This window comes from Prinia subflava, chromosome 8, assembly GCF_021018805.1.
Source record: "Prinia subflava isolate CZ2003 ecotype Zambia chromosome 8, Cam_Psub_1.2, whole genome shotgun sequence".
Classification (NCBI taxonomy): domain Eukaryota; kingdom Metazoa; phylum Chordata; class Aves; order Passeriformes; family Cisticolidae; genus Prinia; species Prinia subflava.
Window position 1 is genome coordinate 4997503 of NC_086254.1, and position 218134 is coordinate 5215636.

At 51.8% G+C, this 218134-nt stretch overlaps 12 protein-coding genes across 28 annotated transcripts in view; 6 read left to right on the forward strand and 6 right to left on the reverse strand.

The window, feature by feature from the left end:
* Positions 1-54167, forward strand: part of CUX1 (cut like homeobox 1) — a 270018-nt gene extending 215851 nt beyond the window's left edge. For 7 of the 9 annotated variants that reach the window (XM_063402457.1, XM_063402465.1, XM_063402456.1 and 4 more), the window contains 4 exons: positions 8477-8779; positions 13052-13240; positions 17902-18166; positions 23093-25275. In XM_063402457.1, the coding sequence (XP_063258527.1) occupies positions 8477-8779; positions 13052-13240; positions 17902-18166; positions 23093-23795 (1460 nt within the window). In that variant the 3' untranslated portion in view covers positions 23796-25275. Of the gene's footprint in view, positions 1-8476; positions 8780-13051; positions 13241-17901; positions 18167-23092; positions 25276-43044; positions 43182-43596; positions 43664-44693; positions 44807-45340; positions 45458-47929; positions 48014-48271; positions 48329-50253; positions 50335-52274; positions 52340-52762 lie in introns of those variants that run through there. The other 2 variants (XM_063402464.1, XM_063402462.1) reach the window with 1 other exon arrangement.
* A 10943-nt stretch (positions 54168-65110) lies between these two features.
* On the forward strand, positions 65111-88667 carry SH2B2 (SH2B adaptor protein 2). 2 transcript variants are annotated; one of them, XM_063402467.1, is made up of 10 exons: positions 65111-65212; positions 65989-66118; positions 74962-75849; positions 78096-78197; positions 81809-81900; positions 84072-84166; positions 84349-84516; positions 84650-84843; positions 85559-85730; positions 86149-88667. In XM_063402467.1, the coding sequence occupies exons 3-10, from the start codon at positions 74989-74991 to the stop codon at positions 86460-86462; spliced, it is 1998 nt and encodes a 665-aa protein (XP_063258537.1). In that variant the 5' UTR covers positions 65111-65212; positions 65989-66118; positions 74962-74988; the 3' UTR covers positions 86463-88667. The 2 variants fall into 2 exon arrangements, with proteins under 2 accessions (XP_063258537.1, XP_063258536.1); XM_063402466.1 differs by having other exon boundaries at positions 84349-84531; positions 86149-88653.
* Positions 88668-93144: 4477 nt separating this feature from the next.
* Positions 93145-101644, forward strand: PRKRIP1 (PRKR interacting protein 1). The gene is made up of 6 exons (XM_063402481.1): positions 93145-93307; positions 94479-94557; positions 95951-96051; positions 96809-96894; positions 98551-98618; positions 100905-101644. The coding sequence occupies exons 1-6, from the start codon at positions 93188-93190 to the stop codon at positions 101018-101020; spliced, it is 570 nt and encodes a 189-aa protein (XP_063258551.1). The 5' UTR covers positions 93145-93187; the 3' UTR covers positions 101021-101644.
* Positions 101645-101793: 149 nt separating this feature from the next.
* ORAI2 (ORAI calcium release-activated calcium modulator 2) lies at positions 101794-117142 on the forward strand. Of its 3 annotated transcripts, none has more exons than XM_063402480.1 (4): positions 101794-103815; positions 106235-106280; positions 109062-109302; positions 114653-117142. In XM_063402480.1, the coding sequence occupies exons 3-4, from the start codon at positions 109075-109077 to the stop codon at positions 115196-115198; spliced, it is 774 nt and encodes a 257-aa protein (XP_063258550.1). In that variant the 5' UTR covers positions 101794-103815; positions 106235-106280; positions 109062-109074; the 3' UTR covers positions 115199-117142. The 3 variants fall into 3 exon arrangements, with proteins under 3 accessions (XP_063258550.1, XP_063258547.1, XP_063258548.1); XM_063402477.1 differs by lacking the exon at positions 101794-103815 and adding an exon at positions 104301-104459; XM_063402478.1 differs by lacking the exon at positions 101794-103815 and adding an exon at positions 104460-104599.
* A 5253-nt stretch (positions 117143-122395) lies between these two features.
* ALKBH4 (alkB homolog 4, lysine demethylase) lies at positions 122396-124566 on the reverse strand. The gene is made up of 3 exons (XM_063402476.1): positions 124434-124566; positions 123600-123797; positions 122396-123162 (listed from the first exon to the last, which is right to left on the reverse strand). The coding sequence occupies exons 1-3, from the start codon at positions 124533-124535 to the stop codon at positions 122539-122541; spliced, it is 924 nt and encodes a 307-aa protein (XP_063258546.1). The 5' UTR covers positions 124536-124566; the 3' UTR covers positions 122396-122538.
* Positions 124494-139891, forward strand: LRWD1 (leucine rich repeats and WD repeat domain containing 1). Of its 3 annotated transcripts, XM_063402472.1 has the most exons (17): positions 124665-125107; positions 126105-126338; positions 126444-126590; positions 128493-128727; positions 129672-129791; positions 131039-131191; positions 131869-132009; positions 132636-132977; positions 133598-133724; positions 133971-134080; positions 134498-134705; positions 136152-136224; positions 136318-136458; positions 137129-137223; positions 137800-137961; positions 138580-138704; positions 139508-139891. In XM_063402472.1, the coding sequence occupies exons 3-17, from the start codon at positions 126511-126513 to the stop codon at positions 139646-139648; spliced, it is 2253 nt and encodes a 750-aa protein (XP_063258542.1). In that variant the 5' UTR covers positions 124665-125107; positions 126105-126338; positions 126444-126510; the 3' UTR covers positions 139649-139891. The 3 variants fall into 3 exon arrangements, with proteins under 3 accessions (XP_063258541.1, XP_063258542.1, XP_063258539.1); XM_063402471.1 differs by lacking the exons at positions 124665-125107; positions 126105-126338 and adding an exon at positions 124494-124633; XM_063402469.1 differs by lacking the exon at positions 126105-126338.
* A 126-nt stretch (positions 139892-140017) lies between these two features.
* Positions 140018-141866, reverse strand: POLR2J (RNA polymerase II subunit J). 2 transcript variants are annotated; one of them, XM_063402483.1, is made up of 4 exons: positions 141428-141866; positions 141190-141279; positions 140925-141099; positions 140018-140308 (listed from the first exon to the last, which is right to left on the reverse strand). In XM_063402483.1, exons 1-4 carry the CDS (start codon positions 141478-141480, stop codon positions 140273-140275), a joined length of 354 nt encoding a protein of 117 aa, XP_063258553.1. In that variant the 5' UTR covers positions 141481-141866; the 3' UTR covers positions 140018-140272. The 2 variants fall into 2 exon arrangements, with proteins under 2 accessions (XP_063258553.1, XP_063258552.1); XM_063402482.1 differs by having other exon boundaries at positions 140267-141099.
* Positions 141867-142017: 151 nt separating this feature from the next.
* On the reverse strand, positions 142018-151663 carry LOC134553120 (ras GTPase-activating protein 4-like). The gene is made up of 20 exons (XM_063402468.1): positions 151511-151663; positions 147331-147387; positions 146819-146932; positions 146477-146538; positions 146230-146359; positions 145875-145956; positions 145594-145725; positions 145425-145516; positions 145064-145187; positions 144820-144973; positions 144429-144493; positions 144140-144252; positions 143885-144071; positions 143510-143647; positions 143082-143405; positions 142868-143005; positions 142658-142793; positions 142464-142584; positions 142313-142371; positions 142018-142202 (listed from the first exon to the last, which is right to left on the reverse strand). Exons 1-20 carry the CDS (start codon positions 151573-151575, stop codon positions 142081-142083), a joined length of 2415 nt encoding a protein of 804 aa, XP_063258538.1. The 5' UTR covers positions 151576-151663; the 3' UTR covers positions 142018-142080.
* A 950-nt stretch (positions 151664-152613) lies between these two features.
* LOC134553122 (uroplakin-3b-like protein 1) lies at positions 152614-156005 on the reverse strand. Of its 2 annotated transcripts, none has more exons than XM_063402474.1 (6): positions 155684-156005; positions 154979-155125; positions 154658-154889; positions 154493-154569; positions 154054-154183; positions 152614-152801 (listed from the first exon to the last, which is right to left on the reverse strand). In XM_063402474.1, the coding sequence occupies exons 1-6, from the start codon at positions 155988-155990 to the stop codon at positions 152711-152713; spliced, it is 984 nt and encodes a 327-aa protein (XP_063258544.1). In that variant the 5' UTR covers positions 155991-156005; the 3' UTR covers positions 152614-152710. The 2 variants fall into 2 exon arrangements, with proteins under 2 accessions (XP_063258544.1, XP_063258543.1); XM_063402473.1 differs by lacking the exon at positions 152614-152801 and adding an exon at positions 153650-153937.
* A 142-nt stretch (positions 156006-156147) lies between these two features.
* Positions 156148-157730, reverse strand: LOC134553123 (uroplakin-3b-like). The gene is made up of 5 exons (XM_063402475.1): positions 157450-157730; positions 157139-157358; positions 156976-157052; positions 156660-156780; positions 156148-156436 (listed from the first exon to the last, which is right to left on the reverse strand). The coding sequence occupies exons 1-5, from the start codon at positions 157715-157717 to the stop codon at positions 156151-156153; spliced, it is 972 nt and encodes a 323-aa protein (XP_063258545.1). The 5' UTR covers positions 157718-157730; the 3' UTR covers positions 156148-156150.
* A 2986-nt stretch (positions 157731-160716) lies between these two features.
* On the reverse strand, positions 160717-195989 carry DTX2 (deltex E3 ubiquitin ligase 2). Of its 2 annotated transcripts, XM_063402484.1 has the most exons (10): positions 195893-195989; positions 190781-191163; positions 185895-186480; positions 177208-177266; positions 170346-170477; positions 163176-163246; positions 162486-162644; positions 162239-162400; positions 161503-161592; positions 160717-161382 (listed from the first exon to the last, which is right to left on the reverse strand). In XM_063402484.1, the coding sequence occupies exons 2-10, from the start codon at positions 191085-191087 to the stop codon at positions 161158-161160; spliced, it is 1791 nt and encodes a 596-aa protein (XP_063258554.1). In that variant the 5' UTR covers positions 191088-191163; positions 195893-195989; the 3' UTR covers positions 160717-161157. The 2 variants fall into 2 exon arrangements, with proteins under 2 accessions (XP_063258554.1, XP_063258555.1); XM_063402485.1 differs by lacking the exons at positions 170346-170477; positions 195893-195989.
* An 8746-nt stretch (positions 195990-204735) lies between these two features.
* SSC4D (scavenger receptor cysteine rich family member with 4 domains) lies at positions 204736-217304 on the forward strand. The gene is made up of 11 exons (XM_063404937.1): positions 204736-206126; positions 209018-209053; positions 210387-210692; positions 211646-211717; positions 212038-212352; positions 213064-213144; positions 213388-213465; positions 214031-214342; positions 214687-214764; positions 215242-215569; positions 216473-217304. Exons 1-10 carry the CDS (start codon positions 206006-206008, stop codon positions 215556-215558), a joined length of 1716 nt encoding a protein of 571 aa, XP_063261007.1. The 5' UTR covers positions 204736-206005; the 3' UTR covers positions 215559-215569; positions 216473-217304.
* Positions 217305-218134: the final 830 nt, after the last annotated feature.

Here is a 218134-nt window from a genome sequence, read left to right on the forward strand (position 1 = left end):
GAAAGGAAAGGAATAAAGAAAAGAAAAGAAAAGAAAAGAAAAGAAAAGAAAAGAAAAGAAAAGAAAAGAAAAGAAAAGAAAAGAAAAGAAAAGAAAAGAAAAGAAAAGAAAAGAAAAGAAAAGAAAAGAAAAGAAAAGAAAAGAAAAGAAAAGAAAAGAAAAGAAAAAAGGAGTCATTATCCTGGGATCCATGCCGTACGGACATTGCCCGTGGCGAGGGAATGTCCACATTGTTTAGTGGGGGAGGTCTCTGTACATGCAGTGCACAGGGCACATATGCATCCTGCTGCAGCCTCTGCTCCAGAGCATCCACGAGCTTCAGATCTCCCAGGAGGGTGTGGAAATACCTTCACACTCAGCCTCCTGACACAGGGGGACGACAAACAGTCAGAAAATTGGTGCCACGTTCAGGCAGGCTGGTTTAACACATCAAATCACGAGGTCAGCACAGACACCATCAACTGCAGCAGAACCTCCTCATGGAGGCTCTCACTCTGTTTTCCAAAAGGTATTGTGCACACGTTTGTCTTGATTATACTAAAAATACAACACTGTGGGGTTGTGGCATCTTGATTGATTGTTTCCATGACATATTTGTTTTAGCGTTCAGAAAATCCTTAATAAAGCGGCTGCACACAAGCTGGTTTAATAATAAGGTTATTGAAAATATTTTCCAGCAGTTATTTCTAAATATTGATTTCTAGCTAAGTTACAGAAACACAGAAAAATCTGAATATTAAGTAAAGGTTGGCAGAGTAGAGCAATGTCTTTTAAAGCAACCATGATTCTACCATTTAATCACCTAATTTAAAATATGATCTGGTTTTAGAAAGGTTTTTTTAATTGGTTACGGGTGATCTGTAAAACCAAAAATTATAATTCACTTTTCAATGCCAAGATCCCATTTTTGGCTCAGGAATCATAATCATGGAATGATTTGGGGCTGTTGGCCTGACTTGGGCATTGCTCTGATGTTTTCAACTGTGTGTTTAAATCTAGCTAAAATATTCTTAAGTTTCCCCTGTTTTTTCCATGTTTTATTGTAAAGTCATGCTTAGGGCTACAGAGGCCTCATACTCCCCCCAGGCTATTGCAAAAATATCCCTTAATTTTTCTGCTCTGAGGGTTTTCTCCCGGGGTGTGGCTGTGTCAGGGCTTGGTGTGTCTGCTCCAAAGTCACATCTCAGGACAAATTGCACCTGAACTGACTGACCCCAGCCGTGTCTTCCTGCACAAGATCCCAGATTCAGAGCAATCCCTACTCCCCAGTCCTAACCCAGTGGGAGTCTGATGGTTTCACTTTATGTGGCCTTAGAACAGGTCTTGGTGTAGCTTTGGGCACATCAGGGGGATTTCTGGAACTCGGAGGCGTTTGTGGCTGTGGGTTTGTTGAAGGCAGAATTGGTTGCCCAACTTCTCCAAGTACTTTAAACATCCAGCTCTAAGTCTCTCCTCGTGAGTCTATTGCCAGCTCCCATCAACTTCATCTGGTTTCTCCAGCTCCTTCTGCTTTCCAGAGCTGAAAACACATTTTTTTAATAGAGGTGCAAAGCTAAAACAACTATTGAAAATACAGATTAAATTGCAGCAATGCCATGTAATCCTTCAGCAGTACTGAAAAGGAGGTTTTTTCAGGTAACTCTAACATCTACCATGATTATTCAGTTTTATGTGCTCCTGACACTTCACATATACTCATGCAGAGTTGGAACTTTTATTTTATATTGCCCCAGTAATTGCAGAGTTAACCAAAGCCGGTTCCTCCCCTTTCCGTGCAGACACACATACATCTGCACACTTTCCTAAAGGGTTTTTTCCTTTCATCCCTCCCCCCATCCACATAAAATTTCCCTCTGAGCCAAGACCCAGAATAACATTTTCCCCCAAAGTTACAACATTTGTGAAGCAAAACAAACAAACAAATTCTCCACGGTCAGAGTGGTGGCAGCTCCAGCGAGCGCTCACAACCCTGAGTGCACGTACCTACGTATCTGACATCATTAGAGATGCAAACTGCAGGGAGCTTTGTGCACTCCCTACACACAACCAGGGGAGTTTATAACTGTAGGGAGGATCATATTTTCATGAGCCACATTAATTTGCAAATTGTGACTAGGCAAGGTTCACTCACTCCGAGTAAATCCACCGAAAGCACTACCTGGGAGAAGGCGCTTTCACGCGTATTTTCTTTAATTAGTCAGGAGAGGGATGTGTTGCAGTGCTCTCCCACAAGTGCTGCTCAGCTTTATTACGTAGTTCAGGCTTGTGCTGCACCCACTGTTAATGAGGAGAGTTGCTATTATGGTGCTTTAAAAGATTAACTTTAGAATGCTAATTTCTTCTCAGCCCTGGAAGTGTCCCAGGCCAGGTTGGCCAGGGCTTGGAGCAACCTGGGATGGTGGAAGGTGTCCCTGCCCATGGCAGGGGGTGGAACCAGATGAGATTTAAGGTCCCTGCCAACCCAAATCATTCTGTGATTCTCTGATAACACCCTGCAAAGGAAGCCATAGCTAAAGGTAAAATCAAACAGAAGATTGGAGGGAAGAAATCACTCCCTGAAATTTTCACGCCCTGGGAAACTGAATTCCAGGGTTGTCCTGGAGATGTTGATCAGCTCTGTGTGATCAGGCCCTGATTCTCAGGGCAGCATTCACCAAGTTTTGGTCTCCGGATTGGATAGGATGGGCATCCTCATCATCGGGGAAACAGAAACTAATCCAGTCTCCGTGTGAGACACTTTGATCTCAGGCAACCTGCCAGGCCTGTTGTTGTCCATTAACTCATCTACATGAGGAGCTAAATGCAGCCCTGAAGTAGCAACTGCTCTTTTAAGAGGTTGCTGAGAAATCTCCTGTCCACCTTTGCCTGCTTTCATCCTGCCCAGTGACGTGGGAGCGAGCAGAGCCCGGGATGCTCCCGCAGGATGTGCCCGTTCCCCCAGCTCCTCCTTGGCACAAACCTGCAGGCCGAGCCTTGGACAGTGGGAAAAGCTGTGCATCAAAGCCAGAGCCAGTGAAATCATGTTTGGGTTCTCATCGGAATGTCACAGAGTACCCTGTCATTTTGTTTTAGCAACTTGTCCTTCCAAATGCGCAGTTCGCCTTATGGCATGCCAGCAGTAAAAATGTCACTTACAATAATTACTTTTTGGTGAAAATGCTTGCTGACTTCCTACCTTCAAGCTGTTTTTTACACAGTGGGGAGATAATAAGAAATGACTTTATCCTGACTGCTCAAATGAACACTAAATGGAATTTAGGTTATTATTACTGCAGATAGAGGACTGTGTATTGAAATTTAAATAGTGGATCAGATAAACTACAGAGATTTGTCTCTGAAAATTATAGTGGATCCGTTTTTTCAATCCACTTCTCTCTGAAACTTAAGGCAGCTGTTGTCTGCCTGCTGTCTTTAGAATATAATATTTTTCATAATCCTTTTAGAGGCCCCTGAATACCTTCTATGTTTTGCATGGTCTTCCTCAGCTTCTCCATGTTCTGTGCCTCGTTCCCCATGAGTCCTTTTGCAGTTTATTAGCTCAGCGTGTGTTAGCAGCAGGGCTTGGACAGGTTACTGTCCCAGCAGCTCCAGGAGTCTCTAAGGTGAGCTGGGAGGAGAGACTGAGCAGGTTTGTGGTTTATGCTCCCAAATTCAGATGCTCTTGTTCAGATCTCTGAACTTTGGATTTACAAGTGGATTTACAGCAAAGTCAGTTTGCTGTCAGAGGCGAGGCAGGGCCTGAGCAAAAGCAGCAAAGCTGCAGCTCTCAGAATGCACAGGAGAAGTTGCAGTGGAGGAATCTGTGCTGGCAGACGTGATGCCTCTGGGACTGCTGAAACCTCCTCTGTGTCTCAACACTGCTCTGTCATCTGAATTCCCTTTGGAGGGGATCATCCAGCGCTGGTGTCGGGACCTGGAGATGTCTCAGATCTTCAGGGAGCTTGGAGCAGGTGGCACCTGCAGGTCTTTGCATCCCAGATGTCCTGAGCTTCAGAAGAGTGAAGAGTGGATCTGAGCTGTGCCTGTTGGATGCACCCTGTGGACTCAGGAGGAGTTCCTGGACACCACAGGAATGATCCATGTGAGCAGCCCTGCAGTTCTGAATGCCCCTGGGCTCTGCAGAGCTGGTGATGCTCGGGAGAGCTGCAGGAGAGGAGCCCTGCCCAGCCTGGGGCTGTTTCCACACCGCAGGGACTCTGCCTCATGGCCAAGGCAGAGCAGAGCAGAGGGTTGAGACTGCTGGGGGAGCTCTTTTCTGGTGATTTGCAGGCTCTCAGTGGCATAGGTTGGACATTAGGAAAAAGTTTTTCACGGAGAGAGTGATAAACTGCTGGAATTGCCTGCCTGGGGAGGTGGTGGAGTCACCATCCCTGGATGTGTTTACACAAAGACTGGATGTGGCACTGGTGCCATGGCTTAGTCGAGGTCAGGGAACAGCTTGGACTCGATGATCTTGAAGGTCTCTTCCAACCTTGTGTGATACTGTGATAGCCAAGAAACTGAGCTCCCGGGATCCAGTACTGGGGACCTGACCCTTCTCTTCTTGGAGAGGAATAAGAAAATCTGGAGTTCAGGAAAACCACCTGAAATCAATGAACTGAGACCAGAACTATGGTCTGATGCTATGGGAAAAGTGGAGGGGATGGATGGGACAGAGCAGCATTTGGATTCATCCAGTGTGCCAAGGAATGCAAGACCACAAAAGATTTTCTGTGTTTGTATAATTAAGGCAAGGTTAGTTTGTTATGGTTCTCAACCAGGTTTGTGAAATACTCAGACCCCAGACCTATTTGCTGAATTGTTTGTAAAGTTAATTTCTTACCAAATAGCTACTAAGTGATGAGGAGGGAAAGGGCAGGCTGTGAGGGTGGTTTGGGGTTTTGTGGCAGTTAGATGGTCATTCAAGGAGCAATTTTATGTTCAGAAAATGGCATTTTAAAAGAAAACAGGAGATATTTGTGTAACGTTGACTTTGCTTCCACTCATTTATACATCTTCATTTTAGACTGTGCACCCCTCTCTAACATCACTCCTTAAAATCACTTGGGAGGGCTTAACTTCCTATACCCCAGACTGTATTTTTGAATTAATGATGTAAAAAGTGCTGGTAGAACCTGTGCCCTTTTGTGACCCAGTTTTATTTACATCTTCAAAAAGTTTGGATGATTTAAGTGCATTTATGCTGTCTTTGGGTGTTTAATGGCACTTGTCAACACCAGCCTGTATTTGTGCAGAATTTACATGGGATTTTTATCATTTAAAACTGTCATGTTAAGCTGTGTGTTCATCACATGGGGGGTCTAATGGTCACCATTTCCCATAAAGTCATTTTTGGGGACACTTTCCCCCAGCCTCTGTAAAGCTCAGGGCACCACTGATGTCTTTGGTTACCTGAAATATAAAAATTTCCCAGGTTCTGCAATGAGCTTTTCACTGGTGATGCTCCTGATCTCTCCAGCTCTTCCAGCACCTCATTTTTGAACCTTTGGAGCTTTTACTTCACATCTTAAATTGAATGCAGACTGTTGGAAAGCAAACACATTTTCTGTAGCAAAGTTTATGCGGAATTTATTGAAGTAATTTCATCAATAAATGCTGGCTGTGGAGTTTACAGGTTGTTCTGTAGTGCAGTTTTATATTTATATTTATTAAATGGTCCTTCCCTCCTTAAATACAAATGTGAAAACATCCAGTGAATATTACTTTTAAGACACTGGATTGCTTCTAAGTTAGTGTTATTCTTCATAGTAGTCTGGGGTTAAAAAAGCAGAGCAGATTTTAAAGAAATAAGCTTTCAATGTATTGTTTTCATTGGAAATGTTCAATTGCTGCTTTGGAAATCTTAATGTATATTTTTCAGATATCCTGAATTTGTGTCTTTGTCTTGTGAGGAACTTGAGAGAAATGAATACAGACAAATTATTTCATAAAACATGTGAAATGGCTGTGGATTGACAGTTAAATCTGGAATAGTGAATACAGACAATTTTCCCCTTTGTTCTGTCAGCAGTCACTTGTACTCTAAATGTCTATTTAATTTTTTAAGTAGATTAACGGGAAATGTTTGCATTATTTGATTATTGAATTTACTTTCCCAAATAATGGATCTTTTCCTCAAATATTTATGTGATCTTGAAAATGTTTTTCCAGAAGGGAGAAATGCTAAAAATGAATGGGGAACATATTTTGAGTTATTTGTAGTACGTGTACATAATGCCTCGCCTGAAATCACTGTACACTTGCCTTTTGGTGGGGGAAAAAAAAAGCAGTTTGTCATCTGTACTGCCTTCCAAAATTAGATTGAGATAATCCCACCTTTTGGAGTAAATGAGCAGCAGATTGGTCTTAAAGATGAAATTCAAGTAAGCTCTTGGTAAGTGATATAAAAAATAAATAAGCTAATATGTGAGCAACAGAGAGCATCTCAGTGATAGATGATAACACAGATTACCTTTGTTGTGTTCATAATTAGGCTGGGCAGGGAAAGGAGAGGGAGAAGGAGGCATTAGGAAATGCTTTTGTTTAGTGCTGTGTGGTTGGGTTTGGTTTGGGTTTTGGTGGGGTTTTTTATTATTATTTTGCCTTTTTTTTTCTCCCTGTTCTCCCTGTGTGCGTGTGGCTCACCGTGCACGGATGAGGAATCGTAGAGGAAATTTGCAGCTGCTCTAGTTATTCAGTAAGATTTGTATAAGCTGGCACAAGGGACAAAATTAGAGGGAAGTTGAACGAGAGTGCCGTGCAGTTTATTAGCCAGGCAGCCATAATTTTGACCTTGCTGTGGGTTAAAGGACACAGACCTGAGAAGAAATCTGTTTATCATGTAGGGAATTCATGCCATCCCTGACAGTGTACAGTGAACAAGATGGATGAGCTGCCAAATTGGTCCCTCGCATGGGTGAATCAGGGCAAATTTACAGTATGATTCCTTTGCTGCTCCTGAGACAGAAATAACATTTCCAGGGTTTCTGTTCGGTTGTATGATGACCCAGGGTGAGCAGAGAAAACAAATAGGATTTGTGGGATCCCCTTTACCTTAAAGATTTACATGCACCTCACTTTCTGTCTGCCTCTTTTGCATCTCACATCAAGCACTAAGGGAAAAGTCAGATTTTTAGGTTTGAGAGAGCAACTTGAAGTGAGTGTGTCAGGGAAGCTCTTGAATGCAGTAGGGGAGAGCTCTGAAGAGCAGACACCATCATCCTCTGCACTCTGCTCCCTTTGGGCCTGACTTTTCCTGTGGTAATATTTTCCTTCAACATTTGGGATGTGTTTGCTTGCTACACCAGGCTTCATGCTCTGGAACGACCTGACAATATTCTGGACAACAAACTCAAAAACCAGGGAGGTTTGCTGATGGGACTTGAGAATGGCACCACAGGGCTCAGAAAACTCTGGGCTCTGTTGGAGGGACTGGGTTTGGATGGGCTCTGACCCCTCCTTGTGCAGCTGAGAGCTCTGTCAGCATCCTCCAGACAGCTGGAGCCAAACCCAGGGGTGTGTGAGGCTGGGATCCGTGTCCTTAACCCTGGCAAGTGATGGGTGGGAGGCAGCAAGGAGGAGCAAACAGCCCCACAGAAATGGGAAAAGCTCTGGATGGAGAAATCTTGCTGTGCTCTTATCTCCTGAATTATTCTTGTAAGCCACGTTGCCTGTGTGTTGTTGCTTTAAAAAAGGTTCAGCCTGTACCCCTCAGATGTCTGGAATCTCTGAACAAGCTCAGTCAGTACGTTCTGTGAGAGATAAATTTATTGGGGGAAAACAACATTTTGTACAGAACCTATTGTTGTTGGCAAATTAACAAACTGGGAAAGCTTTCTTTTAAACCAAGTGTCACAATAACAGATTTGGGTGTCTCCTGATCCACTTGCTATCTTTATGTTGGATTCTCAAACACTTTAATTAATACAACATAATTACAAACTGTATTTTAATCTTGTTATTTCTGGACAAAGGGAATTGCAAAAATGTGATGTGTGTGATAAGAAACAAAATGAAATCAATAACAGTCTCAAGATAGAGCATTGTATCAGTTGTAGAAAATCCCTCATTGAACAAAATAGTGGCTGAGTGAGTTTCTTACAACTTACAGAAGGAGATTTAAACCAGTCTAGAATGGTAGCTTTAAAACCATCCTTATATAAAAATGTTGTGGCAAGCAAAACTGAGATTGCCTGACCAAGGAAATTGCGTGCAAACTTACAGACCATTGCACTTCAGTTTTTCCTGATTTTTATTTGTATTTGTACATCTTGTCTGTATAAGAAATCAGAGACGACTCAAGATAAAATTAGAAAAGAATTCTTGTTTTTAAAAAGAGGCTTTTTAGTACCCAAGTCATAGCAAGTAGCATTTTGCATACTTAGGCATTTCTTGAAGTAGGTAGAATATAAATGAGGAGGAAAGTTAAATATCCTGCAATCAAAACATTACAATTATGCTAAAGTGGGGCCTTTTTTCTCTTTTTTTTTAATTACAGAAAGTACTCCAAAGACTTCTGCCAGTTGCAGTCCTGCTCCTGAATCTCCCATGAGTTCCAGTGAATCAGTGAAAAGCCTGACTGAGCTGGTACAGCAGCCCTGCCCCGCCATCGAGACGAGCAAGGATGGCAAATCCCAGGAATCCAGCGAGCCTCCTGCCTCTGAATCCCAATCCACCACCCCTCTGCCACTCTCGGGCCACTCAGCACTCAGCATCCAGGAGCTGGTGGCCATGTCCCCTGAGCTGGACACCTATGGCATCACCAAGAGGGTCAAGGAGGTGCTCACGGACAACAATCTCGGTAAATTGTTCTCAGTTCTTGGCCAAGGTTGTGTGTAAGTGTTCATGTTCTTGTTGTTAGCTACAGCAGATGTGTAGGAGAACGCCTGGGTTTGACTCTGGCCTAAAATTTGCTAAAAAGGATACCTAATCTTTCTAAACTGCTAGAAAAGTCCTTTCAGATTGTCACACTCCACTCCAAATGTCCTCACACCCTTGCTCTTCCCAAGCTCTGCTCCTGGCACAGCAGCCAGGTACTGCTCCCACCCCCCAAACAGAGTCCAGCAGGCTGTCAGGACCCCCAGAACCCAGAGCCCCCCAGATCTGCCCTTAGCAAAGGCTGTTTCCCCCACACTTGCAAATTCCAGGCCCATTTTGGGTGAAGTAGAGGAGCCTGGTATGGTTGGAGAGGGAGGTGCACCATCAGGAGCACAGAGTCCCTGCAGAGCTGGGAGGGAAAATCCAGACTCAGCTGAGGTTTAGACGAGCCTGAGATAATTGTGCAGGGCCCCTGAGTTAATTCTGCTTGGAGATGTGCAAAGCTGAGGCTGCTTTTGCCTACAGATGGGATTTTTGGCTGTTGAATTCAGTGTCATGACTGTTTGGAGTAGTCACAGGGAATAACCTGATGGGAGTGTGGGAAGTCCACATTAACACTCTCACCGTGCCTCTAAATCGCTGGTTCTTCGTGTCTTTAACCCCTGCTTCCCTCACAAGGTTTGGGAAATGTTTCTGGGATCCTTTGGGGGCTCTGGCAGGGGGCAGTAAGCCTGTGCCAGTGTCACCTGCTCCTGCTCCTGGCTCTCAGCAAGGGATTCATCCCCTACATGAGGTGTTTGGGGAATGTCTGGTGCTCTCCAGAAGCAGCAGTTTCTCTTCCTTCACTACAAATAGGACCAAAACATTCACACTGATTATGTTACTTACGTGAGAAAGATTTTATCTGTATCATCTGAAGAGGATGACTGTAAAAACAAAAACTTTTTAGTGTTTAAAACTATTCTAGTATGTGAGGAAGCCTTTTTTTAATCTAGACATAGAATAAAGTATTATTGTCTAAAAAAAAAATTAAGGGGGAAAAATACTGGGATGGGGGAGGTCCCAAGTTCTCATTTAACATAATTTGGGAAAAAAAAAAGGGAAATTACCCTGATCACTGACATACCCTGAATGAGACTGTGTCCCACTGAGCCCAGCAGAATTCCTTGCCCGTGCATTTGGCTTGGGCAGATGGTGGTTGCTTGTTCAGTGGAGATAAAGTGAAGCCCCAAATCCTGGTGTGGGTTTGCAGATCCAAGCCCCTGGTTTTTGGGCAAAATGCTGTTGAGTGCTATACCTGCTCTGGTGTTCCAGAGAGGTTTGGAAAAAAAAAAAAAAAAGTATTTTTGCTTACATTTGTTTTGATGCCATTTTTACATAGTCTTTTTTATTTCCCATGATTTTTGTTTTCCTACAGTGTGGCTGACAAGCCTAAAAAGCAGCAGAAGAGCCAGGAAATGTGCCCCAAACTCTGCATTAGGTGTGGAACCAGTTTCAATGTCTCCTTTTGTGCCCTCAGTGTGCTAGTGCCCCAGGTTTTCTGGTGCACAGGTCTCTCTGGTTTAGGCCTTGTGAGGCTGCCACAGGCGGCTGCTGGTGGCTGAGGTGTCCCAGTGTCACCAGCCAGGAAAGCCACCAGCTGCACAGAACGATTCAGGCTGAGCTGGGCGGGTCTCTCCCCCCATCACCAGCTGGGGAAGGGCTTCAGAGTGAGACAGAGCAGGTTCAGATGGGTGCTAGGAAGGAATTCTGCCCTGTGAGGGTGGGCAGGCCCTGGCACAGGGTGCCCAGAGCAGCTGTGGCTGCCCCTGGATCCCTGGAAGTGTCTCAGGCCAGGTTGGACAGGGCTTGGAACAAGGTGTGGAAGGTGTTCCTTTCACTGGGAGTTCTGGTGATCTTCAAGGTCCCTCCCACCCAAACCATTCTCTGGAGGTTGTGTGGCTTCAGCACACGGTGCTGGCAGTGCTCACACTGAGATGCTGCTGCTGTTCTGAGCCCCAAAAGTCAGGGTGTCCTCAGAGATTCCCTGCTGGGCTGCACGGAATCCCAGAGGGGAGCAGACGCACTCAGCTGCTCGAGGAGAGGGGATATTGGGCATTTTGTCCATGAAACCAACACAGTTTTGTCCATTAGGATCTCCATCAGTGGGAACAGGCATGAAGGATGGGGAGGAGTTTTAGGAAACCTGTGCTCAAAAATATTCCTGTTATTAATAGAGCTCTGATGAAGACAGAGCGTGATACACCTGCTACGTCCTGAGGATGATTTCTGACACCTTCCCCCTTAGCTTGGGAGCCTTTCAGGTGTTTCCTACTGTCCTGCCATATCCTGACATAAAATAAACAACACAAACATCTTTAGCTTTGTTCCTAACACCTAGAGAACATGATGTTACCTCCTTCCACATTTGCATTTTTAATTTTTAGGCTGCAGTTTGAGGTTCATTTCCTTCAGCAGCACTGCCAGCACTGCTCATTCCCAACCCTGTGCAACCCTGTTCCTTTTCGTGTGGCAACACAATAACAGATTTTTAAAGTAGCTGTGTTATCTTGCTAGTAGCTGGCAGGTTTACAGGGAAATTGATGAGGCCTTGCTGATGTTTTTTAATACAAACAGGGAGCAAGTTACCCCAGTGCTACATATGATAAAAACATGAAGATAAAATTGATAAAATTTCCCCTGAATTACCTCTTTTGTCTGATTTTCCTGATATTGAGGGTAGTGGAAAATCACTTATTACTCAGGAACCTGAGTGAATTCTGAATATAGGTTTCTCCTCAGTCTGTAAGAACTGTTTTCAGGGTTGGTTTTACAGCTTATTAGCAAAGTGTCATGTCAAGCCCTGTTCTCCTTTCCCCTCTCTGCCTCTCATTATCTCAGCTGCCTCCTCTGAAAGCTTTCAGACTCACCTGCCCCACACATCTGAGTGGGATGTTCTGCAGCTTCTGACTGGTCCCATGTTCCCTCCTCTCCCCATACAGGCAAAAGAAAAAAAAAAAAAAAAGAAACCCAGGGCAAAATCTTGGGATGGTTTTACAGAGAAGGAGGAGAGGAATCTTGGAGTTAAGCACATGGGATGGGTCTATAGAGCAGATATTTGCCATGAGCTGTGTCAGGACCAGGGAAGGCTGTGCAGGCCAGAGCTGGTGGTGCTTTTGCAGGCGTGGGCTTGTCCTGCAGAGCTGTGGGGTCAGAAGCCCCCACTCACCCCACTGTCCCTTAGGGATCTGTTGTTGTCCACTGGCTACAAGTGCTGGGACGTGAAGGGAAAATGTTCTGTTGTGTGTCAGTGAGGGCACTCAGAAGCTGCAGCTCAGACACAAGACCCTGAGGCCCAGATTTGGGGTTTTTGGAAAGATTTTTGGGTTACCTTGAGATCCCATGACAGCAGCACTTGTGTCTTAAATCCTGATGACTCAGATGACTCCAGGCTGTCTCCTGCAGCAGAAATTGGTATCAAGGCAGTGCAGCTGAGGAAGAACACTGAAGTGGAGGGGGTTAGAAAACATGCTCTGTGGTTGGGTTTGAGCTGCACAGGCATTTTCCCCAGTCCTTGATAAGTTAGACCTTTCCCATAGAAAATCATTGTCAGCAATGCACACATGAACACTGTTCAGTGTCAAGCATTTGCAGATTTTACCCACCCAGATGACAGCATTCTGTAAGAGAACTAAAATTAAGTATCCTTAACTAGAAATACTGTAGAGACTGTAAAACAAAAATTGCATTGCAAATTCTGATTATCTCTAGTGGGTAAGACACAGTTAGATCCCCACAGATAGCACAGCACAGAAATTCCGTACATGTTTCTGTGAGGACATTTATGGCCATTGCTGAAGGGGGAGGTTGCATTGCTCTTGGTTCACTGATCCTGAAATGTTTGGATTGCCCTGTTGGAACAAAGCTGTGGCACTGCCCTCCTGCATAAGAGCTAAGTAGGCTCACTGCTCTCACGAGTTGCCTGCTTAGCCAGAAGTTCAGTTTATTTTTCCTCTCCTAATTTCATTTTTTGCACACTGTTTCACTGTAAGGTCCCGCTCCCCAAACGTGTCAACCTCCTCCCTTTATCTCAGGCAGATCCTGAGGATTAAACTAAATCTCAATATTTACCCTTCTAATGGGGGGCAGAGCATTTATTCTCCTAAATGTTTCTTCTGGGTTGTGGAGCAGTTCTGAAGTGAGGATGATTGAGGAATGATCTGGTGCTCTTTGCCACATCTCAGCTGAATTCACGCGCTTCTCCATCTCGCATTAGGTCAGCGTTTGTTCGGGGAGACCATCCTGGGGCTGACACAAGGCTCTGTCTCAGACCTGCTGGCTCGCCCCAAGCCCTGGCACAAGCTGAGCCTGAAGGGGAGGGAGCCCTTTGTCCGCATGCAGCTGTGGCTCAACGACCCCAACAACGTGGAGAAGCTGATGGATATGAAACGCATGGAGAAAAAAGGTAACGGGGAGCAGAGCGCTGCTGACTCACACCTTCCTCCCTGCCCAGCATCAGCCTGGCTTTTATAACCCTCCAGAAATAGTGGAGAGGCTGCACTGATCCAGCCTCACGAGGGTTGTGCAGAAGGACTTCACAACAGCTTTTTTTGGAGCTTTTATTCGATGCTTGCTCAAGCAGATACGTCTCGAAATAAAAAGAAAACAGGCACACAACAAAAAGCCAACTCCAAACTCTAAATATTCACCAGCTGCTGGGGAATCATTGCTGTTTTCTCCTATAGATTAATTACTGAGGCCCTGGTGTTGCCTTACCAAATGAGAAATGTGGGTTTGGGAGCTGGCTTTGGGTTATTAGTTAATAGTGCTGCAGCTGGTCACAGATGTTGGGCTGGAAGAACTGGGCATTGATTCCTGGGAAAGCTCCTTGCCAGTCCTGCACTGATGGGTGCTGGGAGCAGAGAAAAATGCAGCCTTTATTACAGGGCATTGCAGAATAATGATATTTGTAGCCTTACAGGGAGGGGGAAGGTGATGGTGTTAATACAATAAAATTTGTGTGTTATGGTCACATAAAACAGGGTCGTGGGGACTGACCTGTGAGTGGTCTGAGTTGTTACTGGGTATTTTAGTAGGGAGTACATCCTGCAAATTTATCCAGCTCTCTCCATTTTAAATTCATCACTATAACCCAGTGGTTATTCAGAGCCCTGTTTTTAGTATGTTCATGTGATTTTACAAGAGAGACTCGTGGGCTGCCATTATCAGCAGTTAACTAATTAATGATATATACATCTCTGGAGCTACCCCTTAATGATATTAGCACAGACATCATTAATCGTGTACACTGAAAGCTCTGCTGTTGACTGATGTTCTGAAAGCATTTACACATTTGATCAAGAACTTGGTGATTATATTTAAAATTGCAGTGAGGGAGCTTCTGGGAAAATTATAGTCTTGCAGGCTTTTAAGAAGAAATTCAAACCCTTGTCACAGTAACCAGTATAAGATAAAGCAGTGCAGTACCTTAGCACAAATCGTGTATGATCTTCCATGGGGAGTAAAATCCACTTGGGTTTCCCACTTACAACTGTAAACCAAAGGGAGTCATGAGGGGTTTTGCTGTATTAGAAACATGGCAGGAATAAAATTGTCAACTAGCTGGATTTTTATAGCCTCACAGAGAGTATTGCCCATAATGCAGCAAAGCAAAATAAAAATAATTTAAAAGTAGTACTGACAATATCCTTTTCAAAACTATTTTCTAAACTGGATTCTTATCAAGCAGTGAGCGATACATATGGTCTGTAGATGGCATCTGAATAGAGATAAGGCCATAAATCATTGAGGCTCTGCACTGAGCTCTGAACTGTGCAAGTGCTGTCCTCAGAGCAGAGCAGTCTAAAGTGAATCCAGCCCTGTATTTTCTGCAAAATCCTTTCATGCAGGTGAGGTTCCTGTGATTTAACCTTTTAAATTGCTCCAGAGCCACATTAAGAATTTAACTTTCCCTTCAGCTAATGTCAGTTAAAGAACAATGCGACTGGGTCTGCTTCCACTGAAACATTATTATCAATTATTTCACTGCCACATTTTATTAAGGGAGTAAATTAATAATTATGATAAAGGTGAGCTGCATATCTCCATTTTTTTTTCTATTCCACCAGTCTGAAATTTGTGCTATAAATGTCCCTTTGAAGAGGTTCTGAAAATTTGCAATGTACATTAACCAACCTCTTTGGAGGGAGCTGGGGGTTCATGCTCACCAGGCTGAGACTTTCTGCACACCTCTCCTGCCTTGGAAGAGTTCATTCCTCTCACAACCTCCAGGGCGTTGGGCTGCTGGAGCAGCACACTCCTCACAGAACAGCACTGCTGTCAGAAGAAAATTGAATTCCCTTTATTTTCCCATTATTTCACTTTTTAATAATCTTGTTCAATGCCACGTAAGATAAAAATGATATTAAAAGGGGCCCTGTTTTATCTCAGTGGTGTCTGTGCATCCACAGCTGGGCACGTGCTGGGGACTCTTCCCAGAGGGACACGTGGGTGAAAGGTGTAACTCAGCCTCAGACCCACATGCAGACTTTTGCCCAAATTACACCTGGCTTTCCTTTATTTTTATTTGTCCTCTGCCAAGCAGAGGCTGGGCACAGACAAAAATCAAACTTCTCCAAAAATAAAGGGTTTGCAACTTGGATTGCAGTTTGAGCCTTGCTGTCACTGCAGATGTGCTGGATGATCTCCTTACGTTGCCTACACGCAGCACATATGTTTGAAAATAAAAATTAAAATGGAAAAGCTTTTTAAAATGTCATCTAGGTTTTCAGAGACCAGCATTAGAGCCTGAAGTCTGAGTCCTAATTCTGCCCTTGGCCCAGTGGAAAGTTGTCCTGATAATAGATTATCCTCCAGAAAACAATTGCTGTGGCAGAACAGAGGGACATCCTCCTCTTTATTTGTATTTTAATGAAATATGTGCTTTTATATAATTTGTTCCATTCACATGAGAGCAGCCCAGCTCTGCCAGTGCACCATTTGTGATCCCAGTGTGAGGCTACAGGAGCAGAGGAAGGAATGACATTCTTCCCAAGCTCTCACAGCTTTGGATTGTCCTTTGCTGTTTAAGACAAGAGCTCTGCCCTGCCAGAAATCCCATCCTTTGGAGAGCAGGCAAAGGGAGATCCAGCCCATCCTGGCCCCTGACATTCCAGTTAGAGGTGGTCTGAGCACCTTTCACATCTCCCATGCCAGGTTCTGTTTTGTCTCGTGGCCTCCTTGAAGCTGCTGCCCATTGCTGAGGTGGTGGATGTTGCCCTCCAGCCCCTTGGTTTTGCTGTGCAAGGAAACAAGGGAGCCTTGGCTGTAGTTTACATGTCAATGCAAGTTGGAAATAACACCCAGGAAGGAGTTTTGAGATTAAACACCTTATAGAAATATGAGATTATCGTGCTGGAATGATTAATTCCATGGCTGAAGGTTGTAACAGTTCCTTGAAGGCTGCAAAAATAAGGCCAATGGGTCACCTTGAAATAATGCAGATTTGTTGCAGTTTTACATCTGGTTGGAACAACTTAAATAGGTGGGTTTTTAAAGGAGACCTATTTAAAAAATAAAAAACAACACTTTGTTTTTTATAGTTGTTTCAAACGTGTGCAGGACCGTATCACGTCAGAGTGATGGATCACGAGCAACTCACGCTGTGTTCCATATCAGTGATCTTACACAGTAGGCAATCCACAGGTAATCTGTCATATTCAGAAAAAACAAAATGTGGGCCATGCAGATACCCCCAAAGGTCACAGAGAGTGTTCAGAATTCACTGCCATGATAATAAAGCCACAGTGCCAAAGGTGCCACTGGAGGCACCATGGAGAGGGCAGGGTGCTGGAACCCACTGGAGCCAGAAAACCCAGCCAGTGCTGGAGGGAGCCCTGCCAGGAGACATTGGCTGGGGTTTGAACACTGCAGTTGATTTGATTGCACTGAATTTTTATTCATTGTGCAGCTTCAGCCTGAAGGCAGAGCTGTGGGGAGAGAAAAATTGAATTTTTGAAGAATTTTGTTGCTGACCAGTGTGACTGGCCCCTCAGTGTCCCTGGCTCTGACCAGAGCTCCTGGACATTTAATGCCTCCTGGATTGATGTCAGGCTGGTGCAATCTGGGACTTAATACCCGAGGTTATCAAACTGTAGCTCTGGAATATGTAAACTCTTAAATATCTAGAAGGTCTTTAACAGGCCATTAAATATTTTATTTACAGGATTCATCTGTATTTGCTGTTTTCAGCCCCCTCATTAGCAATGCTTGTGCATGATACTGGCAGGTGCAGTAAATCCCACCTCTCCATGCCCAGTGTAAATCAATCAAGTCAGTGACAGAATTTGCCAGGATAATTCACTCCCAGTCAGGGAGGAAAGTCAGTGGCAGGATCACAGGCTGCTGCCATCAGCCTCACCGAGCCCATCAGAGCTTTCTGAGAAGTGTCTGTGTTTTGGAAGGAGCTTTGTGCAGGGGAGGAGGGTGCCGGGGGCTGGTTTTCTTTCATAACCTGTCACTGCCACAGCACAGAGCTGTAGGGAAAGGCAGCAAACGCAAATGTTCAGCCCATCCCTGGCATCCCCGGGCTCCAGGCGCCACCGTGTGTTGGAGGTGGCTTGGGAAGGCTGGGAATGCTGCAGCCCCAATTCCACAGTCGTATTTTCCTTCATGTCAGAGACACCTCCGTGCACACCTGAAGTGTTTTAACCACCAAACCCCTTTTCAGTCAAAATGGGGCACAACTGTCCCAATCAGAGCCTCACGTGGGAGTTCGCTCCTCTCGAAGGAGTGAATCTGAAATGAGTCGTGTGAACTGAACCCTGTCATTCGTGTCCCACATTCATTGTAAAGGCAGAAAACTCTGGCAGGTTTCCAGCTGATTCTTTCTTTTCTCCTTTTTCCTCTTTTCTCCTCTTTCTGATTTCCCTCTTTTCTCCTCTTTCTGCCTCTTGCATCCTCCCCGCATTTACTCTCCAGCGGCGCCCCATCCTTCCATCCCATCCCCTCCCAGCAGCCCATCCCTGCATCTCCCTCCCTGTGTCGATCCCTCAGCCGGTGCCTCCATCGATTGTGCATTTGCATTCAGCCCAGGCTGACTCCCTGTGCTTTCCCTTTCCCTTGCAGCCTACATGAAGCGGCGGCACAGCTCCGTCAGCGACAGCCAGTCCTGCGAGTCCTCGTCCGCCGGCATCGACTACAGCCAGGGCGCCAGCCCCCAGCCCCAGCACCAGCTCAAGAAGCCCCGCGTGGTGCTGGCCCCAGAGGAGAAAGAAGCTCTCAAACGAGCCTACCAGCAAAAGCCATACCCATCACCAAAAACCATTGAGGAACTCGCCACGCAGCTCAACTTGAAAACCAGCACCGTGATCAACTGGTTCCACAATTACAGGTGAGCGAGGTCCCCGCAGCCCTGCTCCTCAGGGTGTGCTGGCTGTGGCTCTGGCAGGTGCTGCTCTCAGCACACTGGGTCGGGTGGTTGTGCAAAACAAGCGGCTTTGACAGCAGGGAGGCTCTCACTGACACCGTGCTAATGCTCCAGACTAATTGTAAGTCATCCCTGAGGAGCAGCAATACTCAGATATTGATGTAAGCAGTGCTTTTAAACAGAAAGTCTGGCTTTTGGGGTGGGCGTGGATGTGGAGATGTCCACTGATGAATATTTATAAACCCACTGCAGGATATTTATAAGCCCAGGCTGCTGTGTGTGACTCATGTGCACACGCACAGACACGTGTCAGGTGGGTGTTGTCACTGGGTCACTGGGTGGGGGCTACTTGGAAATGTCCTTCACTGGATGCTATCAGGAGTGCCCTGCTTTCATTGTGTCATTTTCCTGCATCTGAAGAAAAAGAGGATTTTCTTTTAGGCCTTGAGTCACCGAGCTCTGAAAACAGGCACAGTGTTTGTGCTGTGTTTCTGGGAGGCTTCGTGGAGTCCTGAAGGGCAGAGAACCAATAACCCTGAAATCAGAGAGGGGCTTGTTACAAGGGCCTGGAGTGCCAAGAGAAGGGGGAATGGCTTTAAACAGCCAGAGGGCATGGATAGATGGGATATTGGGAAGGAATTGTTCCCTGGGAGGGTGGTGAGGCCCTGGCACAGGGTGCCCAGAGCAGCTGGGGCTGCCCCTGGATCCCTGGAAGTGTCCAAGGCCAGGCTGGAGCAGCCTGGGACAGTGGAAAGTGTCCCTGCCTATGGCAGGGGGTGGAACAAGGTGAGCTTTTAGGTCCCTTCCAACCCAAACCATTCCAAAATCCTATGATTTATTTAATTGTTAGGATTAAATCATCAAGTCCCACTGAAATAAAATGTTGGTCTGTTCAGTTCCTTTCTCGTTTGAGGAGGAACCTTCTCCACATTTGAACCCCTGAAGTAGGTTTTGGCCTGCAGACAGCGATAAAAAGAGACAAGGCTGGAATAGCACATAAGAATTATAAGGATTTGAATAAACACATTATCAACTGTGCTTGAGATTGGAAGTCCTAATTAATGCAGCAGACTTTTCTCCAAGAAATTTGTGCTAATGAATATTGAACAGGTACAGTTAAGCTACCAGATTTAATACTATTCTGCTCCTACACTCGGAGCCAGTAATGTTCCTAATTAGTCCAGATTGCTAAACTTGTTTGTTTTTAAAAACTGCTAACATTTAAAGGGTAGTTTTTCACTTTGGCCCTTCTCAGCTTTTACCAGGGAAGTTGGCGAAGCAAAAGCAGCAGAGTTTAATGAGCTATCCCCGAAATATTGTGCACAATAGTTAAATAATGTTTACAGTAAACAATACGAGATTTTTAAAAACCGAGTAATCATATTTACACTGAATTTCACCGCCCTGAATTCAGTACAGATGCAGCCTCTTTTCACCGCTCAGACTTCTCCAAACGCAGGCCTCTTCCAATTCCCACTTGCAGGCAATTATACACAAGTTGGAGGGATGCCTGTGAAAATATGTTCCCCTCGGCCTGACAGCAAAATGTGCTGTTCTCACTTGGGCAGACGAGCGCGGGAGCGCTGGTGGCAGGTGTCACCTCCCTCATCATCACCAGTCCCTGCCTGGGCGTGCAGCGATCGGAGCCTCCAGCCCCACCTTCCCGGGGAGGAGGTGCTGACAGCTGGACACCAAACCAAACCCTGCAAGCCGTGGGCTGGGGCAGCACAAGGCTGAGCATTGAGGGGTCTGGGCCTGCTCCCAGATGTGCTGCTGGGACTGCAGGGCTTTCAAAAGCTGTTTCAAGGCTGTTTGGAGCCCTGTGTGCTCTGAGCGCTGAAAATCAAAATACAAACTGAGTTTTTGTTCCCCTTGGCAATAACTTTCTTAGCTGTCATGCATGGATTTCTCTTAAATCATGTGTAGGGTGTTGCAGGAGAGGGACAGGTTCCGTGTTCTGTGAGGGGAGCAGGGCCTGTTCTGCAGCTCATGTGTTAGAAGAAATGGGTGGTCTTTCTTTCAGTCTTCTCTAGGCCACACTTAACTTTATTTATCTCTTTTATACTCTCCCTCAGCCATTTCTTTTCCAAACTGAAGAGTCTTTTATACAGAAGCAGTTCCACATCTCAGACCATCTGCTTGTGCTTTAATAATAATTTTTCTGTAGCTTTAGATAAGAGATGACACAGATTTGGACAAGTTTGTCTTGCTGTCTCTTGGGAATCCTGCTGCAGTGATGCTTTTCCTTTCAGATTCAGCCCAAATCTCACTCTCCAAAGGTGGTTGCTACAGCAGGATCTACCTTTATATTCACCAGATGGAAAATCAGCATTAGCATTTTATTTCCTGCAGCAAAAAGAAAAGCTGAAAAAAATATCCTCAGCAGGCAAAGAAATAATTCACTTCAGAATATAAATGGGTATAAAGGATTTTGACATGTCTGCAAACTTCTCCAAGTCTATGGCTTTGCATTCATACCAGTCACAGAGCTCTCAGAATATACAATAAATGTCTCTTGCTTTGCAGGGAAGCACATACAGGACACATCAGAGTCTGAGGCTCTGATGTCTTAAAAATGGTACAAAAGAGCAGGAGGGAGGAATTTCTATCCCATTTCAGCTGTGGAAACTGGCACATAATCTCAGTAAGGCCACAGAGATGATACTACAGACCCATCAGGAATGAAACCAGACTTTCTGGAATTGTAATCCAGCACTCTTGCATTCTGAGTGTATTTTTCAATGAACTCTATTTTGTGCTGGTTTTGACGTTGCGTAAAGCCTTGTCCAGGGAGCTGCAGCAAACACCCAGGAGATCTCTGATGTTTTGAGTTCCACTGGTGAAAGCCAACAGGGTGTGGGGACGTCAAGGCCAACACCTTCTCCCAAGAGGAATGCTCTCTGGAATCCTCTAGCTGCTGTCACCAGCTCTTCTTTACCATAAGAATTTAATTACTACGTTAATCAGGAGCCAGCCCAGATTCCAGAAGCAGTGTATTGGGTGTGAATTCCAGGGATTTCCACAGACATGGGTTTGATGTTTGTGGTCAGATTCTCAGCAGGTTCAGTACCTGCTGGAGCTGAGGTATTTTAAATGCCATGCAGAGCTCTCCCCAGCCTCCCCTTGTGACCTGGGGAATGTTACAGAAGCACCACGTTGTGGATCAATGTCCATGCAGGGAGATTTTAGGCATAAATAGAGCCTGATAATCGATGTTGCAGGATGCGTGCAGTTAATGGTAATAGAAAATTAATGTTAGCACCTGTGGGCCTCTGTTAGGTGAGTAATATTCTCCTAGGGAAAATTACAGACCCCCTAAATCCTTCAAAAGTGTGGAGTCAGCGAGTACAGCTGAAATACTCTGTTGCATTTCAAGTAAGTCAATAAGATCATTAGCTTCAAGAGCAGTATTCAGGTGGTGCTCTCCATTTAGCTGAATGTTTTTCCATTGTCTGCTGTCTTCCACAGCACAGTTAAGGAAAAACAGAAAATCCTTAAGCCATCAGCGCTGGGACAGCGTTTCACTTGTGGTTTGCAGGCCCCTTGGCAGTTCCCTGTGGCTGAAACCAAGAGGTTTTTGTGTTCACTCTGAAGAATATTGGGTTTTGGTAAACTCTGCCCAGGCCTGTGGTCCCGTCCCTGACCCCGGATCATTGAGGCTCCCTCTTGGTTATAAATTAGGATTTAAGTGGCGTTCATCACTTCTCCCATGGATGCAGCAGGACAGAGAAAGGGTTAGCCCAGACCCTAAGGTTTTTCAATAAACTTTTCTGTATTTGTGGAGATTTTGGGAACTCCTAAACAGAGGAGGAAGAGGGAGGAAGGCCTGAGTGAAATGGCAGAGGTGGTGTATCCTTGCACACCAGGCACTTCTACCCACACATGGAGTGCAGTCATTCCTATGAGAGGCACTGCTTGGATTGTCACTGTTCATGTTCTGAAATTGATTTTTTAAATAAAAAATGAGGCAAAAGTCAGACTAGCTCATAGACTGGCAGCTTGTCACAGGCTGGGCTTTCTCACAGCACTTTCAGCACAACAGGCTTGGTTTCATCTCCATTTCTCCTCGCTGTCCAGGAGAACACCAAGGGGCTTGTCCAGCTTTTTCCTGGATTATTTTTTGTTTAGGCAGACTGGCTCATTCCTGGTAGAAATCTGAGTTGTTTTGTGTTTACAACCCACTTTACTCTGCATCTCCTACAACTGTATTTATGTTTTTGTTAAAAATACTAACTTCTCACCAGGGAAGTGATGGAGTCACCACTCCTGGAAGTGTTCAAATGATTCAGTGCAGCACTTGGTGTTGGGGTTTGGTGGTGTTTGGTTGGAAATTGGACTCAGTGGCCTCGGAAGTATTTTCCAGCCTTAATGATTTAAAAAAGGGGCATTTTTAGTATGTGGAAAGGGCATTTTTAGTGGAGTCAATGATTTCAGAAGTCTTCTCCAGCCTTAATGATTATTTTTTGTTTAGGCAGACTGGCTCATTCCTGATAGAAATCTGAGTTGTTTTGTGTTTACAATCCACTTTACTCTGCATCTCCTACAACCGTATTCATGTTTTTGTTAAAAATACTAACTTCTCACCAGGGAAGTGGTGGAGTCACCACTCCTGGAAGCGTTCAAACGAGTCAGTGCAGCACTTGGTGTTGGGGTTTGGTGGAAATTGGACTCAGTGGCCTCGGAAGTATTTTCCAGCCTTAATGATTCCACAAAAGGGCATTTTTAGTACGTGGAAAGGGCACTTTTAGTGGCGTCGATGATCTCAGAAGTCTCCTCCAGCCTCAGTGACTCCACAATAGGGCACCTTTAGCGGCGTGGAAGGGGCGTTGTTCGTGGAGGCGGGCGTCTCCCCTCTGCCCCGCACACTCACATCCCTCTCCTGTCTCCTAGGTCCCGCATCCGCCGGGAGCTGTTCATCGAGGAGATCCAAGCCGGGAGCCAGAGCCAGGCCGGCTCGAGCGACTCCCCTTCGGCCAGAAGCGGCAGGGCGGCCCACAGCTCCGAGGGGGACAGCTGCGACGGCGTGGACGCCGAGGGCCCTCCCGACGGCAAGCCCAGCGGCCCGGAGGCGGACGAGCTGAGCAGCGCGGCCGCCAAGTCTCAGGGAGGGCCCGCCGAGCCGGCTTTCGAGGCGGGGGACGAGGCCCTGCGAGGCGCCGGGCCCTCGGAGAGAGCGGAGCCCGAGGGCCTGGAGGACACCGACGACGAGGGCCGGCCGCGAGCGCCGCGCCAGAGCTCCCCGGCGGCACCGCAGCGCCCGGGGGACGCTCTGGAGACACTGCCAAACTCCGCCACGGAAGGGGATGCCTCTACCTCAGCTGCCTCCACCTCAGTCCTTACGGGGGAGAGCTCCTACAAGCCGAAAGAAAGTTCGGAGAAAACCTCCAGTGTGCCAAGTACGAGCTCGACGCCGGCCGCAGGCTCGCAGAAGGCCAACTCCCTGCAGAGCTTGTTCGGCTTCTCGGAGGCGGCGAGCTCCAGGAACACGCGAGACAGCTCCCTGAGGAAAAAGAAAGCGGCCAACTTGAACAACATCATCCACCGCTTGGAGAAGGCCGCCAGCCGGGAAGAGGCCGTGGAGTGGGAGTTTTGAGATTAAACTGGCCCAACTCGGGAGAGCTGGGAAGTCAAACTGGACCTCTACTGGTTTTATTGTGTTCGCACTTAACCGCCCTGCGGGCCACAGGGCAAAAACGCCATAGGCCAAGGTGCATATAGAAATCAAAAAAAAAAAAAAAAAGAAAAGAAAAAAAAAAAAGGAGCGTTAAGCCCAATTTATGTTTGTGTTTTCGAGGAAGAAAACTGAAATGTGTAGTCAAGCTTTTTTGTACCCTGAAGTGTTTTTATTATTGCCCTAAGTGATTTCCACAGTTTCTGGAATAACTCATACAGCTTTGCCTTGTGCCCTCCTCTTTGGTGTGGGGCTTTAAAAAAATGAAAAACAGGAAAAAAAAAAAACCTAAAAAAAAAAAAATCTTAAAAAAAAAAAATCAAACCCACATATTAAAAGGGGGCTTTTTATCTGCCATCTAATGGCTACAGAGCGATAATACACTATTATCTTCTTAAACCAGGAAAAAGGGGAGATTTTTCAAGAAAAAGAAAAAAAAAGAAAGTTTTTTGTAGCTGTTCAGTTGCCACTAAGAGATTGCACAGTCAACCGACTCTAAACACACTAGTTTGGATTCCTACATATTTTCAAGAAAAGAAAAGAATCTTGTTGTTTGAAACTTTGAATTAAAAAAAAAAAACACATTTACTCCACATATTTTTTAACAAAACAAAAAAAAAAGTCACATCAGGAAAATATCTTAATTTGTGGTAGCTGACTTAGTGTTTTCTTGTAAGTGAAATAGAATATTGACACGTAGTGCACATTGTTTCATAGCTTTAACTGATTCTGGTCTTTTGCAGCCCAGAATTTGTTTAATACACTCCATTTTAGGCCAAATCAGGACAAAAAAAAAAAAAATCTGAATCTAGGTATTTTATAATCTGCTTTTTAACCTCTAACCACAGAGCACGCTGATCAGACCTCATATCTGGGAGGTTTAGGAGACAACTTAGAAGCAGCATGTACTTGATCATTTCACTCGGTTCGTAGCGTACAGGATTTTCCTTTCGGCAGAGACAGATCGCTCCCAAAACGTTGGCCAGTAACATTTCATCCTGCTACTCGGGGCCTAGCCCGTATCCCGGACATTCAGCTTACCTGGAATCCTTGGGAACGCAGCTCACGTGTCCGATGCTGTCACACACCACTAAGAGGGACTGGAGCTGCCGCAGAGCCAGCCCTCCTCCTGCTGTTGGTGGCCATTCACTGACTCTCTTCCCACCGCGAGCACTGATTTTAAACACGTTTTTAGTTGTGGGAAGCTCCTTTTTTTTTTTTGGCGTGGATAAAGAGTACACGGCAATGACCAGACGGGCTCTTAGCGGGCCAAGCTCGAAACCAAAACCTCGGCGCTGTCGAATCCCGGTCCGGCCCGTTCTGCCCTGCAGACATGCAGCCTTTTCCCATTATTTTATGCACAGGTTAGGGCTGATCAAAGTACAAACCCAATTCTAACTTGTCTCTAACTCCTCCTGTTGTCTATATGTATATGCGTGAGCATAGAGGTGCGTGGAAGGATGTGTGTGCGTGGGTGTGTGCGTGCAATTTTATACGTCTGTGTATTTTCTTACGTACTTGTGCACACATAGAGTGCATTACTGCCACCTTTTTTCAATAAGCTGTTTTATCAGTTATGGCTTCTACAAGTTTGCTAATTTAGACTCCTTTATTGCCATATCTTTAAAACTAACAATAGATGATTTCGGAATATATATATATATATAAATATATATATATATAATTTTTTTTTGCTTATTTATAGGTGCTGTATTTTATTATCTGATTGTTAGGAAGGGATGAAAGGGGGCAAATATTCTTTAGAGGGATAGACTGCCGGCAGTATTGGGTATAATTTACAAGATGTAGTTGTCATACTGTATATTATTGATTGAAGACTTTTTTGACCGTATTGTGTATCATTGAACTTTTGTCTTAGGTCAGCATCTTTTTGATGACACTTTAATGGTGCATTCATTACTTCTTAAGTTTAATTAATATTACTTTTCTGATTTTGGGGGAGGGAGGGATGGGGGAGAGGAGTTCCGACTTTAAAGGTATGTTCCCAATATTACACCTCAGTGTGCTTGTATTAATTCATTAGTAGGATTTTTGACTGTAACATGTGAAACCACATTTCTTGCATGATGTTTTAGAACTTATGTATTTCATTTACAGTCTCTTAACATGCGACAGCAGCACTTAGCGCAAGTTTTCACCAATTTAAGAATCAGTACACTAAAATCCATCCTCATGACTAAGGAAAGAAGGCTCTAGGAGGCTGAAAGGCAGGGATTTGGTTTGGATTTTCACTGCTGGCTGTTTCAGGATTCCTCCTTGGGTGAGTGGGGACTCGTGACGCGAAACGAAAGCTGAGGAACGGAGAGAGAGCAGCTGCCCCTTCCTGTGCTGAGCTGAGGGACAATTGGCAGTGACAGACACCGGGGTGAAGCCAAGGGTGACCTCTCTGTGCCTGGCCAGTGTCCTGCTGTGACTCCCAAAGCAGCTCCGTGGATAAACACGGCCTGGGGGGAGCTCACCTACCTTAGTGCAAGTCACAACCAGCTGCGCCTCCAGCCAAGAGCAAAACTTCTGCCCAGGAGATGCAGATATTTTCTTAGGTTCTTTAATTATTTTTTTTTTCGTTGTCGCTGTTTGGTTCAGGTTGGGTTTTTTAATTAATTCTAGGCAATACTCTTGCCAGTCTGTTCCTACTGTCCTTGTCTGCTGATTTGAGACCCAGGTGCTGGATGCAGTCAAGTGGTTACTCTCAGCTTTCTCCATAGTGAGGGGGTTTTTGTTCTGTTTGATGATTTTTTTTTATTTTAAGTTAATATTCCCCAAACTGTTCTTGTGCCTGTGTCTATCTGATTGCATTCCATGATGCTTACTGAGAGCTCTGGCTGCATTGTACGACAGCAGAACTGTATTCACAGTGCAAATGCAGCACTTAAGGTCAATCTCTCTTCTTAATAAGCAATACGTAAGTGCCTTGAAACATATCTTCTTTTTTCTTTTTTTCTTTTTTTTCCTGTTTATTTTTGGTTTGCTTTTCAGGTTTCCACTAGTTCTTTAGGATTCTTTAGCATCCGCCCAGTTTTTAATGCTGTAATGATTTTTAAAAAGCATATCTGTAGCTTGCCCTAGAGGAAATCTTTCTTTCATAACACTAACTGTTAATTCTAAGCTCCATTATTCCATTTGAGTCATGTAATTTTGCTGGATAAAGACAGCGTTCAGAAGTCAGAAGTCACTCCATCCTGCCAAGCGTTGTCATTGGGATCCATTATAAAATTAATCAAATAAAATGCTGTCAGTATTTCCTATATTTTTGGCACTTTATTAATGGCTTAGCTCCTTTTGCTGTTTCATATTTAATGATCTGTGTTGAATGTGGATTAGCCTGCTGAGATGCTGTTGGGGTGATCTCCTGCCCGGAGTCCCCTCGGGTTCCTTGGTGACCCCAGACCTGGGGCTCGGAGGCGCTGCCGGGGTTTGTCCCGGTGTTTAGCCAAGGTCACAGCTGCTTTTCTGTCCCCGTGGGAAGCAGGATGGGTGAGCTGAACTACTGCTGAGGTTCTCGGGTTGGACATGAGTTACCTGCTGGTGTTTCTGGCCAAGGCCCCCCACGTTGAGAGGCTGAACTTACACTGCAGGGTGTGAGGATAGCTGGGATCAACGTGGAACTCGCCCTTGGGAGGAAAATGTGCTTTGGAATAACTTTTTTTTTTTTTTTTACTTAACTCAAAGGATAAAAAGTAGAAGGAGAAGAAATGCCAAAGAGCAGCACAGTGGCTGTCATCCCTTGGGTGCTGATTCCAGGGGAAGGGAATGTGTGACTTGGGGCTCATCTCACAGAGCCCTCGTTGCTCACATTTCTTTTCCTGATGGATAAAGCACAGGCAGCTTTCAGGAAATCCATCATGCCAGAGTCGTTTTTCATGAGGTTCTTAAAAACCATTTTATTTTCTCTCTCTGTCTCCACTTCCATGCTCTTAACCAACGCTGTGCATGAAGGGCCAGGGCTGTTTTAGTAGAAATACGTTTATATTGCAGATAAATTGTTGATTTTTCTCTCTGGATGATTAGGGAAGGAAAAAAGTGCAGTGCTTTGTTTGCCAAAAGCCAGGAAAGAGTATCCTGTGGCAGCAGGGTCATGCAGTGGGATTGTCAATACACTTCCATTTTTCAGGATACAGATTTCAGACAACAGCATTGCAGATGTTTATTGGCAGAAATGCATTTAATTACAGTTGCTTTTGATGCCATAAAATTTGACCATTTTATTTATTCATCAGTGAAATGCCTATAAACAGAGCCACCCTTTAAAGGAACCCATATCAGTGCACTCTGACCATATCATGAATTGGTGAGTCCTTTAGTAATAAACTCCTTGCTGTAAGAGGAAAAATCTATATTGCAGTTATAAAGAAAAAAGTATGTGCCTTTCTCATTAGCTAAAAGATCTCTGCATTATTTTTATGTAACTTGTTGATTGGGATTGGTGTAGAGCAGGGGGGTCATGAACACCACAGAATTCTATGCAATATTTTCCAATCCAATTCCTTTAAAAGTCACCATTTTTCAATCCTTTAACAGGAAAAATAGTAAGTTTGAGAAGTGCATCATTCTGGTGGTAATTCAAACTGCAAAGCTGATAAATTGACATAAAATAGGATTGAGGGAAATGTGACAAATTAATGTGATGAAATAATAGAAAATGCTAACAGTGGTTGCAGTCCCTACAAGCACAGCTGCCATCAGAAGTCTGTCATCTCCCATTTTAAAATTAATAATTCCAGTATTCTTAAAGCTTTTATGAATAAGAATGCTCCTGGCAAAAACAGGGCAGGTTAGAAACGGGGAGAAAAAAAATCATGTTTTGACCATATAGAAATTATGAGAATACACAAAAAAAAGTAATTGTGTTTGGACATTTAGGACTTGGATCCCAAATGTTTTATTTCCATTGAAATGCCCAGTATTCTGTGCCTTTAGCAGGGCTGTGAGAGATCAGTGCTTGGCAATTTGTTGCAGACTGAAAGTGGAGTGGTGACATTTTTAACCTGCACATGGAGGGCACTATTTGGGCTCCATTCATGTCTCTTCCTGCAGAGCAGATTCTGAATTTCTCTCTGATTTCCTCTTCACCCAGTTCTCTGTCTTTGGCCAAAGTGTGGCCGAGCTCCTCTTGTAGGCTCAGAAACAAGAGGAGGAGGAGAAGGAAAGTTGGTTCTTAGGTGGGGACTGGATTTAACATTCCCCAAAACCCAGTCAAGGCTTTCCTGTGAGTGTGTGGCAGTTTTGGCCCTGGTTGTAGCTGGTTGTAGCCTCTTATCCCTAAATTTAACTCTCATGGATAAAACATTGGCAGGACTCAGTTGATTTCTGTGTTGTTCTGCCTTTCCCCCTTCTGCTCTGTGAACATCAACATTTTCTTTGTGTTGCATATACAATCAACTTTTCTGAGAATTTAAAAATTCTGTACAAAGGAAAGACCTTTCCCCTCCTGCCCACCACCAGCAGTTTAAAGTCTGGTTTTAAAATGCAAGGAGAATCCCTGGCATTGGAAGTACAAGATCTGAATTTCTTTTCTGATATAATCTTTGTAGTTCAAAATGGGTGCAGCAGTGCCCTGTCTCCTTCACATATATTTGAGCTCTGAAATGTAGAAATATAATTTCACCAATTTCTTCTTTCCTCCCCATCTCTTTTATAGGATATATTGACTATGCCATATATAAAGTATAGTTAATAATGGACTTTATAGCAAGAAAAGCTCTTTATACCATGCCTAGGGACAGATTTGTCCTACATGACCAGGTCATGGACTATACCCTACCCTATTAATATGCAAGGATAAAATGGTTTTATGCTCTGAACGTGAAATTTATCCTTTTGGAGAAGATTAGCGTTAGGCCTGTGCACTTAAGTTTTCAGAAAGCCTTAAAAACAGGTGTGTAAGTGGTGCCATCTCTGTCCTCAGGGATGATTTCCCCCCAGCCAAGCGGTACTGTGGCATATTTAATAGCAGTTATTAGTTATAAGGTCATTTTCCAGTTGAAGAAAGTCATTCATTGAATTTTATTAGCGAGCCCCTCACCAGCACCCTCTGGTACAATCCAGGACCTGCTTTTCCCAAGACCTGGGCATCTGTATCCATCCCAAAATCCTTGGGTCTCTGTGAAATCTGTGTTTCTACAACTCCTGTGAATGGGAAAAAACCCTGATGGGATTCCTGGGCTTGATTGTCATTGCTATTCACAAACATCTTCTGTCACTGAAGTGCATTAGAAGGAAATGCCTCCTTTTAAAAAAACAGTAAGATTATTATATTTTCCTTGTCCAGCTCTTCTGTAAAGGATATTTCTGCCAGTTTCAAGCTTGCTTTACTCACAGTACTGTTGGGAGATTCTAGACACGGTTCTGTAGATTTCTTATCATTAAAACTGTTGATTTCATCACATCAGTTCAGATTCTTTGGACTTTGAACCAGCTGAGTGCAGAGAGCAACTAAATTCTTAACCTTAACAAAACAGTGCAGGATCAGTGCAGCAAAGTGAATCCCCTGTGATGTCGTGTCTTTGGCTTTCTGTCTGAATTCCAGAGATATTTGTGATATATGGTACAATCTTCATCCAAAGTTCTTTGGAAATGGAGAGTCATGCCCGGAATTTCCTGCTGTTGTGGTGCCACACCTGATTTTTGCACAGTTCCTGTGTTAATTCCTGGTGGTCTCACAACAGCACAGCCTCTCTCTTGACAGCAAGAACAAGATTTGTGTTCTCTTCTGCCTGTGTGGGTAATTAATCTGCATTTTTGGGAGTTGTTAAATGTGTCTCTGTGCATCATTCCAGGATGGAGGAGCCCTGTGTATTTAGCATTTGTGTGCTTGGTCTTAATGGTGCAGCAGAACCGCTGCAGCCAAATTTGTGAAATCATTTGGGATGTAGGTGAGGCAGGGCTTAGAGCAAATATGTATTTTAATGGGCAGAGGATGCCATTCCCCACCTGTCAGATCAGAGGGGATTAGCCACTGGAGAGACCAGGCTGCTGAGGATGCATGGGTTTAACTAATGAGGACAGATTCATGCTCAGAATCCATAAAAATGATCCCAAGGGTCTGAGATGTGCAAGAGCCAAGGAATTGGAAAGGAAGGGTCAAACCTGGTCTGTAGGTTTGTCTTCCTGCAGGAAGTTCATATCCCAGATATTTGCACACTTGTAGTGCTCTCTCCTTTATCAATGTACAGTGGACAGTAAAGACATGTTTAAAACAATCACAAAACCAGCTGATGAAGTAAATTCAAGCCAAGTATGGAATTAAAGCAAGCAGTTCAGCCTTGCTCTCCCTTAGCTGAAAATTCAAGTATTTGTAGGAATCAGGTAGAAATTTTCTGTTAGGCAGCTCCTCTTGGAAGGCGAGTGTCTGTGCTTTCAGGAGAATAAATAAAACTTGGCACTTGACTTGCTCTGAAGTACAATCTTGTCTCCAAGTAACTAGGAAAAATATTTTTGCAATCAGTCTTTCAATCAGACTTCCCTGGCTTTTATTAGCTTCTGTTGGACCCTTTGTGCTGTTTTGATGTGTTATTTATATGTGGGTAAGTTATTTCTAGCTTTAAAAGTGTTTCCAAAGTATCTGGTTACCTCTGGATGCTGGTACAGGTGATACAGGGAGTACTTGAGCACCTGGTTTGGATGGAAAGGAGGAGTGTGGAGAATAAGCAAGGTCACATCTGTGTTGTACTTTTCCTTTTCCTTGACAGGGCTTCCATTTCCTCACCTTCTCTAGAGAGATGGAGTTCATGGGTCATTCCTTTTTTTTCTGTGGGAGAAAGATTTTAATCGAGCTTGAAATGATTTTATTTTCACTCCATAGGCATGTCATCAAAATCCTGTACGTTGCCACATTTCCCGTTAAGTCTTTAGGTTTTGCTTCCTGAAATTTTCACTTTCTCTACTTGGAAAGCAATGTGCCTTATTTCCTAATCTCTTCGTGGAGAATAATCTAAAGCACAGTGATCTGGCTTGCAGCTTTTCATTTCTTTTTTTTGGGTGGGGGGGAGCAAACACTGATGGAGCATCCCAGTGTCCCAACACTGGCACTGTGCGAGGAGTCTTTGTGCAATAGAAACTCTGGGGGGGTTCCTGTCCCACAGGCTGTGAGGGTGAGCTCTGCCCCAGGAGAATTCACATTCCTGGGGGGAAAAGAAACTCCCGTGTCCCTGTGGGTTCATCCCAGCACCCTGTGGGTTCTCCCATCCCTCCTGGGAGAGGGCTCGGCCGTCACCCAGCAGAGCTGAGCCTCGCCCCGTGCGCTCGTGGGTCTGTGGGTGTCCAAGGAAGATCCGTGTCCCTTTGTGCCATTGTCACACTGCTGTCCCCACCCCTGTGGCCAGGCAGTGTGGAGTCATTCCAGCTGGGATTTGGGTTTGTGCAGAACAGGCTCTCCCCCAGCCCTTCCCTTGCCGAGCTCGCTCTCTCTGCAGCGTCAGGAGTGAAACACACAGAGGTGGTTTGTGATTAGGACAACAAAAAAATCGAATATTTCCTATTTATGAGATTAATTTTGAACAGTTTCTTTCCTGTTGAGGTTTGGGGTTTTTTGTTGGATATAAACACAACAGGAGTATTTACATATCGTTGGGTTGGGTTGGAAGGGAACTTAAAGCTCATCCTGTTCCAACCCCCTGCCATGGGCAGGGACATCTCCCACTAAAGCAGGTTTCTGTCCCCTAAATGGAACTTGGAGAAAGCTTGGAATATCCTAAAGATGGAGCAGGTGGTGTTGGCTCGTAGTATCCATATCGTTGTGCCCCTGTTGTGTTTTCTAGAGCAATCATTTTTTTTTAAGGAAAAAAAAGAAGTATTTTATCTAAATGCCTAATAAATAATATTATTTAAATAGTTTTTAAAATAATTTAGGACTGAGAATAAGAAGCCTCAGTTGTGAGAGAAGAAACTTAAAATATACAGAGAGAGAAAATACCCTGAGCCTCCTAGAGCCTCTACTGAGAATTTGCTAAAGATGCAGAGCCCCTGGTCAGAGCACATTGCAATTAACTCACGAGTGTTCATTTAAAATGAGAGACTGATTTCCTGTGATGTTCATCTTTGTTGGCATATGTTTGACTTTCCGAATTCAGAGCTGATTTCCTTCTCATTCAAAACAGTTGGTCAAGGAAAAAAAAAAAAGAAAAAGAGGAGAAAAACAAAAAAAAGGCGAAAAATAATAATTCACCTTGCGCAGCAGCAACTTTTCCTGGCGTGAGCTCTGGAAATCCACGTTGTGCACTGTCTGTGGCACAGAGGGGTGGCTCAGCCGTGTTCAGACAGGCCAGGGGGAGCAGCCCCAGCCCCAGGGCCGGGCTCTGGGCAGTGCCAGCGGTGCCAGGACCCCCCTGGCACGGGCAGAGGGGACGGTGCTGGGCACTGCAGGGCACAGCACCACTGCTGGGGCTTGGGAAGCAAATTTGCACTTTGCCTTTCGAGGGTGTCCCACTAAAAAGAAAACAAAAAAAAATCCGGCGCATTTCCCACGTCAGGTTCTTTTTCCTTCTGGTGTAGTCCAAAAAGCAGCGGAAAATCAGAGTTAAAAATGCCCAGTGGAAGTGTTGGATCAGCTCTGCCAAACACAAGGTTGTTCCTCTCGGAGTACTCTATGCATTTCTGTGGTGAAAAGCATTTTCTCCCATTCCTTGCTGGAAATGCTGTGAGAATGTCACACGTACGAATTTGGACATTGATCCCAAAGCAGATGGAGGCTGGGGAGGGGGGTGTTCTTTTTTTTGCTTTTTTTCTTTTTTTTTTAATTGTTCCCCTCATGTCCCTTTTCTTTTTTTTTTTTTTTAATTAAAAAAATTAACTCTTTGCATTTGTGCAATAACTACTTGCCATGAGAATGGGCAGACCTTGGAAATGCCCCGACTACTAACACAGCACAAGATGAACTCGAACAGAAAGTGGTGTACTTTTTCCTGAGAACTTTTTTTTTTTTTTTTAATAATAAGCTCAGTTTTTACCCCAGTGTATTGTGGTGTCTTACATTTTTAGCAGTATTTTATATTTTTTCTGTAACGCACTAAGTCTTAGATGTTTTTAGAGCTTGTTTGTTATATTCACAATCACGGATTTTAAAAAAGCAAAAAAGGAAAAAAAAAATCCTCACAAAGACCCAATTGACCAAAAAAAAAAAAAGGTGTCATTTTTTTTTTTTTTTGTACAAGTAGCTTTGAGAAGCCCACATTGTGTTGCTGTGACTCATCTTTTGTAACATTTTATTTCTTGGTATTTGTTTGAACATAAAAAATAAGAGTTTATCTGGCTGGCAGTGCAGGGCAGCGCTCCCTCGTCAGACATTGTTTCTGTCTTTGTTTGGTTTAGCCATAAAATGTTTGTTCTCAGCACTGTACAACGGTCCCTATATGATATGGAGAAGCAATATCACTGTATGAAACTCACACGATGTATTATTATTATTATTCACTAGCACCCTAGGTGTGATAATTGAAGTAAATATCTTTTATACAAACACAATTCCGCGTGGGCTGTCTTTTATTGAGGTGAGACCTGAGTCCAAGCAGCAAACATTTACATTGTGCTTCTGGTTTGGTGGTGCCCAGAGGGATCACAGGGATGGTTTGGTGGGATTTGTGTTTGGCCAGGGGAGGAAAATTTACTTTTTGTGTATCAGTTCCTATGGGGAGCATGTGTGTTTTTCCAATACCTTAAATATTGAACTGTTAGATGCCCAGAATGTTCAGTGAAATCCAAATGTGGCCATTCCTGCTGCAGGCAGTGGGAGGTGGGCACCCAGCTTCACAGACAGAAAATTTGGGGTGTGAGGCTGCCAAGGGGGATTGTTTTGAGCTCAACATATCAACCAATGAAAAACAAAAAAATTTTCAGCTACCTGAGGTCAGAAATGCTTTAGGTTCAGAAATGAAAATGTCAAAGAATTTTCCCAGGTATTTGGCTCACTGTTTATTTTTACAGATCCTTTATAGGAAAATAAATTCCTCATTTAGTGCCTTATGGGATGTTCCTATGAATACTCTCAGTATTTACAGAGTGAGGAGTTTGGTAAGGAACAGAGGCTGTGATCAGTGGGATTATGTTTATAAAAGAAGTGGAAGGAATCATTTTTGGATGCTCTGGGTGTCAGGCAGAGGATGTGTGTGTGTGTCTGTGCTTACCTGGGTGCTCTTATCTGCTTTTCTGTGATTGAAGGTTATTTTGGGGGGCCTCCCTTGGTTTCCAGCAGCACATCCCTGACCCATTCCTCCCACAGGCTGTCCTGTGCTCCCTCCTGGGAGTTTCCTGTGGAACAGGAGTTTTGGAGGGCCAGGAGGGGGATATTTGCTGTGCTTCTGTCCCGGGAGGTCTGTCCTGGAGGGCAGGAGTCGGGCTGGATTTCCCACCCCACGAGGGTGGCACTGTGTCCAGCTCCATGCTGGTGCCCAATTTGTGTCTTTGCCATCTTCAGCTCTGCAGGAATGGGAGGATTCTCCTCAAATGTATTAAAATTGCTACTGAATGCCTTCATTTCATGACAAATGTGCATTTTCTGGTTTTGAAGAGTCTGTGACAGGTTGTTCCACAGGATGGAAAGGTTCATGGTTTAACACTTTCTTTTTCCCTCCTCTTTAATAACTAGTCCAACTGTTGATTGCTATAAATGGTATTATTGTGTATAATTTGATCCTATTTTTTTTAAACCTGATGCTAGACAGCTAGACTTTTCAAATGCTAAACAGCTTGACTTTTAAAATGCTGTGCCTCAGGTAGGTCAATTTATGTGTTTGTAACCTGCACTTTTCTTCAGGTGGTATCGACATGAAACTCCTAAAATGCCACACATGGTTGTAAAAAAAGAGTGTGTTAAACTTGAGAGAGCACTGACCTGGAGAAGGCTCACAGTAGCTCAGAATTTTCCATCTTGGGATAAGGCCAGGCTGTTCTCTCAAGCCTAAATCTCAAAAAGTTGATTTTGGGAAGTTAGGAAGGCAACCCAAACCACAAGGAAGCGTCTGAGAGGTCAGGAGCAGATATTTATGGTCTTCCATGGAGATAGTTGGGTCTTCCACTGTAACTTTATGGGGGCAGCCCTTCAAAAAGGTGTCAAAATTCTGTCTTTTTGGAAGCAGTGTAAGCTGTGCGTTCCCACAGACCTTTACTGGTTTGAACTGGGACATCGCTGTGAGTTCCTGCTGGGACAGAGCTGCTGCTGGGGCTGGATGAGTGAGGTTTGCACAGGAAATGTTACAGGGATTTGCTGGATTGATGGAAAAGTCCTTGTTTGTGGCATCCTTGGGTGCAGGAGTGAGTTCCCACCTCAGTGCCAAGGTCCTGCCTGTGCTCCTGCTCCACCAGCAGTGAGAGTTTTTCTTTCAGTGGGAAAAGGGATATTTTTTCACATGGCATCATGTTCCCACCAGGTGTGAAGCTGTGAGTGGCTGACATGGTGGCTTTGGAGCCCCACTTCTTTCCATTTGGAAACGCTGTCATTTTCTCCCCAGTATTTGTGTTTCAATGGAAGTGGTGAAGGAATTGTGTACTTGCCAACAGAGGGCTTCAGAAAACATGATTTGATTACAGCAGAGCATTTTATTTTCTTTTTGCTCCAAGCTATGGGAAACTGATAAGAAAATTCAAACTGTTTTCTTGAACTCTTCCAAGTTACCCATGTAATTATCTTAGTACCCTTGGAAATAATCCCTTCTTATATGAAATCTCTCTCCTTACAGGGTGAATTTATTAAGCACTGCTGGGTTTCTTTGCTGGGGGCTGTTTATTTTGGAGTGGCTGGGCCAGGAGGAAGGGGAAGGAGAAATCCTTCAAACCTTCCCTTCCCAGCAGGCCCTCAAAATGTGAAAAGAAAGGGAGAAAAGCAGGGAAGGGAGAAGAAATCTCACCTGCACCTCTTCTGGCAGCAACTGGCAGAGAAACAGAGAGGTGGGAGGGAGCCCCTGGAGAGCCCTGGAATGGTTTGGGTTGGAAGGGACCTTTCAAGGACACCTTCCACTGTCCCAGGCTGCTCCAAGCCCTGTCCTTGGGCACTGCCAGGGATCCAGGGGCAGCCACAGCTTCTCTGGGCACCCTGTGCCAGGGCCTGCCCACCCTCATCATAAAAAATCTTCCCTAGGACTCACCTGGATCAGTTCTCTGTTAGCTGAAAACCATCACCCCTCATCCTCTCCTGCTGCAGTTTGGTGGCTCCTTCTCCCCTCCCCAAGGCCATTTTCCAAGCTGGCCCTGAGGACATTGAGGAGAGGGCAGCAGGAGCTCAGAGGAGGATGCTGATGTTGGAGTGAGCAGGGTAACTGGGGCTTTTCCTTGTGCTTCCTTTGTCACCTGGGCAGAGAAGGCTCAAATGTTGCTCTCAGGGTGTTGGACATGATCTGCTCTCTACTTGCCCCTGTTTTCTCTTGTCCCTTTGGCAGCAAACTAAAGCTGAGCAGGGCTGTTCTTGCTGCCTTCAGTGGTGCCAGTGCCGTCCCTTGCTGCCTGGCACTGCTCATCTTCTGTGTCATCCCTGAAGGACCTCACTGATGTTCTGGATGTCTGCTCTTACAACTCTGTACCTGCAGAGAAACTTCATCTCTGCACTCCTGGAGCTTTTCCAGGCCTGATATCCGTGCCTGGAGACCAGGGAGATTGTGCTAGAACTCCCTGATGGTTTTTAGAGATGTCATCATTCCTTTCTTTTCATCCTCTCCTGCCTTTCCTGCCCTTCCAGAAGCCCTGCAGAAGGTCTGATCAGAGATGCCCTCATGGCAGGTACAGATGGAGCAGGACAGCCCAGAAGCAGCATTGCTCTGAAATGATTCCCAGAATAATGATCCAGGCATTCTGGCCACTCAGGAGCTCTTGGAGCTGACCTTTCCTCCCTCCCTGGAGATTCCTACAAAACCTGCTTTAACATGTCCCAAAAGCCCAATTCTTTTGTGTTTCTGTTGTCTGGGTGAGATCTCTGGAGCGCTTGATCTTCTCTATCTTTATTTACCCTGGGGACATTTTTGGAACAGTACAGTCCCTTCAAATGACACTGATTTTTCACTGCCTCATGGGAGGTGAGGTGCACCCAGCAGATGGCTCAGCTGGGCTTTTGCACTACCCCCTGCTCTTCAGCCTGCACTTCTGAGCAGATCTGCACCTCAGAGCCCACAGACAGGGCTCTGGTGACTTTTAGAAAGAAACTTTCAATCATTCCCTGCCTCCTTGTCCTGTGTCTCAGCCTGCTGACAGCTCCCAGCAGCAGTGGCCCCCAGGAAAAGGCTTTGCAGGGAAGTTGAGGTGGAGTGAGTGACTCCCACTCGCTCTGGGCCAGGCAGAAATGTCCCTCACCATGAAAAGGTCACGACAGAACTGGAACCATCGAGCTGCACAAAGGCCTTTTCACAATGGTGAACCTTCCCATTGCAGGAAGGGTTTTGGCTCAGGTCCTTCTGCCTTGGCATCTTCACAGATCAAAAAACAAAGCAGAGAAAATCATCTTGTGCATCCAGGATTGAACGTGCAGCGTTTGGAGCGTGTGCTCCTCACCCCTCCAGCTACGCAGGGTCAAGGTCGAGTCATCCTCTGATGATTTTCCTGGAAGGGGAGCAGGACTTTGGGCAATAACAGCCTTTTCCAGACTTCCTTAAAAGCTAAATGCCAAGTGTTTCAAGAGCCTGAAATTGGGCCTGAGTTTATGTGTAAACCTTGGGAGCTCTGGCATCAGGCAGAGCCGGAGGTGAGACTTTGTTGGCTTGCAAAGGCTCCTGGAGAGCGATGCCAAGAATTCCTGGCACGTTTCTCCTCATGGGGAAGAGCAATGATTTCAGCTTGGATGTCACTGTCCAGTCATGAACTGGAGTGGCCCAACGTGGGGAAAGGTGAAAGAGCTGGAAAAATCAAAGGGTCTGTGGCAGACCCAGTTTCCTGCTGCTTCCTTTGGCCCCTGCTCCTGGCCCTGGCGCTCTCACACCCTCCTGTTTGTGTCGAGTGAGTCTCCAGCTTTGAGCCTTCGTGCCAAGGCACTCCAAGGTTTACTTATCTTACCATCATCTTCCTTCCAGTCAATAAAATAGACTTCAAACCTTTGAAGTAGTGGCTTTCAGTGCACTTCAGTTGACTTTTCAAAGACAGCTTCCCACATCACTTCTCAGCTTGTTTTCTTTCTTTTTTTTTTCTTTTTTTTTTTACAGTTATGTAAATTCAGGGAGGCCAGACAGTAAATGGAGGGAGATTAAAAAGCTCCACGAGGCTAATCAGGGTGTGAACTTGCAGAGCATCAGCTAATTTGCCATAACTGCCCATGTGTATCTCCCATCCCTTCAGCTGCACCGCTCTCCTCTCATTTCCTCGGGGCTCTGAGGATCCACAGGAGCAGCTCCCCCGTCCCATGGATGTGCAGCAAGTTCCAGCCTATCTCACCCCAAGGTGATTTATTCATCTGTCTGTACCCTCAGTAATCAAGCCACCATCTCATGGAAAGATTGCCTCTCATTCATTCATGTCTGGCCTTATAACTTCAAACTAAGTTGCTAGCATGTCTTAATTTTCTCCATCTGTGAAAACAGATGCTGTTTATTTTGGATGATTTGCCAAGGGAGCCCAGTTGCTGGGGCTTGTTGCAGGAGTCAGGGTTGCTGTTGCTCTGTGGTCTCAGGGGTTCTCCCCCCTCATCTGCCAGGCTCTGCTCCCCACCAGCCTGGGGCTCCAGGACTGTTCTCTTCAATGATCACTTCAAGGATTGATCCTGCAGCTTTGGAATGGCAAGAGACTGACACGAGGAAAGAAGTGTGAGCGTTGTGCCAATCTTCTATTCTCAGTTTGGGTTTTTTGTTTCTTTGTGTCCCACCACACGGCCTGTCCGTACAGATCCGTGGGGTTATTTCCAGAAACGTTCATCCCATGGCAGTGTCATCCATGGCTGTGCCCCTCGGGCACACAGAATTCCCAGAAGAGACATTTCTTAAGAGCATTTTCTTTGAGCAGAGGCTCTCTCTGAGTATTCATTCAGTGTTTGGCAAGATATCATAGAGTTGTTGAATGGTTTGGTTTGGAAGGGAACCTTTCACATCACCAAGTCCAACCCCCTGCCATGGGCAGGGACAGCTTCCCCTGGACCAGGCTGCTCAAAGCCCCATCCAGCCTGGCCTTGAGCACCTCCAGGGATGGGAATTGCCCAGTCTCTGATTTTCTGTGCATCAGACAGGGGGAGAGCAGCCCTGTCAGTGCCAAGGTGGCACCACAGCCTCTGCCAGTCCCTGCACTTGTGCTCTTTTCTCCACGAGGCCATGGCAATGTCAGGCCTGGCTTTCTAAAAGCCAGAGTTAGAGGCTAAAGACACTTTAAACCCACTTTCCCCAAGACTTCACCTTCTTTGTCCCATCACTTCTGCAGCAGCTCTCCTCTTCCCCGGCCTTTGAGGTATCTGCACATCTGAGGGGTCAGAGCGGGGGCTCAGCAGCTCGGGGAGGACAAAGGCAGGTTCCCTCTTCTGCTGGCTCTCAGTGCCCTGCCCGCCTGGCAGAGCCGTGCCCCTGCTGGCACAGGGGTGAGGGGCTGGCAGGAGGGCACGGCCCCGGGACAAGAGAAATGGGATGATTAAAAAGAAAGAACCACCAAAACCCAGCTGTGAGGAGTGAACTGACGGGGAGATGAAAGGGAAGCTCCATGTGCTTGGTTGCTTTCAGGGTCAGGCAGGGTTTTCCAGCCTTTTCTGGTTTTGTGGATGGTTTGTGGGGGACTGGCCAAAGCCAAGGGAAGGAGGGATGCAGATTCCTTTAAAACCTCTGTTTCTTTGGTGGCCTTTTTTTTCTCTTAAATTGAAAAACTCAGTCCAGGTAACCCAAAAGCCAAAAGGATCATTTACGAGAGAGCTGCAGGGCCTGGATCTCCTTGTGCAGGCTCCAAAGCTCGGCTCTGCAGAGGATTTTTGGGCAGGGTGGGAGGCTGGGGAATCTCCCGGCGTGGTGAGCCTTGGACAGGACGTTCAGCAGTGCCTCATGCAGAATTGGGCCCCCCCAGCCCATGTTTGGCCAGCAATAGCTTCCCAATTACATTTTAATGCAGTTTTAAAAGGCAGCCAATTGAATAATTAACCGTAGGGAAGAGGTTTTCTTCTTTCCAGATCTTTGTTGATGCAAATATTTTGCATCAGGCCACCCATGTTTTGGAGCAGGCAGGGATTCCCCATTCCTGGAGAAATACTGACCTCCAGTGGGATGTGCCTTTAGCACAACTACTCCTGCTCGATCCTGAGTCTTTTATTGGGGCTCTAAAATGTAAAAATGCAGAGACGGGAAAAAAATAAATCCATATGTTGTGTTCAAAGCATGTGCCACCTCTCCTTCCCTGCGGTGAGGCTTCTGAATAACATGAGAGGGGGAATGGCTTTAAATTGAAAGTTGTTTATCCAGATTGGAAATTGGGCAGGAATTGTTCCCTGGCAGGGTGGGCAGGCCCTGGCACAGGGTGCCCAGAGAAGCTGTGGCTGCCCCTGGATCCCTGGCAGTGCCCAAGGCCAGGCTGGACAGGGCTTGGAGCACCCTGGGCTGGTGGAAAGTGTCCCTGCCCATGGCAGGGGGTGGAATGGGATGAACTTTCAGTTCCTTCCCAACCCAAACCACTCTGTGGTTCTATTACACCAACACAGTAATTGTCTTTCTCACTGTTTAGGTTGAAAAATACCTTTAAGCTCATCATTATCCCATCACTGCCAAGCCCACCACAAACCATGTCCCCAAGTGCCACATCTACAAAAAAAAAAGGGGGAATTTGCAGCAGCAAAGACTCTGACTCCTGGGAAAGCAGTGTCACTTTGGGCATCACTTTGAGCCTCCATCACTGCTGCTCCTGGTCCAACCCTGTGGCCAGGACCTCCCTCCACAGCTGGTTTCAGGGTGTGTGGAGCATTCCCAGCCTGGCAAGACTGGGAGAGCTGGAGCTGAGCTGTGCACACGCTGCAGCCCTTGTCTGAAGGCTCAGAGAGGGAGGAACCCTGAGGACAGCCAGCCCTTGCTGCTCCCCAGGCAGCCCCTGCACTTCTTGCTCCCTGGCTGTTGATAAATGAGATATTTTTTTTTTCCTTCCAGCTGTCTGGAATTTAAGGGAATAATTAGAACAGGAATTATCAGGGAGGGACTGGAACAGCTGGGACCTGAGCTTTCCCCCACCTGGAAATCCAGGCACAGAGGGAGGGGTGCTGAGTCCCCGTGGTGGAGGTGCTGGCAGTGCAAAACACCAGCTCTGAACCCGGAGCTGAGCAGGTTTCCCAGCCAGGGAGAGGCCCAGACACTGCTGGCAGCGAGGGAAAAAGGTGAAACCAGTGGATTTCTGCTGCAGGACAGTTTGGGGATGGATTTGCCAATGGAACAGGGAGCTGGCCCTGCGGTGCTGCTCCTGCACCTCTCGCTGTAGCTGCAGCTCTCCCCTGCTCCACAGCTGGGCTGGGGTTACATGAGGGGAACGAGAGGTTTTTGTTTTGCTCCTGGAGCATTCCAGCAGTGCCTGTTGTGGTTTAGGGTGTGGGTTTTACTCTGGGGGGCAGGGGGAGAGAGGGATCCTTTGTAGAAAATTGGCAGAGCGGGAATTGCCGGGGGCTGCAGAGCCTGGCCCCGTGCCTGGGGCAGCAGTGGCCCCACCTGAGCCCCTCCTGGGGGGTGCCCCCACCCTGCTCCAGACCCCCACTCCACCCTCTCCCTGTGAGAGCCTCTCCCAGCCCCCACAGCCAGGGAAGCCTCTTCCATCACCTTTCCCCTGCAGAGCAGACCTGGGGATCAGTTCACGGGCTCAGCTCCCCTCATCCCTCTCCAGGTGCCCCCGCTCTGCCCAGCCAGGATGGTGCCAGGTACCCTTGGGGCACCAAAAATACCTGGCTGATGCCTTTGAAGCAGCTGTGCCAGTGCAGGCAGCTGCCTCTGGCACTGGGACGTGGCACTGGGACGTGGCACTGGGACGTGGCACTGGGACGTGGCACTGGGACGTGGCACTGGGACGTGGCACTGGGACGTGGCACTGGGACGTGGCACTGGGATGTGGCACTGCTCCTTCCCAGGGGCTGTGCCCACCCTGGGGCACCCCCAAGGAGGGCTGGAGCCCTGGGGTGAGCAGGGGTTGCTGCTGCCCCCAGACATAAGGAGAGACCAGCTCTGCTCTGAGCTGGCTCTGGTGGCCCAGGGGGGTTCCTGGGCTCTCTGCTGTCCCCTGGGTTGGGGTGACAGCCCTGCTCTGTTTGCAGTGCGCTGTGCTGAGCTGCAGCTGCAGCTGACCGAGGCCGTGTCCACCCTGGCTGGGCAGAAGGAGCTCGTGGCCAAGCTGGAGCACGACCTCAGCACCATCCAGGCCCTGTCTGCTGTGCATCGCCCAGATGCAGAGGTACCCCCTGCACACAGCCCTGGGCTGGCTCCCAGAGCTGCCAGCCTGGGGGAGTGTGCTCACCCCCTCTTTTTTACTTTTTAATTCTTTCCCTCCTTTTCTTTCGTTCTGATAATTCACCCGGCAGAGATTTGCATGGTGCCCGTGCAATGGGGAGGTGCTGGCGTGGGAGGGGGTGGCACCAGGGGCATCCAGGAACCATCCAGCCCTTCCCTGGGCTTTCCCCCACCTGGGAATCCAGGCACAGAGGGATGGACCCTGCACCCCGTGGTGGAGGTGCTGGCAGTGGAACACACCAGCTCTGAGCCCGGCGCTGAGCAGGTTTCAGGGGAAGCAGTGTCCAGGAGGGGTTGCTTTGCCCTGGCACCTCTGGGTGGGTGGGAAATGTTTAATCCCTTCTGCTTGTGCTGCCCAGGGTGCGGCCACCCCCGGCCTGGAGAAGATCCCGGAGCCCATCAAGGAGGCCACGGCGCTGTTCTATGGTGAGAGGGGGAGCCCAGCCGGGCTGGGACACCCAGCAGGGTCACTGCTCCGGGGTGGCAGCCTGAGGATGCTCCTGGGCCATCACTGTGTCTCTCCCTGGGACAGTTTGCCATGGTTTGCCCATCTGTTGGCCCCTGCAGGCTCTGTGCTGAGCTGGTGAGCCCAGGCTGAGCCAAACTCCCTGAGCTCTGTGCTCTGCCTGCTGCTCTCCCCACACCAAACCCCTCCGGAGGCAGCGAGTGAAACATTTCCTGTACATCAGCTCCTGCGCTGAGGTCTGCAGGAGAAAATGAATAAAAAAAACACCAAAAAAACCAACTCCTTGCTCCTCTGGGGAAAAAAAAATCCTTTCCTTTTTTTTTCCCTTTTTTTGCTTGGGTTTTTTTTGTTTGTTTGTTTTGAAAGGTTCTGAAAACACAAGATAAACAATATCACAGCAACAGTCCCACCAAGCTAAACAACCTGCAGCCACCCATCCTGCTCTATGAATAACTGCTCTGTGCTGCTGGTTGAGTCATGGCCTTGGGGACACATTTCTCCTTGGCTGTGAACGCCACTGCCAGGAAGGAAGAGCAGGGAGGGATGGGCACAGCCCCCCAGGCACCCACAGAGCCCCATCTGGGGGGGCAACCCATGTGGGACCCAAAAAGTGGGCATAGCAAGCTGGTGGTGGATGAGGGGTCAGGGTGGAGGAGGAGGGTTGTGGCTCTGGGGCTTTATTTTAATGCTGCAGCTGCTGCAGAAGGCAGAGGAGAGAGTCTGGCAGGGCTGGGAAGGGTTGGAGTCAGGGAAAGGCAGCCATGGGTTGCACCAAATAATGCAATTGGTCTTCCTGTCCACTTTGAGGATGAGTCCTCAAAAATAGAAAAAAAAAAAAAAAAAAAAAAAAAAAAAAAAAAAAAAAAACATAAATAGTAGTCCATGTAACAGGGGTTGATTTGGGTGCCCCCCAGGTCCCACAGCAGGAGGACCCTGGGGTGGATGGTGGGCATCTCACAGGTCACCTCTCACACCACACCTCACCCACAGGTCACCCTCCATCCCCTGGTGCCTCATTCCCTGAGGAGCAGATGGACTCGCTCCTCTCCATCATCTCCAGCCAGAGGGAACGCTTCCGGGCCAAGAACCAGGAGCTGGAGGGGGTGAGTCTACACCCAAAATGGACCCAAAAGGGTCACAAAATGGATGGCTGGTCATGAGATCTCACATTTTTATAAGTTTTGGTCCATTTGCACATTGGGGTTTAATTGTCCAATTCCAGCTCCAGGCTGTGAGGTCCCATCCTTCTCGTTCCTCCCTTCAGCCACCCTTGTTTGTGCTGTTGGGCTGAAAGTTGTCCTTGGTCCTCAGCAGGAAAAGGATTTGTTTTGTGTCCCTGCTCTGTGCAGAGCTGAGTGACCCTGACTGAGCTCAGAGCTGCATCTCTGGGCAGCACAGAGCCTGAAATACATGAAAGATAAAACTGAAGGCATCAATCCAGTTTTGCACCTTCTGTGGGAGCCATGTCCCATCCTAAACCCCCCAGCCTTGGCTGCCCCAGCCCTTCCCTGGCCACTGAGGGATGAACTCAGGACTGGGAGCCCCCTTCTGCCACTCCTGGGACAGTTTTAATTAGGGAGCAATCTGAATTCCAAGCTGGGGGGGTTTCATTCCCTGGATCCCCCTGTCCCACGCAGGAGAACCGCCTGCTGCAGCACACGGTGCACGCCCTGCAGAGCGAGCTGGACAACCTCAGAGCCGACAACATCAAGCTCTACGAGAAGATCAAGTTCCTGCAGAGCTACCCCGGCCGGGTGAGTGCCCAGCTGTCCGTCTGTCTGTCCACCCTCGAGCTGGGCCCGCTCACAGACACAGAAATTGCACATTCCCAGTGTGCAGTGGAAGGTGGAACTGACCGGGGTGGGAAAGGGGGCAGAGACACAACCTCCCTGCCAGGACCTGTGCTGAGGGGTCTTTGACACTTTTGAAGGCAGAAGCCCAAATTCCCTCCCTACCAGAGCTGCTACAGATGCTCACTGCTGGCAGCGTGCTGCTCTGGCAGGCCAGTGTGGATGCTTCTGCCTGACCAGGCTGCCAGAGGTTAAACTGGGACCTCCTGCAAGAAACTTTTCTATTTTAAAATATATATTTAAATATATAATTATAAATATAAAATTATTAAATATAAATATTAAAATGTATTTTTATATTTTAAAATATATTTAAATATATAAATATAAATATAAATATATTAAATAGAAATATTAAAACTTAAATGTATTTTTATATTTTAAATTTTATGTTTACATATACATTTATATATTTTTATGTAGATATAATAGTTATATTTTATAACAAATATTTTCTGGTAGAGCCTGGAAAACAATTCATCCTGCCCTACTTGTGCTCATTCCTGAACTGCTTGTATCCAGCAGGGAAAGCTGCTCCCTGAGCAGCCAGCAGCCAGCCAAAAGAGCAGGAGCCAGCCCAAAATCATCCCAGCAATGCCAGGAGAAGGCTGGGAAGGGGGACCAGATTTGCTGCCACCTGCTCTGCTCGGGCTGTGTCCCTCAGGAGGGTCATCCCTGGCTTTGCAGGAGGCTCAGGAGGCTGCCTGGGAGCTTTTCCAGTGCCAGCTCTTCCCTGCTCAGAGCCAGGCTCTCCTGACCTCGGGCTTTCCTTAGAAATGCCACTGCCAGAGGGGACACCCATTCCCTGCCGTGCTTCCCCCTGCCTGCACCGAGTCTGTTTTGTTGAGGGATATTTTAACAGCATTTGGAGGTGGGAAACTCCTACAGCAGCAAGGGGCCTTATTTGGTTCTTTCCTTTCTGCCTCCCTGATGACGCCAGGTCGTCCCCTCTGACATTTTTCCCGTTTCTCCTGCGGAATATCATCTCCATGTTTATCCTCCTCCACAAGGCAACCCCTGCATGCCATTGCCATGAGCTAAAGAGCAGAGCCCTGCACGGCAGCGGCGCAGGATTGCATAATTCACCCCCTAAATGGGGCATGTGACACCTCAAAAATGCTCACCAGAGCTCCTGGCAGCAGCGGCTCCTGGCCCTAAATCGGGCTCTGCTCTCACAGCAGTGACCCCAGGGTCAGGTTGCAGTGTGTAAACCTTACTAAAGGTTTACACAGAGGTGTAAGAACCAGCCACAGGGCAACCCTCTGCACGCAGGAACGGGTCCAGAAAGGCTCGAGAGTGCCCGGCTGGGCACTGGCGGTGGCGCAGCACAGGGACGGGGAATTGGCACTGGAGCAAGGAGCCAGGGCTGGCAGCAGGCTGTGCCCAGGCTGGTGGCACCGTGTGATGTCTCCAGGCTGGATTTGGGCAGGAATGGTGTGAGGTCTGCAGCTCCTGCAGGAAGGAGGAGCAGGGAGGCTGCAGGAGCATCCTCGGGGCTGTGTCGGGGGAATTTCTGTGCCAGGAGTATAAAATCCAGCCTGTCTGGAATCTTTCCAGGGGTTGTGAATGCCCCATCACAGGAAGAGTTCAAGGCCATGCTGGATAAAGCCAGGTCTATCAGGAGGTGCCCATGGCAGCAGGGGTTAAGACTAGGTTAAGGTCCCTTCCAAGTCCTCAAGGTTCTGACTCCCTGATTATATGGCTTAGGCCAAGAAGGATTTTGGAACTTGTGGTAAAGCCCTGGTTATGCTGAGGCAAATAAAATCTTTTGAGTTGGTTTGAATGAAATTTTACCTGCAAGTGAAATACTTCTGAACACATAATTTGGTTATTTTCCTTCATTTTCCTTCATTTTCCTTGCCCTTTTCCCAGTTTATAACAGCTCTGTTTGAACAATTATTTCCTCATCCTAAAATGTGTCTCCCTCCTGCCTGGCCCAGCAGCAAAGGAATTCAGGGTGGGATTTGCAGTAGCCCAGGTGAGCTCTGTGAGGATGACACAGGACACAAATATTTCATGGAAAGGGCCAAAAACAGGGAGAAACAGGAGAAACAGGGAGTGCCCATGGCAGAATCCCCAGGGTCCTTTCCAACCCAAACCACTCCACAGTTTAAGAAGAAAGGACTTTGTTCAGCAGCTCCTGTTGTGCCTCTCCTTTCTGAAGGGGATGTCAGCCCCATGGGTCAGCTCTGGGCTGTGCTGCTCCATCCTTTGGGGGTCTTTTCCTCCAAACGGGGGAGCTGGGGGTGCTGTCCCTGTGCTGGGTGTCCCTGTGCTGGGTGTCCCTGTGCTGGGTGTCCCTGTGCTGGGTGTCCCTGTGCTGGGTGTCCCTGTGCTGGGTGTCCCTGCTGGCTCACCCTGCCTTTGCTCCCCCAGGGCAGCAGCAGGGATGACACGGAGCAGCGCTACTCCTCCCAGTACGAGGAACGCCTGGACCCCTTCTCCTCCTTCAGCAGGAAGGTAGGAAAGGCTCCCCCCTCTGCACCAGCCCCTCTGTCTGCTGGGGGATCTCCCCCAGATGAAATCCAGGGACCTCTGATGGAATGAAAAGCACTCAAATGCCCTTTGCTTTCAAAAACAAAAAACAAATCAAAGTCGCTGTGCCCAGATGATGGCGGGGGGCAAATAGGAGCAGCCTTGGGCACAGCGTTCCTTCCCTGATTTGCAGACCCCAAATTAGCCCTCGGAGCCTCAAAATTCTGTCTGATTTCCTTGCAGGAACGCCAGAGGAAGTACCTGAGCCTCAGTCCCTGGGACAAAGCCACGCTGGGCATGGTGAGTGGCTGCTCTGCCAGCACTGCTGGGAGCTGAGAGGTTTTCAGCCCAGTGCCTGCAAGGGAACAGGGCTCTGGGGATGTGGGAATGCCCCTGACCCCGGGCAGGGGTGCAGAGCACACTGGGCCACGCTGGAATTTGGGTCAGGAGCAATCCCTTTGCTCCCTTGCTGCCCAGGGCAGTGGTGGCATCACCATCCCCAGAGGTACTGAAAGAACATGGAGATGTGGCACTTGGGGACATGGTTTAGTGCTGGGCTTGGCAGTGCTGGGGGAATGGTTGGACTCGAGGATTTCTGAGGTCTTTTCCAACCTCCACAATTCTCATTCTATGGTTCCAAGCCCCTCTGGTTTGTAACATGGGGTGGGGCTCAGGTCCAGCACTCCAGGGAAGGTCTCTGCCCCACACAGCGCAGCATCCTCAAGCACACGTTGTCTTCTCATTGCATTCTCCATAAAAACCCCTTCCCAAGCCCTGATCCTTCCTGCTCTGGCTGTTCCTTCCCAAAAAAGCATCAGGGAATATCCTGGGGAAGCTGTGGTGTCTGCAGCAGCAGAGGGTCCTTGCCTGAGCCACAGAGGGCAGGAGGTGACTGCTGCCACTGCAGGTTTGGGCTGCCATCTCTCAGGGTGTAACTTTCTGAGCTAAAAATGTGGTTATTGAGGAAATCTGACTTCCAATGGAATTCGTGGCATTAGCAGCAGGCTCAGGAAGAGGTTTTGGCTGAGTTAACCCCTGGCTGTCCAGCACAGGGAAGATGAACGTGGGACTGTGGGGCTGCAGCAGCCCCAGAACACAGAGACATCCTGTCATAAAGGCAGAGCTGTCATTTGCATAAAAACCAAGCAAATGCCAACATGAATATGGATTGTGTGGCGTGCCAGCACCACGGAGAATTAATGAAAGGCATTCACAAAAAAAAAAAAAAAAAAACTGACTTAGGGGAGTTATTCCTTGGGAATATTTAAGAACATAATCTTGTTTGTTACAGCAGCCTCCGCCGTGGCCGTGAATAGCAAAGACGATTTGAGCCCGGAATGGGTTTGGTGGGAGATCTGTGGGTTTTAATGCCAGCTTTGGAAAGCCTGCCTGGCGTTTGGGGAATGTGCTTATGTCCATAATGAGTCCCTGGCTTCCAGCAGGAATAAAGAGTGGCTATGAAGGAAGGCAGGGCCCGTCCCTTGCAAGCCACTCCTCTGATTTTCGTGCTTTTGAAGGGATGGACAGGAAGGTTTCCCTGTGGGATCTTGGTGTGATGTGCCAAAAGGGCTCAGGCATCATCAGGGTCTGGCTGTGGCTCAGTGGCCTCTCCAAAATGAGGGGTGGGGGGCCATTCATCCCCACCCACAGGATTCCAGCCCCAGTGAGCTTGGACAGCCCTGTGGGGTGGAGAGCAAACCTCTCAGGACAGACCTTGCAGAGCCAGAGCAAGGGGACACCAGGAGCAGCTTCTGGGAACACCAGCACAGCCTTGGCTGCAGTGCCCTGCTCAGGAGGCTGCAAATCACGGAGTTGTTTGAGCTGATGAATTAAAGATGTGCAAAGCTTAATTACTGCCGGGGTTTCTCTGCGGAGCAGGCACCGAGGCAGGGCTGGCACAGCGAGAGCCACTGGAGAGAGCTGGGCTAAAGCAACTCAGAATAAACCCCAGAAGAGTTTTCAGTGGGGGAAGCCCACACTTGGCAGCCCTGAATCCACCTCGGTTTGGGCAAATTTGGGCTGAGAGCGTAGGCACTTGTGCAGCCCCTTTGAAGGAGCATCACCACTCAGAGGTGGGTGGCAAACACCACCTCACTGCAGGTTTGTGTCGGGTCTGGCAGGAACAGGCTCCCCGCCCTGGCCAGGACCTCTGCAGGCCTGTTTGAGGAGAGCTGGATTCCAGTGGCCCACGTTAAAATGGGATTTTCCCTTCTGCCCTTCCGCAGGGCCGGCTCATCCTGTCCAACAAGACCGCTCGGACCGTGGCCTTCTTCTACACCCTGCTCCTGCACTGCCTCGTCTTCCTGGTGAGTGTGGGGGCCACAGGGGGTGGGCACTGAGATAAAACATCTGCCCTCATCCCCTCAGGGGGACCTGGGCTGCTTGAAGCTGTTGTGCCAAGCCAGAGTGTCACACCAGCTGTGCCAGTGGCTCTGGAGGCACGGCAGGCCGGGAGGGTGGGACATGGACACCCCAAGGAATATCCAAATATCCCCCGGGGTGGGAATCCCACCCTGCATGGGCACAGGCTGGCCCAAGGGCAGGAGCTGGAAGTTCTCTGTGTGCTCACGTTGTTCCTGGGATCAGCCGTGGTGCTGCTGTGCCAGGAGCTCACACCGAGTTCAGGTGTTCCCAAGCAGCCCCTCCGCTTAGGGGGGAGGTTAATTTTGGTTAATTATTATGAATCTAGTACCATAAGTGATTTTAGGAATAAAAACGCATGCCCCTGAGCCCACACTCCCTGGTTCTAGGCCGTGTGGATCCTGGTGCTGGGTGCATCCTGAACCTCCTGCTCAGTGGAGTTCATTTGTTGCCTCTCCAGGGATGAGCTCTGGCTCTCCCCATGCTCCTGCCATGCCCTGTGGCTCTGTTTTTTCTCGAGTTTTCAAGTTTCCCCATCTCTACATTAGGGTTGAAAGCAGAGAAGCAGAGGTTTGGGAGGAATGGAGGCTTCAGCCAGCCCAAATCTCCTGGGAGTTTGTCGTGGTGCAAACTCCTCCTGTATCCTTGCACAGTTTCTGGGAGTTTGTCATTTCAGAGAGAAAAAAAAAAGCCAAACAAATCATCAATAATTAAACGAGGAAACGAGATGAAAGCCAAATCAGAACAATATTTCTGTCCTGCTCTCAAAGTTATTTTGGTGAGGAAAGGAGCAAAGGAAATAAAAAGTTAAACATCATTAAAGTTTAAAGCTCTAACCCAAAAAAAAAAAAAAAGGAAAATTCATAAATATTACATGGCTGGAATGATCTTACATCATCTAGACACAAAAGAGCCTGAAATCCAGCACCCAGCACTGCCTGGGCTGGGGATGAGCTGTGTGTGCCACACGGGACTGGAGGAAGCCCCTGCCCCTGCATCCCCTCAGTGGGAGTGACATTTCTGCCTCTGATCCTGGGAGACTGCAGTGAACCCTGGGCTGAGCCTGCTGCTGGGTGTTTGTGTGCTTAGGGTTATTCCCTGATGAAAACAGTTTACAAATCCCCAAGGTTTGAATGAATCAGTTGGGGATGGGAGGGCTTCTCCCTCTTCCCAAACCCCAGCACTGCCTCCTGCCTCCCCAGAGCTCGGCTCTGCAGTGCAAACACAGAGGCATAAAGGTAAAAAGGAGCCAAGCCAAGCACTGACCTTCCTTAAGCCTGTTCCAAAAATACATCTCCATCCATGTGCAGCCCTGAGCCTCATCCCAAACCACCACAGCCACATCAGCACTGTCCCAGTAAAAATAACCCACTGGGAAAGGTCATCCTGACCATCCTTGAGGGCAACCCCTGCAGCACCCTGGGGTTCTGATCACAGAATCACAGTGTGGGTGGGAAGGGACCTTAAAGATCCCCCAGTTCCACCCCCTGCCATGGCAGGGACACTTCCCACTGTCCCAGGCTGCTCCAAGCCCTGTCCAGCCTGGCCTTGGGCACTGCCAGGGATCCAGGGGCAGCCACAGCTGCTCTGGGCACCCTGTGCCAGGGCCTGCCCACCCTCACAGGGAAGAATTTCTCCCTGATATCAAGTCTAAACCTACTCTCTGTCAGTTTGAAGCCCACTAGTCTGATATCTAACCTACAGTCTAATCCCACTCTCTCTCAGTTTGAAGCCATTCCTTTGTCCTGTCACTCCGTGCCTTGTCACAGGTCCCTCTCCAGGAGGGGATGGCAGGGCCAGGCTGGCACAGCAGTGGCACAGCCTGCAGTGAGGAGGGGCTGGGGTGGAGGTGGGAGCAGGGCTGATCCCATTCCTTCCCTTGCAGGTGCTCTACAAAACCGCCTGGAGCGAGAGCGTGGGCCGGGACTGCGCCGCCTTCTGTGCTAAGAAGTGAGTCAGGACAGGCTGGGCCAGGCTGGTGTGCTGGGCAGGGCTTGGTGGTCTGCAGCAGATTTTTTGGGCACCCCAGTGCTGGAATTAGGGCCAGTTAATTGGGTTTTAAACCCAATGAGGGAGCGGGGAGAGAAAAATTTTGCAGAACAGGGCAACCTCTTGTGCTCGTTTGGGTTTTCCAAACCCTTTCCTGCGGGCAGCCCTTGCCCAGGAGGAATCCTGGTGAAGGCAAAGGTGATCCTGGGTCAGACCCGTGCCATGAGCTCCCTGCTCAGGAAGGGCAGGGTCAGACCCCCCCAGTTCCCTGCAGCCCGTGGCTGGAGCAGAGCACTTTACCCTCGAGGAATGACCCCTTGGGATGTGCTGGGCTGGCACCTGGGGCCTGCTGCAGGTTAACGTGGCTCTGCCCTCTCTCCCCAGGTACGCTGACCACCTGCACAGGTTCCACAAGGACGGGGACGTGCCTGACCTGTGGCAGTGACAGCCGGACATGGCCCTGAGCCCGCCCTGCTCTCCTGTAGCTTTGCTTTCTGCTTCGTAGGATGAAGACAGTGATCCCCCCTCCATTCCCACCCTTGAAATTAAAAGCCTCAGCAAAGGGAGAATCATTTTCCAGCCCTGCAAAGGCTTCAGCATTCCCATGCTTTCCTGATGTCTCAGAGAGCTCTGCCTTTACCAAAACACATGGAAAATGCAGGATCAGAGGTGCCCCTCCTCCCAGATCCACAACTCCCATCCTGTTTGAAGTCCAGTGCAACACTGGGTGGGCTAAATCCAGCCAGAAATGGGGAGGAAAAGCAACCTCCTGAACCTGCATTTTCAGATGTTGTGCTGCTTGAGAATTCCTGGTTTGCTCCTGCCCGTGCTGCTGGAGCCCTTCTCGAGCTGGAGCCCTCAGTTTGGGAATAGTCAGGAATAGTCAGGACTTACAGGGCACGAAGGGAGGTGCTGCTGGTCACGCCTGACCTTACAGGGATGCTCCACACTCTCCTTGCTGAGATATTTCTGCCTTTTAGGAAACCGCGAGTCAAATCAAGCAATTGCTGGTGATTGGTTTTGCTGGGTCATGAACAGTGGGCTGCTAATTTGGGTTGATTTGGGGAGACAGAGGTGATAGGAAATGCTCCAATTAAAAAGAGCAGGTCCCAGCAACCCCCCCTTCCTGCTGTGACCACATGATGAGGGAAGGTATTAGCTTGTTAACGTGGTCTTCAATTAAAATTCCCCTCTGTAGACAGGAGAAGAGCATTGCTCCCAATTAATATTTCATTGCAGACTCACCTCCATTCCCATTCCCGTTGCTGGGAAGCCAGGGCCTCTAACAGAGTGTGCAGGCAGGGAAAGGCCTCTCATCTGCCACGGGCAGCCAGGGTTTATTTATAGGAGCTGTGGCCGACGGCAAAATGTAAAATACTCCTAAATTGAAGGGAAGGATAAACCCCGAGGGACCAACCTGCACCTGTCCTGCTCAGCACAGGGAAAACCGAGCCCAAAAGGAAGGGAAGCACCCCGGGATGCAGTGAGGGGGTGATGCTGTCATGGCTGGGGCCCTCCTCATAAACTAATCAACTTCAGCTCTGGGGGAGATGAGCTTTGGCTGCCTGGAATCAGTAGATGGGAAACACGATCCAGGGAAGGGTGGGCTGCTTTTTGAGGCTTTGTTGGGAAGGTTAAATTTGCTTTTTTTAGCAGCTGTATGTGGTGTCTTGGAATTGCAAAACTTCTGCAGCTATTCACACTTGTACTCCTCATAAATGACTTAAAATAGATGCTGAGTTCTGTTGGACAAGCGATAAAATAAACTTAGCCATGCATTGACTGGGTGGCTTTTGTGCTCTGCTTCCTTTTCTATTTTTTTTTTTTTTGGACTTTTGATATTAAACAACTGAGAAATGTCCTGCTCAGAGTCCAAGGGCAGAGTGTGCAGCTAATTTTAGAAACCCATTACAGCAGCTACAGGCAGTGATGTCTCGCAGCGCCGGGGAGGGCAGGACCTCTGTCCCCATGAGCTGGAGCCAGCGTCCCAGCTCTCATCAACACCAGCGTCCCACGGGCCTGAGAAAGGCTCTGGGCACGGAGGGACCACGGGAATTGAGCCCAGGCAGCTCCAAATCCGGAGATATTCTGGATATCCCCACGTGTCTGTTGGCAAAGGCGCTCCAGCTGGACGGTGTAAATTTGCCTGGCTAATCTTGGCGAGCTGTTCATGATTCCCCCCTTCCTCAGCCTCCTTTTTCCTTGCTTTTACAGCCCTGGAGACCCCAGCAGCCCCAGCCTGGCTGAGCTGAGCTGCTTTGGGTTTCAGGCACAGCTTCCTTTGGCCAAGCCCAGCAGTGTGTGGGGATCTGGGGAGGGCCAGGAGCTGTTCCCCCACCACGAGGGGCCTCTGTGCCAGAGGCTTTCCAGCCCCTCGGGATACCTGGGCCTTGCCAGTCCCCTGGAGCTGCTGAATTTCATCCTCAGGCAGAGCTGTCACCTTCTTCCACCCAAAATAAAAACCACGAGCTCCCTGATTTGTCCCAAAATCCCTCCCGGGGAGGGCAGGCGGCAGATGTGGGCTGCTGTTTGCTCTTCTGATCTCCCAGTTCTGCAGCCTCCAGCAGCCCCCACTGCCGTGGCATGGCCCTGCCTGCCCAGCTCCCCTCGGCTGTCCCCGGGGATGTCCCGGTGTCCCCAGAGCCCGGCTCCGGCTGCCAAACCCCGTGTGGGGAGGCAGGGAAAGCCTGAGCTGGGGAGGGCTCTCGGGTCACTGCCCGGAGCCTCAGCCAAGTTTTCAGAGCTGTGCTGGAGGTGCTGGGCTCCGGGGGATCCCGGGGATTCCGGGCACAGCGGAGCGTGCCGGGACAGTGGGGTGCTCCTGCTTAGGACAAAGCCAAGTCTTGCAGGTTTTGGTGCCTCGGGAGATGCTCTGCATGTGAGGGGTGTCCTGGAGTGGCAGTGGCACCTTCTCCAGCCCTCAACACCCCCAGGCCAGCTTGGGAGTGCTGGCAGGGCTGTGTCCAAACCCCTTTCCTCCAGAAAAATGATGCTGTGCCTCCACTAAAGCAAGCAGGAGCCCCAGCTTCGGGCAAGAGCTCCAAAGCAGCTCCCCCTGTGCAGGATTTGGAGCAGGAGCAGCACTGTCCCTGCTGTCCTGGCAGTGTGGGATTCAGGGCACAGCCAATGCCTCATCCCCTGCCTGATCCAGCACTGGGGTGTCACTGCTGTGCTGGGTTTTGGGGACACACTGAATTCTCCTCACAGCCCCCTACAGAGCCACAGCCCTGAGCCCCAGCACCCCCCTAAACCCCATTTCCAGCCAGGCTCAGAGGGCAGCCCCAAAGCACCCCACAATCTGTCCCTCTCTTGGAGGCAGGGGGAGAAAATGGGAATGGATTTTTTTACTAATTTGATTACTAATTTTTTTACTAATTTGATTTGAAAACTACTTTTTATCCTTGAGCGATTCCAAAGAAAAGGATTTCAGCGACCCCTTGCTCTCCCTTGCTGTTATAAATTTAATTATGGGAAACAATTTTAATTAGTATCGACAGATATTCAGGAAAATAATTATGGGCAAACCTGCGCTTCTTATATCTGTTTAACCTGCGAATCTCCCAGCCCATCTCAGAGACCCAGGCTGAATTTTGGGGGTTTATCTGCTAATAAAAGGCTCCTAGGGAAGCTGGGCTGGCTAACGAGATAACAGGCTGCTCACATCTGGGTCACAAGTTCAGTTTTTGCCGTGGGCAAAGGAGACAAGACAGAAATCACTGGCAGGATGTGGCCAATCTGTTGTGATGCGGGGGCTGCAGGGCTGAGGGGGCTGATCCGTCCTGGATTCGGGATGCTGGATGCGCTGGCAGCCGCGGAAGGAGCGCTGCGTGCAGGGCGAACCGCAGCAGCAATTATTGCAGTGATAAAAAAAAATAAAAATAAATAAAAATAAAAAGCAATAATGCGATTTGCTGAAGGTTTCCGTCCGGGCGCCTGGTCCCTGCTGGCTCCGGAGCCGCTGTGGCACAGGCGGGCACCGCGTTTGCGGATGCAGGGGGAGATCGATGGATCCCAGCGCAGCTGCAGGCGGCGGAGCCAGCGCGGCTCGGGCGGGCAGAAAAGGAGCTGCAAACACCAACACGGGCAGAAAAGGAGCTGCAAACACCAACACGGGCAGAAAAGGAGCTGCAAACACCAACACGGGCAGAAAAGGAGCTGCAAACACCAACACGGGCAGAAAAGGAGCTGCAAACACCAACACGGGCAGAGCCAGCGGCGGCAGGACCGCGCCAGCCCGGGGTATCTCCAGTGCGGGGTGTACCCGGGAGTGTGGGGGATAAACAGAGCGTGGACACAGGCGGGGATAAAGGGGGGTGAGGTAGAAGCGGTTTGGGTGTCTCCATGAAAGCCTGGACACAGCCCCTGTGGGGAAAAAGGAGGCAGCACAAGTGGGGTTTGGGTATCTGGCGGCAGGAACCTGGCCACAGTAGTTATTTTTGGAAATGTGGCTCTCATTATCCACTGCAAGCAGGCAGGGAAATGGTGGTGCTGCATCTCCACCGCTGGATGCCTTTAAATCCCATCTGAGCGTCTGCCTTGAAGACATGCTCCAGTTCAGGCAGGAATTCCAGCCAGGCAGCAGGAATTGTCATCCAAGGGTGAACACCACTGCCAGCCACAGCCATCGTCCCTCGCATTTCCTCCCTAACACATGGAGCAGACAGAGCTGCTGGGCTTGGATGGGCTGCCTCAAAAAGGACAGCAGGGTTTGGGTGCTTGGCCAGGGACCACCGTGGGAGAGGGGACAGCAGCCAGCAGAGGGATGAGGAGCATGTGGGAATCACAGCGGGGTTATCCTGATGCCTTGGGAGGCTGACCTGAAAGAGAGATTGCACAGAGCTAGGGAATAAAGCAGGTATTTATTGAAAGGCCTCCAGGATCCACTGTGAGCAGGACAGGAGCCTGACCAGGGCTACACCCAAGATGGACTAATGGTCACAAAATGGCTTGCTGGTCACGAGATCTCACATTTTTATAAGTTTTAGTCCATTTGCACATTGGGGTTGAATTGTCCAATTGCAGCTCCAGGCTGTGAGGTCCCATCCTTCTTGTTCCTCCCTCCAGCCACCCTTGTTTGTGCTGTTGGGCTGAAAGCTGTTCTTAGTCCTCATCAGGAAAAGGATTTGTTTTGTGTCCCTGCTCTGTGCAGAGCTGAGTGACCCTGACTGTGAGCTCAGAGCTGCACCCCTGGGCAGCACAAAGCCTAAAAACATGAAAGTTAAAACTGAAAGCATCAATCCCAGTGATGGGCTGGCACCATCCCCTGCTGCAGCAGAGCTGGGCACCCCTCTGGACACGTGAGCCCCCTAACCCTGTTCATAGCGACCCCTAAGTGGGGTTCAGGTCAAACCCCTCTCTCCAGCAGGCAGGAGAGGCTCCCCCATGCTGTAATAAGTGTTTTATTGCTTCCTGTTGTGTGAGACATCTGACGGCAGGCCGGGGCCGAGAGCTGCTGCAGCAGATGGAGAGCCCCCCTCGCTGCCTCCCCCTGCTCCGTGTTTACGGAGTGTCCCTGGAGATGTGCAGGCTTTTCCAGCTCCCAGGGAAGGGAAGGATCTTCACCTCGCTCCCCCTGCCCCAAAAGCCTGTTCCCATGAAGGCAGGGAAAGCCCAGTGGGGCACACAAGGTGGAAATGCCATGGGAATGCTGGAGAGGCCGTGGGCAAGGAGCCTGTCCAAGGGATCCCTGTGGGGACAGCAGCCAGTGCCAGGGGTGACCACAAACCCTGCCCTTCATTTCCCAACGGGGACACGCTGGGAGGGTGTTTGGGCACCCCACTGCCCCCAAGCAGCACCACAGCCCTGGAACAACCTCCTGTGGCTTCTCTCCTTGCCCAGAATCACCATCCCCACCTGGGGCGGCCAAAAAAAAAACCCTGGAGGGAGCGGGGGTGGCAGGGAGCCCGCGGGGCTTTGGCCACCATCCCCATCTCCCCGGGGCAGGCAGGGGCAGGCTGGCAGCACCAGGGATTCTACAGGAGCTGGGCATCCCTCTGGCACCCCGACAAGGAAGGCGATGCCAGGAGGGATTTATGAGGTGCCAGGATCATGCTGCACCTCAGCAGCAATCCAGCTCTGCACACCCCGCACCCCAAATCCTTGCCCTGAACACCCAGGGGCCTTTCAGGTGCCTGTGGCTGTGGAGAGCCTTTCTCACTCTGCTGCTGCAGGCTGAGCCTGCCGGAGCTGTGCCTGCCCCAGGGGCTGTGCCCGGCTGAGGCTCAGGAAGGTGATCCTGCAGCTTCCAGCAGGACCGGGGACGGGCCCCTGAGAGGCTCTTGGGGAAAGAAAGGGCTCTGTAGGGAATAGTGGGGTATTTTTTGGTGGTTTTTTTTGGTTTGGTTTTTTGTGCTTTTTGGGGTTTTTTTTATTTCTTTGGGGTTTTTTTGGGGTTGTTTTTGTTTTTGTTTTAATAGCCTCTTGGTGGTTTTAGAGGCTTGGTGAAGATGTTTAGCACAGAGGAGGGCTCTGGGCTGGACCGGCATGAATGATCCCACTGATGTCCCCTAAAGCCTTCACTTTAGGGCAACAGGGAATATGCAACATCCTCTTAGCTCCCTGCCCAGCCAGGAAAGGGCTCCTTGCCTTAAAAAACCTGGCTTTGTTCTGCAAACCCTCCCCTCTGCAGCCTGATCCCAGGGAGCAACCCACCGGCCCAGGGATGGGGTTTGGGATTGGGGTGGGAGCAGGCAAGGCACGGCCATTCCCCTGCAGAGAAAAAGCCCCTGGGGCCCCCGCTGGTGGAGGGGACTCTGACACCTCCCCATCAGCAGATCCCGAGTACCTGGGGGTAGGGTGGCACCTGTCCTGTCCCAGCGTGGTGTCCCCTCCTCTGGGGTGGCACAATCTGCCCTCACTGCCCATCTCCCAGTGCCCAGGCACAGAAGTGGGATTTTCCAGGGCTTTTTCCCAGTTCCCCTCCACACACCAGCCCCTGCAGGTTCACAGGGTTATGGAATTTCCCTGGCTGCTGCTTTGGGCCATGTGGCTTCATTTTGGGAACTTCTTCAGGGGCACTTTGCCCACCAGCCCTGCTCCTCACACACAACAGCACAGGCTGCTGTAAAGAGGGAAGCTCTCAAAGCCAAGGGAAGGTTGGGATTTTGGAGCTGCTAACATTTTTAAGAGCTGCTCTGAGTCCAGGCAACGATGGTTTTTCCTTTAATATTTAATGTCTTTTTTTTTCTTTTCTTTTTTTTATTGCACACACGTGCAAGGGAGCATTCAGAGCTGCTGCAGGAGCTCTGGGCACTGCAGGAACACCACGGCCAGCCTGACCCAGCAGCGTGGGGCTGCTTCAAAGCCAAGGTTGCCAGAAGGGCATTTTCCAGCCTGTAGGAAAAGCAAAACCCTGGAAAATTGCAATGAAAAAGCCACTTGGACCAGCACAGCGAGAAATGCTGGGGAGAGGATCCTGCACAGCAAAGATCAGCCCTTTGCCAGCAGCACCAGCACAGTTTCCCCCAAGGTTCCCAGGTGCAAGGAGCTGCTGTTGCTGGAGTGTTCTGCAAGTGGTAAAGGTGAAAGCCCTTTCTCTGTGCCTGAAATCCCCAGGGGTTTGGCTCCTGTTGGCTGGAGGCTGCAGAAGGAGCTCTGGGACAAAGGGATCCTGGAGGAGTCCCCAGCTCTGTGACAGCCAGAGAGAGCAAGGGGGAAGGATCTAACCTTGGACAGACCCAGGGATGTGGTCCTGTGCTCCCCAGCTCCATCACCCTGTGGGTCAGGACTGGCAAGCAGGGCTCCCAGCCTGTCCCCAGGCAGAGGCACCAGACAGATGGGGTGATGCTCCTGGAAACCCCCCTGCCCTGGGACCCCCGGCAGCACAGAGGGGCTGTGGGGAGGTTTTGGAAGCCTTTTCTCTGTGGCCTCTGCACTGGCAGAACAAAGCCTCTGACACCATTTCTGCCAGCAGAGCAGATCAGCACAAAGAAAAGGGATATTTAAGAGGCAACCCACCAGCAGCTGATAACCTCTGACCTCTGCCTGCAGAAAGAGGAGGTGGTGTGGAAGAGAAGGTGCAGAAGGTGCCTGTCCCCCTGGGAGAGACACAGAGCTGCTCACCCCAGCAGGGCCAGCACAGCCACAGGGAATGGAGCCCTGGGTGAGAGGAGGCAGGAACAAACACACTGCGGTTTGGGGTTTTTTTTTGCTCAAATTTCAGTTCTGCAGCCCCAGCTGACATCCCGCAGCACAAGGACCGGTGTGTGAGTGCCCGCCCCGACACGGGGCTGTGCCCCTGCTCGCAGCACTGCACGCTCGGCGAGCTCCCCACCTGAGCCCTGCCTGCAGGTGCCGGGAGGGGGCTGGAGCACAGGGACGGCATCGCTTTGCATTTGCATCAGCAGGAGGAGGAAGAGCAGCAGCAGCAGCAGCAGCAGCAGCAGCAGCGCCAGACGCCGGTGGCTTCCCCCGCGGTGGCCCGAGGGAAGGAAGGAGGTGTCCTCAGAGGTGTCGCTGCTTGGACAATCCTCTCTCAGGTACATGGATGGGACTCCTGGGGATGGTCCTGTGCAAGGTTAGGAGCTGGACTCGATCCTTGTGGGTCCCTCCCCAACTCAGCTTTTTCTGTGACCTTGTATCAGGGGAAAAAAAAAAAAAACCATACTCAAATAATGCAGAATTACGGGACAACACGGGGTAAGCTGTGAAAGGAGGGATGCACCCGGTCTGCCTTCAAACACACTCCCAGGAGACACAGAGAGAGCACAAACAGATCCTGCAGGAGCAGATCCGTGGCATTCCAAGGGGCCCAGTGAGCTCCGTCCCAGCAGCAAGCAGCAGGACAGGCTTGTCCTTCTTGGAGGCATCAAGATCAGGCAGAACAAACCACTGTAAGATGGGAAATGTTGAACTGTGTCTGCTGACACAGAGCTGAACTCCCCCTTTTTGCTCCTAGTTCTTCTCCCAGCAGCATCAGGGATGCAGAAGGATCAAGCCCTGAACCCTTTTTCCACCTGGCAGTGAGATTGCACTCCCCGCTCATCAACCCCAAATAATTCTCCCTCCCATCTGAGTCAGACACTGAGAGGCCGCTGAGCACAACCCTGAGCAGATGTTTGAAGCACAGAAGAGCTGTCATGTGGAGAGGGACAGGCTGTGTGCACACTAAAAGGATGTGGGGTGAAGTGTTGATGCTGAGAGCTGGCTGACCACTCCCCAGCACGGCTCCTGTGCTGAGCTGGTGCTCTCCATCTCCACCCAAACCCCACTGGTTATCCCACAGAAAGATGAGGATGGGTTTTGGTCCTCTTTTCATATCCCTTTCTGTCTGTACCCCCTCCCCCAGGAATTTCAGCTGGTCTGGCTTTGTTCTGGTCTGTGGCTGGGCTTGTCCACCTCTGAGGTCATCCTGGGAGAGCATCACTCAACCAGGGCTGCTCAACACTCTGAGGAAGAAAAAGCTCAGGTCACAGAGGAAACATTCAACACAGTTTTTGTGCTGAAAGGAAAGGGCTTTGCTCCCTCTCGAAGGTAAATCCTGAGTTGCAGGGTGAGGAGGAGAAGGGAATTTGCACATCAAGGCCTTCCCATCAGTGAAGGCTCCTCCAGCCCCATGGCTGGGCTGTCACTGCCTGTTTGCCTTCTCCAGCACACCAAAGGACATTTTAAAACAATTTCTCCTCCACAAAGAAACACAAACCCAAACCGCTCTTTCTCCAGGTTTCCTCTCTTTTCCCCTTTCATCCCTGTGACATCTTCCTCCAATAAATCCTCCCCTTCCATCCCATTAGGGACCACTCCTGGACAATCTGCAGCTGTGACAGCCCGGGAGGTGCCTGGGGCCTGTCTGCCTGGCTGACAGCTCGCACACGCACCCGGCTCTGCCGTGCCTGCCCGCGGAACGGCCACGGCGGGCTCCCAACTCCCTGTCCAGGTTATTCCAGGGATGCTCCCCTTCACCTCCCTTCTCACAGCACGAGGGTTTTGTTAGACAACCAGTCCCGGGTCAGCCCCCGGGGGTGGCACTGTCGCTGCCCGGCTGCGGCAGGAGGCGCGGGCGGAGGTGCTGCCGGAGCTGGCACCGCTCGCCTGCCGGATGCCTCCGGGCACAGGATTTCAAGGGCACGTCACGCTCCAGCCGGGATGCTGCCAGCAGCCCTGGCTGAGCCACAAGCTTGATTCCTTCCAGCGATTTTTTTTTTTTTTTTTTAAGGCGGCTAATCGCTCCGAGGGAGTCCCGGAGTAATGAGAATTGGCAGGAGCGGGCTGATATTAGGTTTATTCACCACCAGTTTTAAATCATTTAGTGTAGCAGAAAGGCCGCGGCTCCACAAGCGATGTGTTCTGCTTTGGGTCCTGTTAAAAGGTTTAGTGGTGAGTGGGAACAGGGGTGTCCATGAGGGCTCTGCGCTGTGTCTGCAGGGTTGGCACAGGGATGAGCAGAGCCAAAAAATGGGGACAAGGATTTGAGCCAAAGCTCATCCCCATCCACAGGAGCTTCCACTAGCTGCAGACTGGGAATCATGAAGGATTTTTGTCCCGTTGGAGGCAGCCTGTGGCTTTATTTTAAAAATAAAGCCTTAAAAAGGCAATTTGGGGAGCTGCCCCGGGGATGCTCTTTGCACAGCAGAAGGCAGTTCCTTGGGGATTGCTGAGAAAAGTCGCGGGAGATGTTAAACTTTCACCCTGGCAATTATTGTAAATCTCTCTGGTCAAGGCCCAGACCTAAAATTAGCCCATGAGCCCTTTTAGAGGTTGGGATTTTTCACTTGATTTTCCAAGTGACCGACCAGCAGTGGAGCAAACCGTGCCCTTCCACACTCACAGCCCTGGGGTGTTTTTTACTTGCAGCCCCCGTGTTTGATGGAAGCAAGACCAGGCATTCCAGCCTGGTTTTACACATCCTGAAACAAGCAGCATCCCGTGGAGGGAAGGCAGGAGAGAGCCTGTACCCTACCAAAGCCTTTGCAAGCACAAAGCATTTGTCCTGGTTCATGAAAGGAATCCCAGCCCTTCCCTGGGCTCCTGGATTTGCTCCTAGTGATGGTTGGTAAAATCTAGGAGTTTAAAATCCAGTAAAAGCTGGGATGCTGGGCTTTCTGCTGCCTGCATGGGGGCAGCCACATCCTCTGTGTGGCCCTTTTCCTTTGGGGTGGTCTGGGTGGTCCCGTGGCACAGGCAGGGCACGGCAGCAGCTCCGTGCAGCTCCCGGCCCTGCTGCCAATCGATGGCGAGTGCAATGAAAACCTTAATGAAATTCCAGCCTGAGACACTATTGATTGTGTGTTTTCTTTAAAAATGGATATGAATGGGAGAGAGGCTTTTTGCTGGAGAGGCAGAGGAAGCGAGGGGAGTGGAAACACGTTGTCAGCTGCTGTGGAGGTGGGTGAAGGTGGGTGGCCCAGGGTCACCTGCACGGAGCAGTGGGATCTCTGTGAGCATCCATTCACCCCCAGAATGCCCCTGAGAAGGGAATCATAGAAACATTTAATGGTTTGGATTGGGAGGAACCTTCAAGCTCATCTCATTCCACCCTCTGCCATGGGCACGGACACTTTCTGCCAGACCAGGCTGCTCCAAGCCCTGCCCAATCTGGCCTTGAAAATGTGACCAGCCAGAAGCAGGAGGGAGAGAATCCACCCAAAATTGTCACAAACCCAGCCATAATGGAGAAAATCAAGAGCCCCTGTCCCAGCTGTGCCCCCTCAGCAGTGCTTTTGCACTGTCCACCTTGGCCCATGTTTCGTGCTGCTGCCAAAAAAGAGAAATGTTTAGAAAGATGTTGCTTTGGGGAAGAAAAAGCAAATGGTGCGTCACTCTGCACCAGCCCTACAACAAATCTTTTTTTCTCCCAAACCAGCCTCTCCCCAAATCTCCGCAGAATATACCCCTCAGGGCAATGGGATGGTGGGGAAGCACAATAAATAAATAATAATAACAATAATGATAAACCCCACCCTTCTCCACCTCTTACATAACCAGCATTGTCTTAATCCTACAGGTGCTTCTCAGAAGTAAAAAGGATTTGTTCCTCCTGCAAATCCTTTTTTTTTTTCCCTTTTTTTTTTTTTTTTTAATGGTGACTCATCCACCCGTGGACAGCCATGGGGAGGCTGGGGGGGCTGTGCAGGGTCCCAGAGGCAGTGTGACCCCCCAACTCCATCCCTTAAACCTCTCTGGGCTTCAGTTCCCCTGGCCTGGGGCTTGGTCCATCCTGACCCACCCTGTCCTGGGGTTCAGCCTGTCCTGACTCCCCTGGCAGGGAAAGTGCTGTCAGATGGGCCCCGAAATGCATCAGCAGGATGACAGAGGCAGGGACTGTGTGCAGACCCCAGAACTGCCCCCGGAGCCACTCCAGTCACACCGCCCTGCCTTGTGCCCCTGGGAATGTGGGGAGTCACCCCAATCCCCCCCAAGGACAAATGTTGGGTGATGGATGGGGTGAGGAAAGGCTGCAGCCCCTCTCCAGAGCACAGGGGTGCCCTGCCAGGATGTGTGGATCCTGGGGGCCCCAAGAATTGGCACCTTGAAAATTCAGGGTGCTGCCCGAGGATTTGCAGTGCCCCCGGCAGCCCGAGGGTTACGGGCTCTCCCTGAGGGTCGATTTGGGGTACCCCCCCGTTATTTGGGGCGCTCCGGCAGACACGCTCCCCCGGCAGCCCGCGGTGTGCGGGGATGGGCCGGGGGTCCCCGGGGGTCCCCGTGGCGGAGCGCCGGGGCGGGGGCGGCGGGAGCGGGCGGGGCCCTTTAAGGCGGCGGGGGCGGTGCGGGGGGCGGCGCTGCCGGGGGGCGGCGGGGCCGAGCCGAGCCGAGCCGAGCCGAGCCGAGCCGAGCCGAGCCGAACGGAGCCGAGCCGAGCCGAGCCGAGCCGAGCCGCGCCGCCAACGGGGCCGGGTGAGCGCATCCTCCGGTACCGGCACCGGTACCGGCACCGCACCGGCGGGCGGGGAGGGCCCTTTATTCGCGGTTGTTCGCGGTTATTTCCCCCCCGTTCAGAGCCGGGGAGGGTCCCGCCCCCCGCCGCTGCGGCGCGGTGCGTTCGGGAGGGTCCCCGAGCCGCCCCCTCCCCTCGCACGGCGGGGCCGGGGCTGCCGCTGGGTCACCCCCCCGTTCCCGGTGAGCATCGCCGCCGCTCGGGGCGGCCCCGCGGGGGCGGAGATGGGGCAGACCCGGCTCGGCCCCGGCGGCGGGGGCTGTGCCCCGGGGGAATGGGGCTGCGGAGGTGGGCAGGGCTCCCCCGGCCCTGGGGGCTGCCCCGGGGGAGGGGGGCTCTCCCTCGGGGCTGGGGGGTTGCAGCCATGGGTTGGTTTCCCCGGGGCTGGGGGCACAGGCAGCACGCAGACCCCGCATGGATGCCGCGTTATTTGCAGTCCGTATTGTCTGCCTGGGCTCGCAGGGGGCTGCGGGCTGCTCCGGAGGGGTCGCGGGGGCCCCCCGAGGGCACAGCCGGACCCCGGGACCCCCGTGGGGCTCCCGAGCTTCCTCCAGGGCAGCACCGCGGGAAAGGCCCTTGGGAGGCTCGGGGGACTTTCAGCCCGGCCCTTCTGCTTGTTTCTGGTTTTGGTGAAGTCAGGCTGGAGCGCAGCAGGACTGGGCTTGGGGGAGGCGAGGTGTGCCTGGGGAGATCGCTCTGGCTCCGGGCTTTGACAGCCTAAACCTTTGCCTTGCAGGTCCCTCCCTCGCAGCCGCTCCGGTACTTCCTTCCAGTGGGGAAATTGATCGGTTCTAGTTATGCGTTTGACCCGCCAGAGCCACGCTGCCGGTGCTCCGGGGATCTTGTGAGCTGCAACGGGAAAGGAGGTGAAATCTCTCTGTCCCCCTGCACCCTGCCCAAAATCCCCCCTGGCCCTGCTCCTGTGGCTTTGTGTGGGTGAGGAGCAGCCGGGGGGGCTCAGTCTGGAGGAAGGGAGGCTCAGGGGGGACCTTCTCGCTTTCTACCGCTGCCTGAAAGGAAGTTGTAGCCAGGTACAGCTGACTAGACAGGAGGAAATGGCCTCAAGTTATGCCAGGAGAGGTTTAGCTGGATATTAGGAAAAATCTCTTTGCTGGAAGGTTTGTCAGGGTGCCCAGAGCAGTGGTTGGAGTCACCGTCCCTGGAGGATTTAACAGATGTGGCACCTGGGGACATGGGTTAGAGGTGGCCTGGGCAGTGCTGGGGAAATAGTTGGAATGGATGAGCTTGGATGTCTTTTCCAAATTAAACGATTCTAAGATTACTCAGAACCCCCCTCCATGAGGATTTTTGGTTTGGTTTGTTGGGAGAGTGGAGAAGGCCCACGGACATCTGGGGATGCCTTTCCAAACAGGAATCATCCTCCTGAACCACACAGGCTCTCCCGAAATGCTCAGCCCCCCTTCCCTGGGGGAGGGCACGTTTGTACAGACAGGTGGGTGTGTGCTGCCAGGAGATCTGCTCAGATGGGATGGCAAGTGCCCTTGGACCTTCCCTCTGTGCCCTTCAGTGGTATTTCCCAGTGTCTCACCATCACTGTAAGCAGCAGAGGAGCCCAGGGCTACCACTGAGTGATTCCTAAGAAAGCTGCATAATCCTCTGTGCTCCAGCTTGGGGAGCACACAGGTTTGCCTGTCCTGTCTGGTGTCTCACCCAGCTCAGTGGCCAGACCCCTGTGCCATCGAGGAGAGTGAGTCAGCCCTGGTCCCCATCCCTGTCTGGTCAAGGCTTCGAGGTTAAAATCACCTCCCTCCTCCAGTGTGAGTTCCTCATTTGGTTCAGGGCTGCAGTGGCTGCCTGACTGCAGGGCTGCCTCTTCTGGCTGATCCCCTGGGCCATCAGGCCTGTCCCCTCTTCTCCTGGACTGTGAGCACCCCCATGGCAGCGTGCCCTTGCCCAGCCTCCTCTTGTCCTTCCTCCTTGGAGGTAGAACACCCATCTCCTCAAGATGAGGATGTTGCTGGCTAATGCCTTTCCTCTTCCTCCTGCTCTTCTTCCCAGCACAAGCAGAGAAACCAGATGATGGTTGCAGATCTGCTGTCCCTGCTGACTCAGGCTGGCTGGGATGTCCCAGGGCAGTGCTTCCAGCCTTGGGGTTCCTGCATCATTCCCCTCCTGCCTCTGGGTGCCCTCACTTGACCTCAGCTGCTTTCCCTGCCCATGGATCCAGTGGGGTGGTGGGATACAGGTTGGAGACTTGTCCCTGGCTCGGTGATCCTTGTGCAGGCAGAGGGAACCTGGGAGCTGCCCCAAAGTGTGCTCCCAAAAATTCAATCCCAGCTGGCTCCCTCACGGTGGGGAGGAGGAGAGAGCATTCCTGAAGGGAAAACTGCATCCCACACCTGATTTTTGCTGCAGGGAAAACCAGAAGGGCTTGGAGAATCTGCTCTCGTGCAGGGTCTGGGTTTGGGATGAGACTTGACTGGAGCCCCACATCCATCCACACCCACGGGTGAGGGGACAGGAGAGGGACACAGTGTGCCTCCACCCCATGGGAAGATGTTTGTGCCCTGCTCCACTGGGTCCTGGCAGCATTTGGCACCTGGGGCAGGAGAGGGGCTGCAGTGGCACCCCAGAACCCTGGCAAGAAGGATGGCCAAGTTGGACACAGCCTGTGAATCCCTCTGGCGTGGTCATGGCCGTGCTGCGAAGCTCTGCCTGCCCAGGAGCATCCCTGCACAGGGAAGAGAAAAAGGATATTTGAGGTTGGATCTCCAGCCAGGGTTGGCAGCTGTAACAGGGTGTTTTGGCATCATCTGGTTGAGGCAGGGGGGGTTTCAAAGCCCACTGGAATTTTTATTTTGCTTAATACACCACTTAAGCAATTAGCAGTGATTGTAGCAGTCCTGGGTGAGGCGCTGGGTAGAATTGAATTTCCCCAGCTCAGATACCATTAGGCAGCAGTTTAAGGCTGTTTGCAGGCGGGTATGAGACAGTGATGCGTGTGGGGAATTAGATCTGCAACGTAAAAAAAAACATAATAAGAAAATTTCCTACAGAAGTGTGTAACTTTATCTCATGTTTATTATGTGCTGTAATTGCAAAACAATCTTAGGGGTTTCTCTGACCTAATGATGGGGGATCCCCAGTGATAACTGTGCTATATCCATCAGGATTTTCTCTGTTGAGCATCCACTCAGCTCTCTCCCCAAAAAGACCCAAAGAGCTCCTCCATGGCACAGCAATCCCCAGGGCAAGAGTAATCTCTTTTAAAGAGTTTGCTCTTGCTTTGGGAAGTGCAGTAGGGTTGATGTTGCAGGGCTTTTTCTTTAAATCCCCTTTAATTTAAAAGATTTAAAGAAATTTAAATCTTTAATTTAAAATATTTAAATTTCTTTAAATCTTTTAAATTTAAACTTTTTCTTTAAATAAATTTCTTTAAAAGAAAATTTAAATTTTCTTTTTCTTTTAAAAAAGAGTTTCAGCATCCAGGGGAGGGGGCTGAGCAGATGAGTCTGCAGTTGTTTGGCATTTCTGAGTGCAGGAAGGGTCTGCCCACGGTACAGGTCAGTGGTTAATGTGTAACAGGTGTCCAGGACACTGCACCCACGGCACACCGGCCTGGAGGGGGATGGATGGATGTGCAAAGAGTTTTCTGAGGATGGGAAGGCCAGAGGAGGAGGAGGAGGGTTTTGTTGTGGGCTGAGGGGCGGAAGGAAATCGAGGCTTAGCGAGGGAAATGTGAGATTGCTTGGTTGGGGACAGGGCTTCTGCTGCTCCTCGGGGGAGGCTCTGCTATTGTGGTGGTTAAAAATAGACTTTGGACTGGGTAGATTGCTGTGGGAAGCTCTCTGGCCGGAGACAGGCACGTGAGGTGGCATCCAAGTGAGGGGGAATGGACAACAGCCTCTGACCTCCTTCACCTAAAGCTCTGGGGTTTTAATTTATTGTTTTTTCCAATAGCTTTTCCTCTGGGGCATTGAGGGGGTGTCTCTGCCTTGTTCCCAGACACAGCACACAGCCTCCAAGCCCCAAGCTGCATTCATGATGGCCATATGCACCAAAGCTTTGCTGATCGTTGTCACTGCACCCTGGGGACCGTGTCCCCATGGCTGAGGTGACCCCCAGGTCCCACAGCACCAGCAGGTGCCCAGTGGGTTGAGTGGCTTGGGTGATGCATGGGCTGGCAGAGTGGCTCCTTGAAAGCTGGATGGAATTACTCAGGGAAAAGATTATCTAAGATCCAGTGGATCTTATCTATCAACTTGTCTTTATTTTCCAGCAGCTGTCAGCACAGGAGGGACAACATCCTCTGCAGGGGATTTTGGAGGGGAGGGAGAGGAACAGCCCTGTGGCATGGTCAGATGAGTGGGAAATGATTTTTACCTCATCAGGTTTTACTGGGGGGCTCTCATGGGCCCATCTGCCCATTTTCAGAAGCATTGGTTCCTGTGGGGCTGTAATCAGGATATCACCCAGAGCTGTGAGGACACCCTTATGTGCAAGGGGAGGAAAGGTTCATTTCTTGCTCATTTTCTCTATAGAAAATGTGTCCTGTCAGCACCTGCACCCCAAAACCTTGTCCTGGCCACCCAGCACTACTGAGTGCTTTGGGGCATCCTTTTTTGAGAGCTTGGGCTGGCCAGTGGGACCCCTCACTGGGCAGCAGAAAAAGGCACAAGGAGCCTTTTCACTCCAGAAATATTTTCTAAGCTGCAGGTGGACCCTGAAGTGCATCTGGGCAGGGAGTTAAAGCATGCTCCTGCTGAGGGATTGGTTCAGGGCAGGTGGTTTGACTATAAAATTTGAGGCCAAATTGCTGTTCAATTAATATTTTAGTGGGATGGCCAATAAATGAGAGGAACAAAGACTGTTTCCATTTCTATCTGCTTCAGACAGGCAGTCTGATTTCAGATCACAATAGTATAAATAGTACATGGAGTACTGAGGAGCATGGAAAGCAATCAGCTTCTGCTACCCCAGGGCTGTGGTCAGGGATCCAGGGGGGTGTGAAAGGCACAAGGCAGGTGACTTCTGCTTTTGTTCCCTGTGGTTTTCTCTTCCTCAGCTCAGCCTCTGCGTGCAGTTAAAGCTCTGCTGGGTCTCAAGGGCTAGGAAGGGTCCTCAGGGTGACAAAGGGCGGTCACTTGGTGACATGCTTCATGTCTCAGCTTGGGATGGGAGGGAGATCAGCTCCTAGGCATCCCTCATCCCGCTGTGCTTGCACAGTAAGAGCAGGGATGATGCCCCTGCTTCTCTCCTGCCACCAGGCTGAGCCTGCTCGCTCTGCCCTGCTGCCCCTGCAGCCACTCAGCCAAAACCCTTCCCGGTTTGAGCAGCTTTCCCTGGGCAGGCTCCCTCGGGAGCTGCTGTGTGTCAGGAGCGTGGCCTCGGGGGGGCCGGGGGGTATCGCCTTGCCCTGCGCCCTGCTCGTGACTCGGGGATCTCCTCTGGCACGGCACGCTGAGGTCAGGCGCTTTTCTGGGGGGAGCAGGTGCCTGGGTTTCCTCATGTCATCTCTCATGGGACGGGGAGGGCCAGCTGGGCCTTTGAGTGGCATCGATCTTGCTGGAAATGAGCAGCCTTGCAGGACTGGGGCAGCCAGGGTTGGGCTGGCATCTCCTCCCCGGGAGCCAGGGCTTTGCTTTTCCAGGGCTTTGCGCTGGCTCTTCCTTTCCCCTTGCTCCCTGGCCTGGTTTTCCCATGCAGGTGGAGGTGCAGGGATGCAGGGATTCAGGATGCAGAGGCAGGGATGGAGGGATCCAGCTTGCCCCTCACAAGCTCCAGCAGACAGCGCTTTTCCTCACTGAGTTTGGGATGGCTTTGTCCCAGCCTGGCTGTGCTGCGCTGGGCGGAAGGGAAACATCTCTTTATTAGGGTTGTTTCCTTAAATAAAGCCATGGGAGGCTGTGCTGGGCAGGCTGTGCTGGGCAGGCTGTGCTGGCCATCCCATGACCGCTGTTGCGCATTCGGGTTATTTACACCTCATTAGGTGCTGGTTCCTCCCCACGCTTCTGGTTCAGCAAATCCCAGTGGCTTTGTTGTTGCTCCCTGACTCCTGCTTCACCGGGGAGTTGTTTTTTTATGGTCTCCTGCGCTTCTGCTGACAGTTTAAATTTCATTTCTTCTTGAGGTCAGTAGCTTTGCTTTGACTTTCAGGTTATGCTAATATTCTATGTGGTCCCCCCACCCCCGGAGCAGGGGATGCCTCTGCACACCTTGCTGGGAGAGGTGTCCCAAATCACTGCCAGCAGCTGGCACTCACCTGCTGTCCCAGCCTGGGTTTCCACTTGGCAAACCCCAGAAGTTCTTTATTTTTATCCTCTCTTCTTAAATCTTGACTCAGTTTCCCAAATGACAGAGGCAGCAGGCACAGCTCTGCCCTGGGAGGAGTTTGGGGACTTGTGCAGGTGGGTTAGGAGCCTGTCCCCAGCCTGATGCCAAGGCTGCCACTCCATGGCTCCTTCATGCCAACAAACCACCCCATTTTATATATTTATTTTTCTGTTCTCTTGTGTCACTCAAGGCTATGGCCCCTGAGCCAGTTCTGGAGTGGGCTGATGGCACTTCCAAAGGGATCTGGCTCCTTAGAAAGGTGCCTGAATGTGCTGCAGCCCTCTGGAAGCCAGGCTGGCAGGGGATGGCCCTTTCCAGACAGCAGTTGCAGATTTGCTGCTTATTTTCATCGTGAGCTTATTTTCGTCTCCGCTTGCACCGCTCTGCCCGGGGATGCTGTCGGTGGCATGATAAGTTATTTCAAGAAGTGGGGCAGAGCTGTTGGTATGGAGGGGAGTGCAGGCATCCAGATTAAAGGTAAATCTACACAGATAATTGGGAGCCTGCTTCCTGCAGAAATCAGGTGAATCAGGGCCGGGGAGGGCTCTGCAGTCCCAAGGGCTGCCCTTAAACCACCCCAGTGACTCCCAGGCTGTGCTGTTGGGTCCTGGCCGGGGGCTGCTGGCTGTGCTCCGGGCTGGGGGGGTTGGATATGTGGCACAGGGTTAGTAATCCCTGCCGCCGCCTCCTCAGACCTGCCAGATGTCTCTCCTCTAGGCTTCATTTTTATAAATTGGCCTTTTAAAGTCTGTCATCCCCATGCAGATGAAAGGAAGATGCTGTGATGCCTCTGCGTGCATGTCTCCGAGCCTGAGCCTGGCTGCCATGCCTGGATCTCCTTGAGGCTTTTTGTTTGGGGCTTTATCTTTTTTTTTTCCCTTCTTCTTATTATTTTTTCCCCCTAACTTCTCAGAGTCTGTTAGCTTGTCATCCCTTGGTTTCAAGCAGGCAGGCCCTTAGCACCAGTCCCACCTGGAGAGAGGGATGAGGAGCTATTCCCAAATTCATGGGAGGGAAACCAGAAGTTTTCTCTTCCCCCCACAAGCCCCTTCCCGCTCTTTTCCCTTTGCACCCTTTCCCTCTCCCTTGCTTGGATTGGCAGCAGGAGATTCCTTTTCATCTCCCTTTTCTCCCCGAGCCCAAATACTCCTGGGCCGTGGCTTGGTGCCAGGGCAGCTCCTGGGCCATGGCAGAGCTGGGGTTGTGAATTTTCAATTCAAAGGGCAGAGTCTTTAAATCCTCTGCTTGGTGATGGATGGATAATTAGGAATTTCATTTGCTGGGCGGGTAACAAACAGCTTTGCATTTTCTGCTGCTTTGCTGATGTCTCTTGGGGAAATTCAGACGTTGCTCCTAAACTGCAGGGATGGGTTTTTTCCCAGCTGGCATGGCTCCCTGCTCAGGTCTCTGGGAAAGCCCTGTGATGCTGGGGAGAGCTTTGCCAGGGATTTCTGCAGGGGCTGGAGCTCTGCTGGTGGTGTGGGATGTGAGGAGCCAGTGCAGGTCCATGTGTAGCCTGTCCTCAGTGCCTCCTCGGCACAGCCGGGGCATTGAGCAGCATCTCTGCCTTGAAGGTGGGGAAATGCCACGTGTGTCGTGTTTCTGTTGGGATTTTGTTGCCTCTGTGGGTTTCTCCCTGTTTTGGAGGATGTTGAGAGCCAATTCGTGGCCTGGGGGTGCTTCCAGAGAACTCATCTCCATAGGGATGTGCTGGGGATATGGCAGCCAGCTGCTGGCCACGGCTGCTGCTCTGAATCACAGCCTGCAGGGCTCGGTGCTGCCTGGGCTCTGGGCACTGGCATGGTCGGGGTCTGCAGGATGAGGAGCAGGCTGTGCCAGTCCCCAGTGCCCGCCCCGCTGCCGTGGCTGGTGCCGCTCATCCCAGCAGTAATTAATTACCGGCCGTGTAAGCTGCCGGCGGGGCACGGCGCGTGATTTATTAGCAGGAGTAATCCCTCGCCAGCAAAAGAGCTGCTCTGTGAATGGAGAGCAGCAAAATCCAGGGAAAGAGCTGCTCTGTGAATGGAGAGCAGCAAAACCCGGGGGAACTGTCCTGCCCTTCCAGAACTGGATCCCACAGGCACAATCCCTGTCTGGAGCAGGGCAGCCACGGCCTCGGTGTTTGAGCTACCTGAGGTGGATTTGCCAAATTGCTGTCCTTGGAGTGGAGGAAGGAGGGGTATCTGGGCACAGGGACCAGGTGTTTGGGGTCGTGGGCTCAGCAGTGCCCAGCCAAGGCCCACCAGCACCAGCAGCCGTGAGCAGTTTTGGCATTGGGAGGTGATTTTTGAGATGCAGTCGCTGCTGGGGTCTCGCAGGGGAGGCTGTTGATGCTGCCCAGAGCCAGGCAGAGATTTGGGAAGTGCAGCATGAGCACCAAGCTGGACTGTACACATGCCCTGCCAGTCCCACAGGCACTGGGAGAAGGACCAGTGTGGAGGTTTGGCAAAGTGGTGCTTCTCCCAAGGGCTCACAGGTCTGGTCTGCAGCTCCCATCAACTTCTGGTGTGCTCCTGGGTCTGGCTTCTGTCCCTTTTCCCCCTCCACCCCACCTACTCATTGGCCCCTGCTGAGGACCTGTCCTGGGTTATCTGTCAGCTGATGCTCCGTGGGGAGGGCAAAATCCCAAAATTGATGTGGCAAAGGATGAGGGCAGAAATAGAGAGTGGAGAAAGTTGCTGGGTGCAGAGGGGAGGGTGCAGCCCTGGGTGGATACTTCCAGGACTGCCAGTGCTCCCTCTCCCTTTGGAGAGCTGTGCCATGCCCAGGCAGACACAGAGTGAGAGGAATCCTGCAGGCAAATCCCCCCGGGCTGCTCCGTTCGGGGACTCCTTAGCGGTTTCATGAGAAATCAATAATGCTTTTGCATGGTCATAATCGTAAAATAAGTGCAATTTATGGCTGCTGCCAGGGCCAAGATTCTTTTCCTAGTAGATGAGATGGAGAGAGAGCGACACACAGACACTTTCCCACAGCATTTTCCTTTGCACTGAAACTGCAGATCACCTCTGGCATCATGGCAAGGGGTGACTCCCCTTTTGGGGGCCAGGATCTGTTGTCCATATCCCCATTTGGGGAGAGACAGGATGGGTTGTCCGTGTCTCCATCTGGGGAGAGACAGGATGGGCTGTCCGTGTCCCTGTTTTTGGGGTCAGGGTGGGTTTTCCGTGTCCCTGTTTTTGGGGGACAGGGTGGGTTGTCCGTGTCCCTCTTTTTGAGGGACAGGGTGAGCTGTCCCTGTCCCTCTTTTTGGGGGACAGGGTGGGCTGTCCCTGTCCCTGTTTTTGGGGGACAGGGTGGGTTGTCCATGTCCCTGTTTTTGAGGGACAGGGTGGGCTGTCCCTGTCCCTGTTTTTGGGGGACAGGGTGGGTTGTCCATGCCCATGCCCCACTCAGGAGTGTCCTTGTCCCACAGCCCGCCGGCAGGTGGAATGGGGCAGCCATGAACGGCGATGCCCTGTGCCAGGAGCCCTCCTCCCCGCTCCCCGACTGGAGGGAGTTCTGCAAGCTGCACGCCCAGGCAGCCGCCGTGGACTTCGCCCAGAAGTTCTGCCAGTTCCTGAAGGAGAACCCCCACTACGACACCCCTGGGGCAGAGACCTCCTTCTCCCACCATTTCACCGCCAACTTCCTGGACATCTTCAGCCTGGAGGTCAGCCGGGTGTTCGTGTCCGACTCTCCCACCAAGTACAACATCGTGCCCTTCGTGGGGCTGCAGAACTGCCACGTGCCCTACGGGCGGGAGGTCACCCCCAGGAAGGAGGAGACGTCCACGGAGTCCCTGGACAGCATGGACGCCCCGCTGGGCGCCAGCCGGTACCTGACCCCGGCCCAGCAGGTGCAGGCTCACAAGGTCTCCTCCTACGGGCAGTCCCGCAGCTCGGAGGACGTCTCCATCCACGCCGCTGCCAAGCCCAAGTTCAAGAAAGGCTTCTCCCTGAGGAACATGAGCCTGTGCGTGGTGGACGGCATGAAGGAGATGTGGCACCGCAAATCCTCCCCGGAGCCGGGCGCCGAGGCCGCGCTGGGCGGCCGCAGGGCCGAGAGGGAGCCGTGGCCGGCGGGGGGCAAGGAGCCCGGGGACCCTCGGGAGAAATGGACACACAAGCTGCGCCTGTCCAAGGTGCCCTCGTCCAAGGTGGAGCTGGTGGACATCCAGAGGGAGGGGACGCTGCGCTACATGGTGGCCGATGACACGAACTGTGTGGGGAGCTCGCAGTGGCAGAAGTGCCGCCTCCTGCTGCGGAAAGCGGTGAAGGTGGAAGGAGAGAGGTTCCTCCTGGAGTTTTATGTCCCTCCAAAGGTAAGTCCTGGCTTTCGTCCACCGTTGTTTTAATGAGAAATTCAAGCAGCAGTTGGGCTCTGCTTGGGGCTTTTTTTGTTTCCACTGCTGAGCTGGGCTGAAATCCAGCTCTGGTCCAGAGGGAGATGTGGTGCTGTGTGGCTGAGGTGCAAGTGGATGGGAAAATGTGCTTGAAACCCATCCAGCCTGCAGGCCAAAATGAACCTTGCACTGTTGGTGTTGGTCTGTGCCTCTCACCTTTTGAGAAAATACAAAACGTGAGTTTAAACTCAAGTGCATCTCTCTGCAGAGCAGCTCAGCATGGGCACGGATGGTGGGCATTGCTCTGGGCTGGACTGGGGCCTTCCCCAACCCAGGAATGGGGCCTGGCTGGAAGGAAACAGCCCCATGTCCATGGTGCCCACTAGGGAGCCTAGAGGGGAGCTGGAGAGGGGCATCTAACAAAGGCATAGTGACAGGACAGGGGGGAAGGGGTCTACATTTAAAGAGAGTAGGGATAGGTGGGACTTGGGAAGAAATTCTTCCCTGTGAGGGTGCTGAGGCCCTGGCACAGGGTGCCCAGAGAAGCTGCCCCATCCCTGGATGTGTGCAAGGCCAGGTTGGGTGAGGCTTGGAGCAACCTGAGAGAGTGGAAGGTGTCCTTGCCCATGGCAGGGGGTAGAACAGCATTCCTTCCAACCCAACCCATTCCATGATTCTGTGGACAGAGGATCTGATGAAGCCTGGTGTGTCAGCTGCACCAAAGAGAAAATAAACCTGGGTTAAAATGAAACAACTGCTGCTCTTAAAACATTTAAGAGAGAGCTCGTAGAGGGATTCCTTTTTTAGTGTATCTTGATTTGCCTCTAAAAATCAATTTTGAAATTATTTTATGGCAACTTTTATGAACATTGTCTGCTCTCCTGTTATAATCACACCCCGCTTTGGTTTACAGCTTTCTCCTCTCATCCCATCTTGCTTTTCCATCTGGCAAATGTAAAAGTGGCACCCGTCTGGCACAGCTGGAAGAAAACTGCTTTTTGCTTCAGCTTTGTTTTTGCATAGACCCTACAAAAACTATGGCAGTGTCTTCAAACCTTTAAAGGGAAGAACCCTCCCAGAGAGGAGGGGGTTGGAATGAGATGATCTTTAAGGTCCCTTCCAACCCAAACCATTCTGTGATTCTAAGACCCTTCTCTGGCTCAGGGGTGAATTATCACCTTGTTTCCTTTCCTTTCAAAGCAGCTGCTGCTTCCTCTCTGACCTTCTCCTGTGCAAACACCAAGATGGAAAAATTCCCCGGGGGTGGGCAGAGCCTTGCAGGGCTGAGACGTGTCTGCAGGCAGCACTGGGGCTCTGGGGCTGGCATAAACGAAACATCCTGCAAGGGAAAAAGCAGTTTCTGTTCTGTCTTGGATTTATTTATTTTTATTTCCCAATAAAAATGGGAACTGAGCCCATTATTGGTAACTTGCAGCCAGGAGCTCCTTGCTGGCCTCATCCCACCCACTGCACCCAAGGCACCAGGCACAGGTTTTGGTGACTGAATCTCATCTCTGCTTCCTGCAGCTGCAGTGCTCCAAATCCCAGAGCCCTGGAGGGGACCAGCCCTGGAGAGCAGCTCCACGAGCTCCTTTGTGGGGATTTGTTATAATTAAAACAAATATCTGGGGAATTTGTTGCTCAGCAAACACTTGGAGTGGGAGGCACCGGGTCTTGCCTCCCCACCGAGGCTCCGGCGGGTGCCAGGGGCCCTGGGGGAAATTCATTTTTCTTTATTTTAATGTAATTAAAATTCCCTGCATGGCTGAGGCTGCTGTGTCGTAGCTGCTTGGTTGAAATTCTGCTCCTGTGCTGGAGAAATGGGGCTGCTTTCTGCATGGGAAGCATCTCCCATCAGATAGCACAGCTCTCTCCATCGGGAGAGGGTTGAAAATGGAGAGAAATTAAGTGGTGTTGGCAGAGCTGGCACATCAGCCTGTACTGGAGCAAGGAGGGTGGTTTGGCAGTTAAAAGCACCTCCCTATCTTCCACTGGGCCTCCTCTTGGTTTAATTCACAGAGCTCAGAGTTATCAGGCACGGGAGGGAAATCAATGCTGTTTATTCCCCCCCCTGTAATAACCACACAGGCTGAGCTGATCTTGCCTCTGAGAGCCCTGCTGCATTGTCCCCAGGGACAGTTTGATTCAATTGAGTGACTTTTTTTTTTTTTTAATTCATTGATTTCTTTTCATTTCTTTTCTTTGTTTTTTTTTCCTTTTCTCAGGCTTCCAAACCCAAGGTGAGCATCCCGCTGTCGGCCATCATCGAGGTGCGCACCACCATGCCCCTGGAGATGCCTGACAAAGACAACACCTTCGTCCTAAAGGTGAGAGCAGGGTGTGGATCCCTGCAGGAACCCCCTCTGCACCTGCACCCTGCAGGGCAGCAGGCTCAGGCCCCAAAGGGATCGTTGCCTTGGCTTTCAGAGCTGAGCTGCCAACAGCACAAATGGTCCCCACAGGATCCCTGCCTCTTCCAGCTGGCACTGGGGTGTTTTGGGATCAAGCTGTTTGGCTTTCACCATGGGGTTTGGCTTCTCTGTATCATCAGGAGATGGGTTAAATCAGTGACCCGAGACAACCTGCAAGGGGAAATGCTGCTTGGTGCAGCTGCCTGTGGTTTTGTGGCTGTCCTGGGTTGTGACGTGTGGCGGCTGTTTCATTGACACAATGTGATGGTCCTTAGGTCTGGTTGATGAGGTGGCATCTGGTCAAAGGTTGGACTTGGTGATCTTGGAGATCTTTTCCAACCTTAGTGATTCTGTGGGAACAGCTTGTGGGGCCAATGAGACCCTGGGGATCAACCACACAAGTCTGGGGGCATGAGCAGAGAGTGAAAGTCTCTTCAGAATTTTCCATATCATGCAATTAATTAGCTCAGTGCTGCCTCCTGCTCTGCTGGAAGACAACAGCCCGTCCTGGCAGATCAGGGCTGAATTTTGCAGGGTCTTGGTCATCATGATGGTGATGGCCATTGGATTTTGAGCATTTCCGTGTTCTACCATTTCTAAACAAACACCTCTCTCCCTGATGCTTCTCCCCAAGAGTGCATGGCAAAGCAGAGCAGAGAGGCCAGGCCTCCCAGCTGAATGAACCTGCTTGAAAGCTTAGAAAACTATGAAAGGAAAAGAAGGGGAAAATTGAGCCTGGCTTTGTGAAAGCTCCCAAGCCTTGAAATCCACCTGGCCCCAGCACACATTCCCAGGGATTTCTTTCCAACAAATCCAGCTCCTTGTCAAGAAGGAACAAGGCTGTGTGAACAGCTTCTCCTGGTACCTTCCCTTCCCCAAGGGCTTCTTGCTCTTCAGCCTCAGCAGTGGTCAGTGTCCACCACGAGCACAGAGGCTCATTCAGCTGTTGTTTTCTGTGCCTCAGAGGCAAACCTCAAGTGCCTTCTGTTTTCCAGACTGACCAGCCCAAGGTCCTCCTTGCTTTCCTTGCAGGCTCTGGAGATGGAACACCCCAAAGTGGGCATGGGGCTGTGGCCCAGAGCAGATGGGAAGGATAGCTTCTCCTTTCTTCTTCCTCTCTGTCCAGCCCAAGCTGATGCAGTTGCTTTCCTCATGCCATGATGATGATGATGTTGACTCACGCTCAGCCTGGAGGCTGGTGTAACTCCAGGATGATTTTTGCAGAACTGCTCCCAAGTCGTGGTTCCCCAGCCCAGACTCTCACAGTGCTCTCTGTGAGCCCAGAGCTCACCCTGTCTTTGAGTTGGAGGCTGGTTTCAGTTTTTTCTTCCACTTCAGCTTTGACGAGTTCATTTGAATTGTTGCCTGATCCTCCAGCACATTTGCAGTGTGATGTCACCCATGAGTTGGTCAGGTATCCTCACATTCTTTTGTCCCCATCACTGAGGAGCGTGCACAGAGAGCCTTTGATGGGATGGAGCTGCTGAGCCATCCCTCAGCTTTGACCACTGGCCATTAATAACCCATCAGCCATTGATCTCTGCTCTTGCAATATGGCTCATCAACTGCCTCTTGTCAGGTTTTCTAGAGCCCCTTACAGCCCCACCTCAAGTGTGTCACATCAGTGTCCAAAGCGTGTCAACACCCAGGATGTGCCACTGCTTCTCCCTGTCCCTGGGGCTGTCACAAGCATGAGCAGATGGGCTTGGTCATGACAGATCCCTGCTGGGGGTTTCAGGTCTGGAATGCCTCCTGGGTGCCTGTCAGGGTTGGTTTCTCTGACTGCTGGACGAAAATTCTGCACTTGCCCTCTTCACATCTTCTGAAGCCAGACATGCTCTCTCCACTCCCACTGCTAACAGCTTTGGTGACTGCTCCAGCCATTCCTTTAATGCCCCTCTGGAATGCTCCAAACTCTGCCAGCTGGAAAATACCTGCTTTACCTGGTACCTGCTGCTCCTGCCCTGTCCTGGCTCTCACCCTGCCACAGGGGAATTGATCACAATTGATCCTTTGAGTGAGCTGAGGCAGCAAGCATGGCATGGAGCCCCTCCAGATTACACACAGGTTACGATGAGTGGCAAAGCCCCTGCCTCGTTTGGGGAGCTTATGAGGGGTGGAAAACCCCCTGCCTTGTTTGGGGAGGCCACACTGAAATAGTTTCTGCCAGACTGCCTAAAAATGAGCAGCCAGCATGTCCCCAGAGCCCATCAGACACCAAGCACATGCAGTTTTTTCCATTGCACAAGCAGGTGCTTGCAAAATACCCAAGCCCTGCACGTGCTTTGCTTGCTGTCATGCTCTGCATGAGTGAGCAGCCCCATCTCCCACGTCAGCTTCATGCCTTGCCCTCAAAAAGCCAGAGAGGATCTTTTCTTAAGTCAAACAAACTGGGGAGGGGGATCTTTGCTACTCCCCTCCACCTCTGCTCGGGACAGGGTCCAGGTCACTGCTCAGCCCCAGCCAGGGCTCTGTTCCCTGCCCTCCCTGCTTATTTTCAGGACGGTGATTCAGTTGTTTGTGATTAATTGAATTTGCTTGGAGGTTGTCTCAGCTGGCAATGCGACACCCTCCCGGAGTCAGGGCTGCTCAGGAACACGATGTTTGAGGCTCCACGAGGGATGCAGGGAAACCTGCCAGAGGCACACACCATCCCGTGGCATCTGAGTCCACTCATGTGGAGCTTCTGGGTTCTGCCCAGCCCCAGAAATGGAGAAGAGGTTTAAAACTCCTGGGGTCTGGTAGGGTTTTGGGGCACAGAGCAGCGTGGCTTCTGCTGTACCCATGCAGAGTTAGTTTTGGGGGGACACAGAGGTGCCCCAGGAGCAAGGGATGCTGTCTGTGCTTGGGCATAGTGCCCTGTACCCCAGTGCTGCCAGCCAGCTGTGTTTTTTTCCATGGAGGCTGTAAAAACCTTGTAAAAAAACCTTATCATGTATTTGCTGATAACGGTGGGGTGGGGTTTTCCTCTGAGCTGTGGATCTGGTCAGGGGTCATCTTGGATGCAATGTGCATCCCAGCACAGGAGAGCCAGGGAGTGACTCTCCAAAGGAGTCACCCCTTGGCACCCCTCTGCAGGGATGGGGTGGGACACTGATCCTTGGAGCTCCTGTGCTGGGATGGGGTGGGACACAGATCCTTGGAGCTCCTGTGCAGGGATGGGGTGGGACACTGATCCTTGGAGCTCCTGTGCAGGGATGGGGTGGGACACTGATCCTTGGAGCTCCTGTGCTGGGATGGGGTGGGACACTGATCCTTGGAGCTCCTGTGCTGGGATGGGGTGGGACACTGATCCTTGGAGCTCCTGTGCTGGGATGGGGTGGGACACTGATCCTTGGAGCTCCTGTGCTGGGATGGGGTGGGACACTGATCCTTGGAGCTCCTGTGCTGGGATGGGGTGGGACACTGACCCTCTCCTGCTCAGCTGAGGTGCTGTTCAGGGGGTCTGGCTGGGTTGGAGGGTGTGTTTTGCCTCGGGGTGGGGGCAGCACCCTGGCACAGCTGACTGCATCCCCCATGGCCTGCAGGTGGAGAATGGGGCCGAGTACATCCTGGAGACCATTGACTCCCTGCAGAAACACTCGTGGGTGGCTGACATCCAGGACTGCATCGACCCTGGGTAAGGATTGCTGGGGATGGGGCTCTGTGGGGTTGAGCTGTGCTGCATGAGCACAGGCTGTTATCCAGATGCAATTTTTGCTGCTTGGGTTGTTACAGGAAGTGCCCAACTCACACCAGCAGAGGTCTGGAGGCAGAACTAGCAGCATGTGTCTGCCAGGGGTGCAGAGCACTGGGCTTCTTTTCACCCTGCCCCACATCCCCTCAGCCTGCCAGAGCCAGGTGACCTGGGAACACAGCCTCAAAGCAGGAAGCTCCTAACATCCACCTTCTGAAGCTTTTATACCATATTTGAGCTATCTTCCATGATTTTTTTCCAGCTTAGCATCAATGATATACTTAAGATTGTGCTGGTTTAATTGATTTATTTGTATTTCTATCACAGTGGCATCAGTGTTGTCATTGGAGTCATAACTCAGCCAAAACTTCTCATCTGCTGTTTCATCAGCACATGCAGCAAGTTGTATTAGGGAGGTTTGTGTGCCTGGTGCTGCTGTTCTTCACCTGGCTCAGACAGGCCCAGCCTCCAGGGAAACCCTGGCACTGCCTTTCTTGGCACAGTTTTGGAAAAGCTGGGTGCCCATGCTTGTAGCAGTGAAAACATCAAGCAAACCTGGAACAGAGGCTTGGAGAGGCTCCTGCTCCCTCCAGGCTGCCTTTGCCCCATCCTGTTAGAGAGAGGCATTTGATCACCACAGAGGCTGCACCTCACAGAGAGGATGCACTGGTGCACTCCAGATCTTTGCTCCTTTTGCTCTTTTCTGAAATCTGTAATTCACTGGCATGGATTGCCCAGAGAAGCTGTGGCTGCCCCATCCCTGGAAGTGTCTAGCGCCAGGATGGACAGGGCTTGGAGCAACCAGGGCTAAGTGGAAGATGTCCCTGCCCATGGTATGGGGATGGAACGAGAAGAGCTTTAAATTCCCTTTCAACCCACACAATCCTGTGATTCTGTAACTCAAGAAGCACTGCTGAGGCCGGGCAGCTGCTGCAAGGCTGGGAAAAGGCCTTTTTTTCCTCACTCCATGTTTCAGTGCTGGTTTAGCAGCTGGAGCTGAGCACCAGGGCCGTGCTCCCCCGGAGCCAGCGCCGGAGCCGCCGGCGTCCCCGCGCCAGCCCCTCGCTCTGGCCCTGGCAGCCTCCCAGCCCTTGCTGTTTGCTTAGCACCCAGCGCCGGCCCGCTCTGGCCTCCGGACGTGACTGTAAAGCAAATAATAATGAACTCCAGAGCAAATAATAATGAGCTGTTTAATACACCGGCACACACGCTCGGTGCCAAGAGCGAATTCTCAATCAGCTCCCGACGCTTCTTTTGCCAAGGGCTGCGTGCTGGAGCGCCCAGCGACGGCTTTTCTGCAGAGCGCTGTTGGTTTTGGTTTCCTTCCTCCCTTCTTGTTTTTAACTGGCTGCAGCTGAATGACTCCCAGTGGCTGATTCACTTGCTGGCCACTAAATAACTCGGCGGCTCACAGGGAGCTGTTGTCACCGACGCAGCCGCTTCCCCGCTGCCTGTGCCCACGTGGCCCGTGTGAAGCAAGAGCAGCCGAGTGCTGTGGGCAGCTCCGGACTCCTGCTGGTGGCTGGGATAAAAATAGGATGTGGAGCAAGTCAGATGATTGTGCAAGAAGGGTGCTGAAGTGCACGGGGAGAGCCGGCAACAGGGATGCTCTGAGTGGCTCCCTGGCTCTATTCCCACTTGGTGTCCTGCTCCAGGCCTCCTGACTTAGTGCTTTGTCTTTTAGGGATGTAATTCTCGTGGGTGGGTGATTCCTTTTGCAGAGGGTGAAAGTGAAAGCGCCCTCGGGTGGAAGTTGGGGGTGGGAGGGTGTGTGGGTGCAAAGCAAAGCACTGAGAGTCAAGGTAAAAATTTTCCTTCCAAACCCACAAGGCTGCAGCAAAATCCTGCAGCTGGAACTGACCGGCATGATTCGTGCAGTGTGGGCTTTCATGGGTTTAATCCCTCCCACGCTGGTTTCCCACCCTCAAAAAGTCATATTTGGTGGCTGCTCTGCCTCTCAATGCTCTTGGTGCAGTGGCAATGCCTTGGGAGGAATTCAGGGGCAATAAGATGTGCTCTTGGATCACACAGGAATTTTGTTTGGCCGAGTCCCCATTCCATGCCAGTGAGTGGAGGTGCCACATGTGTGTGTCTCTGTCTGTGCTCTCCTCCAGGGACAGTGGGGATGACATTGAGCTGGTGTCCTGTGCACAGGGAGCCTGTCTGCCAGGCAGGACAACCTCGTCCAGCTGCGAGTTCCTGAATGATGGTAAGGAACTACATCTGGGAAAGTCTGGGAATCCCTCAGAGCCATAACCTAGCCCTCAGGTGTCTCTGAGATCCAGGAGTAGCCAACACAGTTGCCTGCAGAACAGGACAGCTCCCAGCTTTGCCCAGTGGTGGTGGGTGATGCTGAGCCACAAACTCATCCCTCTGCAATTTCCCTTCCAGAGGTACCCAGGCCACCAGACAGATGTGCCCTGCCCAGCACTCACAACACTGCCATGGCCACCGCTGTCCCTGTGCCCCACGGCCGGGGCAGGGACTCCCTGGGGGAGCTCCTCACCCACGTCCCACTGGAAAGCTTCCTGCAGACGCTGGAATCCTCCCCAGCTGCTGGTGGGCATCTCACAGGTACCGGGATGCAGGATGCAGCCCCAGCATCTCACTGGAGGGTGCACAGAGGGATAGGGGGCAGGAGGAGGGGGGGATGTTTGGGTGCTCCCTAAAAACCTGCTGTCCCTGCGGGCAGGGGAGGACAGCGAGGCCGAGGCTGAGATCAACCTGTCTGATTTCCCCTGGTTCCACGGGACTCTGTCACGGATCAAGGCAGCCCAGCTGGTGCTCTTTGGGGGCGCCCGCAGTCACGGCTTGTTCGTCATCCGGCAGAGCGAGACGCGGCCGGGCGAGTACGTGCTGACCTTCAACTTCCAGGGGAAAGCCAAGGTGGGTTCTCCATGCCCTCTGCTTCTCTGTGAATGTTAGTGCCAGCCCTGCCCAGCACCTCATGTTCCCTCTTGCTCTGTGGGTGACCCCAAAGGCAGCAGCTCTGCAGGGAGCTGCACTCCAGCAGGGCATCCCTTAGGACCACCTGCCCTTGTGCCTCTAGACCCCTCTGCATCCTGCCCAGCCCCATCTACACTTTCCTGAATGGATCAGTGCCTGTCATGTGAGCATATGGATAAATACCCCATGGGGGCTCAGTGTAGACTGGCACACCTTCCCCTGCCCTCTCCTTGTCTGTTCTGTGTCCTGAAGTACGCAGATGCACTATGAACAACCAACCACAAGCAGTTTTTCGCTGGATCCATTTCCTAGTAGAGTTTGCCTGTTCTTGTCACCTTGCAAGAAGCAGTTCAGGTGGGCTAGAGGCTTCCCCAGGCTGTCGGTGACCCTGAGATAGAGCTTCAGCCACCCCTGGTTGTACCCAGATGCCCTTCTCTGTGTGTTTCCTTATGGTGTTCATGCCCAGGAGGGGTCAGACTTCTCCTGGGGCTGCAGCAAGTGGGGTTTTACAGGAAACACCCTGCAGCAGGGTAAACACCACAATCCTATGTTAGGAGCAAACCTCCCTTGGCTGATGGAGGTGGCTCCTGCAGGTTGCAAGGGTGGGTCTCACCCTGACTTCCCCCAGCTCACCCCTTGCCCCTTGCACTTGCAGCACCTGCGCCTGTCGCTGAACGAGAGCGGGCAGTGCCACGTGCAGCACCTCTGGTTCCAGACCATCTTTGACATGCTGCGCCACTTCCACACGCACCCCATCCCGCTGGAGTCGGGCGGCGCAGCCGACATCACCCTCCGCAGCTACGTGGTGGCCCAGAGCCCGCAGCCCGGTGGGTGCCAGGGCAGGGGCAGGGCTGGCTGGGGGCTGGGGTCTTGCATGCACCTAAAAGGGACAGATCCACGGGGTTCCCTCCATAAAGCAGTGCCCTGCTGATGCGTGTGGCTCTGGAGATGTGCCAGGGTGGGTGTCACCCACTGGAGGGGGGCATTGAGGACAGCACAGCAGCAGGGCTGTGTTGGTGCAACCCCCTGTCCCTGGCTGTGGGTGTCAGTCCCCTGGCTTGGGCAGGAGAGGAGCAGAGAGGTCTGCAAGGCTGGGAGTGTCCTGCTGCTCTGGGAGAGAGCGGGGAGGAGGGTTGGAGAAGGACAGGGTCAGGGATGGAGAGGGGGTGTGGGAAGGTACCGGAGAGGGAGAGGGCCAAGCCCGCAGGCAGCATAGGAGGGGTCAAGCTCCTGTTTCCCTTGCAGACACCGGCCCCCCGCCACCCCTCGTGTCGCAGCCGCCGGGCTGCCGGGCCGACCTGCCACCTCCACACTACTTCTGCAGCACAGCACCCACGGGCCCGCCGGTGCCACCACCCACTGAGGGGGTGGCCGTGGCCCCCACTGTCCCGGTCCCCGCACCCTACCACCGCCTGGAGGGTGCCCTGGGCCCCCGGAGCCGCAGCGACAGCGCCGAGCGCCGGCCGGAGCCCGCTGCCGCCAGTGCCGAGGACTACCACGAGGCTGACAGTGCCCGGAGCCGCACCCGGGCGGTGGAAAACCAGTACTCCTTCTACTGAGCCCCCGTGCTGGGGCTGCATGGTGGGGGCAGCAGGGCAGCTGTGCCCCTCACCGCTGCACCGGCCTCGCCACCTCCTGCTGCCACCGCCAGGATGTCCTCCTCGCTCCCTGCTGCTTGTGGGAGCTGTGTCAGCGGTGGGCAATGTCCCAGCTGGACCTGGCGCCAACCCCAGGGTTGGGGCAGTGCTGGGGGTGTGGGAGGCTGAAAGAGTCAGTGCCATTTCAGAGCTTGCAGCCTCTTCTCCTTCCCTCCGGACCAAGAGCTCTCCCAGGGCTGAGCTGGGCTCCCTGCATCTCCTCCTGGGTGTGACCATCGTGGGATGGCACCCGAAGCTGTGACAGGCTCCATCCTCCAGCCAAAGCACCTTGGCATGTCCCCTCTGGGGCAAGACCCCAGCATGGCCAACATCCTTCTGGCACCATTGCCTGCAAATCAGCTGCCGAGGGACTCTGGCATTTTGGGACGAGCGTGGGAATGTCAGATCTCCATGCAGAGATTCTTCTGGCACACATGGATCACTGAGAGGGTGCTGCTGCAGAGGCCTGAGGGTTTATCTGAGCTGGCTTTTGGGCTCCCTCTGGGCACGTGTTTCCTACCCTCTGACAGAAGAAGGTTTTTTCCAAAGCTTGATGAATTGCATTCAATGAAGGGTTTTCCTGCTGTCCTGCCCTTTCTGTTCCTTCGTTTCCTTTCTCTCTTTGTTGTACCAACAGCAAATCCCTGGATAACTCTTTCTTCCTCCCTCTCTTCCTTGATTTTTCAAAACCTAAGTTCTCCACAAGGGCATCAGCCTTCTGCCTGCTCTCTGCCACAGCTGGACAATAGTTTCCATTGCTCAAGGCAAACCTTGGAAAGTATAACAACACCTCCTCTTTACATCAGTTTTTGGTCATTTGGGATGTGTCAGGGGGTCAGGCAGAGGCCAGGGGTTGTGTCCAGAGGTGAGGGGCAGCTTTGCCTTGCAGGTAGAAGCAGGTATTCCTGCTTGCCTGGGCTCCTAGGAATAAAAACACTACATTGATTCTTTTCCAACAGGTCATGGAAGCCCTGAGGATGGTTTTACAGCCCAGGGTTTGTGCCTCATGGGGGCTGGGAGGCCCTCCAGAAGGGCAGCTTTGCTTGCAGACAAAGTGTTTGCATGTCCCCCTTGGTTTGGCTGACACAGCTTGTCTTACCCAGCACCAGGACTCCTGGTGTGGCAGTGACAGGGGTGACAGTGCTCACAGGACCTGAGCCAGGTGGCTTTGGAGTGTCTGGTCAGGTCTCCAGGTAGAGCAGACCCCACCATACCCAGCTAGAAGTTACCACTTAGTTCACAGAGGTACAAGCCAAGCCACAACCTCAAACCCCTTGAATTTGCCTGGAATTGGGTTGGGCCAAATTTCTATTTATTAGGTGCCTTCTTTCCTGAGCTAGCAAAGCATGTCCCCAGCGCTTGACTCATATGTGCCTCCTGCTCCAAGAGGACAGAGGAGGTGTCTCCAAGGCTCCTTGCCTCCTCCTGTGATGTGAGAGCTGCCTTTCTTTCCCATGGATGTGTGAGATGAGCCTGGTGGATCCCATTCCTGCAGCAAATGCCACCTTCTCCCCTAACACACGGCCCTTCAGAGGGCAGCAGGAGCAGTTGGCTCTGTTGGGGGTATTTCTCCTTCCTCAGCCCAGCTAAAACACAGCTCAGAGGAGAGGCTAGATGTTCTTGGTTGATGAGTTTAACATACACGGTGGATGAGGGGAGATCTCCAGATCTGACAGACATTGTCACTCTGGTTCTTCCCTGAGGCCCCAAGGAGGGTGGGATCCAGAAGGCTGGATGGGAGCACTGCCTTACAGACCTTCAGATACTGGCTTTGTTTCTCACTTTCTGTGTCACAGGATAGGAAAAGGAGGGGGAAGCAATGATCTGCAAGCAAAAGATGTTAATTTGTAAATAGGGAAGAGTCTGGAAGAGTTTACTGTTGTGTAGAATAAATTAATTTTATTTAAAAAAAGAAAGGGGAGGGGGGTACTTGTTAAACGAATTGAGAACTCGAGTTCTGGTTTTAAAATAAAATCACTTGCAAAAACAACAGCATGTGAGCAAGAGCTTGGGGCTTTGCTGGATATGCTACATAAAGAAAAAAAAAAGGAAAAGAGAAGGAGGATGCTGTCATGTCTCATGTGTGCAGACCTCGTTGCTGTCTCCTGGCAGTTGGGGCCAGGCTGGGTCTGTCTCTGCCTGCTGGAGTGCACTGAGAGGAGGAAGGGAGCAGAGAGTTCTCTCCTCTGCTGAGCAGAGGGAGGAGGAGGGTGGGTCCAGGCTGTACAGGACAGAGTTTCCTCCCCTCCCAGTGTGTTATTTACTTTGTCTGGTTAGTTAGTAGTGCAAGTCAGAATGGTCCATCCCCCAAGCAGCAGGGTAATGGGGAATGAGCAGCCCTGGGCTGTGAAGGTGCCCCTCCCTCGCTAAAGGCCTGTGCTAGCAGCTCCCAGCAGCTCCCCGCAGCTCCCCAGGGCCTGTCATTCCCCCTCCTCTGCCTTCATCTCTCCTGGGAGACTGTGCCTCATGCTCTGACGTTGGATGTCTTTCTAGTGTGCTCTTTTCTGCTGAGAATCCCCTGGGAAAACTGGAGCATTGTCCCAGACTGTACTGTGACAGCTAAGCAGTGACAGACGCAGCTAACACATGGCTTTTGGGGGGGTGGAGAGAGCTGCTCAGCTCGGTAATCAGGCCATGGTTGTGTCATGATCCATTCACAAAAACATTCCCTCCCCAGAAGTCACCAGAGCCTTTTCACCGCTCCTGGAGAGCTCATCCATCAGGAGCTGGGCAGCTGGGGAGGTGACACTGAGGGCTGTGCCTTGGGGACAGCTGCTCCTCCTGCCTCACAGAAAGCCGTTCACACCTCAGCTTATTAGCAAATTGACTAATTACAGCATCAGCCTTGCTGGAAAACATCTCTTTCCTTTCACAGGGTGTCTGGAAGGGCAGGGGCAGGACAAAACAGGATCAAATCTAAGAGATTTGATGGTGAAGCAAGGGGACAGCAGCCTCAGCGTGTGGGCTGGATTCCATGCCAGCAGTGCCCTCTGCCCGGGGCTGGAGAAGGACTGGGCTGCAGGGATGCTGGACTGGGCTGCAGGGATGCTGGACTGGGCTGTGGGAATGCTGGACTGGGCTGCAGGATGCTGGACTGGGCTGCAGGAATGCTGGACTGGGCTGCAGGGATGCTGGACTGGGCTGCTGTAGGGATGCTGGTGCTGAGCTGTGCCCTGGCACATACCATGAACAGGACAAAAATGCAGAGATTTCAGCAGCGCAGCTGCCCACGTTTCACGTGGGTGTTGGAGCTCCACGGCTGCTCCTGCCTGACGTGCAGGGTCTGTCTCAGCAAAGGATTGCAGTGCTTCCAGAAGGATCCCTTTGGTAGGAGAACTCCTCAGAAACACAAATGAGCTTCTTTGACAAAGATCAGGGAGTCTTGTGGTTTGGTTCACACTGACCTATGAAAACACTACCCCTGTTCTAATGCAAATCCGCTGACCCCAGTCAGCCCAATCCTGCCCAGATCCCAGCCCAGCACTCTGATTTTGCGGGCTTTGCATTTTGCATTCTATTTTTTGTATGACCTAAGTAACTGTCTTGCCCCCCTCCCCAGATTTTTTTAAAGTAGATGGTGCAGAATACATCAAGAGGCTGCACCAACTCCCTCGATGCATAGTTTGAGAGTGAGATGTTCCCAGATCTCTTTCCCCACAGTTTGTGAGGGCTCTGCTGCATGACAGGCAGCTGCCCGTTTGTTTCCTGGGGCTGTGTGCTGTGGCTGGAACAAGCCACGTTCTGGGCAAGTGAGTCCAGCTGCTCCCTGCAGCCCTCAGGCTGCCATTCTGCCTTCCTCCCAAGGGGACTGGCACGGGAGGGCCAAGTCCTGGCAGCTCATCATTCACAGCCCTGCTGTGGGGAGCTGTGTGTTTGGAGAGGTGGCTGTGAGGAAGAAACAGGGTGAAACGTTAGGGATTAGTTGTGCTTGGGAGTCAGCAGAGGAAACTCAATCGGTTTGCAGCAATTCTGCTTTGTAAAACAGTCTGCGGTGATTGAAAGGGGACAGGGGACCTGCCGTGGCCTCTGCAACAGAGCTGGTGTCTCCCTGGCAGGGCTGAGTCCAGCCTGGCACTGGATGGTTTCTGTCCTGGTGGGCTGAAGACGACCCAAGACTGGGAGAGCTGCAGGCACAGGAGCCAGGGAGCTGGCAGACAGCGTGGAGGAAGCTGTTTGCATTGCTCCAGCCAGGGCTGAGACTGCAAGGATGCCTTCCAGGACCAGCGGCCAGCTGGGAACTCAGCCAGCACTAAATTCACACCATTCTTTTACAAATCAGGTTGGTAAGACAAACACGAGACACAAACTAGTGTGATTTCCATAGCAACCTCAGCGGAGGTTGAAAAGTCTTTTGTAAACATAGGGCTGAACCTGAGGATCAGCTCTGATTTTCTCCACAGAAGGGGGAAGAGAATGGAGGCTTAATAAATTCAGGCCATACAAATGAACTATAAATCTCAGAAGGAGCTATTCCCAACCTCTCTGTTCCCCTTTCTGTCACCCTCTCCACATGCACAGCACGAAGCTGTCTGAAATCCAGAGCCCAACTTCCCGGCTCTGGCTTATCTCCATAAACTGCACAAAGGCTTATGCCCCTCTTCCATTGCAGCTGACCTTTACTGGCTAATTCTGTGACGCACACACGGCCCCAGCACATGCCATGCCATTTCTGTAGGGCCACAGCAACTTGAAACGAAATTTGGCTTGCAGTGGCAGCCTGTACTGCAGCCAGCTCTGGCTCCTCTTCTCCGCTATGGCTTCCTCCAGCTCCGTCAGGCAAGCGTGGATTTGGGTGTAGCAGCCCTCAGCTCATCCAAGCTCTGTTCCTGCAAATCCCAGTGTGAATATGGATGCAAACAGCACAGCATCCCTCCCCCTGCTACCTGCCCACATCTCCCGGCGCCCGGCAGGGCCGTGCTGTGGGGAGCGGTGCTGCCGTTCATCACTGTCAGCACACAAAGCCCGCGGGCCGCGCTGGTTAATGACCAAAGTGACACGAACAGATGGCGCAGGCAGCCTGCCACGGGGGCACCAGGAAGTGCTGTATCGCTTACACCCTCACGGGGAAGGGATTTGGCAGGGCTGAGGGTGCCGGTGAAAAGCACACTGAATTTTCATCCTGCTCAAGCTCGGCCTGGACAGAGCGCAGCAGATGCCGGAGCTGCCTCGCTAATGCAGCCTGCTGGGGACAGAGTGCAGCCCTGAGGACGTGCATGAGGGGACAGGGACAGCAGGGCTCAGCAAACGCAGCTTGGGCAGAGCAGGATGCACGCCTACAGCTGGGACATGGGAGGAGTGATGCAGGGAACAAGCTGTATCCGAGTTTTTGGGTGTCTCAGGGAGGTGTCAGAGGCTGGAGCCAGGCCCTCCTCAGCGGTGCTGAGCCATGGGATAAGAGGCTGGAGCACAGGCAGTCCCACCCAAAAACGAGACAGGGGCCTGTTGGGGTGAGCCCAGAGAAGACAAACCAGATGATGGGAGGGGTGAAGCACCTCTCTTAGAAGGAAAGGCTGAGAGAATTTGGGATTGTTCAGCCTGGAAGAGAGGCGGCGTCGGGGTGACCTAATTGTGGCTTTTCAGTATCCAAATGGACAGAAAGATGCAGGAGGACTTTGAACACAAATTTGTAGTGAGAAATGGGGGAACTGCTTCATACTGAAAGAATGGGTTTAGATGAGATATTACGATTAAATTCTTTGCTGTGGAGGTGGTGTCACTGTGGCACAGACAGCACGGAAAATCTTTAACTGCTGCATCCCTGGAAATGTTCAAGGCAAGACGGAGCTCTGGGCAGCCTGGTCTAGTGGGTAGCATCCCTGCCCATGGTAGAGGGTTGGAATAGGAAGGTTTTTTGGGTTCCTTCCAACCCAAACCATCCTGTGATTCTATGAGGAAGAATTTCTTCATTGTGTGGGTGATCAAGCACTGGCACAGGTTGCACAGAGGGTGTGGGGTGTCCCCCAACAGCCCTATGGACACAGCCAGGGGACCACGCTGGACCAGAGGGGTGGACTGGGTGACCCCAATGGTTCTTTCCAACCTGAACCATCATTCTGTGACTCTGTGCCTTCAAAGAATCCCACTGAGGGTGGCAGAGCACTGGGACAAGCTGCCCAGGAAGACCATGGAGTCTCCATCTGGAGACATTCCAAACCCACCTGGGCACGTCACTGTGTCACCTGCTCTGGGTGACCCTGCCTTGCCAGCGGGTTGAGCTGGGTGATCTACAGAGAGCCCTTCCAACCATGCAGTTTGGTCACTCTGCTTCAGCCTCTGTCCAGGTTGCAGGGTACGGACATTAGGAGGAGGAATTTCTTCACAGGAAGGGTGATTAGATATTGGCAAAGGCTGCCCAGTGAGGTGGTGGAGTCACCGCCCGTCAAAGTGTTCAACAAACGACTCGTAGCACACTGTGCTCTGGTTGAGAGGGTGGTGATGGGGCAGAGGTTGGGTTCGATGATGCTAGAGGTGTTTCCTCGGTGTCCCTCTCCCCTCAAGGACCCGATTCCGTGGCGCTGAGGGCCCCGCACGGGGGTCCCTCACACAACTCCCGCCTCTGCCCGGCCCTCACCGCACCCGCCATGACGGGGCCGCCCGCGTCGCGGGCCGTGACGTCACGGGGGGCGGGGCGCGGCCAGGGCCGGAACATGGCGGCGCCCTCGGCCCCGCGGCCGCCCCGGCCCCGCAAGGAGCCGCAGCCGCTCGTCATCCCCCGGAGCGCGGCCGAGGAGCAGCGCCTCCGCCTCGAGCGCCTCATGAGGAACCCGGTGAGGGCACCCGCCGGGGCACGGCCCAGGGCGGCGGGAGAGGAGAGGGACGCTGAGACCCTCCCCCGGGGTCCGTGAGGGGAGAGGGACACCGAGAGCCCCACTCCCTGGGTCTGTGAGGGCAGAGGGACACCGAGCCCCCCACCCTCGGTGTCTGTGAGGTGAGAGGGACACTGAGACCCTCCCGGTGTCTGTGAGAGGGAAAAGACGCCGAGACCCCCACCTCTGGCTCTGTAAGAGAAGAGGGACTGACAGCCTCTTTTCCCTCTAACGGGGTCCGTGAGGAGAGAGGGACCGACCCGCCCTTTCTCCTCCCTGTGTCGGTGAGGGAAGAGGAACCGACACCCCCTCCCCGGGGTCTGCGAGGAGACAGGGACCAGCCGCCCCTTGGTCCTTCCCTGTTCCGTACGGGATCGAAACGCGCCCCCTTCGTCCTTGCCGGGTCCTCACGGGGAGCGGGTCCGACCCCCCCCACTGTATTGCTGTGAGGGGAGAAGGACCCGTCTTTTCTGGGATGCTGTGAGGGGAGAGCCGCTTCTCTGGGAACCCAGGGGCCCCGCAGTGTTCTGCCCGCTGGTCCTTCCTCTGTCCACTGCTTTTAATGTGCGGGAGCATGACCCTGGTCCTCTAACCGGGTGTTTTGATCCTTTCCTGAGGAGGTTTTTGCCAGGAGGAGACTTTCACGCCCCACTCTGTGTGTGCTGGAGCAGGCTGAGACTTCCCTGCACCACGTTCTTCGTCTGACCTTGCACCATGTGTTCTCCCTCCCCTGCTCTTCCCTGTCCTCTAGCTCTGGCATGGAAGGTGCACAAATACCTTTCATCGTTTCCCAGACTACTGGTAGTGGAATTATACTCAATTCCTGCAAGTGCTTGGAGGTGCTGGCATGCTTCCTTCCAGTTCCCCTGCTGAAAAGAGGCACAGACACTCCTAATCCTCTGGGGTTTGTTGAGCTGCAGGCCTGAATGTGAGGGACAGAGAGGATCCCTCCTGATTCTCCTCTTCTGCCTGGTTCCTGTGCATGAAGAAACTGCTGCAGCTGTGCTCCTTCTGAGATCTGTCAGTTGGTGGAAGAGGCTGTTGTCAGACGTATCCTGCCTTTCAACAGGGTGTTAAAATTGCAGACTTTGCTCCTGGAAGATACTGATGTCTGGTTGGTTTGTTCTTGCAGGAAAAGACTGTACCAATTCCTGAAAAACTGAATGAATGGGCACCACGACCTCCCCCGGAGTTCGTTAGAGATGTCATGGGTAAAGATTCTGTTCTTCACATAACTCTGGGGCCAGCCACAGTTAACTTAGAAAAGTGTTTAGCAGGGAAGGACAGAGGTGGTTTTCTGCTGCTCATTTTGCTGCAGAAGAGAGGTGTGAAATGTGCTTTGAGGGTTGATTTTTCAAGTTTTATTTGGTTCTTCTCTGGTTCCACTTTTCTGCTGGCTGTCAGAATGCGGAGAGAACAAAGCCCGTGGCACTGCAGCACGTGGGCTGCCTGCAGTGCAATAAGCTGCTGCTCTGGTGATGACAAGTAAATGATGAGTAAATCTGTCCTCTCCATGGATCTGAGAGTGCTCTGGAAGATTTGGCAGTATGAAGACCTTCTTTTGACTGCTTTGAGTCTGAATCTCAGGCTGTGAGAAGCAGGCGTGTGCAGCAGGTGTGATTGTGTGTGCTCAGGTAGGGAGCTGGCAGCTGTGCCAGGACCCTGACCCAAGTACTCTGTACCCTTTACTTCTACCTTCAGGGATTAAATGTAGTAGCTGTGGTATAAACTGGCTGCATGTAGTAGTTCTGTCTTTCTTTGCAACCTCCATCCTTTCTAGAGGTTGACTTGTTCTTATTTCAGAATAATTGATCTTGGACTCAAGTTTTTATATGCTTCTGAATACAATCTGCTTGTTGGAATTCTATTGTGGCTTTTTCAAATAGCTTTGCTGTGTGCTTGAGTTGAATTGTTTTATTTTTCTGGGAGTACCTGACATGCTGGGACTTTGTTGGTTTCAAGAGCACCCCTGTTGCAATCCCAGCTGCTGGGTTTTAATTAGGTGTCTTCTTTGAGGCTTGTATTCCTGTGCTTCCCCTTGAGAAAGGGCTCGGGAGACAGGGGAAGAGTGGAGCACAATGCTTAAAGCTCCTGCAGGGCTTCAGCATGCAGGCTGATGCCAGGAAGAGAGAGCTGTGGGGATTTAATTTATGATGAAACAGTTAGAATCTGTCAGTGGATCTGTCTTGCATGGGAAAGTACAATATCACCTTTTTACTGCCTTTTTGTTGACCTTTATTTTGTGTTTTAGAAATGCTGAAAATTAGTTGGAAGCAGCATCAGTGGAGTGTTGTAGTTCAGCTCTGCCTGTAAGGGGAGTGCATTTCATCTCCAGTTCTTTGCCTGCCTTGGTGTGCAGCTAAGATTGGGCTCTCCAGGGGTGTAATTGTGGTGCCTGCAGTGACCCCCAGGTGTGTGGGTTTGCAGCTCCCTCTGGCCTTTGGTTGGGAGCTGAGTTTAAAATGGTGGCACACTCCATGTGCTGGTGGTAGATTTCCATCTGACACTGCCCCTTGCTGTGTCCCATCCCTCAGCGTGCAGCTGTAGTGATTTGTGAGCAGTATTTGCCTCCTTTCCCAGCAGACTGAACTCTTCTCGTTGCAGGTTCCAGCGCCGGAGCGGGGAGCGGGGAGTTCCACGTGTACCGGCACCTCCGTCGGCGAGAGTACCAGAGGCAAGATTTCATGGATGCCATGGCTGAGAAGGTCAGCACAGCTCTTTATAACTCCCCCCACCCCCAACTGTTTGTTGTTTGTTGCAAATCTGTGTTTTCTTTGAAAGTCATGTACAAATAATTCCGTTGCGAGCCACCCCTTGTCAGAGGAGTCTGTAGGAGTGTGTGATCCGTGGTGTCTGTGTCAGTACTGAAACATTTGGTGCTTTGTGTCAGACATGCTCCATCTCCTGTGTTCCCTGGGGTCCTAGCACGCAGTAAGGCCTCATGGGAATGTGTGTGTTCTCAGGCTGACTTGAAAATGCTTTAAAAGCCAGAAATCCCTGATAACGCTGCCTTGCACAGACAGGAACAAAGAGAGTGCCTGTGCACAGAGTCCAGATGTTTCTTTTAAGCCTTGATCGAGTAGAATGCCCCCTCTTTTAGAAAATGATATTGATATACTCTCTCCTGGCCGAGATGAGTCCATATGTTAATGTTTGTGTCCCCAATTATTCATTTGTTTTTACTGAAACATTCATTAGGGCAGAAGCCCAACCTCCCTCATCTGCTCTGCTGAGGATTCCTCCCTCAGAAGGTTTCAATGTTTGGCTCACGTTGCAGGTTAAAAATGCTGTCTGTACAGGAGTCATCCCTGGGAACGTGGCTTTGTATAAAGAAGCCAGACAAAATCTGGCAGAGCTCCCTTCTGTATTTTGCTAAAAGACTTCTCCCTAAAAGGACATGACTTTTAAAAGAAGTATTTTAATTTAGATTGTGACCAAAGTATGACATGTGATCAATTACAGCAAAGACTAGATGAGGAATTCCAGAAGAAACTGGAGAGGAATAAGATGATTGCAGAAGAGCAAACAGCAAAACGCAGAAGGAAGCGGTAAGGGCAGATTTTTCCCAGGAGGCTTGACATGGAAACCCTCACTCCCTGTGCCTCATCTGTAGCTGCATGCTCTGGATAAACACTGTCATTCTGTGTCTGCATCCATCAGCTGGGAAGTCTGGCTGTGGAAATTAAATTTGTCAATGTCAATGTTTGGTTTCCAAAGGTAGCTGTAAACCTGACAGGCTTTGCTGGGGTGGTTTCTTTTCCGTGCCATTGCTTGCAGGATAACTTTGGACTGCTTGAGCTGCTTTTGCTGACACTGTGGTCTTGACTGCAACATGCCTTGCTGCATATTTGTTTTAACAGTGTCAGGAAAGGTTTGTGTCTATATCTGGCTTAAGTTTATGTCTGAATCATTTAATACCAAGCAGTTTCAGTGCAAAACTGGGTGCTGCTTCATGGATAGGCTGCTTCTGCCTACCCCATTGAAATGTCTGGCAGGCCAAGTTTAATAAGTTAGGTGGAATACTAAAAAAATATTAAATCCATCTTTCTCTTAAATTTTAGACAAAATGAAACAGTTGCAAGATTGATGCTCTGGAGAAATAGCCTGAGTGTTGTAGTGCAGTGGCACAAGAATTTAAATCCCACTCTGTGTGTCCAGGATAGGTTTCAGAAACAGCAGGGAATCGTGGCTCTGCTCTTTCTCAGGGTCTGACCCTGGGCAGCCTCTCCTTTGCTGCTTTGCATGCTGTGGCTGAGAGTTGCTGTGGAAAGGCCTGTGCAAAGTGACTCACTGCCACGTTAACACAAAAGTGCACAACACAAACACTGTTGCCATCTTAGTTTAATTTAATGTGGTCCAACAGATGGCCAGCAAGTCAGATCTGGCCTGCTGCCTCTTCCCTGGCTGAGATGCAGAACAACTGTTCCAACAGCAGATGCTGCCTAAACACCAACACCTCCTTGTCACCCTGCTATGCTCTAATGGTGTGGCTTTGCCCTGCAGGAGCCCCTCTCATTTCCCTCACCACCCTTCTCTGTCCTGCCACAGCAGATACAGTTCCTGGCTCTCTGTTTCAAGAGAATTCAGTTATGCTGTTGAGAGAGAGAGGCTGCTCTGCCTGTATCTGCCATTAACTTGCCTTTGCTGGGCAAAGAGAGCTGGGCTGTATGAATTGAAATTCCCTCTTACCCCAGTGCTACTCCTAGGGTGTGACATCTTGGGAAAGTACAGCCAAAGAGGAAAAGTCAGAGCATACTGCACTATTTTTATTTTCTTCAGTTGAAGTATATATTACTGGTGATTTTTTTCCCCCCAGTTTTTTCCCCAATTTCATCTTCTGCAGTCTGGGTTTTAACACCATTTTCTCTTTGTGCTTATTAGCCTAGGTAGCTAAAATGTGGGGGCAGTTTCATTTTTGTTCCATCTGTGTTCTTGGAGATTCTTATGTATCACAGTTCTGGTTGCAGTGGAGTCATGAAAGACTTTTTAAAAAGCCATTAATCCAAAAACAACACAGAAAAGTTTCTCTTGATCGTGCGTTAAGTTTGCTCTTGCTGAATTTTCATTTGAGGCCAAATTTAAATTGAACTTCTGTTCTGAAATCAGCTTTTCCAAGATGTGTGTAATATGTCCTTTATCAGTGTATGAATGTGCAGAAGCTTTGGATTGGATTTGCCAGAGAGTCTTTTTTCTTTGCTTTATAGCCAGAAGTTAAAAGAGAAGAAACTGCAAGCTAAGAAAAATAAACTTGAACAAAAGAAGCAGGAAAAAGGTCAGTGAAATTTAGTTTACTTTTCTGAGGACTTGGTTCTGTTCCCTTATTGAAGCTTAGAAGGTTTTGTTCCACCCCCCATCCCAAGCATTCTCAATACGTGGATTAAAGCCTGAGCTTAAGCTTGTTATTTTAGCTAATGTTTCAAAATCCTCTTTGAAAGCCATCTATGTTGAGATTTAATCTTACAAATAACTTGGCTGTTTGTGAATATTTTCCATTTATTAGGGGGAATTTTGGACAGCAAACTCTGGAATCTGAGTTTGTGGATATTTTGCCCCAGCTATTCTGATGAACTGCAGGTTCAGAACCTCAGCTGCTCAGAAGGGCAGGATTGTTCAAGGCTGTGCTGTTTTAAGTGTATTTTGAGTGTGTATGGGAAAAAATGCACGGCTTGGGCAGTAAGAAACTGAATTATAATTTTATATGTAAGAAATTGAGCTACTTTGGTACCATCTGTTCCACAGGGCTATTTTATTTCATAGAAATAAAGGTGAAAAACCTGATTTCCTCTGTTCTCCTGCAGTCTTGAAAATTAATGTTCAGCAATGTCAGTGTAAATGTTTGCTCAAACTTTTGCACATTCATTCCTTCTTTTCAGTGAGTATATTTTGGCTTACTTTTTCAAATAGTTGTCCCTTCTGAATTAGCATACAAATGGTTAATCTTAAAGTTACAGCAGTCTCTGGTAATTCTGCTGGAACAGTGACTTGCCTGACAGTTCTACCTTATTTGTGCTTTGCTTTTCAGAATTGGATCTGTTTCAGCTGAACCACTGCCAGCCTCCCATGTAAACACGGGAGGACAAATTGTTAGGTTAATTTTACTTGTGACAGCAAGTGAATGTAGCAGAGTGAATTTTTTGGGTGTTTTGTTTTGGTCTTGTTATATTTCTTTTTAAGCTACTCATTTATGAATTGTAACTGGGAGGAGAATTTAAGTATGAGTCAACATACTTTTGTTCATTTTGAGTGAGCAAACAGAATACTCATCCCTCAGGGAGTGGCTGGGAGAGAGGAGAGCTGGATCAGGGACTGGCACTGTAGTATGGGATTGCCCTGCACCAGTTGTGGGGCTGGGGTGGTTTTGTTTGGCACAAGTTCCTGAAAGACAGAATCCAAACTCCCTGGTCTTTGTAACAGTTCTTAACTCTTTACAGTCTGTGGTTCTCTATGTAAAAGAATAAAATCGGGGCATAGAGAAGCCTCTCTTAGGCATTTTTAGTCCACTGAGAACAGCCTCTTCTTTTTTAAGTTTTGCGTGCCTTGGGTTGTGATCTGAGAGTTTTTTCAAATTAATTAAAGTGTATTCGTTGGATATGGCAGGCAAACACTTGTCTTCCTTTTTGAATTAATAACTTAAACCTCTGAATTACCATGTTTCATCTTTGTTGTGGTAAAACCATTAAGAATAAGCGTTGGCACTGAATGGGGTCAGCAGCTGAGGTTGCATTAATGAACAAACTCCCAATAAACGCTCAAAGTTCAGCACTTCACCACGCGGTGGCATCAGACCGCTGAGCCTAAATCTGCATGAGCTGGTCGGGACACGGAGAGCGTGACAGGGCCTGAGGAACAGGAGAGAGAGAAAAAATGGCTCGTGGATTCAGGTCCCGCTGTATGCCGTACCTCATTTTTATTATCAGTTACTTAATTCTTAGTAGTTGTTTCCTGTTTTTTTAGCATACTTCACAAGTTTTCTGTGAAATCTGAGTTAATGAGTTAACTCGGAAATTAATGAGTTTTCTGTGCTTGCAGCATAGCAGTCTGTAAAAGTTTATGGCACCTCGTGGAGTTTCTGTGAACTTGGAATAGGTTTAGGAATATACTGAGTCTTGCCTGTGGCTTCCCAGTGCTCTGTGTGATCCTTCAAAATACATCCCAGCCTGCAGAGATGAGATTGGGAATGAGATAATCTATCACCTCATCTATCTCTGTTTGAAGGAAATAATGTTCCAGAGGAGGTGGAGTTATTCAGTGATGGACTTGGTAGTGTTGGAGATAAGGGAATTCCCCAAGGCAGAATTTGATATTCTGAGCTCCTCATCACTTGGTAGAATTAATAGAACCTGATTTGTGTTCCCTGAGTATCTGGGACTGCTTAGTTGTGAGATGCTTAACAAGGAAGACACAGGGGAATTCGTTACCCATCCGTGCTAATTAGCCTGACCTAATCCACATTTGCTCAGCACCTGAGAGTGTTTTGTTGAGAAATGCTTGACAAGGAAGTATTCTCACCTAGACAAGGTGGGAACACCTCCCCCATTCATCCTGTTTGTGTTTGTAGAACCTGGGCAATCCCAAGAGCAAGGCAGCAGCGAGGATGATGAAGAGGACAGCAAGGAGGAGGAAGAGAAGGAAGATGATGCAGAAGAGCCAAGTTTTGTGATGGGAAGAGGATGAGGCCTTCCAGGGACAGCTGGAAACACTGTTCATTGCTTTATATTCAGGAGCATGAAAGTCTTTCATCTCAGCCAAGCAGAACCCATTGGCGTACGTTACATCTGCTTAACGGGGCATGGCCTTCACGTCACAGGCCCGAGAGAAAATGATAGAGAAATGCCAAATAAGAGATTTTTTTCTTAATTGCTTGTATAACTGCTGTGCAGTCTGCTCTAAGTTTGCTCTAAAGAGTCAGCCATAAGTCTCTATGACCCTAGAGTTCTTTCTAAAATGGCCCAGAGTGTTTTTCTGTCTGAAAGCTAAAACATAACTATTACCATTTAAGGGAAATATTACTGTGAAGGCTACGTATTCTACTTATCTTGAAGCTGGTAGCAGTGGGATACATGAATCTAGGGGAAGAGTTTAACCTGAAGTAGAAAAGTGGTCTGTAGCCAGACTCTCCTGCACTGTGAGTGTTCTGCATTTGGGGTTTTGTATGGGGTCATCTCTAACCCAAAGAAATCAGTTTATGTTGCTAGACAAGTTCTATAGATTTTTAATCAGGATCCCTTTTTTAATGCTAAAACTTTCCCTATTGCTTTTCTTCCATGTTTTCTAAATTAATAAAAGGGATGTGTTGGATTGTTCTGTCTTCTATTTTTTTTTGGAAGAGGATTTCAGTAAAATAAAGAGATGCTGCAGTGTTGCAGGAAGGGACAAAGAGATCAAGTGATATAGCACACATGAAAATGTGGAAAAAGGTCTTAGCTGCATGTCACTTACTTTTTGCTTTTGAATTGGAACAATACCTTTTCCCAAAGATTGTGTGTAAAGCGTCCAAATCCTGTGGCAGAAAGGCTTGGAATGGAATCATCTTGCTTGTGCTCAGCTTCCTGTAATGACACCTGCCTTTCCCTCTGCTTGAGCGCTCTGCTTTGCACTTTGGATTCCCCGGTAGGAATCAGAACATCTCTCTATATCTTTACTTATTGGTGCTTAAAGCATATGCAGTGGTGGTTTTACTTGTAACTCTGGTTTTGTCTCTTCGGTGTATCTTTAATTAGAAGTGCCTGCTGGCTTTCAGACGTGCTCGTTCCAGAGCCTTGCATCCAGAATGCGGTGCTACTTCTTCTCAAGCCTTGGTTAATGCCGAATTATTTCAAGCAGAAACAGTAAAAAGGGAGAATCTCTTTTTAGATTTTGCCTTTGTTGAATAGTGCTGCCAGAGATCCTGCATTTTGTCTGAGCTGGCTTTATGTAATGGCTTCTCCATGGTATTACCGTGGTAGCCAGGAAGCAATGTGACCAAGTGATGTTTGTGTTTAGTTCCCCTGTACATATCCAAAGGCTTCAGAGCTGGATAACTTGTGACCTGCCAGGTCCATATCCCCACTGCCCCCAGGTTAGAGATCTGCATGGAACTGTTTTCTGCTCAGTCTCCACGGGGGCAGGTGCTGCACGTTGTGGCAGTGTTTCATTCAGATGCATTTTCCTTTGGAGAGATTAGTTATGAGCATTGCTTCACATGAATCCCCCTTAGGGCAGGCAAACCCTGTGGATACTGTGTTGTAGGATTAGCCACAAAAACGTGAGGGTTTTTTATGGGCAGAGAAGGACTGAGTCTCACCAATAAAGATGTTCTGCCTCTGAGCTTGTCAGGCCTTTGAGCTGAGTAAGTGCTGTTCTGCATTAAGCAGAGCAGATGCTGCTGAGTGAGGACATGCTTCCCTCAGCCATGAGGAAGGTGAACTCGAGTTTGTCTTGGTGATTGAACAAATTCAGGTTGTGTGGCCTCATCCTGCCTCCCTAAGACACCCACGCTGAATTATTCATGCCGTGTTTTCTGGGAATGCTGAGTTTGTAGGTGAAATCCATAAACAGTAAAGAGAGCAAGTTGGTGAAGGTGGCATCTGCCTCACGCTCTGTCTCGCCGGGGTGGCTGAGTGTAGCAGTGGGAGCTGCATTTGGTAGGTGTAGCTGTGAATTCCCATAAACACTCTGCCGTGTTGTGGTTGTTTGTGGCAGTACGAGCTCCTTGAGAATACAAAGCACTTCAAAGGGAGGTTTCACGGGAGGTTTCTTCATTTAGAATAAAACGCAAATACTATGTGACCTCAAAACGGGGAGAACATCATCCATGGAGTAGAAAAGGGGAAGTGCTCCCGTGCATAGTTAAAATCAGGAATAACTTTACAACTGCTTCCAATTCCAAATGCGGCACTAGTGAAGCAGTAATAACTTACAGGCTTGAAACTGCCAAGGAGTTTGACCTGCTTACACTAAATTCGTGCTCTGTGTTCTTTTCTAGAGGAGTCCCTCTTCTTTCTCTGATGGAGATTAACCCTCAAGGGCTAAAGTTTGCTCTGTTCCATTTCTACATGTATTTGGACAAATGTGGGATCCTGAGAGGCAGCAGTGTTTGTGCTGAAACCAAGCAGGGATATTCCTGTTCTCAAAGGTGAAAAGCACTCTCAGGATAACATGTATCTGTCTCTTTATTAGGTTTTTAAGAATTGTTTTCCTTTGTTCCCTCCCCCAGGCAGAATGGAATTCAGGAAAATGGGATAACCCTGTGATAAAGCTGACCCATTGTGCTGCCTTTCAGCATTTTCTTTATCTCATTTCCAGGGAAGGAACTCCCTCTCTTTCCCATAAGGCTGTCCCTATCCCTTTGATGGGTTTATACAGGATTTCCTGCTGAGTCAATAGCGGAGGAGTGCAGGGAGATAGCAGTCGGGATTCACAGGGAGCCTGTGCTCAGCCGGAGGAGGTTCAGCCCGGCGGAGGCAGAGCAGCGCTGCCTTTTGACTTATGTAAGTGGCGACTTTTTGCTGTATAATTAATAATTGTAATAAAAGCACGTTTGCATCCCATTGCACCAATACCTTCTCTGTGGCAAGATTTAGAGATAACGCAAGGTCCAGACCCACTGACATCTTTACCAGTGGGTGGGTTTCAGCCCGACTGCGACTTTAGGGATCCGCAGACATTTTTTTCCCCTACAGATGCATGCTGACAGCGGGACCCCCGAGCGCTGCAGGAACGGCTTCCGTGCCGGGGGGATGCCTTTTCCCTGTAACCGCTGTGTCCATCCCCGTTCCGTGAGGTCCCCCCGGACCCCCAGGCGGCTCCCCTGTGGGCGCAGGGGGGAGCGCGGCCCCGGTTCCCCGGGAGGGGCGGGGGGCGCCCGCTGCTGCAGGGCGGGGGTCGCGTCCCCAGGCCCCGCCCCCGCCGCCGAGGGGGCGTGGTCAGCCCGGCCACGGGCCAATGAGCGGGCGGTCACGTGCGGGGGCGTGGTAGTGCGGGGCCCCCCCGCTTCCTGCGGGTCACGTGGCCGGTGCCCGGCGTTGCCGTGGCAGCGGCGGAGGCGGCTCCGGATCCCGCTCCCGTTCCCGATCCCGCTCCGCTCCCGGTGCCTCACCCGGCTCTCCCGGCACGGCCTCCGGACAGCAGCGCGGTGAGACACGGCCCGCCCCCGCCGCGCCCGGGGCCTCATCCCGCCCGCAGGGGGCTCATCCCCGGCGGGGCCCGCGCTCTGGGGCAGCGGGCGGCATCCCCTCAGGAGTGTTTGGGGGGTGACGGGCTCGTCCTGCAGAGGTGGGCGCATCTCTTGCCCGCGGGGCTCCGGGAGGAGTGGGTCTCGTCCTGCCCGGGGTGCTGAGGAGAGTTGGTTTGATCCTGTCTGAACTGGGATTCCCCTGCGCGGGGCGGTGTGAGGGGAACGCGCCTCGTCGTGCCCGGCCAGGAGGATCCCGTGCCGGCATGGTGGTGGCGGGATGTGCGCCTCATGCTGCCTAGCTGGGGCAATCCCCTGCACCTGCAGGGAGCGGGGAACGGGAAGGGTCCGCTGTGGGCAGAGAAGGGGGTCCCGTCCTGCCCGGCGGTGCTTGGGAGGTGCCATGGGACGCAGAAGGCAGGGCAGCTCCCGCGGGATATATCCGGACGGGAGTGCTCTCGCTGGAGTGCTGTAGGGGAGACACTTCCAGCATTCGGTGCAGGGAACGCCCTGGACCAAGGTGTTTTTGGAAGACGGCATCGAGGGGTTGGGTCCCATCCCGCCTGAGGAGTTGCGGAGGATCTTTGGGATGCTGGATCAGGGCAGTGGTAGGAGGCTGCCTAGGAAAGATCCTCTGTTCCAGGTTGCCTTTGGAGGGAAAAGTCCTCGCTGGGAGTGGGTCTCATCCTGGCTTGAGGGATGCCCCGTCTGGGGCTGCTGTTGGAGGGGAGATCCTCGCTGTGTGGGATCTCCTCCTGCCCAGGGTGTGCTGAGGGGGAGTAGAAGGAGGTGCCCTGTGGGGAGCATCCCGGCTGTGGTGAGGGAGGATCAGGGAATCAGACTCCCTGCCTGGGGGGTGATCCCCTGCTGTCACAAGGGTGGTCACAGCTGTGGGGTGTTCACACCCCGCCTGGGTATCTGACATCTCAGGAGTGCTGCTTGGAGGAGTCCCAAGCCAGAAGAGAACATAAGAAGGGATTTCCCATGGCAAAGACGGCTTGAGCTCATCGGGGTGGAGTTACAGGGCTTGGGATTTGGCTTAGCCATGGCCTGCAGGGGCTTGAACAGTGTTAGACTGGGAAGGAAGGGACTGGCACAAACCCACAGATCAATCAATCTGGGGGTGTGGGGCAGAAACCTGGGTCTGAGGAGGGGGCTGGCACCGCAAAACCAGGCAGAGGAGCTGGGAGTGCTGCAGAGACAGCGCTCTGTGGGTGGCTGAGCACGGCAGTGGTGGGAGGGGGATCCACTCAGCTCGGCCCTGGTGGTGCTGGCTTCATTCCCAGCTGTGGAGAAATCCCCACACGTGCACTGAGATGTGAGGAGGCAAAGGCTTTCCCTTTTCCAAAGGACAGCACTTGGCAGGTTAGGAAAATCAACATAAGGGAGCAATCACAGAGAGCTTTCTGTCCTCCCAGTGTGAGATGAAGTGGGGTCAGATGCGTCGGTGGTGCAGTGGAAGTGAGTGAAGACACAGCTGGGATGGACTTTGCCAGGGCTGCCTGAGGAAAAGGTTTCCTGGAGAATTCCTCATTCCCCATCCAGAGCTCAACAGCCCTGTAGGATAGTTATTTCTGTAAGAACCAGTATCTTAAACCTTTAACTTAGCAAGGCAGGAGGGTGAAATCTCCAGAATAAGCCTCCCATGATGCAGATGACAGGCTGAAAAGTATTTCCAGGGTAAAACTGCTCCAGCTACAGTGCATGTAAAATGCTTCTTTGGTCTTGTGTTTCAGCCCTTGGAGCCCTCCACCTCAACCCTCCATGTCCATAGCCAGCAAGGTGAGTTTGACTTCTGGGCACTGCTTGTTTGGGTTACATTTGTGTTTATGGATTTCATTCCGAAGCTGTTTACTCATTTGAGAACATCTCTTGGGCTGCTCCAGAGCGAAAATTCAGCCTTGTGGTATTTTTAGCTTATTTTTCTAAGGGAAGAAGCAGATGTGATTGGATTCTCTTGCCCTCTCTCTGTAACCCCTGTATTCATTTGTCTTTTTAATGGAATTTGTCCCAGGGGTCAAAGTTTCCTACATAGAAAGTTCCTAAGTATTTTATAAAATTAAGTGGCTGAGCAGAGGCCATCCCTGTCCCAGCTGGGGACAAAGGGAGTGCACTCACTCCACGCTATACATTGCAGGATCCACACAGGATGTTGTCACAGGAAACAGCTACATAATTTTGCTGCTCACAGATTGTTTCTTCCTCCAGTCCTCCCAGGAGGCTTTTTTATTCTGTAAAATAGGTGATTCTTGCTCTTTCTGGAAACACATATCAAGCAGCAAAGTTTGTCCCTGTTATTGTTTCTCTTATTGTTTTTATTATGGCATGAATGTTCTGTATACTTTTCTTTTTGTTTGTTTGTTTGGGTTGTGGGTTTTTTGTTGTTATTTCTAAATATTTTGAAAATTCCTGAGCAGGTCAGGAGCCTTCCTGGAGTGTTCCAGGGGCTGTAATAATGGCCTTGTCAAAACCTGCCCAGGAATCATCCTGTGCTGCCATCCTTGTTATGTCTGAGGGGGCTGGAACCTGAAAGCCCCCCCGTGTTCAGGAGGGGAAATCTTGAGCCTGCAGTGCTTTATTTGCTATTCTTTGTTATTGTGCCTGAAACAGCTTCCTTCCCTTTTAGTAACAGTGTTCAGAGTTATGGGCAGTTGATGTCCTTTTGATCTTTGCCACTTCTCCAAGCCTCCCAGCAGTCGTGGCTTTATTAGCTGTCCCCATGTGGCCCCTGTAGTGGGGAGCAGGGCTGAAAGGTGCCTGTGACCTTGGGAGGTGGTGCTGGGACTAATTAGTGCCACACCAGGTGTGATTCTGGGCAGCATCTCCTCCTCCTGGGAGCTGGTGAGTGTTTTCCAGTCAGAAGCTGCAGCTCTGGTGTCTCTGTCTGCCACCACCACAGCGCTCAGTGGCAGAGTAGTGAGTGAGGGGATTATCAAGGAATTGTGGTTTCCGTTCTTTCGAAGGCTGAGCTAGTTTCAGATGTCTGTCAGAGTTGAGAAATTTTTGCACAAAATATTCCGTGGATGTTGTTCTGTGTCTGGGGATCACCAGAGCCATTTGGCAGCAGCCTGGGGCCATGATCTGTAAGGCTTCCACCACCTGAAATACTCTTGCTGCTTTCATACCTCTCTCAGTGTAATCCCTTGAATCTGAAGATGATGGAATTTCCTGGAAGCAGCTTGCTTTCCCCCTTGCAATTGCCTTTTCCCTCTGCTCAGAGCCACCAGTGGAAGTAAGGGAACAGGATTCTTGGTCAAATTTGGCTGATAAATGGAGTGTGAGCAGCTCAGGAAATTTAACTTCCCACTGCAAAAGCCTGGGAAGTTCATTTGTTAACCCTACACAACGCTCAGCTCTGTGATTACTGGGGGGAGAACTGTGCTCATCTAAACTGAGCTTTGATGAGCACAGGTTTAACTGAGAAAAACTGGTGTGCTGGTTTGAAAGTAAACCAGGGGGAGAGATCAACCCTTACCAAATACCTTGAGACAGACTTCAGGTCGGAGTTACAATTTAATAGAAAGATTACAGTAGATGCAAGGATACAGAAAAAGTCACACAAAGTCAGAGTACAGCCTGGCCCGTGTTGCTCAGGGTGGTTGCAGTGTGGTTAAGCAGTGGTTGCAGTGCTGTTGAAGTGATGGTTGCAGTGGTCCCCTGGATGTCCAGTGGTGGTGATTTCATGTCCCCAAAGTGCCCAGATAACACAGTCAGATTCAGGCAGGAAGGTTCGCTACCTCCCCCAGAGCAGGGAATTTCACAATGGAGTGATGTGATGAGTCACAGGATATTCTGGGGGTCCTTTATGGCCCGGGTCGTTACAGCTGCCCACTGGTGCCACTGAGCCATTCTGGCCCATTGGCAGGGATGATCCCCGCGGGCTGGGTGTATTTATCTCGGCTGAGTTAATTTGTGAAGACAAAGAAACACCACCCTGCCCTGCAGGGTTTTCCTCCTTCCCTTATCTAACACCCAGCTTGCAGCCCGGGGGGTCGGGCGTGCATTGTGCAGCTCCTGCAAGAGGCCATTCACAGTTCATCAGGAATAATGCGAACAGGAGTAGAACACACACGGTGGTTACACCCCGCATTGTAACCCAGGAGAAGTGGCTTCCAAAGGAGCAAAAAGTGACTTCCCAAACTGGTGTTGGTACTCTAAAGAGATGCATTTAGAGCCAGCCCGTGATGCACTGGGAAACGAACTGTCAGCTCAAAACCAAGATAAGATGGGGGCCAAGTGTATTTATGTAAAACAATGTTTTATGAGCGAGAAGGAATTAAAGGGCAAAGTTGAGCCTGCTCTGAAATGAGAATCCAGATGCTGTGCAGCCTTCCTGAATTCCTGCTGCAAGAGTTCCCGGGTGTACCTTTATAATATTTCCTAGTTCTCATGATCATTTTTGGCAATTATGGATGGTCCTTTCTCAGTTCTCTCTTCCAAGTGTGATGTTATTTGACAAGGTCACTGACCAAGAGGCGACTTTGTTCAACTGCAGCTTTTCCAGTAGTTGATGCTCGTCCTGTCCACCACCCCCTCTTGAACATGACTGTTTTGTTCCCTCAGCATTTCTCTCATCATGAGCTCTGAATTAAACGTTCCAGTGGATCCTTCCACTCCTGCTTGCTGCTCTGAGCCTGGCACAAAGGGCATGGATTATCGGGACTGGGTCCGGCGCAGCTACCTGGAATTGGTCACGTCCAACCACCACTCCGTTCAAGCCCTCTCCTGGAGAAAACTGTACCTGAGCCGAGCCAAACTGAAAGCCTCCAGCAGAACCTCTGCTCTGCTCTCTGGATTTGCAATGGTAATGTGTGCTTTATAGCTTTTTAAACGGTGAAGGTTTTTGGGTCACCTCAAATCAACTATTAATCAGTGTTTTCCTCCTGGGAAGAAGCAGGGAGTTGTTTCCTGAAGAGACAGGAGGCATCTAGCTAGGGGCTTCTGTTTGGCTGCTGCTGCAAATTTTGAGGCTGGTTCTCTCTCACTACAGCAAGGATACAGGAGCTGTCTAACAGCCAACCCACACATTCCCCAGTCAGCCCTTTAAAAATACTAATCCTCTACCTGCAAGTGATCCTAAGTGCTCCAGCAGCATTGCTAAACAATCCAGGACCTCCTTTGGCCCCGAGGCTGTCCAGTGCTGGCTGCCCTCATGCAGGCTGCTCTTGGGTGTGGAGCATTTTCAGGCCCCTGTGGTTACTGTGGTCCTGAATGTTATTTTAATTTCTCTGTGTTTTCTCAGGTCACGGTGTCTAAAATAAGGTGGAGGTTGGGTCACAGTCTGCCAAAGTGAAGTTTGCATAGCGTGATCAGGGAGATCGTGTTCTACCACTGAGGTGTGAGAAGAGGCTCTGAGCCTCAGCCCTGGTGTCAGAGGGCTCTGCAGCCTGCAGGGAGCCAAACCTGGTATATTTTTGTCAGTGCTGCATATTGGAAGTGATCCCTGGTGCTTGCTCTCCGCTGTGCAGCACTTGGGTGCTATTTGGAAGTGATTTGCATAGGTCAGAACCATGTCAGAAGTGAGCAAATAAACAAGGCTGAGACAGTCAGTGGTCCAGTGCTCAGGCCTGTCTGAGCTGTGTGTTAAAACACCACCATGCCGTGTCAGTGTGAGCCCCTTTATCTCCCATCAGCTTTTGCTTACTGGGAGTGAGAATTGAACCAGTTTGGGGGAGGTTTCCTGTCCAGGAAGTGGGCAGGTCTGCTTGTTCCCGAGGTCTGTCAGCAGAGGGGCAGAGGGCAGCGCCTGGACGGCGTGGGACATGATGGAAGAGGTTTCATCCCGCAGCTCAGAAACTGGGAGGGAAAGACAGATCTCAGGAACTTTCCAGATTGCTTTTCTTGTTTTATTTTAGCTTCTTCCGCTGCTTTTTCCTCCCCCAGCCCCCCAGATCATGAATCATCCATAACATTACAACAGCCTGGGATGATGAAGTTGGTCACCCAAAGTGAAGCTGGGAAGCTGCAGGCGGGGGCTTTAGTGGCAGCAGGCTGCAGTGGAGGCAGGGTGCTCATTGCTCTCCACTCACTGGCTGTGTGCTAAAGATGCTCTTAAAAGCTTTTCTCAAAGTCTGTGTTGGTTTGTAACCGAGTTTGTGTGCTGCAGGGGCAGAAGGTCTCTCCTCTTTTTAAAAAAGCTGGGTGCTTTCCTGTAGACTTCTCTCACACAGGCATTTTCTTACTCTAAAAAGCCTCTTACATACATGCTCTGTTTACCTCTGATTACTGGAGTTGTGACTGTTGTCCTTAACGTGATTATTAAATTAGCATTTTGTTTTGTTGGGGACTGATCTACCAGCGTGGTCACACAAGGTGTCCCTGCTGGGGTGTGCTGTCACTGGCACCACTGAGACTCGGGGGCTTGCAGCCCACCCACACTGCAGGGCTGAACCACATCTCTGCAAACAAAGCACGCTTTCTCAGCTCTCACAGCAGAAAGTTGCTGAAAGTCCTTGGCAAACACACAGAATTAACCACTGGTTTTACATCATCTGTGAACTGTTTAAAGTGCAGTTGAATATACATAGGTGTAAGTAGTGTTAATTATGCTCACCAGCCTAATGTAAGAAACAGACCTGAAATCAGTAACTAAGAAATAAAATCTCTTGCCATAAGGAATTCTTTTTATTAGCAAGCTTTTTCCCCAGCTGATTGGGAAGCTGAAGTGTTTGTTCCTCCTGGGTTATTTCTCCACTGGTAGGCAGGAATTTAGTGCAAGGATGTTTACTCTCTAATAAGAGCACCTTTTTGGCTATTGATGAAAGAAGTCAAGTTATTTAGAGATAAATATGTGTAGACGTGGCACTTAGGGCCACAGTTTAGTGGTGGACTTGGCAGTGCTGGTGTAGTGGTTGGATTCTGTGATCCTAAAGGTGTTTTCCAGTCTGAAGGATTCCGTGATTCTATCAAAGTTTCCCCAAAGCCTCAAATGCATTTAACTATGTAAATAAATGTCATCCAGGGCTTGGTTCTTGCTTTATTTACTTCCCTGTCGGTGTGTTTGATTCAAGCTAGCTCCATACTGGCTGAAATTATTGCAAGCTGATGGATATTTAATCAACAGGCCGTGGCTGTGATCCAGCTCCTTCTGGACAGGCTGCAGAATAATGCAAACCTTCCTCGTTACCATCCCTGGTATTTCTGGCAGAGCACTGAGGCAGGTCAGGAGGATGTGGGTCATTCCAGTGCCAGGTCTGCTTGGAGGTGGGCTGTAGGGCATCTGCATCTGCCCCGAGGAGCCTGCCAGTAAAGGAAATTTAGAGGGAGCTTAGGAAACCTCCTTAATAATTTTCCTGATGGAAATAAGAGCTATTACTGCTAATCCATCTTCTCAATACTTATCCAATTGCTACAGGATATGTGTTTGATTAAAAAAACCAAACCAAAACAAAACCCCTGACAGATCTACTGGAGTTATTGTTTTCACAGTCTGCCAAACCATCTGTGAGAATGTGTCATGGTTTATGTTAAGCCATTTGTCATCCTTTTGCCTGATATTATCTGTCCTGGTCTAAATTTCTCAAGATGAATAACATCTTTGATGTGGACAGTCTGAGCTATACTGGTCTAAACCCCACCATCATTGCATATAATTTAATTGCAGTTTAATTCTAAAATGTTTTGAGCTCTTGATCCTGTAATTCTGCAGTTCAGCTGGGTTATTCTCAAGCTTAAAATTAAGCCTGTGCTGAAATATTCCATGGCTTGGCAGAGAGCTCAGCTTTGCAAAGTTGCTTCTGGGAAGAGGTTAAAATAAAGGGGGCTATTACATGGAAGAGTATAATTGTATCAAACATGACATATTAATAGTTTTACAGGCTAGGCAGCATATTTAATGATTTTTAAATGGGTTATGTCAGCATGTCCTCTTTCTCTTATCCCGGTCAGGGAATGACATGACAGCCTGTGCTGGGTAAAGCAGTAAGAGCTCACTCACCTTTTCAGTACTTGTTTGGGTTAAATGAACTGTTTTTCTGCCTTGCTGCCCTATCTGGATTGTTGGTGTTTTCCACTGAAATACCTCTCACTGAGCCATCAGTCAGTGTTAAAAATTCATCACATTGCACAGCTGAAGCTCGCCCTGGGGAATAGGTTAGTCTGGGAGGAAACATCCAATTAGCTGAAAAATGCTACTCATGTGAAGGATAACAAGCAGAAATTGATATGTTGACATCAGTCAGGCTTTCAGCTTTAATATAAAGCTATAAATTGGACATGCAGGTACAATTCCCATCCAGCTGTGTCTCTGGGTGTTACAGCACCCCATAATGAACAATGTACCTGCAGGTTTTCCTGGCTGATGGGGCGTGACTGGCAACCACAGTGCTGTACAAATTCATTGTACAGTGAAGCAGGGAATAAATCTGATCTCCTCCCTCAAATCAATATAAGTGGAACTGCAAAGGGAGCGTACACAAGGCAACGTGAAATCTGTTCTAATTAAATTGACCTTGCAATTGATAGTGAAGCCAGTCCTGTGTTAGGATTTCCCTGCTATACAACAAGAACTACTGTAAACTGCAACCAGGAGCTGATAAAAACAAACAAAGGTAAAACCCTGACATGTTCATGATCAGAAAAGAAGGCTGGGAATGCCCAAGAACTATCACAGTATTTATGGTGTCTCTAATGTCTTAAATAGTTGATGTAGCTATAAAATCCAGGCTTGTAGAAGTTGACCATTTTCCACACATGTTGTGTCTTGTTTGCTGGTAAATGTGTTCAGGCTTGACTGTGATCTGATGGGTTTCAGAGCAAATGTCGGTAGGGCAGCAGTCATGCCAGCTGGTTTCCATTCCCTTTCATTCTTTTTGGGGCTTCCAACAGGGACAACATGAGCATACCCCTAATCTTCCAGTGCCTAAATATTATGAACAAGTAATACCAGAACAAGTGGTGCAGGTGATTATACAGAGCCTGAAATGGCTGCTCAGGGGAGTCTCATGTGGAGTCTGGATAACTTAATCATGAGTCAGTCCTGCAAAATCCTTCTGTGTCCCAGAATCGAGTGCAGATTTGAAACTTTGCTTTCTCATGATGTTCTTTAGAGGAACTTCTTTCCAGCAAGCTGTGCTGTGCTGGAGCAGCAGGTCAGCTGGGATCACCAGAGGTTCTCCTTGCTGCCAAGAGAGTTAACTTCTCTGCAAGTCATGAAGTGCAACTACAGATCCAAGCTAGCTGCTGGAGAGGAATGTTTGATAGTCACTGCTTTTGTGTCTTTTATTAGCAGGAGTTTTGTGCAGTCCTTCCAGGGATGCCACCACACAGAAGTACTGGTTTGCTTCACAGGCAGCTTAAGTAATAGTGAAAATTCTTATGCTAAACCAGTTAACAGGACTCCAGTTCTGATCTCAAAAGAGCCTCCTGCTCTCTTGCACACATTCTGCTGCTTAAGCTTTATTTGATTTAAGTAAAAATAGCTTTAGAGACCTGCTGTGTGATAGCCCTTGTTTTGGGAAGGAGACTCCTGAGTTACTGAGCACACCCATAAACCAGTAGCTGTCCACTTCTGCTGGGTGTATCACTAAGTTATTACCTCTCAAGGGAAAATTTTGAGTATATAAATAACTTAAAAGTTATTTATCTGGGCATACTTGTAATAAGAACAAACGTAAACTGTTCTGAGAATAGAAGGCAGATATTTTAACTATGGGCTAACTTAGAGCTATAAAGTAGCTTGTGTGCTTCCCATGGTGGGTAGTGAAACCTGGCTGGCCACTGGCCAGAGGAGCTGCTTGGTTTGGCTTTTCTTTGCACGCCTGAAGTTGAAACTTCCTGCACTGCAGCCGCAAGGGAGGAGTGGCAGTGGAGGGTGTGATGGTGGGTTATAGCAGGCTCTTAGCTGCCTCCCAGCCCCACGTGGCACCTAATGAGCTCCTTCTGCTGTGTGCTGGCTTTGGGGCAGTTCCTGTGGCTCGTGCTGGCAAGGAGAGACACGTTCTGTGAGGAAACCACAGTCTCAGAAGGGCTGCAGCACGGGCGGCGCGTGCGTCCTGCGGGGTGACAGCAGTGATCCATCTGGGCTGCCATTCCAAAAATCTCTGGAGTGTGTACTTGACCTTAGGTGTTCTTCCTGAATCAAGATGCTTTCCTGGCCGAAAGCCTTGAGAAGAGGAAAGCCAACAGGTGTTGACAAACTCTTTGTTCTTCTGCAGGTGGCCATGGTGGAGGTGCAGCTGGAGGTGCAGTACAAGTACCCCCAGATGCTGCTGATCGCCTTCAGCGCCTGCACCACGGTGCTGGTGGCCGTTCACCTCTTCGCCCTGCTCATCAGCACCTGCATCCTGCCCAACGTGGAGGCCGTCAGCAACATCCACAACCTCAACTCCATCAGCGAGTCCCCGCACGAGCGCATGCACCCCTACATCGAGCTGGCCTGGGGCTTCTCCACCGTCCTGGGCATCCTCCTTTTCCTTGCCGAAGTCGTGCTCCTGTGCTGGATAAAATTCCTGCCTGTGGGCTCCATCCTGAAAAACGAGACCACCAACGTGGAGAAGCCCAGCAGCCACGCGGGGTGGCAGTCAGCACTGGTGTCCACCATCATCATGGTCCCCGTGGGGCTGATTTTTGTCGTCTTCACCATCCACTTCTACCGCTCCTTGGTGCGGCACAAAACAGAGCGGCACAACCGGGAGATCGAGGAGCTCCACAAACTGAAAGTGCAGCTGGATGGGCATGACAGAGGCATGCAGGTGGTGTGACAGAGCCTGCACACAGCTCAGCCAGGGCTGAGAGCAGAATACCTGCTCTGCTGCTTGGTGAGACGCACCAGGGATGGATTTTCTTGAGGCTTAAATCTGTAAATGCTACTTGCCTGCCATTTCTAGCTGTGCTGTTCCACGTGCTGGGGGCTCTGCCCTGGTTCTGGTCCCACACACTTGGTACTTAAGTTGACACTGCCGTGGTGTTCAAGGTCAAAACTTTATCTACCTTAACACTGGTAGCCAAAAATCTGTATTTTTTACAAATGCAATATTCCATTGCCAAAAGTGAAACTGCATCAGCTGTCCCAAAAGCCTGTGTGTGTGTGTAGGACCTGTGTTACATGTCAGAACTCCCTGGCTGTCAGTGCAGCCACAATTAACTGGCAGCTCATTCCTAGAGCAGAGCTGATTAGTGTGGGTACCTGCAGCTGACTCAAGGACATCCAGGAAAGCACAACAGAAACTGAGAATGTTGATCACCATTGTTCCAAAGCAAGTATTCCATAAATACAGAAACAGAAAGAAAACAGCCTTAGCTTTTATGTTCTTTTCTTGCTATTCTTTACTGTATTTTTACAGCTTGGGATGTAGAATTTTGAGTTGCAGGAGGCTGGGAGGTTCTCTCGTACTTTCTTCAGCAGCATCTGTCACGTTAGGTTCAGTAAGTGCCAAGATCATGTGTTTTTTCCCAATAAGAGGCAAGAGTGCCCAGGGAAGGCTTACAGGTGTTTTAGTTTTAACAAGGACATTCTTAAAACAGAACAGTGGCAGGGAATTTAATGAGACAAGGCTCTGAAGGACTAACAAAGCAAGTTTCAAGGAGGTAAAGTAGTGACAGCAAGTATTGTAGAAATCTGCCACTGTGTCTTCTTCATTTGTGCATTGCTGTGGCACCCTTTGCCTGGTTTGCTGGAGAGAACAAGCCCAGTCCTGTGTTATTTCATCATTTAGAGTTTTAGGTTTTTTTCTTTTTTTAATTGACTGTAGCATTTTTCTGTCAGAAATGAATGCTTCCTTCTCCCTCTACCAAAGCAAACAACTCCTGTGGTGGAACCTGGAGCTGTCCTGGCGAGCCCAATGGAGCTGGATCTGGCAGGAATGCTGTGTGCCATTAAAGAGCTATCCCTTTCCTTTGAGCTCATTTCTTTTTTCAGCAGCTGAGACAATGACACTTGCATGTCTGTGTTGCTTAGCAAGGGAAGCTTGTAAATTCCATGGCATCCTTGTGGGTGAAAACTCTGTAAAAAAAAAAAACAATTCTATGATTTTTGGTAACTTTGTGGAGAACAAAAATGTTTTGCAATCATCAGCTCTTTTAAGGGAAAGTCAGGCTTTCTGACACACAGGCCTACAAGAAGCATAAGCACATTTTTCTTGGCCCTGATCCTGTGCTGGTTTCCTCCTCTGCACTCCAAAACTGCAGTTTCAGAGTCTCCGAGGCCTTATAGGTTTCTGAAATCATTAAGGATGTTTATAACGTTCTGTTTAACCCCGGGCCCTTATCCCTCTGGGATTTGAGGGCTCTAATGGCAGTGTATTACATGTCAGCTTCCCAGAAGGGAGAGTACACGCAAACCCCAGGGCAGCAGGGTGAGACTGTCCCAGTATTCCTCTCTGGCAAGGGCCTTGGGAAGCCAACTCTCATCTCTCTTGTTTACATGTGAATGTGAGCATTGCTGAACAAGTTGCTTAGCGCTGTATCTGTGGCTTTCATCTGCTGTTCTTGCTGCAGTTGGCATGTACCATATTGGCTGATGTGCAGCAAAGAAAATTGTCTTTGTGTGCTAAATGACTAATCTGTACTCATGTGCATATGCAAAAAACAAGGAGTGTCCTCCAGGAAGTGGGGTGATCATGAAATTTATATGAACTCCCCAGGACTCTGCCCTCTCTCCCTCCTCTTTTTACCATAATAAAAATTAAAAGGTTTATACAACAGAATCAGAGTTGAGTTTTCTGCCAAGAGCTACACGTGTCGGCTCCTCTACCAACAGAATTTCTGTTGAGAGGCTAGGGCCAGACCAGATGGGATGAGTCTCTCATCTGTAGGACCTTGTGTGCTGAGAGGCTCAGAAGGCTGTCAAGGAAAGTATTGCACATTTTTGCAATATCTTTTTAAAAAGCTTCCCCCTTGTGCATACAGTGCTGCAAAAGCAATGCAGCTTGCATCATTCATTTAAATTTTTGTGAATGTAATAAACTTCAGCAAATTGAGAAAAGCAGCAGAAACTGCTTTGATTTTGTAGAATAACTCATTCAGGCTTGGGTGAGATTGCATTCAAGATCAGTCTCAAGGCAGCACGTCTGTGACTGGAGTGGGATCACCTTACTCCAGGGACAAGTCTGAGGTACAGCTTGGGATTGTGTCCCAAGGGCAAATGCTCCTAAACCAGAATAATAACGTGCTTTCCTGTCTTTGCTTGCAGCTCTGTTCCTTGTGTCTCTCTGGGCACTGAGTTCTCCCTTCCATGAGAAGCTCACGGGGGTATTTTTGCTCCTTGATTCTCAAGGTTACCCATCCACCTTCATGCTGTAACTCCTCTCCCTTCCCAACAACAGCGCCTGCTTTTCTTGCTCCTGCCTCTCTTCCTGCAATTTATTTACATTTTCCCCACTGTTGGGTCCAGATTTGTGTTGCAGAAATGTTACCTGTGATACCAGCCACGGGAGTTCATCCTTAAAGGAAGGAGTAGGGATGTTGTAGTTGTCCAGCTGGCTGTTTCTGTGCTGCAGCACCAGAAAATCCTCCTTGCTCCTGCTGCTGCCCCCATGGCTGTCAGCAGGATTCCCATCAGTCAAGCCAGCCTTTCCACACTGTCCTAGCAGGGCTGGCAGCTCTCTGTGTCACGCCTGGGTTTGTCTGCCCGTGCCTGGCCACGTCTGTCCTGTGCTGTCACCTCTGTCATTCCTGTGGTGTCTGTCGTTCTTGGAGTGTCCCAGGTTTTGTGTGGCTGCAATCCTGCAATGCCCACGTGGAGATGCTTCTCCCAAGGGTTCCACTCTCAGCTGGAGATGTGTGTTGAGGATCTCCCCTGGTGTTGAGGATCTCCCCTGGTGTGTGTTGGCTTTCTGTGCCAGCTTTGGGCTCTGGGCTGCTGCAGTCCAGGGTGGCTGCTGCCCTCATTCTCAGCCCCCTAGGGCTATGCCTCTCTGGACCAGCTATTGCCTTCTTTGAGCTATTTCTCCAATTTTTTGCATTGCAGCTTAGCACAGGGACAGCCATGATCTTGCTTCAGAGACCTGAGTCTTCCTCCAGATTTTTTTTGGCCAGTTTTTGCCCAGCAGGAAAATGCTCCAGCACTGCAGGAACCCTGCCTGCCCACCCTAAAGCAGGGAAGGAACTCTCAAGGACAGGGGAACAACATTTTTTTGGATCAGTCCCATGCACCCGCCTTGGTTAGGAGGCAATTCCTCTCTCCTTTTCTGTCTTAGCAGGAGTAAAGAAGGGGCACGACCGCGAGCTGGAGGGAGCAGGATCGGGTTCTCCCTTTGCCGTGTTCACTGGCAGCTCTCACTCTGTGATCTCTCTATTTTTAACATCCCCCCGGGGCAGGGCTGGCTCCCCGTTTCAGTGGAGAGGAGGCTCTCAGGGAGACTTTGTGACCGTGAGAGATGGAGTGATGTTGGGTTTGAGCCTGTGATGGATGGAAACGGTAGCAGGCAAAGGGAGGGCGGCTGTAAGCGCTCAGATAGGTGGAAGTGTCCTCCACATCCTTCCACATCCTTCCACATCCTTCCACATCCTTCCACATCCCTCCACATCCTTCCATCCTTCCTTCCAATCCTCCCATTCCCTGGCTCTGGGATGTGGGGATGGGCAATCCCAGGTTGCCTCGAGGTTACCTGTGCTGGGCTGGGGGTTGGAGGTGCTCCTCCTACCTTTCACAATGTGCTCCTTTTCTTTTCCTGACTTCAAACAAACAAACAAAAGGCCTTGGAGTTTCCCTGCTGCTGTAGATTCCTTATCTTTTAAATCTCATTGCATCAACTTCTGAGACAGCTTCCTCAACACCCCCTCAAGCTGCAATCAAATTCAGCAGGGCCAGGGGGGATGTTTTCTGATTGACTCACAGGTTCTCTACAGCCATCTCAAGGCAGTTTCAGTAATTAAAATTGGCTGGCTGCATTTGGAGATTATTTCCCTGAATCCCTGTGTGTCCAGCTGGGAGCTTGCTTTCTGCCCAGAGGTGTGACAGCCATGAGTGCTAAGGGAAAAAAAAAATCTGTATTTTAACTTTGCCTATTCTTGTTTGACCTCTGCATGAACAATATTTAATGTAGAACAACGAATGTATCTCAGTTATTGTCCAGCTGTGTGAGAGAAACTGGATAAACTTGCTCAGTTTTATGCTTCTTGGTGATTTCAGACTGATTTCTTGAGAGGCAGCTCAAGACCTTCAGCATCCTCTACGGGTTAACTTGGGTTCTGCCTTTTTGAAAAAAAAAAGCTTGGTCAGATATTATCATTCTCCTTTTGCAACGCACAAGGAGATAACAATTAGATGCACTTCCTTTTAATGAGGATCTGGGTCTTGGCATGTGTTTTACAAGAAGGTTAAGGAGACAAGGAACTCCAGTCACAGGAAGACTATTGAAGTTTGTCTTCGCTTAATAATACCAGCTCAGTGGACAAAATTACTTTTAAGAGCTCGTTAAGATTAAAACATCTTCATACTTTTCTCAGATTTCTATGGTAGTTGACAGTAAATTGTTAAGGTTTTGTAACACTGCAAAACAGGATTTTCTGGCTTTTTTTCTGGTTTTCTGGCTTTTTAGGAGAGAATGTACATAAAGTTTTAAGGAGTAATACTGAACAAATTGGTTGCAAATTGCATTTTGATCTAAGGATGATACTTAAGATGCTGTTTAATAAGTGAAAAATGTTAAAAGACTGGCACAGCAATGCCTGTATAGTGACTAGATTAAGTTTTGGACTTCAAAAACAGCAAGAAAAAGCCCCCATTTTTTGGCTCAGTATTTAATTATTTGCATTTTTTCACATTTAAGATACAGCTAGGAAGAGCTGGAATCTTCTGGCAAGAACAGCAGCTTCCTGTATAGTTCAATCAAGGCAGAAAAATTCAGCCAGCAAATGCAGAGCAGAAGATGAACTAACACTGTGTAAGTTATTGTGGCAGTCTGATTCATCAGAATCCATCATCTGCTTTCACTGTGGCGAGAATGGAGCAGCAGGGACGCACACAGAAAGTGTTTTAGCAGCCTGAGAGCACAAAATAAATGTAAAAGGGAGTGTTGGAAAGGAGAGCCAAACATTAATGGCAGCATTGATGTGTTGTGTGGTGAGCAGAGAGCAGATCCGTGGAGAGGCTGGGAACTGAAGGGTGAGGAGGATCCAGGCGCAGTGTTTGCTCTCTCTGTGCCAGCCTGTGCTGGGTTTGCTCCCTGTGTGTCTGTGCCAGGCTGGCAGGCGCCTCCTCCTGCCTGGACAAGGCCCCTCTGCTCCAGCAGCAGCTCCAGGTGCTGTCCTGGGGGTATCCCACTCCCAGCGCTGCTGAGCCCTGTGGACAGCAGGCTGCAGGGAAGTGAGGAACTGCTGCTCTCAGTGCACTGCCGGCTTTTGGGAGTGGGCTGGACACTCACAGAATGGGTTGGGTTGGAAGGGACTTTATGATCATCCAGTTCCTACCCTCTGCCATGGGCAGGGACAGCTTCCACTAGACCAGGTTGCTCCAGCCTGGCCTTGGACACTCCCAGGGATCCAGGGGCAGCCACAGCTTCTCTGGGCAGCCTGTACCAGGGCCTGCCCTCTCACAGGGAAGAATTTCTTCCAAATACCTAACCTAGATCTACCCTCTTCCAGTTGCAGCCTGTGAGGAATTTCCTGGGACAGAGCTGGCTGTGAGCAGGCGTGGCCTGCCTGTTGTGTGTCTGTGTTTGCAGTGAAGAGGTTCCATCAGAGGGGATGTGCTGTGACTGCTGGAACTGCTGCTGGAGCTCCTTGAGGACACTCACCAGCCCACCTGGATGGAGGTTTGGAGTTTGGGACTGCCCACGGGAGCCCTGCTGGAATCAGCACTAAACTGAACCTGGCTCGTTGCAGCCCACAAAGGGCTCTGGTTGTATCTGTTGGCTTAAACTGATGAAAAATATCCTGACTGACCCCTGTGATTGCTGGTCCTGGGTGAAGAGCTCCCTCCCCTGCAGAAAAGCAGAGGGCAGCGCCTGTGGCAGGAGTGCTTTACCGTGCAGTGCCGAGGAAGCGCTTCTGGGGCAGAACACAGCAGTGCAGTGAGGGCTGTCCCCTTTCCTTTCCTACCAAAGCCAGGCAACACTGCCTGCTGCTGGTGGCAAGGTGGCGTGTTCCTGCTGCAGGTGGGACTGTGCTGAAGGGTTGTCATGGCACCACCGTGCTTGTGAAAGGATCGCGCTTCTTCCTCAGCACAACTTCATTTTCAAGAGCACACAAGTTTGTTCAGAGCGGACAGATGGCCTCAGATCAGCTTCTGCTGCAAATGACTACTTGAATTCTTAGGTACGAGGCATGATTCAAACCTGACTGCTGGAGGTGCCAGGAAAATAAATGATAGCTGCCAGGGTTGCAGTCTGTTGCCCAGCTAATTCCCAAAATCAGCCTCTTGCTACTGAGAGCTGACAGCAGGGTTCAGAGATGACAAATGATCAGAAAATAACACAGTCTGTGCAGGCCTTTGGTCTGATCTCTGTCCAAGCCCAAAGAGTCAGCACCAGCCCTCTGCAAATGCTGCTCCTTGGTCCCAGAAGATACAGGTCACACATGGAATTTATGATTAATCCTCATTGTTAGTGCATGAATCTTTAGCAAAGGATAATTACTTTAATTAGTTCTCAGTGTTTTGTACTGTCAGTGGGGAGATACCTGCTTACCTTCCTCTGAGACCTGGTCTCTACAGGACCTAGCTGAGGTGGGTGAGGGGATAGTTGTAACCCCAGGGCTCAGTGCAACATTCAAACCAGTCTGACAGTATCAAGTATGGGCCAGGAAAACGTAAAATATGTGTCAGGGCTAGGGCTGTGTCAGAGCTGTGTGGCTGTTTGATACTCTGTTTAATGTTTCTAACTTTCTTTTCTTTTAAGTGTTTAGGAACTGGTTTTTTTGTTGTTGTTGCAATACAGATAATGGATGTAACCTCTCATTTCTGACTTTGGCATAAAAGCTCCCATTGCCCAGGAGGTTTTGAAGCTCACCCCTTTAACTTTTTATTAAATTTTCATTTTATTGAGCTTATCTCTGCACAATAAGATAATTGTGCTTCCTTACACCCACCTCAGAAATAAACCGAGCCATACAAATTCCACACCTCACTTTACTCCCCTCCCAACAAAATGCAACCTCTAGGTCACACGGGTCTCCCTTGAAAGGAAAGAGCAATTTGCAGCAGTTCCTTGCCCAGTTCCTCGTGCCTGCCCCCGGCGCTGAACTCGGCAGAGAGCTCCCTGAAGGTGATGCAGACGCGGCGGTGCTCGATGTGCCTGCGGTGGATGCCGTGCTTCCACTTGTACCGGGCATCCCCCTGCAGCACCAGCAGCGACCTCTGCGGCAGCAGGATGGACACACTCACTTCCCTCCTCGGAACCAGCCTCGGGGACAAACAGCACCTGGTCCCCTCTTCTCCTGAACTTCTGCACATAAAGGATGCAGGGTGACTTAATTCCTCGTTACTGGAAACGGGGAATAATTGGATGGTGTCCTCTGAATCGCAGGACATGGAGAGCACAGTTTTTGAGAGCAGGTTCAGGCTGACCAGGCGCTCCCCCCAGAGCCACCAGTCATCAAAGTGGGGGTCGATGGCAGAGCCTCTCTCTGGTCTGTAGTCCAGGTTACACTGCTCCACAGGTAAGAAACCACTGAGCACAGCACAGGCCTTCATCTGGGCCACGATCTTCCTGCTGAAACTTGGCAAACCAGTAAAGCTGCCAGCTTTCAGCCTTTGTTTCTTGAAGTTCACTTTAGGCCCATAGTCCTGTTGGAAAAGAAGAGGGAGGAAAAAGCTAGTGTAAAGGGAAAATCTAGGACAAGGCTTTTTGGAGAGGCTGTTCCTGCAGAGTGCTGTTCTCATCTCTTCCAGTGACCTGGTTGCCAGGTTGCAAAAGGACTCAGTGAATCTACATTAATCTCTCTGGATTTATGAAGTAAAACCAAATCTGAACACCCACTTCTTTCCCTTGGAGATTGTGTGAACTTTAATGCTTGAACACACACCATCAAATACTGCTTGTTGTAACTATCATGTACTTTTGCAAGAAGTTGATTTTAATTACAGGTAGTTCTTGTCACTGATTTCAAGAAAAGCTTTCAAAGGAAACACTTAATGGAATGTATCAATATTTTGGGTTTTAACTGAAAACAGCTTTGCTTTTCCATAGGGATCTAAGATCAGATGTGCTTCTAAAGTCCAACCTGTTTCTTTCGGCCAGACTGTGATGGTTTCCAGTCATCTTGATCCATCAGTTCCACTATCTCACACTCTTCATCTTCACTAATGAACTCCTCCACCAGGAACACCCCTGGAAAGGGAAATGCCCAGCCAGCAAATTCCGAGTGCTCATTTCCTTTAGCTAGGCCTGTTGCTGGACAGTAAGTGAAATTATCTTCTCCCTGTGGAAATATCAACGGAAAAGAAAAAAAAGACAATAACATATTTCCTTTATTTCCATTTCCCCTGCAACCTTGGTAGTGCAGCATGAAAACTGCATAGTATTCTTGCAGACAAGAGAAATGTTACAGCTGCTTTTGGGGAACAACTATTGCCTGCTCTTTGTTTCCAGCTGCAGTATCACTGTGCTGCTTGCTTGAAGCCACTTTTCTTTCCTATTGATGTCTTTATCCTGGAAAAGCAGGGAAGAATTGATGATCCCCAGGGCCACGGGTATAAGGAGATTAATGGTGGATATTGCTGCAGAGATACGGTTTGTCACAGCAATAAATGCCGAACGAGGAAAGTTGTTGAAAATCGCGCAGGCCACAAGGCTAAGCTGTAACAAATGAATGCGAATGTAACACGTGAGGCTCAGGTGAGCTCCGATCGCCTTCGGAGCGTTCCCGAGGTGAACAATTCACAATTCGCAATGCGCGGGCTCTGCCTTGTCCCCGCTGAGCGGCCCCGGGCTCCGGCCCCGCTCCGGCCGCGGGGGTCCCGCAGCCGCCCCGCCCCGAGGGGCCCCGGCCGGCGCCCCCCGCCGCCCCCCGGCTCCTCCCGCAGCCCCGCCCCGCCGCCCGCCCCCTCCCCGGTACCTGCGGGGGCGGAGCGGCCGGCGCGGGCCCCTCGCAGAGCAGGCAGGAGCGGATCCCCTTGCAGCCGCAGCCCGGTCCTCCGCCGCCGCCCGCCGCCTGCATCCCGCGGGCTGCGCCGAGGACACAGCCCCCCCCTCCCGCTCCTCCTCCCGCCCTTCCTTCCTCCCCGGCTCCTCTTCCTCCTCCCCGGCCGCTTCCAGGTGAGGGCAGCGGGGCTGGGCGCAGGCCGCGCGGCCGGGCAGCGGGGGCGGAGGGGTGGGGGTGCGGGCGGACTCGCGCTCCCAGCAGCCTCCGCGGCGCGCCCGGGCCCCGCGCCGCTGTTCGGCGCCGCGGGGGACGCTGGGAGTTGTAGGCGCGGCGCACGCCCCGCGGGGGCGCCTCAGGCCGCGGCACACGCCGGCCCCCGCGGTGCTCGGTGTCCGGAGGCGGCGGTGACGGGCGAGGCCTCGGGCCGGGGCCGCACCTGCCCCGCCCGGCCCGGTCCGGCCCTGCCCACGGGCGGAGCCGCGGCCTGCGCCCGCAGCCGGTAATAGCCCGCGGCCCGGAGGCCTCCCCGGCGTGTGCGGACAGCCCGGCATCCGTGGCCAGGTCACCCCCGGGGCATCGCGCACCGCGGCCCGGGGCAGCGCCGCTGGGCCGGGCGGTGCAGGGCAGCTCCGAGCAAACGCGTTCAGGTCAGGCGGATGGCCGGCTGTGGGGCTCCATCCCCAGAAATGCGGTGGGGCAGGAGGGGTCGGTTCCCAGTGAAAGATCCGCGGGGTTCAGCAGCCCCCGGGTAAGCGAGGGTACCCTCTGCAGCATCACCCGCGGTGCTGCGGGGATGGGACATGCCGTGGCTGGCCCTCCCTGCAGCTCCCGCAGTGCCACAGCTGTGGCGGGGGTGCCAGTGTGCCAAAGAGAGGTCAGTGGGAACATCCACAGTCACTGGTGTCACATTTTTATTACAGGCACAGCATCTAAGGCAGGTTTGTTTGGATCAGCCTGACCCTGGTGGTTTGGCTCGCAGTGAGAGCTCTGTCGCTTGAAGCATCAAATCCCCAACAGCTGCTGTTCAAACCGGTTTTCAGTTCAGCTCTTTGTGCCTGTATACAATATTTCAGTGTATACAATATCGTAGAGCCCCGTTGCTCATCACACAATGCTGGAGGTGTATGGGGCTGCTGAAACCAAACCCAAGCACAGCTCAGTGCCCTGTGTGCTCCTCACGATGTGCTGGAGTGGCATTGAGGCAGCCTTGATCTAACACAGAGAGACAGGAGCGAGCCTGGCCTTTTAGCTCTGTTCTCTTTTATTTCCCTCTCTTGGAATCTATGTCAGGGAGAGAGGGAAGCCCAGAACCAGTCATTTCATGGAGCTCTTTTGGCCCTGTCAGCATTGTTATTCCAAATATCAGCATATCCCTGTGTGTGTGTGTACTGAAGCATCAGTTGATCACCAATAAGACAGAGAACGCTGTTGATTTTTTTTCTTTCATGAGGAAGTGATGTCCTTGATTGGTGTATGTTTAAATTTCTGCTGATTAATTCAGTTTTCCAAAATTTGGGGGAATTTAGAAGTCATCAGCCAAGAGCCTGTCCAGCTAGTCAGGCCAGTGAATGCAGTGTCACTTTCTTGGGAGAAAAACATCCACAGCAGGTGTATTGACTCTTACTGCTGCTTTTTGTTTGAAAGAGTGTTGGAATTCCTGGAGCAGAGCCCAGGAGAGGCACAAGCAGGTACCTGTGATGCTGTCCTGGTCCTGAGTGCCATCGCTCATGGACAGCTTTCACCTGCAGCAAGTCTGGCACTCCAGCAGCCACGGGATGTATCCCTGTTGTTTTGGAGATGGATTGGATCAGCGTGCTGGGAGCCTGTGCCCAATCTAATAATAGTTTCTGCCATGTTCATTTCAACCAAGTAAAAAAGGTGACTTCCAACGCAGCAGCAAAATCAGTAGATACCCTCATAGAATTTTTTCCCTCCCTTGGAGCTGTTGAAAGCATTTCCTCTTATTCCCATTTGTTCTTTCAGGAGGGTAACCAGAAGACATCCTACAGCTGACTGATTGGTGATTCCAGCAGTGAGGTGGAGATTAAAAATGTCAAAAATTACTACAGAACTTCTTTTGGAAAGAGCAGTTCCAAGATCTACGAGGCTCCGAAAGATTGAGACACTGAAGTAAGTGCAGACAGGCCCCTGCGAAATTCCAGATGAATTCAACCTGGCAATGACTTTCTGTCTATCTTTCGTTCCCCTAAACATTTTTTACTTTAAAAAAGAGAGTTTCAAAGCACAGAGCTGAGAGGGCATTCTCAGTGCAAAACCAGTGCATTCACTAAAGAGGTTATTGGCAGATGTCACCTTTTTTTGCCATTTCTATTGTATATTTGCTGCCATTCTTTTTGTGAAACTGCTGAAGGCTGGATCCTGATTTCCTAACCCAAGGTATCATCCCTACCCCTGAAGCCCTTGCATCTTTGCTAGCAATTGCTTAATGTGAATAAGAGAATCATCCAGCATGGATTTCAGAGGGTTTTTTAAGTATTTTTGGCATTATTTCCCTTCCATTTTCCTCTCAGTTATCCTACAACCTCAGCCATTGCAGAGGGAGAGAATAAACTCTGAATCACTTAAAAACAACTAAAACAGTTTTGTCATTCAGGTCCTTAACAGAAGTTATTGCAAATATGTGTCTTTACAAATGTTTAACACCGTGGAATTTTGCTGTTCCAGAGCTGGCCAATCCAAGTGGCTCAGCTGGCCAATTTCTGCCTTTGTTGTTTTTGTTGCTGATGTCAGGGGGTTTGGGTTTCACATGTACTCTTTAAAGTTATTTCTTTCAGTTTGCCTTGTGCTAAAGTAATTATTTTTAGTGAGAAACTCACATGTTTCTCTGAGGAGTATCAGCAGCAGTAATCTGGGTAACAGAGTGGTGGGGAGATGTTTGAAGCTGTGGATTTTTGGAGCGTGGCAGCTTCATACTGTGATGTTGATGGGTTGTATTTCAGAAAGTCTGTTTGGGGAACACCACTTTGAGTTTTTCCCCAAAAGGACACCACAGTCACAGCTCTGCAGCCAGCTGGATTGTCCTCAGCCTTTCTTACCAGCTCTGACTGGCTGCTTACACTTCTGAGATGGCAAATGAAGGAGAAAGGATCTTGCTTTCTGGATTTGTCTCATTTATTCACACTTAATTAATCTTGAAGCCTATTGTTTTTAACTAGTCATTAGAGACAGAGATTCTTTTTGTTAAAGGAACCCAAGCTGGTGTCCTCAAGAGATGTTGGCTGCCAGGAATGGAATCTCCCTTTGGAGCTCACCCAGATGATCTAACCAAATATAAATGACCCTGCTTTATAATATGGAGTTTTCACTTTCTTACAGAGAAGGGATATTTCTTTTCCCCTCACCAATATTGTACCAATTCCTCTTTCAGGACAGAATTCTTCTATTTTGGTGGCAATCTTGGGATTTTGTTAGGTGAATTTCTACATTTACTGTTGGAATCTTTTGCAGCAAGTTGCACTATAGCAGAAATTGAAAAAACACTTTTGTTTTGTCAAGATAGTTCTTTGAAAACAGCCAAAATATTTAAGGATACACTCAGCACTTGGCCTGAACTATGAAATAATGAATGTGGTGCATTCTATGGACAGGGTAGACTGAGGGTGTAGTGTCTTGAATTGGCACAGCTTGTCTTGTTGAGTCAACATTGCACAGGAATAAAATACCAAACCTTTTAGAGGTGCAGTAGTTTTTTCTAGAAAATGAGAACTTTTCTGGTGATTTCCTGCTCCCAGCCAGCTCAGTTACCCCTAGGAGATGATCTGAATTGCAGGTTAATTGTACTTTGGCAGACCTGAGTCTCTGATGGTGGCTGTTAGCTCAGACACATCAGCTATCCCACAGTGTGTTCACAATCCAGAATGCTGCCACCAGAAAAAGCAGCTTTGGTCAGTTGTACCCACTGAGCTGTGCTGGACTGAGTCACACCAGGTGGGACTGTCCAAGCTGTGAAATCAGTATTTGTTCTTCCAGTGAGCTGCGGATAGTTCATGGATTGTTTTTTTTTGTTTTCAGCCTGTCCAAGCTGCAATTGAAGACTGGAGATTTAGACCCGCGTTTGTTTTCCCGCCTGAGGCACTTGCAGAAACTTGATCTCTCTGATAATTTACTGGACAAATTTCCCAACAGCCTAACCCTCCCCGATCTGCGTGTCCTGAACTGCAACAATAACAAGCTGGAAGATGTAACTGCTCTGAAACAGTTCCCTCTGCTCGAGGAGCTGACCTACGAGAACAACGTGTACTTGACAGTGAGTTACCCCCTCCTTACATTAAACAGAGAGGCAAACAAACAGCACTTGTGCAAAGTTCTTATGTATTGTTCTTGGGCAGCAAGTGCTAGGGCATTTGAGAAAGCAGCCAGCCTTTGTGTGATATTTACTTTGTGCCACTATTTCTCAATCTGCAGAAGTGACTTGCCCAAAACCACTCAGGTATTAGAACCTGTGTCTTGAACTCCTGATTCTCTTAGGTGGCTTATCAGGCACAGTACCTTATGCTCATGCTGGTGTAAAATACAGTAATGACTGTGTAGAGGTGTCCTTACAGAAATAGAATCACAGAATGGTTTGGGTTGGAAGGGACCTGAATGCTCATCTTGTTCCACCCCCTGCCATGGGCAAGGACACCTTCCATCAGACCATTGCTCAGAATCCCATCCAGTCTGGTCCTAAATCTTCCCAGGGATGGGGCAGCAACAGCTTCTCTGGACAACCTGTGCTGGTGTATCACCACCCTCACAGTAAAGAGCTTTTCCTAATAGCTAATGCTAGTTTTATTTCCTAATATCTGTGTTAGTTTTAGTGCCATCTGTGCTCTAGAAAAGCAGACTGGGTCCTCAGATGAGGGTTTAAACTTGATGATAAGTCTGGTTTAGAGTTTGACTTCCCCTAAGAGGATCTGCTGACTGTACAGGTCAAACTGATTTTACTTGTGCTGTAAACTGGCATCAGCCACTCACCACCCCCACGTTCTTATTTGCTGTTGCACACTGCAGTTTAAGATCCCAACTCATAGAGAACATTAATTCACACTTAAAATGTGAAATTCAGGTTGAAAATCCTGAGGAGATTTTATGAAATGGCTTTTCCTTACTAAATCTATCATTCTCATATAGGCTGTATTTTAATCCAGGACTAAAGGTAAAGCGAATACCACATGCAGAAGCCTTATAACTGATGTTTTCTCTTTCTAGCTCAATGATGACTATAAAGTAATGTTTCTTTTGCAAAATCTTCGTCTGCTCAATGGCAAGGACATAACCAAACTGGCCAACCATGTGAGGTGTGTTAACAGCCGTAAGCTCACCAGCAAGGTAAGGTGTGGGATATTTCCTTAACCTCTAAACACCTCAGAATTAACGAAATCCTGTGCTCAGTGTAGTGACAGAGCTGCAAACAAGCTTCAAGTGGTTTGCAAGAGCCCAGCCTGCAGAATGGGCCACCCAGGAAATGTCCTACTGCTGCTTTCTCTGGTCACTGCTGGCATCTGCTCTACCTGTTCTGTGCAGCCAGTTTGCCTCTGGTTTCAGTGACAGGAGCAGGGCCAACCAGGTCTGTGTCTGATCCTGTAGTTTTTCAGGTCACTCTGATCATCATTCAGGAATGGGAGAAGCCTGGTGCTGCCAGAGCAGCTGCAAACACCTCCTCATCTAATTAAAGTTACTGTCCAGGCCCCAGGAATGGGGAGCACAAAACCAAGCTCAGGAAAATCTTGCTTTTTCCAGCACACACCAGGAACAAGGATTTATTCTTTCTTCTTCACCTATGAATGTTTAGAACTCTATTTTCACGCATTTGTCTACACAGTTTAGCTCCTGACAGATTGTCTCCACAAGGTATCGTTGTGATCTTGAACAAAATTATTGTTCAGTAATGAAAAAGGTTTGGTTGGCTGGTTGTTTTTGTGTATTACTGCCCTTACCATTCGTATTCTAGTTAGTTGATCTTCTTAATTTCTTCTGTGTAACAGTGAGGGGAAAATCAAATACTGAAAGCTGGGATGAATTGTGCTGAGTGTTGTCTGCATAAAACCTATGAACCTCAAAGGGTCTCTGTGAGGGCTGCTCAGCCTCTTGTCCCAGACAACTGACCATGGTTGGCTGTTTAATGAGACACCAAACTCTCCCCAGTGCTGTTCTTTTTGTGGTGTCTGTGCCCTGAAGCCTTTCCCTGCTGTTATTTGCACCTGCCTGCCCAGTTCTTAGTCCTTTGTCTCAATGTAAAAATGTCTGTTGGGTCCAAATGCTGAGGGATGCACTACTGCCCACCAGGAACTCTGATGGGAAACTGCTGGCAGGTGAGAATCCTGTAGGTGAGCAGCCTTTTGGAGTCCAGCTATCTCTCTAAATGGGTCCATGCTGACAGTGTCTGTTTAGCCACACTCACTGCAGCTTGGTACAGAGGAACTTTCTCGTTAGCTGAAGTGGTCACTTGAACATGAATAAATAAATTAAAGTGATGCCATCACGTAGGGTGCAGCACTCAGGGTTGGCCACTTCTTAAATGCTTTCACAAGTTCTCTTGTGCTTTTCTGTTGAATAAACTCAGCCTTTCTGCCTAGGTTACTGCTCACTGGGAAAAATTCTTCCGTGACCAGCTCCCTGAGAAGTACACAGCTGAGCAGGTGAAGTCCATCAGGAAGAAGTTCCTGAAGTCAGTGCAGACCAACGTGGTGTATGGGCCCAGCTCACTCAGCGAGTTCACCCGCTGGCGGGTAGGTCACATCCCACTCACTCCTGTCCCCCAGGCAAGCACCTGCTCCTGCTTCTGCATGGACTCATTAAAACACTCCACAGATTTGGGTGCTCCTGCTGACAAGTGGTATCACTTTTTCTCTTTCTTCACTGCTTTGTTAAGCAGTTACAGAAGCACCAGGACTAAACATGCACCAAGTTGAAATGACTGTCATTAAACGTTGTTTTTTAATTCATGAGCAATAATGATACTTCTACTGGTTAATCAGACTGCAGCATCCTTAATACTTAATTATTTGCAAATTAGTTTAATGGTAACCTTTACTCTTGATGAAAGAGAAAAGATAATGACAGTAGTTCCTCCTAGCATGGAAAGACACCATTTAGTTTGTAATGTTTGTTTTATTTGTATTTATACACACAATTGAGACTTCCATCTCTCCTTTGTCTTGTTTTATTGCTGTGCTGTTGTTTCCACAGCTGTGTGCTCTGAATGCCCATGACAAAGTGAAGTTCTTTGGTCATGTAATGTCAGCTGGGGATTCCTCCACCGTTTGTGAAGAATAGTGGGAGCAGACATTTAAAACTCATCAAAGCAGATCTTTGTGCCATGACACATCAGAGCTTGACATGCTGTGGCTTTTTTGTCTTCTTTTTTGTTGTTGTTTTTTAACATATCCATGTATTTGCTTCTTAGGTGAAAATGATTGCAGAAGAATTTCTGGCACACTCACTAGGTCTGGAGTTAAACTCTGATACTGAACCAGAGGAGAAGACGGATGAGAATGAGGAGGAAAGCACAGAAAGCCCCAGGGAAGCTGCAGAAGATGTGGCTCAGGTAGGTGATTTTTCCAGTTACATTAGCAATGTTCTTTCTGTTTCCTGGGAATTCAGCAGCTCTTGTCAGTTCACATTTATGACCCTTTGGTAACCACAGGGGCAGTCTCAGGCTCCAGCCTGTATCCAACAGCTCAGGCTTCTTCTTTACAGCCAGATTGAAGCTTTCCCAGAAATGTGAAGATCAATTTGCTCCCTCAGAGAGTTTCCATTCTCCTAGGGGACCAAAACCATTTCATGAGTGCAGTCCTACTCACTCCACCTCTCCTCTAGGAAGGGATATTTTAATTAGAGACTGGGCTGATGCCTGGCCAGACTCAGCTGGTGTTTGCCTGCTTGGAAATGGCTGCAGACTGCACCCCTGCCAGATTTGTTTTTCCACATCATATGTAAATTGCAAATAACTGAGACAGGGGAAGGGAGCTGAAAAGGAGGCTGGCTGTGTGGTTTTCATTAGCTTCTGCCTCTAGGAACCCTGCAGCTCTGGGTTCCTGGAACCCAATCTGTAACTGTCGGAGAGTACTTGCATTTGAATAATTAATACCTTTGACTTACAAATTATCTGCACATCTCGGGGAAGCTGAAAACCTTCTGCAGAACCTGACAGCATGACAACATGCCTTATAGGTCACAGTAACACCCAGCAAGAGGAAAAGAAATCATTCAAAATCCAGCCCTGGAAACAAAAGGTCCAAGACGCAAGCAAACACCAAGGAGGAGGCTGCAGTTAATCCCAGAAAATCCAGCCGTGTGGAGGATGACCCAGCTCCTGATAAACCAAGAACATCAAACCAACCAGCCAAGGAGGAAACCCCGGAGAAGGGAGCTGAAGGGACACAGAATAATGGAGAGCAGTTTCCCAAGGGACAAAGCAACAGGAGATCCAGCCAGATGTCAGGGGAACAGAAAAGCCAGGAGCAGAACAACGGCGTGGTTACCTTGACCCCTGTGAAGAATTCGAAGCTCAAGGTACATCCATCACCCCCCTGGGACTGGCTTTGGGCCTCTTGGTTTGTAGTGGGAGGAGCTGCCTTCAGGTTTCTTCAGAGCTCTGCACAGCTTGGAGCTCATAGTTGGCCAAATACATTGTGAGTTTTGGTTTGGTTTTTTTGTCATTGTTTTAAATCTCTCAGAGGCATCAAGGGAGAGAAGGGAGCCCCCAGGAGACCCCAGTGGATCCCCTCTGGGGGATGGATGGACCAGCACTCCGAGGTGGTGCACTGGAAGCCTGTGCTTAGAAATGGGACTGGCAAGCCTTGCTCTCAGCTCAAACCAGTGGCTGCATGGGGAAAGGTGTTTCCCCCTCAGGCCAGTGGGGATCTAAAGGGTTTTTCTTGTTTCTCTGCTGTAGGAAATGGGGCTCACTGCTTGGGTCTGCTGGGCACATCTTTGCTAAACAGTTCCTTGCTGCTTTAGGAGTCTTGAGCATTGTGGCACCTCAGTCTCTCCTGTTCTCTGTAGCACACAAGGGCTGAAAAATACTTGAGTTTAACTCAGATTACTGTGTTCAGTAGAGGGTTCTGTCAAGGCAGTCACAGGCAAACCGTGTCAGGGGAATGAATTTTCTAAATGTGGATGGTTTATTGTAGGAGGATGTCAGTGCAGAGCCATTGCATTTTCTTCAGTGTCACAGTAAAGGCAACAGCCGCGAGGATTTTAAAACGCAGCTCTGGTCCTGTGTCTTCGAGCCAGTGCTAGACTCTGGAGCCAGGAAAGGTGAGCTCTTAAAGAGGTTTGCAGGATTCCCAGAACCACCTGGCTCTGGAATCCCAGCGGACTCCATGCCTTAGACCCCTGCTCCTTCAAGCTGTAGTCTCCATTGTCAGGAAGAGACTTGCTTACATATTTCTGCTTTGACTTTGAAAACAGGAGACTGGGAGAGCACCAGGCAGTGATATGCTGCAGTCTTCGTGTGTTATCCCTGAACCTGGGAACTTCTCACTCATTATTTTCTTCTTTCAGATCCCATTGTGAGCTCCTCCAGAACCGTGGCAACCTGTGGAGGGGAATCTGTCTGTCTGATTGATTGTGAGACAGGGACAGTGCTGAAAAAGTATAAAGTGGCTACAGAGGTGGGTGGCAAGTGGGAAGGAAGAACCACAACCTGTAATAATTACACACATGCATAATAGCTATTACAAAGAGGTCTGAAAGTGTTAGTGTGGACAGATGTTAAGATGAAGATAGAAAACAAACATTGCTTGCTTACCCTTTTAGCCTGGTTTGGGTTTATTTTTTATTAGTTTAGGAAATCAGCCTGCCAGTCCTCAAACAAATGTGTCTGGCTGCTGAGCCTGCTTGACAGCACAGAGGAATAAACATCCTCTTTCTGTAGTTTATAGTCTTCTGAGAGCTGAGTTTTGATGCTCCATCTTAAACAGTCATTTCACCAGAGTAGCCCTTGTGACAGTTGTCCTTTCTCTGAGCTGACAGCCACCACCCTGCAGGCTGTTCTCTGTCACCCCAGCCCCGTTTTCCTTCTGTCCCAGGAGTTCTTCAGCGTTGCGTGGACAACCCTGACGATGGTGATCAGCGACAGCCGCAAGAAAGCTCACAACATCCTGGCAGCTGCAGGGAGGAGAGGGATTGTCAAACTCATCCACGTGGCAGCCGACTTCTGCTACGGAGAGATAAAGGCTCACAAAAAGCCCATTGCTACTGTCTGCTTCAGCCCAACCCAAGAGACCCACCTCTTCAGTAAGTGTGCTTCAGAACCTCTGGTTAGTTCTGCTGTGGAAAAGTCAGGGCTTCCTTAACAAGGGGAATTGTCACCAGGGCAAGCAGGGACACGGGGACAAAAGGCAGAGACAGGCGTTAGGGAGGGAACATTGTTACTCTCCTGTGGCAGCAATCTCCAGCAGGAACAGCTTGTTTCAGCCAAGGCTGGCTCTTCAGTGAGGTGCAGCAGCTCCTGTTTCTCCCTTGGTGGCTCTCAGGGTGTCTGTCACACACACATTAGCCACAAACAAGCCCAGCAGTGGATGTGTTCCACAGGGATGAGTAAGAAGAATGGCAGAGCAGGCAGCTGGGAGCCAGGCAGTGGCAGGGCTCTCCTCCAGCACAGCAGCCTGTTATGGGCTGTTGGGTTTCATTTTATCCAACAATGTGCTCAATTGATTTTGATTTTTTTAATGTGAGTTCTATGCCTTGTCAGAGATTTCTATTCAGGTCCTGGTGTCAAGGAGAGCTTTGCCACACACAGTAGAGCCCACAGAGGCTGTGGCTCATGGACTGGTAATGAACCATCATGTTACAAATTGCAACTGCATTGTCAGGCTGTACAGTGAGCTGGTACAGAGCCATTCAGGCCACACCTGCACCCCACAGCACATTGTTTCTCTTGCCTACAATTACTCACATCCTGGAGTGGTTAGAGAGCTACATGAACCATTAAAGGGGGATTTTTTTCAAGAAGAAGCTCAGGAGTGCCAAAAGCAGAAGCAGAGGAAAGGATAAGGAGGGTGGTGGAAGGGGTAAGGAGGTTGGTAGCACAGCCACATAATGTGGACAGTAAGACTCATATTTCATCGAAAAATTTAGAGTAATTCAGGGAGATTTTTTGCATCCTTTTTGGGAGGGGACACCAACAAACTCTGAGTTTGAGGGCTGCCATCTGATGAGGGTCTGAGTTACTCAGAGTAATCTGTTAGAACTGTTTCTGCTTCCAGTGTATCAGCTTGGTGACTTGTTTCTCACCTCTGTCAGTGCCTAACTTTCCCAATGGGAGCTGTTGTGGATGTGAACACAGTAAGCCATGGATATGTGGAATGAAGTGGTGTCTGCCTGACAGTAGAGGTTGGAGCTCATATTTTAGATTTCACTAGAAGCCCTGACCAAAAACGAGCTCAGAGGGCCACTAACTAAAGACCTTGTGAATCCACAACTCAATAGTGGACACCAGGAAACAAACTTTGTTTTATCTGCCCCTGTTGGGGCACAGGATAAGAACACAAAATACTGACTGTGCATGTGTGCCAGCGTCTGGGAAGTGCCGGGCCAGGAGCCTCGGGGACTGCTGCTGTGCTTTAATGAGCTCTCTGGAGCTTTAGAGGGTGACTGTGGCTCAGGCAGAATTGCCAGCTAGCACGAGAAGAGCCAGATGAGCAGCAGTGTCACTACCTGCTTCTCTCCTGTGTCCCACAGCCGCATCCTATGACAAGCGAATTGCACTCTGGGATATTGGGATTCCAGACTGTGACTACAATTTCAAAGCAAGGTAAAGGTTCAACACCAGATGTGGGCAGTCCAAGAGCCTGTAACTATCACATCACAGCACCACTTAACTGCTTGTTCTCTGCTTCTTTTTTAGCCAGCTGCTGGTGCTGGAAACAGCCTCTATCCCCCTGCGGATTGCCCTGGTCCCCACCTGCCCAGAGGAGTACCTGCTGGCAGGCTGTGAAGATGGCTGCTTTGCCTGGAACATTAAACTGGATAAGGGGCAAAAAAGCAGGTGAGGAGCACAAGCTGGGGGTGTGCATTTGTTTTCCGTAACAAGAAGGGATAGTCCTAGCAAAGGCTTGATTTCTGAGGAGGTCTGAGGGAAAACAGCACATCCTGCAAAACTTAAAACATCCTCCCCTTCCCAGGGTGGCCAAAAAAAAAATAGGAGCCCGATGCTCAAGGACTGTTCAGAGCTTATATGAAAGCTGCAGTCTGCAGGTGTTACAGGCTGCTTTGCAGGAAGGCTGGCAGGAGTGTAATCCAATACCCCAACACTTAGGGGTGTGTCATCTCCAGGTAGTGTAGTGGAGTGTGAATTTTTGGATTGATTTCCAGTCTCACAGTGAGGCCTCCCCTGCTCCTGGTACGTGAGGTAACCCAGGAAACTGGCACCCCGTGGGAGCTCAGGACAAAATTATAAGGAAGAAGCAAGTAAAGTCAAGTCCTGCTGACAAATATCCTGATGCCTGCAAAAGAGATGGAGTGAAACAGCAATCTCTTGAGCAAAGAGGCTTCTGCTGTATTAATAAACCCAGGCGACCAAAAGTGTAAATTCAAGTGGGAATTCACCTGAGCTTGGCAAGAGACTCACTAACACACAAATTTCCTTCTGGGCTCTGCAGCCCTTTCACTGCTGGCTGTTCAGGACTTGGCTCATTTCACCCTTCCCCCTGCTCTAGGCCTTTTGAAGCCATATTCCAGTTTCCTGATGAGGAAAACATGACGACATCTCACAGGGTCGATGGTTTGGCTTTTCTCAATGATGATGTTGTTGGTGAGTATAAACACAGCAGCACAATCCCAAAACCAGTGGGGCACTTGAGCACGTGCAGGGTGAAGGCAGCATGACAAGCAGAGGGGCTGCAAGGGGTGTGACAGCCCTTTAGCTTAGGAGGGGCTGCACAGGATGGAGTTGTCTCCCAGTGTCACTTGTCTTTCCCAAAAATGTGGCCTAGAGTGCAAAGTCATGCTTGGATAGGGCTGGAAATCAGATGGGCACATCCCTGAGAGCACATTTGACCAAACAGTGCCAAGGTGGAAGGGAGGAGAGTCCCTTTCTGCTCAAGGGCTGGTGGCAACAATCTTTTTTCCGGGGAACTGGGGGTTTCACATCATAGGCAGGCTCTTTCTGAATAACTTATGCTTGTTCTGCAGCTCAGGAACATAAGCATAGCTCTGAAAATCTCCCTACAACCTCCAATTATCCTGAAATAAGGTAAAGCAGGTGGAAACAGTTGCAGCTGGATCAGATCCCATGGCTTGAAATCCATATTCTGGATGGACCACCTCTGTCTCGATGCACTTTGCTTCCCAGCAGCTGCCACAGCCTCTCCCTTCCTTTCTTCCCTAGTTTCCAAGAGCTCCAAACCAGGCTGCATATACTTGTGGAGCTGGAGCAGGTCTTTTGATGCCAAGGGAAAAGGATGCCAACGGACAATGTCTGCAGTGATCCTGGCTGAGCTGGAGTGGTCCACAACAGACATGTCCTACCTGACACTCAGCACCTGCCCAGGTAGGAGCACTCATTCCCTGGGTAATGCTGTGCCCAGCTTGTTGTTTTGCCTTTGAGCCATGGGAGCAAGAGGAGCTGCAGGCCTGGGTTTCAGAGCCCAGCAGAGAGCTCTGCTGTCCCCTCTGCAGTGCAGCTCCAGCACCAGCTGGGTGGAAATAGCACCAGTTATAAATAATTACAGCTGCACCAGCTGCCCAGCAAGGGGGACAGTTGAGGCTGAGGGTCTTTCTTGCACAGCTTTTCAAAGTACAGAGCTCAGGCCTGGGCCCTATGGGCCACTGCAATGCTGAGTGCAGGGATGTCACACACTGGGCAGCTTGGGTTTGACAAGGAACAAACCAAACTGATCCAGTCAGCACGTCCCAAAACCAGTCTAAAAAACATCAGGAGAAATCCTAAAGCATTTAGCACTAGCTTTTCTGCACTAAAGATAGCTGGTTTATCTTTAAATGAACTCTTTCAGAGCAAGGTAGATTCATATTTTTGTGCCAGTAAGGGAATTTTGCTGAATTATGGCACCCTGCACTGGGATCCTGCAGCTCTCCTGGAGCTCTGCTTTACAGCATAGCAGCCTCCCAGCTCCACACTGGTTTCCCAGCTTTTTCTCTGCTCTCACAGCACGGGAGTACGTGTTCTGCGGGGATGAGAGGGGCAGTGTGTGGATGTACAACCTCTCCAGCTACACCGCAGCCTGGGGCTCTGGGAAGGGGAAGCGCTCGGAGCGGAGGATCGCCCCCTCACAGGTGGGTCTGGGGTGCTCTCTGTGCCTCCCTTCCACCCCAGGGCAGCTGAGCCCGGGCTGCTGAGCAGGCTTATCCCAGGACATGCCTTGTGTTTCCATACCTGACCCTCACAAACAATTCAAAGCAATCTCCAGAGCGTGGCCAAGGCCACTCGGGATAGGAATGAGGAGCTGCAAAGCAAATCTGTCACTCCTGCAGCTCTTCCTACAAGAGCCCTAAATAATGGTGCTTAAACTGAGGAGCACAAAAGCACAGGTGTGCAGGCACCACACCCCCAGGGAGGGCAGCCAGAATGAACATTCCCTGGCAGGAAAGGGCTCACTGCTTCCCTGTGCTCACTCACCCTTTTTCTGCCCAGTATTTCCCTCTGGAGATGGTTCTCTTTTGGGCAGTCACTGCTCCCTTGCCTGTCCCTCTGAAAGGACAACCACAAACACTCCAAAGGATCTCACCCACTGGTCTGGAGCTGCATTAGTGACCCAATGTTCCATTATTCCTTCACTGAAAGGGTCATACAGGTTTGGAAGAGCTGCCATCCCTGGAGGCGGCACTCAGAGCTTGGACTCGATGCCCTGGGAGGTCTTTTCCAACCTCCACACACAATTCCCTGATTCCTCGGATTTTTTGGAAGGGCACCAATCAGTTCCTCTGGGACTGAAGTGAAAGTTTGTTTGCACTTGTCCCTCCCTGCTGAAGCCCCTGTGCACTAACTCCCTTTAGGAATCTCACACAGCTCCCCGAGCCCCTCAGAGAAAGGATCCCACCTCCCCCTGAGACACCCCCACCCTCTGCTGTCCCCACAGATCCTGCAGTGGCCGGAGCTCCGCGTGAACGGGGAGCAGCCCCCCGAAATCCTGGTGAACAACGTGGTAGCAGACCCTGCCTTCACCTACCTCGTTGTGCTGACCAGCGTGAACATCACAGCGATCTGGAAGAAGTCATAGTCCCCTCCTGCCACTCCCACCCCCGTGCTGTGACCTCGTGCAGTATTAGTGACTGTTCCCATGTGCCCATGAACGTTTTCTAGACCAGCTTTGTGTGCAAGATGGAGAAAAAAAATAAACAAGGTAAGAGTTTGTTGAACTCATCAGCTCATTGTAAACATCCGGTTTCTTTTACTGTAAGTTTTCACGATTTGTGCATTTGTTTTATAGAAATGACACTTAATAAAACAAAATACCAGTTCAGCTGGCAGTGCCTGGGATTTTTGGCAGGAGAAGCAGAGAGTTCATCTCCAGCTGGCACTGAGCAGGAATTGTACCCACAACAACCTCCCCAACAGCCCACGACAAATATTTACCTTTAGGCTCCAATTAGAAAACTAAAAATCACTTTAATGACTTATCCACCAAATCCAACATGACATTTATCCTTGTGGCAAAGTGCCTGTCTGCACTGTGAAAAAAAACCCCAACAAACCCAAACTCAAAATACTGCTGCTGTCAAAAATTAAACAGAAGTGGGACAAGGGGGAAAATATTTGCCATGAATGGAGGTTTAAATATTCCATCCCATAACAGACACGTCATTCTGCCTCAGGAGTAACAGCCTGCTCCAGAGGGGGTGTTTCACTCGATTCCTTCTTGTTTGTCCTTAATAGCAACCTGCAAAGAAAAGGAAAAATACACATGCTGAGAGTTGTTACTGAGCTGGAGGTGGATGTTTAATCATTCCTGACTCTCCTGTGAATCACAACAAGCCACAGTGGAAATCTCTACAGCACCCAGAAAAATAATACAGAAATTAAAATGAAAACTTATTTACAATTTGGTGCCCTGGTACCTTTTCCCAGGAACTACCTCAGTCACAGGCTCCCTGAATTTGTCTGAGTAATATTTTGGGTAAATTAGATCTCAAAATTCAGGGGCAAAATCAATAAATAAAGTGAGCAGAAGCGATGAGAAGTGAAAACACAAGAGTTTTGTCAGAAGAAGTGAAAATTAAATTAAATTAAATTAAAATAAAATTAAATTAAATAAAATTAAAATTAAATAAAATAAAAATAAAATAAAATTAAAATAAAATAAAATTAAAATTAAAATAAAATAAATCACTTCAGAGCAGCCAGGCTCTGCCATGCTTTGCCAGCAGCTGAACCACACAAGGAGGGTGGCTTGAATTAATTCATAAACCTAAAACCCAGCAGCTTTAAGACACACGACCCCATCCCTTTGATTAATTACAAGCCCAAATAGTTTTAAGGGAAAAAAGTGGCCTTACCCTGAACCTCTCTTCCAGCAGGGAGAGTTCACTGATCAGGTCGGTGATGGCATTGGTGAACGCTTCCTGGGGGCTGTAATCGGGGGTGGTCTGGACACGGATGATGATTTTATGTTCCAGAGGATGTGGGACCTTGTACCCTGCAAACAGCACCTGCGGGTCTTTGAGCAACTGCCTGGAACGGGAATAAAACAAACAAAACAGAGAAATGAAGGGCGGGAAAGCCCCAAACCTCCCCCGAAATTTGCTCCCCGCTTGAACTTACGACTTGATGATGTTCCCCAGCGTGTGGTCCTCCTTGTTGATGGTGAACAAGCAGGCGTTGGGCACCTTGGTGTCCTTGTTGATGGTGATCCTGGGGGAATGAGGGGATACCGGGATGTGATCGATCCGTGCGGGCCAGGGAACAGCGGGGGACTGGGGGAAAAGGCCCGGCCTCCCTCCCCCCCGCTCCCCGCGGTCTGATTAGGGTTTAATTCGCCGCCCCCCGGGGATCCCCTCACTTTTTCTCGCCCTCGAAGAGCAGGAAGGACTCGAAGGCCGGAGGCGCATTCATCCCGCCGTTGCTATGGCGGCCGCTTCGCTTCCGCTACGTCACTTCCGCCCGCTCGGTGCCCGCAGCGGCCCCACAGCGCCCCCTGGCGGGCGGGAGGACCCGCTGCAGGCAGGGCCCCAGCGCGGCCTGGGGACAGCAGCGGCGACAGGGGTGGCCTCCGCACCAGGGCATCCGAGCGGCCACCGGCGGTGGCAGGAGGACAACACACACACCAGTGACACCATCAGCGCTGGCCCCACTGGAGACACCGCCGCGGTGACCAGCTGGCACCAGCAGGGGCATTGGTGATGGCATCGGGGGTGCCACCAGCATGGCCATGGGATGCCACCACTGCCAACAACAGGCCACCAAGGGAACCCACCAGTGATGGCACCAGTGCCACCAAGAGAACCCCCACCAGAGCTTTCATCAGGCAGAGCCACCAGAAATGGCACCAGCAGGAGCCCAGGAGATGTCACCAGTGTAACTGTGACCAGCAGCACCGCCGGTGCCACCAGCAGAGCCGTCCCCATCCCCAACAGACAGACGGGGCAGGGCTGCAGGGTACAAAGTGCCTTTATTGCCTGGGCCCGAGGGGAGGACGAGGGGACAGCGGCTCCCTCACGTCTGCAGCTGCAGCAGGGCCGGGGCCGGGGGCTCCGGGGGCCGCGCCCGGCGGTGGCAGCTCTCCAGCTCCCCCAGCACCGCCAGGAGCCGGCTCAGCCCCTCGGGCAGGGCAGCGTCTGCGGGAGACGGGAGGGACAGTGAGACCCCAAACCACCACAGCCCCCTGTGACATCTCCCAGCCCGAACACCCCCAATAGGACCCCCAAACCCCCCAGCCCAAACCCACCTTCACCCCGGGGGCCGTTCTGGGCGTCCTCCGGCTCCAGCAGCTCCCAGTACTTCTCCCTGGGGAGAGGAGCAGAGGGACGGGCCCTTGGCGGGAGGAGAAGGGGCTGCAGGGGAGGCCGGCGGGGGGGGTCCCGGCAGCAGGGACTCACCTGAGGGTCCCCCGGAGGCCCTGCAGGTGCTGGAAGAGGCGCTGAGCCTCCCCCGCGGGGTCCAGGGGGTCGCTCCAGTCCTGCAGGGTGACGCCGTGCCGGGTGCGGTCGCACCCCAGCCCTGCGGGACAGCGGGGTCACCACACGGGGGGACCCCCAGCACCCTGCGGGTCTCCGGGGCCGCCTCCCCGTACCTGTCCTGTCCCGCTGGTGGCAGCAGCTCCACTTGTCTCCGCGGAAGACGCCGGGGTGGTAGGAGCGGAGCACTCGGGGGTTGTTGCCGCACGCCTTGCGCAGGGCCGACAGCCACTGGTTGAGCTCACTGACACACTGCGGGACCGGGGACAGTCACGGGGACCCCGCGCTGCGACACCGCCCGCGCTGTGCCCCCGTCCCCGCCGCACCTTGCACTGCAGGTAGGCTGTCTCCTGCTGCCCGCCCGCGGCCGTGTAGACCACCTGCATGACGTGGGAGCTGCCGAAGCTCTTTTCCTCCACCTTCTCGGCCGCCAGGATGTCGCCCAGGGCGATGGCACCGATGCGCTGATGAAGGGGACACGCAGAGAGGGGGTCAGTGGCACCCCGCTGCCACCCGCCCTGCCCTCCAGGACGCCCCTACCTCTGCACTGGGGCTCTTGCCGAAGCTGAGGGACTCCCCGGTGAGGCAGAAATGCAGTTTCTTGCCGGCGGCAGCAGCGAGCAGCGGCCCCTTGCCCCGCGTCTTGTGCACAAGGAGCATCCCCTCCTTCACCACGGCCGGGGGGGGCCCCAGCGGCCGCCCCTCGCCCTCCTGCTCGCCCTCGTCCTCCTCCGTGCCCACCAGGCGGGTGATGAAGTCCCTCATGCGGGCGGTGCCCTGCTGCAGGGCGGGCACCAGCGGCGACAGCCAGGTCTCCTTGGCGCGCCCGGCCGCAGGCTCCATGTTCCCGACCAGCTGGATGGCCTGGGGACCCCGGGGGCGGCAGCGTCACCCCCAGGAGACCCTGCTGTCCCCAACAAGGAGCACGCAGGCACCCCAAAGCCCCGGCCCGCTGTCCCCTGTCGCACCTTGGCCAGCAGCAGCAGCGTGCGGCTGGTGCGCGCGTCAGCGTGCGCGTCCCGCAGCTGGAACAGCTTGGGCGTCATCACGGCCGGCGAGAAGAAGCGCAGGCACAGGAAGCTGGTGACAGCCACAAATTTGGCGTGCTGGGACCACCGAGGGCGTGGGGAACACACGTGAGGGTCTCTCGCAGCATGGGACAGCCCCACAAACAGCACTGCACCGCTGTCCGGGGCTGCTGCTCGGGCGCAGCGCGGCCCTGCTCGCTGCCCCCCCCGCCCAAGAGGGGACCCCGCCGACCACAGCTGGGGACCACAGCCGGAGAGCCCTGTCCCCTGGGGATGTCCCTGTCTGACCCCGCCCGTCCCCCGCCACAGCCCGACCTGGTGCTGCGGGAAGCGCTCCCCGACGCGCTGGAAGAGCTGGCGGAAGGCGGCGCGGATGAGGGGGGGACACGCCGGGGCCGACCTGACGATGGCGTCCAGGAGCTCGCCCAGGTAGGACTGCAGGTGCTGCCGCCCCTGCTCGATCACCTCGCCCTCCGTCTGCACCCGGTGCAGCCCCGAGCACCTGCGGACACCGTCACTGTCACCGCCAGCCCCGGGGCCGCCCCTGACCCGCCGCCCCACGAGCCTTACCCGACGTCTTTGATCTCCACCTTGCCGGGGTCCAGCTCCACGTATTTCTTCTCCTCGAACACGCGGGCAATGGTGGGCCCCAGGACAAAGTGCAGGTATGGCATCCCTGTCACCTGCCGAGGGGACACGCAGGGGAGAGCGATGGGCTACAGATCTGGCACTCGACACGCCCAGGGTCACCCAGTGGGTTTTCTCCAGCCTCCCAACTCCAGGGAAAGGCACAAGGACGCCAGCCCTCCCAGTTCTTCCCCTGGGAACAGGGAGAAGCAGGTTTTGGGTGGTGTAGCACCTTGAGGAAGGACTCCATCGACTTCGAGGCCAGGGAATTGCTCCGGAACAGAGTGTTGGGCTCACCTGCAAAACAGGAGAGGGTCCATGGCCTGGGGGATGTCCACAGGTCATCCCTGGGCAGCTGCAGTCATGGGGGTCATTCCCAGGGGCTGTGCCCTGCTGCCCTGGCCGTTTCCATGGGGGTTATGGGGATTTCCTAACCCCAAACCACCTGCTCCTCCACCAACCTCAGCCCATGAATTGCTGGGATGAACCCAACAGATTCCACGGTGTGATGGCTGAGCCTCAACCATCACCCCCCAAAAAATCCCCACAAAAAGCCCTGGAGGTTTTGCAGCCCCAGGAGATGATGAGGAAGCCTCCAGCTCCACTCCCCACTCCAATCTTACAGGGCTTGGCCAGCTCCAGCTCAAAGAGCAGGTCCAGGAACTCCTTGACCAGCCCCTGGCCCAGGAAGAGTTTGACCAAGTTGATGGCGACCTCCTGCCGGCACTCGGCCGTGGTGGTTTCGTCCAGGAGGGTGACCAGGTGCACTTGGCCATCCTGGAGGGAAGAGGCACCATCAGGGGACAGCCCACGGCACAGAGCTGGGAAATGTGGGTGCTCCAGCAGGGCTGGGCATGGACCCCTCACCTGGCGCCCCGACTTCACCTCCTGGCACAGGAGCTGCACCAGGGGCTGGTAGCAGTGGGAGGGAAGCACCGTCTCGTCCCGAAGCTTCACCTGCAGCTGCAGCGAGCCCAGGCTGCCCCGGCGCCTGCAGGAGCACGGGGTGGGTGGGTGGAGGGATGGAAGAGTGATGGACGGGTCAGTGCAAGGACGAATGGATGGGTGGATGGAGAGGTGGATGGAAGGGTGGATACTTCACCAGGCAGAAGGTGGCCCAACATCCCAGGCTACCCCTTCAAAGTGATGATGCTTCCCAGGAAAACCCCCCTCCCTAATGCCCCTGAGGGCACTGGGACCCCTCCCAGCACCCTGTGCCAAAACTCACTGGTCCTCTGTTGGCTTGGACTTGTCTGGCCACAGCCTGAACCACCCCTCCTCCTGCCCGGCCGCTTCCAGACCCTGGATGCTGAACACCACCTGGGAGGGGAAGGCAGGAGAGGGCTGGGAGTGCAGCTGGGCAGGACCAAGCAGCACTGAAAGGGTTTGGGGCTCACCTTGCCCAGGAAGTCGTTCCTGCCGACCAGGTCCCAGTCCCACACCTCCACACAGAGCTTCTCCCCGGCGGGCTCGGCCAGCTCGAACTCAAAGGTCTCGTTCCAGCGCGGGTAACAGGATTTCTTCACCACCTGCAGAGGCAGCAGCTTTGTCCCCTCTTGCTGGGTGGGTGTATCCCTCAGGGACAGCAGGCTGGGGATGCTGGGGGACAGGGATGGCTCCAGGCTTCCCCGTGGATTGATTCCTCCTGCACCCCTGGCAGGTTGGAAGCTGCACTCACGGTGCTCTCCTGTGTCTTCCCGTTGTAGCGCAGGCGGACAAAGGGGTCAGAGGCACCATTCCGGTCCTTCCTGGCCAAATCCCTGCCAAGAGGAGGGGAAATTTACCCCCAACCTCCCAAAATACCTACAGGCACCCATGGCACCCACTCAGGAAATCTCAAGCTGTATGTCCCAAAGACCTGCAGATGAAGCAGACCTTGCCCCAGCACCCCCAGCACCTGCTGGGTGATGAGGGGGATGCTCTGCACCCAAAGGACCCGATACACCAGGGAAAACTGAACCATGGAGCAGCTCAGACTCACCCCCCATCCCAGCTGCACACACAGCCCCTGTCACCCTCGTGTCCCCTCTCACCTGGCCTCCAGCACGGAGCAGCGCAGCCGCCGGCTGCCCTGGCTGCCCAGCACCTCCACCCGCAGGTGGATCTCCCCCTGCACCTCCTCATCAGGGTCCACCTCGCTGAGGCTCATCCAGCCGCTGTATCCTGTGGGAAAAGGGGGGATCCCCACAAAGAGGTCATTGGGGAACCCCTCAGGACCGGCTTGTCCAAGGGGTGGGAGATGGGTCCCTCCTGGGACCCCCCAGCCACTCTTTTCCCTACCCTTGGGGTGCTCTGCCAGCATGTCCCGGGTGATGCAGACCTTCCCAATAATGTCATCACGGCTGGAAAACAAAAGTGGGAAGCAGGACACGGCATGGGACTGGTGCCCAGGTAGGACAGCCCTCACTTTGGGGGATCCACCACAGTGTGTCTGTCCCCACAGAGGACATCAGCCACCCTCTGCTGCCAGCTGGACGATACCCTTGGGAGATAACTTCACCCATCTGTGTCCCAAAGCCCAGGGCAGCGTGGCCAGGTGTGGATTCTCTGGTGTCAGCACCAGGGCTGAGCATGCAGGGAGCCAAAGGCACGGAGGGAGAGCCAGCAGAGCCTCCAGCACACCTGAGCGCGTCCTCGTCCATGACGTAGATGGAGATGCTGTGGAAGCCGGGCTGCAGCTGCACCTCGTATTCCTCCCCCCAGAACGGTGACAGCGTCTTCCACACCGTGGCAGTCCTGTGGGGCAGGTGGCACTGGTGACAGGGCTCCCTCTCTGGGCTGCTCCCCAGCTTTTGGGGACACATGGCTGGGGGCAGCACCCAGAGTTTGGAACCCTCAGCTGGGGCAGGGACGAGTGTCTGTCCCTGCCCTTGTCCTGTCTTGTGGCTCTGGGCTGGCAAGACACAGGGGTGGGGTGTAAGGGAAGGGGCCCATGAGCTGTTAAGACACTTCTGTGTCTGCAGGAGCACCCCAGCCCAAAGTAGGGAATAATAACGAATGATAAATATCAATAAATAATGATCTTAACAACAATCATAACAATAATGTGCCTGCAGCAGATGGGGACACCTGCCAGGAGCAAGGTTTGGGGCTCCAGCAGTTTGAGGGACCAGCCAGGGACGTGGGGCACTCACCTGATGATGGCCTCATCGTCAATCTTCACGATGCAGTACGGGTCACTGCTGCCCGTGCTGGAAGGACAAGGCACAGCTCTGTCAGTGCCACAAGCCACAGCCGGGCCACCACCCAACCCACAGGACTCTCATGGCCATGAGTGACCAAAGCCTTCAGCCCTGACAACCCCCACAGAACGGAGACCTTGTGGAGACAAAGCCCTGAGGGTGAGGCTGGGCACAGAGGCTGCCAAAGGCTCCCACGGGGCCCTTGGTCACAGCTGCCAGCACAGGGTGACCCCGGCCCGGCTTCCAGACCGGGGACACTCCCCCCTGACCGTGTCCGTCCTGCTGGCTGCCAGAAGTGGCTTTTCCTCTTCCACACAGGAAGGCAAGGAGCAAACAAAACCCACCCTTTCCCCAAAACAGCTTCGGGCACCTCCAGCCCAATTTCACACCCTGGGAGTGAGGCCACAGCAGCCTCCTCCAGCCCCAGAGTGTCCCCAGACCCCCCACACTCCCACAGGGATGGGGACACCCCTAGGGACACCCCCAGGGATGCAGAGGGTGTGAAGGGCAGCCACCACCGTGCTTTGACCATGCTTCCTCCCTGGGGACAACCGAGTCACCCTTGCCAAAAAACAATCACGGTTTTACAGCTTCATCAGAAACAGGGGTGGGGACGGTGGCCAGGGACAGAGGAGCCAGGACCTGGGGGCTGGCCAAGGTCATGGAAAGGTTGTGGCTCCCATCCCACTGGCACAGAGCAGCTTGGAGCACGGATAACTCATTAATAGCAATCCCAGTGGCTCTGTCAGCCAGCCACGAGTGTCCTGGAGGAAGGGAGGGTGCACAGGTGGGGGCCTGGGGACCCCAGGCATTGAGTGATTTCCACACCCCAAATCCAGGGAGGCCAAGAGGCAGCTGCTGGGGGGATTGAAAGGGTTTTGGGGACAACTAAAAGGGTTTTGGGGAATCCAGAGGGGGTTTGGAAGGACTGAAGGAGTTAGAGGGGAGTGAGAGAATTTTGGGGGATTCAAAAGGGGTTGCAGGGGAGAGAAATGGTTTTGAGGGACACTGAGAGGGGTTTGGGGGGAGACTGAAAGGGGTTTGGGGCCTCCCTGCGCTGTTAAACACGGCCGCAGGGATTTCTCTGGGCTGTGCATCCCGGGTACCACGACAACAACATCCCTGCTCCCAGGCACTTCCCTCCTCCCGGCCCCGCGGGGCTGGAATGCAGCAGGTTGCCAGGAGCTGCTCTCCGCCTCCTGCTCCCGTTCCATGCCCGGCGCCCTCCGGAGCGGATTTTTGAGCAGCCGAGGGTGAAGTGCCATTAAGCGGAGCGCATCGCTGGCGTTCCCTGCCTTGTGCAAACCCCCGGGGACGGCGGGAGCGGGCAGGCGGAACGGGAGCAGCGCCCGCTCCAGCTGCGCCCGGCAACGCCGCGGCGAACCCTTGTCCCCAGCGCGGGGACATCCAGCACAGCCGCGTCTCCGGGACGCAGAGAGCCCGGGCACGGCGTTTTCCAGGGATTCGAGCTCGGGATGGGCAGAATCCACCCTCGGGGGGAGGTGCCCGAGCTGCCGCGCCAGACGCAGCCTTGGGATGAGGAGAAATCCCTGCCCCAAAGGCACCGCCCGCACAGCATCGCTGTCCTGGGGTGTCGCCAAGGGATTGGTGGCGCTCGGAGGGTGCGGGGCTGCCTCGGGCACCCACCCTGGCACGCAGGGGGCAGGGAAGGAGCTGGAAAGGGGAAGGCCGGGCTTTGGAAAGAGGAAATGAGCCCAGGCAGGACTGGGGGAAGAGGGAAGGGGGAAGGAACCCGCAGCCACCCCTCCGGCAGCAAAGGAGCCGCGGAGGGCTGGAATTAAAAATTAACTGGTGGAGGCAGCAGTGCTGCTCTGCCCTGGGGGGTGGTGAGGAAATGAATCAAAATTTAGATTAAAAAATAGAACTGAAAAGGAAAGAAAAAAATAGAATGATAAATTGAAGAAAAATTGAAGAAAAAATAAAAGAAAAATATAATTAAAAAAGAAAAATAAAAGAAAAATGGAATAAAAAATTAAAAATAGAATAAAAATAAAAGAAAAATAAAAGAAAAATGGAATAAAAAATTAAAAATAGAATAAAAATAGAATAAAAATAAAAGAAAAATAAAAGAAAAATAAAAGAAAAATAAAAGAAAAATAAAAGAAAAATAAAAGAAAAATAAAAGAAAAATAAAAGAAAAATATTAAATGAAGAAATAAAGGAAAAAGGGCAAAAATGAAAGAAAAAATAATTTTAAAAATAAATGATGAAATAATAAGGAGTTAAAATAATGAAATAAAAATGGAATAGATTAGAATAAATTAAAGATTAAAAATTATCGGTGTTATTTATTATCCTAGCATCAAAAGAATCCAATAATATAAATAAACAATAAACCAGAAACTCAGATAAAATAAATTAAATGTCACGTTCAAAAAATCAATACTAAATAAGTAAATTTAAAAATTAAAAACCACTAAAAAAAAAAAAAAAAAAAAAAAGAGGCAGAATCTTTCCCTTGCTTTCCTGGGATAAAGATGAGGGGAAGATTTGGCAGCCTCAGTGGGGGGCGAGAGGGGGCTCTCGTCACTCCCTGTGCCAAATCCTGTGGGACGTGGGGGTTCCCCGTGGGGATTTGGGGTGCTCCATCTCCCCTGGCTGTTGGCAGCAGGGTCTGAGCTGCCCGCGCAGCGGGGACACCCCGCAGAGGGAATTCCCCGGAGGAAACCAGCGGTCCCCAGAGCCGTGCCAGGGCAGGGAACCGGATCCCCGAGGCGCTGGGCAGCGGGGAGGGGGCCGGGGCCAGGCACGGCCAAGGTCGCGCTCGGGTTTCCCTGTCCTCTGTCCCAGCCCAGCGCCACGTCCCAAAGGCACCGGTCCGGAAAGCTCCGCTCCGGGCGCTGTGGCACGGCGGCTCTCCCAAAATCCCGACCTCCCGAAAAACCCAGAGCCCGCCCGCGCTGGGTCAAGCTCCGGCGGGGAGCTGTGCCAAGGGATTTAAAAATCAGGCCCTGACACACGGGATTTAAAAAAAGAAAAAAAAATAAAGAAGAAGGAAAGAAAAAAAAAATAAAGAAGAAGGAAAAAAAAAAAGTCATGTTTCTTTCCTTGTTTATCCTCTTTTTCCATGACGGCTGCAGGGATTTTTGCTGGTTTTCCGGCTGCCGAGCGCTCCTCAGCAGCTTCCCGCTGCCTTGGTGGCGGCTGGGGCCACCCGGTGCTGTCCCCACATCCCGCCCCACGAGGAGGAGAGCGATGAGGAGAACACCGGGATTGTCCGGGAGGAAAATCCCGGGCCAGGGCTGCCCCCCGCACCTCAGCCAGGTGGGAAGGGGCCGGGGCTGGGAACGGAGCGGGGGCTGGGGGCACCGCACTGGGGCAGCCCCTGCTCCTTGGGGACGGATCTGCCGGGTCCGGCTGCGCGGCCGGGGGTCCCTGCGAGGGTCCCTCTGTGGTGGGAACAGCCCTGTCCCCGTGGCAGCACCGGGGGGCCCCCAAAGCGAGAGCACAGCTTGGGGTGCCCAAAACACTGCTGGGGCCATCCCACAGCATGGGGGGAAACCTCAACCCCATCCCGGGGGATGTCCCCAAATCGGGGGGGGGGGGGATCCAAGCATTCCTAAGGGAGCCCCCAAAGCGCTAAGAACAGCTGGGGACACACAAAAATGTCCTGAAGGGAGCCCCCTGAGCAAGGGGGATCCCAAAGCCACCCTAGGGGAACCCACACAGCAAGGGGGATTCCAAAACCGCCCTAGAGGAACCCACAAAGTAGATGCACTGCTGGGAGGGTACCCCAAGTCTACCCTGAAGGGAACCCCTAAAGTAAACACACTGCTGGGCGGGGGGAGACTCTAAAGCCACCCTGGGGGGAATCCTAAATACAGAGCGACTCCAAAGCCATCCTGGAGGGAACACCCCAAGGGGTGATACCCCGAAAGGGGATCCTAAAGCCACCTGGGGGTGAGCCCCTAAATCGCATGCCCTGCTGGGGGCCCCCAAACCATTCTGGGCAAGCCCCCAAAGCAGGGAGAGCGCTCTGAGGCCTCCCCGAGGGTGGTGTCCCCAGCAGGGACCTGTTGGGGGGACACCCCGCAGCACTCCTGGGAGCGCGGCGAGTCCCTCCGGGATGCCCCCGCCCCGAACCTCTCCCGGCCGCCGCGGGGGCACTCACATGTCCTTGGCGGGCAGATTCCTGCCCTCCACGATGCGGATGGAGAGGGCGCTGCGCCGGGCCATGGCGGGCGGGCGGGCGGGCAGCGGAGCGGAGCCGAGACGAGCCGAGCGGAGCCAAACGGCGCCGAGCGCGGCCTCGAACCCGCGGCCCCGAGTACAGCGCCCATGTGCGGGCCGGCGCCGGCGGCCGCCAATCAGCGCTCGGGGGCGGGGAAATAGGCGTGGCCTAGAACACATCCGCGGCTCCCATTGGGCAATCCAATCGGCTGTGGGCCAGGGGGTGTGGCCTGGGCGGGGTGGGCGGGGCCGGGCTCCCCGCGCTGCCGGGGTCCCGCGGGGTCCCCCCGCTGTGTCCCCTCCTCTGTGTCCCCTCCTCTGTCACCTCGGTGCCTCTCAGCCCCCGGCACCGCCCGTGGCTCCAGGGCGGTGCAGCCCCAGCCTGCCCAGCCCGGCGCCCGCCGGGACTGAACCAAACCCACACCCGACCCCTCCGCGCCCCCCCGAGCCTGGGGGGCTGCAGCATGGGCAGCGCTGCTCTGCACCCCAAACCTCCACGGCTCTGTTGATTTTTAAACTGAATTTCTTTTTGTTTTGAAGATACTGCAGCTCCCGGCTGCAGCACAGCCGGGGACAGGTGCATTTCTGGTGCTTGGTGCCCTAAACACCAGGGAAGGGCGGGGAACCCCCCCATGGCGGGACCCACCTGGGCTGGAGGGCTCAGCCGGCACCCACAGCTGCGCCCCAGGGCTGTGCCGGCCACCATGGTCCTTGGCATTTTCTCCGCGGGGGCACGCTGGGGACACTGCAGGGACACGCTGGGAACACACTGCTCTGTTCCTGCAGCGCTGCCCCTCTGCCTCCCCCGCACAGGGGGACAGCAAGGGGACAAGGCGCACCCCGCCGCCATCCCAGGAGCCTCCCCGTGTGCCGGCTGCAGCCCACAGGCGGTCGGGGCCACATGTCCCTCCTCCAGCAACGCACGCGTGGCAGGCGACAAACCCCCCCGCAGCCCTCGAAGCCCCTTGCAGGCGAAGCAGTTGTTTTATTTCGGGGCACGGGGCGTGGGGCGGAGAGGACCCGCGTGTGCCGGATGGAACCGCTGCTCCCACGCTGATCTCGGCAGGAGTTAATCGCTGGATTTGCTTGATTTCCCTTGGCCGGGCTCCACGGAGGCGGCTCCGGCAGGGGGGGCAGGCTGCTAGCACCCCTCCCCGGCGGCACAAGGACACCCCGTAAGGGCGCTGTGACCGGGCTGGGGCGTCAGCGTGATGCTGCCCCTGGCGTGGCGCCTGCGGGGGAAAAACGTGGATTTTAATATTTGGATGTGATGTACACAGGTACGCACACCCCTGCCCTGACTCCACCCACAGCGGGATTGCCTCCAGCACCAGAGGGGTCTCATCGTGCCCGGGCTGCAGGGTCAGGGCACCCACAGCCCCGAGGTAGGCATCAGAGACACGCCCTGCTGTAGGATCAGGAATGATGGATCTGGTCTCTTCCTGCCGCTGGTACAGGATCAGCTTCCCCTCCCCCTGCCCACTCCTCAGCAGTGCAGGATCAACCCCCACATCCCCCAGACTGGGATCAGGGACCAATATCTCATGCAGGATCAGCCCCCACATCCCCCAGGTTGGCATTAGGGACACTCCCCGGTGCAGGATCAGACACCCCAGGGTGCCGGTCCCCTCCTGGGGTCTCATGGCTCTCAGAGGAACCCGAGCTGCACCCGGGATGGATTGGGGTCATCTCGGGGTGTGGGAGCCCCTTTCTGGGCTCGGCCAAGGAGAGAGCACTGTAGGATAAAGGGGGTTGGAGAAACAGCCCCCTATCCCCACCACCCCTCACGGGGCATTTCAGTGCCCCTCACTCCAGCATCAGGACTGGGGGGGGTCAGGCTGCCCTCGCTGCCCTGCACCCAGGGGACTTTTCCCCATCCGAAGTGGGCACAGGTGACAAAGATGACCAAACTGGGTGTGACAACATCTCCCACTCCGGACCGTCCCCGGCCACACCCTGCCCGGCACAGCCGCTCTCCCCACCCAGCTCTGGGGCTCAGAGTGGCGGTACAGGGACCGTGGGGCTTTCCGGGGGGCTGCGGGAGCCATGGAGGAGTCACAAACAGGAGGCACAGGCCGGGCACAGAGCATGCGGAAAAGCCTTTAATGTCCCTCTCCATCGCCCCCGTGCCGGCGGGCGGCTCCGGCCGTGTCCCCACGGCGGCGGGGGCACCCATCACCCGTGGGTGGCAGGGATGGAGCGCTGCGGGTCACATTTACCCCCGCACGGGGGAGGGCCGGCGGTGCCGGGGGCGGCGGGGGCTCAGAGCCGGGCGGCCGGCTGGTCATAGACGTGGTGGGTGTTGTACCGCCGCACCGTCACCGACTCCGGCTTGCTGAAGGTGCTGCTGCTGCCGCAGGAGTCCGAGCTGGGGAGGGAAGGCGGGGTGAGGGATGAGGGTGGAGACCAAGGGATGACAACGTCACCCTCTGGCGCAGGTCCTGCTGTCCAGCACCCTGGGTGGGACTTGGTGGTGGCACTCACCCCCAGAAGAAGAGCATGGCCACCAGTCCGGCCAGGAGGATGGCGAAGAGGATGGACAGGATGGTGGTGATGGCGATCATGTCGGCGCTGTGCCCGCTGCCCGTGGTGGAGACACTGCTGGGCGGCTTGGCTGGGGAGAGAGCAGCAGGAGAGGGAGCAGGATGCAGGATACACGCCTAGGAATGGCTCAGGGGGTCCAGATGGCTGACAGTGTGTTCGTGTGTGCCAACACAACGTGCCACCGTACACAAATGAGACCCATGGCAGAGCCCTACCTCAGTTTCCCCAGCTGCTCACAGGAGCCCTCACCCCAAACCACTGTTGCCCAGCACAGCCCCCTGGGACCACCCCACACACCCGGGACCACCCCACACACCCAGGACCACCCCAAATCCCCCCTCAATGGCTGTGGGCTGGGCGAGCACCCCAGCAGTGGTACCTGTCTTCAGCGTGATTGGCAACGACCAGACTGTCTCAGCCACGGGCACAGAGCCCTCCAGGGCGAGGAACTTCACCCTAGGATGGGAAGGGAGGTTGGCCACAGCCCTGTGAGCCGGGGGGCTGCTGGAGCCCTTGAGGGGGCAGGTCCCCAGGAGCAGCTCACCGGTAGGGCCCGGGGCCGGGCAGGGGGCCATTGCAGGTGGGTCTCATCACATCCTGGGCACAGCTCGTCTCGCTGCCCACGCGCAGCACCGTGATGTCCCCAGCGGGTTTGGGGCAGGGGTAGTTGCCCAGGGTGGTGTTGAGGGTCATGTAGGCACGGACAGGGTCAGGGAAGCTCTGGAATGCGGTCTCGGGAGTCCCCGGTGCCACGGAGTTGTTGAAGGTGGATGCGGCTGCAGGGATGGGGATGGCGGTGAGGAGGGACTTGGCGGGGGGCACAGGGACCCCTGCACGCCCCCAGCCCTGGGCTGCTCCCACCTACCCTGGTCCAGGGCCACCACCAGCCAGATGACGGCATCGCCGTAGTCTTGGAAGACGCAGCGGGGCTGGTCCACCACGAAGGTGGAGGTGGTCGTCTGCCCCTCCAGAGGGGGGTCCTTGGTCAGGGCCGGTCTGTACCCCAGCTGGGCTGCGGTGAGAAGCCAGGGCGTGCTGTGGAGGGTGTGGATCCCCCACTGCAGCCCCGAAATGGAGGCTCTGACTGGCGGCCACAGTGGCGGGGCTCGGGATGGGGACAGGGACAGGAGGCAGCTGAGCCCTGGGATCTCAGCAGTGGGGCCTCTGCTCCCCTCCCATGCCCCAGTTTGGGATCAGACACGTTAAAAGAGACAAAGACACTCCATGCTCCCAGCCAGGGAGGACACCATGCAGGACTCCCAGAGGATCAGGGCAGGTGACACTTGGGGTGACACCTAGAATGGTTGGGGCATCAGCTGCCCTGTGCCCCCATGTTCAGGGGGTTCTGGTGCAGTCCAGTGGGGACCTCCAGAGAAACCCACACTGTGCCAGTCAACCAATATCAGTGACACCAGAGACTAGAGGTGACACCCAGAACAGGATCCAGAATAGAGGGGGCATCAGCTGCCCTACACCTCTAGGCTCAGCAGGTCCTGGTGCCTGTGCCCAGGGAATCCCCGCAGTGCCAAGGGGCGTCCCGAGCCCATCCCTGTGGCGTGGCTGGACTCACCGATGCCGTGGGCCGCGGGCAGGAGCAGGAGGAGCAGCGGGAGCATGGTGCGGACGCCTGGCTGCCGAGGGTGGGAGTGCGGGCGCTGAGGCTCCGCGTCCCCGTGGGACCCGCCTGTGGTCACCAACCGCCCACATTCCTGCCCGGGCCGCAGCCCAGCGGCAAACAGGTTGGGCTCGTTTCCCCGGGAGCCTTTGTTTTGTTTGAGCGCCCGCCGGCGAGGCGTGCTGAGAACCGCTGCCTCTGTGGCAAGGGTGGGTGGCAGCTTCACCCTGGCAATGGGCAGAAGGGGATATCCCGTGGCCATGCGCCCCACAGACCCCACCAGTGACAGAATGTGCCCCCCACACCGACACCAAGTGCCACCAAGCCGGGGCCCCACGTGGTTTTTGAGGTCTCCTGTTTCACAGTCCCACCCTGTGTGACCAAAGACCAGGAGGAGACAGTTGCAGATGTAAAATCAGATTTTACTTGGTGGGACAGTTCATGTCTACTGGAAGGTGTCCCTGCCTGTGGCAGGTGGGTTGAAATGAGGTGGTCTTTACAGTGCCTTCCAGCCCAGACTGTTCCATGATTCTCTGACACGGAGCAGGGGGTTGGGGGGCAGAGCAGCACAGCCCTGGGGGGCTACAGCTGCAGCCGGGGTGCAGGGGCTGGGGTGGGGCCGGGGGGATGTGGTGGGTCCGGTAGGATCTGCGGATGAAGGCGCCGGTCCCCAAATCCCGGCGGCACAGGGAGCCCCACACCTTGGCACTGCAGGAAGACAGAAGCAGAGGCATCAAGTGGGGTCTGTGGGTCTCTGCATCAGCCACCCCCAAGGGGCCCTTTCTCTTGCAAACTACGGCAAACCCCCAATTTAACAATAAAAAGGCTTTTCCAACGTTAACAAGGTCTCTATTTCTTTGCTGATGGGGTTGCCAAGTTGGGATGTTCTCTGAGGCCCCTGCAGACACTGCCCCCCAGCAGCCCCCCGTACCCCAGGGCTCCCAGCACGGCCGTGGCCAGCACGGCCCCCAGGCTGGCCAGGACGGAGGCGATGACCACCACGGTGCTGCCACGGCGAGCGGGCGCAGGCTCGATGGTGCTCGGGCTGAGGGCTGGAAGGAGGCGGGATGAGCGGTGTGAGGGGACACGGAGGGCTCGGGGGCGGGGTGACGGGTGTGGGGAGCGGGGATCTCTTCTCCCCGCAGGTTTTGGGGTGATGGCACAGGGCTGATGCCGTGCCGCGTGCCAGCACCCCAAGCAGGCGGGTGCAGGGGACCCGCGGGGGGGGGTGGCAGTGCCACGAGTACCTCTGCGCAGGAGGATGGGCTCGGACCAGCGCGTCTCCGCCTTGGGGCCGCAGCTGCCCATCAGCAGGAACTTCACCCTGCGATGGGCGCGGCGGTGATACCGGGGGATGAGCAAGCCCCGGGTGGCGTCACCCCAGCTGGGATTTGGGGCTTCTGGCCTTACCTGTAGGGTCCCGGGGAGGGCAGGGGCCCGTTGCAGGGGTCCTCTCTGCCCTGGTCCCTGCACGCCGTGTCACTCCCGACCCGCAGGACGGGCGGGCTGGGTGCCGAGCAGGAATACGCGGCCGCCGCCGTCTCCAGCGTCATGTAGGAGCGGGCAGTGGGCAGCTGCTTGTACGGGGGCACGTCAGCCCGGGACTGGGGGTTCCTAAAGGCGGCTGATGCTGCACGGCACAGATGGGGGCTGAGTGACTGCCGTGAGGTCCCCCGTGCCCCCTGCCGCAGGGGGGACGTGCTGGAGCAGCGAGTGCTCACCGTTGGCAAAGGCCACCGCCAGCCAAACGGCGTCGGAGGCGTCGGCGTGGCCGTCGAAGACGCAGCAGGGCCTGTCCAGCGCGAAGGTGGTGGCAGTGACCTTGCCCAGCAGGGCCATGGGGGACACGCGGGGCACGTAGGGCAGCCGGGCTGGGGGAGTGGGCAGTGAGCGAGGGGACCCCCCTGTTCTGCACCGCCCAGCAAGTGCCTGACCCCAGCCCACATCCACACCAGTGCTGGCACAGCGGCTGTCACAAGGTGCCAGCATGAGGGGGACAGCACTGGTGTGGGGATCCCCCAGCCATGCCCAGCCCCATAAACCCCTCCCTGGCACAAACGCCTCGCAGCCCCTCCAGGCCCCGGTCCCCCTCTGCCCTGTCCCCCAGGGAGTCACCCGGGTCCGTGGCTGTGCCCATCCCAGCCAGCGCCAGCAGCACCCACGGCAGCTCCATGGCGTCGTCCTGGTGGTGCTGGATGTGCTGTCCTGCTCAGCTCTCAGCTCACCCCGTCCCACTGCCGAGGGGACGAACTGCCCCCGGTGCCCCCGCAGCAGGGCCCGCCTGTCCTGGAGCCGGACCCTCCCAGCCCCGCATTCCTGCACCGGCTCTGCCGGCCCGGCCGGACCCCGCGGGCAGAGGGGACAGCCGAGCATCCCCGCTGGTCCCAAACCCGCTGGGAACCCTCCTGCAGGACCCCCGAGGCATCTGCGAGGAGTCAGGGCACAAGACAGTCACAAGACATGTGAAAGGGGAAACTGAGGCAGAAGAGGCACTGGGGCGATGTTCCGGGATGGGTTGGCAGGCCTCACAGCCTTTGTTGGCGCTATGGGGCCAGCCAGACAAGTCATCCTAGACCCCCACTCGCCCCACCAGGACCCAACTCCCTGCGGTGCCCATCAGGCCCCCGGAGCCAGGGGTGAGCCCGTGCCCGACTGGTTCGGGTGCAGCCAGCCCTGCCCCGCGGGCAGGGAAGCGCTGCGGAGCATCACACCCGAAAGAACCCAAATCCCAGCGTTCAGGTGAGCGGTCCCACCCAGCATAAGAGCACGGAAGCATTTTCAGCTCTGGGGCCACCCCACGCTGACATTTCCCCGTCTCTCGTGCCCCTTCCAAGCCCTTGGGATGGGGCAGGGACATCGCCCCGCGGCTCGGGAGCCCCTCTCCGCCGCTCCCCCCGCAGCGGGCTTGCAGCGCTCCCGTGTTTACCGAGGGGAGCGGCTGCCCACTCCTGCGTGGGAGGAGATTTCCCCCCCCTTCCCAAGGGGCCGGGACCGCGCCTTCAGATTAAATGGAAATGGGGCATTCGAAGATTACACCGTCCAGCTGCAGAGGGGAAAAACAGGCGCAGCTGCAGCCTCCGTCCCTCCTCCTTCTTATCCCCGCCTTATCCCCCCCTCCTATCCAGCAACACCCGCCCCGGGGACCCCCCCAGTTTCCCCAGAGCCCTCCCTGGTGCTCCCCGGCCGGCAAGGTGCCAGCAGCAAGGTGAGGGGCAGGGTGGGTGACGCAGGGGGGTGACGCAGGGGGACAGTGAGTCACAGTTTCAGCTGCCGGTACCCAGCATAGCTACGGGGTCAAGGCTGGGCTAATAATAACCAGCCCGTGGCAGATGAGCCATCACCGCAGGGGCAGGGAGAGACACCCCCCTCTCCCCTCCCTGGGGCTCCAGCTGGGGATGGGGGACACAAGGCTTTTGGTACCTGGGAGCACCATAAGCATTTATGTGGGGCTCTGTCCCCTCCTGGCTCTGAGAGGCACCGTGGTTATGCTGTCACCTCACCTTTCAAAGCGTCTCCCTGCACCACTGTGCCTGAGCATCTAGCTCTGCTCCTTTTCACCCCTTGGATGCCCCTGCCATGGGGGCTAGGCCACCGTGGGCCCAGCACAGAGAGGGCAAGGATTTTAGGGGATGCCTCATGTCCAAAAACAGGGCATTCAGGGATGAGCTACCGAGCTTGGCTGGCTCACCACAGCCCAGTGCCCCTGCCCTGGGCCAGCCCAGATGCAGGGAGGCTCCAGCTGATTCACACCCAGCAGCAGCTGCTGGAGATGCCTCGGGCCAAGCTCAGCAGGAAATTCTTGCTCTGTACAGGGCTGAGTGAACCCTGCTTCAATTTTCGCTTCACTTCACTGCTTTAATTGCTGGGATAACATGGTCAAGGGATACAAAGCTGAGGTTTGAACTCAAAACCCCTCCCCTTTGCAAAAAGGGTGGGAGAGCAGCAGACAGAGCCCATTTGAGTAGAGTTTAGCAACACAGACACGTCACTGCAGCTCCCAAGGAGCTGCTGTTCCTGCAGCATACCCAGATTTCACTGGATGCTTGAGGGGTTTCCCCTTAGAGGCTCCAGGCCCAAGATGGACACTGGGGAAAGCTCCACCCCTCAAGGGCTCAGAAGAACCTTGGATTTTTATATTGGCATGACAGGAAGCAAGGTGCTCCTCAGCTGGTCCACAATGAAGGAAGAGGCCTCCCCCAGGAGGAGGCCAAGGCGGTATTGCCACAAAGCCCAGCCATGTCCAAGATCTCCCAGGAAGGAGGTGAAATGGCAGATGGCACCAAAGGGATGGATTGGATGGATTTAATGTGCAGGTGGGTCTGGTGGCTACAGGGAAGGGAAAAGCCAGAAACAGCTCTTCAAAAGACATCAGCTCCCATGTGACAAGCAGCCTGGGGACAACGTACAGCAAGGCCACTGGGCTGGGGCACTATCCCATCTGCAAGCTGCCAGCACACAGAGCAGGAGCAGGCTCCCAGCCAGAGCATCGCTGCTGGCAGCTGGGCTGACCACCACCTCCGCTGGGAGGAAGGGGACTGTCACCAGCTGGTGGCACCAGCAGCCCTGCAGCAGCAGCACAAAGCACAGCAGCTCCTCCCTGCATAGGCTGCACTGAATCGCTGCCATTTCACCTGAGAGAAAGGGAGAGAGGGACAGGTTCTGCCTCTCATCTTTGGCATGAGAGGAGTGGGGCTGGCAGCTCACAGCCAAGAGCAGGGGATGGCAACTTCCCCCAGGTTGGACACTGATAAATCACCTCTGCTGCCACCATGGCCACAGACCACCAAACTCCAGTGGCCAAAGCACTGACAGGCTGGAACCACCACCCCTGTGACCAGTGTCCTGCCTCCACTGAGATGTGTGTCCCTCCAGCAGAGCTGAGCTTTCCCTCCTCCCCCCTGGCTGGATTGAAGGTCCATGGAGCAGGCTGGCTCCCCAGAGAGAGCCACCCCAAGCCCTGAGGCAGCAGGAAGGCAGAGCAGGGTCTCTTGCTGTGAGAATGAAGAGTTTATTGGGACCGAGCAGAGATACACGGCAGGAGGGAGGCAAGAGGTGCCTCAGGCAGGGAGCTGATGTGTCCCAAAAGGAGGACCTTGTTTGACTTCCAGGTGGTCTACTGGAAGCAAGGCACTCTCCCCTCCCATCCTGTCCCCAGGCATTACCAATGGAAGGTCCTGCCTTCCCCAGGGGATCTGCCCCCTCAGTCCCATCCCAGCTGCTCCTGGCTGCAGCCATCAATCCCACCCCAGAGACACAAGCACAGCTTCTACAAAAATATCCTTCCCTCACTCCCTCCCTCCATCCCACCCCCCAAAAAAATGTGAAGAGCGGGCAGGGCTCCCACAGAACTGTTATTGCTCAGTGTGACGGGCGGTCAGACACGGGAACTTAAGGCATCAGGAATAAGTGCACTAGGTTGCCCCTGAGGCTCACTGGCCCAGGCAGTCCTCGGTGACACCCTGGGCAGCCAGCTCTGCCAGCACATTGTCCAGGTAGTTGGGGTCAGGGTAGCCATGGCCACTCAGGTTTGAGTCCATCTCAGTCTTGTGGTGGATCTCGTTCCACACCACCGTGTTGCTCTCGCCGGTGGTGTTGGAGGTGCCCACTGTGAAAATCAGGCGTCTCCTCCAGGCCACCTTCAGGAGCTCCAGCACCTACAGGGGGAAAGGAAAAACAAAGCTAGGAGCAGCAGCTAGGAGACCTGTGCCATGAATGCAGCTTGTCAGGAGCTGACAGCTTAAGAAGGGTGATGCTATCAGGGTGTGACACCTCACCTTTCTGCCCTTCTCATTGTCTGGCAGGTAACAATAGCGAGGAAAGCCTCTGGCTGTGTATGGCATCCCAGGGTTGGGGTGCTCCGGGCCCTGCAAGAGATGAGACAGATTTGTCATGGGCAGATCCAGCTTCATATGGATTGGACAATCCATCAGCAGCAGGATCTGACATAGGCCCATCCCAAACCAGCTCCTCCATGTAGAGGCAGCAAGGTACTGTTGGTGAGTACAAGGTGTCTGACTCGTTCTTATGGGACACATGGGTATTACAGATCCTCCCAAAGCAGTCTCATGCTGAGATACAAAGCCAGATCTAAAATCTAACTGAATTCTGGTGAAAGACAGTCTCAAACCACAGCTTTTTCCACCATGTGGTCTAGTGCCCCTTTAAAAAGGCCACACAGCTGAAACCTTTGAAAGTTGACTCCCACCACTGAAACCAACGTGGGCTGTGAAACCAGACCATGGGATGTTTCCCACCTCGTGATCATGGGCAGTCTCCTCCCTGCTTCAGGCAGACACCAGACTTTACTGCAGGGGAACAACTGGGGCTGCTCAGGAAAAGATCTCTGATGGAGGAGACCCTCACATGTTGAAGAACAGCCAGAGCAGCTGCTGGCTGCAGGCACCACAGGCTGCTCAGCAAAGGGCTGCCAGCAGGTGCTGCACTGGATCCCAGGACTCTTCTGGGAGGCTCTCCCAGCTTGTGCTGTCTGCCAGCATGCTGGGCACTCACCTGGATGCCCCTGCTGATGTGATACACGATCCGGATTGTCCCACAGTCCTTGTGCCCTGGGAGGGACTGGGGGAACGTGGAGATCTCCATCTTCCCTTTGGGCTGGGTACCGGTTTTCTCTCCGTAGATGGTTTTACAGGAGGGACACTGCAAACTGCCATCCTGCCAGGGGAGAGAAGCCACGTCAGAGCTCCACAGCCCAGCCAGCTGCACACAGGGGCCTGGTGAGGGCAGGCCAGCTCAGTACCTTGTTCCCGTTGGAGTACATGGCCAGCATGCAGAGCATGTGGAAGGAGTGCTGGCAGTTTCTCAGGTGACCAACTGCCTCGGGCCTGATGGTGCTGGACTGGCACGAGTCGCTGTAGCCCGAGGGGGAGGACAGCTTCTCCATGCAGATCATGCAGTCCTGGAGGAGAAAGCACCATGTGGTGTGAGCACAGGCTGGTCCTCAGGACTGACACGCCAGGGAAGCCATCAAGGAAGATTTGCCTTCGGCTTTAATTGAGATCTAAGCACACAGACATGTTTCCTTATCTGGCTGGTACCGCCCTACTCCACTTCCTGCGTTGTCCAGGAGGTGGAGAGCTGTCATCAGTCAGACAGAAGAGTATGGTTACATCCTGCCTCTCTGCAAAGCAGCTCTAGTGCAGGGTTTAAAACTCCTTCCTCCAAAGGAAATGGGGAGGCACTGCCAGGATGAGCTATTCAACCCCCACTGTGCCTTCACCACAGTCCTCTGATGAGGACATGTCACCTGTTGTCACATGCGGATTTCAGGCAGTGCTGAGGACTCTCCACCTCACATCAACAGTGCCACTGCAAGCAGCACCATGTACCACACCAGACACCCAAGGAAGGATGGCCCTTGGGCACTGCTGTGGTTTCCTTGGCACCCCAGTGAACTGGGCAAGCTGGAGTTGCTTCACTGTCCTCTTACCTCATCAGCAGGAGCGCTCTTCAGCTCTTCCAGGTACTTCTTCACCACTGATTCTGGCTCTGTTGGTGTGGCTGCACAAGGAGAGGTAAGACAGAGAAGTCAGACACTGTGTGGTATGATAGGCACATGTGGGGCAAGCTAGAGAGCAGGGAGACAAGCAGGTCACTGGCCAGGATGCCGAGAAAGGTCAGGGTTAGAGGGGGAGAAGAGAACACTCCAAGAGATCCCTACAAGCCCAGCAAAGGTTTTGCTTTCAGCCATGGCTCTCACTAGGGCTGCGAGTGTGTGCTCCAGTTCTCCCCAGCTGACACCAGGCTGTGCACACCAGAAGCCAAGCCTGGATCAAACTCAACAGTCTTGATGGGATAGAGGATCACGCAGTCTGTGTTGTCAAAGGAGAAAAAAAGGCATTCCCACACCACCCCAGCTGGTGCCCAGCAAGGAAACCCAGCAACACTCTGAGCTTCAGGCCCTGTTTTGAATACAGCACAATGAGCTCCACATCCTTAACGCGAAACAGAGGCCTTTGTCCTGAGCTTCCACACACTCATACCTGGCAAGACACAGTGCAAGTCTCCAGGTGTGTAAAATAAACCAGCTTTTAACACGAACCCTATTTGCAATGTGACACAGTATCTTTGCATCCTCCGAAATATAAACTCTGGTCCCCTCCACCCAGGCACAGACAGCTGAGCAGCCACCAGCCTGATCCCTGCAGGCATTATGGGATGAAGCAACAAACATCACCAAGAGCAAATTACCACTGAGTGCATCCACTGTCACCTCAGCTCCCAGCCCATCCTCCTGGAGCTGCCTAGCAAGGCTTAGCTTAAGCCCAGGAGCATTCCATGCCTCTGCAAGGCACCCGGCCCTGGGTGAGAGGAGAGCAGCTCCTCAGCAGTCATCAGGCCTGCCACAGAAGCTGCCAGGCTTTTCCATCAGCCTGGGAAACATTTGCACAAGCGATGTTACAACTCCACCCGGCAGGTGGCAAAAGAGAGATCAGACCCTGGGCTTGGAGGGAACCTTGTCCTTCCCTCCTGAACCCACTTCTGGGGGACATCAGGAGAAAGCAGTGCTGTGACAAACAGGCTGGCCAAGGCATGCCTCTTCCCTCTGCAATCTCCATCCTGTCCAGGTGGAGGTTTAGCATGGAAAGTACTGCTGCTCCCAACTCCACACTCCCAGGAGGACACAGAGCATCATCCCATGAATCAGGCAGGGATCAGGGCTGCAGCTGTACCTGCATGACCCATCTTCAGCTCTCCCCATCCACACTGGGGCTTTCAGATAAGACAGAGGGTTCACAAGCACTGGCTCTGTGGTTCAAAAAGCTGCACATCCAGCCATGGACTGGAGCTGTTATTCCAGTGCAAAGAGCCATGTCTGTCACAAGCAGGAAGGAAGGGGTGCTGTTTTCTGGATAACCACTCCTCATGGAGAGTGAAACATGAAGCAGAAGGGGAGGACTGCTCACATGCCACAAGTGGTGTTGAACAGACAAAGGCCTGGATGGCACAAATCCTCCACCAAGTAGAAGTCCCTCATTCCCTAGAACACCATGGAAGAGAGCAAGGCAGAGCACCAACATCTTTTAGCTGAGGAACTTCCTTTATCTAAGAAGACTGTGGAACTGATGGCTGGACTCAGCTAACTGAAAACACAGTCATTAGGATGAGTTATTTTCAGAAGAGGATTCCTGGCCAACCTGAAACTCATGAACTCTGGCAGCAGTAGCAGGAGGGAGGGATGGCTGAGCACACAGAGCAAGAAGAGGAGCCCGGGAGGTAAAGAGATGTTCACTCCAAATGCCAGTGATGGGCAGGAAGGATGCCTGACATCTCAGGCAGAGCAGGGCTGTAAGGATCAATCTCTGGAGATCCCAAGCCAGATAGGTGACAGCAGGATTAAGCATTAAGCCAAAGAACAACACAGAATCATGTGTTTTCCTCTTCAGAGGCCAAAATTCCCTGGAAAAACATTTCCAAGAATTGCCCCAAGAGCAGGAAACAGGGAGGAGCCTGGGCAAGCCTCAGGCTTCCACCTCTGAGGCCAAGGGCTCAGCAATGCCAGAAGCTGCTTCAAGGCCTCACTATCAGATCTCACAGGGAATGTGGCTCCTTGTCCTGTCTTTTCCAAAAGAGACAAACAGGTCCAGGAATTCTCTGCTGCGGCTTTGCTTGCATGCAGAGATCGAGAGCTAGGAATGAGTCTTAAGGGGATGTGATCAGTCTGAGCTGTCCCAGCTGCTGTGCCTGAAGCCCTATGAGTGTTCTGTGATGTCAGTACTCCAGGCTGGCAAACACAGGGTGGCACTTTTCACATGTGGCAGTGGGAATCAGCCTCTGGAGACCCTCATGGCCCCCACAGGAGAGGGAGGCTTCAGCTTCTTCTGCTTCAAGGTTTCAGGAAGAACGCTGTGAGCAGGACTAGCTACTATCCCCCCTAACACCATCAACTTCCGTGATGATTGCTGTGTTCTCATCCCCTGACAGACAGACAGACCCAAGTCCTTCTCCACCCAACCTGCACTTTCCAGGTGGCTCTTTCTGAAGTGACCTTCTTGTCTCCTCTGGCTTTGGGCTGGAGGAAGCAAAGCCAAAAAGATGCACAGCCAAGGTGAAGACAGCGAGGGAAGGGAGCAGGGAGGGTGTGTTACACCAGCAGCAACACCTGCACAGCACTTGGCAGAAAGCCCCAGCTCACCTGCTCCCACCTGCACAGGAGATCTGAGCAGCTTTAGAGCACTTCAGCTCATTCAGGGTGGTGGGGGATGCTCCTTCCACAGAATCCCTCGTGACTTTTCTTCTCTGGAGCTGCTCCAAGGAACAAAGAGATAACTCACCCAAGAACTAGCCAGGACTATTCAACTGGAACCAATGAAAAGAGACAAAAATTCTGGTGCAGAGCTGGGTAACAGCAAGACAGGAAAGTCCTTGGGATTTTGGGCATTACACCACTTCACCAGCTGGCATTAGGATGGAGCTAGGGGAACCAGACAGGCAGAAGGTGATGCAGCCCTCAGCTACCCTGAGGAAACCCATGCCTGATGGATTTGCACTGTGGCATCTGCAATCTGTCCCTGTCACTTTGCTGTGACAATGCTCTAATGCATTCAGAGCCACCAAAGCTGCCTGGAGAAAGAAAGAGCTGGGCAGCCCTGATACTTTAGAAAAATCCATTTCCAGCTGCAAGGATTTTAAAGTCCAGTCCCAAAGAAGGGATTTTTGATGCTGAGAGCTTTTCCAGCAAGGGTAACAGAGCCCACACGGCCTTCCTGGGGCAGAGCAGCATGCCTGGCTGGCCGCAGCACAGGGGGAGCCAGGAGGCAGCTGGGACCATGGCACGAGCCATGTATGCTCCAGCACGTGAATCACTTCCTTACAGGGCTGTTTACTCCATAAAAGTGTTTGACTCCAAATCTTTGTTCTGGCCATCCCCTGGGATCATCAAAGCCTGGTCAGTCCCCAGAGTTTTCTGGATTCAATAGTGGATTGAAAATGGACTGGAAGAATCGACCGGTGCCATTTATCACCAGGTGGCCCAACACTGTGCTACAGATTTATCCGGGATGCCAAAGAATGTTTACCATTCTTTCATTTACAAAGAGAAGAATATCAAATTGTTTTTAATGCTTCCCCTTCCTCCCTGTAGATAATAAGCTGCTAGCTGCGGCAAGGGCTTTGCATGGGCAACGCTTAACAGATGTGTTTTGAATCCTTGCATGGCAACCAAATGCTTGCACCAGTAGTGTCTCCTTCTGTAGCCCAAAACAAGCCATATGGTTTCCAGCAGACTTTTTTTAAATACCCTCTGCAGGCCAGACAGTGGTTGTTTCATGTTACTGTCATGGACAGTCACACAGCTCCCATCACCTCTGCTCCCTGGACTTGCAAAGGCTGTATCTATAGATTTCTTTATAGTCAGCATTTCAGCAGGATAATCCAGGAACCAGGCTGCTCTGCTCAGAGCATCCCTGTTTCTGCAGCCTGTCTCCTTCAGCAGATGTTTCACCACAGGAACAGCAAGGTCTCCCAACTCTGAGGGGCTCCCCAGTCCCACCCATCCCATAGGCACTGGCACAGTCTGTACATCCAGCTGCAGGTGGATGGCAAGGAAAAACGAGTGTGCTCCTCTCCTTCCTCACTGCAGCACCTGCAGTGACTGCCCATCCCAGAGAGGACAGGCGTGCAGGGAAACCTCCTCACCAGGTGGAAGGGGCTGACAAGGGACACAGCAGACCCAAGCAGCTCCTGGAGGTTCTTGGAAAGGCTGAGGAGCCCTGTGGTGGCCAGTTCCATGCACAAGCAGCACTCGGAGAGAGAAGGACAAGCCTTCCTGCGTCCCAGACCGCAGTCAGGTCCCAGCCAATGAATGGGGCAGTGGCTGCAGCATCCCAAGGCAGCACCGATCCACGGGGATGGCACAGGCTGCCAGGCCCTGTGCCAGCAGGGAGAGCACAGAGCCTGCCCAGAGACTACAGCTCCCTCAAGCCCTGCAGCACCCAGCTGTGCCAGAGACATCCCTGCCAGAGCAGCAACAATGCTAACGAGTCCTGACCAATTAGTGCCTCTGTTTAACACACCCCAGCTACTCACCGAGCCAGCTGCAATTCCACCAGCACTGCCTCACCCCGTGTGGGACCAGGGTTGGCAGCAGCAGGAGGGAGGGAGCAGGGGCTCAGGAGGGGCACACTGCACCCACCATCAGCTGGTTGTGCTCAGTGCAATGCTGGGTCTAGTCCTGGATGCGGAGCTCTTGCTTGAGCTCTCCATGATGGAAAATTCTAAAGGGATGTGGCAAAGAACACAAGATGCAGAAATTCAGGGCACAAAATGAGCCCATCTCCATTGGCAGCATCAGGGTCTGTGAAGGGAAGAGAACAGTCTGGCCAAAACTCAGGCTCACTACCTGCACTGCAGAATAATGTCCTCCAGCCCTGAGGGGTGTTGTACAAGCACAGTTTACTCCTAGAAGGGACTGAACACATTCTGCATCCCAGGAGTGAGGCACTCCACAGGACTGGCATCTCAGCCCCCACCAACAGGAATCCTGCTTTTTTAAAAAAGAGGGGGGATTTTAGCAACCTAAACCCCTGAAAGGTTCTCCTTCTCATGGGTCAGTGTGAGAGAGGGCTGATCTGCAAGTCTCCTCTGCAGCACATCCTGGGCAGGATGAGGACAGCTGGGACAAATCCTGCCATGCTGGATGGGAGAAGGAGATGCTCAATGCTGCTCTCCCATTCCATCCCTCCTGCTGGTGTTGCCTCTCTGCTCCTCTGGAGGTGTCCCAGCCCCAGCAGGTGGCATTGCAGAGCTGGCAGGAGGTGACAGCCCGCCCTGTGGCTGAGCCAGTGCTGAGGAGCTGGAAGAAGTGATGCTGATGGGGTGCACAGCTACAGCCACTGGACACCCAGTGTGGCGTGTGCTGCTCTCACCTCCCAGCCCATGTCCCATCCTTCCCACTCCCCTTTCCATGCCCTGCATTGCTGCTCTCCCCACCCGCTCAGAAGTCATGAGACACATTCTCCTGCTAACATCCCACCCTGGCAGCATCCTGGCTGTTTGCAGGGTGCCATGGAGGCTCTGCTGGGAGCAGAGCAGCACCTGGACAAACAGACCCTGCAGAGGAGGCAGCAGCCAGCCAGGCTGTGTCTGTGGCCACCTTGTGACCTAAATACAGCTGTTTCATGTCACTAAGCAGCAGCAGGTGACCAACATCAGTGCAGGCCTGGCCCTCATTATTTTGGACTCCCCCAGCAACCCTGCCAAGCCAGTGCCCCTGTGGGAGGGCGTGGGCTCACCACAGCTCACTTTTGGCATGGTTTCCAGGGTATTCCTACCATCCAGCCCTCAATCCTGCCCTTGGAGTGAAGCACTGGGAGCCACACAACCCCCCCACACTGCCAGCAGGACCCTCACCCAGCCCCTCTGCCACCCACCTCTGCTCAGCTCCTCTCCTTCACCTCCCATTTTCCTTTGCTCCTCCTGTTCTTCACTGCTTCTCCTGCCGCCCCTGCTTTCTCCTCCCCCTCTATCACACATCCTACTCCACATTTGCTATCTCACTCCTTCTCACAGCTCTCTCCATAATGCATTTCCATAAAATACCTCCCTCCTCATTTAATGTCTATTTTCCTTCCTGCCTCCTTCAGACAGCTTGGGACCTCATGGACTCCAAAGAGAGAGAAAAAGGTACAAAAAGACTCCCTAAACAGGCAGGTGCCTCTTCTTCTCCACCTCTGGGCTCTTTACATTATTAAATGTAGAGATCTGTGTTGAACATCTCCAGTCCGCACCTGGCTTATTCAAAGGGGGACATGCTGCAGGTTTGGTGGTGGTTGACACCCCCGTGCCAGGGTTGGCAAACAACAGCTACACTAGGCTGGATTCACACCTACCCCTGCAGAGTCCCAGGGCTGCTGTAGCATGGATGGGATCCAGGCTCTCAGCTGGGAGCCACAGGCTCTGCAAAGGTGAGAGGTGCCAGAGTGGTATGAAGAGGAGAAATGAAAGCCCTACCCAGGAGGGGGCTCTGCTCAGCAAGAGAGCTGAGGTAATCCATCCCTTCCTGCCAGTGCACACCCACCTGGGAGCGCTCCACTCCACTCCCTTCCACTCTAGACTGAGGTGGAGAGAACAAATCCTCTGCAATTTGACCTAGAAAGCCCTACATGACTCAGGAGCCTGCTTGTCTGGGAGATCCTTGTCATCCCATGACTCAATCATGACAAGCATGGCTCACAAGCAAATCTCTGCAGAGCACATACAGATTTGATGTTCTTCTTAATGGTCCCTCAGCTCTCAGACTCATCCCACAAACAACTCAGAAGGTCCTGGTATGTGGACACTCCCCAGGAGGGTGCAGCAGGATCATGGGAGGCTGATGGAGTCTGACATGCAGGGAACAGATCTGTTCCAGCTTTAACTTTGTGTGGAAACAAGCTGACCTACCACAGGACCACACCTACTTTACCATGTTATTTTAGAGCCTGTCAGAGACGCTGCAGGTCAGGGGAGATGCCTCCTGCTTCTCCCCTCGCTGGGATGAACACCATCAGTCAAACCAGAAGAGCCACAAGGGTGGGGGGAGAAACAAGAGGAAAAGAGGGGGGCAGAGAGATAAAGAGAAGGAGATGGAAGCAAATATCAGAGTTTGAGCAGGAACTACCTTTCTTGGACACTTTCCTCCCCTCCTTAACTGAGCTGTGTTTTTTAGTGGCCTTATGGGTGCTGGCAGCTTGCGGCACACGGGTGAGGTGCACGGGCAGTCCGGCGGCTGACATCAGAATAGCTGTCATGCCTACAGTGGGTACGAGGTCAACATGCAGGAAGGAAACAATGGGGAAACACATTCATTAAAAAAAAAACTTCAACCTTTCAAAGAAAATAAAAATAAAGTAAAATAAAATGAAACCCAAGCCCTTAGTTCTGAGGGCATAAAACGTCCGAGAGGTAACAGGGTTGGAGTCAGCACCAAGAAAGGATCTGGAGGTTATCAGAAGGAGGAGCCCAGGCAACAAATTCAGGGAGGGAAATGTGGGCACATGTCTTGTCTGTGACCCTCTGTACTGGTGTGTAAAGAGGACTTTCCTCTTTGGGCTTTAGGGAGACTCAGGCACCGAGTCTGCTCTGGTGCAGAGTCTTGCTGCTGACCAGAGCCCTGGAAGCAGCCCTGAAGGGTGAAGGGCATCACCCATAACCCCTAAAGGTCCTGCTCAGCTGCTTCCCCCTAAAGCCACTCATTTCAACAGTGTCACACTGAACCAATCCCCAGAGTGCAGCTGAGCTGCCTTCAAACAGCAGGGCAGAGCTGCTCCACACAGCCCCACTCACCCCACGCCCTCTCCTCCCTGGCACTGCGGTTTTCCCTCACGCTCCCAGCAGCAATGCAATCCTCATCCTCCCCCATCCCAGCCAGCTGTATCCATGGAATGCAGTTTGATAAAACTAATGAATCATTAAAAGGACAGCCATTCCCTGAAGGTAAAATTGGCACACAGAAAGCTACAGGACTGATCATGCTGATCAGAGCTGATGCTTGCCTGTGAAATCCAGGCTGGTTACAAATCACAACATTTCCAAGGCATCATACTGCTCTCACACTTACATCCAAGAGAACACCTGCTTTTGCTTTCCCAAGAGCAACTTCCCACCTGCAAGAGTCAGCACCAGAAATAAGAAAAAAATGCTTATAGATGCAAACCAACAGCAGAAAACCTAAATGCCAGCATTTCCCCAGAAATCACCTCTGAGGGCAGACCATGCAAACCACATCCTAATGCTGCAGACATTCTTGCTCAGTAATGTATGGCCAAATCTGAGGTTTCCAAGCATTTTATTTTTGCAAGTCTCTATTCAGTCATGTGGGGAAAGGAAGATTCTAGAGTACATTTGTTCAGGACAAAAATGAGGCACCTTGCCCACACATGACTGAAAATCGAGTTATGATGGGAAGCATCAGCTTTGTGTGCAAGTGATAAGACTATTTTCTGCCTCAAATATGCAACCAGTCAAGAACATGTGTTCTGTGACTACAAATCCCCTGTGTCAGTGCCCCACAAGCAGAATTACTCCTACACAGTGCTGACCACAATTTATTTTATGCTGAGCATAAATATTCCAGAAGCTGTTCAGCTCCTTTCTTGACAGCTGAAGTTTAATGTTTTTACTAAAACCTTCCCATTTAAGGGCTGAAAGACAAACAGAAGGGGTTTCAGTAGAGAGGGAGCAAGACAGAGACGGAGGAAGGGGTTTCCCCAGGGTTACCCAAGAACTTTTGGAAGAACTAGGCTGACCACAAGACCAGGCTGCCCAGTGGATGGTGAAATACACTTCCACATGGAAATAAGTAATCAGGCAGCAATGGAACAGCCTCAAAGGGGATCTAGATCTGAGATCTAGAGTTCTCCCAGTTCCCAGGAGCTGCAGAACCAGAGGAACACACAAAGACTGGGTTAGTACCCCTTGCCCTACCTGCAGCACCAGGCACAGCCAAGGAGAGCTCACCAGATCCAGAAATTTCACCACCTAAGTCACTCCCTTTAAGTGCTAACTAAAGGCCACAAGCCTACTACAAAGCTCTCAACCCATCAAAGCCAGCAGTCCATTACTCCCAGGGAGCCCTAAGGAAGAGCTGAAATGTCCCTAGAACAAAAGCTACTTGTTTTTTTCCTGAGTACAGCTGAGACCCAAAGCCCAGCAGCAGCACCAAAGCTGCCCCCCTGCACCTTTCAGGTCCTTTCTCCTTCCACCAGAGAACAGTCAGAGGTATTCCAAGAAGAACAGCAGCAACACTGACTGGAGAGGCTGGAGGAACAATATTCTTGAGAGACAGGAAAGATCTCACACCACAGCTGGGGAAATCATGTCAGTCTGACCCCACCGAGGCTGCACAACACTATTCCTAGAACTGGTGCAGAAAAGGACAGGAAAGTTGTCCCTAAAAAAGCTGTTTCTAAGCAGTGCAGTAGCACTGATGGCACAGACTGACATTTGAAAAGCGAGTCCAAAGACTAACAGGGATTATCACCACCCACGCACAGCTGTCTGATAGGCAAATGCAAAATTAATGTGTTCTTCTGAAGAGATCAATACTGTCTTGCTAACATTAGCAGGCAGAGCTCAGAAAAAAAGAGAAAACAGAAGCACAGGCTGAACAACTGGCTTCAGACTCTCAAAGGCAGAAGGCAACAAAATTCAGACCAAGCAGAAAGCAAGAGCCACAGAACCTCAGTTGAGTTCAGCTATTCTATAACACAGTCCCCGTTGTACCTGGAATAACACATCCAAAACTGCATGCCAGCATCAGGAATCATCACCAAAACAAACAAACAAAGCCCAAACCAACCCCATTTGTTCCACAAACTTTCTTTTGGTTTTTTTTTTTTGCGCTGCATACCCACCTACAACTCCACACAGACATACAAGCTCAGGGCAAACATGAGACCAGCAGAATTACCCCAACTCAATGTTCCCCTATCTGAAATTGGTCAAGAAAAGGTGTAAGAAGGAAATTACCTTTTCTTAGCCAACTTTTTACCCTCTGCTGCCTTAGGAGCTACATGCAATGAATCATCTTCTGCAGATTCAAGTCAAGAGAGTATTCAAAAAGGTTCTGGTGTTACACTGGTCTGCTGGCTCATGTCAACCCCCAGTAGCAATGCTGCCTTTAAAGTTCAAATACAATACTGGAAATCTCAGCATTAACAATCCTCCCACAAGTTTGGTGACTGGAGTCCCCAGGAAGGGACATCCTTGACCCAGGGCTTAGGTGGGAGTGTGTTTTCCTACAAGGTGCCAAAACATCACAGGCACACATCACATCTGCAGACTGAGTCTCCAACTCCCACAGTTGGTGCAGACACAACAATTTCAAGTCAGAACCTGTTCCAGGCACCTGTGGAGTTATGCCAGGAGCAAGTGCAGCCCTGGACTTGGATAAATTCTCACCTGAATACAAGCTGCAACATGAGAAGTTTGCCCAGATCAAGACTGCTTTGGACATGTTCCTGTGGGAGTTCTTGCTGCTCACTAGCTAGTCTAGGAGCTTGAAAAATATTATTTTATATGTTCACACTTTCCATTGGGCTCTGGGTTTCTTCCCTGCAAGGACTGCAGGAGGGAGGAGACAGAAAGCCTTGCAAAGGATCTTTTGGGATCTGATCTGATTCTATGTGTGCAAGAACCACATGCAGAACTGCCTTTTTTCTCTTGCTCAAAGCCTGTCATTTGGCCAGAAATACATTAGTGACTCCTTGGGGTAAAATTATTTTCACTGGAACTATGACAACATCCACCAACTTCTTTAAGCCTGCTGGGTAAATAAGGGACTTTCTGTAATATCCTGTGCAGAAGCTGAGCACAGGAAAAACACCCTGACATTATGTAATGAGTGTTGGCCACACAGTCACTCACACCCAGCCCAACACGCCCCTCTGGCCACCAGCTCTGGTCACTGACCTGGATTTGCACAGACTGGTAAGGGCAGAGCTCATCTTCAGATAATGTGAGATCTCAGACAAGCATTGCTAATTTGTGCAAGTATATCCACCAGCAAAATCAGTATGGTTAGTACATCCCCAAATGCCCCAGCTCCAGGAATCATGCAAACAAGAAATGTTTGTATTTAAATAAAACCCAGTTTTGCTTAACAGAAAATCCTTTTTAGACTTTATCTTAAACATAGTATTAGAAGGGTCTTTATATGAGCACCTTGCCACCCCTCAGCCCCAAGGCACACCAGTTAAACTCCATTATTCCCAGGAAATGTTAGTCCAGCTGATCCTTAAACACCAACACTGTGGTTAAACAGTTTGCTTAGACGTGTTTGGCATTTCACTGTACTGATCAAATACTTGAGGGAAAAGAAAAAGCTTAAAAGGCAAGTTTTCACATGTACTTTGAAGTATCAAAATAGCAGAAAGCAAGGAAAAATTTACACTTTTCTGTACAAAAGATGGTTTTAAAGTCAGCTTCATGATTTCTGGGATCCCAAGAGGTGCTTTCAGAAGATGTGGGGTTGACAGTGTTACAAATCCCTCACTCAAATCCTCAAGCACCCATCACACAAACAAAACCCAGCTTCTAATTCAGACTCACAGGATTATTCATCTCCTGTTTAGCCACCAGAAGTTCTCTCTGCATCCAAGAGATGCACCTGCAGCATTTCTCAACATCACCCATGGGATTCAGGGGTTGTATCTGTCCAGCTTCAAACCAGAGCCAAAGCTGCTAAGACACATTTCCCAAAATAAAACCTCCTTCATTTACATCTGAGACTTCTCTCCCCCTCACAACACTGTCCCCCCAACCTTCTCTACTGGTGTTGTAGGAAGCAGTCATGCAGTGGACTGGAGGAACAAAAGAAGCCCAGCTTGTGTTAGAGAATAACCTGAGTAATGAGTAACTTGCACACCATCAGCAGAATTTTAATTATGAACAAAATACCACTTCCCAGAAGAGGTTCTAAAAACAGACAGCAGAGCATAGAGGGGAAGAAGGTGTCTCTAAAGACCCAGTCAATTAATATTTCAGCAAAACCTTTCCTTTTTACCAGAATTCCATTGCTTGCTTTTAACCAGAAGTATCCCCACAGATTTGTTTTCCTTCCGCTCCCTAATTGACTTGTATTAATCTTTCCTCTGCTTCTATGCGACTTTGACAACTCAAATTCAAATTTCCCTCCTCCCTTACACCTCAGAGGTGTGGAACACTTCACACAGCACCCAAAGCTGTGCTGTGTGAAGACCTGGATCTTCACAGGAGACCCTGCCCCCAGGGAGCTGCTTCTGCACTTCCCTGCATCCCTGTGGGCCTCATGCTGGCTACCTCAGGGAGAGGTAAAGAGTATTAAAATGAGTAATTATCCCTTCTTTTACACCCCTAGACTGCAACAACAGAGATACCAGTTACAAATTTAGCCATTTTGTTGTATTAAATAGTGGCAATGGCTTCTTCTGTTGGGATTTCCTTCAGAGTTTTCTATCTAAACATGGCACCACAAGGCATAAATGGACTGCACTCGTCTCTTGTTTGTGAGATGAGATCACAGGTAACAACATTAACACAGCCTGGACTCATCAGGGCTCTTCAGCTCTGTGCTTTATTTACCTTTATGTGATTAAGTACCCAATTACACAGTCAGTGCTAACAGCCAGGGCACGAAAGGCAGAGCTGTTAAGAAGCAAGGGGAGTTCTGCTCAGGTCACCCACCTAGACAAGGTCTGAGTTGACTTTACATCTCGTTTCCACAGTGATTTGCTAAGGAGACAGATGGGCTGCATGCTGTCAGAGCACACCTGTGTTAGTCTTCGTGCAGTGCCAGTTTGGCTGCAGACACGTGCAAGGCACCTTTCATGACAGTGCCAATGTTAGATGAAGGGAAACATCAATCCTGGGGGCCCTTTTCAGCCAGGGTAAAACCTGGTACTCAAGAAGAGACCAAACACCTTTTCTAGAATAAGATGGGAACTATTGTCTTGAAAAACAAGAATGTAACTGTCTCTGCTTGCTCAGGAGCAAAGTTGGGTGTCCCAGCAACTAATAACCTCAAGGGACCATGCATGGACAAAAGACAAAGGGAAGAGAGGGTTAACAGATATTCTGTAGTGTCTGAAACAGAGAAAATTCCAGAAAATACAAGATGCACATGCTTAGCATTCCTCTACCAGGTAATGCTACAATTTTGAGAGCACAGTTGGCACCAGTACAGAGACCTCTGCTCTGGGCAGAGCACCCAAATCCCCCAGTACCACCACACCAGGGTCACTGGTTTTGCACTGCCTGAGCCAAAACACAGCAAAGGTGCCACTGGCTTTTGGCACAGCAACACTTCCACGGGAAGCTGACAGCACAAACTGTCATTTTCCAGACAATGCCATTTCAACTTTAACAGGCAAATCTTCTCTGAAAAGGAGCATTGAAAACTGACACTTTTCATCCCTCCCAGACATACTCCTCAGTATATTTAGTACTCTGTTCACAGGTTTGGATAACAAACCTGTATTCTGCTGCACCAGGAGACGATGTCTGATTCAACTTCTGTCTCCCCTGTCCCAAGACAAGGCATCACAATCCTCTTTAAGCTAAAGACCACCTGAGCTTTTTAAATAAAACCACATTATAAAAAATCACATTAAAAACCACACAAAATCTCACACCAGTCCTCTCCTGTGATTTTAAAAAAAGCAGAAAATAGCAGCTAGCACTGAGCATGATTCACATGCCCTTTCCTTTGCTCCTCGCTCATCCAAATGTACAGAAGAAGATGAATAGCCATGCCTCAAATAATCCCATTTATTTTGAAAGACTCAGGATGAGAAAAACAGTTAATAAGGTTTGTCTATCCCACTTTCTCCCAAATCTGCCTTCTTTGCTTTTCTAGAAAGTCTTTGCGTCTAAAACTTCAACGCCAGCAACATTTCTGACTCTTTCCAAAAGTCAAAAATGGAAAGTAAGTGCTTACAGGAAGACAAACCTATCATTCACCTAATTCTAAGGACTGAGCAAATAAAGCACAGAGGAGTTCTTACCTGCCAGGGCCTGGTTCAACCTGCTGGGTTTGGGCATCTTGACAGGCAGGCTCTGAGCACTGGAAAAAAAAATAAAGAGATGACTTTAACAGCAAGGATCAGAAACAAACAAAACAGAGACAATTCAGCAATACACTGCTCTCTCCTGAGTGCCAGGGCCTTGGGTATATTAACAGGGACTAATTGCTGAGATGAGCCCCAGCTGGGCCCCTCACCCATGCACCCTTCTCCCACTGGTCCAGCAGCTGTATTTAAGGAACTGTGTCCTTGCCAGAGCTCTCTCCTAGATTTACTTACCTGCAGAGAGGGCCTTAGAGCTGTGCTGTATGTAGCTGCTTCCAGCCCCATCTTCTGTGGAGGCCCAGGGGCTTATCTCCAAGGTAGCCATGCCTCAGCCCTGGAGGGACTGAGGCAGATGGGGAAAGATCCCCTTTGAGGTCATGGTGAGGAAAACCTCCCACCCATGGGCCTTTGCAGCCACAGGTTAATACCTCTTGGGTTTCGTTGTTTCATTGGTTCGTTAAGTTCATGTCACCCTGTTCAGCCTCGTTCACCATACAGGCATATCCCACAGAATGTTCTTCCTTCCCTTGGACCTCACTGGGTTATCTTTGCTGCAGTAACACAATCCTGTGATCCTATTAGTCCCCCTGGTTCCCGGCCACCCCTCTGCACCATTTTCCCTATCCCTGTTGGACCCTGACCCTCAAGCTCTGGTATACAACCCTGGATCCTTGGCCCCATTTTTGGCTCTCATCCCTGGAACACATTTGAGGCTGTACTCACAGTGCAGACAATAAACAGCACTCAGATTTCCAAACAGGACCCCATCTCCTCACCTTTACCATCAGCTCTTTATTAGCAGAGTGCACTGGGCCCCAAGGTGCAGGGGGCTCTCAGGGACACGCTGTAGCACAATGCTGCATTCTCCCAACTCATTCATTCCTCCTGCTGGACCCTGCCTGATCCTGTGACCTATCCCTGCTCTTGCCACTCTCCCACAGAGCTTCCTATGAGCAGCCAACCTGCACTACACACCCAAGGGGGATGTGGGAGGAAAGGCTGAAGGAGACCTAGAAGAGCTTGGCCCATTTTCATTTGGAAATCAAGATAATATGGACACCAAACATCTCTTTCAGGTTTCCTCACCTACTTGTTTGGCAGTGCTGGCAGCGGTACTTCAGCTATGGGATACATGGGCAGCCAGGGTTATGCCATTAGCTGGCAGCAGGAGTTAGGGAGGAAAGGGGAGCAGCAGCATCAACACTGACAGGGGGTCACTAGAGAAGAAAGCAAGCTGGATCCACATTAGCAGAGCAGAAACACTTGAAATCCAAATGCTGGCACAGAGAAGCCACCCATGGACCTTGTCTCAGGTGGCCCATGTGCCTGGGATGGATGAGGCTCATGCACCTGAGCAGCAGTTAATACATGGTGCACTCAGACAACAATCTCCAAGGACTCCCCAAAATTACACAGACCTGGCCAGCTGCTTAGGAATTCAGAGACTAAGGTGGTCAAGAGCCCAAATCTCACCCACTATTTAGGGGAAACCACCTTCTGTCCAGCTGAGATGCCCTGCCCAAAATGGCGGCACAGAAGTCCCTCCTTCCAGTCTTGCTGAAATCTTTGTTCACATTTCCACGAAAATGACCAGGGCTGAAAAGGTTTTTGAGTGACACATGGCCATTTTCCACCCCACCTCTCCCCTCTCCTACCTGTCACAGTTTGGAATAGGTTCCCACACGTGTGCTGAAGAACCCTGGGCAGGGCAGAGGGCTTGGTGCAGCTCTGGCAGCCTGGCCAAGTGAGATCAGCACCCCCAGACCCTTATAAAGCTCTCCAGACCACAGAGGTTTCCCTCCTGCCTCTTTCAAAAGCTGTGCTTTCCCTTCTGCTGCCCTAAATTTTGCAATGCTTTCAAATGATGCAATGGTCTGTTCTGGCCACAATTCAAACCCACCAAACACAGGGGAAATCTGCCCCGGGATTTCAAAGGGCTCTAAATGAGATGTCTTTATGACTCTCTTTCCTGATTCACCCACTTCGTCACAGCTCTTTCTCAGGTATTTCTCTACTTCTTTATCTCATCCCTTTGCTTCATCTCTGCCCTTATGATCCTCTTCAGAAGATGGCAAGGAGCAGGACTCTTTGTTCTCCAGCTGCAGACATGCAGGGTATTTGAGAACCAGGAACTTGAGAGAACTGCTCCCAAAAAACCAGAGACATTGGACCTTCCCTCATTTCTTCCTGAGACGCCAAGAAGACACCACAGAGCCTGGGCACCCCCTCCACGCCAGCCTTTGGTGATACAGAAGAGTTTGTGTTTTGTTGTCATACCCTGAGATAAAGCAGCACCTTGGGCACTTTTTACCTCCCCATGGAAGGTAAAAATAAAATAAAGCACAAAGCTGAACCTTCTGCTGTGCCAGGAAAATAGGTGGGGGCAGAGCATCCTTCCAATGGGCGAGAACACAGGGTCATTACACCTGAGGCTGGAGAAAGCAAACCCAGAGCTGCCCAGGGAAGGGGATCACTGGTAACCATGCTTTGAAAAGATGGCAAAGAAACCTTAACTCTTCTTTCCTAACTGCGAGACTCAAATTCAAGCCATCCATGAGTTAGAACTTGTATGAAGTTGTCCTGGTTTCAGCTGGGATGGAGTTAATTTCCTTCCTAGTAGCTGGTACAGTGCTGTGTTTTGGATTTAGGATGAGAATAATGCTGATAACACAGATGTTTTAGTTGTTGCTGAGCAGTGTTTACACGAAGTGAGGCCTTTTGTGCTCCTCACCCCACCCCAGCAGTGAGGAGGCTGGGGGGCACAAGAAGCTGGGAGGGGACACAGAGGGGACAGCTGAGCCCAAGTGACCCAAGCAATATTCCAGACCACAGGATGCCACGCTCAGTAGCAAAACCAGGTGGAAAACTGGAGGGTGCTGCTTGGGAATGGCTGGGCACTGGTCAGTGGATGTGAGCAATTGCTTAGTGCATCACTTGCTTTGTACTTTTTAATTATTATCAGCATTATTATTTTCCTTCCCTTCTCTGTCCTGTTAAACTGTCTTTATTTTAACTCACAATTTTTACTTTTTTTCTTCCAATTCTCTCTCCCATTCTCCTGGGGGAGGGTGGAGTGAGTTGAGGGGCTGTGTGGTGATTAACTGTCTGCTGGGTTAAACCACAACAGAAGTGAGAAGAGCCCTTGAGATCTGCAGAGAGAAACAGATAAGCACTTGATGCATTTGCAAGCAATCAAGTTTGGGAAGCTGTGGGTGCACTGCAGATAAATTACCATCCATGAGCCAGGAAACAATCACTGATCAGCTGCACTCCTGGTGTAAAGGCAAAGTGTGTCAGCTTTGGCTGCTGGAGGCTTTGAGCCAAGATGGAGAAACCAAATACTTCTTATTTCAGTAAATACACACATTCATGAGCAGTATGTCAGGTAACAGCACCGTGGGATGTGCTGACCCATCCACTCTGCACCGTGGGAGCAGGGCTGCCACGCTCCCTGAGCTCTGTTACAACTGCAGAAAGCCCAAAGGCTGATGAAATCAAGGAAATCCACACTGCTCTGAGGTACCACAACACTGCCTGGGCGGGTCTGCAGCCACAGTGTGTGGGAGGAAGTGCTGCTGTGTCAAAAAAGGTGAGGAAATGCTACTCAGAGCCTACCCTGGCTCTGAAGTGGGGGTTTGGGGGGAGGAAGGGGATAACAAGGAAGGATATTGCCATTGTAGTGTAATGTGGACTGTGCATCCAATAATGGAACAGCACAAGCTCATGATATTCTAGCATTGCCATACCAGTGCTGGCTTCTGGGGAGAGGTTCTGCTTATTTGTTGAAAACAGCTCAGTTAGGAGAAAAAAATGATGTTTTGGGTAAGGGAAATCTGGGTAGCATCAGTGCAAGAGCAAGCACTGCAGTGTGGAGAGACACGAAGGAGCCAGTGAGACACCTGCTCCTGCCCACAGACATTTCTTACCAGGCAGTGCCTTTGACTCCTGGCCAAGTGTTCTTGCAGGTGCTTGCAACACCTGAAAGTCAACACCTGAATTCTCTGAATGTGTCCTGGAATTGATTCCTCCTTCCTGGTCCAATTTTGTCCTGCAATTTGCCACATCTCCTGCTCTCCCAGCTCTGAGTTCTTGAGTGTAACAGGGATCACCAGGTTGTGAATAAAAGGATGCAAAATAAGACAATGTTCTCGGAGATTCAGCAAGAAGATCCTGGTAAGATTTCCCACCTCTGGTTCCCAGGCAGTCTGCTATGGGAGGCAGACAGGGCAGACTGAGATTTCAGCATGACAAACCCACTCGCTTCTCCAGAATTTCAAGAATCTGCAACACCAGTGAGACAGCAAAGCACAAGTCCAGCAAGGAACTGCGTCAACAGCTTGGAATCCAGGGCTGCTGCCACTTCAAACACTGGGTGGCCAGCTTGGAGCCATCACCTGAGCCACACATGTACAATACCCCAACAGAGCAGAACTAGGGAAGCCTGTAGGAACTCACCCTCTCCATCTGATCTGGCCCTTTCTTCCTTTTTCTCCCTGCACACCAGCAGGCCACAGATCTCTGTATCACAGCATCTTTGCAGGCCTCTGGGCAGCAGCCAACACTTCTCACAGAAGGCAGCATCCAGCCCTGCCTCACACTAAGTGCTACCACAACACCCTAAGGTCCAAACCCCTTCCCAGGGCTCACTGAGTGTCAGGTGACACGAATGACCCCACCTGGTGGTAGCACCACGCTGGCTTAAAGGGCTGCAGGACAACTCACAGGGGGCACAGAGGAACCAGCACCAGGAGAGCTCCTCACCACCCAAGGAGCTCACGGGAATGCCTATGGTCAAAGCTGAGGGATACAAAGGTGGAGAAAAAAGGAAAGGCCCTAGTTAGGGTAGTCCCTGAGCCTACAAAGCACTGACTGTGCGTTGTTCCCCATGGGAGATTCGGGGTGCAGTACTAGACTTTTCTTAAGAACACCCCAATTCCATCAGCATCCTTTTCCAGCTCCCAAGACCCCCATTCCCCCTGATTTTATACAAAATCCTGGCCCCATGAGCTGCCTGCCATATTTATAGGCACAACCCAGACCAGCATCCAAAGCCACATAAGCTCTGAGAATCCTGCAGAGCTACTGTAGGGATTTGTCTGGCTGGGGCACTAATTAATATCCCTCAGAAGATTGCTTCCTGCAGCTTTACTCGCTCGTATTACAAGCTGGGCACTCCTTACTGTGCTTCAGGAGTGCCTTACTCTGTAATTAGCACAGTGCAGGGAACAGGGGAGCTCTTGCCCTAGGGAATTGATGCTTTCCCTTGTGGGGTGGGATTTGCCAGGAGGTGGGTGGGATCCTGGTTAACAGAGCTGAGATAAGGACACAACCCTTTGCCATGGCACGTTCCTTGTGCAGATTCCAGCACTGTCCGTGAGAGAGGCCAGATTCATTAACTGTGTTTTATCCACGAGAGGAAACGAATGCACCAAAAAGCAAAATAACTTGCCCACATGTATGTAGTTCATTAGCAGCACAGCCAAGGATATTAGCATCTAGTTAAGCCTTGGCACTCTTCTCTGGGTTTTCCAGTGGCTTTGACCCTCTTGAGAGCAGGAGGAAATTAAAGCGTGTTTGGCAGTGCCTGCTCTCACACCAGCATCTGCCCTCCAGCAAGCAGGAAATACATTTAATCACCCTCAGTGGCACAGCAGCCCGGGCATGCCCATTCTGGGGGCTACCCCTGCCTGCCTGCTGGCTAGAGATAGCTGTCACAGCCACACAGGGAGTCAGGCAGCCTTCCAGGATGAACTGCACCTCCTTCAGCCCCGCAGGAGAGAAGTGATGCCATTTTTAGTTGTGTTTCCTAAAGAAACTGTGTGTAAACAACTGCACTTCCTTTCAGTCTCTCCCAATGAGGTTTTGAGCCCTTCTGCCAGTTGCAGCTGAGCCACCTCTGTTGTGTAAAAGCAGGTAATCTGTCAGGGCTGCTTTGGAGCCACAGCCTGTGGGGTGAACACAACACAACCCTCAGCAGACACCAGAGGATCCACTGTGGCCTGGTGCTCCCTTCCCTTGGGTCTCTGAGCACAGAAGTTGCACATCACAGCTAAGAGAACACAGCCAGAAACCCGTGCAGGATAATTAATGAAGGATAATTACCTAAAATGGTTAGGCTGTAGGGTGATGTGGGGCATTGACTGCAAGGGAAGGGGAACTAACCACCATATTATGTCCAAGGGGGGCAGACAGGGAACCTAGTGGATAAAATAACCCAGGAATGCTCTGGGCTTAGGAATTAAATGAAACACATTGTTAGAGTTTACTACTCAGGTTTCCCCTAATTCACAGAAATTAAAGGATTTTCTGCTGGAACATCGGTTTTATGAGCCCAAGATTGTAAGTCCAGCCAGGAGCAATTACACCCACCCAGTGGCATTTCCGACACAACCCCAGCACAGGGCTGATGGGGAAAAGCCATGCTGAGCTGTCAGCTGGGATGAAAAAGTCCCTTTCACATATGGCATGCTGCTGGAAGACAGAGATTGCCCCCCTGTGTGCACTTGTTGTTCTGGCAGGGATAAAGGAGAGTGACCCCAGCACAACTAATCCCAAAGGACTGGAGATCACACCCCAAGGGAACAGACAACTGGTGGCCAGGGGACTAGGGCTCACTGGAGTGTGAGTTTTACACAAGTCTGACAGCACCCACACACTCTCAGGTATCCAAAGAGCTGCCACCTGCCCTGTGTGGCATGTCCTGCTGTCCCCAGCATAGATTTAACTGTACAATCCCTTTGCATCCCCCAGAAAGGCTGGCTTGGCTAGGGATGATTGCCAGGATAGCAGCCACCTCTCCCCCTCCACAACACAAACAGCTGAGCTGCAAAACAGGTTCAAACAGCGTGACCTCAACCAGCCATGGCAACCAGCCATGGGCACCTCCTGGCTTCCTCCTGGCTTCCTCCTGGCCATCCCTCTCCTCCCAGTCAGCACTGCCTGGGCCATGAGCTCAGAAGCCCATGGCACCCCTCTCCTCATCTCTCTCCCATCTTCCCTCCTTTCAGGACAGCCTGTCCCCCCACCAGCAGCACACAACGTACCCAGACCCTGAGCAGCTCCAGACAGGCTTGTAGGTAACTGCTGCAGTGTTTGGCTCTTCTTTTTCACACTCCCCACCCTGAGTCACTTTGCAAATCCTTTGGGGAAGGATGAGGGCTCCAGGGAGCCCAGTGGCCTCATGCACCCACCAGAAACTCCTGCAAGAGGGGGAATTTGGCAGCTTCTTCAGGAGACAGCAAGAGCCTTACTGGGGGTTCCTGCAGGCAGAGCTGAGGTCTGATTTTCAGCCCTACTCGAAGGTGACTGGAACAGAGAAGCATGGTGGATGCTTCAGGCAACACAAAAAATCACCAGGTGGAAAAAAAGCACCAAAAAAAGACCGTGAGAAAGAAGAACAGGATGTGTAAAGTCATTTCACTCAGATGACCTCGAAGAGGGAAAGTCCTGATACAACACTAAGAAAAACATCTCAAGATTTACCATGTTTGAAACACAAATGAGATTCAAAACAAACCTCAAACCCCTGTGCCTCGTGCAATTAGCAGAATGTGCTTCAACACTCTGCTAGATCTCTTCTCTCTGTACTTACTTGGACAGGTAAGTCAGCCCTGGCAAGTTCCCCTGCAGTTTCTCAGGGGTTCAACAGCTGGATTACTCTCAGTGAAGTGAATGTAAGGCTCTGCCACTTCCAGCCATTCACAAACAGAGGGAGCAGTCAGCCAGCCCTTGCTGGGTCACACTCGGTGCCAGCACTGCCACAGACAGGCCACACACACCTCTGCCAGCAAGGGCTTGAGCACAGGAGGAGTTAAGATCCTGAAAGTGAAATAACCAACTGTGGCTTGCCCCAGCAGCCCACGCCATGGAGAGGAGCCGGGCTGTCGGACCACAAGCCTCTGCTCTTCATTGAGCTGGCAGCAACCAAAAGGCCTGAAAAGAAGTGAAGCTCTTCCTCCCCCACCAGTAAGGTGCAAACACAGCCCTCCTTTGGCTCTAGCTGATGAGAGCTGAAATCCTGGGCTGAGAGATGTCCACTGGTTTCAGCCCTGTCAGAGAAGAGCCACAGTGAAAATGGATCAGTGGCACCTCTGCTCTTCATCACCACTTAGCCTGGAAAATACCCTGGACACCTGATTTTAACAGAGAGTTCACGAGGTCTCAGCCACATGCAATGAGTCCTGTGGTCCCTCCTTGAAGGGGAAGAGTTAAAAATGCAGAGCAGTGTTCCACTTTACTGCCTAATTTGAAGTCCCCTTTCCCTTCACTGAGTCCCCCTCAAAGTTGCTTTTTAACCTAACCCAAAACACCACTGCTCACCACTAACTTTCTCAAACCTTCAGAATCTCAACCTGAGTGAATTGCCCTGTGGTTCAGGGAGACTGGTAGACAGGAACTATATTTCAAATGGAAAAAAAGAGGCAGAAAGCAGAGGGAAAGTCTTTTCATCCACTGTACTGGATATACAGGCACAAACCTCTCTCTCCTATGGAGAAAACCCTTCTGGGTCTCTCAGGTGAATTCCTCTGGGACAGAGAGGCTCCTGGATAAAGCAGACCTGAGCATAGACCTTGTCTGTCTCTTGGACAGACATATGGTATTTAAAGGTGAATTAGGATCTGTACCTGACTCCATTAGGTGCTGCCAGTGCTGCACTGAGGCTCCCAGTTTGAGCCAAAACCAAGGTGTTCTGTGCATTGAGTCTTGGCGTTGACCTTGCTCCAGTCAAAGCGGGTTTGTTATAGGGCACGAAGCCGACGTTGGAAGAACTTACTGACGCTGTCCTCCCGGGAACCTGATGAGTGGTGGAAGAGTTGGGAAAGTTTGTCACGGAGTGACGGTAGCGCGTGGTGATGGGACCAGTCCCGCTGTTTGGCCAGCACTGCTGGCAAGAACATCCCACCCCTGTGTGAAGGGGTGTGGTGGAGGTTGTCACCGGGTACGGGGCATCCAAACGCCTCTGAACGCTGCGGCGGAACCTCGTGGTCTTGTTGGTCTGGACTAGAGCCACAAAGTCAACTTCATAGTTGTAGCCCAAGGGCCCCAGGTCCACTCGCTGGTGGTTCGTGGCGTGGGCCTGCTCCAGGAACACGCAGACGTTCATCTCGTACGGGGACCACCCACCCTCGTCGTTCTGCCACTCCCACACGATGCCCTGCCCAGCGGCTGAGTCCCCTGGGAAAACGTGCCTGCGGACAGCCCGCATCGTCCCTGTGGGGGAGAGGAGGGAGAATAAATACAACGATTTAGTGAGCAGAGAACTAGCAGGGGCCTTGTCCCAGGGATCCCTGCTGCCTGCATGGGGGTGGCCTTTCCCATTCTCCCTCAGGAGGGGCATTAAAGACCTTCTCTTCCCAACAGGGCTGGGTTTGCTCATGAAGCTTAGAAAAATGCAACATCCCCGAGATCCCTGTGCCTCTGCCAAATCTGATTGTGGGCTGGCAGCAGGTTCAAAAGCTTCCAGGAGGAAGGGTGGGAAAGGAGGGAAGGAGAGAGGATGCAGACGCAGACACACCCGAGCACAAAGGCACAGTGATCACATATGCCTCCCTGACGTTAAAAGGAAAAATAGTAAAAAGAAAAAAAATCAGGCTGAGGCACAGATCTGGCTAAAAAAAAAAAACAACTCCCACAGCCTTGACAACAGAGTAACTATAGAGACAAGACACCATCGGGAAGTGCTTTGTAGGAACACTTAAGGGGCTGAACGCCCCCCACTTTGTTACACAAGGGCTGGGGCAATTTTGGTCTTGGGAGAGTGGGTGAAGTCCCACAAGGGGCGAGGGCAAGGACTTCGGAGAAGGGCAAATTTCTGCAGGCTCCTGACTGCTGGGAGAGAGAGCAACACTAGAGAGGGGAAGACAATGAAGTAACTTGAAAACTGGAGAGAGCAGCTGTTCAGACAAAGGGAGAGAAATGGAAGGAGACACACTACTCCTGCAAGGCCACTCGACAGCGACAGCTGGAGCTCGAACCCCCTGCAAGCCTGGCTTTCCAGGATGACTTCACTCCTGGGTACTTTATCCCTTACTTCAAAAAAGCAGCAGCCTTTTTTGTAATAGGGAAGGAAGCCACCCAACAGGACAGAAGGTCTGAAACCTTTGAAAAATGGGTTCTTTCAGCAGGGTCAAAAGTGCTCTTGCAGGAAAAACCCTCAGCAGCCTTCTGCACAGAGAAAGAGGAGCAGGAAAAGCTGTGGGGAAAGCAAGTCTGGGAATCTAGGAAGGTGAGGGTGAACAGGGGTGCAGCGAGTTGTTACAACACAGGAGGAGTTCAAAGAAGAGCACCAAGAGAAAAAAAAATTAAATAAAGTCTCTAAACAGGTCATGAGAGTTACTGCACGGTGCTCCAGGACCTCAGATGAAAACTGGCACATTCACAAGTACCCACACCTAAAGCCTAAGGAGAACTGCCCCAGGATATCACTGGAGACTCTGTGGGGCACAGGAAATCCAGGCAAGCCTCACACACAACAAGCACATCCCAAGGAAGAGGGAGGACGTGGGACTCCACACTGCCAAAATCCAGCTGCTGCTGCGTTCAGGCTCTGCCTGCCTGCATGGTGGCATGAGGACCATGCTGCTGTTATTGTACCCAACAATTGTGAAAACTGTTTCCTTATCTCTGCACTGCTGAAGCTCCAGAGCTGACACAAAGGCTAAGGTTCTCTCAAAAGCAGAATGTGCCACACCAAGGAATGCCAGGACTTGTTTCTGCTCCAGAGAAGCACCAAGCATCCTGCTTATTGCAGAGCAGGACTCTCCAGTGACACCAGCCAACAAATAACATCTCATCAGCACACTTAAAACACTACTAGCAGCCAGTCAAACACAGCAACCTCCCCAAGAGCTCAAACATGGAGCTCAGGATTCCTATGGGACCAGACCTTCCTCTGGCAGAAAGTATCAGCAGAACCAAGATGATCTTCCCAGACTGGAATTGATGTCTTAGTGGAAAAGCAGACTAAACAGCCAAAAGCAACCTCTAGTAATGACTGCTCCTACCCAGAAAGTCCTGCTGAATTTCAGAAACATAAACCCACAGCCTCAAAAGGTAGATAACTTCAGGAAAGAACACCTGAGCAGGAGGAGGACTAGGGATGGGACTGGACTGGGAATGAGATGGTGAGACATGCATTACATTGAGAAATTGTGCAGGAAAGCTGCTCCCAGAGAAAGGGATTACCACAGGTGAGGCAAGGTGTCCAGTGAGACACATGTCAGGAGACTGGCAAGGCTTCCCCTGCTCCACCAGCAGCTCAGAAGCTAAAAGCAGCAAAAGAAGACTGCAGGACTTGAAAGCAACTTGTGTTTTTAACACCCTCAGACAGAAGAAAGAAGATTTTTTAGGAGTCACATGACCAAGGCCATGCACTTGGAAAACATCCCCCTTCTCCCAGGCTGGCAGGGAAACTGGCATTCCTCTCCAGGGTGGGCAAACAGCTGTGGTGAGAGGACAACTCCTGCTGCTTCCCTGTACTCACTCCCAGCTAATCTGTCTTGAGCAGCAGCTGAAGCCCACAGCTAATCCTGCCCACAAGATCCCCCCGCACAGCTGTCATTCCCTGCTGCTGGGGACGCTGCTCCCGTTAACACTGGCTTCCTGTTATTCTCCCTGGCTTCCTTTGAAGAGCCTATTTATCTGTCTAAAAGCTAATGAGCAGAATACAACAGCCTATTTTTTGCACTGTTTAAAGATTTTTCATGGGGATGTTTCCTGCAGAGATTCTGTTCTCCAGCACATGACAAAGTTCAGCTGGCGGCTCGCTCAGAAAGGTTCACGTTTAAGGCAGAAGCTTGCAGAGAGAAAAAGCTTTGCTCAGAATTGGGCCATGGGTAGGGGATATGAGAGCTTTTCCAACAGTCACATTGCAGAGCACACAGGTACTTGGAGGTTCACAGCACTGGCCACTCTGATCAGCATCCCTTTGGATCAACGGGAAACACTGCAGGAGAGCTGTGGAGCAGAATCAGCCTTTTTGTTATTAACAACTCAAACTCAGATCTAGACCAAGGAAAGATGAGATCATACCAGCCAGCAACATTTCCAGAATTGAACTGGACTGTTCCCCGGAGATGAACAGCTCCAAACCATCCTGCAATGGACAATATTCACTGGGTGTTTGGAGCTCTTCTCAAGGGTCTAAAGAGATACAAACGCTCTAAGGACAGACAGCTGCACTTGTGGAAAAGAATGTCCCATTCACACTGGGACATGTTTCATTTTTCCCACAGGCTCTCTGCTCACCTTCACCAGACAGCTTAGGACTGCTGCCCACAGGCTGCATCACTGGCTGAAAAGGCCAGAGGCTGGAAGGCTCCTTCACAAGTTTGGTGTGACAAAACCAGGAAAGAAACAGCTGCTGCTGCCAGCTCTGGTGGTCCATGCTGTACCACTCAAAGCCACAGCCTCAGCTGGCCTTCCAGATGTTTCAACAGGCCAAGCTGAGCACACCTGCCAAAGCATCCAGCTTAGAAAGCTCCTCACCTCACTCAGGACACCACTAGATAAACTCAGCCTAAGGTCACCAAGTCAGAATAAAAACACGGATGCAGCTGTGATGACCACTCACATTTGCTCCAACCACTTCCCTTTCCTGCTGGAATTGGCTGATCATGCAGTTGATTCAAAATATTGTTCATTTACTGTTTCAACTGGCAAGAAACCAGCACATGCCCCTCTCTAAAGCTTGGGATGATGCTCAACTGCATCCTGGAGACACTGGCAAAGGGGAAACCGATGGATGGAAAATTTTCCAAAGCAGCCATTCACTTGGGGTGTGTAATTTGGGATCTCCCTGGATTTTCCAGGGATGAAGTGCATGCATTCCATCCTTGCCCCTTTTCTAAGCTCCAGCTGTTCAGCACATCTGGAGTAAAAGAGGGCAGGAGTTATCTCTGCAGATTCTGAGCTGCTACTCCCAGTGAGCCCAGGAGAGAGGAGAATGAAAATCAGGTCTCAATTCTGCTACTGAGCCCATCCTGCCCTTTCTCCCTGGGAGGACGCAGGCCAGGCTTGCACAGCACAAGCAGAGGGAATATTCTGCTGCAGCGTTTTGGTGTCGTGCGGGGGCCGCAGGCACTCACAAGCAGCTTGAGCAGGGCTGCATGCCAAGGGAAAGCAGCTGGCACTCCAGCTCCAGAGGGAGCAAGGGATTCGAGCAGGAGGGTTGGAATCGTAAAAAGGCCTTTTTTACGCAAGTGATCTTGAATGGATTGGGGGGGGGCAGAGGATGGGGGGAAGTTTCCAGCTCTGAGAGCTCTGGCTCACAGGCTGGGAGCTCCAGGGATCCCAGGATGATGCTCCTGAGGAGATCACAGCTGCCTGCCTGCAGCCGGTTCCACAGATTTTTCCACACTGGGCAGCAGACAGCATCAGAGAGCAGCAGATGTGCTCATAGAGCTGCCCAGCATGGGAGCAAACAGCAGAGCTTTGCAGGGCTCTTACACACAGAATAAGGCCCTGCTTATGCCCAAGCACACCAGCAGAATGGCTGGGGAAGCTCCCTTACCTGTATCCTGCCGGAATTGCGTCAAGCTTGGAATGTCGATGACATAGGGAGCCAGGGCGGGATCCGCGTGGCCCAAAGGGATGCTGCTGACCAGCCCCGACCCCGAGCGCCGGCCCTTCTGCTGGGAGGCCTGGATAACCTGCTCGATGTAGCTGCACACGTTGCCTCGGTACGGCCTCCACCTGCCAAATTCATCCTGCCATTCCCACACTGCCACTGCAGTGGAGCTGCTGCCGTGCCCCGGGGCAGAGCCGGGCGGGCCGGGCGGCCCGGCTGAGCCGCTCCCCGCTCCCTGAGCTGCTGCCATGTTCCTCCCTGAGCTCTGGGCACGCTGTGACTGGAAGTGGCAGCTGTGCTGGCCTTACACCATTTTCTCTTGGGACCTGCAGCAAGAAACAGAGCACAGGGAGCTGAGAATGATGTCCTGAATTCTCCCACCCCACATCCACATCACACAAGCCATCTGAGAGGGAAACAAGCTCTGACTTTCACAGACGATGTTCACTGTGGGTTTAAGAGACTCCAGAGAAGCAGACTGGCCTCAAGACCTCTGGCTGAGCGTGAGTGAGGTACCACCACTCACTCCCTGCCAGTGCTGGCAACTCAGCTAATTGAGGGCAAACACTCTTCAGGAAGACTCTGCTTCCTATGGTCTGTGGCACCCAACACCACCTGAGTCACCACAGAGCTGTACCAAAGCACCCCTGAGCCACTGCTAATCTGTGTCAGGCAGACCCGTAAGCCTTGGCACAGTTCAGACACTCACTAGCCAGCAGTGTGCCAAGGCAAGCTGCCATTCTGCCCCTTCCCCATGCTCAGCACGGCTCCTGGCAGCATTACACTGACCACCCCAATGTGAGCTGCCAAACGCTGGCCAAACACTCTTTCACAGGAATGACTGAGTTACACCAGCGGTTCCCAAACTCTTCACACTCATCCGAGCTCCAGGGCTGCACCATCAGCTCCATTCAGGCTTCTGACCACTTAACTTTGGCCCAGGATCAGTCCTGTGACTCCTGTGCAGCGTCACACACGCAAACAAAGCCAGAAGACAACTCTTAATGCAGTTTGCAAATCACAGTAGGCACACTTCTTTACCTGAGTGCAATCCCAGCAAGAAACAGATGGGAAGGAGTACAGGAGAACCAGGAGGAACACAGGGCATAATCAACTGCCTGTGCTGAGGGCACTGATTTAGGTCCTCAAAGCACACCTATTTCAGCTTCTCAGGTTGAAGAACAAGGAACATCTTGAAACAAGGGACAATCAGCATCAGAGACTCAAGCCCTTAAGAGATGATTTGGTGAAGAACAGAGAAAGGGTAGGAGCCCAAAGATACCAGACAAAGACACAAAAGAAAGTGAATAAATTCCAACAAGAAGAGATCACCACTCTCAGCCCCCAAGGGATGTAAAAAGAGCAGATCCAAAGGCATCACATGATCGCCCAGAGACACCAGGGGTCTGATATTTGACATTCCTTGTCTGCTGTGTCATTCCAAGGAATCCTGTCCAAACCATCTGCACACACATCTGCCCAAATGCTGGACAACCACTTGGAGATCCCCACGTTGGTGCTCGTGTGTAGGTGGGTTCGGCTGTGAATGAGTGAAACTCATTTTGTTTTAAAATAAATTCGCCTTCTCCCTTCCGAGGTCTCACGTCACTGATTGCTCGCTTAACTCCCAGCAGTCAGCAGGGAGCCGTGAGCTTCCTTCCCAGCCAATGGAAAAGTTCAGGTTTCCCAAGAGGCAGAGCAGCAGTGGGTGGCTTCCACTGGAGGATGCCATCTGCACAGAGAATGACATCCCTGCCGGATGGGGAAAGAGCCCACGCTCCGCAGAGCGTCCCATCCGCCATGCCCGTGTGGCTTGATCGCTTAAAAAAAGACAGAGAAGGAGAGCTAGCACAGAACAGACACACCCACACGTCTGCATTTATAAGAGGAAGGCAACAGTTTCCCCAGGAATTCAGTGTAAATTAGTTATGAGCTGCTCTGAGATTTTTACACAACACCCCCAGCTCAACTGGTCTTGGTGACAAATAGCTCCAGATCACCAAGATGCTACCCCGGTCTCTGCTATTAATCTTTTCTTTGTAATCCATTCTTGCCTAACACACCAAGCACAGTTATTTTACTGCTAAAACAGCAAATTAAGACGTAAGGTATCAAATCCAACACCTACCTCTGCCACTTCTTTTTATGGCAGGTTTCACACCAACATTTTTTCACCTCAAGGACCACCAGCATTGTCCATGCTCAACTCAGAGCAAAAGCCAGGCTGTGACATTTTCTATCCCACCCCCTGCACTAGGTGCTCTGAACCCCAAATACAGAACAAACATGTTTTTCCCCCCAAAGTTGTTACCAAATACTCATCTGCAGCCACACACAGAGCAGAGACAGGCTGTGAGGAGGGAGTCAGCGATTCTTTTTCCTTCCTTTCTGAAACAGCAGCAGGAAATGCAGACAAGCAGACACCGCAGCAGAAAAGCCACCTCCTTTCCCGTGCCACCTCACACTCGCTGGGGTAATAGCTGGGTGACAACAGCCTGTCCCTCACCCCGGGGTGGCAGTGATGCTGTGAATCCTGGACCACAGGTGGAGGTACCCGGGCTGGCTACACGAGACTGTCGCGTGCTCCAACATCCACTTCCCCATCAGAGTGGAAAAACATTTCCTGTGCTGGGACTGCTGCTCCAAAGGAGGAGCGAGGGGCGTATTTCAGCCTCCTGCCAGTTCTTGCTGAAAGCTGCTGGAACCAGCAGCTGTTTGCACGGATTGGGAAGCAAGGAATGCGGGAGAGCATCAGTAAGCCGGAATTACACAAGTCCTGGAGTTATGGCAAACGAGAAAGAAAAGGCCTAAAGTTGCAGTTCTTGACTTTGAGAATCAACAGCACACAAATATTGAAAGCTGAGAAATTCAATACTGGAACTGCTTGTGTTCAGCATTACACCACAGCTGAAGGGGTTTGGGGAAGAGTGGGACGTGGTTTGGGATGTGTTACACATCCCAGCTCACCTCTTTACTCAAATCTCATGGACTAGAATACTTCACCTCAAGCCTTAAAAATACCTTGAAAAGTTGAAATTCACACCAACCCTAAAACTCTTATTTGACAAACAGTCAAGGCTCCAGTCAGAAATCCTCTGGGCCACCCTTCCTCCAGTGAAAACAAAACCCTGGCTAATTCAAGTGCAGACCTTAATATTCCAGCCAGATGCCCTTCACTTTGAAGGTATTTGGTAACATGGGCTGAGAGCTTGAGTTTGGATTTGTTTGGGTGGAACTTTACACCCAGCACAACCTCTGAAACATTTGTCCACATGGCTTTAATTGGGGACTTGGACAGGAAAAAAACTGAGTGTGTTTCAGATGTGTTTTCCAGCAGCTCCTCAAACTCCAGCAAATGGTGGTGAAAAGCTGCAGAACGGGAATTAAAGCCTTTGAAAGCTGTATTTAATTCTCTGTTCCACTTCAAGAAGGCAGAATTTCTTTTGCTTTAAATGCAGGATGTTAAAATTCATGGGTCTGAGACGATTTCTAAAAATGCCAACTCCTTTTTTAAGTTTCTGAACTTGAATTGCCAGGGCTGATAAAAGTTTTCACGAAATGCAAGCTTGTACCTGGAACAGAAAAAGAGCCTTGGGAGCTCTTGAGCTGGGTTGAATTAAAAATAAAAGTCACCAGATTGGTAAAATAGAGACTTTTCAGCAGGCTGTTCAGAAAAGAGTGCCCAGGAGGGATTGTTAAGCACCACGACACCACTTTGACAGACAGGACTGGGAGGGCAACGAAGAACCCATGGGAAGAGATTACACAGGGATTAGGGGAGCACATAAAGCACAGGGAGGCCACAGGGCTGCAGTAAGACGTGACCCTGTGCAGGAGACACGACTGGAACAGCACTACAGGTGCTCCGAGCCCTCCCCCAACCCCAAACCACCCAGCCAGGGTCCCCACACCAGCTGAGCTGAACTTCTGAGCACAGCAAACCCCGATGCTACAGGCTTGGAAACTGTTGCCAGGTAATTCACACCCAAACATACCTTTCCTTACACAAGCACGCAGCACCGATTAGCACCAACCAAAGAGAAAGAACAGAGCTCGGCAGTAGAGAAAAGTCTCAATAATAACTCCAAGCAGGCAGATCTATCCCCGTCCCGTCCTCTCCCAGCCTCTGCTGATCCTCACGGCACAAGGTGGCCGGGCTGACAGCCACAACAACAGGAGAAATAAATCCGGCTGCTCCAAACCTGGACTGCTTCCATTCAAAACAAGTTTTAAAGCGAGTCCCCCTCGGAAGGGGAAAATAGAGACGGCAACTGAGGCGGAACAAAGCGTTCGCCTGTCAGTGAAGCCGAGGGCTGGTTTCGGGCACGGGTGAACAGAAAAGCTGAGGCAGCAAGAGGAGGGCAGGTACACCCACACACAGGATCCCACCTGGACACGGGATCTCACCACACTTTGTGTCTAACCCGACTACTCCTGGGTCCTTCTGGGCACCCAGGCGGGTTATTTATTTGCGGGGAGATCAGACTTGTGAGGTGAGAACCTGGCACGACGTGGAGAGCCCCTCCAGCTCCCCAACGCCTTCGGCTCGCGGCAGGAGCTCCCGGAGCTCCGGAACTGCCAAGCCGGGTCCCACCTCGAGGAGCCGGTGGCTCAGGGGGCCCGGAGGGGCCACCCGCCCCTCAGGCAGCTCCCCCCGGCCCCGGAGCCCTGGGCAGCACCCGCCACCCACCGCAGCCGCCTGCTGGCTCCCACAGGCCCCCATGGGTGCCGGGGGTGTCCGGGCGGCACCGACCGCCCCGGGAGCAGTGGAGGAGCCGGGGCCTGGTGCGAGGGGAGCGGCGCCCGTGTTCCCGGGCCGACGGGACGCCAGGCAGGCCGGGCCCGGAGCGGCCGCAGGGGCCGGGGTGTTCCCTCACGAACGGCCCGGGCTGCGCGGTATGGGGAACGGGGTTCCGGGGGTGCCCGCCCAGGGGTGCCCGCCCCGCGAAGCACAACACAACACAACCCAGCCCAGCCCAGTACAGCCCCCCGTCCAGGCGCCGCTGTCCCCCGGTCCCGTCACCCCTCGGCCCGCCCGGCGCCCCGGCCCCTCACCCCGAGCAGGGCCCGGCGCCGCCGCTCCCGGCCCGCGGTCACGGAACCTCCGCGCATGCGCACGCCGGGCCGCCGGGGGGCGAGCTGAGGGGGCGGGGCTGAGGGGGCGGGGCCAAGGGGGAGGCAGGGACGTGATTGGTGGAGGCGTGAGGGAGGGAAATGGTGGGCGTGAGGCGGTGTGGGGCCGAGTGTGGTACTGAGGGTGTGATAGTGATAATGAGTGTGGTAATGAGGGTGATAATGAGTGTGGGATAGTGATGAGTGTGAGACAGTGTGCAGGACCGAGTGTGATAATGACTGTGATCATGATAATGAGTGTGTGATAGTGATAGCGAGTGTAAGAGAGTGTGCAGGACTGAGTGTGATAAAGTGTGATAATAATCACATCATAATGAGTGTGTGGGAACAAGTGTGCTTATGAGTGTGATAACGATAATGAGTGTGTGAGACTGAGTGTAATAGCGAGTGTGTGATAGTGATAATGAGTGTGTGTGAGACTGTGTGATAGTGCGAGTCAGAATGTGACAGTGAGTGTGTGACAGTGGGTGTGTGTTAGTGACTGTGATAGTGTATGATAGTGTGAGATAGTGTGTCGTGTGAGTGTGACAGTGGGTGTGACAGTGTATGACGAGTGTGTGATAGTGATAGTGTGTCACAGTGAATAGTGAATAGTGTAAATGACAGTGGCAGTGACTGTGTGTGAGAGAGCTGCTAGTGTGTGTATGTGGGATAGTGGCGGTGCGAGTGTGACAGTGTGTGTGACGGTGTGGGGGTGTGTGTGAGTGTGTGTGACAGTGCACATGGGTGTGTCCATGTGAGTGTGAGCATGTGGAGTACTGGGGAGCTGAGATGCTCTGTGTGTGCAGGGGATTCTGAGTGTGAGAGTGCCTGTGTGTGTGATGGGATGGGTGTGTGTGATGGGATATGTGTGTGTAAAGGGGTGTGTGTGATGGGATGTGTGTGTGTGATGGGTGTGTGTGATGAGGTGTGTGGCACATCACCAGCACAGCCCCTCCTGCAGTTTAACACCTCTGGGTGCTGTGGGTGTGACCCCTGGACCCAGATCCAGCCTGGATCAATCAGCTGCTCACCGCCTTGAGGGTTTCGTTGACACCCGTGGACATCCGAAGCAAAGCCCTGGAGGTGCCTGATCCTTGTTTGCGGTGAGGATGGTGGAGCACAACCCCGTGTGCCACAGATGTCTGAAATGACACAGCGCTGCTCCCTCCCGGCTGCTGCACCTCCGTCACCCCCCTTGTAAGATGTGTGTGTTTATTTAGGGATTCCTTTGATCCTGGAGCATCTTGGAGGGTGCTGGATCACTTCTTTGTGCTCTCTTAGAGGTAGGTCACACCCCACCTGGGTTTTTCCCTTTCCTGGGACCCCCACCAAGACCTTGGCAGCAGTGATTAAAGAACCACAGAACCAGAGAATCATTTAGGCTGAAAAAGACCCTTAAGATCACCATAATCCCTTCTGAACCAGGAAGTGTTCACCAGTCCTTATCAAATGACTTGAAACCTCCCTGGACTTTACACCCATGCCATGATACACCTGCCCCAAAAGGCTTATAAAAATAAAGAACATTATATTTGGAGTCAGTAGTTACAGCAAAAAAACACCCCATATAGAACCACTTTATGCTATAGGAATGGAGGGATATTATAAAACTCTTCTTGCAGGGTTAAACGTGAGACTCATCTTTACAGAGCCTGAATAAGGTTGGTTTTCATCCCAAAATGCACAGTGCCAAGCACATAACCATGGCAGCTCCAGTGAAAACCCTCTGGAGCTGCATCCCCACACAGCTCAGCCTTGTATGCAAATGCCCATGTATTTCTCTGCTCCAGGATGGATGAGACTGTCACACACTTGAGTTCAAAATACTCACAAAGTACTAATAATTGCCAGAAGTGATTGATAGCCTGCTTGTAATGTGTCTGCTTAAGCAATAAGTTTCACATTTACAACTCAGGTGCTTGGGATTCCTGTCTCCTGCGGCTGTAATTAGAAACTGGAGAGCAATGCAAAGGATTTGTTGCTTTTTTTTTTTTTCCTGAAAAATAGATAGGAATGCTTCATAAAGCCATGCTGGGAGCAGACTATGTGATCCATGTGGTTGCATGGGTGGACAGGTATTAAATTTCCTGTGATCCTAAACAGGAAAAGGTTTAAGGGGGGTTTGAGGATGGCGAAGAAGGGTCTCTATGCAGTCTTGCAGGCCTTCATGGCATGGCTGGGAGACAAAGGGATGCTCCCGGTGAGGAGTCCTGGCTGGTGAGAGAGGATGGGCGAGGGCTCAGGGTGATGCTCCAGGACTGAAAGGTGCTGCTGCTAAGGGCTGCAGGGTGGGGGAGAGCAGAGGTGAATTGGGTGCAGCTCCTGGGTGGAGGGAAGGGTTGTACAGTGGAGATAAACCAGTCAGGTGGTGGCTGAGCTGTGGGAAGAGTCTTAAATTGCATCGATTTATTTAATTTTTAGTTTTTGAGCAGGGATTCATGCTCTGATCTTGCATCAGGGTCCATGGAAGGTTTTGCCAGGCACAGTGAGTGGTTGAGGTGCCTCATCTCAGCATGGTTGGTCCTTAGCCTCCCTTTTCTCACACCTTGCTGTCTCTTGTCCTGTATTCCACGACCGTTCAACAACCTGAAAGGGGTTAACAGAGCCATAGGCAATATGAACCCAGGGTCTGCTGACCAGCTGAGCCTGTCAGCCCCGCTGCACAACTTCCTCCAGCTGTGCTGTGTGAGGGTGGCTGTAAAGATCCTCGATGATCCCTGAATCTGAAAGGTGAACCTTGGTGTTCTGCTGTCCCTAAGGACCCTGTTTTCACAGGGATGCAGACCTCACAGTCCTCACTGCCTGCAAAAATATTTTATATTTTACATGATTTTTACCTTTATGATCCCCAGAATTTAACATAGTCCCTTAGATTTTTTTTTTCTTTTCAGCTGGATCCCTTTTTCCCCGTGCTGTTCTTTCCCACACCCTTCTCTGCATGCTCCCCAAATCAGTATGCAAAGCACTGAGTCCTCCAACGTGGCATCACCTCCTGTCTGATCCATCCACACACGGGGGTAACCAGGCAAATATTTGCCTTCCCCCTGATCCTTTCCTTGCAGTGGTGCTGGAAGGCTGTTGAATTAATTTCTCCATGGCTGCTCCCTCTCACACGGTTTTGGCTCGAGGTCTTACACTAATGTCTACAAAACCTGATGCCTGAGGCTCTGTTAAATTGCCAGGCTTAGCCTGGTGCTCCAGGGAATAGCCTGGCCACTTAGGAAACGGCCTGTCCAAGCTCTGCTGGGATTGCTGCAGCACTTTGAATTCACAGCCCACTCGATTTCACATTAATTTCCCTGTGCAGACAAACCCAAAGTGACAGGAATTAGGAAGAAATTCCTCTGCAGGCAGAGAATAATAGGTGAAATTTCATTTTGCTTTCCTCTGCAGCAGCTGCTGCTGATTCCTGGCAGGGACCAGCTACACAAAGCAGGGATGGGTCTGGTGTGGGCATCCTCCTCCTGCTGGGTGACCTTGCTGTCCAACCCCTGGGAATTACCTGCTGAGGGGCACATGTTCCTCATCCCTGCTGGTAGTGGGAGATGCCCCCTGACCTCAGCTCAGCTCTGTGTTTCCCTGCCTGCCTTCTCTGGGGAAATCACAGAGTCTTGAACAGTTTATGTTGGAAGGGACCAGCCCAGGTTGTTCCAAGCCCTGGCTGTGGGCAGGGACACCTTCCACCATCCCAGGTTGCTCCAAGCCCCACCCAACCTGATCTTGAACTTCCAGCGTCCGTATCTTCCCCGGGCAACCTGTGCCAGGGCCTCATCACGGTCACCACAAAACATCCTTTCCTTATGTCAGTCCTAAATTTACCGTTCTCACTTGAAACCCCTGCCCCTTCTCCTGTCTTCCCGACCCCAATAAAAGGGGTCTTTCCATCCTTTGCTAAATCCAGCCGGGAAACTCTGGACCCAAATCCTCCGGGTTGTATTTCTGTCTCACCTGCTCTGGCCACGCTCACCTCGCCATTAGTGCTAATTAGGGGCAGAACTCATCCTGGCTCTGCCTTCTGCCTGCTTTTCCCAGTGGAGCTTTTCTCCTTCTCCCTGGATCCAAGCCTCTCCCCGCTGTCTCAAGCGCTTCTCCCTGCAGCTGCGTGCCACCTAGTGCACACTCAGCCGCCTGGCAGCCGACGAGGCAGGCGATCCATCCCTCGGGAGCTTTCCTGGAGCTAAATGCGCCTTTCAAGGTCCCTTCCAACCCCAGCTGTCCCACGCAGCGTCAGGCTCGGGCACGGCTTCTCCACCCACGCAGGTTCCTGCGCTGGCAGGCAGCAATGTCCATCCCGTCTGTCTTGTCAGCCTGGCTGTCCCCACACAGGTCATCACCTCCCAGTCACCCACTTTGGCACAGTTTGGACTCTCTGGAGTGCATCTAAAAGCACTGAGGCTGCAGCAGTCCCATCTCACAGCAGCAATGCTGCAGCAGGAGTACGATGCATTGATGCATTAATTCCCCAGGGCTGGCAGAGAAGCCAGCAAGTGCTGGTCCCAATGGACAAGTCATAAAAATAAATCCACCTACATGAATACCTGCATATATGTTTTTATAACATATATACGGCTGTTGTCTCATAGGATCCTGCTGCCAGGTGAGGTTTCACCCCCAGAGGTAATGGCAGTCAGAAAATTGAGTTACAAACACACCCCAAAACTCATGGTCCACATCGAGTGCCTTTGGTGACAGAGGGGACACAGCTCCCCGTTTCCCATCCCCTCTCCCTTGCTGTGATCCGTTCCTGCCTCTCCCCAGCCCTGGATGGCGGCCGGAGCCCACGGGGCTGCTGCCCTCCGGAGAGCCTGCTGTCAGCACCGCGTCCTTGGGCTGCTCCTTCCCACCTGCCTGGGGTGGTTCCTGCAGCACGTCGGGCAGGAAGCAGATTAGGGAGGAACAAAGGTGATTTTGTCCGGGGAGGGGATGGGTACCTCTCCCCGAGCTCCCGCTTGCTGCAGCCCAGGGCGACGCTGAGCCTCTCTGGGGGCTTCCACTGCTCTTTCCTCAGCCCTGCCGTCCCTTCAGTACCTATAAACTGCCTTAAAATTGGCTCGTGATTCTCAAATAGCACAGCTCCAGCTGCACCGAGGCGGGGCTTGATGTCAGGACAGAGAACCAAAATGGTCTTGGACTGGATTTACATCTTTCCCTTCTTCAAAGGCTGCTGGGCACAGGCTGGTTTGGGGCTGGGAGCTCCCCGGACCCCACATTGCAGGATCCCATCACTGGCTGTGCCCTGGAGCAGCAGAAGGAGCAGAGGAAGGGAGGGGAGGCTCCCTCCTGCTGTAGATGCAGCATTTTTCATGCCAGTGCTCCCCAAAGTGAAAGCAGCATTAACCCCCTAAATACCCAGCGATTTAGCACAGCCATCAGCAGGGGAATTCTGTCATTCTTTATACATCAGCCAAGGCTCGAAACAGCAACTGGTGTTTCTAGCCCTGTGTTTCCCTCCTGGCAGCAAGAAGATGCCTTTTGTTTCAGCTTATGGCTCTTTCATACAGCACCAGGCTCTTCTTCAAATCCCCAGTGCATTTCCTGGCCTGGTAGAGCCTGGACAAATGAGTTTATCTCTCCTCTCTGTATTTTCCCAGCTAATCAAAAAGGGAAATCGGTTTGGATTTTTGATTTTGGTTTTTGTTTCGGTTTTGGGTTTTGGTTTTTATTCTGTTTTGTTTTCTGGACGCCTTGTGTTTTCTGCAGTTTCATGAGCCACTTGTTTTCCCCAGTTTCCACCATGGCCAAACTACTGCCAGGAAAGAGGTCTGCAGGAGATGCCACCCACTGCCATAGGAAGCCGTGGCAGATGCTGCTTGTGGCATGTGGCAGCTGCTGAGTGGATGTGGGGATGGCCCTGAGAAGCTTCTCTCCCGTGGGCATCTCTGGAGTGTCCCGGAGTCTCCCTGCCTGACTAGGCAGCAGGACCATCAAGAAGCATAAAAAGAGCTTCTTTTTTTCCTGGCACACAAGTGAACAGCCTTGCTGTCCTGTGGAATTTTATAATTAGCCTTTCTTATGTTGTGGCTGCTCCCTGAATAAGGCTGGCTGTGTTTTCTTTTCCTCGGAGCAGCGTAATCCCCTAGCCTGACACTGCCAAGCCACTCAAAGCACATGCAGGAATGATGTAGACATGGAAAAAGGCTGAGATGCTGCCCCAAACACCCAGAGAAATCCTGCACAGGGTGGAGAGCATCTTATCCCTGCATATCCACATTATGCTCCTGGTCTGCAAAACCTGGATGTGGATTGATGCTGGAGCTGATGAATCCCAGTCCATAGGCCCTGGCAGACAGCCAGCACAGTGGGGAGTTTGTCAAAGTTTAGGCAAAACAGACTTAAAAGGCACCTTTGAAACTTGTGCTCATGATCTGGTTAATTAGAACTTCGCTGCTACTGGGAAATAAAAGTGCCTAATTGCTAATTACTAAATCCCTGCAAGAAAGGAACAGCAGAAGCAGTTGGCGACAGTTGTAGCCAGAGCTGTCTATGTGCAGAGTTAAAATACAAAACCCAGGCTTTTTAGGGCATTTAGAGGTGTGGACTTTGCATAGGAGCAAGTGAAAAATCCAGCAGCAGAGCCACAAGGCAAATTCTGCCTCCCGTGAGAATGAGAGCAGGAATCCTGTGGCTTATGAAATCAACTTGTTCAAAGCTGAAGCACACCAGGCTCCTAAAATTGCTGGGGAACTTAAGAATTCATAAGGCTGGGAAACCCAGTATGTTTCAAGGTTCCTTTTCTGTGGTCTTCAAGGTTGCTGAGACTCAAGAGTCTCACATTATCTGGCTTTTACTTGCAATGATGGTTAAAATGGTTAAAAAGCTGTAATAGTTAAAAATTATTAAATACACACTATTATTTTTAAAATAAAGAGATCACAGGGAGGAGACACCATGAATGTGTAGAGCAGGAGGTGGTGGAGGTGGATGGGGAAGGTTTCCAGCCACAGGACATCCCCCACCACAGGCTGAGAGCACAGGGATAGGTCAGGTCCCTCCAACGTCCTCAGCAGAGATGCCTTGGGTGGTCAGACAAGAAAAATCCTGTAACAAGGGACTTCTAAAGGTAATTTCTTGCCTAGAAACAGGCAGGGAAGACCATGATCTGCCCAAGGAACAGGTCTCCAAGTCCCCCAGGCAGGGAAGGAGGTCAGGACCATCCCTCCTGCTGCATCCCAGTGCTGGCTCAGGCACCGACAGAAGTATTTCCAGCCAGATGGTTATTGCTGACTTCCTTTACAGGTGGGCTCTCAGACAGCCGAGGAGGGATGTGGGAAGGAGCTGAAAAGCTCAAATCTTCTGAAAAAGCTTCTTCCTTCCCCTCGAGGCGTAACCCAGGCTCTGCCAGCACCCAATTTAAGGATGTGTCCCTGCCTGCCTCCCTGAAACCCGAGCCATTCCCTCCGCGCCATGTCTCCTTAGCGGTCTTCCCTCTCTTCTCCTCTTTCTGCTTCTTCTTCCTCCTCTTCTCCCTTCTCCTGCTCCCTCTCTTTCTCCTTTGCTTTGGGGATGATCTGTCCCAGGATGGGTTGCAGGGCTGCCATCGTGCTGTGACCCAGCAGCAGCAGCCCCAAAAATGCAAAGAGATGACAGGCTGGAGCTGTTCCGTTGATGGATGAGATCCATTTTCTTTCCCCTTTTATTTTTTTTTTTTTTTAATTTACTAAGCAAGATCTCACCTAAAGAAAAAAATCCTGCCTTATCCCCATCACATTTTACCAGGAATATTAATTTCAAATGTTATTTTTAAAAATATTTTATAACTAACTAGCCAGCTCATTTGTTTATTTCAAAAGAGGACAGATATTTCTGGGATTCGATACACCCATCTTTATACTGGAGAGAAAATACCAAACAGGTATGTGGATTTATTATGCTTTCTTTTAGGTCAGCGTGGTAATTACAAATAATGATCTGGTGGGGTGGTGGCAACTGAAAAACTGTGATTTCTCCTGAAGTTGTTTGAATAGTTAAAAAGTGGAAGAAGTGATAGAGAACTGGGGTTCACTCCAAAGAGGACCAAAAGGGATGAAAGGACCTGTGGGGGAGGCAGTTTTCACTGAGGGCAAAGAGCTGGCTGGGCACAGTGTGTGTGCTGTGGTGTGGTATTTGGGGTGAAAGCAGGGACTTTCTGTGCCCCACGTTAAAGCCCTGTCCCTCCCCTGTGAGTTTTGTACCATCCCTGGTGTCAGTGCTTGTGCAGGATGGGGGGGATGGAGGATTTGCTGCTTCTTCCACCGGGTCCGTGGTCAGGGGCGGCTTCACAGGACACCTGACAGCTTGAAAACCTTGGTGTGAAGGGACTTCCATAAACCCATATTCAGCAATGCCTTAAATCATAGAATCACTACAAAATCATGGAATGGTTTGGGTTGGAAGGGACCTTAAAGCTCATCCCATCCCACCCCCCTGCCATGGGCAGGGACATCTTCCACTATGCCAGGTTCTCCAAGCCTGGCCTTGGACACTTCCAGGGATCCAGGGGCAGCCACAGCTTCTCTGAGAGATGTTAAAAGGGATGCTGGGTTTTGCTACAGTGCCATAATGACTAATTATGGCTTAAGAACAGATTTTGGTCTGTGGGGATTCTGAAAGAGCCCCAGCACCCCCGGGTTTAAGGAAGGGGGTTCAGCTCTCAGCTGAATCCTGAGCGTTGGGGTGAGGATGGAGAAGCAGCTGGAGAAGCACAGACAGAGAAGGAAAGTTGGGTTCTCCCTCCTTGGGGTCAGCCGTGGCACAGCACCGCAGTGGTTAAAGCCCGCTGCCACCCTGCCAGGGAGCAGGAACGCGCTGGCTCCGGCACAAAAGTGGCCGGCGATGACAACGTCCCTGCGAGCAGGACGCGATGCCGGGGTTTGGCCGGGGCAGGGCGGCGGAGGGGCCGTCTGTCAGCCCTGCCCCGCTGGAGAGAGGGGAGGGCCCGTGGGACAAAAGGCGACATTATTCCGTGCTTCGGGAGGGATGAATGGAGTATTGAAAGCCACCACCTCAGCGAGTGGATTGGTTTTCAGCCCCCATCACTGAGCTGTCTGTCCGCTGGTGAGTCTCCTCCCGAGGCTTGCTCAGCAGGAGTCGAGCAGGGATCAGGGAGATGTAACGGGGCTGTGTCCCATCTCCGCTGGCTCCTTCCTGCACCTCCATCGCCTCTTGCTGGTGCACAGAAAACCCTTTGGTGCAGCATCATCTGTCCCTAGTGCAGGCAACCAAGTCCAAGCCTTGGTCTGAGGCTCTGGAGCCTTGGTCTGGAGGGGTCTTGGCTGGGTGGACACCAGCACACGGAGTCCTTCTCATCCCACGCCTCCACGTGGGAAAACCAGGAGCAGCAAAAGGCTGGATGAGAGGTTTCCATGGGAAGGAGGGTTTAACCACTCGTACTGTGGATTTCAATGACCTCTCCCGAGTTTCTGACCACCAGTAGATGCCTGAAGCGGCAGCACTGTTGCGCATCCCTTCAGGAGCTGGTGTGCCCCGTGCGGGCTGGAGGGACTAATTTGGGACTAATTAGGGCTCCTCTGAGCTGAGCCTGACAGCCCGGCTTTGGAGCCGGGAGCATCCTCACGATGGCACTGCTCCCTCAGCGCACGCTCCGCCACAGCGGCTGCTGGCACCGCGGGACCGGGTCTGGGCACCCAGGGGTGTCCCGGCCACCAGGACCAGCACCCAGCCCCCGCCCAGGCAGCCTGCGGGCGAGGCAGAGCTGGAAATCCACCCCTGCGGCAGCGAGCAGTAAATGGAGGGGAAATGGAATCTTAAGACATTTAATCTCTTCCTCATTTTCTGCTGACGTTCCCTGTTGCTGAGTTTTATCTCGCAGGTGGGATGTGGCCCTTCAGCTCCATCTTGCCACTCAAAAAAAAAAAAAAAATTGCTTGTTCTCAATAAATCCAGCTGGAATTACTTTTCATGTGTCATCCCTGCTCCTGGAAATACTGAGGAGGGACATGTTCACAAGACCTGTATGGCCCTCGGTGACCACAGGCTCCCCTGGCCACCACCACTAACAGTGCTGTCCGCATGTTTCAGGGACGTGTCCTCTGGAAATTCACCTGACAAGCAGCAATGACACTCAGTCCCTGTCCAGACACCCAGCACGGCACAAGGAGGTCGGATATCGAGGTGCTGCCTCTTCCCTTGATGCCAGCCACACTCCTCATCCTCCTCGTGCTCTTCAGCCCCACCGGTGAGCTCCTGCCGGGGGCAGTGGGAGGGGTTCTAGGCACCCGTGATCCCTCTGCAGCTCTCAGATTTGTGGGGAGGTTTTCTCCAAGCACAGGATTATTGTAGTGTCATCCTGCAGCGCTGAGGGTGCACAGGGATGGAGGGGGAAAGTTCAGCTCTTATGTCCCACCATGCCCTGGCTGTGATGGCAAGCTCAGCACTCAGGACAGGCAGGGGAACGTGGCAGGCAGCTGCCAGCACTGGTGACAGAAGAGTTCTGGGCTCCAGAGCAGGCAGCACCCATGGGAAGATGCTGATGGCCAAGGGATGCTCCTGGAGTTGCTCCTCGGGACCTGTGGGATCAGTCCTGACAAGGAAACGTGTGGAATAAGCACCCATCCCCTGAGGACAACAGTCCCTACTCACTCCTGGCAGGCACTGTCCAGCCAGGGAAGCTTTTAAATAGACCTGGGAAAAGCCATTTCTGCCCTGGAACATGGGTCCACAGGAGTGCTGTGGCAGCGTAGTTATCCCAGCGTGACTCCATCTGTGTAATTACAGCCAGGCGGTGGGGGAAGCGTTCCTGCCTCAACAATCCTGCGCCAAGGCACAGCCAGCCAGAAAACTGGGAATTCAGGTGTAGTCAGACATCCTAATTGAGTAAAATCGGGTTTTATCTTCCCACTGCCCCAGCTGGTGCTTCCCTTTCCCCTCGGGATGCTGCAGCAGCATCTGCGCCCACACTCCGGGTGTGGGGACCCTGGTGGCTCTGTCACTGTCCCCTGCATAGCCTGGCTCCCCTGGTTCCCTTCATTAATGCACACAGATTAGTTGCTAAGGAAGGGCGATTTGTCCTTCCTTTTGGTGGTTTTGTTTAGCATCGGTGTTTACTCGAGCAGTTTCCCTTTTTCTTTCGGCTTTGTGAAGCTGGATCAGAGAAACATGGAGGGCTCTGTCTCTTCTCAAAAAAGACAGTTTTCCCCTCGTTCCTCATTATTGTAGACAAACCAGGCATATTCTTTTCAGATCTCTCCTGACTTTGCTGGAGGATGCTCTTAAATGAATATTTCAGAGCTTTGATTTTGACTTAAAGAGAGATGAATATTTATCAATGTCCTTTTTATCCACTGCTTTTTTGGCACTGGAGTGGACTAGGTGTTAAAAATCAATACAAACCAGGATCAAACACTCTTCCTAGAAACCCTCACTTCTCCCCATTTTTTGGTGCAGGAGTGAGCTGAATTACCTCTACCCTGTTGTCCAGCCCACTGGGCTGCTGTATCCTTCCCTGCTTCTCTCCTGCAGAGCCTCTGTGCTCCTGTGGTCTCACCTGTTTAATCCCCAATTTTTGCTGCAATCACAGCATCCCTTTCCATGCCTGGTCCAGCTGGGTAGGGCAGGAGCACTGACCTCTCTGGAGCTCCCTGGCTGCTGCTGTTCATCCCAGCATCCCTGCTAAGTCATGGATGCAGCCAGCCAGTTGCCTTATTCTCCTTTCTCTTGGGGCTTCTAGGTCTTTCTCTGACAGCCCTGATTTCTGCCTGACTTAATGGTCTCCCAGGCAACGTCCTAGCAAGCAAAAGGGAGGTGGGTTCGTGTGCTCCGCTGTCCCCCCAGGTTCACACTGCTTCTCACGGCAGTGACATCCGCCCCCAGAGCGGCTGGGATCGACCTTCACGTCACTGCTGGTGGGCTGAGCGTGAAGCAGGGCAGGGCTGGTCCAAGGCAGTGGGAGGAAAAGAGGCCACAGAGGCACCAGGGGTGTTGATCACTCCTTGGGTGGTGTAATTACCACAGAGGCATCATAGAATCATGGAGTGGTTGGGTTGGAAGCGACCTTAAAGCTTGTCTCGTTCCAAACCCCCTGCTGTGGGCAGTGACACGTTCCACTAGGTTTGGAAGGATTTTGGAAGGTGTCACCCATGGGAGAGGGTTGTGCAGCCAAAGTCTCAAGCCCAGGACACCTCGGATGCCCAAGGAGATCCGTGCTGGGCTCCAGCATCGGACAGGTGCTTGTGAACTGGATGTCTACGAGGTCAAGCCACCCATCCCCAACCCCAGGGCATCACGATAATCTTGCTGTGATGAGGAGCATCACAGTGACCCTGTGCTGGAGCCCTCAGTGACCCTGGCTGACAGCATTCCAGGGAGGATCCCACATCACTCAGCCTTGGGGCTGAGAAGGATTTTGTGCCCAAATAATGCCCAGCTGTAGGAGGGGAGTCCAGAGATGAGGACACATCCTGTGTCCTTCAAGTGCTCACCTCCCTCTGGATGAGGTTTGTTCACCCCCTAAGGTGGCTGCACCCCATCAGCAGGTGTGTTGAGCTTCCAAAAAGTGGATTTTGTTGGGGAAATAGAAGAAAAAAGCAATTAAAATGCACATAGGGTGCAGCATCTTCCATCAGGAGATCTCTAGTGGGTTTCTCAAGCTGAGCAGGATTGATTTTCTTTTTCCCATCTCACCACCCAAGTTTTCCATGGGGGTAATGGGGCAGGAGCATGCAGGAGCTGCCCAGGGCCCACAGCAAGGCAGCAGTGGAGCCAGGGACGGACAAAAAGGTCCCCAAGACCTGGCCCAGGACAGGACCCACCTCGAGTGGCTTCTGCTGGCCACTGGGCTCATCAGGGTCACACATATGTCACCTTCTGCTTCAAGCACAGTCCCACCAGAGTCACAGTTACTCATATGCTGCCTCAGTTTCCCCACCTGTACTTCACAGGTGATGTGATGCCCTGGGGGAGTTCATTTTTTCCCCAAAAACACCAGGACTTTGCAGGAAAGGGAAGGGTCCAAGGGCTGCTGGGTCCTGCCAGTTCCCACCACACCCATCCCATCCCTGCTGCCATCACTCCCCAAGCTGCACCTCCTCCTCTCTGGGGAGAGCTGACCCTTTCTCTTCTCCCTTGCAGGCACCACCTCTGAGCCCGAGCTGTTGCCATTCCCAGGTGAGATTCTTCTCTTAAAGTCACTTTTCTCCAGGAAGTTTTGTAGTTGAAAAATGCATTTTTAGGTAAAAGAAGGGATTTAGGTAAAAGAAGGGATTTTTTAAAAGGAAAGATATTGGTTTGGAACAAAAAGCGTCAAGAAGACACTAAACTTCTTTTACAGAAAGGAAATGAAAATTCTTTATTATCCCTATTTCAATAATTGTCTTAAGAGGAGAATTTTGCCACCTCTTGCTGAGTCCCTGTCCCTGTGCCATGCATCACACACAAGTAAATAATTCCCTTTATGTGGTAGACCCTGGGCACTTCCATGCCTGCTGCCTGAGGCCAGCAGCTTGAGAGATCATCTCCATCCCATCATCTCCCATGTGGGACCAGCTCTGGATGCATTCATTGAGGCTAATAACAATTTGCTAATTGCATGTTGTCACTTGCCACCTATTGTAAGTCAACCTGTGGTGCCATGTGTCTGCTTTTCCCTTCTCCCATTGGGTTTTTGCCCATTAGCAGGCGAGATGATGGGAGCATTACAGAGCCACAGAATGGTTCAGGTTGGAAATTGATGTGTGGGAAGGCTGACCTGAAACAGAGACTGGACAGAGCTGGAGAATAAAGTAGATATTTATTGAGAGGCCCCTAGGATCCACCTTGGGCAGGACAAGAGCCTGGCCAGGGCTACACCCAAGGTGGACCAATGGTCACAAAATGGCTGACCAGTCATGAGATCTCACATTTTTATAAGTTTTGGTCCACTTGCATATTGGGGTTTAATTGTCCAGTTACAGCTCCAGGCTGTGAGGTCCCATCCTTCTTGCTACTCCCTCCAGCCACCCTTGTTTGTGCTGTTGGGCCTGAAAGCTGTCCTTGGTTCTCAGCAGGAAAAGGATTTGTTTTGTGTCCCTGCTCTGTGAAGAGAGCTTACTGGCACGTAATATGAGGCTCAGAATTACACACCTAAGCAGCACAGAATCTGAAAAACATGAAAGCTAAAACTGAAGGCATCAGAAGGGACCTTAAAAACCACCTCACTGCACCCCCTGCCGTGGCCAGGGACACCTCCCACTAGAGCAGGCTGTCCAAAGCCCCATCCAGCCTGACCTTGGCGATGGTGCATCTCATTCCTGGATTGAGATGTGCTGTGTCTCCACAGCCAGTGCTGCCAGCAGATCAAGGGCAGCCCATGTCCCACCAGCAGCTGGGCAGCACCAAGCCTACAGCTGCATTGTGCTACAGAGAAGGGGCAGGATTTTATTTAAAGAGCAGGAGTTTGGTGTAGATTTACTGCCCACGGCCCCCTGGCTGCTGAGGGACCTCTCTGTTCCCACCCTCCCAGAGATCCGCCTGGCCAACGGGCCCAGCCGGTGCCAGGGCCGAGTGGAGATCCTCTACAACGGCTCCTGGGGCACGGTCTGCGACGACGACTGGGACATCGTGGATGCCAACGTGGTGTGCCGTCAGCTGGGCTGCGGCCACGCCATCACCCTCCCGCCCGCCATGACCTTCGGCCAGGGCAGCGGGCCCATCTTCCTGGACAACGTGGACTGCAAGGGCTGGGAGGCGGCCCTGAGCGAGTGCTGGAGCCACGGCTGGGGCATCCACAACTGCTACCACTACGAAGATGTGGCTGTTGTGTGCAACGGTAACGAGGTTGGGTTCCTTGAGGGGCGAGGAGAGCAGGGGGCTCCTGTGGAGGGCAAGACTTGGGGGCTGCAGGGGCCTTGGTGGAGCACAAGAGTCTTATTTCAGAGCCTGTTCCTGTGACCTGGGTCAGCCAAACATCCTCTGCATCCTCCTTTCACCCCTCTCCTCAATCCAGGTCACCTCCCGGCTCCACAGGCTGGTGCTCCATAAGGTGACCAGCCTGTTTTGTGTTCCTTGTCACTCCCAGCTCAGGGACTTTGCGCCCTCTCCAGTGTGATCCCTGGGGAAAGAGCACACGCCCACCCACGCTCCTGCCTCTGAGCCAGTTGCTGCCCAACTGCTCTTTCCCCTTTTGACTTGTGTTTCTTTAAATTGCTGAGCTTCTCAGCAGGAGATGTTCCTAAAGGTGAGAAAAGCAGTGGAAAGTGTTTGAACTTGGCAAGTGAAAGTGGAACAGCTCTGTGACGACCCTTATGTACCCTGCACACGTTCCTCCCTCGCTGTGCAAGGTTTGCTCATCAGCCAGGCATCAGTGAGCTGTGAAAGTGAGGCTGTGCAGACCTGGAGCAGCTGCTCCGTGAATCCCCTGCAGAAGCAGGGCTTGCAAAAGGAGGGATGGAAAGGCAGGGATGTTGGATTGGCTGGTAGGTCATACCAACAGCAACCAGAGGAGAGAAGTTGTGGATTGAGCAGGAAACGGAATCATAGCATTGTTGGAGAGGAGAGGTGGAAGGAGTGAAAAAGGAGGTGGGGAGCTGGGTCTGAGGGCAGAAGAGAGGCTGGAGGTACTGGCAGAGAGCTCTGGGCAGGGTGGTGCAGCTGCAAACCCCTCTGTTTTCAGCTGGGGTTAGTTTAGTGCAGACCCTCCTGGAGCAGTGGGGTGGGGAGGATCCCTCCAGCTTCGAGGTGGAGCAGCAGCAGCAGGTGCTCCCTCTCTGCTTCCCTTTGCAGAGTTCTCAGCCACACAAGTCAGCGAAGGACCGACCACCAGGACCCTCACGGCCTCGGTACAGGATGGGGAAAGTAAGCTGCTCAGCTGTCATTGCAGGGGGGACATCCTGCCTGAGCACAGTGTCCTCTACTGTCATCTGCTGCCCCTCTTGAGGCCTCCCAACCCTCCATCCCTAAGGTGCAGACCCCCAGACCCCATCATTGTGCTGGCTATGGCCACACTCTATCCCAGATGTTCCCAAGCCCCATTGCTCTAAAGCTTTGCCCCTTCCCTGCTCTTTCTCACTCATTTCCTTTGCCACCACGGGCACGACAGGGTCTGGGCACGGTGGCATTGCTGTGCCACCTGCAGGGACCCCACATCCTTTTCACCTCATGGTGCCACCCTCCAGGTGACGGCAGCATCCGCCTGGTGAGCGGCCACGACACCTGCCAGGGCCGGGTGGAGATCTTCTACCGCGGGAACTGGGGCACCGTCTGCGACGACGACTGGGGCCTGAGCGATGCCAGCGTGGTCTGCAAGCAGCTGGGCTGTGGGCAAGCCCTGGATTACAAGAGCAATGCCTATTTTGGCTATGGAACAGGACGTATCCTCCTGGATAATGTCAACTGTGATGGCAGTGAGCCTTTCCTGTCCGCCTGCTACAGCCTCGGCTGGGGCATCCATAACTGCGGTCACCACGAGGATGCTGGGGTCATCTGCACAGGTACTGCCCTCAGGGTGGGGAAAAACCCAGGGACATCCTGTTCTCCAAGCAGAAATGGCCTCAGAGAGATGCTGAGATGCCCAAGGCTGGGCAGGGATTGGGCTCTGTGCTGTGGGAGCATCCTTGCTCCTTTTCTGCCCTCATCCTGGTGCTCTGGAGTAGCAACCCCAAGCCAAGAGCCCGGAGCACAGCCAGGGTGGTGATTTGCAGGGAAAATGTATCTGCCATCCTGCCATCTCCCTCTGCCATTTCCCTCTGCCACTTCCCTGCTCTGCTGGCTGCAAACCAAACTGCCCGTGTCCGGAAGGAGGGAGCGGCTTCCAGGGGCCAGGCATGGTGCCAGGCCCAGCCTGCCTCCCCTTCCCCTCCTGAAATGATGTATTCCTGCCATTCTCCACTGATTACTGTTTATAATGTTAATAATCCCCCTGAATTCCCTCATTATCATGGCTAATGACAGGAGCAGTAAGTGCCAGTGCTTTCCCTTTCCCACTATTAATGGACAAAGGGGATGATGTAGGACAAAAGGGACAATTTTTTCAGGCTGGTCCTTTCCTTCCTAAACAATCCCATCCCCTCTGGCACCTCCTCTGGGCACAGAGTCGATGGCAGACCTTGCTCAGAGGGGCAGGGGATAAAGAAGCATAAAAGGTAATGAATCCTGATGATAAATGTCCCAGGTGTCACCTCTATCCCTCTGTGTCACCGCAGGACTGGACACATCCACCATCACATCCTTCACCACCTCGGTGGCCATGGACTCCGAGGAGACACTCACAGCCACAGCCACAGGTAGGAGGTTGGCACTCAGTTATCTTGGGGGGAAGCTGTGCCCTCTGTGTCCTCTTGTGACCCAGCCTGGCCACCCTGGGGTCCTGCCATGCGTGGGTGATGCTTGGGGGGTGACATTGCCCATGGCAGGGTCTTGCCCAGCGGCAGCCATGGTGCTGGTGGGCACTGGCACCGACTGGAGCAGGGGCAGCGGGTTCTGGATCTGGACCCCCCAATGCCCACGTGTCCCCACGCTTGTCCCAGCAGTGACAGACAGCAGGGACCAGCCCTCTCAGGCCACCGAGGTGGTCACCACCACGCTCCTGACCATCGAGCAGGAAAGTAAGTGTGCAGCTGCTGCTAGTCCTGCACGGGGCTCCATATCCCTGCAGGAGTCACTCCACAGCCCCAGGGCTCACCCCATGTCCCCAGGGCTCCTTCCATGCCCCCAAAGGTCACCCCATATTCCAAGTGCCCAATCCATGCCCCAGGAATTATCTCACATCCCCAAAGCTCACACCACATCCCCAGGGTTTACTCCAGGCCCACAGGATGTTCACCCCATGATGCTCAAAGGTTCATCCCACATCTCCAGGGACTGCTCTACGCACACAGTGCTCACCCCCTGCTGCTGGGGAATCATCCCATGTACCCAGGGTCACCCCACATCACCAGGACTCACCTTGTGTCCCCAGGGGCTCGGCTGGCATCCTCACTGTCACCCCACGCTCCCCAGGGGTTACCCCACAACCCAGAGTCAGGGGTTTGCCCCACACCCCCAAGGGGTCACACCCACGTCCCCAGGGGTTACCCCAGAAGCCGGGGGCTCACCCCACACCCTTGGAGGGTCAGCAGGGGACACCGGACCCCCTGTGGAGCCCTGGTCCCCCGGCGTCGTGCCACGCAGGTGGCGGCTTGCGGCTGGCGAACGGGAACGGGAGCTGCCGCGGGCGGGTGGAGGTGCGGCACCGCGGCACCTGGGGCACCGTCTGCGACGACGACTGGGACTTCCCCGACGCCCAGGTGGTTTGCCGGCAGCTGGGCTGCGGCACCGCCCTCGCCGCCACCGTGCTCGGCTCCTTCGGCTACGGCAGCGGGCCCGTCCTGCTGGATAACGTGGGCTGCGGCGGCGGCGAGGCGCGCCTGGCCGACTGCTTCCACCTGGGCTGGGGACAGCACAACTGCGGCCACCACGAGGACGCCGGGGTCATTTGTCGAGGTGAGAGTGGGAGGTGCGAGAGGGGAAATCAATGAGAGAATGGATATAGGGAGGATTCAGCCATGCTCAGGCTGGCTGTGGGAAATGGGGTCTCTCAAATGGGGTTGTGGGTGAAGAATGAGTCCCCACACCCCGGGGTTTCTCCTGCACATGGGGACAGCAGTGGCAGTCGGGGCTGTGGTGTGGGTGATGGCTGGAGTGTGGCACTCCCTCTGGTCCCCATTTGTGCACAGTGGCTGCACATCCCACCCTGCATCCCTGCAGCCATCCCACACCAGTGCTGGGGGGCCCTGACCCGACCCTGTCCCCTGAGTCACTTTTCCCACCTGTCCTCCACTGCACAGGTGCTGATGACACAGAAGACCATTTCCAAGAAGCCACTGCTACAACCACCATGTTGGCCCCGACGCATCCCAAGGAGGGTAGGTACAGGGGTGTCACCTGGGGACACAGTGCCACACCCTGGGGACACAGTGCCACACCTGGGGACACAGTGCCACACCCTGGGGATGCTCCATGCTGGCACAGGGTGGAAAAACAAGTGGCTCAGGCAGATCTGCCAGTGCCCCACAGGAGGGGGAACAGCTGATGACACTGTTAAGTCACAACCTCTCCTGGTGCCCCCAAGAATGGTTCAGGCAGAGGTGATGGATCTCAGGGTGGGAAAAAGAGGTGATGGAGCAAGGGGGCAGAGCTGGGAACAGAGGTGATTGTCTGTCCCTCCAACTTAACATCCACCATGATGCTCTGAGAGTCACCTCAGCTCTGGCAGGTCACCCCCTGCTCCTGGCTGTGCACAGGCACTGGGGGAGCTCTGGGCTGAACCCAGTGCAGGCAGAGTGGGACACAGTGCAGGGGTGGGCACAGGCAGGGGCTGCCTCACGCCGGGCCCTCCACAGGCTCCCTGCGCCTGGTGAACGGCAGCCACCGGTGCGAGGGGCGCGTGGAGCTGTTCTACCTGTCCCAGTGGGGCACCGTGTGCGATGATGCCTGGGACCTGCGGGACGCCAAGGTGGTGTGCAGGCAGCTGGGCTGCGGCCACGCCCTGGCGGCCTGGGGGGAGGCACGATACGGCCGAGGCAGTGGCTACATCTTCCTCGACAACCTCAAGTGCAAGGGCCACGAGCCCTCGCTGCTGCGCTGCTCCCACATCCGCTGGGACGTCCACAACTGCGACCACTCCGAGGATGCCGGTGCTGTCTGTGACATCCTATGACCCTCCCGCAGGTAAGGAGGGACAGGGACGCTGGGGGGAGCTGGTGGCAATGCCACAGAGAGGCCCTGAACCCTTGGTGCTGGTCTGGACACGCTCCCTGCGCTGGCTCTGTGGATGTTTGGGCTCTGAGGATGGGAGGACTTGGGTGAGGACTGGGTTCTCCTCAGCTCCTGAAATAGAGGCTGAAACTTCCCCTTGCCTACCCCCAGACTGCCCCTTGGAAAAACAACACTGCTTCTGGTGTGAAATCTGGTTGGTTTCAGCCATTTCTTTTAAGAAATGAGGAGAGAAAAATGGATTTTCTGCTGTGAAAATGATGTTAAATTACACTCAGAAAATGTAAAAAGGGGGCTGAAATCACACCAGGATGCTCCAGTGGCTCTGCAGTGAGTTACTGTAGTTCTGCAATTTGCTTTGCAAGCCCTCCAGCAATCCCATTACCAGCTTTTTCCTCCTGTTTTGGCATCAGAAATACCAATTCCTCCCCCATTTCCATGCAGCAGAAATGCAGGCGTTGGATCTCACACCATTTGCAGTCATTGTGCTCATTTCATCTGTTCCTTCTGCAAACACTGTGGGGTTTAGGAGAGCTCAGATGAGATGTCCCTTCCTGGGGCGCTTCAGCACATCCAGTCCATGCCCAAAAAAATCTCCTGGGGAGTGGGGAAGGATGGGGCTCCCTGCAGTCCCCCCATCCTTCTCCATCCTGTGCCATACAGACATGCTGGCTTTGGCTGCTCTGCCCAAAAGCTCCACGCTCTGAGGGCAGGCAGGGAGCTGGCAGACAGGACACAAGCAGATGGAAAACCATAGGGAAGACCCCAAATCCCTTCCCAGAGCAAGGAAAGGGACCCAGGAGCCTGCTCCTTCCCCACTGCCATGCCTTTAGGGTCTAAAGGCTCTTTTCCTCCCAGCTCAGGTGGAAAGACCCAGCCTGCAGCACCAGTCACCTTCGCCACCAAGAGTTTGATTCCTACTGGGACATTGGGAAGATGAACTCTGTGTTCTCATGGATGGGGTTCAAGGGTGGGGAAGGGCTCGTGCAGTGGCACAGAGCTCACTCCTCTGTTTGTGCAATTCTTTTGTTGATAAGAACATATTCCTAGGTTGGGTTTTTTGGTTTTCTCTTTTTTTTTTTTTTCTTATATGTGTTTGAGTTTGTTTTTGTGAATATATAAAAGCCCTTTGAAAGTGCTCTGAGAGCTGACTTGTTTTCCCGTCATCCCCTCAAAGCCCTGGGTAAAAGTAAACACCTGGAAGAAGAGAGGATGTCCCAAACTTGAAGGAGAGAGCTCAGTTCTTGCTGCCGAAAACTGGCCCAAATTCCTGGCTGACCCTCAAGCAGCCTTTAATTCCTACCCAGCTGAGAGCTCAGCCTGAGACATGGAAGCATCTTCCAGGCAGGCTGTGGCAGCACAGCTGGAAAAGGGCTTGCTGAGGCCCTGGGAGAGGGCAGGGTGGTGTGTGAACAAAATCCTCCTTTCCCTGTGCTTCCAGGTCCTGCACGCTCCACTGCCCCCTCACTTCCTCTCTCACCTCCTGCCTCCAGGACAGCTGGGCAATGCCTGGGTCCTGCTGGGAGCAGGATGGGGACAGAGCTGTCCCCAGCAGCTCCCAGGCCATCCTCTCAGCCCATGCCAGCTGGGGATGGGTCACAGGGTGCTGTGGGCTCCTCCAGCTTTGCTCTCCCCTCCCTGTGGCTATGGGAGATGGGAGTGGGGCTGGTGGCCAGGAGCTGCTCTGGAAGTCCTCACCCTGGGGTGTCACAGGGAGGAAAATAAGAAAGGCTGGATGGGTTTTCCCTGTTTTTCTTGGGGATTATGCCTTGACCTGGCAAAACTGGGCTGGTTTTTGGTGTTACAACACATCGTGCTCCTCTTGGCTTTGAGCTGGGAAGAGCAGGTCCTGGTATCCTGGAGTTTGTCCCTTTCACAGCCTGCAGTCCAGCAAGCAAAGGGTTTCCAGCCAGGAAAGGCAGCAGCTGCCTCCCTCATCTTCCAGCCTTTTCTCCTGCAGCCAGCTTGGGATGGGCTGGGATCCACAGGGATCCCCCCAGACACTCCACAGCCAAGCTGGGCATCATCTCCTGTTCCTCTGGGAGCAGGGAGTGGCAGGCAGGGTGGGAGCAGGGTACCAGCGAGGGGATGCCCTGGAGCAAGGAACAAGGAGAATGCCCTGGCTCTGCAGCAGGGCAGCAGCACTGGGGATGCTCTGGGGCTTGGTAAAAGCACAGGGGATGCTCTGGAGCTCAGTAGCAGCACAAGGGATGTTCTGAGGCTTGGTAACAGCACAGAGGATGCTCTGGAGCTCGGTAGCAGCACAGGGGATGCTCTGGGGCTCAGTAGCAGCACAGAGGATACTCTGGGGCTCGGTAACAGCACAGAGGATGCTCTGGGGCTCAGTAGAAGCACAGGGGATGCTCTGGGGGTCGATAGCAGCACAGAAAATCCTCTGGGGCTTGGTAACAGCACAGGGGATGCTCTGGGGCTCGGTAACAGCACAGAGGATGCTCTGGGGCTCAGTAGCAGCACAGGGAATGCTCTGGAGCTCGGTAATAGCACATGGGATGCTCTGGG

Excerpts from the sequence above, each read along its gene's own strand:
- DTX2 (XM_063402484.1), bottom strand. The coding sequence starts at position 191,087 with ATGGCAGCAGCTCAGGGAGCGGGGAGCGGCTCAGCCGGGCCGCCCGGC. Across the intron at positions 162,645-163,175 it reads AGAGCGCTCCTGCTGATGAG|GACTGCATGATCTGCATGGA; the intron begins GTAAGAGGACAG and ends TTTCTCCTCCAG. Across the intron at positions 161,383-161,502 it reads ACAATGAGAAGGGCAGAAAG|GTGCTGGAGCTCCTGAAGGT; the intron begins GTGAGGTGTCAC and ends TTCCCCCTGTAG.
- LRWD1 (XM_063402471.1), top strand. The coding sequence starts at position 126,511 with ATGTCAAAAATTACTACAGAACTTCTTTTGGAAAGAGCAGTTCCAAGA. Across the intron at positions 129,792-131,038 it reads GCCGTAAGCTCACCAGCAAG|GTTACTGCTCACTGGGAAAA; the intron begins GTAAGGTGTGGG and ends CTTTCTGCCTAG. Across the intron at positions 138,705-139,507 it reads GGAGGATCGCCCCCTCACAG|ATCCTGCAGTGGCCGGAGCT; the intron begins GTGGGTCTGGGG and ends CTGTCCCCACAG.
- LOC134553123 (XM_063402475.1), bottom strand. The coding sequence starts at position 157,717 with ATGCTGGCACCTTGTGACAGCCGCTGTGCCAGCACTGGTGTGGATGTG. Across the intron at positions 156,781-156,975 it reads GCCCATCCTCCTGCGCAGAG|CCCTCAGCCCGAGCACCATC; the intron begins GTACTCGTGGCA and ends GCCTCCTTCCAG. Across the intron at positions 156,437-156,659 it reads GCCGTGCTGGGAGCCCTGGG|TGCCAAGGTGTGGGGCTCCC; the intron begins GTACGGGGGGCT and ends GTCTTCCTGCAG.
- LOC134553122 (XM_063402473.1), bottom strand. The coding sequence starts at position 155,990 with ATGGCCACGGGATATCCCCTTCTGCCCATTGCCAGGGTGAAGCTGCCA. Across the intron at positions 154,184-154,492 it reads GCCAATCACGCTGAAGACAG|CCAAGCCGCCCAGCAGTGTC; the intron begins GTACCACTGCTG and ends CTCTCTCCCCAG. Across the intron at positions 153,938-154,053 it reads GCCATGCTCTTCTTCTGGGG|CTCGGACTCCTGCGGCAGCA; the intron begins GTGAGTGCCACC and ends TTCCCTCCCCAG.
- ALKBH4 (XM_063402476.1), bottom strand. The coding sequence starts at position 124,535 with ATGCAGGCGGCGGGCGGCGGCGGAGGACCGGGCTGCGGCTGCAAGGGG. Across the intron at positions 123,798-124,433 it reads CGGCCGCTCCGCCCCCGCAG|GGAGAAGATAATTTCACTTA; the intron begins GTACCGGGGAGG and ends ATATTTCCACAG. Across the intron at positions 123,163-123,599 it reads AGTCTGGCCGAAAGAAACAG|GACTATGGGCCTAAAGTGAA; the intron begins GTTGGACTTTAG and ends CTTTTCCAACAG.
- PRKRIP1 (XM_063402481.1), top strand. The coding sequence starts at position 93,188 with ATGGCGGCGCCCTCGGCCCCGCGGCCGCCCCGGCCCCGCAAGGAGCCG. Across the intron at positions 94,558-95,950 it reads GTTCGTTAGAGATGTCATGG|GTTCCAGCGCCGGAGCGGGG; the intron begins GTAAAGATTCTG and ends TTCTCGTTGCAG. Across the intron at positions 96,895-98,550 it reads GCAAAACGCAGAAGGAAGCG|CCAGAAGTTAAAAGAGAAGA; the intron begins GTAAGGGCAGAT and ends TTTGCTTTATAG.
- SSC4D (XM_063404937.1), top strand. The coding sequence starts at position 206,006 with ATGACACTCAGTCCCTGTCCAGACACCCAGCACGGCACAAGGAGGTCG. Across the intron at positions 206,127-209,017 it reads CGTGCTCTTCAGCCCCACCG|GCACCACCTCTGAGCCCGAG; the intron begins GTGAGCTCCTGC and ends TCTCCCTTGCAG. Across the intron at positions 209,054-210,386 it reads CGAGCTGTTGCCATTCCCAG|AGATCCGCCTGGCCAACGGG; the intron begins GTGAGATTCTTC and ends CCACCCTCCCAG.
- SH2B2 (XM_063402466.1), top strand. The coding sequence starts at position 74,989 with ATGAACGGCGATGCCCTGTGCCAGGAGCCCTCCTCCCCGCTCCCCGAC. Across the intron at positions 75,850-78,095 it reads AGTTTTATGTCCCTCCAAAG|GCTTCCAAACCCAAGGTGAG; the intron begins GTAAGTCCTGGC and ends TCCTTTTCTCAG. Across the intron at positions 84,532-84,649 it reads TGCTGGTGGGCATCTCACAG|GGGAGGACAGCGAGGCCGAG; the intron begins GTACCGGGATGC and ends CCCTGCGGGCAG.
- LOC134553120 (XM_063402468.1), bottom strand. The coding sequence starts at position 151,575 with ATGGCCCGGCGCAGCGCCCTCTCCATCCGCATCGTGGAGGGCAGGAAT. Across the intron at positions 144,072-144,139 it reads GTGGAGATCAAAGACGTCGG|GTGCTCGGGGCTGCACCGGG; the intron begins GTAAGGCTCGTG and ends CGGTGTCCGCAG. Across the intron at positions 142,203-142,312 it reads GAACGGCCCCCGGGGTGAAG|ACGCTGCCCTGCCCGAGGGG; the intron begins GTGGGTTTGGGC and ends CGTCTCCCGCAG.
- ORAI2 (XM_063402480.1), top strand. The coding sequence starts at position 109,075 with ATGAGCTCTGAATTAAACGTTCCAGTGGATCCTTCCACTCCTGCTTGC. Across the intron at positions 109,303-114,652 it reads TGCTCTCTGGATTTGCAATG|GTGGCCATGGTGGAGGTGCA; the intron begins GTAATGTGTGCT and ends GTTCTTCTGCAG.
- POLR2J (XM_063402482.1), bottom strand. The coding sequence starts at position 141,480 with ATGAATGCGCCTCCGGCCTTCGAGTCCTTCCTGCTCTTCGAGGGCGAG. Across the intron at positions 141,280-141,427 it reads CTCTTCGAGGGCGAGAAAAA|GATCACCATCAACAAGGACA; the intron begins GTGAGGGGATCC and ends TCATTCCCCCAG. Across the intron at positions 141,100-141,189 it reads CTGGGGAACATCATCAAGTC|GCAGTTGCTCAAAGACCCGC; the intron begins GTAAGTTCAAGC and ends TTCCCGTTCCAG.